This window comes from Perca flavescens, chromosome 22, assembly GCF_004354835.1.
Source record: "Perca flavescens isolate YP-PL-M2 chromosome 22, PFLA_1.0, whole genome shotgun sequence".
NCBI lineage: Eukaryota > Metazoa > Chordata > Actinopteri > Perciformes > Percidae > Perca > Perca flavescens.
The window spans coordinates 8,827,150-9,039,447 of NC_041352.1; the positions used below are offsets into that span (position 1 = coordinate 8,827,150).

Consider the following 212,298-nt stretch of genomic DNA (forward strand, 5'->3'; position numbering starts at 1 on the left):
TTTTTTCCCTCTCCCTCAACAGTGCTTGGCTTGCTCTTAGGCCTGCCTGTCGCCGACAGATAATCTATTTGTGCTAATTTCATGTTTCTCCCTGCCCACTTCCCCCTTGAATAAGTCATTCCACTTGTCTACACTCCTTAGTCTCTCTCTGTCTGTTTCTCTCTCTCTCTCTCTCTCTCTCTCTCTCTCTGTGTGTCACCATAAGCATCTATTTACCTTCCGCTGTGCTCTGCATTTCAACCTTTTTTTAATCAGCAGTCTGCATTAGTCATTGTGTGGGAGAATGCCATATTTGTAGGACAGGACTAGCCGAGAGGTCAAGATAACTTGGACCATCTGTTAACATCCACGCCACATGTTAGTTTTACGGCTGTAATCAAATGACCCACGGCCTTTTGTGAGTCCAACAAAAATGAGTTGTAATTAGTGAGGAATTTGAAACGTCAATGAGGCTATAAGTCAAATTGTCTAATGTATGTATTATAATGTTTACTGGTGGAGCATCCAGGGATGACTCATGGTTGCCACTCAGAGGGCCGAGCTGTTAAGTGGTTGTAATCATACACCCAATTAATTCGGCCCCCATTCATCAATCTCTCTCTTTGCTGTCCACACTGCCAGTTTTTCCATACACTGTTCAGATGCAAATATGACATTGGCATTATTAGACCATTACGACCCAGACCACTGCGCTTACAGTTGTGTGCAATAAAGTAATGTTACTTTGTGCAGTAAAGCAAAGCAGCAGATTTTTCCATCAATGAATGTCAATAATGAATGTATGGAATGTATGATTATCAATGCATAAAATAGCATTTTACTGCTGTAGCTCATCGAGGTGGAGCTAATTTTAACTTTAGTTTATTAGTCCAGTGGTTCCCAACCTAGGTGTCCAAAGTCTCACATGATACATATAGAGGGTCATGAGCAAAGTGACTACTAGCCATAGCTGTCAGATAAATGTATTGAAGTAAAAAGTACAATATTATCATCAGAAAAATAGTGGAGTAGAAGTATGAAATAGCCTAAATGGAGTACAAAGTACAAATACCTCGAAATTTTACTTTTTAAAATGTTACTTTCCACAACTGCTTTATAGCACATACAGTACTGAAACATAAATAGTTTTTCATTGTGTTTATTTTGACAATTGCTTCATACTGTTTTTTTTTACTTTTTGTTAAAGAGAAGACCTTCACAGCGCTAACAAGCGCCACTGCAAAGGTCTTCTCTCTGGTGGAAAGTTTAACTTTCCATTGTGCTGGGTTCAGGCACATTGCTGAAATGTTCTTCTTTGTGCTCTTATTATGGACTTTGTCTCCTTTCTTTTGTAGATCTGGTGAGTAGTCCTGGTCAAAAAAGATCTGTTTGTCTTGAAAAAACACTTGTCCCTGGCTCCATGCTTGCTTTATGATAAGCATCCTTCACCGCTGCATCCAAAAACCTCACTATTATCGATCTGGGGGAGGCTGCAGAGACCTTAGGTTTGGGCATGAGTGAGCATTGGGCTCTTTCAATTTTAACATCTATTTCTGGCAGTAGTTTGAGTACCTTCTGGAGCATATCTTTCAGAAATCCAACCATATATTTTCCTTCACTTCCTTCTGGAATTTCTCCTTCTCCTCAATGTTTTCAATTCTGTCTTCGTGCTCACCCATCTTTTCTTTTATGTCCGTGACAGCCTGTTTCAGTCGTTTTTAAGTTCGTTAGTAAGTCCGTGTCGTACTAGCACATGCAGCCTGCGGTGCAAATCCTAGCATTAGAATTGGTCGTTGTGCTCTGCTTGTCCTCCTCTTTCGAGGTGTCATGATGAAGTCTGCTTCATACTGTTTTGCAGGGATACTTATTCACTGTCTGATCCGACAAACGCACATTGTAAAAATGTAATTGTTCCGTGGCCTGAGTCTGTCCTCGGACCCATTCTTGCCTCTCTGCTCTTGTTTATCCACCTTCTACGGTGGCCCGACAGGGGCAAACGCCCTGCAACTTCGGAAAACACATGCAAATAGACAAAACACAAGCAAATTAAGAAAACAACTTCATTAATTTGACAACACATGTGCAGCATTCAGCAAACGCACTGCAAATACACACAACACAACCAAATACATAAATGCACTGCAAATACACACAACACAACCAAATACATAAACGCGATGTTAATAAAAAACGATGCAAAAAGAAAAGCACACAAACCCCGAAAAGAAATGAAATAAAACGGAAGTTCTCCAGACCTTTTCAAAATAAAAGCTCACGTTTGATCCGCTTTTCGTACTTTGGTGTTCATGCTGATGAATACAATAACGTTTTCAGCAGATCTCTTAGTTACAACACGATGGAGCAAGCAAAGCAGTTTTGTGTTTATGTGCGGCCAGGATTTATTCAGTTTGATAAATCCCACGGTAAATTGGCTAGTTTACTAAACAGGGAGGGACTATAAATCTGTGTTTTTTGTTTTTTTTTATTTCAAGAGCGAATTGCTCCACAATATGAATACAGATTGATCACTTATTTTGTTGTATAATCACAATATTAGGCTACACTTGAGGAGGCCTACACTTCAGTGATGCGCCTTTCGGCACCTCGAAATTAAACCCTATCATGTAATATGGCTTGAACGTCAACGTTAAACGCTGATACATTTTTAAAAGTTTTATTACCACGAGTTTACAGACACGTCTCTGCTGATTAAGTATCACCTGTGACCTGAGCCGAGACACACCCACCAAACAAGAGAAAACATAGACTTAAGTCTATGTTTGAGATGTTTTCTCTTTGATCTCTATGATCTCACCGTTGCACACCGTTCTGAGATTGAACGTGTCCTGGCTCTCTCTCTCTTTCTCTCTCTCTCTCTCTCTCTCTTTCTCTCTTTCTCTTTCCCCGTGGGGTCGAAAATCAAGCTGTTCCATTTAGCTGCTCCCTCTAGAGGCCTGGAGAACTTCCGTTGTGTAATCTTGATGCAGCATTTTTTGGTTGCATTTCTTTTCGGGGTTTGTGTGCTTTTCTTTTTGCATCGTTTTTTATTGACATCGCGTTTTTGTATTTGGTTGTGTTATGTGTATTTGCAGCATGTTTGCTGAATGCTGCATATGTGTTGTCAAATTAAAGAAGTTGTTTTCTTAATTTGCTTGTGTTTTGTCTATTTGCATGTGTTTTCTGAAGTTGCAGGGCGTTTGCCCCTGTCGGGCCACCGTAACCTTCTCACTTCAAGGTGTGCACAGGCATGTCTCCTTTATTTATTTCTGCTGTGTGTTGAGTCTGTTCAGTCTGAAGCTGTGAGCTGCTTGCCTACACTTGTGGGTCCACCAGGAGAGGATGCGTAGGGCAGTTCATTAACTGGTGACCTTTTAGTTTGCAACTGAAATATCATCACTTCTCTTATTGAAGGTGCATGGTTACCTCTCAAGATTTTGTATCTTTGGTTTAAGATTGTATTCAGTTTTCACTGGATTTACTTCAAACTATTGTCCTGTAGATAGATAAATATATGGACATTTGTTTTGTTTTGTTATGAAGCCTCATTTTACTTTACTTTATCTCCTTGCATCTGTGTTACTTTTTAATGAAAGAGCTCAATCAGCCAGTCAGTCGCTGCGTCAGACTCTACCAAACAAAACTAGCTGCCTCTTTATTTCCTTTGTCTCTTTCTTCCTTCTTCCATCAACATCTACATCACCTGTCGCTCCTGACTTCTGTCCAGAACGTTTTCTCCGCCTCTCTACCTTTGATTCTCCTCCCTCGGTTCGTCTCTAGCTGGCGTCCTCCCTGCTTGAGTCTGCCAGGTTAAAGAGCTCAAAAGAAATGTTTATCGGTCGGGGCAGAAACTTATTTACTCACCTTGCGATGCTCTGGAAGTACCTGCTTAATCAGGCTTTGAAAAATATGCATGAGTGTTTGGACAACAGAGTGTCTTACAGTTTTTGGGACCAACCTCCAGCTGCAGAGAAGCAGGGGCAAGCTGGCAGAGAGAAAAATCTCTGCAAGAAATACATCCTGATATGATGTATTAGTTCCCTTTGTCCTTGTAGAGTTGTGACCAGTCTCAACACCTGCAGTCCCTTCATTGTTGTCCTCATGCAGCGCCTGCTTTTGACTTCTCGCTTTTTCAAATGCTTTTTAATGTAGATAATGAGAACAATAAGGTAGAATTTGTTTCCTGTGGTTTATTTGTGTTGAGCATTTACCATTCTCAGTCATTTACTCTAACATGTCCCCATCTTGAGGCAGCTGTAGTGGGTGTATTTCTGTGTGAGGTGATAATAATATAGAAGCTGGCCCCCCTGTCCAATTAATTGGATATTGCTAGCTGCAGAAACCGCCCCGAGCATTACACATGTGAACCGTGAAGGTAAAAAATAAAGAATATGAGGGGAGGGTGCAATAGGCGGAGGCAGAATATGAGATGCATCGCGTTGGCAGCAGTAGAGCGTAGTGCATCGTATCTAGAGGCCACAGCTGCCTGTGCACAGTCATCTGCAAATGGCTGCTGGCAACATTGAACCGCCATCGCCACGTCTGTGTCCTTTATGGCAATGGACAAAAGTAGGGCATATTCCTGGATGGTGGGACAAACATATTCTGCGTGATGTTTTTCTGTCAGTCAAGCCTTGGTTCAGTTGCTTAATTAGCGCTCATTAAGGAGAGTAACCCTATTGTTAGCCATGCCAGCAGCGCAGCTCTATGAATGGCAGCCTGTCAGCCCGTTGGTCCACCACTTAGATTCTCTTTTGAATGGATTACCATGAAATTTGGTACCGATATCCATGGTGTCTAGAGGATGGATTCTAATGACTTTGGTGATCCCCTGACCTTTACTCTAGCGCCAGCATCAGGATGACATTTGAGGTTCTGAGCAAAATGTCTCAACAGCTATTGGATGGATTGCCATGGCCAAACACATCGGTGTTCCCCACAGGGTTGAATTGTAATCTCTGTTCTAGTGCCATCATCATGTCAAAATATCTGCAAAATGAATGACATTCCCTTCAGCCACTGCTGTACTTTGTTTTTTTGTGCCAATTACCAAATGGTAGCATGTTAACATATGGTTAGTTTTAAGTACAGCCCCACAGATCTGCTTTCATGGCTGTAGACTGCAGACACAAGTGGTACATGCATATTACCACCATATTCAACCATCAAATAAATAGTGAGGGGATTATAAGTCATTGCACAACCATCCTTTGGCAGGATTGGCCATTTTTAAAAGACCAACAAAAATGTACATGAACTTTATATGTAGAATAATATAATCTGTGATAAGGCTTGCTGTTGCTGTTCAGCTGTTGCCACAGGGTTGCATTAAAAAATAGTTACATTTGGCTTGTTGTATCACATAAAGAGTAACAAATGATTTAATGAAAGACGTTTGGCATGTACCTGCCAAAGCAGTTAGAATGTGTCTCACCCTTTTTTATACTTCATATTTACATGTGTGTTTAAGATGTGATTTTCAGAGTGGTATGGTATTGTCTAGTTCACTTTTTGTTGTAAGATAGGCATTCAAAATGGAGCTTAAGAAGTGAATCTCACCTAACCCAAGGCGCAGATAATGAACAGCACAGATAATGAAATTAATCAAGCATATTCAAATAGACATTCTTCACTGAGTCTCACAGAGGAGCAATACTATCAGGCACTTTTGTCAAATCTAGTTCAAAATCAATGTATCATTTCCAAGAACTGCAATCCTATTCATTTGGAGAATATAGTTAGTCAAAAAGTCATGTGGGGTACAGACACATTAAAAGACACATACATTAAAGAGATAAAAGCTCCATTAAACGCTCCTTTATGCTCTCTGTGTGTTGCTGTTGTCAAAATCCCTATGCTACAGGAAACAACAAACTAGCCACATGCTAAAAATGTCAATTTTTGAAGACGATGACCATTGCTGCGTCCGGAGCTTAGCGCTGTCCAAGACGATTGTGATTGGTTTAAAGAAATGCAAACAACCCAGAGCGTTTTTTTCTCCTATTCTAGAATGTATATGTGGAGGAGCTTACTCCACAGCACTGTGGAGATAGGTCTGGCAATGCAAGACTATCATATCAGTAACAGTCAGAGCCAGTACAATGTGAATTTAAAAGTGGAACAAAGGGAAAAACATGTTTCCAAAGCACCCCATTCAGAAAAGAGTTCTCTGTGAAGGAAAACAAGTGTTGCTGCAGTTATGAAAAAAAAAGAAAATGGTTGTATGAGTTTTGAATGTGTTTTGTTACAACAAAAAGACTTTATTCTAATTGTTCAAGGGCATCTGTCTGAGTGGCACATTTTATTTATCCTGTGTGTCTTCCGAAGGTGAATATAAGTGCGAGTGCTGAGGTGGACTTTTAACTCCCAGCCTGTTTCCATGTATAAACTACCTTTTTCCAAGCACAGATTCTTCTCGCTGCCTTTTAAAAACCTCCTCTGTCTTTCCCGACGCTGACTATCACTGTCACAAACAAATGGCAGGATGAAAGAAGAATGGATTTTGACTGCTTAGCCTCTGTTTGCTGAATTGCCCCTTTTCCAAAGACAATCCGAGCTTAAACCTATATATATTATTTCATAAGGCCCATGATATTTCATTTTTAATATTCATAACACAAACAGCAGTGTTTGCTTTCAGCTGTTTTTTGTCTGATTAAAGTTGCTGCTTGCATTGATAAAGGAGGCTGCCTATAGAAACCTCTGTAGGCGTAGTTTGTGTGACGAAAGGCACCCAGGTGAAAGTCTTGGAAATCTTTGCTTTTGAAATAGATAGCGCTGTAAAAAAAACATTTACTGCATATATACAATTCAAATGTTTCTAAATACAAATAGATGTCATTTGTTTCTAATAAAATCAGTTGTAAGTACTTCTTAAAGCTCAAAATGAACAGCCATTTAGACAATTTGTTAAACCGTCGCAACATTTTTAACAAATACAGCTGGACATTTTTTCTCCGTGAACCATCACCTTATCGTGGTGGAGAGGTTTGTGTGTCTCTGTGAACCTGAGGGCTGTGTTGTCTGGAGGTTTGTGCTCCTGGTAGGGTCTCCCAAGGCAAAGTGGTCTCAGGTGAGGGGCCAGACAAAGAATGGTTCAAAAACCCTATGGAAAAATGAGGTAGAGATGGAGTGACCCTGCCCGGAGGAAGCCCGGGGCCCCCGTCTGGAGCCAGGCCCAGACGGCGGGCTCGTCAGCGAGCGCCTGGTGGCCGGGTTTGCCACGGAGCCCGGCCGGGCACAGCCCGAACAAGCTACGTGGCTCCCATCTCTCCAGCCCATGGGCCCACCATCTGTGGGAGGAACCGCTGGGGTCGGGTGCGATGCCACATGGGTGGCAGTGAAGGTCAGGGGCCTCGACGGACCAGACCCGGGCAGCAGACGCTGGCTCTGGGGACGTGGAACGTCACCTCTCTGTGGGGGAAGGAGCTGGAACTGGTGCGGGAGGTGGAGCGCTACCGGTTAGATCTGGTGGGGCTTACCTCTACGCACAGTCTTGGTTCTGGAACCATACTCCTGGATAGGGGTTGGACTCTTTTCTTCTCCGGAGTTGCCCAGGGTGTGAGGCGCCAGGCGGGTGTGGGGATACTCACAAGCCCCCGGCTGAGCGCCGCTGTGTTGGAGTTTACCCCGGTGGACGAGAGGGTCGCCTCCCTACGCCTGCGGGTTGTGGGGGGGAAAACTCTGACTGTTGTTTGTGCACCAAACAGGAGTTCGGAGTATTCGGCCTTCTCGGAGACCTTGACTGGAGTCCTGCATGGGGCTCCAGTGGGGGACTCCATTGTTCTGCTGGGGGACTTCAACGCACACGTGGGCAATGATGGAGACACCTGGAGAGGCGTGATTGGGAGGAACGGCCTCCCTGATCTAAACCAGAGTGGTTGTTTGTTGTTGGACTTCTGTGCTAGTCATGGATTGTCTATAACGAACACCATGTTCGAACACAGGGATGCTCATAAGTGTACCTGGTACCAGAGCACCCTAGGCCGAAGGTCAATGATCGATTTTATAATCGTTTCATCTGATCTGAGGCCGTATGTTTTGGACACTCGGGTGAAGAGAGGGGCAGAGCTGTCAACCGATCACCATCTGGTGGTGAGTTGGGTCAGGGGGTGGGGGAAGACTCTGGACAGACCTGGTAAGCCCAAACGTGTAGTGCGGGTAAATTGGGAACGTCTGGAGGAGGCCCTTGTCCGACAGACTTTCAACTCACACCTCCGGCGGAGCTTTTCGTGCATCCCTGTGGAGGCTGGGGGCATTGAACCCGAGTGGACAATGTTCAAAGTTTCCATTGCTGAAGCTGCGGCGAGGAGCTGTGGTCTTAGGGTCTTAGGTGCCTCAAGGGGCGGTAACCCACGAACACCGTGGTGGACACCGGTGGTCAGGGAAGCCGTCCGACTGAAGAAGGAGTCTTTCCGGGATACGTTATCCCGGAGGTCTCCGGAGGCAGTTGCAGGGCACCCGAAGGGCCCGAAGGGCTGCAGCCTCTGCCGTGAAAGAGGCAAAGCAGCGGGTGTGGGAGAAGTTTGGAGAAGACATGGAGAAGGACTTTCTGTCAGCACCAAAGTGCTTCTGGAAAACTGTTCGCCACCTCAGGAGGGGGAAGCGGGGAACCATCCAAGCTGTGTACAGTAAGGATGGGACACTGTTGACCTCAACTGAGGAGGTAATAGGGCGGTGGAAGGAGCACTTTGAGGAACTCCTGAATCCGACTAATACGCCCTCTATGTTAGAGGCAGAGCTGGAGGATAACGGGGATTGTTGTCGATTTCCGGGCGGAAGTCACTGATGTAGTCAAACAACTCCACAGTGGCAAAGCCCCGGGATTGATGAGATCCGTCCAGAAATGCTCAAGGCTCTGGGTGTGGAGGGGCTGTCCTGGTTGACACGCCTCTTCAACATTGCGTGGAAGTCTGGGACGGTGCCAAAGTAGTGGCAGACTGGGGTGGTGGTTCCCTTTAAAAAAGGGGGACCAGAGGGGTGTGCCAATTACAGGGTATCACACTTCTCAGCCTCCCTGGTAAAGTCTACTCCAAGGTGCTGGAAAGGAGGGTTCGGCCGATAGTCGAACCCGGGTTGAGGAGGAACAATGCGGATTCCGTCATGGTCGTGGAACAACGGACCAGCTCTTCTCTCGCAAGAATCCTGGAGGGAGCCTGGGAGTATGCCCAACCGGTCTACATGTGTTTTGTGGATTTGGAGAAAGCGTATGACCGGGTCCCCGGGAGATACTGTGGGAGGTGCTGCGGGAGTATGGGGTGAGGGGTCTCTACTCAGGGCCATCCAATCTCTGTACAACCAAAGCGAGAGCTGTGTCCGGGTTCTCGGTAGTAAGTCGGACTCGTTTCAGGTGAGGGTTGGCCTCCGCCAGGGCTGCGCTTTGTCACCAATCCTGTTTGTAATATTTATGGACAGAATATCGAGGCGTAGTCGGGGTGGGGAGGGGTTGCAGTTTGGTGGGCTGGGGATCTCATCGCTGCTCTTTGCAGATGATGTGGTCCTGATGGCATCATCGGCCTGCGACCTTCAGCACTCACTGGATCGGTTCGCAACCGAGTGTGAAGCGGTTGGGATGAGGATCAGCACCTCTAAATCTGAGGCCATGGTTCTCAGCAGGAAACCGATGGAATGCCTTCTCCAGGTAGGGAATGAGTCCTTACCCCAAGTGAAGGAGTTCAAGTACCTTGGGGTTTTGTTCGCGAGTGAGGGGACAATGGAGCGGGAGATTGGTCGGAGAATCGGCGCAGCGGGTGCGGTATTGCATTCAATCTATCGCACCGCCAGACGAAAAAGAGAGCTGAGCCAGAAGGCAAAGCTCTCGATCTACCGGGTCAGTTTTCGTTCCTACCCTCACCTATGGTCATGAAGGCTGGGTCATGACCGAAAGAACGAGATCCAGGGTACAAGCGGCGAAATGGGTTTCCTCAGAAGGGTGGCTGGCGTCTCCCTTAGAGATAGGATGAGAAGCTCAGTCATCCGTGAGGAGCTCGAGAGCCGCTGCTCCCTTTGCGCCGAAAGGAGCCAGTTGAGGTGGTTCGGGCATCTGGTAAGGATGCCCCTGGGCGCCTCCCTAGGGAGGTGTTCCAGGCACGCCCAGCTGGCAGGAGGCCTCGGGAAGACCCAGGACTAGGTGGAGGGATTATATCTCCAACCTGGCCTGGGAACGCCGGGATCCCCAGTCGGAGCTGGTTAATGTTGCGGGAAAGGGAAGTTTGGGGTCCCCTGCTGGAGCTGCTCCCCCCACGACCCGACACCGGATAAGCGGACGAAGATGGATGGATGGAGCTGGACATTTTTGTAACCCATTTTTTGTAATCCAATTTTCTTTCTTTAATCAGTTAAAAGAACATTGTCATTTGTAAGTAATACAAAAGAATGTATTACTGTAAAATATTCTTTTATTCAAATGAATTTAAAAAAAAGAAACACTGACATTACGACCACGAGAAAAGTTCCACTAAATGACATGGAAATGTGCATTTTTGTTGGAAATACAATTTTTCTGAAAGCTTAATTAAGGATAACCTCCAGCCTTTTCTTGTGAAAGCAATTTTTATATTCTGTGTTTTTCACCGCAAAATATTTGTGTATAATCTAACAAGCATTGCCTCCGGGAGCACATTGCTAGGCCTCTTTACATGTTACCGCCACCAACTGTTGTTCAGCAGAATAGCGTTAAACTGTTTATTGTAACAAACTAAATGGGAACCCCGCTCATAAAAACACATGGCCTAATTTACTAACACTAGCGCAGTTTGCGCTGCGTCTGTTTATGCGAGTTCGGTAATAGCGCGCGCTATGCTTCCACATTTTGCGTAGTATTTATCGACCCTGACACCCATCAGGCAATCAGCGTCTTTCTCCGCCCACTATACCGTAAATTGCACTGTAGCGAAGCGGTACTTGTGCTATGATATGGCTGAGTGCAGACTGCGATATTCCCACTGCTGATGCTAGGACTTTTTGAAATGATCCTGATGCCAATATTTGTAATGTAGCGAGGAGTTTAACAACTGCTGGAATGGGATGTGAACGCTGAGTGGGAGATTCAATTTCATCTTTGATTTCTTCCAGTAACTCTAATATTGCATGGCTGCTTGATCTGTAACGCTAAATGATGTTGTGTTCACTGACAAAGTGTGATTCTTGTGTTAAAAATATTTCCAGCCTCGCCTATGTCTTCGTCTTGCTTAAATTACTGTTGCCATTTCACCAGCGGCATAAAAGGTCTACGAGGAAAGTCGATTGCGGCTGGTTCAGACCTGCTTTTAAGAGACATTACTATTTTCTTTGGATGTTGTTTTGTATTTACATGTTCAAAATAAAAGCTATAAATAAATAAAAATAAATAAATAAAGAGGCGGAGAATTTCCCCCGCAGAATAGAGGCGCGCTCTTACTGACAGTCTTTGTAAATACCACGGAATATATAAATAGGTACACTTTGTGCTTATCCTCCCACCTTTTTGGGTGGAACTCCCACTTTCCCCACGACCCTCCCACGAACGTATATTGAAAGCGCAACTTGTCTCTTCTTGCTCATGTGGCAGACAATCTGCGATTTTACCCAAGTGCGCCCTGTTTGTAAATAGCCCGCATCGATTACGTCCGTCTTTGCGACCAAGTAGTGCCTGGAAACGGGCGCAAACGGCTTGATAAATCTAGCCCACAGGGTCCAAATTCAAATTCTTTCACTTGTGGTTCCTTCTCTTCCTAAAAACAACTGATGTCTATGTTTCACAGTGACGACCAACATAGAAAACAAACCCTGGCTCCAGTGGAAATGGTACAGAACAGCTCAGCTCTTTGTAGAATTAGGTACACTTAGAGCTTTATGTACTAATAAAACCCAGTGATGAGCCGCCATGTCACTTACTTTAAACCCATAGAACGGTGTACAAGCCAATCCCTTACTATTTATCACAGGCCAGAGGAATCGACCGAGTCAAGAGATATGAGGAGCAAAGCTACAAGTGACATGAAGATTTTATCAGCAGAGGAGAGGACAGGAGGCGCAACGCCTCAACAAATCCCTTTCCCATTCTCAGGGATGAAGCAACTTTCATTTTTCACTTCAGAAACCGAAGTTTACTCTTCAACTTGATACACCTTTTTCTTACGGAGTGCTGCACTGCTGATAACGCAGATCTTATATTTTGTGCATTGATTTCTCTCCCAATGGATTTAACATTATTAGTAGCCGGCACAGACAACAGATTGGATTTATGTCAGTGCTGATGTGCCCCACATGACGAGACAACTCACGCTTCACTGGTATCTACGAGGTTGTGGTGGCATCATATACAGTATTTCCACAACTTGTGTGTGTGTGTGTGTGTGTGTGTGTGTGTGTGTGTGTGTGTGTGTGTGTGTGTGTGGAAATGGGCTCTCGTGTGTGGGCATTTGCTCCAGGCAATATTCATCCTATATTTGTTCCATAAATCCAAATCTAGTTCAGCATGAATTCAATCTAAAATCCCCACATATACACACACCTACAGATAACTGAGGCAGCATCTTTGATTCTTGTCATGATCTATACATTAAAACCTCCATACAAGCCAAATGATTAATCTAACTGTTTACCATGGAGCTACATTAAAATCGTGACAATTTCAATGGGTACAATGAGCCCTTTTCCGATCTGATTTCTCATAAAGCCTTTTTATCTCCAAGTTAGGGCAGCCAATTTTCCTCTATTGTGCCAGAAAGGGGTCTCAGGCACAGAAACCAACCATATCAGAGCAATTTTCTCTTCCTCACTGTCGACAGAGCACATTCAACATTCATGTGGTGACCCATTTCATTAATGGAGAGGCCTTTTTCGACGTGTCTTCCCCCCGTCTTTGTCGGCTACAGCCGCCCTCATAATGGGCCCTCCTGTCAGGGTTTCTTGACTAATCTCCTCATTGACCTCTCCTTCACTTGCAGCCCCCACCACCACACTGATCATTTGGTAACTTGTAGAGAGTGGGGAACATGTTGGCAACACTTGCATAGTCAATGCCATCTGGAAAAACATAAAACGCTCCACTCATAACCGGTTTAAACATGGTTCTATATTTAATTTAGTATGTATTGTAAGCTTGTGAATACGGTTATGTAAGTGTAATATTTGGATTTGAAAAAGTAGTGGAGCATTTTTAAACCTATTAAATAATTCAGATTTCATTGTGATATGATTCCATGTGTAATAAATACGGAGATGATTGGGAGCCTCTACATTGTTAATGTTTCTCAAAACAAAAACCTCTACAATGTCATTGTTATTTTCCATTGTCCCTTCCACCATCTACCATCAGCTCATTGTTTTGGTTTTGCGGTCCGCAAATATATTGTTCTGGTTCACCATTATTGTTCTCATAGTGTTGTTTTCTCCTGCAGCAGGCAGTTTTCTGTGAAAAAGCTCTTAATACCCACTGTAGGCTCCATACTCAGTACCAAACAGCATACAGACAAAGCTGATAATTAGCTGAAGATAAGCTAAAGAGACAGATATTGTTCTCAGACATTGACTAAGGAGACTAACAATAGAGCTAAAAGGACATTCCCCCAGGTGGCCAGAAACAAGACTTCAAATGAATGAAATTAATGCTCATGTTGCTCCGTAACTGCCGGATGTGCAAATACTATACACCACTGTCGACAAGTTCCTAACCCAAACAAAAGTGGTATAAGTTTAACTACGTTTGTACCATACTGACAAAAGCTTATTTGCTATTAATACAATATTTCCCTAACCCTAGCCATATAAATGTTATGATAACTAAGATATTGTAGTACATTTTTGCCATTGGATGTAAAAAAAAAAAGAAGAAGAAAGTAAATGCATGAAAAATAAACCAGGGTTTTGCAGATTCGTCCAATATTAACATTCTTGTCTGGCAATAGATTAAAAATACTGTGTAGTGGCCAAAAAAAGATGAGTTTTTAAGCTATGAACTCATAACAGTAATTGTCTCTAAAAATGAATGTGATAATGACTTATTAATGCTAAAATAACATATGTAAGACCTGACAACTTGTGCTAATGAACTCTAAACTTCAGGGGTACCTGAGGGGCTCACCCTGACCCAGGTGAAAAAAAGTGATGAGTTGCAAAGTAGTACATAATCAAAAATACCAAAAAGAGTTGGCCACCCTCTAATCAGTCAGACATCCGTCAGAGCTAGCCATATCAGCATGGGTGGCTTTAGAAGAGAGCCTCGTGAGTGAAGAAAACACCATATGGCAGAATTTCCCCCTCATAAGCTGAAGCAGACATTTATAATAGAGGAAGAAGTGTTGACAGCGTGATCATACTGTTCCTGTTTGTCTAATTCCCCTCGTCTGTGCACATATAGACACACACACACACACACACACACATACACAGTGAGAGCGCCGTTGTGGTAAGATCCCAAACCTCCCCAAGCGAGATATTTGATTCTGATCTGAAGACGACAGGGAGTGATGAATAAAAACTGCTTGATAATGGGATCATTGAATCATGAAAAACGATTCTAAGCAAGTTATCATTTGGGGAGGCCAAATGAATGCAGACGCTCATTATGTATGACCATCCGATGGTGCTTTAGCCTTCAAGCAGAACAAGAGCATACAATGGAGTTGCACCTGACAATAGAGGGAAAGAATAACAACCAAACAAAGAAAATGTGATGTACTGAATTTTTCAGACATGTAATTTACTGGAGCATGATGGCTTAGTGGTGATGTTGGCTGGTGACTGAGATTATAGTGATTATGATGCTAGATGATGGTGATTGAAGGATCTGCGTGAAGGTCACTAGGTTTGACTTACTAAGCTGGAATACACATTTATGCAGGATGTTAACATGAATCATTATATAGCTACGGAAAGTAGTTCGTATGTATTCCACATATTTATTGCTGTATGCAATACAGTAACTGCTGCTGTATAAAACCCATCAGGGCCGCATAGGGAGTAGGTCAGGGTGGATGGGCGGGTCATAACACTTGGGTCTTTCTTTCTTTTTGTGATTACCAATTTTCATTTTGATTAAACACAAAACATACAATTTGCAACATGAACATATCCCCCCCCTTCATCATCACCACCCACCCAGACAGAAATCAAGAAAAGATGACACAGTAACCACACCATTCAAATCCATACAACAAAATAATAACAAAATAGACAAACTGTAAACCAAATGAACATGTGTATAAATGACAACACCATAAACCCATCATATACCGCACCTCTCTCCACAGCACAACGCTTCTTAGAAGCCCTCCAGAAAGCTCTAGTACCATCCCCATTTTCTAGTTTAGACATCTGATCTGGAATTTGTATGACATATTTTCAAACGCCACCACCCTAACCATCTTACAAGCCAAAACAAAGGGCTTTCAAGCGCGGGACAGCACTTCGTGGCTTTCCATTAACTGCTCAGTCGTCGGACGCAGTGGGGGAAGCCATCAAGATAACTTAACTTAACCTTAACTATAACTAATCCTATGTAACCCTAATCCTATCTATGCCTAACCCTAACTATACCGAACCCTATGTAACCCTTCAATGCAAACTACTATTAAAGAGGTAACTAATATATACATTTATTTAATGGCCATAGCAAAATACATGCCAGCCATAGTATCAGAAATTGGTTTTGATATGACATTTTTAAGGATTGTTATTTTAAGATGGCTATTGTGCATATATGGGAGGGAAATAAGCAAAAGAATGCTTTCTGTTGCTGAAATTGAAATATTGCTTTTAAAGCACATTTTGTAATTTCAATCACACATGCCTAGTGCAAGACAGAATGAAGGAAAGCTTTTTGATGTCTTTATGCCATGAAGTGCCTGTATTTGTTCACTTATTTATAATGTTTAATCATCTCACTTTTCTGCTTTCGGCGGCTCCCCCTGTTTTTTTTCTTTGTGTTATCACTGACCCGTTTGGGAAGCCTATATCCACTGTTCAATAGCACTCAGTGAAAGGTCCGTGATTGAATTGAAAAGGTTTCCTTGAAAGAGTTTTGTGATGCCTCTATTTTAAAAGAAAATCTCGACTACATGTTTCTGTCCCTGGTTTGAAAACAAAATGTGCTGCAGATCAGACTGCTGTTAATGCTTTGCTGGTCTTTTGGCTTGTTTTGTGATGCTGAACAGAGAGCTCCCGTAAATTGCACATTACATGTGTCTTTTACTGCAATATTCTTTGTTTCTGTCTCTTAAGTGGTTGTTATTGCAATAAAGCAGTTACTAAAGTGTTGATGATGAGAGGGGCAATTGTCTCTCTCTCTCTCTGCCCAATAAAATAACTTTATTTTGCAAACTTTACAATGGCTTTTCCCAAACGTTATAGCCAGGGGGACTTTCTAGGACTTGAGGAGGTTTGGGGCTTAGCCCAGACCCATTTAAATGAACTGAATGCAATGCAAAATAGCAATTGGCTTGCCCAGCTTGTTACTAGCTAGGGTATGTTCATTTTAGCAGGTCAGTTTGTAGATGTTAGTTAGATGGCACCAACATCTGGCCTAATCATAACTGGCCTGGCAACCCAAAAGCCAAGGTTTTGTTTCCAGATTTGTGTGGCGACTTACAATGCAGCGGGTATCGGGGTCCTCCCACAGAAAATTTTGAACATTAAACATTTAATTTCCTGCATTCCGGTGAATGTTTATGCACCTATTTCTACCTTTTTCTGAATCAATTTATGCTGGAAATATCTTTATGTAAAGGGAAACGGGACAATTCAAAATATTAAAACATAATGGAATATTTTGCAATAAGGCTCTTAGACATTCTGTATTGCTTTCAACTATTTATTCTCCTTTGGATCGACTTTTCTAATTATATCTGAGTCAGCACACATGTAGGCTAGGCATAATTTACTCCTCCCTCCTCTTTTGCGTCTTTTGTTGGGGAAGAAACCTCCTTGAATGTGCACATGACAATTATTCACCTCAATGATAATATATTTCATATAATATTTCAGATGTGTTTGAGCAAGATTTCTGCTCATGTTCAAAACTTGTGCACATTCAAAATATAACTAATCCTATCTGTGTTCTCTGTGATTTGGAGGAGTCGTGGAGGAGTACTTTTCTTTCACCTTATACTCAAAACATATTCACTCCCTTATGGAGTTAGATTCCCCTTTACACCTTGTAACATGTAACAACCAGAAACACCAGCACATTAGATTTATCCCCAAAACATATAGGCTAAGCACTGTAATGCAAGGTTAATACTGTAGAGCTGAGTCCTTAGTTGCAATTTCCAAGTTGAACCACTTGTCACACCACTTTAACTTGAATGTAATGGTAGAGCGCTTCTTGGCTTCAGCTTAAAAAGTTGCGCTGAGAGAGAGAGAGAGAGAGCGGAGGGATTGATTTATGAAAGGCGCGGAGAAATAAGCATCAGGTATGAATTGCCAGGCAATCAGGCACTTATCTACGACTTTGCGGGCGCCCGGTGTGTTTTCACTGTTATACAGTAGCAACACCCTGCTACACCCTGGCCGGGGCTAAGTTCGGCACATTCAGGCTACCGGTTTTATATTTGTCAGTCAACTTTTCAAAATACATTCGGAGCTGCACTCAATACATTTAGGGCTGAAGCCCCGGCAAAATCGGCTGACGCCACACCTGGTTATAGCAGAAATACTTCTGCAATGATAAATTAATTCCAATAACCACTTTTCCAGCTAAAGGGTTTGGTGTGGCAACATACTGAATATATTACATATACTCATTAGAACCTTGTCTGAGGAACCCCACCCCCCACGCACACACACGCACACACACGCGCACACACACACACACACACACACACACACACCCTCCCCCTTAAAAACGAGATAGGGCATCTCAAGGGGTTTAGCCTCACATAAAACTAATTTAAATTATTAAAAACATGTTTCACTGTTTTACTATGAATGCATTGTTAGCCTGTTAGCTTCTGTTGTGGTTTGTGGTGCTGAACGGACAGCTCCTGTAAAGTGTTCTGTGTTTCTATCAATTAGTTTGCAATATAATATAGCTACTATAGCTAGCCATAGGTACTGAAATCTTGAACATCCAGTTTCTCTTATCTCTCTCTCTCTTTCTCTCTATAAGTCTCTTTTCTATCTCTCTTCTTCACTTGTTGCTGAATAAAATAACTATGATGCAAATTTTGCACCTGCTTTTCCCAGTTGTTAAATCACAAATAAATGTCAATCTGCCAGAAGAAATCAGTTTCTCTGAGCATTTGTATAAATCGTCCCATATTTTGCAGTCTTACTGTACTAATAAAAATTTCTTTAATTTTTCCTGCAAAAATCTTTGCGGTTGCCCCATTTTAAATATAGACTCTTTCTGACTCATTAGAGCCTAAAAACCTGCCACAGATCCTGACCTGAAATGCACAAATAAAAAAACCTATGACCCAGATGTAAACACACACAAACCCAGTTCTTCTCCCTTTACATCTTCCTCTCTCTTCTATCACACACACACACCTGCATGCACTCCTTCAAGCAATTCTTTCCATCTCATGCCATTCTCATTAATCACCAGAGGCCATGCAGCCTCCCATTTAATGTAGTGGAAACGCTGCCCCCTCTGGTCTATCAGGGGCTCATTTTCAACACAGCAGTGAACACTGTTACCACCCGAGCTAACAATCAGAGGTGTCAAGTAACAAAGTACAAATACTTTGTTACCTTACTTAAGTAGAAATTGTGGGTATCTATACTTTACTGGAGTAGTTATTTTACAGTAGACTTTTTACTTCTACTAATTACATTTTCACGCAATTATCTGTACTTTCTACTCCTTACATTTTAAAAATAGCCTTGTTACTCCTATTTCAGTTCGGCTTGTTTTCATTCTGGCTTGTCATCGTTTAAAAAAAAAAAACTGGTTGGATGAGAAGTATAAACATACAGTATACCATTCTGACACCCTATTGGTTTGTACACGATCCATCGCACCTACACATGACACAAATCACGTCACACTTCACCAAGGAAATAGCAGATGTATGTAGCCTAGTATGAAGATGTCCGTGGCAGAGTCTCGAGAGAACTCAAATGAAATGTCCCAACCAAGCACCAGCGAGGAGGTTGGTAGCCAGGAAGACCTGCCAACCCTTCTAAATCCCTGGCCGTACCTGGAAGAATTTTTCGAAATGGTCGGATGCAAAAACAACTCCTTTCGAATGCGGTGTAAGCTCTACGCACCCAAGTACCACGAGCTAATTGTTTCCAAAACTCTAATATGAAAAAGCATATTGATATAATTTTTTGCCCTTACATTACTTTTACACTTTAATTAGTTTTGAAACCAGTACTTTTACACTTTTACTTGAGTAAAAAGCTTGAGTTGATACTTCAACTTCTACAGAAGTCTTTTTAAACCCTAGTATCTAAACTTCTACTTGAGTAATGAATGTGAATACTTTTGACACCTTTGCTAACAATGATCCCAGCCCGGGTTCAAAGAAGGAGAAGAGATGCTAAGAGTTAGTCCCTTTGCTAGCTGGGAAACGGCCAACATTTTCTGTAATTACACCTGCTCTTTGGGTCCTACCCTGGTTTCAGATTCTGGCCCCTGGTGGGTGTAGCCATGGGAAATGTCTGCTCCAGACATCGGGATTATGTAACAAGGAAGAGGGTTGCCAAAGTTTAATGACTGGTGACATTAGCAAGAAGCAAGATAACAGAAGACAGTTAAGAAGTAGTGGTTTTCATTATTTTCCATATTCCCTGTTGAGTTAATGTTGTGGTGCTATTTCTCTCTGAATCTGGGTTCGTTTTATTCCATACAAATGTGATCAGAAATCATTAAATAAATTGGTGATACAGCACTGAGGACAAAACGGATACCTATTTGTAAAAAAGATTATTTTAATATTACATAATGTGTGGCTGCGCAAATGTTTTATGCTGCTACATTACACTTGATCTCTCTTTCTTTATACATTCACATTATCTAACACACACACACACACACACACACACACACACACACACACACACACACACACACACACACACAGAGGTCAAATGCAGTCTAACCTCGGCAGTCTGCGGACCAGCCGACCCAAACAGATCAATGCTGGCAGGATCTTTGGGGAGTTACTTCCTTAAAGGGCTCCAGTCAGCGATGTCGCTTATGAAATGACAAGATCACTTAATATCTCTTCTCCACCTGGCCTCGCCTTGAATCTGTATGGCACCCGCATCCTGACCGTGATGGAGCTGTCTCCCTCCTCCGCAGTGCATTTTCTGTCTGCGGGTCCACAGCCAATAGTCTTTAGCTGAGAGCAGTATCAGTGAGGCCCAGCATGTCGATTGTATTGAACTGGCTTGGCATGTCACCGGCAGTAAAGACCTCCTGATTGACTCCTGCTTGGATAGCATGTCCAACTGCATACATTAGTAATGCTGAAGATTCGATAGATGGATGGCCCGGACGGATTGATGCAGGCAGGCAGCACATTTACCTCAACGCAGGGATCCGGAGATGGACTGAACTTGCAGTGCAGTGACAAGGATCACAAAATGTATTATACTGCTATCTAAGCTACTTATGAATTAGATTTAGATTTATAATGCATTATTTTGAGAGGAACATACAGCAGAACCCTTCATCAGCTCACCAAAACAATCATTAAAATAATTTAAAGTACTGCAGTTTTTAAGCTTGCTGCCATAGTTAGGCAGCTGGGTCACTATGCTGTGTGCCACCCCAAGGCTTAATTGGCTACTTAAGCATATCACTTTTCCAATATGTACTGGTGTAAATATAAGACAGTGCCACTATACAGTTATAGCTTTTGTATAGACTCAACTCCCCTTCGTGAAGTAATTTGTTCATGTATGTTGCATTTATACAAACGTTAATCAGTCCCTCCAGGATTGCAACAATTCACGCAAATTCAACCAATCGCCGTGAATTCGGTGCGACTCACAGTTTGACCAATCACTGTAACTTTACCAGCGTTTTCATCTGTATAAAGGTTGTGTATTCTGTTCTGAGGACTGTAACTGTGCTCAGACAGACGTTTTTCTCAGACGACAATTTTGCTTGTGTTTATTCGCCCCTAACAGCCAATGACCAACTGCACTTTAGTCTTAAGATGCTCTGTTGACTGTTCAGCTCAGCCTCTGACTGAAACTCCAATTCTTTCTGTTATCTCCCCCCCATTTTCTCTCCCTTTTCTCTAGTCTGTACATTTATGAAGCAGATGAATCATCCCAGTGCAAGTTCTGCAGCATTATATATATTCTTAGATATGTTCAACATATGTAGATCCTAAATAGGCCTATAATGTCTCTGCATGCAGTAGCTGTGTAAATGTTTTTTTTCTCAAGCCAACAGATTGAACCATACGTTGACATTTAAGAGAGGAGTAATACAGAGAATGTGCCATGATTCTTCTCTCAGCCTCCACTTCTCTCTAACTGCCCACTTTCTAGTTAAAAGAGAAGGATGCAATTAGGGGAAGGTTGGGGGCCGAGGTCCATTCCAGGAGAGCTTGGTGTTGATATCTCACTCCTTCCACTTCCCACAAGCACTGCAGGCCGGAGGACATGGGGGGAGGGGGAGAAAAAAGGTAGAGGAGGTAATTAGCAGGTAACACGTTAGCAGACAGGCTGATCTGTTTTAAGCCAATGCAGACTTTGGTGTTCGGGGGGGATCAGGTGGGAGAAATATATTGAACAGTCAATTTCATTCTGTGTGTGTTTCGCAATTATCCATTCCACCGACAACAAATCGCCTGCACACACACATGCATGCACGCACACACGCACACACACGCTCACCTCAAGGCCTTTTAAACAGCCACTGCTGTGTTTCTATTTCATTTTCATCTCATTTTCATCACATATAATTAAGCCAAAGTGTTCTCTGAACCACCCGCCCCCCCCCGACACCTCCCCCCACCCCACTGCCCGCCCCTTGCAACCCCCGGTGTGTTGTCGCTCCTTTACAGCACACACTGAATGCAGACACAAGCTTAAAAAAAAAAGCTTTATTAACAGAATGTTTGACCCAATTGGCTTGCGTATGAAAACACCTGGGCGTTCGATTGAAATTTAATTGCTTCACTTAGCTAACCCACTTAAGGACCATGTTGAGTTTAGTCTGCTCAATTTGTTGGGATCAGCAGCTTTGTGCGTCGGGGATGTTGTAGGCTTGGATTATGGATAATTACTATCAATTAGTGGCTGATACTTTTGGCTTTGAAGCCGCAACGAGCAAAATGGAGCAATGTCGGGGAATGAACTTGGCTGAATGGAATTATGTAGATAATGGCTGAAGTGATGGAAAGGAAAGGGGCATTTGTTTTTGTTTGTTGTTGCTGGCATCACCAGTGGGAAGGCGCAATATGTCGTCTGCACCCACGGTGTCAATCAGAAAGCCATTACTGCAGAGGTCAGAGACACACTGCTCCAGGTAAGCTACATCTCAACGGGCTGCACTGCCTGCATTTCCACCAGGATAAAGAAAAATAATACATTTGCGCCCAGCAATATCTTCTCTCGGCCGCATTTCAAGGAGAACTTTAAACTTGTGTCAGATATGAGAATGTTTGCTGCTTTCTCTCAGACAAAATGGAATCAAAACTTCTTTTTTTTTACCTCTCTTTTTTTTTGTTGCCAGTCTAGCAATTTAAGCTCATAGCCTCATGGGTAATTTTGTGAATACATATCAGGACCTTTAGCTCACAGGCGGTGGCTGGCACACTCAATAATGCCTCGAGCAATATCACTTTGAGAGCACCACACAAAAACAAAGATGCCTTAGCTCCATGAATATTTATTAATAGCAGATACCGGAGTTTAAAAATGACAGACTAATAGGTGGATGGAGAGGAGAGATATGAAGAGAATGATACAAAGACTGATGGAAAGTCAGCAGAAGACAACCCACAGAGCTTTCAAAGTGAAGCGGGCCGAGCAGGAAATGAAGACGCGGCACTGTACGCACGGGGAAGCCTGGAGGAAATTTGCTATTAAAATGCTGTTAAATACACGTTGTCTTGGCAGTGAGGGAGTCTCCCCTGGTATCTACATTAAGGAGCACTGCTGATTGGCAGCACAACAGCACTGGTGGGTATGAGACCCAAAGGGCCTCACTTGAGGTCTCCATCATTATGCCGACGGCGCCATCATTTCTGGACACTGATTAAAATGTTAGCGATGTTAAAAGAAGCTGAAGGTTAAATCACAAAGGGCTCCATGCAAAGTCATTTCACTCCACATCCTCTACCCACTCCTCTCTCACACACACACACACACACACACACACACACACACACACACACACACACACACACACACACACTAACAAGGCAGACTTTTATAACAGAGAAGTAAAGAAAGTGCATTTAACAGGGCTGTGTAAGACTGGATTCTGATCTTGATTTTAACCACTAATGGATGCTGACTCAACTCAAACCACTTTTTTTGAATCAATCCCACCACATATCAGTGTCGACTGGATATTACTATAATAGCTGCTGACGATTTAATCCAGTGTTTCAAAAAGATGTCACATTCGAGCTTCACAAAGTGGACTCCATCAGAGGCTCCAATGAAAAAGAGTTTCTGCTCTTATTTCTTTGAAAACACTATAGTAGTATTTATTAATTTTTTTTTACATGTGAGTCTCAGTACCTAGATGAGGCAATATAAATCTGCCAGAGAAATGCTATCACATAAACAAACATCAGTAATTATAGAGTGTCGACCAGACATATGTAGATTCAAATAAATCGAATCTGAGTCCTTCAGAATCCCTATCGGATCCACATAGGGTCAGCTTTCAACATTTGTACCCAAAATAAAGAATACATCTCATATATTGAGGTATATGTTATCAGCTTCTGTTGGCCCAGAAGGCAGAAGCACTACAGTTGTGATTGTCAGCCGTATTACTGTTCTCATCCTGTTTTTACAACCTGGAAATGACCTGAGCAGCATGAGCTATGAAATGACGATTAAAAATGATGGAATAACAGGTGTAGCCTACTTACCTTTGCACACCTTATGTTACATGAGCTACCTACTCCAAACACTGCATGCCCCAACTCAAAACTAATGCGCCTGTAAACTTAAAAAAGTATAAGATATGCATGAAATGTCCGAAAATCTTTGGGAGATTGTGACTACTGAAATAGATGTAAAAAGCACAAAGTGCACTTGTGATCATTGAGTGATGTTAGGAGTTTTGTCTCTTTTTTCATTTAATCAAGCTCTAAACCGGATCTAAAACGTAAACAGGTGTCGGACCCCAAACCGATTCAGCACACAGCCCTTGATTTGGGGTGAATAGCAGATATGTTGAGGGTGAAGGAGTAGTGAGTGGTTTAAGACTTTTCCTCCATTATGATATGTCTGCTAGGATTAAGCTAAGCTGTGATGAAGCAGAATGGACAGGGTGACAGAGGCCAGCTATCACCGGAGTTTCTAACTAAGACGTTAGCGAACATAACTGTGGGGCTATCTGTGTCATCTCCTCCCTCTCTGCCTTAGGAACCAATGGAAACATGGCTTTCACCTGGCTCCTTTTCTTTCTTTTTTATGATTATAGCTAAATGATAGGGCACTTTCAAAAGAGGGAGACAGGCCTCAATAATCGCCATTTTGTCCGCCTCTCAGCATTTTATCCTAAAATACACAAACACAGCTACAGTTCCATAATTTGAGGATGAGTCATGCGTGTCGGAAGTCAGATTTCCAATTTATTTAAAGTTGCAGCCAGTGTTGGCATTGGCACTGTATCATGACTCATGATGCGCTTTGGAAACAATAATGTCATTAAATATGTTTTGGGAGTGTGTCGTGTCACATTTCAGCATTAGATGTCAAGCAGTGAGTGATACCAGCTCAGTTCTTTACTAAGTAATAAGCAGTAGGACACCAGTACAAAAGGAAATAGACAGGGGGTGGGTAGAATATGGGAAACATTATGTGAAAGGAAACAAAACTTAGATGTAACTTAATCACAATTACAAAGGTAGATCATATAAGATCTAAAATTCTTGCTTTTCTTTGAAAAAGGAACATTTAATCTGTTTATTTGCTAAGAAAATGATCCTACGTCTGATGTTAAATAAAGCATTCAAAAACCCAATGTATTGTCACAAAGCTCAATCACAACCTTTGCGTAGAATATTTTTACAACACTCACTCATGTTGCTCTCTATTGCAAAGTTCTTCAAAAAGAGGTCGAACCATTCCCCATTTTCCTCCTCAGAGTACTTTATGCTGCACGAGGATCATAAATTAATTTAACAGATAGATATCCCCTCAATGCTCATCTAGCCACAGCAGAAAATGAATATGCTGAGTTTATTGCTAAATGAAGGTTCTGGTGAGCAGGATGTGAGTGAGGATTTAGTGCACCTTAAGGGAGTCCCTCTTTCCAAACTGGAAATATGCTTCTAAGATCTCATCTCATATTAATTTGTCACAGCGAACGTAGCCGTGCTGTTGCTCCACGCCGCCCTCTGGCTAACTCTGAGCTTTTTATCACCTCGCAGAGCTGAAAGCCTCAGTACCTCCATTCTCCCAGTGCTTGTTCCACAATTTAGCTTGGCTTGTTTTCCTCAGCCTCCCCTCGCACCTCTTTGTCCCTCTCTCTCTCCTTCCTGATCTTTCGTCACTCATCCACTGTGACCTCACTGCAATTATGCATCCTCCAGTGGGACAATTAAAACTCAGCTATAACTTCCCAACTGCCTGTCTCCTTTTGAACTAGCTCCTCTTGGAAGTTGAAGAAGCAACTGTTTAAGCCGTTGTGACTGTATTCCAATGCCACCGCTCATCAAGGACAGGAAGAAAAGCTGTTCATTCAGCGCCAGAAAATCCACTCATCCCCTCCTTCTCTCTATTTGACAGGTGCAAGTGCAACCTTCACGCCAACAGCTGTGTATATGACAAAGAGAAGTTGAGCTGCGAGTGTGAACACAACACAACTGGGCCTGACTGCGGCCGCTGTAAGAAGAATTACCAGGGCCGAGCATGGAGCGCTGGCTCCTACCTGCCCATCCCAAAGGGCACAGCCAATATCTGTGAGTAAAACACACACACACACACACACACACACACACACCCTATCCTTCCAATTAGCACCATCATGTGTCATCTTGAGACTTCTGACAATCACCGTGTTAATAGTGAAACATTGAGTTGTGAGGTTTCAAAGCAATGTGAAGCAACCAACGACGTTTTAGCGGGAGATGACATGTTGAGAAACACAGACCAACTTCTCTGTATTTGATTGATCAAGTCCTGTGGATACAAATGTAGTAAAGGGAAGTTAAGCCAAATAATGTAAATAGTGTGAACAGGCTGTTCTTATCGGGTTCTGTAGCATTGTGTTGTAATTTAGCCGAATAAAACAGGGATGTTTGACATGAAAATCTTCTCAAGAGTAGCTAAAAAAAAAAAAATATTGTTGGACCAACAATTTGCAAACTTATGTCAAAATTATGCTAGATTTGGGCAAACTGCATTAGCAAAGGGAGCAGTCAAGGCAGTAAGTAAGTCATTGATAGTTAAAGCACACACTTACAACAACAGCACAGTCACTTCAGTACTGATACCAAAACTATACAGAGAAAGGCAGAAATACAAGTTTAAAAGTTGGACTTGGACTCTATATTAGCAACTTAAAATGCTCAAAAACTGCTAATTTATTTAATAATTAGTTTTGAATGTAAAGTAGGTGCAGGAAGCTTATTGCATCTGCCTGCAGATGCCTTGTTTCTGACTCATCGTTACCATCTTCCTATCCTTTACATAAACAGCCACGACACCAAGTCAGTGCTTTGACTAAAAAGATCATGGACGCTCTCTCCTCCATCTGTACAAACTGAGCGTGCAGGGTCAGGGTTTCAGTTCCCTTTAACTTTTAATAACAAGCTTTTATTTGTATCTGTATTGAAAGGAAAGTGACTTGCAGACCTAATGAAATGAGCACTGCTTTGTTTAAACTTTGGCTCAACTATAATAACTGAGAACAGTGTTTCAGGAGCTGTTGTAATAAACAAAACAATGATTGATTATATATGATTATACATAATTTGTGTATATTTGTGTTATATCCCCTATTTATATATGATTATACATAATTTGTGTATATTAGTGTTTTTCCCCCTATTCTACTGACTCGGTCTTCTGTATTGCAATCCTGAGAGTTTGTGGTGGGACTAACTCAAATTTAGATGATTAGATTACATTTCTGATTTTATCAATTAGATGAGGGAAATTTTAGTTCCAATACCAAATTAGCTTGGATATAAAAGAGATTCTGAGAGAGAACTGTAAATTGTACAAGCAAGAAGAAACCCTCATATTTTTTAATATGCACAAGGTTAATGTTTACATTAAGAATTGAGCCCCAACAGGTTTGTTCAAAGTACTTTTCACAACAAGACTAACGTTATATTAACATATTAAAGGATCGATTTTGGGAGTTTATTAATCAATATCAGATAACTCAAACAAAGATTAATTTCAACCGGAGAATCGATTAGTTTAACCCAGCCCTAATCTTTAAGCCCTAACATTTATTCTATTCAAAAACAACGCTGCTGATTTCACCACGGACTCTGCTTAGTGTGCTGCTTTGTTTCATCTACAAATTACGTAGGACTTCAGAAGTTTCGGTGAAAAATATGTAGCCGTGTCATCCATTTCTTTCTCTCCCGGGAAGAAAAAAGACATGATTTAGAAACACGTTCCTGGAAAAAGGCTTCCCCACTCTGCACAATTTTTGGCACAACCTTCATATAAGATTGGCATATGGCATGTACAAACATAAACAATAGTGTTACACATAACACTTTAGGAGGGTGTCGTTATTGGGAACAACAGTCTATAATAAATCTACAATAATACTCCACCACATTCATGTGCAGTTATAGGGGCCAATTACCATGGTTCCATGTATGATCCATTCATTCAGCAACTGCATGATGTTGCATCATCATTATTATTGTGAAGTGCCTGGGGATGTACAGTAGGGACACAAGCACTGCTTTACACTGGTATACTAAATGTATTAGAGTGAATAAATAAGGTTCTCCTAAGCTGCAGCTGCAATGCTAATGTAGGATAGAACCAGTTATTTACTCGTGCTTAGTGCAAGTAGGCCAGCTTTACAGTAGTCTTTTTGTCTAATGTCTTGTGGTGACATCACATCACATGAGAAATTTTTCATTGTCTTCTTCAAGAGCTTGGGCTGTGCTGGGAACCTTTGTTCATGTGGGCCTATTAACCCAATGAGACAACGGGCCCAGTGCGAGAACCACTTGTATGAACAGATTGGTTTTGATGTGGCACGTGCGAGTGATAAACCTGTGTTAATAATTGTTTTGGATCTACTTTAATGACTACTGACACTGCTGAATGTGTTCCATTTGTCTGCTGGTTTTTGACTTGAAGCTCTGCAGTGTGAGGTTCTTCTTTGTGCTCTTTTATGACATTTTTGTGAATGAAACTTGACCACAGCCAGAGTGGAACCCTTATGTGGCAACAGAGGTGCGTTCATGCTAATGATCATTCCCAAAGTCACACCTACTCTGAACGGTTGGCTCTCATCAAGTTAAAACGAGCAATTAAGAGAGAGTGCTGAATCTGACTCGTAGCACTCTTGAGTATGAGCAGACCTCATAGGAAAAAAGGATGATTTAAGATGAAAATATAAAAATGTTCTTGCATGAGGCCCTTCCTTTTTGTGATATTGGGCTGTGCAGATAAACCTTGCCTTGGGTAGAAGGAGAAATGTAAAGCTTTTTACAAGCCTAGCAAACTTTTGGGATATATTATCTCCATTTCCTCATTTTTTTCAAAGGTTCTCTCTCCAACACAATCCCAAACTCTTGCTGTTTATTATTTATTTGGATCCTCAACAGAAAAAGCAACAGCTGCTCTGCTGGTGTATGAAGAAAACAAGGACACAGTGTCACACAGATACCCCTCGTCCATCCGTCTCCCCCCCCACACACACACACACACACACACACACACACAAACACACACACATAAGTTTAGTGGCACTGCAGTGAGGAGCTGAGCTAGGATCCAGGTCGGCATGTTTACACTTCCTCAATGACTGCTAATGGGCACTTGGGGGCAGATAAGCTGTGAGTGAATACATTAATTAATGAGTGATTGACCTTTGCGTAGATATATGATCACGTTTAGCATAAAAACAGTCAACATTATCCCGTCCTTGGTATCCTCTCCAGTTCGACTGCCATATATCAGCTAAGTAGCAGGGAGAGGAGCAGCAGCGCTATAAGTTTGAGTGTGCCGGCATTCATATAAAAGCCCAAATTTTATCCCGCCTGTCCCCTTATTGCATCCGCTGTGATTTCTGCCTTTCTCTGTGGTGCTCGAGGACTCTCTGCCACTGGCTGATGACTTATTCTTCATCCCAGAGGATCCGTGTTATGAGACTTAGGGAGGGTTAGTGAAATGGCCATTGCCAGAGCCCAGATTGACAGCACATTATTAAAAAAGGTGACACACACACACACACACACACACAGAGGTGCTCATCCAGACCTCCATTACCCAAGGACACACACACTACCTTTGCCCTGCAAGTGATGAAAAACAGTCTTAGTATAAAGTGCATTATTATACTTTGTCTTCAAGGGGAAAAATCCATAATGTAATAATGCAGCGAAAAATCTATAGGAATGCGATTCTGTCCCTCCTGAATAGAAAAGAAATGCACAAGGCTGACAGAAAAATGCACCTTTTGCTGTTCTATAATGTTCAAGCCCATTCAACTAAAAATACCAAAAGTCTCCTTCCCTCTCAATGTTTCCTCCAAACCCAGTGAGCATATGGCAGCTCCTCGGAGACAAATTTGTCAAAGATGAAAATTTAATTAAGATTTAATTTCTTTTCACTATGCCCATCAAGTCGTCTGATGCGATAAGGAGATCGATGAATCATTATCCGGAGGGGGTTGTGGAGTTAGGGAGGGGCTATATTTCGTCTTACAATGGCACGAAGGAGAACAGGATTCAAAAAGTGATGAAGAGAGAAAAGGATGGCGGAGATAGAAGGAGGGGAAGTGGGCATCACTCTCTGTCACAGCTAACTCAGCCTTCTGGGGTGGCTCTGTGTCTCTCGCTTTCCCTCTCTCCATCTATGACTCTCACCCCCCACCCGTCTCTCAGCCTCACTCGTTCCCACTTTCTCCCTCTGTGGAGACAGAAGGAGAGGGATCAGTTTGAGAATTAACCATGGCAGTTCATTTCACTGTAGGGCTGAGGAAACTGAGGGAGATAGAAGCCGGCAGTGGATGGGGGGCAGTAACGGGTGGCCTTTGGAAAGTTGATTTCAAATAGTAAAAATGTATCCTGAATGTTATATTAAAGAAAAAAACCTTGAATGCACTTTAAACTGAAAACTGGATTTGGAGAATAGTACTTTTCTGCACCCTGTATGTGTGTGCATGCATTGTACAGTAGCATTTGTTTGAAAAAGATTAGCTTAGTTTAGCTTAAGTGCTGGATGTCAGTGGAATCATTAGCAACTCTGCTCAAGTTAAAGTGCTCATATTATGCTTTTTGGCTTTTTCCCTTACCTCTATTGTATATCTTTTTTGTATATGTTCTAGGTTTACAAAGTGAAAAAGCCCAAAGTCCACCCCAAAGGGACTTACCATCTCCAACAGAAAACACTGTTCACAAACTGCTTCAAACAGCTCTATTGTAGTCCAGCCTTTACTTCCGTTACAAACACGTGTCAGTGTGTAGAAGTGAGATGCCTCACACGGTCAACACACAGGGTGAAAAGAGGAGCTGCTGCAATGTGTGGTACGACAAAAATATGGTGTTTTTTTTTGAAGATTAAACCATGTAAACCTATTCTGGTACAACCTCTAAATACAATTCTGAACCTGAAAATGAGCATAATATGAAGTCTTTAAGGTTTCAAGTAGCTTCAACTCAAACAAGTACACACACACACACACACGTACAGAATGTATGCACACACTAATGGCCATTCAACAGAACAGATACTGAAAAGCAATGAGCTAGCTTAGATGCTACACTCAAGATGCTACAAATGTTAATATGTTAATGATAAGCAATGCATCTGGATCTGCATAAAAACAAGTTGTATAAATGGCCCCATGTTGGTTCAATCCACAAAAAAAACAGATCTTCAGATCAAGTCATTTTATTTAAATCTGTCATGTAGTTATTAGATATTGTGCTAATTAACAGACAAATGAATGATGAAAGCGAATAAACTACTCTGCCAAATGTTTCTAAAACAAATCTTTCGAAAGACAGAAGTGTCGGGTTTTGAAATCATCAGCAGACTAATCCAAGAACTTGGCTTCATAGTTCAAAATTGCTCAACTGCTTTTACAAACTAGTGTAGCCTGCTGATTTCTATTTTGTAGAATAATATTTAGTAAACACTGATGAAAGCTTTAAGCTGCCAAATTCACAGAAGCGGATACATTATTCATCACAAATGTTAAAATCCCTCTGCACATTACCAACTTTATAGTTATTCATCCAATTAAAGATGCATTCTGACCTCACCCAGGGTAAAGTTCTTTTCACAATTGCAAATGAAAAATAATTGTCACCAGTGAAAGACAAGCTGAGATTGTAGGAAAGGACAAAGCAAAGCTATTGAAGGCCGTGAAGATCCCGACTCGTCTATACGTTGTGACATAAGCAGTTATATAGTTATTGTAAGTTATATAAGAGGAGTGCTACCTTGCTGCATGGTGACAGCCTTGTAAATGAGTTGAGTTGGATGATGACTGATAATCTGACGACACTAAAAGATCCTACCAATCATCTGCAGCCTTTTTCTAATGATAACACACACATTTTTGGTGCCAGTATTTAGACACTTAAAATGGCCAATTAATCAAAATATGACAAATCACATAGTCACAGTCATTTTTCTGTGCAAATAAGTGTAGATTTATTTTGTTATTTATTTTGGAAACTTTTGTTCTGTCTGCAGCTTGATAAAATGAATAGATTGTCAGGACAGGATTAGGAGACACTTGTTCAGATTTAACTGAAGCCAGCCTCAGAGTTTGCGGATCTCCTTTGATCAAAGTAGTATAAGGCGTGGACATCCAGCGGATTTCACTGTAATGATTCATCCTCTGCCTAGAGAGAAGATCCACATTAGCCCTGCACCATCTGACTGAAAACCCTGCAGTTCTTGGTCCCGGATGGAGAAAAAAAAGTAGTGCTGTCGTATCTGGAGGTTACAGTCAAAATAACAACAAATATTAGAATAGAATAGAACAGAGGATACTTTATTCATCCCCGCGGGGAAATTCGAGTGTCCAGCAGCTCACACATAAACACACATTCCCATACACAACACCGTTCCCCATAATAAATAAATAAATAAAAACTTTTATTTATAATTTTATTTATGACCTACAAATTGCATTCTTCTGCTGCTGCTTTCTAATTAGTGTACTCACTGCAGAGCTACCAGATGCCACAGCCTTATATATATATATATATATATATATATATATATATATATACACACACACACCCGTCAGAAAATGAATGTGTAATGCTTTTTTTCACCTTACTATTGCTTGATAAAAAAGAAGGTATTCCTTTTATTTATATTTTATTTAGTAAATATAAGAGTTTTTTCATTAGGCCCACAGCTCGACTATGTATTCATTTAGTGCCCTGTGTTTAGGCATAAATACACATAAACACTTTGCTGAACAATAAACACAAAACATAGCTTCACTTCCATCTTCTCCCTCTCACACAACACCCACTTTGTGCTTTTATTCCTTTTTCCACAGCTATTTTACCCCATTCGCTTTCTTTTTTTTCTCTGTAAAACTCATCGCCTGTTGTTTTGCATCCTCTCACTTTGTTGCTCTTTCTGCCCTTCTTCCCCACCACCGTCTTCTTTTTATTCTTCTGCCTCCGCCTGTTCTCGCTCCATCTCTTGGTTTTGTTTCATGCTCGTGTTTTTTTCTCTCTCTCTCTCTCTCTCTCTCTCTCTCTCTCCCCCACAACACCCCCAACCACCCCAGAGACCGAGCTTGTTTACTCTGCCTTTCCCACATCTCGGCTCTGTGCAGCTGTGACGGTAATCTTTCTTTCAAATATTTGTTTCTTCCATCTCCAGATTTTTTTTTTTCATTCCTCCCCCTATAGCTACCACCACCGACGTACACCTCATTCCTTCCTTGAAATCTTAAACTGTTTTTTTTCCAACTTGGCTCCCGGGCACTTTAAGTCTTGCCACCTTTAATTCAGATCTACACATTGAGAGGGAGTGAGCGAGCCGGGCACTCCGGCGGGGCAAGCTGTAATTTTGCTCCTGAGGAATTCAATCAAGTTGCATGCCGTGTGCTTGTGTTTTGGCAGCCTTTCCACTGCTAACCAGTTAGCAATGCCTGTCACCATCACTGGGCTCCATATAGCCAAAGAGCTCCAGATGATGATGGATTGCTAAAAAATGATGGCAGCCAGGGAAAGTAATTACCAACTTTGCCTGCGGTGGAAATTCAGCAGATAAGCCCTCCTCTAGAGTAGTCCAGAGCGCCAAGCCAAACAGGTGAGACACATCGAAGGGCAATGCCGAAGGGATACAGACAGAAACAATGTAATGTGACGCCCCCCCACACACACACACACACACACACACACTCTAACTTCCACGCCAACAACTGAATGTGTTTTTGACAGGAGAATCTTATCCGGCAAATTAGATGTCCTCCTTTTGTACATGTTACACATTCAGGGTGAAAAAAGTCAGACTGCCAGCCCAAATCTGTTTTTTGGCATATCCAGATTGCATCCAGACTGATTTTAAAATATCCAGGCAGCAAAAAAACACGCAAATGGGATCTTGGCAAATGGGATCCAAACCACATTTGAAGGTGGTTTAAAATGCGATTCCAATCTGATTTCTACAGATGTGTCTTGGTCCGAAAGATCTGGCCGCCCAAATCGGATTTGAAAGTGTCTTTTGTGTCACTCGCAACATGAGACACGACGACAACGTCAAAGTGCTGAGCTGAATCCATGCTGCTACTCCATACTACTAACCTCCAATCCTCATGCTTCCGCCTTACCGCAGCAACCCATGCAGAGAGGTTAATGATGTCTGGACACACAAATCCAAACTGATCACTTGCATATAACAGTGCAGACAGTCTGTCTGAAAGATCTGATTTGAGAAAAAAAAAAAGACACTAATTGGATTTGCCTGCAGTGTGAACATAGCTTAAATAACATAATAGCTTGTTCAGTGAGGAAATAGAATGTATGCTAAAGATGTAAAGCCTTTAGACCGATGGGAGAACATTTTATTATTGTTTTCTGATAATCCATTAGCAAGGTTACAGTGATGGTCTTGGATGGATGACAGCGTAACTGGAACTGAAGCAGAGAAGGATGAACATCAAGCACTGGGACACTGATTCAAGGATTCAAGGATTATTGTAAATCAGTTGATGCCCTGCACTTCAGGCTCTCCACTGTATTTTAATGCCCACATTTGTGTGTGTGTGTGTGTGTGTTCTGTTGCATGTGCTGAACTTACATACGCACAGATCATGTTCAGTGAATTGCACATCCCTCGGAGATCATGTTCATCACCCAGTGGCTCGCAACCATGATGCTCACAACCATGATCCCTGCATAACTCATAAAAATCAATGGAGCACAGCGTCAACATAAGCAGCTCCTAATGCTCATCCTGTGCGATAGGACAAAATTAGATTGCAGCCGTGCCCTGTAATGGCGGGGCCAAGCAGGTGAAGGGGATTGGAAATGACAGTGATTGAGAATAATCAAATGACCCGACATAGGATCCTGGACATGTGTTTGAACCCCACAGGTTGTTCATAAAGTGGCGAATAATTGCACTGACAGGCCACTGGTGTTCCAAAACATGACCTGGAAGAAAAGGTCATTTGACCCAGAACTAGTCCAATTGAAAGTCAAATTTGTCGTCATTTTGACTTCACAACATAATGATGGGTTCAACACTTCCAGTCATTGACATTTAGCTAAAAGCAAAAAGCATTCATGTACAGCTGGTACAGTGCACCACAGTGTTCATTTTCTCTGTATAAAAACAAATATTTGCTTAAATGGTGAACTTACAGTTTGATGATTCACACTAATGGAAGTCACCTTTCTCTCTTTCTCTCTGCTTTTATATACAGTATATATTTGAATCCCTCTTGTTTAATGTAGTGGGTCCCCTGCCAATCTGCCAGACTAGATGTAGATAGTACCTGTGTATTATTGCACAGTCAGCTACCTAACCAGGCCCTTTTTAGCACTGCCTTACTGTTTTTTTTCTTGTCTTTTTTAACAGTTCAGTTAAAAAGCTAAAACACTTGCAGTCTCACATTTTTGACTTTGTGAGAGCTGGAGAAACCTGGTATAATACATGTTTGGCTCGGCAGTGTATGCATAAATAGATTTTGCAGAAACGTGTTGCTAGATGATAATGGCGTCCAAATATGAACTAATCATGGAAACTGATTGGTTACACATTTTACTGTAGAAACTGCATATTACATACATAAATAATTCACTGTTTGCTATGATAAGCCCGGCCCTCATTAGTTACTTGTTGTGACCCAGCTCTTATAGGCCACAACAAATAGGAGACAGACCATAATAAAGTTAAACAAAAATATACTTTATTAAATTAAATCAAACCAAATTAAAGGATTATTGTGGTGGGGTTGTCAGCATAGTCAGTGGTGCAAGTGTGTGTGTGTGTGTGTGTGTGTGTGTGTGTGTGTGTCTGTCTGTGTGTGTGAAGTGCAGACAAAGCATTAAGACAAACTAAAGCAACATAACCAAACCAATAGAAAAAAAGGGAGAACTGGAACCACGGCAACCAGCAGCTGCGCTGCAGCCAGGCCTAATTAACCTGGGACCACTCAGGTGTTCCACGTTACAGTAACGAGCACCTGCAGCGTCAGAGAGACAGGTGAATCACACAACACAAGAAACAGCAGAGGTCACAACATACTGTTGCTAAGCCTGTCCAGCTTTATTAAAATTGTCGCTGGCAGATTCGCAGCTAGCTAAAGTTGATGTCAGTGTTGCCATATTAGCGACTTTCTCGCTAGATATAGCATCTTTTCAGACCCTGTTATTTCTAAAAAGTGACTAGCAACTAATTTAGCAACTTCAGACTATCAGGGGAAAAGCAAGATATATTATATTGTAAATATTTCCATGCATGCTGCTCAGAGTAATCACAGTCCATCTGCCAACAACATGGGGTCTTCCTCCCTCTCCTTTTGCGCTGTAAGCAGCAGGCAGCTAGCCGACACAGCCACTGAGCTGTATGCAAATGAAACGCAATGATATATGATGTCGTTTTGGCGACTTTTAGCAACTTTTGGAGCTAGGGCTAGCTATTTTAATTGGAGTAAGGAGTTAGCAACACTGGCTGACGATTATCCAATGAGTTGTCTGAAAAATGCAGTCTTCCGCTGACTTTTTAATGTTTAAGGCTAAATAGTTTTCTTGTATTATATGCATGTAAAAATGTAATGCTCTTTCTAACAAAAACAATGGTAGCCAGGCATGCTGACATGCCTGATATACTGACATACTGTATATAGCAATTGTAAGTCGCTTTGGATAAAAGAGGCAGCTAAATGACATGTAATGTAACACAACTCTCTCTAAATTCACAGTATTGCTCTTATCCCATGGCCACCGCATGGGCCAACTATTATGGTTGCTAAGCTATAATTGGACAATCTTTGTTTGTGGGAGATGCTTATCAAACAGCCAATTAGCCTACATATTAAACAGATACATATTTTATTGTAGAATGTATAAGTAGCTGTAGACTGGAGGCACTTTTCTAACTTCATTTAAAGTATTGAACTTGATTACACAGAAAAATGCATGAATCTGGTTACTTTTAATTAAGTATAACTGGTAGATTAAATTGGGGTTTTGACACCATTTTTTAAAGTTGGTTCAGTCAACCTATTCCAACTGTTATCGTTATTATATATTGGTGTTACCCTTCACAAACCCTTAATAGTCAAACAAAATATCATATTCGTAGAATTATATTTAGTTTGTATATTGCAGTTTTAACTGTTCTGTTGTATCAATATCATGATGCTAAGAACCAATGCTACCAAATCAAACTGTATTTCGTGAATAAGGTGATTGTGATTGTCCTTGCCCTTGTCCTTCCTGTCTCATGGTTAGCATCTGCCCACCCCCTTGAGGTTTGACATCCATTACGCTCCTCCTCCATATGTCAGCATAGCCTCCTGCACTTCACAGCTTTCAGACAGGTCACAGATTTGGCTCCTAAATACAGCTTGCACTGAGAGATCAGAGGAAGAGTGATTGAATGACAGGAATTTGATTAAAGTCCACGTACACAAACACATGCCCACTCTTAGGAAATCCTCATGTTTTCCCTTGGAGATATTTTGTGATGGCTCCATTAGATGAAAGGCCCCACCAAAAAATCCTGCACATGCCTTCCTGCCTCCTCAGCTTCCTCAGCCGGAGAAAGCTCCCTTTTCGTTTAATTTCTTCTTCTCTAGTTTACGTGGGCACATTTCTCCTATTGCCCAGCATGCTTCCCCTTCCCATGGTGAGGGGGTTGTTTGTTTTTGTGGGCAGGCTGCCTTATTGAGGGCAGGGGGTAGAGCGAAAAGGAGGGAGGGCCTCTGTTCAAACGTGGAGCTGGCGTCAATGTCGTAATAGCAAATTCCTCTGAAATCAAATGCCAACCAATAATACGCCGCTGTTGTGTTCACGTTCCTTTGAAGCATACAGATGCAAACAGGGACAAATGGCAAAGTCCTTGCTAATCAGCCGCCTGCACTTCATAGTGTCTGAACCCGCCACAGTCCTAATTAATACCCAAACCGAGATGTCAGTGGTCAGATCAGATGGCAAAATGATTGGCGCGAGAGACCTATGAACGTCTCAATCGTCTCAGATCTACAGCCAGACAACGTCCTGGTGTGGGAGAGATCCGGTCACCATGGGGATGAGACACATTGTATTATCTGCTCAGTGGCTGTCTGGCACAAGGGATTGCTTGATGGAGGGATGGGCAGGCAGGCAGCAGGATAAGACATGTCCTCCTAAGGCATCAGAGGCAGAGTTTGCCACCTATGATGTCATCTGATATGCTGTGTGTGTCATTGTGTGTCTTTGGCAACACATATTTTAAAGACTGATGTGCCTCAGTGTGTGTCTCAAAGCAGTATGCAACTTTTTTAACTTTTCAAATAACTTAAATATTATAGTCTGTCCGTGAGCCTGTGGTGTTTTCTGAAATAGTTTTTTCAATGATGTTGGGACATTTTCAGGTGTGTACCTTTTGCTATGTGAGATGGCAGCAGTGACCTTTTTTGGCAACAACAGGGACATCAAAGCAAAAATAATGAAGGAAATCAGGAGAAACCAAAGAACCGTGAAGCTAAACGCGCCAAAGAAAACACTGTCAAATCATGGTGAAGACTAGCTTTTCTTTAGGTGCCACAGAGATGTGTCATTCCAAGTGTATACAACTCATCAAGATGAATCACAAGAATTGTGTTTAGGAACCCAATCAACTGGATGGAAGGTGTAGGCCTGCAGTCACACTGCCTGCGTCGGCCGTCAGACGGTTCGGCGAAAACGAAGGTCTGCCCATTCATTTTAAATGGGGGTAGTGCGTTTAGGCTGCAGTGAACAGTTGAGACCGACTCAACTTATGGAGAAACTATAAAGTTTTAAAACACTATGAGGGTTAAAAATGAAATACACGCACTGAACTGCCCAGGAGTTTGTGTAACAGCGGGTTTCCTGCTACAACAAAGCACAGTCCCTCCGTCTCTTTTCTTTCTCTCTTTCTCCATGAAATGAAGCTGCCTTCAAGTGCGGTCAGAAACGTCGAGATCTATAAACGATCTAACGGAAAACTAACTGTGAAATACAAAGTCTACTTGTGCTACTTTGGGGGTAAACGAACAGGACGTAACACAAAAGGGTCAATTCAGTGACACAACCCTGCAACAAATTGCCAGATCGCTGTTTCCTGGTCTGAACTTGTCCTAACAACTCAAGGAGAAATGTTGCAGTTGTTGCCTTAAAGACACTTCTATGCCTTAACTGAAGTTGTGTTTTTTTCTCTTTCTTTCTTGCAGGTATTCCTAATAACATTGGTCCAGTTAGTAAGTACACGTTACAAAGGAACTATATGAATGCTTGATGCTTTGCTTTGCCTATTGTGCCACCCTTCACCATACAACCATGAACTTGGTGCCAAGTGTTCATTTCTGATTCCAATCTTCCTACGAAATATCATTCAGCAACTTACCTTGTTTTTTTTTTTGGAAAGACAAGATAAGCAATAGCTGGGGGCTATATTGTCATGATGTAGGCATATTAATCTACTTTATCCAGACTCAACTCAACCAGATAACACTGGCCTGGCTCTGCATGCAGAATGTCATTTTTTTCCTCATCTCTCCCATGCATTATAAATAAATGGCATCTAGACTTTATTAAGGTGCCAAGACCTCTCTGGCAGTATAATGTCACAGGAGGTCATTTTAATATAAGCCGCAAGCGCCTGGGCTGGTATTATCTTGGTCAACCAGTAGCCCTTTAGGAGGGGGAGGAAGAAGAGAGGTGCCATGTCTCAAGTTACCGCTGCCTGGAAGGCAGTGTGATGCAGGAACCATAGGATTGTATTGAACAAGTCAAAGTGCATTCACAGCCTGGCTCAATTCTCTTTATCTCTTTTCTCATTGTCCTGTTCTGAGTTAGTATCCTCTGTTCCCGGGGCAGCAGATTGATTAGCAAATTGCCCCTGTCAGATCCTAGACCCACATAGACTGGCTGAGGGTTACAGAGACATGCACGTTTATAATAAATTGGCCCCAATGATCATCTTAAAATGTTTATGTAAATGATTATGAAGACAGCACAGTTTAATTTTGTCTATGCTGTAGCTGCAATATTTTTGGCTCTGATGCTTCATGCTAACACTTTAGCATATACTGGAAGGAGTGATGAAGTCCATTATCTTCATCCAAAGTAAGACAGCTGACCTTTAGTAGTAAGACGTTACTGGCTTTCATAAAATTGTCTGTAGATTTAGATATATATCTAAATAAAGAAGAATACCTAAAGATACGTTATAAAGTCAATATACTTGTGGGTCATATTGTGTTACATTTACTGTACACAGCATTGCCAGATCCACACAATTTAAAATGAATAACCATTGAGCTTAAAGGAATAGTTTGACAGTGTGAGGAATTTGCTTATTTGCTTTCTTGTTGAGAGTACCACTGTCATATCTGTCCATCAAATATGAAGCTGAAACGAGGAGACAGTTAGCTTAGCTTATTTTAGCACAAAACAGGGGGAATTGCTAGCCTGGCTCTGTTGAAAAGTAACGGACATCCATAAGAGTGGTGTCAATCTTCTCGTCTAACTCATTAAAAAATGGAAAATTCTCCAAATGTTGAACTATTTTTAAGCTCTAAGTGCTGATTTTCACTATAATGCTAGTGGCTTACTTTTGCTCAATATCTAGTTAATGCGCAAGTGTTACCGAGGCAAGTTATACGCACCAAGGGACACATGGATGACACATGCAGACTTGTTTTCATCACCATTTAAGGGCTAAGATGATCACTGGGCAAGTGTCCCAAAACATGCTGTGTGAGACACAGGGTGAAAACAGATTATTGCCAGGTGGTTTTTAATCAGGCTTTAGAATGAAAGTGAATACTGGTTGCAAAGTCTGATGCTATGTCATGAGTCAGAAATGGACATGTGGCCAAGACCAAACCACCCCTCTCCCAATCTTCCACTGCTTGCCTCCTCCCCCTTTTCAACTTTAGAAAGTATGCTTCCATTCCATGCATGGCCTGACAAGAGCTGTGTGTGTGTGTGTGTGTGTGTGCATGCTCCTCATACATACTGTATATGCATACATATTCACTTCAGTCCTCTCCGTCCCATCCAAATGCCAGGCCAGACTATGTCCAAAGGCTGTCTTCAAATCCTTCCCGGGGAGAGTGTGAATGCTGATAAGTGTGTGAGTGTGTGTTTGCGGAGGGGGGTTATGTAGAAAGGACACTCTGACAAACCAAAGTCTTCACTTCTCATCCAGATTGGCCCACAGGGATTTAAAGTTCTTTACGAATGGCTGTCCTGTCACAGCAGGCTCCCAGAGAACCGGCATAACACAAAAAAATACACACACTGAGGAGGTTGAGGCTGTTTTCACTGAAAACACAAAGAAATGTTATGTCTTGTTATTAATAAAGTAAGAATAGAGTGGGGGGAAAAAAGTTAGGCGCAACCTTGAGGTTGTAAAATGGACATGAAGCAAAGCTATTGTGAAAACAGAAAGAAAGCACAGCACTTTTCATGTTGTTGTTTGAAGGTAATTGAATTCCTTATTGACTTTTCTCAATTCCATTTCAAGTTCATTAAGCCAGGCAGAATTGGCTAATGCGGACCATTAAAGTGAAATTAATATCTTTTTTTAAACAATTCTGGCTTCGCAAGATTGCATTTCATTATGGGTACGGCATTGATTAAAATCCGTCCCCACTCATTTAGCACGCTTTACCTGAATATTCCCCATAACAAAATAATTAATGGAAGCCAGATGTGTATTACATCCATTCAATTGCCAACACAGAATAATTAAAAATGAACTTACTTAACCAATTAGAGGTTGAAGATCCAGACAGTGTGGTTTGCTCATGTGTGTTTTATTTTATAATACTTTGTATTGTTGTCGTAGATTAATTGCTCATGTCCTCGTAAGTCAGCTTTGTGTTTGAGCAAACAGCTTCACTGCTAAACGCTTAACAGAGGATCTAAATTCAGATAAAAACAAGGGATTTGACAATGTAAAAGATATAAGACCTGAGTTTGAGCGGTGATGTGGTGCGGCCTTTTTCTCTTTATTTGTTAATCTATAATTTTTAAAGAGCCTCTCATTGGGTGACTCAAGTGACTTTAACCCACTGGAGATTTTACAGTCATCACCGATACCAGAATCCCACAGCATGATCCATTGTGAAACTTTTTTTGGGGAGATAAAAATAAATGAAAGAAAAGGATGAGACAGGAGATACTGCATGATAGTCTTTTGTTCGTGCAGTTTTGAAATCAATGATGGGTAATGTTAGGGGGGGGCTTAAAAGTGATTTGTCAGTGTGTAGACAAGCTCAAAGCTTAATTCCAGTGCAGTAGTAAAAAAAAGGTTTGAAACAATTATTCCATGTGAAAAAGGCATTTCTTAAATGATTCAATCTGAACAGCAGTCTTGTATTCGATACACATATAGTTACGGCAACGGGCTTCTTGCCAAGACACCACTGGATGTTAATTACCCAAGATTGCATGATTCATGGAGTCAATAGCAAAGGACAGAAAGATCAAGTGAAGAGATGAAGGGGCACGATGAGGAAACGTATCCGTATTCCTCCCTTCGCTTGAGTCCTCTCCATTTCCAACCGCAAAGTATTTCCCTGACACGGAAATACAGACTTGTATGTAATCATGAGGTTATACTACCCACAGCAGTCCGTCATTCCAAGTCCCAACACCTGCCATTATTTATTCATTGTTATTCCTTCACCAGAAATACACTGTAATTAGATATTGATTACATAGTCGATGTGATGAATTAAACAGAATGCCCCCTAACTTCTTAATTTGCTATACATAGTTTAGACTCGCTTGCATTAATCATGACTTAAGTTTAAGAGGGTTTAATCTTTTTTCTTCAGTTTTTCACTCATCATTGCCATTGCCATAAACATACATACACTTACACGGCAAGCCCATGGAAGTCACACAAATTACATACAATGTCTCCCCTAAATGGGTCTTTGGATGCATTCTCTTTGCCCGTCCATGTCAGCCCTGCCCCATTGTATTTGCTGTTTCCTGATTTACTGATTTGAGTCATGCTGGACATGTCCGTGTCTCCAGTTGTGTGTGTACACTACCACGTAGTCCCCACCCCACCCTCTAGATTACCTGTAAAGTGCATCACACAAGTGCACATGAATAACTCCTGGTTTCTCTCAATTGCACGCAGTTCGGCCGAATGTGTCATCGCTAGGTGTCGCTAACCGAAAAGAAGGTAGGCATCTAAGAATATGCAACAACTATGTTTTTTTCACAGATTCATTTATCTCGGGGTGTTTCCATAGAAGCAAAATAAATGACTCTTTGGTAGATATGAGTATTTGTGGGTAGTATCTTCCCCCGTTTCCAATCTTGGTTATTTTCCTGACAAAAAAAAAAAAAAAAAAAACATCCTCAGCCTGCTTGTCTCGCTCCTGATAAAGGGTTTGGGCTCCTTCAGCGGAGGCTTGAGCATTCACAGGGCACTCATGTAGCAACATGCTGCCGTGGCTTACATTATCCTCTCAATGTGTACGTTCATACATACACACTAGATTTTAATTAGGCGCAGATTTTCCAGGGATTCTCGGTCCCATCTTAGCGTATCAGGAAGAAAAGCAGGAGAGGTTTCACGGTGTTTTTTATGCAGATTGATGTTAGACTCATCTCAGCTTAATCCATCGTGCAGATGTGATGTGCAGCCACCTCGCAAACAACTAGCACACAACCACTCAGCTCTGTGTTTCCATGACTGCAGCCAAGCGCACACAGTGTATGTGTCAGGGGCTTATGTCAAACCCAGTACAATGGCAGAGGCTGGACCTATTATTTCTTTTTCCCACTGTTTGTTTTATGACCGGAAAGGAATCGAGGGATTGATGTGCTCACCGCTAGCCAGTTTCCCTGCCCACGCTCCTGTGCACAAATTTATAGGGTGAACATTCTTGGCTGGCCTCCACCGAGGTGGAGAGTAGTTTGTCAGGGGATAGTTTCTGTCTGGGGAAACATACACAGAGGCTTTTGAATTATACAAAGCACTTGTTAATGAAATGAAGCATAAAAGAGGGACCATCATATTTTAATTGTTCGGCATCTTAGGCATTTGTAACAGATGCTGCTACATGCAGCCAACTTCAATTGGCAATGTCACTCCTTATTTCCCAATGCCATCATTCATCATTATTGCGTATGTTTCTTTCTTTTTTTACAGTTACATTTATTATTAAGCATGATGCTTAGTATTTTTAAATCTCTGACATTACGTTTTATGTTTAATTGCAATATCATGTTTTTTTTTTTAATTTTGTTTGTTTCTTCTTTTAATTTGTCTAGTAGCTCCTCAGGTTGCATTGTCCACTGCCCCTTCTGTCCACGTTGCAAACAGCAAGCGAGGTAGGAGCTGGAATTCATACGTTGCCCCCCAGATGACACCCAAGCCTTCTTACTGTATGAACTCATGTTTCTGTTTAACCGTAAGCCCCCTAACCCTTGCAGTACTAACCCAATGTTAGAGCACTGTGTAGCCATATCTCCAGCTCAGTTCTGGACTGATGGCTTTCACTGTACAGGGCACATTGAGGATCCGTTCATCTATGGAATCGTTTCTAAACACTATAAAAGTCCCTTGGAATCATATCTTTTTCAGTGCAAATAAAGTGAGTGCTTTAGACTACAACTATTTTTGGGAAACATGTTTCCGAGACTCAAGACTTTTTATTCCCCGTGCGTGCATGATTTATGACTTTAGCCTATTTCTGGAAAGGAGAATTTTTTTCTTCTGTGAGAGTGAGTCATCTAATAGAAGACGTAGCTTACACTCAGACTCAAGACTTTCTGCTTTAGGTGAAAGGTAGAGTGGACTAGACTTGCTGCTCCTTCATTTCCAAGCCTTGTCGGGTTGTTAGCAGCCAGACAGAGAGACCTGACCTCAATACAGATGCTTAATAACCACAATCCCTTGGACGAAAGCCCCATCCGCCACCCCCCTATTCTGGATCCGTGGGCATTCTGTCCAAGCGGCTGCCAGTGAGGCTTAAGGGTCACATCTGTCTACGCTGTGACACGTGGTGTCAGTGGTCACTCGGTGTGGCAGACTTACACTCAGTCGGAGAGCCGGGGCTGCACCCCTCCCATCCTGCACCCCTTAGGCCAGGGCTGCCAGTGAGGCTCATAGAATGCTGCATGGGTTTTCACAGTTTAGCTACAACTCCATATATCTGATACAGCATGACATACCACTGCATAGCAGGCGGTGACACACTCTCTACCAGTGCAACTCAGCATACACTCACGTGCCACATTGACTGCTTTTAAAGACAGAATAAGTTAGGTTGTAATAATATTGCCTTTAAAAACAACTATGAAGCCAACTTGGAAATATGTGTTGGATCAATGGTTCTGAAACTTTTTTGTACCCCCTTTGAAATATTTTTTAGCCAAGTACCCCCCTGACCAGCACAAAACATTTTTGGTAGAAAAAAAGTCTATGTAAAGAGGCAAAATACAGCGTTGCACCACTAGTATCTAAACAACGACATTGTTAACTGTTTAAAATATTTAAAGGCTACATTTCAGATGTTTAAATTCATTTATTATTATAGTGTATGTATGTGTTTAGGAATTATGCACGACATGCTGTACCCCCATTTGAGAAACACAGTGTTGGATGACTTAAGGGTTTCTTAAATCCAGAATTCATCATGAATTTCATTACAGAGGGTTGTGATAAGAAGGACCATTGCAAGTTTCATCCCTTTATCATATTGACCATGATATTTAAGACATCAATTAGACAATATTTTCAAAAGATCCCAATACCATTTCCTGAGTAACAAGATCCATTTCATTCATGGTTTGACCTGCCGTACGCTGTGTGGTGTTCCTGATGTGACTGTGTTTCTGTGTCATGATTTCGGAGCCTTCCTTGCCTCATGTTGTGGTGTGCTTGAAGTGATGTGACCTCTCTGGGTCTTATAACGCCGTGCTTTTTAATGTGATGTCTTCTACCTCTGCTGTGCCCATGTCGGACTAATCATGAGTTACCCTCCCTGTCATTACTTTCCCAACATCTCTCACACAACACAGTCTCCATTTTTTAACCTGCATGCCGTAGTGCTTCTCTCAAATTCTTGCTAACCCCACCGCCGTATCACTCGCAGCAACAGCAGCATTGCCAACACTCCCTTTCGCGTCTCTCTCCCTTTCATTCTTTCTTATTATTTCATTTATTTCTCCCTTCTCTTCCCCTCACACTCTCTTTGCAAGACTGTGAATGCTTCGGCCACTCCAACCGATGCAGCTACATCGAGCTGCTAAACACCGTCATTTGCGTGAGCTGTAAGCACAACACTAGGGGCCAGCACTGCCAGCTATGCAAGCTGGGCTACTACCGCAATACCTCAGCAGAACTGGACGATGAAAATGTGTGCATAGGTTAGTCCCCCACCGGCCCCTTTTCATGGCCAACCTGCTTTGACACAAACACTCCTTTACCTCACCTCCTGTCTTTGACTTGTCACCAGAGAAAGTGTCATCTTTCATCTCTCACCGCTCCCTCATCCGTCCACACTCCGGCCTCCATGTCTTTCAGTGGCCCGCACATCTTCCTGTTTCGCTTCTTCTGCTCTCACACTATGGTGGTGGGTTTTATGGAGGACGCTTGTCATTCAGGTTTAGTCAGAAACACACTATCATGATGCTTGATTTTCAGTTATTCCTTTCGGACATGGTTTTTTAATAACCTCAGACTGATTTGGGTTGGATTCAGTATTAGGGGGTTAGCTAGCTGCTAGCTTGATGTAGTATGTTACAGTTGGTTTGTAGCTGCTAGCTCGTATTTATTAATATAGCGCGTTGCAGTATGTTTGTAGCTGCTAGCTTGTATTTAAGGGCATGCAGTGAGCCAAGCATTGATTTAAAGCTAGAATGATCTGATTTGCAGATATACAAGAATGGAGCATGTGCACAAACTAATTGAAACACCTAAAACTCATTTCTGTACGTAAAACATGAAGCTAAAGCCAGCAACATTACTGTATATATAATAGGAGATATATCTCTTCTATCTTTTGTTTAAGTCGTACAAAACTGAACTGTAAAAGCAGCTCGGACAGTGGCAGGCTAGTTGTTTTCTCCTGTTTCCAATCTTTATCCCATAATTTCCCAAAATGTCATTCTAAGTAACTAACTTATATCATTTGCGAACAATGGACATGTATTTATACTATTAATCTTGTAACCTCTTGCTTGTCTAAAAACCGACATAACATTACAGCCTACTAGTATTTAAGTTATGAATTGCCTGTGAAGACAGTGTCACCTTTGTAGCTGTGATCAAAGTTAAAAGGCCATTTTCATCTGGTGTGTTGTCCATGACCTCTATACAGGCATTCATACACTGCATCATCTGTTTTTCTTACTTCTTACTTATTTCTTACTAAATGTGTGAAAATTGCATTTCACATAGTTCATAAGGCCATAGTTTGGTTCCCTATTGGATTCTTTTTAGTGTGAGTTCTTAGTGCCAGGTGCATTTGTGAGTCCTGAGGGGGGAGTCTGACAAGCAACAAGAGTTCTGAGAGAAATGTCGCAGGGAAGTCACACCGCCAGTCAGAGGTGCCACGCAAGTGCATATGTCATATACATGAAGTGGCCTCAAGAGTAGCAGCTGAAACCTGTCACAAGGCATTAAGAGTCACCGAGGCGTTACCTTGTGCCAAACTCGCTGTCACCCTGCCTCTCTCTCGCTGACCCCCCCATTTTGTCACTTGGCGTCACCTCTCTCCTCTTGCCTGACCCCCGGAGGCCACTCGGGTGCAGCCACGTGCAGCCAGCACAGCCACAGAAGGTGCGATGTGATGGTCAGGGACTGTCAAAATAGGTGTCACTTTGACTGCAGAGTGCTGTGGAAAGCTGGAAGGTCAGTTGAGCGTAGAGAGACTTAACAGGTTGTTTTTTATAGAGAATGCTTTTTTTATGTATTTTCCAAATATAATTGTGGCTAATGACGATTCTCTTCTGTCAATGGTAAATGTTAATTTTAAGATAATGCAAAATTCTTAGACAATTTTTACATCCATTTGAAAATAACAGAATTAAAGAACATATTACAACAATGCCCATTTCAATGCGCTGTACTCTCATTCCTCTAAAACCCAACATTCACTCTTTGTCTTTGTTTCTTGCCATTATCCTTCTGAAACCTGCTCATCACATTTCCTTTCTCCTCTTTCCATCTTTTCCTATCTAAACCTGTATGAATGAATTCAACTTTAGAAAAGCATGTGCAGATTAGCCCACTTTGCTCATCTTAAATCAAAGCTACTGATAATTTTTTGCATATTTGCTCATTGCACATTGTATAGCTATATAACAGTAAAATTATTTCTATAATAATTGCAAATATGCTGTAATTAATACAAAGTGGTCATGCATCTAGCATAAGTCATTCTTTTATCATTCTGTCTCCATTACAGTTGAAATGGTAGCATTTTTTTCTGTATGAGTCTTTAAATCTATTCCCTTTTCTTACTAGTTAGAAATTATCAAGCGCCATGTTGTAATAGTTGAGCTTACTGTATATTTGAGCTTGAGGAATGTGGTCAGCGCTGTGAAAATGTGTGCCGGGAAGTGAAAAGCACCACCCTGTTTCCAGCCTGTGTGTATGTGTGTCTTGTTTTTCCAGAGTGTAATTGTAATCCCTTTGGCTCAGTCAGTGATCGCTGTAATGGCACAGGATTTTGTATATGTAAGGAGGGCACTACAGGGCAAAAGTGTCAGCAGTGTCTACCCGGCTATTTGTGGGACGATGGCTGCAAATGTAAGTAAAACCACAAACCTCCCCACGCAGCTCCCAACTGTTCTCCCCCATCAGCTCTGTCTCTCTCTGCTATCTCTCTCTGATTTCTTCTCTCTCTCTGTGATTCCTGAGCTTTGGCTGGAAGAATATGCTGCACATGCGCAGGACTGCCTTGACAAATACAGACCTAACCCATAACATGAGCTAACTCAATATAATAAGCCATTTGATTCACTAACTGAACCTGCATTTCACACTTGCTGCGGCTGTGTTAACAATATACATATCAGCAGGTGCCCTATATGGCTCAAATAGCGAAAACGCAATGGCATGGCATGGTGCATGCTGCTTGGTAACTCAGTTATCCAGCCATGTCGCACACCAACAAAACAACAGCTGAGTCAATATTGACTGCTTGACAGGCTGCCTGTGATCTGTTTGAGTAGCCATCACCCCCTTGCCAGTCCACAACAGGACAATGTCATCCAACACTAACATTTTTCAAACGAGAATGCAGGTCATTTTGAGTTCCAGCCCATTTATTACTGTCTACTGTTTATATTCCCCCCAGCCATTTTGCGATGCATGCCCTGTGTAGTCATTTGTTTTCAAATGTCACCAATTTTTCATTGTTTCTCTCAAGTCAAACTTCGGTGACAAACGTACAGGAGGCAGCCATAAGTCACAAGTCCACGTTTCATGAGCTGGGATTCTAACATGACAACATGATGTGTAAAGAAGGAACTTTGAGATACAAAATTACCACTGCAAACACTGTTTATGCTGCATATTTTTGACTAATGCACTTGCACTATGGGTACAGATGATCTGACCCATTTTGGAGCAATCTCACTTGTCTTGTGCTGATTGAAAAACTCACATATCTTATTGTCAGACCAGCTAATAATTGCTGCTAATTAGCATTTGACAAACCATGACCCATCTTTGTGTCACTGTTTGTAACTGTGATTAAGTTATGTCAGATTTATAGACCTTTTTCCACGAGGTGGTGACATCTATTTGCCTTCCTCCTGTAGCACAACATTAATCTCTGTCCTGGCCAACAAAGGCGTCCTAAATAAGGCGCCTCAACATTGTAAGGTGACATGATTTTGAAGGATTAATTTCAAGTAGCAGCCTCTTCTTCTTCTTCCTGTGGATGTAAGGGGATAGCCAGTGTAATAATGTCATGAAGAATGTCAGCGATTGGTGAAAAGTTTTATTTGCTTTGTATGGAGTATTCATCCAATCACAGAGCCTAAAATATGTTCTAATCCAATCAGAGGTATGTGAATGGGACCAGTCATATGAAAACATCCAACACACAGCACAGCACAGCAGAATAAATGCACAACATACACATTGCGAAAAGATAAATCACAGCTTAATCTGTTTTGTGATGATTACTCAAATAGAGATTAAAGGTAGGTATTGAAGGAAGTTTTTTTTTAAGTATAGAAGGAAGAATGTGAAGTAGAGGAACTACTTTTGCACAAACATTTGTTATATTTTTTCAGTAAACGTTTTTAAACTTGCAACAGTTTTTGTATGAATATTGTCAAGAAAGGCTTGCATAATTTAGCTGGAATATTTCTCAATGTTAAAAATACCATACCACATTATTTGACACTGCGGTACTCAGGAAGGCCAGACAGATATCTGTGGATGACTCTCACCCACTAAACTCTGAGTTTGAGTTGCTCCCGTCTGGCCGTCGATTCAGGGTCCTGAGGGCGAGCCGGAAAATTTATAAGAGGTCCTTTGTTCCCCATGCCGTAGAGGCACTGAATGCAAAATGACTGCACTATAAAAGAAAAGGTATTTCTTTTTTTCATATAACTTTATTTTTGTTTTTGTTAGTAGACAACATATATGACAAACATACATATAGCATCTAGCTACATATTGAACAACAATCACATCATCTATGGCAGTTGGAAAAGAAAAGGTATTTTTAAATATATTCTTTTGTAGGATGTATCCTACCTCCTCTCCACCTGCTGTTGTTTCTGCCCCTTGCACAATTGTTGTTTTATGTTTAATGGTGTGTAGTATTAGTGTGCTGTATGTTACGTTGATAACATTCAATGTCATGGTTGTGTTTTAATGTTTTGGAGAAGCCAAAGTCAAATTTCCACCAAGGTGGACATTAAAGTCTTTTTTCTTTTTAAAGATTATTTTTGGGCCTTTAATTCCACAGGACAGATGAAGACATGTAAGGGGAGAGAGAAGGGGAATGACATGCAGCAAAGGGCCGCAGGTCGGAGTCAAACCTGCGGCCGCTGCAACGAGGAGTAAACCTCTATATATGTGCGCCTGCTCTACCAACTGAGCTAACCCGGCCACATGTGGACATTAAAGTCTTATCTTATACAGTTTGTTATAAATATAATGTTGAACAACTGATGAGCAATGGATCTAAATTGGTAAATGACAGCTTGTGATGTCAGTCCCTCAAAATAATAGAGCAAAGGGTTTTCAGTAAACTGCTATTTGCTAGTGTTGAACAGTACAAAGAGAAATCCATCATCTAAAAGGCAAAGATACTAGAGTTTCCTGCTCTGACAGTAGCCACAATCGACCACAATGTACTAAAGGATGCAGTATATGCAGCTTGAAACTTTGGCCTGTTTTAGTCCGCAACATTTAAATAAAAGTGCTTTTAAAGTCTGATTTAAATTCAGTGTCAAATGAGTAATTTGTTTATTTTAGCAGTACCTGACACTGATGCATGCTCATTAAAATGTTTTTGACTAATATATTCAGCGTGTATCGTGTGAATACGCACTGTCGGCACACATACAGTATCTGTTCCTACACAAAAGGTAGAGGTGAAGGCATAGGTTGGTCTGGCTCACATCACATGCCATATGTGTGTGTCATATGTCTGTCATAAATACACATGCAGACTCACTACTCAGTAAATGCTGGCAATGGTGAGCTGTACAACAGCTGTTATTTAAGGTTCACAAGTAATAAGAAAAGTAAAAAAAAAGAAAGTGAAATGAAAAAAATGTTTCCATGCAGGGCCGAGTCAAACAGATGGGAAGTGACACACAGAGAGACAGCACAAAATGGATCAGTAGTTTTATTTGTCAGATTAGTTACGAAGCAGTGATTAGAAAATCAAACTTGTGGGAAGTGTTTGTATGTTGTCAAAACATGTATGCCTTAAACTTTCACTTTTCCTACAATAAGACACTGACTTACTGCAACACTTGAAAATAAAAAAATAAAGTAGATATCCATTTTATTTACATGAAAGATATGTGTTCTTTTGTGATTGGAGTTTATTCCCTAGTGGGCCTAATTTCCTCAATTTCTTTTCAGTTAGCATGGTTTACTACATTTCCCAGAATGCCTTTCAGGGAAAGAAAGGTGTTCTCTGTGCTGTACATGTGTAGTAATAGTAATAGCAATATTAGAAAGAGAAAAATAAGAACAATGGTGTGATCTTATATTTGGCCCAGGTGAAAAGTTGACTGGGTTTTACACTCTACCGACAATCAACAAACATGAAAGCCCTGACTGCATTGCATTCTGGTCTACTGAGGCCACGGAGGAGAAATGAGTATTTCTGCCTCTGCTATGGATTTTTCCATGTACTGTTGTTGATGTTTTAGTAGCTAAAATAAATCCCTAACTGCTATTAGAAAAATAACAGGCTCCAAAGTGGAAAATACACATCTGTTGAATTTGTTCTCATATTGGCTACACAAAATGTGGTATACACAAAGTATCAAAATAGGGAAACCCCTGAAACAATGCCTGCTGAAGGAGCTACTAATGCCTGAGTTGTTCCTTGACTGAAATAGATTGAAAACTTTTCAGTCTTGACCCCTCCTTGCTTCCCTGCTGCAGTATTTACGTGCATGGACAAAACTCTATCTGCAGGCAGGCTGAAGAATGCAATTAAAACTAAAATCTCTCGTCAAACACAACCCAGTCCCAGACAAGCACACCTAGTTCATCGGCCCCCTCTCTAAATATTATCACTCATATCAAAAGCAAACGCTACAAATCTTTTCATTTACTGCCTGTGCTGGCTCTGTTTACACGTCGAGAAATTGTTAATGTGGGAGATTAAAGAGAGATAAAGGTGCCGAGCTCTCAGAATAATTCATCCTACCCCAATTGAGTTTTCAGACTTTCAACACAATCTTTTACTCATAGAATACCCATTTTCAGTGTATTAATACATAATGCCGTATATATGCTGCCTCAAGTTTTGCGCTCCCCTTCACAGTATTAGTACCTTTAATCTTAACCCAGTTATACATCTATGACAAACTTGCTGCTGATCAAGCTAGCAAGGGCTGCTTCCCCTAATTGGAAACTGCTGAAAGCTGGAAGTCAGTATAACATTTTCATTCCTGAATGACCCATGCCTTTGAAACTACCTCTCTGTCTTTCCACTTCTAAAAGAAATAGGTAATTTTTCCCCACTTTATGTTTTGCTGCATTTGGGCTTAGCCTACTTTCTGGAAGAGAGTGCACCAGTTCTAAATCGAGGCTAAATGCAACCTGAGGAGGGTATCCATGCTGCTGAAGTTATCAGTCAACCATTCCACATAGCTATTGTTAGCCAAAATTAATTTCTAAAACAAACTCAACTCATACTCCCTACGGTAGGCTCTGCACTTATTTGACACTGGAGTCATACTGTTTGTTGGCTACCAGCTAAAGCCAACAATAGGTGAATTAAACTAGCTAAGACTACTAATGATAGTAGGCTAGATAAAGCTTGTTTGACACTGGAGTCATATTGTTGTCGCTTTCAGCGACTTTAGAGTGAAAAATCATTACAGCGTACATTGATGTTAAAATGTATACAGGTTGGCAGGACGGTCTGAAATGTTTTGCACAGTTTTTCGCTGTACGCTTTGTTGGTAAATGTGAGATGTTTGAGTCACATGTCTTGTCTTCGCATTATTATGGAACCCACGCAACTTTGAGGCAAGGTCCGCCATTCAATAGCATTCACACGCTACGATTGGCCAGGCTTCCATGATTACGCAAGGTAATGTAACCCAATTTGTTCAGGTCCTATCCCCTGACCAATCGGCTGTCCTAATCTTAACAACTCAAGGTCAATACCTAACCCCAACCAATCTGGCTGCTTCGTAGGGCGGGACTTGCCCTACGAATAACGCCTTCATATCAGAAACAAGGAAATTAATTTGGCGACGTACGTGTTACAGCAACACGTTCTCACTCCCTCTTGGTCAGTGGCTCTCAGCGTCACATACTGTGTGAGTCTGTAAGTCTGGCACGTGGGACTGCTGTGATTGGTTGAAGTCGCGGGTAACTCCGGTTATTGGTCATATTTACGGTAAAGTTGCGGTGATTGGTCAAAGTTGCGAGTCGACATCGCAAATTCCTGGAGCGACGGAATATTGTGCAATTTGAATGACATGCTGTTATCACAAAGCTCTTTTTGTGTCACATCTCCTTTATTGTGAGGTGCAGGAGAAGGCTGCACATTGTAAAGCTGCCATCATGTTGCTTCTCTTGTCAAACTAGCATAGCTTGAGCAATAGCGTCTTGGACCCTTGGTGTTTTGTTATGCATTTAGAGCACTGAAGGAATACAAATGACCTTGAACATCTTTAGAAATACATGTTAGCATTTTACCCGAAAGCAAGTTGAGATAAGATGGACAAGATGAAAGGTCACTGTCTAATTAATATAGTCTCTCCCATGTACTGATCATATCAAGGCCTCTTGGGGGAAAAACATGTCTCTTTAATTAATACATTGCTCGTCCTTGTCATCTTAAAGGACACATTTCTATTACCAAGTTTAGCTGCCTCATCATGAGGAGAAAACCAAGTGAATAATAGCTTTCCAAGTTGAAGAAAAAAAAAGACAGATAGTCTTATTTGGATCTTGTTGTGCATGGTAATTGTTGAGCTGTGGCCTGAAGCAAAAACGTACTGAGCCAAACAGCAGCTCCCTTATTTTCTCCTACAAAAAAGACATGGCACAAATGGGATTCGTAGAGTCAATGTTTCTTAACAAGCCTCCCATCAAAGCCTTATTTGGCTATTCCGGGGAGACAGCATGCATCCAATCCTAAGTATTAGAAGGGAGGCCTGATATTTGTTATTGTGATATTGATGTCCCATACAGTGCATAGATTGCTCACCACATTGTTTTCCACTCCCATAAAGGACTGAAATGGGCAGAAGTGGCCCCTGTGTTTATCACTGTTTATTTGTCTCTGTTGGTTTATTAGTTTGTGCGGCGCTGCTTTGTTTGCCTCCAGCTTGCTTGACAGCTTGCCTCCACTGGGAACAGAGTGGCCTCGGTGTCCCAGCTCTAAATATACAACAATTTTCACCTGACGTTCAGTTTGTCTAAAGACACTGTTGTTTGGGGGAAAGCCTGTCAGCCTTTGTGGATTTATGTGCAATAACATCGCTGATGGGACAGGGCTTTAATCAACTTTGTTATTAGAGAAATAGAAATGATTAAAAGGAAATTTCCTCAAACTACAGACAAAATGATAATGTTTACATTAAAAGAGACAATCTTTCTTTTTTGTATCTTTTAAAGGTGCCATGATGTTCAATTGCATGTCATATTATTATAGGTGTGAAATTGTATAGAGATTTATTTTGTAAATGAGGAAAAATCGGCACACTATGAAAATCTTTTCTAACATTAAACTAGGATACTAGATGTGATAAAAAGAGCCCTTTAAAACCCACAATGTGCTTATGTTTGATGTATTAAAATTATAAGTTTTGTACAAAAATGACCCAATCCTTGAAAATATATGTTTTTTGACGGTTGAAAATTTCTATACATGGTGGCTTAAACGTGTGCTTTTACCAACAGATTTATACTAACAATACTAACCTGTTATCGTGTAATTTTACCTGATAATAATTAAGATGCATACACTGCAAAGGTTGCCTTAAAGAATAATATGTAATTCATATCCGAGATGTTTTTGCAAATCCAGTATATTGCATAATGAAATGTTTAAGCAATAGTTCTACATTTTTTGAAATTGGCTTACTTGCTTAATTGCAGAGAGTAAGATGAGAATATTAATACCACTCTTACTTCTGTACAGTAAATATGAAGCTGGAGGCAGCGGCCAATTATTGTGTAAAACGACAATTTGCAGTTTCACAGGGGTTTATGTTTATGTGTCTTGGCTAGGGAAAGTTACCAAGCAACCAGCAGATAATCCTGGAAGTTACTGGTACAAAAACAACTGTAAAACTGTGAAATGTCTTTCTTACACTTCAGATTTTGTACAGATTAAACAAGATTTATAAACTAAGCTGAGCTAACCGGCTGCTGTCTCTAGCTCCATATTTAACGTACAGTTATTAGAGGGCATCGATCTTCTTATCAACATGTAACTCACGGGGAGAAATTGAATAAGCCTATTTCCCAAAATGTCAAACTATTCCTGTAGGAGTTTAGCTAAATCAAATTAAAAAAAAAGAAAAATTTAAAATACGGGTACACTTTACTTGAAGAAAACATTTAGTGAGTTGTTGATTTGTTAGAATGAGAGCATGAGAGAATTCCCAATTTCCCCACAGGGCTTATTTAAGTTTTATTTTAATGTGGCAGCTGGGTAGACAATTAAAGGATATGAAATCCACTTGATTTGATTATGATATGCTTTTGATGCAGCACGGTGCACTTCAAGTAAAGCGTCACCCAAAAATGTGTTGCATGTTTGACTCTCACTCCTCTCTCCTGTCTTTACATTGCTCCCGCCGCAGCCCGGGTGTGTGACAACGAGCTCCTGCGCTGCCAAAATGGCGGAGTGTGTGTCAACAACGTCCGCTGCAGCTGTCCCTCAGACTACTCAGGCCTGCTGTGTGAGAAGCCCCGCTGCGAGTCGGAGCTGGGGGGCTGCGGGGGCCCCAATTCGGGCCAGGCCCCCCTGACGCCTCCATCATCTCCCAGGCTGCTGCTGCTGCTGCTGCTGCTGGGCTCGGTGCTGCGGAGAGAGGCCTCCTGCTGGCCCGCTGTGCTCTGAAGAGACCCATGACCTGGTGGGAGTGATGAACTCCCCATCGCCTTCACTTTAACCTTCCCATCCCCCCCTCCCCCCCCCCCCCTCTTTTCAAATAATCAACAACCATTAAACAAGAACAACCATGAGCTTTCTGGACTGTACTGTAACGAGCTTCTCCGCCGCCAGACTCAATGGACACTCGCGCTGACAATAAAGGGAATGTGACAGACACATGAGTGCAAAAAAAAACAAAAAACTTTTCATTTAATTTCAAAGAATATATAGAAATGAAAATAAAACATATACTTCTAAAAATGCCAGATATTATTATAAAAAAAAAAGAGCATTTGCCTAATAAGAATAAAATGTGCAAAGAACAATGAGCCCCCCCCTCCCCTTCTAAGCCATACCAGGTACTTAAGCTCCTTCCAGTTTGAGAAGGGATAACTGAGGATGACAGACTCGTTCACGTCCTCTCTTATTGCCACGGCAACAACAGCTGCAGACCAATCAGCTCTTGAACGACCCCCCACCCACACACACACACACACACACACACACACACACGCACACACCCCCCCACCCGCGGGACGCTTCTGCGATTTAATGTTGGCTGGACTGATGCCGAGGAAATCTCAAAGAAACTGTCCCCGCTGAGTGGCCGGCTGAGTGGCCGGCCGACTGGCCTCCGAAACATAACCGTTATACTTCAACACAACGACAGACAAACAGCGGACAACACACAGGGAGCATTCTTTGCTGTCAGTGCATTGTGGATAGAAGGAAATCTGCCCGGACTGCCACTTTGTGACACGAAAAACCTCGTCCACGTCGAGCCCTCTCTAGCATCTGTCTCTCCTTTCGATCTCTATCTCATCCTCCCTCCTGTTCATCCTCCCTCCATCGCCAACCCCCCCACCCCCTGCCATGCTGCCACAGACCTGTGCTTTCGTGAACGTTAACTCTGTAAACCCTTGTTGGTTGAAAGATTCTTTTGTCCGATGTTAGTGATGCACATGTGTAAGAAGCCCCTTCCCCTCCCCCTCCTTTCCTCTCTTGCAAAAAGAAACTCCAATGAAGCTGTCTGATTCTTTTTCTATCTATAGAGCCACCGCGCTCCCTTACGATCATGGTCCGAGGATAGTTTTCACCTGAGCAGACGAGAAGTGCATAAAAAACGCATCGGTGTATTTGCTAATTCTTTTCTCGACAGAGCAAATAGAAAAAAAAAAAAAGTCATGTAGTCCTTTTGTATCTTTGCCGAACTGTGGTTGAAAAAAAGGCAACCTTTAATGTATCTATTTAAAACATCCAAATGCAGAAGCAATTGTTTATGGGTTTTCTTTTCTTTTTCTTTTCATTTCCATTTCTTCCATTCACCTATTTTATTTTTTAATATTACTTTGAGTTGTGCGGTTGATTTTCCTTTGTATTGGCAACGTGCTGGCATCAAAGAATATCAGTTTACATATACAGTATTAATAAAGTGTAATAAAATCCCACCAAAGGACATTATAAATGTTTTGTTCTTGCTTTAACACTTGAGAATTTAAGTGAATAAAAGTTTAAACAACTAAACTGTGTTGATAATTTGTTGATCGTAGGAAGGTACATTGATCTGAGCTGTGAATGTCAGACTTTTTTGGAAACTATAAGATTATAGATGGATGTCCTGATTGTGTTTCTTTGCTCCTGGTCCTGATTAGAATCCTTATTTTGACTGTCGAACAAATACCATCCAATTGCTTTTTGCAACACGTAAATTTACAGGCTCATAATTTTTAAATCAATTCCTAATCATTTCCTCTAAAGAACCATGTCATTTGGTACCAAATCTCAAAGAAACTGTCCCCGCTGAGTGGCCGGCTGAGTGGCCGGCCGACTGGCCTCCGAAACATAACCGTTATACTTCAACACAACGACAGACAAACAGCGGACAACACACAGGGAGCATTCTTTGCTGTCAGTGCATTGTGGATAGAAGGAAACTAGACACAGTGTTAGTGCTAGAGTTACCTGAGCATAAACCTTTTCTCCAAAGGACATTGTCCTTCATTTTCTAGCTGCACAGCATACTGAGGCTACTTTTCATTAAAATACAGTAAGTTGAGTAAAGGAATAGTACCTGCATCTCAGGTTTCCTGTATACTTTTGTGATACATATCTGTGCAGGGGAGGATCAGTGTGGATCTGCTGTAGCAGGAAGATCTCTTCAGCTCCCATGTGAACTAAATGCAGTTTTAAAAAACGTTTTTTGAACCAACAGCAGCACCTGAGAGTTCTGGTTCACCTCTGAAATGTCATTGAAAGACAGTCTGGGTATCGGGTGTGGAGCCTTTGGTATAAGATATTGTTTGAGTTTTATTCATTTCTGTCAGTATTTTTACCAAGTGATTACTGCAGCTAATTAGAAATCTTAGTTCATGACATTTTTTTTTAAAGCCTTGACATTCTGTCCTGTTATCTCATTTATATCTGCACGTATGATATGCGACAAACACTTGAGGTGCTGCCTAAGAAGTGCTGACACATTGGATTACATGCGATCTGTGGAACTGAAACCCCAACAAGGCCACCCTGACACTACGACGGCATAAAAACCTGTGTATCAGCTTTGGTGATATTTCTGTGCTATTTATCTTGAATTCAATCTGGGAAAGATTTGTTTCAGTGGCATGCATTGTCGGAGGCACTGAATTAAATATTTACAACTATCGATGTCTCGCGGAGACCCGGTGTTCAAAGTTTATATAGTGGGTCTTGTCAGACACTCGACAGTTCATCTATAATCTGAAATATTTAAGCCGTAGCTCCGGCTAAACAGACTCCATCCTTTTTCTTCTTTTTTAAAAGTTTGACTCAGAGGAAATAAAGGAATTTAAGGCCGTTTGTTACGATAATAGCTCACAAAGAAGGCAATGAAACTTGAAATGTAAACACATTCACATGCTTAATGTAAGTTATTTTTTCTTTTCTTCTCATCTTTTTATGCTGAGATTACCAATCTAATGGGACAGAAAGACTAAATAAAACATTTTGGTTTCCCGGTATTGTCTCTTCTATGCCAAATTAATTGATTCAGATTTTTCATATTCTTGTTTGTGTCTGAGCCAGAGCTGCCAAATACAAATCCCCAAAACAAATTCAATTCAATTCTTCTTTTGAAAAAGCGATCTTCAGTGTACTGTAGCACCGTTACTGAACTGAAAATAAAAGACCCTCTTTATTTGACTGGATTCAGGTTTTAGCTGTAAGTGCTGGGGTTTCTTTGCATAAGTTATTTCAAAAATATAGATATTTGATTTTTTTTATGCTTTTTAATGGGTTACATAGTACTACTATTTGATACCGTATCTGTTTTGGTTTATACAGCATTACTAGCAATTCATTCCATAGCACACATTTAACATGCAGATGCATATCAAAAATTGTGAGAGAAGTACAAACTATAAATGCAACCATGTAAAATTGCATCACATATTAAAACAGGAAATAATAGATAACACAGACTAAAACTAAACTATTTCCTCCACCACTGTTTTGAGTGTGGGAGAAGTGTCTGACATCAGGGACGCCCTGATGAATTCAGTCAAAGTCACTTGTTTGTCAAGGTCCCCTGCAGTGGCCCTAATTTTAACCATGTGTTCAGCCCAGGTGTCAATGCACCATGCTGCGTGGAGAATTAAAATAGAGTTGATGTCGTTTGGGGAGAGGACTTCATCCCAGATATCTCACCTCCAGCAGCTGTTGGCTGACCCAACCATGGAGCATCTCCGAAATACCTCAGAGCAAACCATCCGCTGCCACAGGATTATCTCCCCCTGTAATGTGCTTTGTGGCTGGCGAAAAGTGTTTAAAGGGGCAATGTTATTTTTTTATTCTGCCCTGTGGCAAAAAATAGTGTGGAATTTATCTGTGGGGAATCAAAGACTCAACAAAGACATTTCAGCTCAGGAGTTAATGAATGTTTCATCTTGTAATGTACCAACTGTGTCACTCACAGGCCACCGTAGTTCAAGGGTCAACTCTCTTTGTCAGATTTGTGCAAATCCAGGAACACAACTCAACTTAAAAGTTAAAACTCAACTTAAAACTTGTGGAGAGCTTCTCTTTGATGCCTTAAAGACTTGTCTTAAGAACTTGACACTTTGAGGCGGATGCTGTTTCCATTTTCAGTCAATGACGATGCAAATCTGACCATTTTCTCATCTATTTCAACCAGTTCTGTATAGTAAACCTAATTCCTCACTCTTGCCTCTTGAGGCTTTTCCCATTTGCTACTGAGCCAAATCGCCATCTGATGCATACTTGGGTTTCAAGCAAATTTAGAGATCTTTATCCATCTACCATCCTTGCATTCTTTTATTTTGGAGTCATACTTCAGCTGTGTTGGACATTATGCCAAACGCATCACAGAGGACACAAGAAACCACAGTAAGACATTTTGAGATGCTTGAAATGATAAAAACCTGGACAGACTTCTTGTGTTTCCTAAACACAAGGAGCAGTCCTTATGCTAAGCAAAGCTAACCATCTCCTGGCTGTAGCATATTTAGACTCATTGGAATATACAGCCTGAGAGAACTACCTTTGCAAAGGTGCGCCATATTTTTCTTGAAAGCCAATCAGAGAAGACTGGGTTTTTCGGAAGGGGGGCTTCAAGAGACAGGCGCTAAAACTGAGTGTTTCAGACAGAGGGTGAATACAGACAGTTGTATTCAGACAGACACGAGAACATGTGTGCGTGTTGTTTCTATTCTGAGTCACCTATACTATAAACTCAAGACCACTGCCAAATAAACAGTTCTTAACTTACTTACTTCTTAACAACCAAAACCTAACCAAACCTAACCTTCAGGGAACGTTCGCGCAACCAAAAATTGTTAGCTGGGTACACACAACTGCACTGTTTATAGTACCTGAATCAATCTCACCGTGAATATCTAGGCTTCCTTTTTGTTCAGGTCAGGCAAGTCATCGGATGATGTGTCCTTATTTGGTAAAAGAAATGTCCTGGATCTTTATCTGTGTCTGTTTTCTATTTCTGAGATTCTTTGAAAAACTACTGTCTGTAGATATCAGGAAGGACACACAAATACTTCACAAATCTAAAAACTCTTCCTTGGCATTGGGCTGGACAGCTGTGGTTTAAAGAGAACTGTATATTTTTCATATAAAGAGTCATGTCCTCTACAATAAAAATAATATAATTCATACGGCACCTGTCATGTATTCTCTAGAGAATTAACAGTGGTTCATGTCGGTGGCTGTCATGTGAAACCTGAAGGTGTCGAAGGATACACATCAATTAATCATACTGCATTGTCTATTCTCTTAAAATAGATTATCCTTGGTTACTAAAATATTTCACTCTGCATGTCTTGACAATTTAATGCCAATCTGCCATAATCATGGCGTTTATTCAGCATCATTTTATGAGAATGAAACTGACAGCAGACATGTATATGTATATTTAGCTTGTGTACTTCAGACGACTGATCCCGTGTTAGAGGGCAGGTGAAAACAAGCCTAAGTAGACTTACATTTGGTCGGGTTGAGAGGTATTGACCTTGCCCCGGCACTCTTATTCCCGCTATGGTTGTGATGTGTTTGTTTGTGTGATGATCAATGCACTTATTGAACCGCACACAGCAGTTATTGATCAGTGTTTCTTTTTCCTACAGTGGGCGCTGAGTGGTTTCTCCACACTGGAACCAGACATACAGTATGTCCATTAATGGATACCAAAGCTCCTACTCAGCTAGAAGCTTTCACAGAGCTTGACTGAAATGGTTCGACTTTCCTTTAGAAATGGTTCTTTTGAAGAGGATTTTTTTCTTTTCTTTCATCTGGCCCAAATCTTTCCTTTTAAATCATAGTAGCATTAGCAGGGAAATCGCAATGCTTGGCTAACTAATGAATACTTCCTCCGTTTTTTCAAAAGTACAGATTCCTTTGGGGACCAGAACACCTGAGAGTTTCCATGGTGATATTACCAGGGTAATATGTCTCCCTGCTTGTGATGTAATATTGTATGTCGAGGATCCTTACCTGGCTGGAATATATGGTCCTTTTTCATGTGGGGGAAATGTCAAATAGTTTTAAATAATTTCCTGCAGTGTTTGGAAACACAGGTTATTCTTAAAGGTAGATAGACTTTTAATACCATGAAGAAGAAATATTCAGAATATGATATTGATGTTTTTTGTTTGATATGTCATCAAAAGGCATGATGGATTTACAATATAAACTATCTAAAGCCTGATTTATGGTTTGAATCTACGCCGTAGGTACGCGTAGACATGGACTCTACACCGCAGCCTGACGTGCACCTTCCCAGAGATGTAACTTCACGTTGCGCCGACACAGACAGCAACAACTGTGAGTGGTCCGCTTGGCTGTGGCCTGGTAGTGTCGCATTTCCTCCTACTCCTTTATGGTTGCGCGTTCATCGTGAACAACATGAAATTGAGGAGAGGGTTAACTGCTGCTGCTTTCCGACCGCGATCAGAATGCACACTGGAGACACGTTGTTGTTCTGCCTCCCCCCTCCAGAGTCGGTACCAAAGACTGTATATAAAATCAGTTCTTGCTCCGGATCTAATCCCTGTCACTCTCACTCGATCTACCCCACACCCACACCCCTCACGCGCACACACACACACACACACACACACACACACACACACACACTACGTACCGGCTTTGCTATTCTCCTAAAGAGATCCGCTAGAACGACGCACTTGTGCGTTGGTGTGTGTGTGTCGTTCTAGCGTATCTCTTTTAGAGAATAGCAGGACCGGCATGTGTGTGTTTGTGTGTGTGTGTGTGTGTGTGTGTGTGTGTGTGTGTGTGTGTGTGTGTGTGTGTGTGGGGAGCGAGTAAGAGAGTCAGTGACGGTGATTAGCTTTGGAGCGAGTAGCGTCTCTAGAGTCATAGTGAGAGAAACAAAGTGTCTCCCCCTTGCTTTCTGACCACGGTCTGAAATCTGTAGCAGGAAAAGTTCACCCTCTCCTTGATTTCATGTTGTTATTATGGAGAAGGAGAACCAGGAAATGAATAGGGGGAAATGCAACTCTATCAAGCCACAGCCAATCGGACCAATCACAGTTGTTGTGGTCTGCATTGCCGTGATGGGTAGTTACATTTTTTGAGAGGTGCAAGTCAGGCTAAGGAGTAGGATCTGTATCTCCACGTACCTACGTACGTACTCGTCGATTTAACGCTGGACCATAAATTGGCCTTTAATTTTCTCAACAGTTTAGGCCACTTACGTAGGCTATAAATGTACTATACTTTACCTAAATCAGCCAATCAACAACACCATAACACTATGGTCTCAGGAAAGAGTTGTCTGGCTTCACAAAGGCAGTATTTTGCAGCGCTATTGTACTGCATTGTGTTATACTGTGCAAGTGATCTTGTGCCCCTTACTAGAAGAAAAATAAAGGTTTAGACACGGTTCTTATCTATATGCAGGACCACAGCTGTGAAGACGTTCTCATTATCTTGTGATTCACATAATATCAGCTGCACAGTGTTTACTCAGCGCAGGGCCCCATCACATCGTCAGAGTGAAACAACACATGGGAGAAAAAGTGATTGAGAAGTGAGACTGAGGGGTGACATCTTGCTGCAGTAATAATATTGCGCTGTGGTACAGTGTTAAGCCATTGGGATTCAAGCTCTATCATGCTTTTTCCCCAGTACTTTAAAATACTTGACACTCACGATGATTTTCCAGCTGTGAGCAGGGAATGTTAGAAATGTAAAGTGAGTGGAATTCCATCGTGGCTCAACACAGTTGATGGATGTCCTACAACTGTTCTAATGCCAGTGAGAGTCAGGAGTGTAGCGGGAGCCGACACCAGCCACCATCACATGGGTAGAGAAGGTTTGATGTGACAGTTTGGCAACGACAACCTTTTCCTGGGCCAATGGAATTATGCACCTGTAACTGTAAACCACAGCCAAATGTAACTGGCAATTCTGTGAATGGAATTACAATAGGATTGAGAAATAATCCTATTTAAAACAGTAATGCTGGCTGAGCTGGCTGAAATGTCTTGGCATTGCTATCGCTGCACAGTACATACAAAGCGGAATGGACAACAAACCAAGGGCTAACATCTAAATAAATATAAATGAAGACCGGAGCATTTTACATTATGGTAAATACTTACTGTGCAGTCCTAAATCTGGAGATATAAGACAGTTGTTTTTGAGTTGTGATCCTAATATGGACCATTCAATCTTCTCTGTAGACTTTGTTAAGAGAACCCACAATTTATGTGGTTTCATGAGACTTGTTTTAAATGATGTAAATAATTTTTATTATACAGATATTGCACCAATCAAAATTGCCAGTATCGACATTGTCAATCTGAAAGATTCACCCCCCCCACCGAGAAAACTAAAGTTGGTGGTGCTATCACTGCAGAAAAATAAATAGCACTTGAATCTCCACTTTTTATTTTATTTTTATTTTGACCAGATGAGTACACAAGTCAAAATAAGCACTAATAATAGTAACTATTGGCGCGTTTGTTGCACCATGTCCATCTTACCAATTGACCTAATTGCTGCTAATGACAGCCACCTGTGTGTGCAACAGGTGAGTGAGGAAGATGTCAATCAAGCACAGTGTGTACATGCCCACAGAGACCTAATCAGGTCAAAGTGGAAACACCGGTGTGGGTGGAGCATAGGCGAGCAGTGGCTACAAAAAGCCCAGAAGCCATTTTTACACAGACTGTCTCTTGCATGTGTCACATAAAGCAGAACTCTATAGAGCATTGGGTTTATGAGATGTTTAACAAAAATAAAGATGCTTAATTCCATTTTTTTTCAGGTTTTAATTTAAAAATACTTTAGCAGTCACTAACTGAGAAATAATGCCCTGTAAGGATTTACACTGAGGCTTTGTGAGAACAAGTGGAGCAAATCAGTCCCACATCACACTTCACTCTATCCGGTGTTGGGTCGCGGGGGGAGCAGCTCCAGCAGAATATAGAAGTGCTTAGATGTAAAGTAACAGATTGGGTTTGTTTTCTCGGTCACTGCAATGTGTATAGTATCAACCTGAGTACACGCTGGCCGTTTTCCACAGATGTAGTGTGTGCTGTGGGCAAACGGCGTGTGCAACCGCAGTGTCAACACTCTGATATACTGATAGACTGAACAAATGCAGGGTCAAATAAAAAGTCACAAAGCTCACGTGGCAACAAAAAAAAAAAGAAATCCTGTGAAAGTGGATTTTGTTTTCTATCTTTCAGCACAGTTTGTTTTACCACATTCTTCCGCACCTTTTTTTCTGTTTTGAGCGCACACTTAAAAGTAATGTTAAACCTCTGATCTCATTGCGCGGTTACCAGCTAATTCAATCAATCAAAGATGTAAGTGAAAGTCCTCTCTGTCACGTTATCACTTTTCTTTTACGCTAATATGTCTGCACAGCCGATATTCATTCACGTCTACTTTTAAATGCAGTTCTGTCAATGTTAACTGTTGCCTGTGTGTCGCACTAAGACCAGAGACAGCTGTCTCGTCAGAAATAGAATTGATTTGGTGCCATGCCCGTGGCAAAACACCTGATGTGTAAAAACTCACAGACATATGAGACTTGCTGCTTTGATTTCTGTAAACCAATTTGGGCAAAGACAACAGCGCCTGGATTGGCTGTTTGAGTGAAAAATTAAAAATCAGTCCGTGATAGAAAAGTTGTCAGTCGCAGCTTATGCTACGTTTACACGTGGCCGGCTATTTTCATAAAAGTATATTTTAACCTCTCCGTTTAAAAAAACAAAAAAACATTGTGCGCAGCTGTCAGTTTTCAGAAAAGTGTTTGTTTACACGTACCCGTGTAGATATGCCATCAATGCAGTCAAGAGCACGCCAAACCTGCAGGTGGCAGTGTAACGAGGAGCTCAAGCCCACGTAGCCAATCAGAATCCCGAAAATAGCAACAACAGCAACAAATAACTTCCTCTTTCTCTCTCTCTCAGCTGCCTAAACCTCTGTTTGTTTCAGTTTACATGCAAATGTGCAAACGAAGGTTTCAAAAATCTCTACTCTGGCCGGAGTTTTTAGAAAGACTCGGTTTCAGAGGCGAATTCTCCGTTTGTGTGTAAACGAAGGGTACAAACGAAGGGAAATGTCTCCGTTTGTAAAAATAATCATGTACGTGTAAACAGGATCTTAGTCTTCCAGGATTGCTTCGGTGCCACAGGAAATTCCTCCGAATGCATGTCTTTTAACCGATGCCCGTTTCCTTTCGCTTTCTTTGTTTTGTCATTTTAAACTCCGGTGGATTTCTGAAGACTATGGTTAACTGCTCCTCAGATCTCTGCAGGGTAAATTCAGACAGCTAGCTAGACTATCTGTCCAATCTCAGTTTTCTCTCGCACAATTAAAACAACTTTTGCACGTACACACGTTCCACCGAAACAAGTTCCTTCCCGAGGCTATTTTGCAGCGGCTCCGTGCGGAGCTTAGCACCGCCCATGACGATTGGGATTGGTTTAAAGAAATGCCAATAAACCAGAGCAGGTTTTTCTCCCATCCCGGAATGCTGTGTGGCGTAGCCAGACTCTCCTCCGCTCCGCAGCGTGTGGATGGTCTGGCAAAGCGAGACTAGTCACAGCTTAATGTCATGTAGGACCATGTTAGCTAAATAATCCCTCTTTACTGTTTGCTTTGTCTCATTGTTTCGGTGAAAAATGAGGCCACACTGGACAGATAGTGATATGCTCATTTGAAGTTTCTTTCAGGAGATGGAGGTTGGAGAATTAGAATCCCTGTAGCAGTGTTCACCTTTAAAGAGGCGGGCTACTTCATGCTATCCTTGATGTTCCTGCAGGTACACCATGTAGTGGGAGATGGAAGTAAAAGGGTGACGGTCTGAGGGAGAAAATTATGCCTGCTTACTACAAATGAGGGCCAAGATGGTCATCATTAGCCAACATTCCTGTATCTTTTTTTATTGGGAGAACAAAAGAGAAGCGCTGGGTTCTGGAAATACAGTTTGCGCCACTGCTGGCATCCCTGCATCTTTAATAAAGCAGCCGTATTATGGTCCAGCCCTACTAATGGGAATATCTCAGCAAAGGCTCTGGCAGAGAATCAAACAAAAGGCGTTTATTGGATGGTAAAGAGGCAAATATGGCTAAAAGTCCTCCGGCCTGGCAACTTGACCACTGGGCAACCTCCAGGGTTTGGACAGCACGGTGTGTTAGTTGGCAGCTCAGCAGCAACAACCAGGGAGAGTAAATAACAAAACCTCCCTCTTTGCTTCTCATCTACAGAATTAAAGTGCCCTTGAGCATGCCAAATCCAGTGTGAGGTGCATGAGTAAAATAGTTCCATATATGACGATTAAAGATGTCAAACCATTTGTAAGAGAAGCTTCTCTTAGAGACACAGTGCAGAAAGTATTGACACTGGGTGACTTTTTTTTTAATTTATTTATTTTTTTTATCTTGGATCCATCCTAGTGAGAAAGGATAGTGAAAAAAATGCGTTAGACATTTTTGTTTCCTGAAACTCGTGCCTAACCAGCTGAGAATCTCTCCTCGGTCTGGTTTGCGCTGATGAGCAAATGCAGTCTGTAACCTAGATTGTTGCCTAGGAAGTCCTTCATTAAGGAGCCGTCTCTGAGCAGCAGAAAATACCTTTTTTGCTTCCGTTTATCCCCAAGGACACAAACAGGTGTGTGAGTGAAATAATTATGCGTGGAATGTTTGCTCCGAAATCTTCTGCACAGCCTTGGTTTGCTGTGACTTCAGAAGATATAAATATATATATATATATATATATATATATATATATATATATATATATATATATATATATATCTGCCCTTACCATGATGACTGTTATCGTTTCCTGTTTTAAAGTGGTGTCACAATGAAATTATAAAAGCATGAACCCACTGTGTAAGCTTGTGTGTTGGAAACTTAATTCTGCTCACAACTCAACTACTTAATGACCTGTCAGCCTCCGCTACAGCATGCTAACTCGCTAAACTTCGATGAACATGGTAAACATAAGCATGCTAGCATTGCTATTGTGAGCATAGCATTTGGCTCAAAGCTCAAAATGTATATTACTTTGCCAGGTTACTGGAAATCCAAAGCAAACAGGAGTTCACCTTTTTGAGGATATCAAGAGCAGCCAGGAGTAAAAGTATATTTGATCTGTAGAAAGGGAAGAGAAAAATCAACCACATGGCTGAGAACATTGACTCAGGGGTGTCTACCCTCTGGCCACTAGGATCCTGACTGAGGGACAATGTCTGACCCACACTAAAAGATTTTTTTAAACCTTAAATGTTGAAAATGGTTTGTTCCTATAGTGTGTGGAGAGCAATGATTTAGCACGGCACACCACACGCTAACAGATTCCATTCACAAACAACCAGTCTCAACTTGAAAAAAACGTAAATCTCGTACAATCAAACGTGACTTTTGCATCATTTTCATGGTGTGTGATTATTATTCATGCACAGGTGTGTGTTATTCGTTCACTGGAGTTGAACCTGGTAAGATTTTTATGTGACTAATAAAATTGACTGACACCAGGAATATATTAGACCAGACAAAAAACACACACAGAAACTCCAGCTCACTTGCTTATACACACACAAACATGACAAAACATACAACATGTGCATTGCTATCCTGATGATGAAACTATATACTGTGTACGGTTGAATAACCTACAGAGAGCAAAATGTGTTTAAAATAAAAAACACATTTCTCCTCGGGGAACTGCAGAGCAAAAACAGCATTGACCGCTTAGCACCAGGGATTATTAAAAAATACATATAACTGACATTACCACTTCAAAGAAGTTAAGATGGTAAGAAATAGTCTGAGCATATGCATATGACCTTGTGGAGTGTTTTGGTGTTAGACAGAGAGGTGCGTCTCCGTGCACGCATCTAATCAGACAGCTTGATTAAAGCCGTGCAGACCCCCTGTTGCAGGAGGGCTTTGCGGCTCACATGTGTGAGCGTACACTCATTTAAGAATCACTTATCATGGTAAATGAGTGTCAGTCAAGGTCTGAGATGCACTGCATAGGTATCTGTCACAGTTTCTTCTCATTAATCCTTCCGCAAAGCTCTGTGTGTTGGTGGGCATTTGGGCCGAACAGGCAGAGAATAGGAGTGGGCGAAAAAATGAGTTATTTTTTCACTGGTACATTTTTCCATAAGTCATTTTGAAATGTTTGGACCCCATTGTTGAATAGGTGTTTATGATGATATGAAGAATTGGCTAATGGGGTGAAGAGTGTTTTTTCATTTCACTGTGTCGCTAATGCTTCGGATGAGCCCCCAGTGTATACATTATCAGCTAATTAACTTCCCTTTCTGGACTCAGTCATGCTCCCAATCCCCATAAGTCTTTCTCGATTTCCTCTTTCTTTGCTCACACCACCAGTCCATCCCCCCTCTCGCTCTGTCTTCCTGTTTCACTCACGTTTTCCATCTTTGGTAATTTGGCCCAAGTTCATCTTGTCACCTAACGTATTCCTCTGCAAAGTGAAAAATGACATTTTGGGTCGGGGACTTCAAGGATGGTCAAGTTAATGAATGGCCACCAGATGGCCCTTATTAGGCTAATGTGTTCCCCCTCTCTGCAGCCCCAGCGCTCGCCTAGGGACTTAACTTGGTGTGTGTGTGTGTGTGTGTGTGTGTGTGTGTGTGTGTGTGTGTGCTGCTTGAGTTAAATCAGGTTAACCTGAGAGGATGGAAGGACGCCGCATCTCCACTTTAACTGAGCCGCTCTGTGTTTTGATGGGGTCAACTGTCCATTGCTGTCCTGGTCACTCCAGCACCCAGCTGACCCTCGGCCCTCCCCATCTGACAGCCTGACACCAGCTGCTGCCACTGCACTCAAGTCTGAAGTTTACATGCAAAAAAAAAAAAAAAAAAATAGGATTTGGAGAATGAGCAGTGAGGCTTTTTCCCCACCGATCTGACAATGTGTTAATTGCCTCATTTATAATCCCTGCTAATCAAAATGAGTAATTGTTGTAATGCACACATCTACCACAAAGACCTTTGTTAAACTCCAGAATTATGCTAAACATGGTAATTAATTGAGTTTAATTTATTAGACCGTCATCAGTGTACGCTGCCGCTGGGCCGTTGTGTTTCCGTAGGTGGATGTTGTAGCTACGAGGGATGAGAGCAGAGCTGTCAAAGCTGTTTCAAATGAGGGCCGCTGTTAACTGCTCAACAAGTTAACTGGAGGCCTCTCTTGTTTTGTGAGCAGGATTTAAACAGTTGGACAAAAAGTCTTTTGGTGGAAATTTGAGCTTACATTTTTTTGTAACTTTGTTCAATATTGTAGCATCTCTTCCCATCATAAAATTTTTATAATGTATATACTGTATGTCACTATATGCATGTGTGGCTGTGTTTCCAAACTTTAGTTTTAGAATGAGCTGACGTAGCTTATGCACACTATGGCACTGTTTACATCCCCCAATAAAGGTGTAAATGTTGAATGTGCTAATCCTGTGTTGGTCCTCAGGCTCTGTCTCTTGTGTTATCCTCCTCCCTTATGTTATTGGCTGTTAAATGTGGATAACAATTCCAGAACAGTATGGTGTATATAAAAGCCGAGAAGCTGCACATCTGGGCCTCTTGGCCTTTTTTATACTGCCTGCTTACACGCATAATGTTTGTATAGTGAGCCGGTTGTGTAGGGACTTGTGTAGAATACAGTAGGTTTTGTCATACCAGAATTTAAAAAGTCACGCCACATACCCCCACTCCAACATTGACGTCTAATTGTCGGAGTGGCGGCACTTCCATTGTTTTCAAACGTCCCACCACTCACACAACAATTTTTGTTTCCATTAGGGTTAGGGGTTAGGGTTAGGGAATAGCAGCATGTCGGAATAGCGGCATGTCTGAATAGAAGCATGTCGGAGTGCCGTCATGTCGGACTGGCAGCATGTAACCGAGGAAGCTATACTTGTCCACTTTAATTTAACCTCCTCTGTTACAGTATTAACAGTACAACTGTTGTTAGAACTGTTGCACAAAACAAGCATCTGTATACAGCTGTGTGAACATATTGCCCTGTTAGCGATTGAGCTAACAGGGCTAATTATCTAACAAGCTTGCTAGCATCAGTTAGCAAACGCATTAGCTCATAGGGGGCTTTATTTCTGTCTTAAATATTGTTTCTTTTTCTTTTTACAAAATTGTGTACAGTGGTGAACAAAATGTCAGGGGGAAGTAAACAGAACAGAGAGAAAAGAGAAAATAGTTCCAGGGAGCTATTGCGACTGACTAGCAAAATAACCTTAGCCATACAGCAACTAGCTGTGCGAGTAGTCACTAAAACACCATGCTTCTAGCCCTATCTATTTGGCATGGACAGGCACATTTTTCTCCATTGCCAGTTGTTGTAAAAAGGTGTGTTTGAAAAGGCAGTGGTTGCTGCTGTGGCACTGCCAAAATGGCAATGGCCGGAGCCACCGGGAGGCACCCACATTGAGCTTAATTTTGGCTCTTCAGAAATCTATTTATTTATATTATTTTGTTTATACACTTTTATTAATCCCCAATGGGGAAATTACAATGTACACTCTGTTATTACACACTACACACAGGCCTGAAATAGACACACACATGCTCAGGTCCTTTAAATGCACTAATGTGCATTACTCTGACGTCCTATGTCCATAGTTTATACAGTCTATGGTTGTAACACACACACTATGGTTGTTTAAATACAGTAGCAAACCTATGTACTGTATGCTACAGGTAACCTGAAGGTAGCTAACATATGCTTTATTCTTCATGGTGCAGATGAAAGCAGCTTAACTGTAACAGCATTTGATCCATGCTTTGCCACAATAATACAAATGAATCCTGTCACACAAATGTTGTGAAAAGACTGGATCAACAAGAGCTTTTTCACAGAAGTTAGTTTGACACATCACAGTAGGAAACATATTTAATTCCTAAAACCTAATTCCATTTAGCTACTTTCACAGTCCTGGTGTTATGCATGCTGGCTCATTGTCACACTGTCATGACTTACCTGGACATACTGTAATAGAACAGGTGATGTTAATGTTTTTCTATTGTGCTGTAAGTTGCGCTTCCAGTCAAGTGTTAACACTTGACTCTTACAAAGTCATGTTTGCATGCGCCACAACCTAATAACAAAAAATGGGTTATTGGTTTAAAAGGGAAATTTGTTCCGCAAATTCAGTTGCGGCATTGAATGCACCAGCGTAGCTAACAGATCTATGACAAGTGAGCCAGCACATAAATGAAATGCATCTGAATGAGCTGCTGCGTGAATGCGGGTGCCACAGCAGACTAAATAGGGCAACAACATCATCATTATCCATCACGCTGAAGGTATAAAACTGTAATAAGGGAGTAGGGTGACCTCAGGCGGGGCTGAAACTCCTCGTGGTGGTGGTGCGGTGCCATCAGTGGAGGTTGGGACATAACTGCTGACGCCACCACATTCCCAGGAATGACAAATGGGAGCTGAATACATCTGGAGGTGCTTCAGGGGACACGGGGGAATGGGCACATTGCGAATGGCACAATTGCCAGTTGAGGTTAGGAGGGAAAGAGAGAGGCAAAGCAAAGAGTGAGCTCGATTCAAAGACCCCAAAATAGAAGCTCTGCCTCCCACATCTCCATCATCCCTCTACCAATAGGAAATGAGGGTCTGCATACATATGAGAACTGTATGGGTGTATACTATCAACTAAACTCCCTCTAGCCACAATTGGTGCGTTGAGCTACGGTATGGAGGTAGAGTATCATCGATGGCTGCCGCTGTATCAAATACATACAATTCCATACAGCTAATGGTGGATTTTAAAGCTGGGTTGTGTGTTTGTGTTAAAGATCGAGAGCACATTATCATTATTTGCTTTCATGTTTGAATGTTTTGTGTAATTTATTTAGAAAAGAACACTGCCCTACAAAGCTAAAACACTACAAGTACATATTTGGTCAAAATGAAGTTAAGACCAGAAAATGACTCTCTAACATCTGCGTTATCGTATACAAAATAGTGTGCCATAGGAATGTGTCATTATGGGGGAACAGCTTTCCAGTAATTGTAAAAACTATTTTTATGCTCCTACTATCTTAATTATTGAGTTTGTTATACCATAAATAAATATTATCATAATGGAGAAAAGAGTTACACCAGATGAAGTAGCTAATTAGCTTAGCAAAGTAGCAGTAACCGCTGTCTCTGCAGCCTCTGACTTTAATGGAATTCATGTGATTTATGATGTAGTATCTCTAAATCACTTATGTAAATGTATTCAATAAATATTAATTAATTCATATTTAATTAAATATTAATTCATTAAACTGGCTAATTACTTCAAATGGACAAGAAAGGTGAAGAATAAATAAGAACGTATTATTTGTAAAAGTGTTTTCCCTGCACACTTTAAATTTTAGGTTATAACTGCCCCTCCCCTCGGCGCTGCAGTGATTTTTGACCCGGAAACAGAAGAGAGCACTTGGAAGCAACGGCGCTGAAAACAACTGCGACAACACAAGCTTTAAACCTTTAAACGCAGGTTAAGACCATACTCCACCTACTGCTGAGCATGTAAATGCACTGACACATGCACACACGTACTGTAATTTCTATGCATTGCACAAACATTGGATTTAAATAAACAATGAATGTTAAACTTCCCAGCAGCACCTAAAATAAACATATCTAGAGATTTAACAAGTCGCATACTGTTCAACACCACATCAACAGTTTACATAGACAGGACCAAACAGATGCATATACTGTACATGAGCAGATATTTAGGTAGGTAACATGCCAAATTAAAAAGTGATAGTCATGTAGATAATTGATATGTCAGGCTAATGTTAAGGCATGTCTTATGCCTGTTGTTTCAGCAGTGAAGATCCTGTAACACGAGGTGTATTATTCCGGAAAATCCTTCCAGTCACTTCAATAACACAAGGCAGGATGATGAACTAATGCATTTCGAACAGAGGGGCAAATTAAATGTAACTGAGACAGTAGCTTACCATACAGAGTGATAGTTTCCCTCATCTCCTCTGCTCAATGGGAGTGGATCAGTGTGAGCTCCAGACTCCTGTGCAATCCACACGGGAGGATGTCCTGGACATGTGGAAGTACCCCGGCCTTTTTGTCATCATTTCTTACACTGCATCAGACTTTTACCTGGGTATTTATATTTCTATTGCAAAATATATTGCCGTATGTATACATCCAGGAAACCCCTGACTTTAGGAGGGGTTTCTTTTCTCATTTTTTGGCAATGATGCAAATGGTTGTGCCACCAAAACTGTTACCTTTTCAAAATGCTTGGGGCCAGATGTTCAGCTTCTCTGGATTGCATCATTGCGTGGCACATGCACACAAATGTTATGCAATGCAATGTAAACTGTATAGTGTATATATAATCATCTGTAAGTGACTCCTGCTGAAATGCTTTTGTCCAGTCCGTTGTGTATTTTTAGACTGAAATGATTACGGTTCTAAGAGCTCACCCAGCATCAGCTGTGCAGGTTTGCTGCTGGAACCTGTAGACCTTGAAGGTGAATGTTGAAAGACAACAAGTCTTTTTATACCCTTTTAAAAAGATACTAGCAGAATGTGTTAAATATCGGCATAATGTGGCTAAATAAAACTTTACCAACTAAAATAATACATTTTAACTGTTATATGATGCTGATTATTACTGAAGGAAATGTTCACCATCTGTTACTTGGTGTGTGTGTGTGTGTGTGTGTGTGTGTGTGTGTGTGTGTGTGTGTGTGTGTGTGTGTGTGTGTGTGTGTGTGTGCGCGTGCGTGGTGGAGGGGGACACACTGTACAGGTTGCCTGCGTGTGTTTGTTTATTTGTATGTGTGACTTTTAAATAAGGCTACGACGGAGAAATGCAGCTCATAAAAAGTGAACTAGAGTATGCATGAGTGTAAGACTTCATTTAATGCCACTGCCAGTTGGAATAAATGCAATCAGCCTGCATACACTTTGCTGCTGAAAAATGCAAAGCCATGTCAACATGCACACAGGGATGTGGAGGACATACGTTTGCTTGAATCAACACATCAGGACTGCATAACTATGTATGAAAATAAACTAGGCTAGAACAATGTAGCTTCAACCTGTAAAGAAAGGTGCCGATACAGGAGTGTGTGTGTGTGTGTGTGTGTGTGTGTGTGTGTGTGTGTGTGTGTGTGTGTGTGTGTGTGTGTGTGTGTGTGTGTGTGTGTTTCTAAATGGGCAGGTGTGTTATGTGTGTGTTTTATGGTGATGAGCTGTCTGAGTGTGTTCCGTAGACAACACCTCAGTGTTTATGCAGTGCTGATAGTCTCCAGGAAAACAAGGGGGGGAAGAGTGCTGCTTGATATTTACACACAGCAGCCATAGCGTCTGGCAATGATGATGGCTCCCTCATGGCCCCAAAAGACAGCAATAAACCCAGAGAAAGAACGAGCGAGACAGAGTGAGAAATAGGCCGGGATATATGGAGTGCAGTCGAAGAAGTCAAAACATGACAGATTAGATGAGATGCGGGGATTTGGAAAAGGGAGATGGAAGGAACAGCAGATAAATTGCCGCACTGCTAAACTGAAACAAGAGAGCGGTTCAGTTTACTGATCAGGTCATTAAGTTCCAATGGTCCTCACTAGTATTTTGGCGTGTACTAGACAGAACTGCTGCACGAATCCTATATATTTACACATACTGTATCAGGATTGACATTTTTCAGTAGGGTGTCATTGATGCTGCTAGGCATCTTTTTGGTTTTTATTTGTGTCAATACAAAAGAAAATCTGCTTTCAGAGGCTTTAAACTTGACTGATATAGGAAACCAACACAGTTTTTTGTCTCATTTACTGCAGTCCATCTTTGCTTTAGTTTAATTTTTTGGTTTAGTTTACTTTAAACGGCCTGGAAGGTGGAAAAAATGTAGCCATTTTAAAACAAAATTATTCGTAGAGCTTGGTACAGCAGACAAAGTTCTTCATTTGAAACGGTATCTCTGTCTCAAACATCCATGTGAGCTTAGAGCGTGCAGGTGCATGACACAATTTAAAAACATAACTAGCTAAGTATTTATGCTTTGGAAAACAATCAGCAGTAATGTAAAATGTACTGCATGCAATGTGATGCAAACAGACACCACTGTGTTGGCTCGAGGAATGATGGACGGGAAGTCTATTTCTGTGCTGCCATTTATTATTGTGATAGGAACAGAATAAATACTGTATGTATAGCACACTCGGGCATATTTCTCATGGACTGGACATGTTTCACAGCAACCAGCAGCAAGCTACTGGGAGATGGCGGTCATGAGCCACTAAACCTACACTGCAGAATCTGTCACACAGGCAGAGTTTAAGTGTGTACTTCGACCTGTGGGGCCACACTGAAGACTGAGTTTATTTGAGCTTAGCACCGCCCATGACAATTGTGATTGGTTTAAAGAAATACTAATAAACCAGAGCACGTTTTTCTACCATTCAAGAATGCTGTGTACTACCCATAACCCTCCTCTGCTCCGCAGCGTGTGGATGGTCTGGTAAAGCGAGACTAGCTCAGCCCAAACCTCGGGAGATTGTTTATCCCTATTTATGGCAGCTAAATGCACTTACAAGTGCATTTAGCAAATGCATTTGTCAAGCCACGTGATAATAGAATGCTAATAGAATGCTTAAAAATGTGTACATCATTAGGGGAAAACATGATGGTTGCCAAGGAAATTGAATCATCATGTAGAGCCTTACATCCTATTTTGTATCTAAGTGTTCTCCAACTGTCTTCATCATTCTGAAACCAGAACAAAAGAAATGTTGAGGATGACCCTTTTCAGTCCTGCCACCTTAAAAGAGGCAAAAATTGTCGGATGTCCTCTATTTTTAAGTTACATAACATAGGTTGGGTAGAAACTCGGGATAAACAGCATTACTAATCTTGAAATCAGTTTTTTAGCAGAGTTTACAGAATGGGATTTATATTAGACAATGGGGATATTTCTTGAGTAGAAGAAGTTTTGCTCCATTGATTTGCCGGTTCAGTCAGAGAGACTGAGGGGAAATGACACAGGGTTGAAGTTATTTTAAAAACCTGAAGATCTGCTTCTGCCTGGGAATCTCTGATCCGGGTAAAACCTCAATAGCGGCCTCTACTCTTATATTATCAGCTTCTCATTCTATCAGTCTCGACAACACAGAGCTCTTTGCTCATCTTGGAAATCCATTTCATATCAGAGAGGACTGCAGCAGTCCAGAAAGTTGGTCCTAGCAATCTCTGAGTGCTGTGAAGAGGGCGGGTGTCACCGTCTCTCGCCAGCCATCTGTCACACTGGTTGCTCAACCTCAGCTGGAAGTGGACTGGTGGTGGATCCAGACTGGCCCTGCCAAGGCAAAAGCCCACCTGGGGGGTATTCAGTGCAGCATCTCTCTTCCCCCCTGCAGTGCCAGCAGCACTGGCTGCTACAGCCGCCACCGCTGATCCTTTTTGGTGTCCCAGCCTGAGTCTAGCTTCAGCAACGGAAGGTAACCGGGTACCAGATGGCCAAGGAGACAACCACACACACACACACACACGCACAGACACACACACGCACAGACCTGCACATGCATGCACAATAAACTTTACGAGAAAGTGACAGTTAGCATCAGCGTATGCTCTGCGTCTGTCACACACTTTCAACTATTCCCTGCATGTTTTCACACACCCACAGTACTGATAGCATTCACCTGTTTTTGCATTCATTTTAACTCGCTATATTTAGATGTTTGGTTAACTTGGTTCATTACTATCAGCAGGACATTCAACATTCATTCACACCTATTAGCCAATAAGCTAGTGAGAAACAGCACCCAACTGGCTGCAGGTTATTTAAGACCTGTGGAGGGAACGGGAACAAAACACGGCAGTAACACCACGGCGGCCATTTAATGAGCACTACTACAGTATACTTCAAGGACCAAGGACTAATTTTAGCCAGGAAGTCACTGAGCATCCTGGGCTAACAGAGATGAGGCTGACTACAATAAAACCAGAGACTGAATTTACACTCTTTTGGATTTACTGAGAGTTGGCAACTCTAATGAGGGTGCTCCTGTTGCTACATTGATGACGTCAACATTAGATATCACAATCCTGAAATTATTAATTATCCATCTCACATCTCAGTCTCACATCTCACAAAAAAGCTTTTCAGAGGTTGCTTTCAAGTTTGTCTGTTAGCGTTATGGATACGAATGAAAGAGTTTATACATTTAAATATGTCATTTGAAAGTCAAAATGCTCAGTAACACAAAACTTTACACCAAGTGATGCATTACTCTGACTCATCATTCCATGTGGTACCCAGCACAATATGCTCCTGCAGTTGCTCAAGGTATTCTTCCGCTGATTGAATAATCATTTAAAAACCTTTATATTCAAAATATATAAAATGATATGGGTGATATATCTACATCCTTCAAATGAAATGCATGTTATGCTGCTTGCGTGGTTCATAATATTTCCTGTCAGGTTTGTAGTGCTGGGGGAAGTATTTAGATCCTTTACTAAAGTGAAGCTAGCAATATCACACTAACAGAATTAAAGTAAAGGTACAAGTCAAATGTACTTGGAGTATCATAGTAAACGTTGGTTATTATTATACATAGTATAGTATTTGTGATCAGGCGGAGCTGATTATGACTACCTCACAGTAAATACTGTTGGGAAGCTGCAATGCCTTATTTATTTATTTTTAATAAATGAATCATGTTTGTAAGTCCGCCTCTCAAAAATATGTTTTGCTTATTGTTCCTTGACTTGGAATGTCGGAGCTCAGTGTGCAGAAACTCACACATATGTGGGAGTTTGCATATTCATAGATTCTGTTATGGAGAAGGAGTAGCTGTAGCTTTAAGATTTTTAAACCAGTTAATTGACTTTTATTATTGACTTTGTGTGGAAAAATCATATCAGAAACATTAGTATTCGAAGCAGTCTGTTCCTAAAGGTCTTAATAAAATCTTTTAAGTAACTACTATAGCACACACACACAGTACAGGCCAAAAGTTTGGACACACCTTCTCATTCAATGTTTCCTTTATTTTCATGACTATTTACATTGTAGATTCTCACTGAAGGCATCAAAACTATGAATGAACACATATGGAATGATGTACTTAACAAAAAAGTGTGAAATAACTGAAAACATGTCTTATATTTTAGATTCCTCAAAGTAGCCACCCTTTGCTTTTTTGATAGCGCTGCAAACCCTTGGTGTTCTCTCAATGAGCTTCATGAGGTAGTCACCTGAAATGGTTTTCACTTCACAGGTGTGCTTTGTCAGGGTTAATTAGTGGACTTTTTTCCCTTATTAATGGGGTTGGGACCATCAGTTGTGTTGTGCAGAAGTCAGGTTGATACACAGCCAACAGCCCTATTGGACAACTGTTAGAATTCATATTATGGCAAGAACCAATCAGCTAAGTAAAGAGAAACGAGTGGCCATCATTACTTTAACAAATGAAGGTTAGTCAGTCTGGAAAATTGCGAAAACTTTGAATGTGTCCCCAAGTGCAGTCGCAAAAACCATCAAGCGCTACAACAAAACTGGCTCACATGAGGACCGCCCCAGGAAAGGAAGACCAAGAGTCACCTCTGCTGCTGAGGATAAGTTCATCCAAGTCACCAGCCTCAGAAATCGCAAGTTAACAGCAGCTCAGATTAGAGACCAGATGAATGCCACACAGAGTTCTAGCAGCAGACACATCTCTAAAACAACTGTTAAGAAGAGACTGCACGAATCAGTCCTTCATGGTCAAGTAGCTGCTAGGAAACCACTGCTAAGGAGAGGCAACAAGCAGAAGAGATTTGTTTGGGCCAAGAAACACAAGGAATGGACATTAGACCAGTGGAAATCTGTGCTTTGATCTGATGAGTCCAAATTTGAGATCTTTGGTTCCAACCGCTGTGTCTTTGTGCGACGCAGAAAAGGTGAACGGATGGATTCTACATTCCTGGTTCCCACCGTGAAGCATGGAGGAGGAGGTGTGATGGTGTGGGGGTGCTTTGCTGGTGACACTGTTGGATTTATTCAAAATTGAAGGCATACTGAACCAGCATGGCTACCACAGCATCCTGCAGCGACATGCCATCCCATCCGGTTTGCGTTTAGTTGGACCATCATTTATTTTTCAACAGGACAATGACCCCAAACACACCTCCAGGCTGTGTAAGGGCTATTTGACCAAGAAGGAGAGTGATGGAGTACTGCGCCAAATGACCTGGCCTCCACAGTCACCGGACCTGAACCCAATCGAGATGGTTTGGGGTGAGCTGGATTGCAGAGTGAAGGCAAAAGGGCCAACAAGTGCTAAGCCTCTTTGGGACCTCTTCAAGACTGTTGGAAAACCATTTCAGGTGACTACCTCTTGAAGCTCATCAAGAGAATGCAAAGAGTGTGCAAAGCAGTAATCAGAGCAAAGGGTGGCTACTTTGAGGAATCTAAAATATAAGATGTTTTCAGTTATTTCACACTTTTTTTGTTAAGTACATAATTCCATATGGGTTCATTCATAGTTTTGATGCCTTCAGTGATAATCTACAATGTAAATAGTCATGAAAATAAAAAGGAAACGCATTGAATGAGAAGGTGTGTCCAAACTTTTGGCCTGTACTGTGTATATGTATATGTGTTGCAGAAATGTAGTGGAATAAGTGTGTAAATAGCCAAAAGTTGAAATACTTAAATTACCTCAGGTATCACACAATTTGTATTTACATGTAGGAAGGTTTGAATGTCTAAAGTATTAACAGACTCAACATTATTAAGAAGTTAATGTGTTATAACTATTTTTATATTACTTACTTTAAAAAACCCATTCTACCTAATCTGTCTGTTTTTCCCGTGAATATTCATAGAACACTGCAGATAACACAGATTACTTTAGTTTGAAAATCTGCCACAACACAATATGAAATAACAATACATTAAAAGAAGCAATGTATATCTTTATTATGTGCTATGTACATATTTTACAGTATGGTACAGCAACAGTACACGGTAATGCTACACAGTCAAGATTGCACGGTTTTAGAGTTAGGCCACAGCGGTCAGGTACCGTGGTTCAGAAACACAACATGGAGTGTACAGTACGTACAGCATACATCTTTGGCTTCACAGGCCTAACAGAACATGGACATGGAGCGAGAACACAGTGAACGCAAACTTGGGTCAACAGTGAGTGCTGCTAGCCATATAACAGACGGGTGGATGAATTGTCAATCGATTAAGGATGGATTTTCAGCCCAGGGAGAAAGAAATATTCTATGACATATTTTTTTTCATGTATGGTTTGTATTATGTTTCGGTTCAGATTACTACTTGTCCTCTCAGGTTGGTTAAGAAGATTGTATCCTAAAACCCCTGCTGGGCTAAGACTTGCCCGGCCCTAAATCCTGTCAAAATGTTTCTGCACACGTACACGGTGCGTGCCTCTGCATATGGACAGAATCTGCACACACACACACACACACACACACACACACACACACACACACACACACACACACACACACACTATATATGAGGAGATAACAGTGCTGAGAGCAGATTCTAATTCAGTCTATAATTGGCATCATTTCTCTTAAGTCTATGAATTTTTGTGGTAAAATTAAACTAGTCCTCGTTTTGTTTTGCTGTGGTTGTATATAGAGAATGAGACCACCTCTCTCCCTCCTCTCCTGATAATATCTTCTATTCTCCTCCCGCCAACATACAGCAGTGGCAGTTACATCCTACAGAGCATCTGGGTGAGGGACAGAATACAGAGAGAAACCGAGAAGACCGAGATTGGATGAAAGATAGATGGGGAAAGAGAGTTGGAGAGAGAGAGAGAGAGAGACAGAGAGAGAGAGAAGGGAAGTGACAAGGTGAGACAGAGCAAGAGAGAGAGGAGCCGACAGAGAGATGGATGCAGCGGGGTCGCCGGGGTGAGGAGATGGTGTAATGATTAGATCACAGATACCCTTGAGCCTTTCCTCCCGTCCCTCCTGCACACACAAAAAAAAAAAAAAAAAAAATCTGGAAGCGCACTCGCTGCAGAAGAAGGCCTGCAGTTGTAAATGGCCCCGCTGTCAGAGTTCATCTGGGCGGAGGAGGAGTACGGGAGTAGATTACTGGAGTCTGCGATTAGAGAAGCCTAGTCTGCCTCTCCTGCCTCTCCAGTTCTCCCGAGACGGGAGAGAGGCGCTTGTGCTGAATCTCATTTGTGCCGCTGCCTCGCCACAGATTTCCTAAATATGTTCTAAATGTAATGTGTGACTGCTCAGATACTGCAGACATTTCAGGAAGCAGAAGGGGAAGAGAAGTTCCTGGAATATCAGGAACAATAAAAAAAAAAAAAAAAAAAAAAAAACTGTGAAGAAACTGCATGTTTTTGGTCTGCCTGCATTATTAATCATGACTCTTTGTGTTTTGATACTTTGCTTTAGTCTATCGGGCGTCTTCGTTCCCTCTCACTCACAGCAACAAGTCTGAGGCCGATGCTAAATGCATCCCTAACTCCTCATCAGATGATGTAATCTCCAAACTTGAGTTGAAGGTGACTGGTTTGGAGAGGAACGGATGTGTTTGGGATGCTTCCATCTAGTGGTCACTCAAAGATTCTGTTGATAATACACAATGTGGAAAAAAGAGGGACGTCACGATGCAGAAATATGCTAAAATGACCCCTTTGTGACACATTTCTTCAGTCCAGTGTTAAACAATGTGACTCAGAACAAAAATCTTTTGTCACACATATGATAATGGCGTGGAGTGGCAGGGCTGGCAGGCGGCTATTTAGGATTTCCAATCATAATGGCTCCATTAAGAGCAGACAAAAGCATATCTTTACAATAAAGTCTTAGTTAGATTCACAAAACACATTTCTGACACAATAGCCAATGGCATGGACACAATGAGGACATGACTGGGGAGGATGATAGCTTTCATTGGAAGCCCTGAGGGCTGTTAGCAGAGGCAGGGTCCATAGTTAGCCACATGACGGCTTCCTTGATCTCATCAAGTGGTTAAACTTCCCTATTAGCTGTGAAAGTTTTGACTTCTATGTCTGAAACATGTTTTCACTAAAGCTGTCAACGAGAGACTGCTGCCTCTTCATAAACTACCCCAATATTGTATTTTATGTACATTGTATTATTAGTTTCCCTTAACAGACAAGAGATGGATGATTTTTAAAATGCCATGTGTAGGAGTGTGTGAAAATCTGTATTTAAGGCAGTGAGAGGGAACATAATAAATATAGCCAAAGCACAGCTTTAAAGAAGAAATTAAAGGAATGGTTTAGAATTTGCTTCTGCCTTTTGTCCATTGTGTGAAGAGAAATAACCAACCATGAATTAAATAAAACATTTCAATATGTACATATATTTTAAACACAGAAGTATGGTTTTTAGTTTGTTTCTCTATCTATTAAAGAAAGAATCAACATCATGGCTGAGATTAAAACATCGCTGCACAAAGCAAACAGCTCTCACCTTGAGACATAAGTCACTATTTGGATTCTCTGTACACAGCCTTATTACTCTTGTAGTCTTTGACTACATATTGGTGTGTGTGTTAACATCACATGTGCAGCATGTTTTGCTATAAAGGTATTTATTCCCTCAAATGTGGGAAAATCCTGTTTCACTGTGGATTAAGGAGACCGTGTGCATAATGTATACAGGAGGTGAGGGTGGAACACAGAAAAGGAGAGATGGTGAGAGGGAGGACACTTAGCATGAAGATATAAGCAGTGGCAAAAGGTTTCTGAGAGATGATATCAGCTCTTTTGGATTGAAGAGTCAATACATTAAGATCTTTTTAAATTTGATGTTTTTCTTGCCAAAATAAATCCCCATAAATTGCAGCTGTTCCTGCACAAATTGTATTCTTGAGTGAAAAACCCCCTCTAAAATAGCAGTCATCATAGAAGACCCAGTCTCCACTAACACTTAGGAAGACAATGTTAAAGCATTTTGATGCACAATCTGGTAAAAATGTTGCAGAAGTACAAATCTGGGTAGATAACCCTCCGTAGACTATCAGTGTAGTATTGATCCTTTTGCAAGAATGCAATCAATCAAACTGCATCGTATCCATTATATTTGTAGATGATGGAACTGACAAAAGAATTGAGACATGCTGAACAAAGCAAATAAAGTGTGAAGTGTGTAAAATTTGAGGACAAAAAGAAGAACAATGTTGGGCTGCGTTTGTGTTTCATCTGCTTTTCTTTTTCATGTTAAGGGGACAGCTGGCTTAGTGTGGCTTGTTCCCCGACGAGCCACTAATGCCTCCAATAAGATAAACCCTCGGCGAATGGGCTCCTGTTGACAGGGCTGCCACCGATAAGAGCAGAGGATCACTAACTGCCAAGACAACTAAAGACATGAGAGGCTGGGCTGCAGATAAAGAATGTAGGAGGTGGGAGGAAAATAGGAACAACGGCGATCAATTGCTGGCACTGCGCAGCGATCCTATCCCTCTCTTACATCTCCTGTAAGAGCGTGTGAGGCGATCATAATCTGAAGGGGAGGAGAGGTGTGTGTGTGTGTGTGTGTGTGTGCGCGTGCGTGTGTGTGTGTGAATCTGGGTCATCAATAACCAACTGCATTAGTGGAAGAAACACACAGGCAAGGTCAAAACTAACTGAAATCCCTTCAGAGAGAGAAGGTGATAAGAAGAAGAAAAAAACAGAATAGAGTGTGGGTCTTTTCCGGCTCAGATGAATCTATTCCCACACGGGGGTGGGAGGGAGGATGGATGGATGGATGGATGGATGGATGGATGGATGGATGAGTGCATGAATGGCGGAGCAGCTTTTGAGTATCTACTTTTGACAGACTGGCGACGGCCGACTTGGCAAGCAGAAACAGGTGGGAGTTATGGGCCGGCCGGTGCAGAGAGAGGAGGGGAGCACAGGGTGAATTATGGATGGAGGGATGAAGTTAGGGAGGGGGGAGGGAGGAGGGAGGGAGGAGTGTCTGGCGAAGGCTTGTGCCCCGCTGACAGGCAAGCTGCTAGTTGGTGGAGTCACTTAGCCACACAGAGTCAACCAGTAATGATAGGGCATCTCCAGTGTTCTGTAGCCCTTTACTCTCCCAAAGGCCTCTGGGTGGGTGTCGGCAGCAGGACTCCATCGAGGAGAGCGAAGCCGCCCGCTCTGCTCCGAAAAGTAACACTGGGGCAAGCAGCGGTGCAGAAGCTCAGTCTGTTTGTTACTGTTAATGTTCACAGTTTGCTTACTCCACTGCTGCAGTTCTTTCTTTATCGTACTCTTGTTCCCATGTTGGACCTTTCACTCCTCACCCTCCTCTACGTATGTGGATGGGAACCAGCCGACCTAAGGGGGGGAATGGGAATAATTAATCACACAGTAGTAATTAATGGTGTACTCACTTCCCCCGTTTCTTTTTCTACTTTATATTGTGATTTACTACATTTACCAGAATGCCTTTCAGCAACCCACAGTGAAGAGCTGTACGCAGGAGAGAACAGTATTTTCTAATATTAAGTAACAGAAATAAAAGAAAAGTATATTTGACATGCTACTGTTGACAATAATAACTACTCTTCATGCTGGAGTCAAACATGACATTTATTGCTAATGTTTTTACATTGTTGACATTAAATCATTACTATATTAAATACGTTTATAAATTAAGTGTTCATCACCATTAGCTAGCTTTTTAACACTAAGTTTGAGCGTGGAGTATTTTTCTTTTTTAACACCTAACTTATTCAAATTTTAAACACAAGGTTGACAAAAATAAAAATTTGAAAATGAATGTCTCTCACATTTCCCAAAGTATGAAACCTGAGCTTTCAAAAAAAGTTGGCATTAACATGACCAAAAACAGATTAGGTCTAATTATATATGATATAATTGTCATATTATATAAAACATTCCTGTTATTAATGACCCTAAAGAGGGTCTAACAGCTCTCGACAGACTCTACAGAGTTTAGTTTTCACCAGAGCAGCATCAACACACACATCAAGAGACTAGCTTCTTCATTTACCACAGCTGTTCACAAAACGCACTCATGTCACACAGACATCACTGAGGACTGCAGTGTACACACACAAACAGACAAACACTCAAGTTAAAATGCGGTACATGTGAGTGGGAGTAATTACATATACTTCCCTGCATTTAGAAGCAGGATTTTCTGCAGGCTGCATGCCTGACTATAAAGCGCTCTTGGTATTGGATGGGGAAATGTGTGCATTTAACACATAGAAGAGCAGCAAATTAACTCTTCCAAGCGATGACATTGGGAAAACGAAATGTTGGAAAGGTGTACATGACTGAGACTAAATCTGAATAGTGGTGCCTGTAGACAAGAATATCTGTCAAATGTTATTTCTTGAAAGAGCCAGGTTTTTAGTAGCCTGGTCCTACCAGGCTCTTGTACATTTCATTTGTACAGAGTCTGGCCACTCTCCATTCACAAGTGTTAACTATTGGATCTGCCCAGAGCCACTCTGGATCTGCCATAACCAATCGCTACCGTTTGGTCATGACGTATGTCATGCGCATGTGCAACAAGAGGGGAAACGACGACAACTATCTGTTTAGCATCGCTAGCGTTAGCCTTAGCCAACTCCTTCACCACTAACGGAGCAAGCTGGAAAATCAAACTTTTCCCGAACCCCGTGGGGAGGAGGGCCGCAACATCATGGCCACCAACAAAACTCAGCAAATATTGTTCTTGCTCAGGCTTTAACTTCTGGATATTTGGCAGTGTTGCCACAACGAACCGAATGGCTTCACTCGCATCTTTCTCCGCTGCCATTAAGAACTACAACTCAAACTAGCGCACGACCTCAACGTCATCGTTCTCAGCGACTCCCTCTGTTCGCTGTTTGGACCGGTAAAGATTTGGCCGGAGAAAACCCAAGAATGTACCGCAAACCCAGATGGTGTACTGAAGGAAAAGGAAAATTTAGCAGAAGTACGTAGGATTCTGGAGCGAGGCTAGGTTTTTACTGTAGTGCTACCTAAAATTGGATTTAAGGATTGAACAGCCAGACTAAAGAAACAAAGCTGAAAGTTCTGAGAAGTTTCTGCCTTGAATGTAAACATGAATCAGTGGAAAGCTACATGTGTTAAAATGAAAACTAATAAAAAAGGGCACAACATTTCACTCTACGAATGTGGCACTTTTTCAGGCTAAACCCTGACCCTAAGCAAATAACCCTCAGAAAAGATTATTTTCCCCATTTAGATTTGGTGATGGGAGGCTGAGTTTTATTGTTCCTTACCCTGCCATTGGCCTCGCCCCTCCACCAGCCGTTGGCTCCTGACTTTGTGTAGATCTTCACCACGTCACCCTCCTGCAGCGAGAGCTCCCGGGTGTCACGCGAGCTGAAGTCGTACCGCGCTATCGCCACACCAATCACTTTCGGTGTAAACACTAGAAAGAGAGAGGGGAGGTATTAAAAAAACATGGAATTTAGTTAATTTAAGGTTCTGGAAGATGTGTTTGAAAGACAGTTTCAGGGTTAACACACACACAGATGGACATGGGTGATGCTTTTTCATTCACCCAGAAAAACCTCTCATCCTATCTTTCCCCTCTCCTTTATCTCTTTTCCTTATGAAATGTAGTCATAGTAGTTGTGGTAGAATTTAGTTGATACTTTTTTTTCAGTATACATTTTATTTATTATTTGAGCCTGTCACACTCTGCTCTTTGTAAGATTAAACTTAGCTCAGATATATTTTGAAGGTCCCATTATGCTCATTTTCAGTTTCATACTTTTCATACGTTTACATGCTTTAATGTTCTAAAAACACATTATTTTCCCTGTCTGAATATACCAGTGTTGGTCAAAAAGTTATCTTTGTTTAACTTATAATAATAACTAATAATGTTTCAGTTTTTAATAGCAACGGCTGTAGTGCATGCTAATTTGTCTCAGAATATAGAAAGTAAACTCCAGAAAAACGCTCCATTTGTTCAGGAATGAAGGTTACACTGAGTTAAACAAGCTAGTGGAACAGAGACTAGCCTGACCCTCCTAACATTCTTATTGTTACAAGTTATGCTACAGCTTGTGAAGCTAGTGACTTCCTGTTTACCTTAACATTAGTTGGCTGCTTTTAATTGTACAGCTTTACAAATGTCACCTAGAAACCTATTTACAAGTTACTAAGGTCTTCACTATCTAAGATATTTTGAAAGTTTTATTGGTGTAACCTGAGCTAGTAAGTCACTAGTTTGAAACTAGGCAGGACTCTACACACAAACTAAGTAATGGATTTACGAATAGATGATGCAACCCAATTTGTCTCATCTCAAATAAAGGCTGAGGGTAAAAAAAAACTAAATGTAATGTAAAGTAAGAAATGATGTGTGCAGGAACTAATGTGCTTTGAAATTTCTCATAATTTTGCAGGTGATCTGAGGAACAACATACAGTGCTAAATCAGCTAATGCGTGAAGGGTGTGTCTGTACTGCAGTGCTTGTGATTTATTGTACATTTCCTAACTAAAAGAGAAGGCCCTACAAGTCCTTGTAGATGTGATGTGCATGGCTTTAGTTGAGAAAGTCCAGCTGGAGTGTTCTGACAGCCGTGTGTGTGTGTGTGTGTGTGTGTGCGCGCGCATGACAGGCCATCATGTCGACGAGACAGCAGTATGAGAGACAGCTGTGGAGAAGGTTAGCTAGTTAACTCTGCTCCATCCTTTTCTCCCTTCTCCAGACACTGACTGGTGGGTCGGACTGGGCTAAGCTGAGAGGTGGAAATGGAATGTCAGACCTATACAACCTGGCCGTGGGGGAATATCTAATATAGAGAAACTCTGTGTATTTTAAAACATCCAGCTTTACTTTGAAGGGCAGACACACACAAGCAAACACACACCAAACTCAGCCACGTATATGCCTCTGAAAACAGCTCAAACTGTTTCCGTCTCATGTGCAAAAATGCAGACACACATACAACAACATATAGTACATACATGCATTACTGAAACAAATAGTCCCTATTCTCCACACAGGATGGCATGTACAGTATGTGCACAGCACTATGGAAGAGGTGGAATGGTGCAATAGGAAGCTGGATGGCAGATGTAAAGGCAGCGATTCAGACGATGATGTGAATGCACTGAGCTACAGCCAGTTAGCTAAGCAGCCTTCAACATGAAAGGAAAGAGAAAGAAATAGTGTTAGAGTGGCAGACAGAGAGAGAAGCGATACCTGTACCTGACCAGAAGGGAGCAGAGGAAGGAGGTACAAAGCTGTAGCCGGCAGGAGTTACAAAAGAGAGGCCGCAGAGCAATGGGGCTATGGCAGGGCAGGCCAGGCAGGGAACGGAGAGATGCGAGAGGGCAGAGGGCACGGATGGGAGGGATGGCAGAAAGAGAGAGAAGCAAAGGAGAATAAAATAAAACATATTGTTTTAAATCCCAACTCTGAGGTATAAAGAACACAGTTGTAGTTCGATCACAAATAAATGACAGGAAGAGCTCTATCTAGCGAGTGGGACTTTATTTACACAGCCACTGGTAGCAGTTGATCTGTCCCTTTAGACATTTACACTGTTGGTCGTAATGTGGGCACTGTAATAACACATCTAACATTTTAAATTTAAATATGAGGGATCAAACTCTTGTGTCTTACAAAGACTAAAATAAGAATTTGCAATATTGAAAGGTTCTTACTTCTGAAAACCAAAAGTTACAAAACCTGGCTATTATAAATTCATATAATACACTTGCAGGCATGAAGCTGTGCTTTAATTAAAAACATTATAAGCATGTTTGATCTCACAATTATCTCATTTTCATAAAACTTGGAGGATAAAACTTGAAGGAATGCACATTTTGTGCTCTGGTGTTGGAAAAAAAAAATCATCCCGACTGAAATAAAGGTAAAAAATTGAATGTCCAAAACAAATACACATCACTGCTGGAATACTGATAAAAAATTGAAGTCATGACACATATTGTTTCCAATTTGCCAAAAGAACGTGTGCATCATTAATGGGGGGCGACAGCTTCACTTGTGCATTTAATAGGGAGGAACATGCAGTGTATTCACAATTACAGCATAGAGAATATATTTCTATTTGCATATTTATAAAGACAATCATCGAGCTGTAATACAGCCACAACTGCAGATACACTTGACAAATTCCCTCTGACAGACAAGTTTAACCTGATCACTTATGAGACAATGATGTTGTTTTATTTCATATTCAACTATTAAGATAGTACTTTTTTGTGGTATGCTAATTGTTTATTTATGTAGTCTTTTTGAAGCTCACAATGTCACAGCACTGATTTCTCTACAGGCAAACAAAGAAGCTACATGCATTGATCTGATTCCATTAACGTCTTATGGTACGTGTCCATTGTCAGCGTCATTTCAACGCTTCCCATTCATTTCTATGAATGCGATGCATTCTGGTAGCGTCGCAGGGACTTTGGAGAAGCGGGGCGTCGAGTAGCCCGCTCCTCATTTGCATAAAGTTGAATCCAGGCAACTTCATGCAAATGAGGAGCGGCCGGCTCGGCGCCTCTCAAAAGCGGACGAAAATCTTTCAAACTGACTGTTGTCAATCTGAAGTGAAGACAGATTCAGCAACTGCATGGCCTATTTCTTGCTTAAATGTTTTCAAAAACATGTTTCGGTGAACTATTTTCGTAAAATAAGAGATCATATTCCAAACGAGCCGCCATTATGGTCTGTTTTTGAAATCTGGGAGCACACAGACCTGTGTGACGCGTTGGACCAATCAGGTGCAGCCATCATTTTAGTAGGAGGGTGTCAGTGGTCAGTGAAAAGAAACTGGCGGCAAGCCCACTAGCGTGCAATGCTGGGAAGGGGGGCGATCCCTTCCGTGAAAACAACGCGTATATGGACATGTACCTTTGGAGTTGGCAGTGTTATTGCCTTGCTCTGGTGAATATAACCCTGAAAGTATTAGAACCTTAGGTTGCTTTCACACCTACCTCGTTTGGTCTGTTTAAAACAAACCCTAAAGTATTTGGTAGGATAGTCCGGTTTGTTTGGGGTGGTAGAACGCGATCCAACCCAAATACAGGAAGTGAACCAAAAGCAGAGAATTTACTAGCCTGCAATTTCAACCTTGCAAACAATTTACGGACTTATATATGATTTAAGGGATGATAACTTTTAGATACATAAGGTGTTCTGACCACACATCGCTGGTCGTCTGTGTGACAACATCATCATCATCTCCCACATTGTTCTCTCCCATTCCCTTTCAAAACCAGGCACGTTTGTACCTTGGCACATTGCTGTTATGATTGTGGATTTGCACCATAATATTTGTATATGTAATCTTTTGCATGTTTGTGTGCTGCTGCGCTTCCCTGTGTGTGTGTGTGTGTGTGTGTGTGTGTGTGTGTAAGTGTGCGCACGCTGTGCATAAGCTTAGGCGCATTTGACTAATTTGCTGTTAAAATAACAATGAAATGCTGCGCCATTGACTTTAGAACAGATTTTTGTTGGTCAATGGCACGATCACTTTCCGCTGCCTCAAGATAGCAACACGCCAAGAATGCACCTGAACACACCTCCCTGTAAGACCAGCACACCCATGGGCGCAAAGATGGGGGCAGGTGCATTTGCTATTTAAATGACGCGGGCGCTGGATGGTCTTAAAATAGACACTTGCGTTGGGCTTTGCGCTGCGCTGCAAGATAGGGCCTTTGGTGATGTTCCATTATTTCTGAGACCAGAAGTGTTCGGCAAGTTTTGGATATTCTGTCCAAATAAACGAGCGACCGTTTGATCACGTGACGTGTGTTTACAGTGTTTGGTGTGTTTGATAAAGTGAAGTGCAAACCTAAACCAAATAAAAAATGCACCCCCCCAATCGCACCGAATCCACCGAACTATAGGTGTGAAAGCATCCTTAGTCTTTACGGATTTTAATCCACTGGGTTATTTTGAAATATCAACGTAGCAAGTATGGCACAAGTACAGTCAGGAAAAAAATGCAGATGCTACAAAGGTTTCTGCTAGGTAGAAGCAGACTATACACAGTATAAATTCAATAAAAGTAGTCGGCTAAATGGATACTCATGAATGATTTTGTCCAGAAAAGTTTAACTGGGGTGGACGAAACAGACCATTCCTAATGCCTATTTGTACTGCCTGGGCCATGGAAAAACTCGTTTACATACATTTTTAAACTAAGCGTAAGTTCAGCCAGGAAGACTATCTTATGTTACTCACTTATTCTCATTCACCTCACTCTCCCTCTCCTCCTGCTTCCCCTTATCAGCTGATCAAGGGTGTTTACTCTTTTAGTTAAACCAACCAGGTTTAGCCACAATCTCTATCAGCCAATCCCATTCCTGCTGTCAATATTTCAATGTTCTCCGTTGCTGTCAGCTCTGATTTCAGCTTGAATCGTGGCGACCCTCCTCCACCCTGTTCACCTCATTCATCCAGATCTCATCTCATCCTTGTCAGTCATCACCATCACCACCAGTGTCTAGACTCCATCGGGGGTTTCCTACTACACTACTCAAGGCTTCTCGAGTGCCTTTAAAATATAATGACATGACAATGGGAATTTGATTAAGACTTTTCACATTTATCATTTTTATTGTGCACGCTTCGATAAATAACAAAATGAGGTCTCTCCTGATTGAAATTTAGACAGATGCAAGAAGTCAGAAGATGTTAGGTAGTTGGCCTATTAGCATCTTGAATGGGTTGCTAAATGAGCCTTCTGGGCCCAGGCCCGGGCCCCATGGACCAGAGCCTCCTTATGAAGTGACTGCTAACATTTCTTGTTGGCAAATCAATCAAACGACAACAAAAACGGATGCAAAAGGACTACAAAACGATGAAAAACGTCCACAAAGAGAAACAAAACGTCTACAAAGTCACTCAAAAGGATTGCAAAGAGAGCCAAATGGACTATAAGAGATGCAAAAAGACTTTAAAACGAAACAAAACGACTACAAAGAGACGCAAAACAACTACAAAGAGATATATGGTTGGAGTCCTTTCACATGTCTGGGTCCAGGAGTCCATTTTCCATGGCTGTAGGCTATTTGGAGTTACAAACAGCAGCTATTAATTGATACAATTTAATTTGAGTTGTTTATTTGGCATTCATTTATTACACTGAATAAACCATGTAATTATTAATAATGTACAATTTATTCTTGCCAAGAGCCACTGCTATAAATGTTGTAACACATTTTTACTAATTTCACAAATGTGCCCCACTTCTTTAAAACTGTGCCCCATACTGCATCGCCCATTCAAAAGTTTCTAAGTCTGCCGCTGCACAGGAGCTCACACTGCCACTGGGAATAGAAAACCTAATCCCCGTAATAGCAAGATAAATGCCCAAACTTTATGAAAAATGTGCCGCTGCCAACAATACTGCTGGCAAGTTAACTGGCCTTGGTTATTGATATGCTGTAAGGAGAGCAGAGCTCCAGCGGTTTTTAAAATGAATACTAATCAGCGCACTGAGAGACAGCTCAGTAACCCCTAATGGTGTCTAGGTACAAGCAATATGAAGAAGGATCGCCCTCCACTTCAAACAGCCACCAAAACACCAGCTGCATTTTACATGCTTCATTTTTGCAAAATCTGATTTGTGGAACACGCTGGAATACACAATATAGGCCGGTTTACTAATAGAAGAGACTAAAATCCAGAGTACATACGCGCACGCGTGCACACACACACACACACACACACACACACACACACACACACACACACACACACACACACACACACACACACACACACACACACACTTCACAAGAGAGTAAAGATGAGATAGAATCCAATCAGCAGCCCAGAGTCCCACACCCGCTTTCATGGACACATATTCATTTATATTTTTGGTTAACACTGGTATTGTTGCTGTTGTCAATTACGGTTAAAAAAAAACCATTTTCAATCAGTCAGTTTTGCTATCTGCAGAGCTGTCCAAAATACATGAAACAAAGTGTAAATATTAATTAGCAGTCCTCCAGCAGTGCTCGAGGAGGATGGAAATCAAAACAAAAGTAGTCATTTAGAAGTCAAAGAGAGAAAATGAAGTCACACGCCAGAAGGAGGCTGCCTACAAGATAGAAGACCACACAGAAGCAAAACTAATTTGGACTGAAGCTGTCTCGACTTGTGTTTTTGAAGCGGAGTTTGAACAACAGGCCTACTCGAGAACGACCAAACAGCTCTGTACAATCTGTCCACATTTCTCCCGCTTGGAACGTGATCATCAGCAAGCCGGCACTTTTTTGTTTTCTTTTTTAGCCATTGCACGCAGCGGTGTACAGAGTTCAAATGAAATCGCATTGTGCCACTGATTGCGATAAGTCATACATTTTCCATTAACCAACTGATGGGCAATGTTGCTGTTGCCTGGCTCACACACTGTTTAATACCTTTTCTTCTGGCGTTGCTTGAAGCATTCAGCTTGTGTGGGGTGATCATGAATGTTTTACAGGGTGAACAGCACTTTCTTGATGGGTTTTCAAACGTATTCCCACTGGACATTATCAGCCGAGCCAATAAAACAAAGGATGAAAAGCCGTATTTTCACCCCCAAAGTAAACTCCAGTCTTTTTTTACTCTCTAAAAAACACTTTGTCACCAAACTACACTAGAAAAACTATAGTTTTAGTCACAGAAGTTGGCACTTGCACAATGCTCTGCTGTTTCATTAGTTGCTTCACTTTAAACCCAAACATCACCTCATTAAAATCCCAGTTCAAAGTTACACACCCAACATCTGTTACATTCCAAGTCAGAAAGGAAAAACATGTTGTGTTCTCTCTTACTCAGCCCTGACAAATAACATCCCTAACACCTGAATGCTGAGAGAAATCAGGTTAGTAAGGGTAATGACTGACAAAGACGAAACAGCAGCTGCATGCATAAATAATCATCGATGCGCTGCGTTCCAGGTAGGTTCTGCTCCTCAGAAAGAGTTGACAACAGCTGCTTTGTCTTTAGTTGTGGCCACGTGTGTTCATAACAAAACAAACAGATCATTCTTAAACGGGTAAAAAATATCACACAGCTCAAATCTTCACCACTTCGACTGCCAGACAGCACACCGCAATTTCCACAAGAACAAAGTTTGCAGACAACTCCTTGAGGCAAGGCCGCTAACAAATGTCAGGCTATGTGAAGTGTAAAGTGATGTTAGCAGAAGATGTGGCTGAAATATAACAATAACCTGCTGGTACAGCACACTTGTGAAGTAAAATGAAAGATGATTGATGGTTCAATGACACTGAATCCGTCAATCAATCTGTGACTATCACTTAGTTAAGGCTATGACATATCTTCAAGTGATGGTGTAATATTGTAATAATAACTAATAAAGTAATGTCGTAATTTTACAAGTAACAAACTTCAAATCCTGTTTTAAATGTTTAAAATGTATGCTGCATTTTTAGAATGAACAATATAAAAGTATAAACAAAATCACACCATTGATATCACGTACACATTACGTATCTTATGATGTATAAAATGACAAATTGTAAGTAACCAGATATCTTAAACAGAAACTAAAAATGTTACAAGAAACAAACTACAAAATAAGTACTTTTGCATTACCCACACTAATAACTGTCATCACATGTCAAATTAAAAGTGAAAGAAGTCAAAATTTGGATTTTAAAAGTAACTACTGTAATAAGGGAGATATTATTTGACTTTCCTGTAAAGCCAACTATGTAGGTATCTCTCTCTCCTCTGAACCTCAAATGGATTTAAACTTCATTAAACGTCCAGAGAGTGTTATCAAATCTAATAACATGCTAAGTGGATTCTCCAACCACCGTTTGACAGTTTTGGTCACAAACAATTAACGTCAGAAGAGACCCGAGTGTTTGGAACAACAAATGGCTACGTAGCTCTTTAAGGGCTGTGAAGATGCTGCCAAGTGAATTAGAGCGGTGTGTGAGAGAGCTGGGAAGGATGACAGATAAGGAAACGGAACAGGCGGCGAGTAGTGGTGGGAGAAATCAGCAGAGCCAGGGACAGCAGCTTGTTGCAGGTTGAAACAAAAACTATTAACGACAAAAGGAGCATGATTGATCAGCGGCGTGACGGCGTCAGATCACACAGACTGCTTTACTGACTTAAATTTGCCAGATTTCTCTAAGCTTCTTAAATGTAATGAATTAGTGCTTCTCTCTGTTTTATATGATAGTAAACTAAATATCTTGTTGGTCACACAAATTAATCAATCTGAAGACTTCATCTTGGGTTCTGGGAACTTTTCAGAATCTTTTGATTTAGATTTTAAAGCAAAATCAGGGAATTAACCAACAGATTTCGAGAATGAAAGGAACCATTATTTGCACATGTAGCCATGCACTAATACATATACGAGAAACTTAAAGCTACCCAAAAAATTATATTGTTTGATTACAAAAGTAATAGTCTATATCTGAGTGCCTCGTTGCTGCTAAAAATTGTGCCAATAAACCAGAGCACATTTTTCTCCCATCCCGGAATGCTGTGTGGACTAGCCAGACCCTCTTTCGCAGCGCTGTGGAGGAAGGTCTGGCAATGTGGGACTACAAAAGTACTTCAGTGTGCAAGAGATACAAACAATAGCGCTAATAGTGGCCAATAACTCCAAAGGTGCCTTTTAATGACCGCATGTCAACAGCTGCCCAGTTTGTAATTTGGCTCCTGTCTCACTAAAATTAACTTCAAGGCCTTTACACACCAGCGACGTGCTCACCACAAAACTATTCACATTGGCAGGTAAACAGTTACGCAGTGTATATGTCTAGGGCTTTTATTGTGAAGGGTAAGAATGGAAAGAGGGAATTGAAAGTTTGCTGTTACATTTGTTATTTTAGAGAAACATGTCTTTTAAACCTTTGTCAGTAGTTTTTACCATGTCCAGATTTTATACATTTATACATAATTGCATAAAGTGCTGTAGTGGTGGAGTGTTTCTATTCTTAGTGTCTCTTCAGATCTACTCACTGTTGCCACCCGACCGGTTGAGGCGGTGCATTGCAGCGTTCTCCGGTTCCTGGTAAGGAAACTTCAATGTGGTGTCCAGACTCCTAAAACCTTCTCTTAAGGAGTGGTGCTTGTAGTACTCAATCAGCTCCTGGACACACACACACACACACACACACACACACACACACACACACACACAAATAAGTAAGTAAACTAATAGATATGCAGCCATTTGCATTTGTTTTGACTGAAGTCATACTTCATTTCATATTTTATTAAAAATCAGTATGTAAAACCAGATAAATTACCCATGTTTTTTTTTTTATAGCTCTTATGACAGAAACATCTGTAGCATTTACATATCTGTCAAATCATGACGAGTCTGCTGTAAAACTGAATCTTATTATTGCCACAGTACCTGCTTTTGAACAGATGTAAGTGTGAAATAGCAACAAAAAAGAGGACATAAAACTACGCAAAAGAAATTATGTGGTGCATTATAATATGTTATTAAAGCTGACTATGAGTTTGACTTAGGTAACATACACCAAATTGGACAGAACTATTGATGAGGTTTGACTGACTCAAACTTGTTAACAAAATATAGTTTTTTTAAATATAACACTCAAACATCTGTAATTAGCAAATCTTCGACACAGAAAGTACAGCGCTGCCATGAAGAAAACTGGTGATCCTTTCCAATATGCACTGGACTTATCAATAATGCTGGAGCCCTCAGGCCAGTATAAACGTGCTTCTAATCATGGCTATTTTTGTGCACACTGCTAAAATGAAGTTCAGGTTTTGACAATTCATTAAGCGAATATGATGATTTATTTATGAATTGCAGTGGCGGTATTATAAAAAAGAAAAGAGAGGCTACAAAGACTCACAAATATGCTCCTGAACTTCTTGTTCTCTGCGATGTAAAAGCAGTCCTCCTTGGTCAGGATCTTTATGTGCTTCACGTCGTTGTTGTACCTGTGGGTCATTGAATAAGTTATGAGTCTAATTTCAGTCTCTGATCACCGCCATCGATCGGTGGCCGGCCCCCTGGCCCCTGTGGAGAGCACGGCCATTGCTGTAATGCATAGGGTCCCAAAGGTTTGTGACATCTGAATGATGGGTGGCCAGGAGAAAATGTGCACACATACAGTACTTGTGTTGGCATTAACAGGGTGGCTGATGGGACTCTGAGGCTGGAGGAGTAAAAGCTGCAGTTAGGGTGTGCAGTAACCTAGGATGTTGGTCATCCTCAGTGATGCTTTTTTTCAGTGATTATTCAATCAGTCAGCTGGTTCTTGTCCTATATTTTTATGTAACTATTGCATGGAATTATTCTGACAGCTGTTGCTTTTAGCCCTTTCAGTCTTAGTGTACCTGGTTTGGGGTAGTGTCTTCTTTGATGTTTTGCCATGAGGGGGTATCAAAGTTGGAGATATTAAAATTCTACACATAGCGGTTTCAATCTATAATCGTTAAACTCTGTTATGGTATCTGTGAAAAGGCTTCCTTTCTCCTTTTTCACTGGGCCCTGTTCCCAAAATTAATACTGTTTGGTGTCTACTTAATCCTTAATTTCAGTGTAATGTTGTAGGTTATTGTTTTAGTTTATTTGTTACTTTATTATATGACACAGCCCTGTTCGGCAGGTTTTATGGGTTCATAGTGTTTTGCTATGGTTCTGCCTGTGATGTGGGGGGGTGGATCAGCTGCTCACCAGCTTAATCAGGGAGAGTGCATGCAGGTTTGCCTCATTATGTCCTTTCTGTAGGGAGGGGCTGGGCAATCCTAAAGTGAAGAACAATAGGTACGATAGTTCTGCAGTAAATGACATTTTTATAATATTTGGGGTGCCTATTGTTGTGGGTGCACATATGTATAAATAGTCATGTCAGCAGTAAGTGATCTATCTAATTGCAATGAGGTTTTGAGAAACTAAGTGTTAATGTTGCTTGCTCAGGTTAGCTCACCTTATAATCACCTGTGCAGGTGGTAGGGTCCAATTAGGGGAGGCTGAGTTAAAAGGGCTTCAGGAGAAGAAAGAAGATAATTGGCAGCTTGCTGTGAGGTTGCCATTTTGTTAGTTTGCTATTATTTTTGCCTCAGTTTAATGTTTTTGTATTTTGGGTTTGAGTATGTTTTGGGGTTGGTTTGGTAATAAATAAACAATTTGTGCACTTTAAAAGCCTCCTCTCCAGTCTTCAATCGTGACAGTATCAACTGCTTTTTTTAAAAGAGGTTTTCACAAATGAACCAGCGGAGAACGTAATCAAACTTATGTGCATAAATAAATAAAACAAAATAAAGAGACCTGATCCAAAAAGGGACTTGACGACACTTGGGCTCAATTCAAAAAATTATGATTGACCCAAATGGATAGAGAACAAACACAGCTGGTCGAAAAGAACAGCCAGCAGCCGCTTAGCTTAGTTTAGCAAAATGGCTGGAAAATCAGTCTACCAGCACGTTTAAAGCTCAGTTATTAGCAAGTATCTTCTTTGTTTGAACCATCTAAAAGCAAAATTGCAAATTTTTTACACTTTATGAAATAAATCTGTGAAATAGTTTTATCTTTGGACAAAGTGAAGCTAGCTCTTTTCTCCTGTTTCCATTCTTTGTGCAAAGCTAAGCTAACTGTCTCCTGGCTTTGTATTTAGTGAACAGTCATGAGAGCGTATTTTACTAAACAGTTCTTGAACTAAACAAAACACAACAAACAATTTGAAAAGTAACATGCAATAGCTAATAATAGTTGTCAATCTAAAACTTGTTCTCAATGTTAAAAGTAGACTTGTAATGACATTAAAATATTTAATTTCAAGCTTTTTGAATGTACACATTGTAAGGCTTTTTTTATTTAAAGAGCCAGATATAATCTCTACTGTGTGCACCCTAAGGTTCCGATACATGCTTTGTTATTTTCTCATTACCAAGATTACCATGGCAGTGTGGTTCTAATTATAAACTACTGAGATTGTTTTTGTGGGTTTTGAGGTTAAACCTTAATGAATACTGCTACGTGTGGTTTAACTGAGACCCTGCTCCATGGTTAGCCTCTGGTTTGGTCACACATCACTGGGGTTAACCACAGTCTCAAAGCACATCATCCTGCAAGGGAACTATAAGTCTGTCCGTCAAATGGTGTTGTATAGCCGGGAGTTACAGCTGGTCAATACTGTGGTTTGGCTAAAGGCATCTGATAAATCTAGCAGACAGAGCAGCCGCAGACAGACAGAAAAACTGTCAAGGTAAAGAGAAATTATAACATATGATGATTGTTGATAGCCAGACCCAAGACAAGTCCATAATTAATTATTACTCAATAAATGGCAACAATTCTAAATGTCTATTTATTTTTTTATTTTTTTTGGATCATTAAACACAGATATAACATTTAAAGAACACCCCTATTTAGAGTACAAATTCTGTATAATTTTGAGTCATGAAAATGTTTAATTTAAATCAATTACATTTCTAGCTGTAATCAGAGGTGGTGTTGACACTGACACTTTCAGTATATGAGGTTCTTGAATGCCTTGGTAGGACTGTCAGACTTACTTAATACTGATGGCGTACTCGGTGTACTCTCTGCTGCGGTGGCGGACCAGGTAGGTGCTGTTGACTCGGTTGACGAGTTCTGCCTCTGCCTGGAGCCTCTCCATGGGCCCCGCAAACCTACAACACAACAGCCAAGAAGAAAAGAAGCTGTTGATTACAGTGTATTTTTTTTCACAATCTTTTTGGTGGCTGTTTAATTTGCTTACACTTCTGGGTCAAGGCTGCATAGTGCATAATTGCTTTGTGAAATGTGATTGTGAAATAAAAGTGACGTATTACTTATGAGCATTTAGCTGGTTTTTGTGATCTGATCTTCTGTTCATGTAGAATGAATTGACATCTGTACTTGCTGTGTTTTGCTCTATCCAATAAAACTGATGTTTTTTTCAGCATGAGTAAAGACTTCTCTGTGAATACATTCAAACAGCTGTTTTGTGAACATACCATGCTTGAGAGGAGTAATCGACGGGCTTCGGGACCTGGAACAAAGAGCAAAAGTGTTTTGAAATTTTTTTTTTGTTATTTTTATAAAGCTTGCACTCATCCAACCACTACAATACACCACTACAGTAAAAAGTGCTCGGCTCTAGTTCCTCAGTGACTGTTTTCAAGCTGATGTTTTACCCTTTAATAAACCAGCTGCTTTTACAGAGTACAGCCCCAATTAAAACAACCAAATGCTCTTCTTATCTTTACACCAGTGTAGACATGGCGATAATTGTTTGTTATCCACGGGACGGCTCATATTCCTGGAGTGGCAGGACATAGTGTGAATTTTATTTCATCAAATGGAACATGACAATCCCGTGGTGGGGAGATTCACACAAGGAAGGAACAAAAACAAGCAATTGATACACGGTTAAGTCAGTGAAAACAATACACACTAGTATTCCTCCCTCTCAGTAGTTTGCACAATATAAATTATTGCATGGTCTGTATATTCTCTAACCCTAACCCTAACCATATGCTATATGGCCCTATGCGCAAGTCGGCACAATGTGGATGAGTGTGTGTGCTCCTTATAAGACTTTTTTTTTTTTTTCTTTGTTTCTTATTGATAAAGTGAACTAGACAGTAAACCACTTTTATCTCATCAGACAACACATGTTCCTTGTGCTCAGAACATAAAAAAACACTGGGCTTTTTTTTCTTCTCATGCCAGGTAAAATACCCTACAACCCCTCACAAATCCCCAACCATCCTCACGTCACTAGACTGCTAGTAAATACATGTAGTCCAACACAAGCTGCTACAAAAGGCCCTCATGTAGCAAAGGAATACAAGGAAAGGCTGCTTACACATGGGCAAGGCTTCACAGCGTTGCTTGGAAAGAAGCCAACCTCTTTCGTCGTCAGGATTTTGCCCTGAAACCACAGAGAGATAATTGCGTTATGTACATGTGGCTGACTTTGTCTCCATTATTCAAAAACAATTAGCTTGCAACACAGAGCAGTGTAAATGTACAGCCCTAGATAACTATTGTTGAAATAATAGCTTGCAGGAAGAGGGAAAGAGGAAGAGTTTCTTGTTCCTCCTATGGTGATGGCTCTTGATTAAGCTCAGTACCTTGATTTATCAACACTGGGGAGACTTTGTTGGTATTAATAGGGAGGCCTTAGGGCAGTTATCTTCTTCTGACTGACTCAGGCGCTGTCGGTTGACGATGCTGTTTTTGTTCTGTGCACTGACAAAATATTTGGGCCAATAATCCAATCATAGAGTCCAGAAAAGAAATGAAGGCTCAAAATTATTCAGATTAAGAGTTTTGTGCAGATACTGCTGTTACAGTGAGCAAGAGTAAATGCGTTATCGTTAATAATACATTGTCCTATTGAGCTTAATCCCCTACAATATATTTTAGGCCTACACGCTGCCTGAACTAAAAAGATACAAAAGAATAATAAAGACAAATATTCTATGGTATTGTGCACGCTCATCAATTCTACAGTGTTGGCTCGACGATGTCAAACCATAAATTCTAGTGTTTTCGGTTTAACGATTAGCCCTGTTAAACTGGATGTATTATGAGACACCAGTCAGCCTTGCTGCCAATTTGTGAATTGTAATGCATTTTAATTTACATTTACAATTACAACTCTTCCACAGCCTAGAAAAGCTATTTTTATTTACATTACATCATCCTAATGTAGTTTAAAGGCCGCAATGAGGGCTTATGTTTTGCATGTTGACTTTATATGTAGCCAATTGGAATTAAGTACGAGGCTTTTTTTTCCAAATATGGAGAGAAATGTTAATGTATTACATAAAAAATTTGATTTTGAAGTTTAAGGGATTCTCTGGGTTAAATGGAGCTGGGGGGGTTCCGAGAACTCCCATATTTTATACACTGAAAACAAGTGTTATATCACAGGGAATAGTAAATGAGGAATTGAGGTGTTTTATAGACACAGCCGTAATCTGAGAGGCACAAGTAGCACACGACCAGCTAAACCCATTGTGATGGTTTTGTGGCCGTCGCCTGTCACATGGCTGCTAACTCAGGACATTTTATTTTATCAGTCCTTGTGGAAAGCCTTGCTTTCTGCTGCATCCTTGCTAACAGTGTGAGAATGAGTATAGCTAACACTGACAGAGTAAACAGATGGTTGCTGTTGAACGAAATGAAATTACTGTGATCGATTCAATTTTTCCACGCATCCCCCAGAACAGAAATGATTATGGTCTGCTGGCTACAAAGGCGATGGATATTGAATGTTTGCTGACTATGGGGCTCTAGCTGCCTCCAGTTCAGCTTTTACACCGAGATAATTTAATTCTTTATCTATTTTATCTGTTTTGTATTAAGTACTATAAGATTCATTGGTTTCCTCATTACATGTCTGTTTATAATACAATTGTACAGTAATTCATGTCAATGCAATGCCTTTTTCAGACCTCTGGTAAAATCTCATTATAATTATGATGATGATTCAGCCTCTAAAACACACACACTGTAAGTGACTACTACACAACAATGCATCAGATTTAAAAAAAAAAAAGCTTTTCTCCGCCAGTGAAGTTTTAATCACGTGTTGTCACATTACAGTAATTGTTGTATAAAACAAACTGTGTGGGGGAGTTTAACTTCCTTATAAGAATGGCTCTGCTGTGTGTGTATACATGTTACTAAGAATGGGATTTTCCCATGAAGCTTGTTAGCAAGACAGTCCAAATTACCTGCGCTATTTTTAGCCAGAAATACAACTGGAATGCTATTTTGACAAGGCACAGTCACAGGTATAACATTTCCAACTTACAGTAGGACGTCTGCATAAACATATTTTTAACTGATGAGGAAGTTGATACACACGACATTAGTGCAAAATCCATTTATTAAAAAGTGAACCATGCTGACTAAACCAGATCTGACCTATAATAGGAAGGCAGAACTGACCAACCGATACATCACTCGAACCCTATTACAGAATATAAGGTCAGTGTGAGGGTTAGATGGTCTGACAAGTGGAGGAAAGGAGAGATTTAAATACAGTAGGTCTTTTTTTAGTGTTGTGAAAGATGTGATTACAGATAGTGTGAGGTCTGACCTGCCACCAGGGGCTGTGCAGGTCGGCACAGATTAATTCAATGATGTCGCCTGTCTGGATGCTCAGTGCTGGACCAGACGCAGGGCTAGGCACACCAAAGTAGCTCCTGATTACCAGCATCTTGGGCAGACCTGCGAAAGGGATAGGATACAGACAGTTAATTCCTGCATACTGTTTGGGCTTCAAACAAATCTGCCTTGTCAATATTCACTGTACCTAAAACATTGTTTTCAACAAAAACATGTTTCTATTTAAAAAATAGACGTTAACTAAATAAAGCATTTGTCCCTATTTACTTTATTGTATAATACATAATAATGAATTACATGTTCTTAAAGTAAGAAGTGGTGGTGATGGGTTTATATGGATCAATTACTTGTTTTTTATGTTTGTATTTGTCTACTATATATGTAATGATTACATTTTTTTCCATGGACCATGGGTTTGAAATAAAGTGAATTTAATTGTCTCTATTAATTCACATTCAACATGTGAATCATTGATGTATTGTGACGATTTAACCAAACTTTTAAAATGTAGATTTAAGCAGCTTATGAGTTGAGGAGGACGAATATAATAACTCTTAGACTTCTTTGGCTCAATTTCTTCAGTCATGAATGTCTGGCTGGAAACGAGACTGTCTCTATCTGTGTGAATATGTCAGCATGTACTGTACTGTACTGTATGACCTCAGGTCTAAAAGGGCATGTTTGCCATTCTAAATGTGCGTCTTTGCTCTACTAAACTATTCGTGGCCCTGTTATAGGTGGTAATAAGAGGGAGTATACTGTTCATGTATACACACACACACACAAACACACCCATTGTCTGCAGTGTACAGACTTTGCAATACATTTGGACCCATTATCATATTACGGATAAGCAACAGTGCACTCTGGTGCGTGGCAGGTTATCAGGCTCGATAAGATAAGATAAGAGATAAGCAGGAGTGAGTTTCCGTGGGGACGCTGTTTACTGCTGCACGATGGATTCTGGCCTCCTGGGGGGAATTCATTTGGAAATTTCAATTAAAGTCAACTTCTGTTTGTTTTTTCATTATTGAGATTGAATAAAAAAAAACTAGTCCTGATCACATTTACAATAAAGAATTAATGGTTTTTCAGTACACTATGCTTGGTAATGATATTGTCTTTGGAGACGCTGTCGCCATTTCCCATCCTTTTAATGGGCTACATTTAAGCTCATAGTTGAAATATGAACTTTTCCTAACCTGCAACATTTACCAGTGCAAAGACGAATTGAAGCATATTCCTCCACAGCTAATATATTACACAGTATTACAGGTTTGCACTGGCACTTGAAGAGGTGCATTTTAATCAGGCTGAATGTCTTTGTTGGAATGACCTCAGTCAGCGCTATTTGATTTTGCACAATGGCCAACGTTGATCCCATTATTCACCAAGAAATCACTGAAATTGAATTCTAACACGTCTGTTATGAAGCACCCACCCATGGCAAAGAAATCCCAAGTCCATATCTCATTGTTTGGCGATAGTGTTGTGCAGAGATACAATATGAGAAAAGGGAATTCGCATGAGAGCCTGAAGAAAAGGGTAAAGGCTTAAGGCAAATAATAGAGACGTCAACAACATTGTATTGAAAGGTAAAACATCTATATCTGGCTTGCTTCTCTTTCAGGGACTGTTCCAGCACTGTAGCACTGAGGCTGGCAGCCTGACATGTGCCAGCCTGCCTGAATAGGACTTCTAAAGACACAGGGCCATGGAGAATTGAGTCTTGGGGGCATGAATTGCATTCCTATCCACACAAGGACAAGCCAAGTGTTAGTGCACCTTTGAAAACAGACAAAGAGAGCGGCGTCGGAATATTATGAAACGCCAAAGGCTGGGGCAATCAAATGCCTATTGATTTTAATGCGTCTTCAGTCAGAAATGATTTTCTGCAGCATAATAGATGGAGGGGTGGAAAAATGAGTGTTGAAGCCAGGTTTATGAGCGATTAAAGGCCCTCGGTGTGGTGTAGGCACACACACACACACACACACACACACACACACACACACACACACACACACACACACACACACACGATGCAAAGGTTTTGCTGCATGTTATTCATATTCTATTGGAGAAAGATTGAGAGACAGAAAGCCACAGGAGGAGGGAGGCAGAAATACGATGGCTATATCTCCTGCATTTACTGTAAACACCCAGTCGCGTTCTTTTTTATGCATTATATTTTTGTTTTATTCAACTGTAATGTTTACAAGCCTTTCATTGTCATAGATGGAGTCTCGGCTGCAATGATAAAACCAGTTAATAGCTGCAAGGTGTGGCCTTTTCTCTGACTTAGCCAGGTTACATCTGATACCAGGGCACACAATTATGACACCATGCCAGTAGCAATTCATGCAGGCCCAATTGCCAATCCAGACAATCAACTTGATAGAGGGAAGTATTTTATTTTTCCTGGTTTATTGAGGTTGTTATACCATATGTGTGTGTGTGTGTGTGGGGGGGGGTTGAAATGAAAAGAAAAACAGAAGTAAAATGAATTAGTTGTGAGAACAGACTAAACAGAATCCATACACCACTATAACAAGAGAAGGATTTGATACTAATCTTAATGTAACATATAGGTGTATCCCTAAAACAAAATGTATATTAATAGATTTTTCTACCCATGTGAGAAGAAGGATACAGAGTACTAGAAATTGAATATCTTTGTGTTTTGGACTATTGTTCAGACAAAATTAAGCAATGTAAAGAAGTCACATGTGGCTCTTTGAACTTGGGAGGAGCATTTTTCGCTATCTTCTAACTTCTAATTTTTTAGACTTAACCATTATTTGCAAAAATAATCATCGGGTTAATCAGGAATGAATATAATATCTCACCATCTGAACTCACATTAGAAATACACAGATATACAGGAAACTCAGAGTTGCTGCTATGAAACAGATAACTAGTAACTGGTTAAAACCTACACCACCTTTATGGAACTGGAAGTCTTATGTAAACAGCATTCAATCAAGATCAAGAATAATACTGTTTCAAACAGTGGAATAAATGGATTAAATATGAGGATTATAATTAAACAATACTGGAAGATTCAGCCACTAAAGACACATAGAAACTGTAGGTATGTACACATATGTACGTATATATGTGTGTATGTATACATGTGTATATATACTGTATATGTGTATATGTATGGGCACCATCACACTAGCCTACTTTATTTCTTTTTCTCAATCTATCCCTTCTTTTTTTCTTTTCTTTTTTATCTCTACTATTTTTTATTTGTCCTCATTAAATATACTAACACGTAGAATTGCATCATATGCAAGCAGATGTAAATTTACGTTCTTAACATTCTTTACTCCTGCACTCTTGTAATAAATAAAAAATAAAAAGTTAAATATCTTAAAGTAAAATCATTACAATTATAACATGAAGCCAATTATATAGTTGGGTTAAATGAGAACCATCTAGAAAGAATGTGGCAAAAAATACCTTTTCAGTCATTTTAAAAATGTATTTTTTCTAAAAGCTGATATCAGCGCATGCTTGCAGCATGCTGATATCCAGTATTAACGCATGGATTGCATTCTAAAATCTGGTAATTTGTCTCAGTAGCGGCTGCCTCTATGCATATAAACACTGCCAGTGAGAAAAGAGAGGTGTGTGTATGTGTGTGTGTGTGTGTGTGTGTGTGTGTGTGTGTGAGGTGAGAGGATGTCTGCTGTTGTGTTGTGCTCTTAATTCCTCACCTGGATCTTTATCTTTACCCTGAAAAAATACACACAGAGAATTACACACTGAAAAGGCACATGTATGATCACAGATATACACATGCACATTTAAACACAAATGTTTGGATCTTTTTTCTCCATTGATCACTAGTTCATTCATCAATTTCTCCATCACAAGCACACACAAATCACTGCCACGGTGAAACATCTCAAGTAGCGCTGGCGATATAGAGAAAATCAAATATCATGATATTCTTGACCAAATACCTAGATGTCGATATTGCGACGATATTGTATGGTTGACTATTGGTGCTTTAACAAAAATGTTTTTTACACAATAAGATTTTTGATAAATAATTTAATGATTTAGTAAATACTAGAACAGCTAGAACAGTCTGGTAAATTCAGAAAATTACGTCACTTCAATGTAATGCAGCCTGTAAAACCAGGAAAAGACACCAATTACCATATTACGATATCCAAAATCTAAGATGACATCTAGTCTAATATTGCAATATCAATATAACATTGATATATTGCCCAGACCTAATCTCAAGTCATCCAAAGTCAGTGCAACCTGCCTCCCCTTCTACTACCTTATAACCTACTAAATCAATAATAAGCTACACACACAGAATTCAGATTTTAACCCAGCCTGCCATCTAACCTACAGTATACAGGCCAACTGCAGCAGGCCTGGCCTGGACGACACTTCATAACATATTAAAACCCATATCGCATTCACTGACGCTACAGGCAAGCTACTGTGTGCCCCGCTGCAGCATATATATTTCAAAGTTGAAGAAAGTTTAAACTGATGTGATTTTGTATGGGCAAATACAGATATTTTTAGCAGTTCATGACATTTTGTTTGATTTTGGGTTTCTGGAAAAAAAAAAAAAATTGGAAAACTGCATGAAGCCAATGGTGGCGTTCTGAAGTATTTCCATACAACATACACTAGTAGTACTACTGCTTCTATCAATAATAACAACAATACAACACACTGTATTCATGCATACTTTTTGTGTACATTGCAACAGAGCAGTTAGTCGAAAGGTTTCTGCTAAAAAAAGTTTGAATGTTGCATTTTGAGTTTGTGTTGAGCACTTTATCTGCACAAAAACACTTCTTATTAGTAACTATACAGTACCTGACACCAGAAATAAACTCAGAGCAACAGGGACACTTTCAATTCAAGTCAATTTCACCCCAGTTTTGTGTTTTTTTTTTGCTGATGAGATACACATCTTACCTGCACAGTGCAGTTGTAGCTACAGTTTTTGGCATAATTATAGTTTAATTTCCTGCTTAGGGACACTTTTGATCATTGTAGCAGTAAAGCCAACAGGAGTTTCTGAAACAGCAGAGACATCTCTGGGTAAATCTGCAAAAACATTCTCGTTTCTGGTGTCAGGAAGGCTGCAGTAAGTAAAGTCAATTGGAGTCTCCTTGGCAAATAGCTGCAGGAGAGAGCAGTCTTCAAAGTGCAGCAAAGCTTTGGAGAGGAGGCGAACCGCAGACATAGCGAGACAGTATACGCATCAACATGGACATACAGACACACACACACACACACACACACACACACACACACACATACAGCAGCAGCAGCAGCAGCTCACCTGACTTCTGACGGAGCCGGGATCTGAAAGAAGTTTGAGAACAGGCATAGTGAATGACAGGTTAGCGGGTGCACGCAAACACTTGCACACACTCGTCGGTACAAGGCAACACTCCCTCATTAGTGGAGAAAGCCGACACTCGTGTCTGACCGTGGTTCGCTTTGTTTTGCTGTGCTGCCACTACCTGACAGCCAGGGGTAGAGGAGGTAACGAGGCGTGGGGGGGGGCAAACCTGAGGTTTTTGCTCCACCAGTTTCTTTCATTGGCTCCCTGAGGGACGGGTTACACCCCCTAGACACACACCAACACACACCTTTGCACACACAAGTACTCCTGTACCTGTACAAACAGAGCAATTGCATAAGCATACACATACCTTCACAGTCACAAACGGGCCAGGTGGCCGAAAGCCACTAATATATACCTGCCACTAATATAACACTATATATACTATATACCTGTGCACACACACACACACACACACACACACACACACGCACACATGCACACACACACACACACACACACACACACCTCAGCAGGCCTGTTGTTCCTCAAGTGAACCTTCACCTGTTACGCAAACACCTGGCGAGGCAGCTGATAACAGAGACAAATTCAGGAAAACAATGGCTTATCTAGTATAACCCTATACTGTGATGCTGTGATTGTGTGTTTGTGCAGCCCTGCTTGTGTATTGACAATATCTCTACATGCAGACATTGTGGTGGCTTTCTGACCATTAGAGTGAATAAAGTTCCATGTTGTCAAATGGACGTCAGCAAAAAGTGATGCCTCCCATTACTGTTTTTTTATAGCCTACATCTACTAGTTTTAGATTTCTTAAAATACTTTTTCTAGTAGGTTCAAAAGTATTAGTCCTGTCCCTGCACATTTTCCTGTACTGTACCAGCAGAGAGTGGATACTGTGTGGAGTAATAAGAGGGGGAATTCAAACCGACACCCCAGTCTTCACCCACTCTCGCCGCCGGTGTCACCCAAATCTACTCAGGTACACACTGTGCCCGGGTGGGCCTGGCAGTGGTGTTATTGCCTCTGCGACCTGATGGCACCATGACAGATGGCCGGTCCAACAGGAGCTGGCAGCTTGCCACGAGGAATACAGATAAACACGCACAATTGTGACACGCAGTGTTGCAGGTTGTAACAGTAAAACCTGCACACTCGCTTGCTTTACAAAAAAAAAAAAAAAAAAAACATTGTGCAGAGTTTTGGTGCCATGAGAACACAAGCATGCACTTTCAAGACCTAGAGAACTTCCACAAACAAAAAGTATGAATTTAGTTTTTTCTTTACGCTCTTTCTCTTTCTTTCTCTCTGTCTCTCTCGTTCTCTCTCTCTTACACACACACACACACACACACACACACACACACACACACGCACACACACAAAGGACATGCTAAGCTAGTTTCTGAAGGCTTTCTTTTTATTCCACGTGTCTGAAGTATTCCCACCATTTCTCTCGGAGCTGTCAGTGCTCCTGCTCAGGGAGCTGAGTGACAGATGCACAATAGGGGCATAATAAAAAAAGTCAGGAGTTTCATAAAACTCTTCAGTAAAACTACTATTAAGCTTAAGGGATGGGTACAATGATACACAGTGACATTGCCTTTAAGGTGCTCGGAAGTGTCAGAACCACCCAGAGAAGTGGGGGAGCTTTGAATAGCTGAATGAATTTCTGCAATACGGATCGAATACTTGGATAACCTTGGTTGGTAAAAAATAAGGACACTTATAAAGTTGTTATTTATTTAGAGTCCCACAATTCCACAACTCAACAAAGTCACAGTGAAAGAAATCTCCCTCATACCCATAATTAGTCACAAGACTATCATACATCATGTTTAATATTTGTCATCTGTCATTATGTTCATACTGCTACAGTATAAAAGTGCAGTTGTGTTCATACGATTACATTTAATGTGTCCCTTGTCACTTTGTTCAGTGACAAATTGTTAACTGCAGAATTATTGCAGACTAGATGTGCCTGATATGAGTGTGTGCAATAAAGTGAGATACTTTACTTTTATTTGTACAAAGCAGTAGTGTGTTACCTGTTTTTCCACAGCTGCCAAAGCGGCCCAGGCATTCTTTATGGGCGCCTAAACCACACTTGGAGCACAGGTAGCCCTGGTTAAAGATACCCCTGCAGACAGATGAACAAGACAAGGCATGGATTGCTTGATAGTATACACACAGTAGTAGCAGTATATTAATGCAAAGAATAGCTAAATTACTGTTATGCTTATAGGAAAGTGAGCATCCAAGCTGCAGTCAAAAAATGTAATATTATGTAGAAATGGCTGTGACATTTTCTAACATTTTAAGAAGGGCCAAAAGTTTGGAAACCTACACCTGGATTTTTAGCCAACCTAGCGTCGTGGCTCTATGGTTGGTTTAGACTGAAATATCTCTACCACTATTGAATGGATAGCCATGAGATGACAATCATGGTTCCCAAGATGGTGAATCCTAATGACTTTGGCGATCCCCTGATTTCCTCTTGTGTCACTAAGAGGTTAAAGGTCCCATGGCATGAAACTGTCACTTTATGACTTTTTTTTTTTTTTTTACATTAATATGCGTTCCCCCAGCCTGCCTATGGTCCCCCAGTGGCTAGAAATGGTGATAGGTGTAAACCGAGGCCTGGGTATCCTGCTCTGCCTTTGAGAAAATGAAAGCTCAGATGGGCCGATCTGGAATCTTGCTCCTTATGATGTCATAAGGAGCAAGGCTACCTCCTCTTTCTCTGCTTTGCCCGCCCAGAGAATTTGGTCCACCCATGAGAGAGAGACATCATGGCTTTCAAACGAGCAAAGTGGCAGTTGGTCAAGGCCACACCACCACCCTCCACCTTGCCCCCCCCCTCACCCCTTTATTGATTCCCAATGTATGTTCCAAATATATAACACTATTTATTATATACAAGTAAATATTGTTCCTTTTTTCATAAAATTGAACAGTCAATATTTAAGTTGGTTTAGTCAGCACAGTCGGCAAACGTTTATCCATGACTTTAAGCTACTTATGTGAACTTTTAGTTCTGTAGGCTACTTTTAGCTAACCGATTAAGCCGCTTATCCAATACTTCATGCTAACTATTTAAACTATTTACCCATTACTTTAAGCTAACTATTTAAACCATTTATCCATCACCTTTAGCTAACTATTTAAACCGTTTATCCATTCCTTTTAGCTAAGTATTTAAAACATTTTCCCATTACTTTAAGCTAATTATTTTAACTGTTTAGTCCATACTATATTCTACTGTTTACATTTATACATTTTAGCTACCTGTTTGAACTTATGTTTGCTTGCTAACTGTTTTTACAAACTCATCACTCATTATATAACTTTAACATGTAGTGTTCAGATGTTACAGCTGACTTAATATGCATATATATTCTTTAAATTAATAATCATAAAAACTAATAATTTTTTTCAAATTAGTATACTCTACAATCTTACCCCCTGGCAACAGCAGAACTACCCTCTGGGGTACAAGTACCGCATGTTGGGAATCCCTGCCTTAATATTTCATCTAATGCCACCATCAGGTCAAAAATGTAATTTGTCAAAATCTTTTGCTGACCAAAGTAGCCTACCAACTACCTGCTAAACTAATTCTAATTTCAATCAATCTCAGCTGTACATTGTGTTTAGTGCTTATTAGCTAATGTTAGCATGGTAACATGCTAAACTAATATGGGCAACACATCATACCTACTAAACATCAGCATTACAACATTGCTATTTTGAGCATGATTGTATACTGACGTTAGTGCAGGTGTGGCAGGTAGATGGCATACAGCAGGTAATTCTAATAAGTTTCACTTTGAGCTATTCAAGACCAAAAAATCTGCATCAGCTCATATCTAATAACTACTGAAAAGAAAACACTGAAATTCTTGGTGTAAAATGCACATGCACGCACACGCACACACGCACACGCACACACACACACGCACACACACACACGCACACGCACACGCGCACACGCACACACAGAGATTGAAGCAGCAGCAGTGAGTAGTTCTGTTTTTATTTACATAACCATCTCAGAGGCCCTAATTAAAATGACATGAAAGTAAAGGCTGCTTTGCTCTGCTCACCAGCTAATTGTCTGTTTAACCTCTTCACATGCAGGTACACTATTAATAGTTTTTTTGCGCAGTTCATAACTACAGGGTGTGTGTTGCATTGGTGCAGGATGTCAGAGCAGTGAATTTAAATCAATAGGACACCACTCCTTCACAATTTATATGAAATCACATGAAAGGAAAAAGGTTTGCCTAAGATTTCCCTTTCAGATTAACGTAAATATACGTTACTGAACATTCATATGTTCGTAGCATGTTTTCTGATTAATGACACAATACCTCAGCAAGGCCTGTGCTCTTATACTGTATATACGGTATATATCTTATCATAAAACATTAAAAGTACTCTGAGTACCAGTGTAGTACACATGATCTCAGATTTGTCCTGCAGGTTTTATAAAATAATGGCATACACATCTCAAAATCACAGAATAACACTTGACTAATTTGTCGTGATTCATGAAGCAAATTTGATATTTGGTGCCTATTAGATAAGAAGTTACATTTCTATTGTTTCTTTTCAAGTTAATCCAAAGATCTAGCACAATAGTTATAATGAAATAGTCCAAAAGACCAATCATTATTTAAAGAAAGACTTGAGAAATAATCAAGAAAATAATGACACACTATACTTCAGATGCTTCTTGAGACCTGCCCTGCATTATTCTTGTTTTTCTTATATTATATCCTCAGAAAATGTTGGTGAATTCAGCGACCGGCTCTGTATATTCACAGTGTAATAATCTTGTCCCCTTTCCCCATCCATCGCCTTGAAGTGCTGAAGTGTGACACACATTTTGCGTTACGGTCCTCGCTTGGTGAAACCACTCATTCCTTCCCGTTGTGAGAAAGACCGTGAGGCGCAGTCCTCTGGGTGACGATACCATTCAGCAAATTCAAAAGAAACTTTGTGTAACTAAGGCCATGTGCAGAGGAAGAGAGGAGTCAAGGGAAAGTGACGAATAGATTGTTAGGGTACATTGGAGAGGAATAGGAGGAGTGGAGGTCTTTCAAAGGAGTACTGACAGATGTTTGAAGGGAAAAGGTCCACGTCTCGTCCTCAGTCTGTCTGTTTCACGATAGCCTTGAAGAGGGTTTTGTGCTGCTTCCACTGTGTGTGTGTGTGTGTGTGTGTGTGTGTGTGTGTGTGTGTGTGTGTGTGTGTGTGTGTCTGTCAGTCTGTCTGTGTCAGTGTGTGTGAATAAAAATAGGCCTCTTACCTCAGCAGCATGTGGCAAGAGTTGCAGGATGTGATCCTTTCGAAGGTGTGCATATTAAACTCATGGGAGTTGTTAGTGGCGTTCTCAGGACGAATGTTGGATCTAAACAAGACATACATAACAAACATGCGATGTGGATGGGTTACCATGACAGATAGTATTTGATAAAGAATATTCCGAAAAGTTGGTTGTACCATATATGTTTTGTAGGTGAATAAAGCATGATGTACGTGTGATGTGTTTTGATTTTGATGGACTCACACTGGTCTGCACGTCGCTGTGTTTACATTCTCAAAGTTAAAAAAAACTTTTCTGAATATACCATTACTTTTTAGACTGATTTCCTAAAAAACAACTTGCAGGAAGTTGAAGCTTGGTTGAGATCCATGACAGTAAAGCACTGTAACCTTACTATCATTACATGCTAATGCAGTTCAAGTAGGGACTTTTTTCCAAAAAACTCTCTTGTTTATGAAGTAAGGGTCAAAATCAGATCCAGAATACAAACAATTAAATATTTCAGATAGATATAATGCAAATGTGCTTGTTTCTTGCATTCAAAATGCAGTGTCCGCAAAATCGCAAGTTGGAGTGTCCTTGAATGCACCACTGAGGGTTTAATATAGTCTCTGCTCATGTACCTGCCTTACTACATGATGATACAAAACACTTGCATGATTACATGATATCTACTTAGGCTCCCTATATCATATGTAACACTAACAATATTGTACTGCATGTGCTGTTCTGTGCCCCTGAACAGATCTATTATAATTGACAGTACAATAAATGGTGACCACTATTGTAGGTTGTACTTCAAAGAGATGAGCCCAAATGAATGAATGAAAATGAAAAAAATTGTTGCCCGTTTTGTTAGAGTATTCAAACAGCTTTGGTCTTTGATGAAAACATGAATTTCAAAGCAAAAATTAATTCTTTTTTCACTTACAATAGTCAACAAACTTTCCACTGATACGGTTCTTTGAAGTGGAAAGGAGAGAATTGCAAATAGACAGGCAAGGTCTGCTTGAAGTGAACACAGAAGTATTCTTGGCCCCTTGGGACATGGATGAATGTGTGTGTGTGTGTGTGTGTGTGTGTGTGTGTGTGTGTGTGTGTGTGTGTGTGTGTGTGTGTATGAAAGTAAGAGACAGGATTTGCCCAAGTTTGCCTGTAGCACAAATGCCTGTTTGTTTAAAATGTAAGAGGCCTTTCCTTTGTCTTTCAGTGTTATGATTATAGCTACTGTAGACATGATGACATTGTTGCATAAGCGTTTTGCTTAATATGCACGGGTGCTAATTTTGAAACTGAAATAATAAGTCAAACTGAAGGGCTACAACGTGTTCTCTGTAAAATAGGACAAACGTGTCAAAGAAGAAAGAAGACCTTCAGTGGTGTCCTCTCCTCTGTGCTGGGGTCAACCCATAGACTGTATATTATTAGTTATAATGTTACATTGTTATTAATATTAACAGTCTATGGGTCAACCATTATATCCACTTTGTATGGAAGATTGTTTTTAATTATGAATAGCATACCGCTGACAAGAAAGGAGGTCCATTTGTCCCACAAAAATAATCACACTGGAAAAATACTGAATATGTTCCTATGGCATGTGACAAAAAAAAACCTCATAAAACCCCCTGAGCTTCCTTTTTCTTCCAACTTGACTTTGAGAGTATGACTGGCCTCCTCCAGTTCCACTATTTCTTTGTCTGCTGGTGCTTTTAAAGACGTCCGATGCAACTTTGTACAGTCCGCTGAGAGGTAGGACTTTGAAACTCTGAAATACAATATGACTACATTTGCAGTCTTCCTCTGACTTTCAAGGATGGACTGGGGTGCTCACTCACGGCTGTCTAAGCAACAGTTTCCATTTCTTGCTTTCTGTCTGTGGAGCGGTGGCTCTACCTACCCCTTTGTGGCTGCTGAATCTCAGTCAAGCAGCAAACAGTGGGACGTAAAGGCGGCACGTGAGAAAACAACTGGTCACAGATCAGCTATTAAGCATCGCTGTGGGAGCATGTGATTGTCTGGCAACGTCTTTCTATTTTTGCAGCTCGTTAATTCCGCCACAAAAGTGAATCAACCAAAGCCCCTGTTATCTCAGTCTCACGCCACACTTCCTTATCCTAATCCTCTTCTTCACTTCCTGTTAGGACCTGTTGTTTTTTGTTTTTTTTTAGCTTGAACATGTCATTTCACAGATTTTTCTTCTCATTATTCTCCTTTTTTTTTCTCAGGCTCTATTTCTATATTTTCAGTGTAATTGCACCTGCCTGAGAGCTCCACAGCTCGTAACTGATTGTCACTGCTGTCACTGGCAGTTCATCCAGGGATCTGATAACGGGTGTCTCAGCTCTAGCTGAAGAAAAATGCAGGAGGACTGGGAGGATGCTGCTTTTTGTCTCCGGTGTGTGGAACACATCTAAGTTCGCTGATATGGTCCTTTTCTTTTAAATATCTGTCTATTGTCATCCACATCAGATGCAAACGATTGGATGTGGTTTTCCTAATGAAGGAGATACATTTCAAAAAGAATGGATAAAATAGAAGCAGCGGAGGCTGGAATAACCCGAGGGGAATAATAATAATCTCTTAGAATAAAATACTTGATCCTACATTTCCCTGCCGCTTAAAAAGTTGTGTTTTGTTTATTTCAAATATGTATCGCTATAGCGACTAGCTAGTTGTCATTGCTACCATGTTACTACAATGCTACTACCAAAACAAATACGTTATATATATAAAAACTCACCAGGAATAACAACTGTCTGGGCAGCCCTCTGCCAAGATAGCTGTTTTGTTTTAACATCCTGAGATTTATCATAAATTAGGCTATAGGAAAATCACGTTCTTTTAATTTGCACGGAATGTTAAATACAGACTTTGTGTATACACGGGAGAATATATTGGAGGCACGTTCACGGGTCTGCCCTCTCATTGGCTATTGCTCTCCAAAAGTTCACTCTGAGTAACTTTTGGAGAGCGGTGGACATCCGCCATCAGCAGACTTCACTCATACCGCTGTTCTTATAGGGAATGAACTGTATCGCTCCGCTCTGCTGCCTTCGAGGCTGCCTGTAAAAAGCCATGTCTGGTAAACGCACACATCTTTCAAACTCCACACCTACAGTTTGTAATGAAGGTTTTCTGTTTATGTATTGCAGTCTCCGGGACCAAACCGGTGTTACCCTGACAACATCACTATGACATCATCAGGGTCACTTTTTTTTTTTAACTTTTTTTGGAAGTTTCTTAAGAACCACAGATGAGGTTATACAGCTCTTCAAATGTCTCCTGCTGCACTATTTGTAAGCATGTACTGTTCCAATTTACTGTGCAAGATGTCAGTATCTTTCCGCTGCCAATTTCACAAGACAAATTCCTGTACACGCCTTGGTCGTGATGAACAGGATTTTGATCTCATTGAATTGCAACTTTATTTCATGGTTTGGAATGAGAGAATTGAGTCTTGTGCGACTCCTGGCCCCCCTGCTCTAGATCAAACACCAGCTTGATGCAACAATTCAGCTAACAAGCCACATCTTCACAAACCTTCCTGTGGTAAAAGATCTTTACTCTTCTTTTTTTTTTACACTGATTAAAACCATTTACAGTTTCCACATGTTTGTCCAATGTTGTATGGATTGTGCTTTAGACTTCAGTTACTTTAGTAATCTTAATCTAGGTATCTACTTCTACAGGTATTGTATACCTTATACAACTCGTCCGGCCTGTATGTGTCAACACTGTGAAAGACAGAATGGTTGGTAAAATATCTTTGAGACAATTAGACATTTGTCTTTCTTGGCTCTAAAAGTGAAATAATAAAGTTCCATTTGTCACTCTTGGCACCATTTTCCCAGTCAGGTCAGTTGAATTGGATCCACTTCAGGAGGCAGACTGGTTGCTGCAGTTTAACTACACAAACCTGATGCTGCAATAAAATTTAACCAATTGTGTCATCTATACATCAGTATAAAGTACTAAATGTTCAACAAATAGTGGATTAAAAATTTTGTTTCAGTCAGGTTCTGCTTTTAAAAGTAAGTGAGCGACTTATAATCTGCTCATCTTTTTGTCCCAGTGTGGCGTGTCTCATAAATCATCAAGTAACATGAAGTCTAACTTGAATAACAGGATGGGCGATGTGTGCGTTTTGATGCTGTGACAGAATGCAGCTGGGACAAAGAGGCACACACTCTTATCACGCTCTTATGAACACAGAACACAGAAGACGCATACTCACATGGCCATGCCAAACTGATCCAGCCACTTCTTTTTCAGCTCTTTGGTCTTGAAGAAGAACTCAAAGCCGCTCTGGCCCTGGTTATGAGTGAGGTAGAATCCATAGGACCACTGCAACAGGAAAGAAAAAACGCACACATTTCAGACAGAAAATAAAACAACGGCGACATAAATAAATTGAGGGATTCAAGTGAAAGACAAACGGAGCACAAGGGGGCAGGTGCTGAAGGAGACAGGGTGCAGGGAGACAGATGGAGACAAAGAGATGCAAAATGAAAGATGGATACCTTGGGGAGAGCAAGCACAAAGGCTGAAGGGATGGAGGGCGGCAGAACTGACAGACAGAGACAAAAGAGAGGAAGAGCATGAAGGGGAAGAGGAAACGAGTGTGAGGTAGCTGTGCCATATAACTGCTGGGCATCAGACAGCATGCACGAACCCAAGTGGTGAGTGGGCCTGTAATCAGCCACCATTACCCACTTCAAAGGCTAAATATTAGTCTATTAGCCTCTGTGTCAACACATGCCTCTGTTTATTTTAGATGGCATCACTCAACAGATGCTTGTGAGATGCACTTTTTATGGCTCCTAGGTGGGGTTTTGAACTTCTAACACTCAGCTCTGAAGGCTAAAAACATGCCAAGCTCACAGTGCTGTCAGGGAAGCGCAAAGGCTCATCTTTTTCTATTGAAAGAAAGGAGAAAAGGGAAGCAGCGCTTTACAGAGGCATTCCCAAGACTTACGCTCAGCAAAGATATCTCGAGCAACCAATTTGTAAAGAGAAGGAGATAGTGTTGGTCTGTCTCTCTGTCAGTCAGTTTAGGTCTTTTTTTTGCTTGGTAGAACTTTGGAATTGAAAAGGATCGCACATTCAGACTGATCATGTGAAGTATTTTTTTAGTATATAGTATGTAAGTATATCTTCCTAAAATATAATTAATCTGATCCTTGCTCATGTCTTTCACCGTGTGTGTCCATTACCCCTAACCCTAAACCCCAAGTGAACCCCTGTTATTTCAGAAACATTATTGACATTAAACCTGCAATAGTCTATATCCACGACGTTCCACTTCCGGGATTGCTCCGGTGCCTGATGTCATTCTTTTCGGTCAGATGTCCGTTACCTTCTGTTTTCTTTGTGTTGTAATTTTAAACTCTGGTGGATTTATGAGGACTATGGTTAACTGCTCCTCAGATCTCTGCAGGGTAAATCCAGACAGATAGCTAGACTATCTGTCCAATGTGACTTTTTTTGTTGCACGACTAAAACAGAAATGAAAAAAATTTAAAAAAACCCTGACTAAAACAACCTTTGAATGTACACATGTTCCACTAAAATAAGTTCCTTCCTGAGGCTATTTTGCAGAGGCGCAGTCATTGTGTCCGGCGCTGAGCACCACCAAAGATGATTGTGATTGGTTTAAAGAACGGACAACGTTTTTCTCCCATCCTGGAATGCTTTGTGGACTAGCCGGACCCTCCTCCGCAGCGCTGTAGAGGAAGGTCTGACAATGGGAGACTAAATCTGCAATTACAGTTTCTTTTGGCAACTTGGGGGCAGCAGAAACATGTTGAAAACGCAACAGAAGTTGATATGTTGAACTTGTTAGCATATGCCAGCAGGTGCCTATTTACATATCCAGCAGACACTGAACAACATTTGGAGTAATATATCTGTCACCTGGGCAAATGTAAGTCCAACGTTCACTCTTTCAAAGCTTTGAAACTTCATTCATAACTTTGACATTAAAATTCTAAATCAACATTGCAGTGCTGCGCTAGTGTTGGGCGACTGAACGAATATATGTGCGATTGGCTGAGTACATCTCCAGTTGTTTTTTGGGTGATATTGAGAGAGAGTTGGTGATTGTTGGAACAGTGGAAAGACTAACCAAGACTTTTTGAGTTTTATTTCTGTCAAGTTTGACTGGAGTGTTTTATGATGCGTTAACAAGGCAAATAAAGTAGGCTTAGTTCGGTGAAACTTCAATTCAGAAGGTGTAGGTTATACTTTCTGTTTTAATAAGAAAAATAGGTGTAAGAAAATTTCTTTTCTTGAAATTTTGTGAGTTTATTTTGTTAATTAAACTTAAAAAAAAAGCTAAGAGAGCTTGTGGTATTGAACATGCTGCTGGAATCTCCCAGCTTCAATAGAAGCTTTGATTGTAAAAAAAAAAAAAAAAAAAAAGAAAAAAAAGAGACATTCGGTAAAGCCATACTTTTAGCTCTGTTTTTGGTCTCCACCAACTCCTCAGGGAAATAACTGTTCAGCAGCTAGTCACTAACATAGCCTGTGTGCCTAAAACAATGCTGTGAGAGTGAACCAAAACCAAAAGTAAAGTTGTGTGCTTGAAAACCCAAACAAAAAAGACACTTCAGCTCCATTTAGCCGCATGGAGCCGCAGAGTCGACTGATGGTTATCAGTTGGTTCATCGTTATAAGCGACACCTTACGCATTACACATAATTTGATGTCTTATGTTATTATAAACATAGTGACTATGGCAGTTGAAATGCATATGAAGCTTTAACTCTGCAGCAAAGGCTCAAACCATCAGCTTAAGTATGAAAAATGTCTACAGTCCATTGGTGGCACACACGTTTCCTACTTCTGTGTACAACAATTAGACTTTGTTTGGTTTTACCTCCACTTGACTTGCATGTAAATGTGATTATTTTGCTTCTATGATCGAGGTTCCTATTGCTGCTTCCCTCAGACAGTCATTGTCATCTTTGGCATTTCCGTACTAAATATGTAATCAAACAAACTGCATCGTATCCATCATGTCAGAGGTGAATGATGCTGAAGATTCATAAAAAAAACTGTATAAGCCCATATGGGTCTAAGCCTACTAATGTCTGCTATTTACAAAATCATTATTACCCAAATCATTGTTTCCTGGCACACCTTAGATATCATTCTTCATTATGAATGGCAATATTTTTCACCACTTGGCACTTAGTATTCACCGTGTGTGTCTCTGTGTGTGTGTGTGTGTGTGTGTGTGTGTGTGTGTGTGTGTGTGTGTTTGTAGTCAGGCCCAAAGCGAGGTTTAATGATAACACCATCTGGGAGGAGGCAGACTGTTCTAGTCTGACACTTTTAGTATTATGCTGGTGAACGAGCAAGACAATGTAAAACATGTGCTGGAACGAGCAATGTATCAAATTATATTCCAGTGATTATTTAGTTGTTTGTATTATGAGCTGGAAATATGTTTGCATGTAGTTCATTTTAGCAGCATATTAGGGGATTCAGGGCACAAAAGGCAGCAGTGGGGTGTAGATGTTGGTGCAGGTGCTTAAAAAAATACTATCAGAAAGCAAGTTAATTCAATATTGACTCAATTTTATGAACTTGGGTTTATCTGATAAATTGTTATGTCTGCTCATTATGCTGAAGGAGCGCTGTTAATTGGTTTGTCAGGAGTCCAACATGGTTTCTGAGCATTGCTGACTCAAGTTATAAAGAGGCAATAATGGATTCAACAGTGCAAGACTTCCCTCCATTATAGCTGATTTGTTGTTATATGAGATGCTTGTTTTGCGCTTTTTATTTTACAGAATGTTAAGAAGTATGTTCTGCTATTAGTTTTTAACTTTTACATGCTGTATTTTATAGCAACAGTGAAAGTACGAGGCAGAATACGCTTGCTACATTGTTCTAGTCCTATTAGGATTGGACATGGCATACAGCCCTGGGTGAAACTAAATGTCATTAAAAGCTGTTGTAAAATCATTGTAAATCCACACTTAAAGTGGGTTATTGCTTTTTATAAATAATGAGAACACACCATAAACTCAAAAGCTGAATGCTCAAGACATATTTTCTTTTTCAGTCAGTGACCTGAATCAGTGAGGATTCAAAGTAACTCCACCAATCAGACCCGAGAAACCGAAGCGTCCTTCTTCTAGGTTAAAATAATAAAATTAGACGTGTGCTTTACACTTTCCTCTCAGCTGTGATGTGTGTGAAGACGTGTAAAACTGTAAAAATGAACAACTATTTGGCTGCGAGAGTTACTGGGAAATTGTCATTGGATTAATATTCAAGACCATGTTGCATTGCTTAGAGTCCTGATTTCAGTGTGCAGCACAATAAGGAAGTAGACAAATGTGTTTCACGTAAAAGGACCTGTGTGTGTGTGTGTGTGTGTGTGTGTGTGTGTGTGTGTGCAAACCAGACAAAAGGATAGGCCACGCTCACACACATACGTGTATACTGACACACATACTGTACGTACAAGTGATTTACTCTGAGGAAACTTTAGTTAGCTATATAATGTAGCTATTTTACAAATGCATATGTGTGTGTGTGTGTATTTCAAGTGTGTGTAATAACAACAGAGTGTAAATTGTAGATTAATAAAAAGTATGAAATGGAATTATTATTATTCAATAGTTTGTGCAAATATGAGCAATAAATGCCTGTCACTTCAGCTTAATTAAATTCAGGCTAATGTTGCTGCATGGCTGATGTAAAACATAATCACCGTAGCCTTGCCAAAAGTGAAATGTAGTTACTCTTTGAGTTAAATGTTGACAAAGACATGTGTTGCTGCCAGGAGAGAAAAAGACAAAAAACTGAAATGACTGAAAGATGTTCTAATATCTTTTCCAAGGTGATTGCTAGATCTATAACATGACACACATGTACCATGGCATGTACATGCTGGAGGGGAAATTCACCAGGGAGACCTACTCATGGGCATCCAGACCTGGCCATGTCCTTAACTAAATCAGAACAGTTCCAATACCCAACGTGTAGTCTATGTTCATTTTCTGATTGAATACTACAGTGCAATCTCTTTCTGTGATTTCATACATCTGTCAAATTCAATGATGCAGTGAAGTAAGTGTGATTTAATTCCTTGACTTTTACTGTCTGAAATAAATCTCGGTATACCACATGACCTTTAAAAAGAAACAACAACTATGTGTGTGAGAAACACTGCTGATAATCATGCTGATGCTAACGGTGGCTATTTCGAACATTTACACAGGTGTAACTAATAACATTAATTAGTAGTGGCTGCAATCAACGGCTTACAGACACCGCTAAATATAACTGAGTAGCCAAGGAAAATAGAGCCATCATTGATGCTGTTAGTTGGTATAAAAAAAGTTAGTGAAGCAACATTCAGGCCCTTAAACCCGTTCTAGAAATGATTTAACACCTAAGCATGACCTATTATACCCTATTCTTTGGTAGGGGACCCTCTGCATTGTGGCATGGAGTAGTCTAGATCAACGGAAGTACATTTCGGATATAAAGCCTGACAGGCTTTGCCCCTCACCTTCTGCTCTCTGTGTGTTGCCGTTCTGAAAATCCCTTCGTTACACGCTGAAAATGGCAGGTTTTGAAGAAAATTTTAATTGTGCAACAAGGCAGGCTTGCTTGGGTCTTTCAGTGAATGATTGGAAAGATTTACAAAGAATATGTTTACGGCATTTACTCTCTAACTGGGACGTTTTGGTTGGGACTGATTGGCAGGACCGCTATGGACGAAGCACACACGGTGATACACTGGTAAGAGCAAATTATGTTTAACCATGTATCCAGCTAATTTCAATAGCTCACATTACTGGATTATGTGAACACTTAACTTCAGTTAATTTTGTATGTGGCGTTTTCCTTTGCAGGATGCAAATGTTCTACCAAAAGTTCCTTCCACATACTATTTTGCAGAGCCACGGTTGCTGCGTCCGGAGCTTAGCACCACCCAAGACGATTGTGATTGGTTTAAAGAAATGCAAACAACCCAGAGCATTTTTTTTTTTCCCTATTGTAGAATGTATCTATGGTGTAGCCAGACCTTACTCCACAGCACTATGGAGGTAGGTCTGGCAATGCGATACTAGGCATGGAGAGAAAGACTCAGCACAGACAAAATGCCACAATAACACAACTAAAAAGGCTGTGTCTCAATAGAAGCCATTTCCGTGTGTGTGTGTGTGTGTGTGTGTGTGTGTGTGTGTGTGTGTGTGTGCGCGGACCTTCCGGTTCTCCTTGTCCGATGTTGGGTTGTTGGTGATCTTGAAGAGGTGCAGGTCGATCACTTCCTTCATCTCATAGTTGTCTCCTCGCCGCTTACAACGATCACCGCGGCGTCGAACAGGAAGATGTGCCTGTGGTTCAAAGAGCATCATGTCAAAGTCATATTCAGCATACAGTGCTGCTCATGAGTATATGAACCCCTGCTAAAGTTGACTAAAAAGAGGAATAAAAAAAATCATCTTTTGGAAATTGATCTTAATGCCTTAATTGAAAAAATTAAAATAAAATCCAACACACCTTTCTTTTTTTTCAGAACACCTTTTTTTTCTTTGTGAATGAATAATGTATCGTAAATAAATAAATGTTCTTCCTTAAAATACAGGGGGCATAAACACCCCTATGTTAAATTCCCATAGAGGCAGGCAGATTTTATTTTTAAAGGCCAGTTATTTCATGGATCCAGGATACTATGCATCCTGGTAAAGTTCCCTTGGCCTTTGGAATTAAAATAGCCCCACATCATCACATACCCTTCACCATACCTAGAAACTGACATGGGCTCCTTTCCATAAAATCATCTCTCAATGCAAATCAAACCATTTGGCTAACTGACATAAAACCATGCCAATCTCTAGGTATGGTGAAGGGTATGTGATGATGTGGGGCTATTTTAATTCCAAAGGCCAAGGGATCTTTATCAGGATGCATAGTATCCTGGATCCATGAAATAACTGGCCTTAAAAATAAACATCTGCCTGCCTCTATGGGAATTTAACATAGGGGTGTGTGTACTTATGCCCCCTGTATTTTAAGGAAGAACATTTATATATTTACGATACATCATTCATTCACAAAGAAAATTGGTGTCCTTAAAGATTGGATTTTTCCTCAATTTTTTAATTAAGTCATTAAGATCAATTTCCAAAATAATTTTTTTATTCCTCTTTTTAGTCAACTTTAGCATGGGTTTCTATACTCATAAGCAGCACTGTATATTCATGTTACTCTGTCCAGTGCAATTTGGAAAATCATTTGTCCCTTACATTATTACTAACTTAAAGCTACTTAAAGTATTATTTCTGACATAATAATAGAAATAATTAAGATTTAGTACACATTATCAGCCTGGTTGTCTGGAACTCATACACTTGTACTTAACTTTATTTTGTTCTTCACCTACAAGACACACAGGTTTAGTTTCTAACAGCACTTTGGCTTAAAGCAATACATACTGTGGCAGTTTTCCAACCACAGCACCTGGTTCTAGTCAAGCTACAGTCACTACCAGCATGTCACCTGACATCTCACCTGTCCTGTTTAGCTCGTTTGTCCACCGAGGCCACCCGTACCTCCCCGTCACCTTTGGGTCTCCCGTAGTTACTCAGAGGCTGATTCTGCAGACAAGGAGACAGAGAAATGATGGGGTGTAATCTGACAGGAAGAAAAGCAATTTCCAAATGAGATCAGCATCTAATTATTTGGAAGAAACAGGTGGCTTACCAGGTTTTCAATGGATTTCTGATACTGATCTATTTCTCGCAACGTCTCATTGTCTCGCTTGACTTCGTTGACGTACTGAGCCAAGTCCTGTCAACAAATCAGAAATCAAAGGCTTTCCTTTTTCCTTTTTCAATTTTTTTCCCCATTATGTGCTCAGGTTGTCTTTCTTTTTGTGCTGTTTTTCTCTCTTTCAAAAGTAACTATTTGCTGACACTGTAAATGACATTGGGCAACTGAGCAGCCTTTGAGAGATACACAATGATCAGGACTTGCTGCAGAAATGCTGCATTTAGTGGACTCATTTATTTATGTAATGTCAAAAGTTGTGGACATGTGATGACGTGATGCATTGAAGTGCAATTCTTACAGTCTCTTTTTGGAGATGATCATGTTATGTCATGTTTGTGAGCCTACACAATTTTTTATAGCAGCTATAGGAGTTAACCAACAATCCAAAAAGCAATATTGCTTTCCCTTCGAGGCCCTAAACCTAATTTATTCCTGTATGAACACACTTTTCTGTTTTCTTCTCACTAGTTTACAGATTTCTGTGCACCAAGAAGGATTTAGCAACATTATTTAAATTTGATGACAATTGTGGGGTCGTTTGCTGAAGTTGCCCAGTTAGCAATGTCAATCAAATTGGATGACAGCACGCTCACAAAGTCTTGTGCACGCTAAGCGGCTCATACTGGAAGAGTGACTGTGAATATGTTTGTGTATGTAGCTTTGGGTTGGTCCTTTCACTCGGTGCATGCTGGGATAAGAGTGTTGAAATAAAATAAACTGGATAAGCTGATGATGTACCTTCATGGCATCCAATGCCGTCCGCAGATTACTCTTCTCTGTGGCATCTTGAGTGTGTTTCACCAGCTCCTAGTCGACAGAAACAAATCACAACACAACATATAGGTAAGCAAGTGTCCTATGATTACACGTCTTTCATGTTGTAAAACTGATTGAAAGGTCCCAAATTGTAAAAAGTGAGATTTCCATGTCCAGCAAGTCTAGGTGCTGTATAAATACTATGAATGTATCAACACTCTCAATTAACAGAGGAATGGACACAGCCTGCAATCAGAAACGGTGCCTTTAAACGAGCCGTCAGGACTTCTGTACGGTTGTGATGTCACAACTATACTTTATATAGGTAGAAAGTGCTGCTACAGTGCCGTTACATTATTTGCCCAGCTGCAATGATGGTTCAGAGCTGCAAAGAGTGCTAGTCCCCACAGTATTCCAGGATGGGAGAAAAAGTAGAGCTCTGGTTTATTGCCATTTCTTTACATCAATCACAATCATCTTGGGCGGCACTAAGCGCTGCACTGAGCCACGGTGCCGCTGCAAAATAGCCTCGGGAAGGAACTTGTTTTGGTGGAATATGTGTGCGTTCAAAAGTTGTTAAACTCGTGCAACAGAAAACTCAGATTGGACAGATGGTCTAACTAGCTGTCTGGATTTACCCTGCAGAGATCTGAGAAGCAGTTAACCATAGTCCTCATAAAAGTTTTAAACTCCAACACAAAGGAAATAAGAGCATACGGCAGAATTTCTGGCGGCAATCCCAGAAGTGGAAGATCGAGGATATAGACTAACGACTAGCTAACATCATTTTAATTATATACCCAAAGTTAGAAATGTAAGGAGGAAAGCAAGGCTATTTGTCAATCACAAAACAAACAAAAAAGTGAAAATTCACATTGTTATCCTGCTGCTGACATACATACAGCCACATTCCACGCTTGAGATCATAATGCTTTGGCTCCAGATATGAAATGAAAAAGGTTACTCCGAAAAGAATCCTGTCCTGAAATAAATCAAATGTGTGTGTGTGTGTGTGTGTGTGTGTGTGTGTGTGTGTGTGTGTGTGTGTGTGTGTGTGTGTGTGTGTGTGTGTGTACTCATGTATTGCAGAAGTGTGTGTGCAAGTGTGTATCTGAAATTGCTTGCCGGTGCCTGGCTCAGCGTAAACAAGACATCTAGACCTCAACAGTGGAGGATAAGGAAGGATGCCATGCATGTCCTTTATACAGGCCCATACAAACTGTGTGTATACACACACACACACACACACACACACACACACACACACTGAGCCGCTAAGGGAGATATATATGTCTGCTTGGCACTGCTCAAATCCCTGGTGTCAGTCAAGCTCAACCTGGGCATTATTATCACTAGCAAGACGACAGAGTCCTATTTATCAAGGCTCGCTCCCACCTCCACACATCCACAGAGATACGGAGGAAGGGAGTGGTCACACTGATAGCCAGGACCATACATGATGGACTCGTTGAGGGAATCGTGTTGCGGTGTGTTCAGGGGGGGAAGAGAAATGATGAGCAGAGGCAGTGAGGAAGAAAGAGAAAAAGATTGATGACAAAAAAAGAAAGAAAGAAAGAACCACTAAGAAAGAGGAACCCGAGGAGCGAAGGCAAGTGACTAGACATTTGTTGTACACGTTGTGGATGTCACCATGTGGAAAAGTAACCCAGCCGATGCTTTATTCAATGCAGCTAGCTGTTACCCGGCTGTTACCCGCAGGGCTTTTGGCCCACGTTGACATCACACAAATACTTTGTTGCTACAGGTTTTTGTTTTGATTGGTGGGACACATCATCAAGGTTTCCGAGAGCCTAATTTAGGGCTAGGAAACAGCTCATTTCTGACTGAACATACCAAATTAAAGCTGAGAAAATATGATAATTCTTTCTAATGTGAATAGAAAAAGAATACATGCATGGTCGCTTCTTTAAAGGCATGTATATTGTTCTGTTAAACTCTTCTGGATTCATTTCAGAGTGGACATGCAATAACAGATCTGCCATTCACTAGTGAAGGAAATATGCCCACTATCAAATGCATTTCAATGCCTGTAAGGATTCACAGTAAATTATACAATACATACTATACTGCAAATCAAACGTGTGCCTTACAAACAGGTATACACAGCTATGGAGGCAAAGAAAGGCTGTAATAATTTTGATTTTGTAAGCAACTAAATACCTAATTTTTAAAATGTCACTAGTATTGAATACTCATTGAGATGCTATTGAACTCATGGAATTGAAATTTACAAACTGCGGTCAACAGTCAAGTGTGCAGGGTTTCTCTCACCTGAAGGCTCCACTACTTATCCTTGGTAGCATAAATGTTCAAGCTGGAATTTTTCATCTTAAATTTGCAGATCTGAAAATGACCGACTCAACCTGAGCAACTGTCTATATTTGTGAAATCTAAAACAAAATACTTAAATGTTTTTATTATTGAATTACTTGAAATTACATACGGGAAATATATAAATAACAATATTTTTACATTCAGAATTCAGTAGTAACCACATTTGACAAGTAGGTGTTCAGTTGCTTTTAAGATTCAAAACCCTTTGGGGTTTTTTTTTTTGTCTTTTTTTGCTTCCATTCTAAGGCTCCTAACTCACACTATCCTGCGCACATTGCTCTGCCGAGGTTCCACAGTATACAAAAGGAACCAAAACATAGTAGAGCTGCAAAGATTAGTCAATTAGTTGTCAACTATTAAATTAATTGCCTACTATTTTGATAACCGATTAATCTGTGTGTCATTTTTATAAAAGAAAAAGTCACATTTTTCTGATTCCAGCTCCTTAAATGTGAATATTTTCTGAATATTTTCAGCAAACTGAATATCTTTGAGTTGTGGACAAAACAAGACATCTGAGGACGTCATCTTGGGCTTTGGAAAACACTGATCTGATGGATTTTTTTTTTTTATTGCTAAACGACAGTGGTCACAACTGAAGCACAACTCAAACCACATTCTGTACTTCCAACAGTCACCTGAGCTAAACAGTTCACATCACCTGCAAAACTCATTCCAAACAACATAACTCTTAACACACGTCTCAAAACAGGCTCAGTGTAGCCAAACACTGTGAACAATCCTCACTGAGACAACACACACTGTCACTCAGAACACACTGAGAGTAAAAACACTAGCGTCAAACACCAAGACAGAAATTACAAATCAATAGTTTCTTTAAAGAAAAGATATTGATTTTATGTAATATACCAATTTGTATGTAAGGTAAACAAGAAGGCATGAAAATCAGAAGTTTGCTAAATATAGTATTTGGTCTCTAGTAATTTATGAAATTACTGGAAAAAAAACTAAATGTGCGTAACAGTACCAAAGAATAGTGTGACTAATCCTGCCTCTCTCCAGCATCATGCGGCAAGTGTTCTTCATCACATTGGATGTCTGAATCATCTCTGAATACTAATGAATGTGGTGTTTCCATTGCTTTCACCTCCGTTACTTTCTGAAAAACAGTAAGAACGCAGTTTTACTATAGTAAAGATATAGTTTTTCACTTTTTTTTATAGCTGTGTATTTAACCTCAGACATCTTACCAGGACATATTGGTATCTTTGCTCTTTTACCTGTTTCTCTTACAGTAAATGGTGTATAATTGTTCCATTCTTATTTGGTGTTTGTATAAAAAAAAAGGCTTTCTGAGCTTTCTCTATATAAATACTGTATACTGTATGTTCACTTACTAGTCTAAAACAAGACACCTACTTAGGCTTTCAGCTAAAATTGCAATCAGCAGTGTTTGATAGGCACCAGACTGAAATCTATTCTGTTTTGAATGTGTGGTTAACAGTTTTGACAGCAGTGTGTTAGCATTTGAACAAAGTGCTGTAGAACCACAGTGTTGTGCACATTGTGGTTAAAGTCATGGGATAAGTGTGTAGAGTTTTGAAAACTGTGTTCAAGCAATGAAAAATGAACTAGAGTTTGGTCCACGTGAACTGCTGCTGCGCAGACTGGAGTTTGTGTTTTGCACGTGGCTTTAGTTTCGCCCACTGTCGTTTAGCAATCGGAAAAAAACTGTAATGAATCGAGAAAATGATCAATATATTAATCGACAATGAAGTATTAAAATAAGACACACTGAGACCGTATGCACTCCCTATGGATGTCAGCTCCACACCCACCCACGCACATAGACAAAGAAATGCTGCTGATTTTCTTTTTATTATTGTACTGTTTGTACATCACAGAAAACCCACATTCACAATATATACAGACCACCTTCAACTTCTTTAATTTCTCCTTTTCGGTGAATAATGAAGACTGTGTGTCTGCGTATTTACGTGTGTGTGTGTGTGTGTGTGTGCGTGCACCAGACGAAAAGGATAGGCCACGCTCACACACACATACGTGTATACTGACACACATACTGTAGGTACAAGTGATTTTCTCTGAGGAAACTTTAGTTAGCTATATAATGTAGCTATTTTAGAAATGCATGTCAATATTTCAACATGTGGATCATGAAACATGATAGAATATTATATCTAGTCAATTCAACAACTATAATAGAAGAAAAGTCCTGCGAGAGATTTTCAGTGACATGTTAGTCATTTCTCCCTGGCCCTGTATGGAACTTTCACAGCCATAGTTCAGCTTCAAATTCAGATTCTTACCACTTCAAAAACACTTCACCTCTCCGTCTAGCTCTCTTTAGTGGTTTGTCTTGTTCCGTGTACTGCACTGTCCACACTTCACTTTACCGGTTTTCTCTCTCCTACTTCTTGATTGTCTCAATCAAATGACAATTATGTGCTCCTCTTTTTCATTCGGAGAGTCATGCAGAGGCGACAGAAATAGACGAGGGGAGTGTGAAGGACGAGGGCATGGGACGGGAACCAAACGTGGTCAACAGCACCACCTAGTGACAGCGAGTCCTGCTGCTCATAAAGTCTGATTATCAATTATGGAGCCTTTTGGATGAATCCAAATCTCCCGGATGGGGCTCTGTCACCTACTGAGAGTCATCTATAAAGTCAGTGAAAACTATGTTATATGCTTCTGTCTATGAGACTTATGTCTCAAAGACAGAAGTATTATCAGGGAAAGTGTGTGTTATGTTACTATATCTATATATTGGATTATCTGATTATTATAACATGTATGCAGTATGTCAATGTTGCAGCTAGGGTGAGGTGTAGCCAACTTTAACTACTTTATATTCTGATGGGTAGTTTAAAGTATAAAAAGTAACTAGTATATATAGCAAATAATATCAGACAAATGTGGTGGAGTCATAAATATCATAAAATGGACATGCTCAAGTACAGTAAAAGTACCTTGAGTAAATGTACTTAGTTACTTTCTACCACTGAGTTGCAGTGATGCTTGATTTCATACAAAGACTGTTTACATTTTTAGCAAAGTTAAGAAAGAACAGAGGACATTTTTTTTATTTCCTAATGTAACTGTGAAGACGTATAATGCTGCCAGAAACCAAATAATTGAAGAAGAATTATAGAACAGTTGAAGGTTTAAAAAAACATTGTTTCACTTTTTATACATACAAATACAGCGGAGAAAAATGTATGAAATAAAACTAGAATACAGTCTATTTACATGTTAAGCAATTTTATCCAACCTTGTTTTTCTGCCTTTTTTCATTGAAAGTCTTTGTATGCCTGAAAATCACTGAAATATTAAAGTGCTCATATTATGCTTTTTGGCTTTTGCCCTTTCCTTTATTGTGTTATATATCTTGTTGTGTATGTTATAGGTTAACAAAGTGAAAAAGCCCAAAGTCCACCCCAAAGGGACTTACCATCTTCCAGAGAAAACACTGTTCACAAACTGCTCCAGACAGCTCTATTGTAGTCCAGCCTTTACTTCCGGGACAAACGCTCGTCACTTTGTAACACACATTATATGCTTACATGCTCACCTAGCTGCGAGCATGGCACGCCCTCATACTCTGCTTCTGACTGGCTAGTAGTGCTTACCTAGGTAATGCTCATGTGCGACTCCCAACAAAGATGGAACAGAAGGGAGATGTCTCACTCTGTAGCTAAAACAGAGAGCTCAACACACAGGGTGAAAAGAGGAGCTGCAGCAATGTGCAGTACAACAAATATATGGTGTTTTATGAAAATTAAACCACATAAACCTATTCTGGTACAACCTCTAAATACAACTATGAACCTGAAAATGAGCATAATATGAGCACTTTAATATTTCAAAATAAAAATAAATAGGACAAAAAAAAAATCTTAAAAATAAGAATTTTGTATTGTCTACAGACATGAAAATATCTGAGTGTGAAAGCCCACATCAGCACTTTCAACTGGCTTTCTCCTCTAAATGATATATATAAAAAAGTTATGATACTAAAGACAAAACATGCTCAGTGTATTCACAGAGGAGTAGGCAGACTCCAGAGGGTTTGAAACAGTTGAGCAGAAATCTGTTACCTGGTGTTCCCACATTCACAGCATTAACTGGAAGGCTACGGCTTTACACCATGATGACATGACAACTGTATGACTACAGTAGAAATAGTATAGTATGAGATAGGTTGTAGTACTGTACCTGCAAGAGGAGGTGATACTTTAAGACTCGCTGCATAGGAACCACTAGTAGATCCCTCAGTGTGAACTTGCCGTGGTTGGCTCTCTTTGAACACTCCTGTAAGAAGACAACAAAGAAAGCAATTATATATATATATATATATATATATATATATATATATATATATATATATATATATATATATACACACACACAACCCTGTGACAGTGCGTAACACATGTAACCTTAAAGGAGCCAAACTGTTAAAAGATGTTCAGGAGTTCTTAATAAAAAAAAAACTTATTTGAACTATCGCTTTCTAGAAATGAGTAGAGTAGTAAAAGTAGGAGTCTCAGTGAGCAAGCCAGAGTTTCCCCCAGAAAAATAGTTTAGCCCAGTGGCAAGTGTCTTTTTTTTGCAACGAGGGCCCGGTTGGGGCCATTCACAGACTGATGGCAGCATTAATGTAGGGCCCAATAGTTTCTGTGATAACAGAATCACGGATGGAACAGGGCCGTACAATTAAGTCAGTGCTAAAAGCTAACTGGAGATTCGAAAATATGACTGTCTAAGTTTCCAACCGAGTCGCCCCACTGTAACTGTAGTTTTAAAAAAAGGCGTGGTGGGGGACAATTTAAGGGCCACCGGGCTTGCAATACACTGGGGGGAATCACTTCAAGCTATTAGAGCTTAATTGAAAACTTTACAATCATGTATGCTGCCAGCTGTGGTTTTATCACCTGCAATGCCTCAGATACACACTTGAGGGCATTCTCTGACCATGCTGAGGGGATGAGAAATGGAAACTTGTCACTGCGGCTCTTAATAATCATGAAAAACGATTTACCTCTAGCTTCATGCGTATGTCCTCTCTGTCTTTGCAGATTTCATCCAGACTGGCGATGGCTGTTTCCACATGGCTGCAGTATTTCCCATAGATCAACAATCTGGGACGGATCAAACACATGCACCAGGAGGTTAAGAGAGGAAGCCAGGGTGCCTGCATTATTCTGACAACACTATCTTAGACTTTAAAAGGCAGTTTAATAATGTGATAGATAGATAGATAGATAGATAGATAGATAGACAGATAGATAGATAGATAATTTATTGATCCCAAAGGGGAAATTGTATCCACAGAATGTATTGTAAGAGCTTTACCGAAAATATAAGGGCTTATTAGAGGTTACAAAATTCATAGCTTACCTCTCTTTGAAAGTGATAAAGATCTGGTAAACGTTCTGGGCACTTCTGTGCTGGACTGAGTTTTGGATTTCCAGCAGTAAACATTTGTGAACTTTAACCAGGTCCTGAAACACAAACGTACTGTACATCAAACTTCTGTTACTTTCATTTAGGTCTGCAACTAATTATTATTTTTCAGTATTTCAGTGATTAATCCATCATTTGGTCTACACATATATTGTCTTATTATCAGATAAGACATTAAGAAATGCAGGAATTCACAATTGAGAAGCTAGAATTAGGAAAAGTTTGGTATTATCAAAATAACCATTTATGCTAACCAGCTAATTGATCATTATTATTATTGAATTACATTTTACTGGAATATTATTTTATATGATTTCACGTGTAAAATAGATTGTTTGGTTGATACTCATTTCAGCTCAACTTTCATTTTATATCAAACATTTTTTATGACACATTCAATACAATTTGTGGTACTCTTTTAGCAGTAATGTGTACCTTGTGTGTTCCTTCTAACATGCAAACAGTATGCTTGGTCATTGTGAGCATGTTAGCATAACATTCAATGTATTTAATACATATTTAATGCATATTAGCATAACATTCAATGTATTTAATACATATTAATGCTGTGTGAACAGGTGTGTTTCAATTTGGAGAATAAAAAAAGACATGACAGTGTGACACTTTTAATGTGGAATTCATTAATGTTATATTTCACACCTGCGCCTTTCCTACTCGGACATGTCTGCAGTGAAAAGGACCCTTCAAAAAAAATGTTTTTGACCACAAAGTCAGACGATCACACTAAAAAGATAATGACTTACCGGGATATTTACAAACACCTTTTCCATCTCGGCCATGGATAGAAACATGGTGAGGGGCATCATAAAGTGCTGCAGCAGAGAGAGAGAGAGAGAGAGAGAGAGAGAATGTAAGAGAATGTAGCTCGTCCCCTCCGCGGTAAGAGTGGGAAAGTCATTTTAAAGAAGCTATTATATTACGAGGCCAATTTGCTACAAGAGCTACAGTCAGCAATAACAAGCAGGAATGTCTGGGTCACGCGACAATAATCTCATTTTCAGAGTTTGCAATTTAATGATTTCCTCTCAGAAAAAGTCCCACCGCATAGTCACCTCTACATCTCAAACTAATTTCTACCGTCCACTTGGTATCGAAACTCATCTAGCGAGTACTCTGCTGGGAGAGCAGGCAAGGTCTTTTTCCAGACGTGAACGTACACAAGAGGGAGAAGACAAGTAGCTGTGGCTGGGGGGCGGGGGGGACAGCGGGCCTGTAAAAGTGCAGGGTAAGGTGGAAAACATCCACGGCAAAAGGGCTTTTCTCATAGTTTGTTCTTAGCAGTGTTGGGAATACTCATTACCCACTACTAATTTCAAAAATAAAAATGTATTCTTTCACTCTTTTCTCTCTGGGAGTACAGATTTGTTACACTACTCATTATTTTTTCCATTATACCCCAAATGACAGTGAGTCCGTTTCACAGTTTCTCATATTGCAAATGATAAGGAGGTCAAATTGATTTCTAGTGCTCTTGTCATGCTTTTACTGCATAAAATCAGTAGAGCGGGACAATTTCCACCCTAAGAAAGATTACTTTAGTTTCACTTTTGACCCACTGCAGTGGAATGTAGGCTCAAATTATTGAATTTATGATAAGTAATTTGTATTATTTCTGATACTGATATTAGCTATGTAGTATTATTGTTTTTGTGTACCCCTCTTGTAATATTTCATGTGTAGTTTTATATCTGGACCTTGAGTCTGTAAATAAAGTTATATATTGTGATAAGCAGGGCCAGACGAAATCTGTGGACACAGAATTCAACAGACAAAAAAAAAACAGTCGTATTCTGGATCACCACTTAAAACTGTTTTTTTACAGTTTAAATATCTGCAGATCCCGTTTGGGTCTAGTGATAAGTAGCATTGCTATGATTGTCATTTAAACCAACTCTGTCCTCTGTTTGGACATAAATAAGTCTGTCAGGGACCTGGGAAAACACATTATGCATTATAAGTCATTTTTTCTCATTTAGAATAGTTTTTAAGGTCTTGATGTTTTCACTTTTTTTTTTTACAGACTTCTGCTTCTAAACACACCCCACTCACTGTGTAGATATCAATTCACTTGGTCAAACTAGGCCAGTGTTTCCCAGCCTCAGGGTCGGTATCTCTAGGCCCTAGGGATAAATCAATCAATGATTATCAATGGGACAGGAAATGGGATCAATCTGACTCTAATTGAGATTCTTTTTTCTAAATTCTCAAATGTTTTGCTTTTTTTCTCCATGTAAAGTACTTGAAGGTTTTGCCTCTTCTGGCCTCTATGAATCATTAAAGTGAAACAATATGAGAAAATCACACATCTTATAGACATACTTAACATACTTAAGGGGTCAAGCCCTATTAGCAAGTCAGTACCTTCTCTATAGACTCCAGGGTCTCAGTGTATTTCTCCTCTGTCTGCTTGATCTCTGTCAAACAGCAACTCCTGATGTCAGTCTCTGCTTGCTTCTGGAACGCCTACACACACACACACACACACACACACACACACACACACACACACACACACACACACACACACACACACACACACACACACACACACACACACACACACACACACACACACACACACACACACAGGACTGTTACTATGTGTCAGCGCTGTGGGCTGACAAACTGTTGAGTCTTCATCCAGATGTAGTCTACGTAACCAGTTTAAGCAAGGTCAGTCGCACATGCTAGCTAGATTGTCTGCCAATTATGACAGAGTACGAGGTACCTTCGTATTTATTGAACAAAGCATTTATAATGTGAGTAAAAATACAAATTCACTTAATAGGAAATAAGAGAGATTTTTTTCATGGAATTCAATTAGGCTAGAGACTGTGTTTACGCTAAATATGAAGCTACAGCCAGCAGCCTATTAGCTTAGTTTAGCACAAAGTCTGGAAGGCAGGGAGGGAAAAGGTAGCCTGGCTCACCAAAGGTATCCACCTACCAGCACCTCTAAAGCTCAGTAATTAACACGTATTGTGTTTGTTTAATCCAAACAAAAACTGAAGAGTAAAAATGACAAGTTGTAATTTTATGGAGAGTTATCTCCTACTGTACTTAATGTGTACAACAAGACTCAGGAAGTCACTGCGCCTGAACCAGAACTATAGTCTAACATCGCTCCACATATAACCACAAATTGTGTTTTTTTCGGTTTTGGTACAGATTTAAACAAACAACATATACTGTATTGTATTAAGTTAATTAGTGCGCTTTAGAGGTGCTGGTAGGCATTTTTTGTTACCTTTGTACAGTCATGCTAGTTTCCAGCTTTTATGCTAGGCTAAGCTAATTGGCCGCTGGCTTTAGCTTAATATTTAGCTAATGTACAGACATGAGAGTGGTAACAATCTTCTTATCTCTCTCTCAGCAAAAAAGAAAAAAAAAAGCAAATAAGCATATTTAATGAAATGCCAAATTATTTCTTTAAATGCAGATGGTGACTCAATGCGGCATGTGCCAAACTGAGTCAGCCTGTATTAATGAGGTATGGCAAAAAAAAGTGAGTGTTAGGAGGACTAACTGGAGGCGGGATAGCTTCTGTCTTCATCAGGTCCTCATAGATCTCTCCTCCATCTTCATCATCATACACGCAGTCATATAGATCCTCCTCATCCTCCACCCCGTTCTCACTGCAGCACACATGACAGAATATGGTACCGACATGACATTAGGCCTACATCACACATCTGTTTGATCCTGAGGTTTACTGTGAGTGGGTAATGGTTTTTACTCCTCGTCATAGCCACATGAAACGTTGACGCAAAAACACCCAGTTGTGGTTTTTACAGAAGTGGATTTCAATACAATTCTACAAATCTTGTTAGCCGGGAACGACACTTAATCCATGGCTGTGAAAGTGGCTCAGAAACACCCACACACCCACACACCCACACACACACACACACACACACACACACACACACACCCCACACACACAAGCAAAGACTGTTTTGTGTGACGCCACAGGCCTGTTCCGACTGCTCACATCTGAGCCAATTACTGTACCTTGGCAAGTGGGTTAAAATGACATGACTCAGTGCTTGTGTGTTTGTGTGTGTGTGTGTGTGTGTTTTGTACTATGTGTAACAGAACCAAAAGTCCTTAAGAGGAAAGCAACATGAGATGGTTCTCTACGCACAGGATGTAAAGCACTTGTAAGTGTGCAGGTATTTTAGGGTGAAGAATAGAGGGTGAGGGGTGAGGATTAAGCATGGGACTGTGTAAGCTGTGGTGGTGTAGGTAAGTTTTGTTTGTGTTTGCCTTCATATCTGAAGTAAGATAGCATGCTGTTTTGACCAGCAGGGACTGATATTCTTATTTGCATGGAAAAAAACAAGTATACTTCAGGTAACTGCACTCATGAAATAAATCCTAGAACAAACTTAGCTACAACACCTACACTGAGCTAAAGATATTTCAAGTACATTTTCTAAATTATTATCCTGTGTCCCTGTTTTAATTGTTCAGTTATATGAATCATATAATTACAGCATTTTCATACATTAAGTTATCCAATCAAATGTGATTTGGGATTACCTGATAACCCTGGCCATATTGTATAAAACAGTAGCAGACTGTTAGATCATTGGTTGTAGTAGCTGCCACAGCAATGTCATAGTAGGAGGTATGTGTTTGGATATTGTCAGTACTAGAACAGTTTTGGTTATTTCACATGACACACTTTCATTATGTGTCATGTTCTCTCTGCTCATCTCATGCTATGTTTACACGTGGCCAGCTATTTTTAGAAACATTTAATGATTAAATAAGGTAGTGTCTCCAAACACCATTAATTATAACTTGTCTCGTCCTAGTTTTACTACAGCACTTTTAAAAAAATAAGTTAAATTAATAAATATTTTTGTTGTATCTCTTTTCAGTGCTGTAATTTGTAGATGTCCCTAAGCACTCATTTTACTGCCGGTAGCAGTAGCAGTAGAGAGCAGAACCCAGCAGGCAGCAAGTCTTATTTAAAATAAACTCCTGGTGTACTTACAAACATTCCAATCCATCGTTTAATGAGTACATAACCTATTTGTACTAGTGTAGAAGTTTGGTATCATTTTGGGCATTATTAGTGGGGTAATGTACAAGATACACACTTGGATCCATTAGTGCCTGCACTAAGCTATTCAGCCAACTAACGCTTACTCTCTCAATGTTTGACCCAGGGGAAAAAAGAGTTGTTTGGCTCGAGGTCGTGGTGCAAAGGACCCTAGGGTGAAATTACTCCAAACCATCACTTTAAAGGAACACGCCAAATCACAACATGTAAATAGGAACATGTTGGCGTTATTTTGTCACTTATTCGGAGCAGTAGGCTAGTTGGAACCAGTTACCTGCAGGATCTGTGCTAGGCTTAGCTAGCGCTGTGGGGCGTCAGACAGCGTTACAGCACGCACGGAGATGAGAAGGGTATCTATAGACTTGTCTAACTCTGGGGGTTACAGTGAATAAGCTAAAGTCCCAATAAGTCGGCGTGTTCCTTTAAGACTTTTTAAGACCTTTTAAAGACAAGTATAAATGAAATTTAAGACCTATATTATTATATATATTATATTATTATATATATCAAGAAACAAAAACAAAAACGTCAGAATCCGGAAAACAAGCCCTGAATTCAGTTTTATTCAAGCCAAGAATCGCTAAACCTGCACCTCCCCATAGCTGAAGAATAAAATTAGTTTTATGTCTGTTGTACAATCCGAAAGAGACTTGCGCCAATAACAGGAAAGCTGATTGGCTGTAATATAAGTTGCATGTACTGTAGGTCTCATTGGTAGTCGAAATACAGCGAATTCCATTTGGACTAGAAAAAGAAAGAACTACAACACCACGGAATAATAATAAAAACTTTGTAAAGCGCTGTGGGAAAATTTCAATGAGCATTAGAAGTAGCGTTGCACGGACGTAGGAAAACAAAGACCTGTTTGAAACTATTTAAGACCTAGAATTTGAGACTTTTTAAGGCCTTAAATTTTGAAATTTTAGACTATTTTAGACTTTTTAATACCCTGCGGTATAACCCTGACATGTTAAACACACAATGGGCCTAAAATAGTTTGGTCAACGCTTGACGGTGTTTGTGTTAGAGTATGGACGGTTGGCTCTAAATGGTCAACAGTCGGGGTGTGGGTGAATGGGTATGTTTCTGTGTCCATTTGCTGCTAAACTGAGCAGATGGCAGTGTAGAGGTGGACACGGCTCTGTTCAGTGTGATCCAGGCTGCCACTTCCACCTCCCATCCACTGCTGGCTGCTGTCAGACCGCTGTTTTTGCTCTGTCACTAACGACTATAGGCTGCTTCCTACTCCAGGAGCTGTCAGCGCTGAACATAGAGCAGAGCACCGTGTCAGTGTGAGGCTTCCTAACAGCATTTTCACTGTAAGATTATCTGTCTCCACTGACATACATTACCGCACAATTTACAGTAGCTCTGTCTTTACAATGCAACTCAAAACCAATCCTGTACTTTTCCATTTGTGTCAATGGTTTCTGCTTGGATCCAGGAAGTTACATTTGACTCTAGGCTCTAACAATAGACAAATATAAGCCTCATTAATCAAGCACGTGCTATGAATAGAAAGGAAAATGTTTGAGATTCACTTTTTATTGCTGCTTTGCACATAGATAAATGATTTTGTGTCAGGAGTTATGTTACCAATGTAGGTGTCTTATGAGTTTGTTCCCTGTTCACTTTCAAAAGGGGAACATGCAATAATTTGTTGTTTTGATAAAGTTATTTTATGATATAATTGTAAAACAAAAAAAAGCATAAATCAGAAGATGGTCAGCTGTCATCATATGTCATGTTCAAATGTTATTAGAAAACATATAACCTCAGTTAATTTTTCAGGTTAATATGATGTCCCCAGTACAACTCACTCAAGTTCAAACAGGTTTTAAGGGTATTTATATACATGCAAATATGTAATACTTTCATAAGTGTGTGGGGGATCAGGTGTGAAAACAGGCTGGAATTATTATCAAGCCCACACGACTTGTGATTTACTAAGAAAAGAGTGGGGAGAGCTCATGCTGAACGCCTTGGTGGAGGTGGCTGCATTCCAGTCAACACCCAGGGAACAAATGTTGCCTGGGCCCACAACAGCCTGCACACTTGAGGAGAAGAGAAGAGAAGAGAAGAGAAGAAGAAGAAGAGACGTACTCTATAAGGTCCTCCAGGTGGTTGTAGATATCGTCATGTTCAACACTATCCTCGGATGGAAAGGGCCTTTCAAGGGAAACAGAAAGCAATCTGGGTCAATCTTAAAATGTCATCAATAAATAGCCTGCCATAGGATACATAGTAGATTGTGTCATGTAATACTGTATTGTATATAAGTATGTATCGTTAATGTCACTTCAACATACCTGACTCCAGTTTGCTGGGCAAACACTGTGTGGGAAAGTTTCGAGAGTGTGTCCATAACCTGCAATGGAAAAACTGATTTGTTATTTTATCAATATTATTTCTACGTTTACGTTTATTCACACGTCATCAATGTATCATTTAACACAATCTCATAAAGTACAATGATCATATATAAGCCGCGTGAAATAATTTACATTATACAGCACATTGTACAGTCTGGAAGGCAGGACCTATGACTGTGTTGTTTGGGTCTTGGTGCTCTCGTGGTGCTGCATTTCTAAGCGGAGACACATGAGGGCAGCATTCTCAAACACTCCAACACTGAGACGTGTTAACTGTGTCACTTATTTGTGTGCAATAAAAGAAACACAGTCACAATCTAAGAGATTAAAGAGAGCTAAATAACATGCAATCATATTGTTAAATATAAGTCATTCTATCTGCTAGCTATTTATTGGTTGGACTTTTTATTTCTTTGGTATTTCTTAGTGTGTGTGTGTGTGTGTGTGTGTGTGTGTGTGTGTGTGTGTGTGTGTGTGTGTGTGTGTGTGTGTGTGTGTGATTTGTAGGGATTTGTTGTAGTTTTATTTGTGATGGTACTTGTTTTTTTTTTATAGATGTCTGTATTTATTTATCTGGATTTTAATGCAATAGCACTTTATGATGGAAAAACTGGCACCTTAATGATGGATTACAGGACTTTAACCACTTTAAATGATGTGATGTATGTATTCCATGTGGTTATTGTCAGTGCTCCACTTAATGGGGATGTCTTTTTGTTGTCTTTTGTTGTGCTGTGTGTCTGATTGTCTGACACATATGCCTCGCTGCACCACAAATTGCCCCCCACTTTATTGATATTGGGACAATATCAATAAAGTTGCACAAGTTGAAGAAGTAATTAATGTACATAGTCATACAATATAATTTTTTGTGTGTTTTAACATTGCTATGTGGAAAATGTTGTGTTGACTCATTTGACACAGTAAACAGTTAGCAGTACAGTAGCGACAGAGCAGCGTCACATAAACTGTTCAGTAATTTATAGTGCTGTGAAGTTAACCGCATGCACTCGTGGGCTGACATGATTGCTATTTGTATGGCATGTAATTTCACGCTGCTGTACTCAGTCCTGCCGGTACCCTTAACTCCCTTTTTGTGTATGTTTGTGTTTTTGAAATCACCTGCCTAATGAACCATACAGTTTTACAATCTGAGTCAACGCTCCACAGGCAGAGCTGCTTATTCATGTTTTGCCACCTGGCAAACGGCCCACAAATCTCTTTGTGTTGGGGCATCTACCCACTGATATAACTCGCGGACGTGCCAATGAAAACATGCCCGCACACTCGCATTCACACACACACACACACACACACACATCATAGATGTAACCGTAGATTTTGACATCTGGCCTGGAGCAGAAGCTCTCAGAGATCAATACTGATCACACAACTGGCCTTTCCCTTCCCCCACCAGTCAATATAATAAACAGTGGAACACAAAGGACAGAGAGAGGCAGAAACATGTTTCTGCTCACCTCCTTTAACCTATAAACTGTAACACTGTGCACCACTGGAACTGCTAATGTGACATGTTGTGCGTCACTGATTTAAAATGAATGTCCGTCCAACGTAGGACGCTGAGGATTGATGGACTTGTAGCTGTTTTTAGTATCCGTATTCAGTGTTTTTAACCACTCGAATATTAAGGATTTCTAATAGATTAGCAGACAGTGGGGATTGCACAATATGCAATCAATCAAACCGTATCCATCAAAATAGAAGGCGGATGACACTAACTGACATTCCATATCCCATACATGTGTCAAAGTCTGACTTTAACGAAGCTTTTCATTATATCACAGAGTTCCGAGGCAGCAGTGCATTAAGAACACCATGAAACACAAAGTCAAGCTGAGTTTATCAGTCGGGTCTCTGATCAAAGAGTGTCTGTGAGTGGTGAGCAGCTGAGAGAGGGAGCAGAGCCGTGCTTGTGATGGAGCTCAGCAGCAGTGATTATGCCACATCATGAGAGGAGGTAGCACTAATGTTTCACACCTGCATTTACCCACATTGGTAACATTTAAGGCAATCTAACAAATAGGAATTGGTCCATGTGCTTCCCATAATAATTCACTGAGCCATGTTTTTAGTTCTCTTGATAGAGGATGCATACTTTATGATACATCAAATTGGAGGATTTCTGTTACTGTATATTAGATACAGATGAAATGTGTACACTGTCCACAATGTTATAGTGTGCTGAATGAATGGAGAACTATTTTAAGAGTATTGCTCTGAGGCCACAGTAATAATTGAAGGCAACTCAGATAGCAATTTGTTTTCACATTATAAACAAGAACCAAAACCAACACCAATTGAGCCTATTTAGAGCTAAGCACAGATAGAAGTCCTGACGCAGAAGCCTGGGTGTTAGAATTCTTCTGGACTCAGTGTGAGCTTCAGCAAGCAAAAGAGGAAGGAGAAAAACTGATTATGACTATTTGCAACATGGCAACTAACAATTAACCCACCATACAGTGTGTGCTCAGGAACTACAATGCATGCCAACAAACAGATATGAATGAATACAGTGAGAATGACACATTTCTGAGTGTGTCATCTTAAACTCAAAGAGAATCTCCCTGTTATCAATCCTCACACAGTTATCAGACAGAGTCGACAGAGTTCCCCTTCCAATAATAAATGAAGGGCATGACATCCGGAGGCCAGTTGGTTGGTACAACATGTTCAAAAGCTGAAGACCCACTGCGTGATGAACAGAGCTTTGGAGGCTTTCCAGTTTTAGCTGGCAGGCACTTTTTCAACAAGTCGTGTATAGTTGTGCTTTTTGGCTTCACTGAATACATGAATCACACACACACTCCCAACAAAACTGACCATCTGCACACCGCCAAAAACATATTATCCATCAGCGGTTGCACCACTGTTAATAGAAATGCCCACAAAGGAAATGAGAGATTAAGAGGCAATATTTTTAGGTTAAAAAAACTTCATCAGTCAGCAAAGCAAAAAATGCATCATGTCAGACTTAAAAATACATCATGATTCAACTGTCACAAGGACTCCAATCCAAAACTGGCACAGGGTCTGTTCTTTAAAGCTGCACCGAGCAACTGTGTCATCAGCCAACATCAATAAGTGAGGCTGAGATAGCAAAAAAAAGCTGCCCCGTCTAGGAAGACATTATCCAAGACTTACTAATTAAAAAGGTCAAAGGTCATGCATTAGCGGTGGTGTCCAGTGTGTGCAGAGGGCCCGGGCTCAGCAGCCGTGACGCAGATGAGTGGGGGGGGTCTAATAAAGCTGCCTGTCTGACCACGGCTGCACCGCTGGATCCAACAATTCACACCGGAGCAATTAAGGCAGGATGAGAAATGTGTCTGCCCAGACGACAGGGAGACAAGTAAAGGGAGACAAGTACACATTGTGTGTGTGTGTGTGTGTGTGTGTGTGTGTGTGTGTGTGTGTGTGTGTGTGTGTGTGTGTGTGTGTGTGTGTGTGTGTGTGTGTGGTTGGATGCGGGCATGGAAACTACATCAAACATGGACATTATGTTTAGTGTTTTCACAAAACATATTTTCTATTGACATGCAAACCCACTCATTACCTCCTCAAGAAAATGGGTGATGTATTTTAGATGTGTGACATGCCAACAGTTTTACTGGTTTCACACATAACCCAGCAAGCCGTCCCAGTTTTTGCACTCCACTTTTACTCCTCCATCCTGTGGCTTTGCCTTCCAAACCAAGAAATATGAGCACTTAATTCCTGTTTAGAGATTGTAATTGAGGTCACCTCCACACTTCTGAAATCAGTGCTGAAGATGGTGCTTAACTGCAGCATTTCACTGGAAAACAAACTCAACTGCAGTGTCAAAATGACAAAGATCCATTTAGCTTAGTTACCTTGTTGCTGTCATTTTAAAATCCAAATTAAAAAGAGCAATATTTTCATTTATAACCGCAATCTTGACTAATTTGCCAAAAAAATAAATCTGCAGCCATTAGGTCCCTCTGTGTCCATACCTGTGTCCCTGTGCCACATAACACATAATACATGAGCATTATTCTTTTTTATTAACTAATGGCGCTTTTCCATTACATGGTACCTACTCGCCTCGCCTCGACTCTACTCGCCTTTTTTGGTTTTCCATTACGAAAAAAAGTACCTGGTACCTGCTAACAGGAACTTTTTTTAGTACCTGCTCAGTCGAGGTTCCAAGCGAGCTGAGGCGAGCCGAGAAGGTGACGTGAAACCCTGCAGGCTGCTGATTGGTCGAAAAGAAGCGTCACTGATCACTGCATTGCTAGCGAGAGACGGCATTTTTAAATAGTTTAGCCAGCGGTGTTTTTTTGCTTCCGGAGGCTCCACGCAGAGCTTTCTCCGTAGCATACAAGTGGCCTGATGGTTATACTGGTGCGCTGGTGTGTGCATGTGTGATGTGTGTGTGTCGAGTTGCCGTATGTGTGTGTGTGGGGAGCTAGTGAGCGAGGGAGAAGTGAGAGAGTGACGGCGATTATCTCCGCAGCGAGTAGCGACTCTAGAGTCATATATGTGAGAGAAACAAAGCGAGTAGCGACTCTACAGTCATATATATGTGAGAGAAACAAAGCGAGTAGCGACTCTACAGTCATATATATGTGAGAGAAACAAAGCGAGTAGCAACTCTAGAGTCATATATATGTGACCACGATGGGAAATCTGGAGCAGTAAACGTTAACTATCTCTTTGATATCATGTTGTTTACGGAGACGGAGAACCAGGAAATGCGTCGGGGATATGTCAATGAGAAAAGCAAGCTACTAAGCCACGCCCACGGCAGTCGCTATGACGACCAGCCACGCTGAGGCGATACTGAAATCTGCAATAGAAAACGGACGCACAGCGAGTCGAGGCGAGTAGAGTCGAGTAGAGTCGAGGCGAGTCGAGCAGGTACCATGTAATGGAAAAACGCCATAAGTCAGCCCCGAACTATCCGATCACTGCATCTCTCCTCATACCTTTTGAAAACAGACCACTTCAAAGTTTCACATGAAAGCCGCCTGTGACTATCTAACTGACCAGGGATCAGCTGTTTGCTTTAGGGTTTTCTCACCACCACATATGAGATAAACCAGGTGTGAAACCCTCGGGGGGAGGAGGTCAATTCGACCACACCAAACAGCACTTTCAGATAGTGTTAGCATCATCTGCGGCCCTCACTGACTTAATTCAGGGGATTATACCACTTGATGATTTAGAGCAGGGGTATTCAACATTTTTTAAGCCAAGGACCCCTTAACTGAAAGATACAAAGAGCAGGGATCCCCTACTACATATATTGTATAAAATGAAGTTGCATATTAAACTGGGCCTAGATTAACATGTAGGGCGGCCTAAAAGCCTTTATATTTACCTTTTTAGCATAGAATACTAAGCTATTAAAAGAGCCTAATAATTGTTGGTATGATTTTACAAATCCTGTTTTAATGTTAAAACATACATGTGGCACAGTGAATCCTTAAGATGAACTAAGGCCAGTAAGCCTATCATCAGTGGGGAGTTATATTTGCTAATAATATGTTAGATTCATGTTAAAGGGTAACTACCGTTTTTTTCAACCTGGACCCTATTTCCTATGTTTTTGTGTGTGACTGATGGGAACAACAAGCTTTGAAATTGGTCCAGTATTAAGCAAGATTGCTGCAGTTGGCAGCGGCGAAACAAGCTACAATGTAAGTTAATAGGGCAATTGTCCAGCTTGTATTTACCTTCACAAAAGTGCTTGTTTTGCCATTGACAGGCTCAGCTAAGTGTGTGACAACATTATGGAAAGGATCCCTTCAGAGATAGACCTTTAAAACCTCTTTGAGACCTTTCTTTTATTTTTATTGCATTTTGCATTTCATTTGTGTCGTATGTCATGCATGTATAGCACATCTAACAATAAAACTGACTTGACTTGACTTGACAGTCGCTAGCGCTAAACCCACCATACTCCACTTAAGAAAACAATACTTTTAGCGTGTATAGAGCCAACATATTTTCACAAGTAAATCAGTAAACTGTGTGTTTATTTCAACCAAAACTAGAGTCGGGATGGTTGGAAAAGTGGAAAGACGACCCAAAACGTCTTTTCATAGTTTTAATTTGTTTCTGTTGACTTTAAATGAAGGGTATTCTTCGTCTGGTGGGTTTCAGCGAACGCAATTTCGCAGATGTTTTTATGTTTAAAAAAAGGATCTCACTCTTTAACAGAAAGGTCAACCTCCTTAGAAACCCTTTCCATAATGTTGTCAGACACATCTGAGCCTGTCAACGCCAAAATAAGCACTTTCGTGAACATAAATACAAGCTGCACAATTGCCCTTTTAACTTACATTGTAGCTTGTTTCGCCGCTGCCGACGGCAGCCATCTTGCTTAATACTGGACCAATTTCAAAGATTGTTGTCCCAATCAGTCACTTAGACACAAAACATGGGGAAATAGGGTCCAGGTTGAAAAAAAAACAGTAGTTACAATTTAAGACTTTTACATTTAAAAAAAAATTTAAATTCAAAAAATTAAGACTAATTTGGAGGTGCCCCTGCTTTGACTCTGAGGACCCCCTAGGGTTTCCGGACTCCATGTTGAAGATCCCTGATTTAGAGCGTGTATTTCAAACATTTCAACACTTCCGTAGCCTACTGTTTTCAGAACAGTTTATTTAAAGTCTGGATATTGTACTGCTTTAGTTTTCTGCACAAAAGACTCTAAGACTAAAAGAGGATGAGTGCCAAGGGTGTCTAATTCAAGGGTGTTCCATGCTGTTTAACCTGAAAGAAGTGAAGGAACTGAATGCTCCAAAGGCGTTTGCTAATATTCTGCAGTTCTATTGAAGTTTGAAAACACCTTTTATACAAAAAAGATTTGTTAGGGTTGAAAATTGTATCTGTAAACTGTAAGTGTACATCAAAAAACTATTTTTCAAAAATGTTCACTAACCTCTGAATGCCACCGTATGTCATTTCTTGATACATTTTTTTTTTATGAAAAGCAGGAAAGGAAGTCAGCAAAATGGTGTTTGTGTTTCAGGAAGAACATCAAAAGGCTTTTCTCTTACACACTTTTCACATCAAACATTTTGATGTGGAAACCATTTGGAACATACTTTAACAGCCTCCCCTCTCGGTTATTGTGCCTTGTGGCAAACAATGTATGTTAAATTCACATATAAATAAAACAACATTTACATAAAGGGAGAGAGTAAATACAATGCGTGTTGGTATAGAAATGTGTGGGTGTGTAATAATTGACTTTAGCTTGTTTCCTGTGTGTGTGTGTGTGTGTGTGTGTTGTTGCATGCGAGATTAATTATTGTTATTTGTGCATATATGCATACATGAATGTGTGTGTGAGTGTGTGTTTGACAGATGCAGCCGGTGTATGAAATGCAATCCACAAAGAGAGGAGCCAATAAAAGCCTGATTGGCTCGGAGAGAAAGACTAGCTAATGTTTGGCAATCAGTGCCACGGCTCATTAACGCCCATGATACATAATTAGTGTGTTTGGATATACAGACGCATAGCTGATTGGAATGCGACACACGTTTGCATTTTTCTCATCAGCCTTCATCACCTGCATCATTTCGTCCAATGCTCTCCTCATCAAACAATGCTTTACTTGCATCAACTCTACAGTTGTGCATGTGATAAAGACAGCAGAGCTTCCTAGAAAACAGACCGTGTCCATATAAATCTTTTTCTCTGGGTTTTGGCCCCACCGTCCTCAAAGAGAGTTTTTGTGAAAATGCACCCCAGAGTGAAATAAATCCCTAAACGCCAGCCTCATGTTTTAGTGTGGATGAGACTTTTTAAACTTTTTAAAATTATGACACAAGCTCGCTCACATACAGTCAGAGGCTGAATGGCAGTAAAGATCAGAAGCCGATCACTTTTGGAACAATTCATGCCACTGTTTGGTTTTGTGATGTTTCCTAAAATGCCAATAAAATGTGTTTATAAAAAAAAAAAAAAAAAGGGCCACAAACGTTTTAACTGGAGCGTAAATAAGAGTTTTTCTACGCTTAGTGGTCCAGCAGCTGAATTTTCTACTGTTCCAAAACTCGTGTCCAAGCACAGACTTTGGAACAGAATCTGTCCCAATAGAAGACACTCCCAGTGTGTCACACTCTTACTTCATCTCTTGGACTTCATTTCAGTTCAGTTATGTGCTCCGCTGGAAGGAAAGTTTCCAAGAGTGAATGCTTTGAGTCTGAGTATAATCCTTTATCTTTTTCCCTCCAAATAAAAACCATTTCAACAGCGTCAGGTCAAAATCAAGGGCATCATTGCTGTCCAGGTAAATCACATCAACCTCCACCGACTATAGCCCTTCAGGGCACGCGCGCACACACACACACACACACACACACACACACACACACACACACACACACACACACACACACACACACACACACACACACACACACACACACACACACACACACACACACACACACACACACTCTCCCCAGAGCAGATCCTCAAAATCCTTCACTCCTGCGTTATGTATGTATTATGTTCACATTAATAGGGCAGCATATCACCCAAGTGATCACACGTTTGCATGGTTTTCACACACACAAACACTCCACGGGCATACTGATGTTCCCACGCAGCTTGAGGTGTGATGCCCAAACACATCTGATCTGAAAGATCCTCACTTTGCTGACAGGTGAGGTAACTCCAGCTGAATTTCACACTGTCTGAATCAGCAGGCTGCTCACAACTGACCAGCAGTATACCACCAGTTACACTGAACCAACACACATACACAAAACACACAAGCTGCTGTATGGACATGATACCACATGTATGTGTATGGGACATATATACATCAAAAAAGTAATTTACAACTGTGGCTATCAGAGGGCTTTCTTTGTTCATTTTAACAGCAGTACTTACAAGCTTAACAAATGCAACACCAAAGAGTAATAATAATGCAATCAACCCAAAACTATGGTGCCACTCTATGAATGTTTATATTTGTGTATGAATACAGGTTATAAGTTTCATTTTTTTATGGATTTTTCCCAAAACAAGCATGCAGGTTTTTGAAAGGTATTCCAATAATTCAGCAATGCACTTTCATTAGTCCTTGTTGTGGGACTCACAAGAGGCAGATATTTTAAAAGTAGATTAATCAATTACATTTTCAAGCAAAAACTCCAAACCCTTCCTTTTTTAAGTTTTAGGTACTTTTTAGTGTCTGTTCTTCATCTTACATAAGGGATCACTAATTTTCTTCAGGTTTTGGAGTGTTGGTTGGCCAAAGCCAGCCATTTTATTACATCACCTTGGGCTTTAGGGAATTGTGATGAGCATTTTTCACTTTTCTCAGTACGTTACAGACCAAATCAAAGCAGCAGAGGCAGAGATATCCTGACTTTGAGTCCCTAGCATGGGTCCAGCGCAACAAAAAAACACTGGATGCAAATAGCATTTAGCTTGAGCCTCCCAGCCTGATAAATGCCAACATCTTTCAAACTCTACATCTGGAGTTCGTAACACAGGCTTTCTGTCAAAGAAATTGAAATCTCAAGCTCATGACAACCCTGATGACATCACTATGATATCATCAGGGTTACTTTCTCCAAGATGAGAAAAATAACTTTAGAACCACACAGGACATTGAACGGTACTACTTGAGTCAATTAAACTGGTCTACATGTTTAACACATCAGACTCCTCCACTCAGAGATAGCACGAGCCATCCCACAGCATCTTGCTATTGTGTTCACTGCTGGTATTATCATTGAATCCGTGCTAAAGACATAACCTCATCCCTCCACCCACTCCCAACCTAATCCACAATACAATCTCCATTGTTTCATCACGTTGACATGACGATCTCATTCCCTCGCTGCTGAAACACTATCCTGCAGTTAACTGAGGATGAAATGAAGCAAATGGGGGAGAATAAGTCTCCCAGAGGGATGTTTCAGTTCAAAAATATAAACTCTGTTTTTTAAGAGTCCTTCAAACAACCGTTGTAGTAAAGTTATCAGGATGCTGTTTAAAAGCTGCAGATTGTAGACTCATTTTGGGAGCCAAGATTTGAAAGACTCGCCAAAACCGTAACCAAGTGTAAGAGCAAGTTTGAGTGGGTTGTAAACGATGTCCTTAGGAGGTCAGTGAAAATCCATATGGACATTCCTCAGGATATGTTTTTTTTTCTTTCTTCCCGGAGACTTTGATCGTGCTGTGTCAGTCGTGGAGCATTACACTTCAGTTTTATCGGCCCTGTCTCACACCATGGGACCATAGGATTCCCAAGTGGGGACAACCAAATGCTGAAATCAGTTGTGGGGATTTAACTACTCTTCAGCATAGCATCAGTGAGGGGAAATACAGAAGCTATTATAGCCAAATTTCTAGACTTAGTAAATCTAGGCTGGCTTAGAGTATGTTGTGTGTTAAACTTAAGTATATGCAAAGGAGTGTAAAAAAAAAGAAAGAAATCCGCTTGATCTTTGAGTGTGTTGCTAGTGGACATTATTGCCCCACAATGCAATGTACAAAGACAATGAAGGCTCACAAGTGCAAAAACAATAAATGAACTGTGAGTGGTGGTAAGAGCTGAAGAAACACAAAATAAGTATGGTTTTGGGCAAACCTTTAAATTTCTCTTGGTGAAGTTTAATTGTCTGCGGCATTCCAAAGTCACACATTGCCAGCACATGTATTGCATCATTTCCTGTTTGTACTCACCGTGCGTTGATATATATATATATATATATATACACACGGGTACGTGTAAACGAACACTACTCTGAAAACTGACAGCTGTTCATAATGTTATTTTTGAAAACGGAGGTTGAAATGTCCGTTTATGAAAATAGCCGGCCACGTGTAAACGTAGCATTAAATTCACTTTTAAGAAACTCTGCTGTTTTTTGTTTTTTTACTGCAGCCATCCAATCAGGAAGTGCTTTACACCTGGGATACCAGGTGAATGTAATTAACTCGTTAGAAGGATAAAAAAAGCCAGGAGGTCTGCAGCGCTCATCAGAGTGAAAACTGAGAAGCACTCAGCACTCACCCAGCTGAGGGAAGAAATGCTGCGCGTTTCCACATAAAACACATCTCCATCAGTGGGACTTGTTGCTTAAAGTAGGGAGAAACAAACATATCTAATATATTTAGATAAAACCTTTCTAGGTAGCGAAATACCTCACCGTATATGAGCCCCAGCAGCTCAAACATTTATTATAACCGTAGCTTTCTGGCCAACAGACGACACATACAGCATCTTTGGCTCTGCTGTACTTCCAATATGATTTACAACCACACTGGCTGTAGGTAAACAAAGGCTGAAGCAGGGTCGTCCATCTTGTTGCACCTCGCACCACTATTCATCATGGTAGTTTACATGTCAGCCATTTTATTGCGTTCCTGTATCAATGCTGGATTGTACATCAATGCTGGATTATAGTGTTGACCAGAGCCATAACAGGCAAATACTCTAAAAGATGGTGTCATAAATCCAAATCTCCATGGGACAACATAAACATAATGTCATCTGTATTATTGGCCCAAGACATTAAAAGACTGGAAAGTAAATGAAGTCCAATATTCCAATCCCTTGAATCCTAGCTGTCAGTTTTGTATGCTCTTTTCAATTTTAACTTTCATATTTACTGTCTTTTATTGGCCATTGTTTAATTATCTGGTTTAGTGTATTAAAGATGCAATAGGCAGGATAAATACGTAAAACGTCACTCCTCTAATCACTGGATCAAAAAGTAGGGCTGCAACAGAAACAAGTCTCCACTCATTGATGTTCATCCTGCTTGTTAAATTTCTGATGTAAGTTATAGTAAGTGAGGGAAATCTTTTTGATGTACGTGACGTGACCCATCAAAACCAAGGGAAGGAATCCCAAAGTAAAACCGTAGCAAACAAGCACGGAGAAAGCCAGACTAACCAAATACGCCTCACTCGCTCTCTTTATTGCAACACATTTTTTTCCCCACTTCTGTGCTGCTAAAGCTCTGGCCACAAATAGCGAGCTTGTCATATCTATATGGCGTAAGTGGGTTAGCGTCACTTAGCATATACCCTGGGGAGTTCCCATTTAAAATCATGAACAATTAAATACGCACCGTTTCAATCTCACTACAAATTCTGCACATTACTCATGCAGTGTGCAGTCTCAACGTGGTGTTTCTCAGTGACTTTTTGCTTCAATAATTTAATATCACAGAGAAAATATGGCACTTTGCAAGCATTTTGTATCTATTAAAAAAGCTCAGAGTAACATGGGACAAAAGCATGTAAAGTTTGTTGATGTGTTTCACCAACTGGGGGAAAATGTTTAACTTGGTGGATTTTTTTGGTCTCCTTAATCATAGTCCACGTTTAAAATATATGGAAACTAACAAGGAAGGAAGCATTGATATCAATGTTTCATTCCAAAACCACTACTCTACAATCTTCCTTGGGCCTCATGTCCATGCATACCTTGACCTAACTAACCATGCAGTCGGGTATCTCTTGTAATTTCGAATCCAAATCTCACAATTTACATCCAGTGACAATGCTGGAGGCAGTGTGCCCTGAATGTACATAGCAAGGTGGAAAGTAAGAGTATGGATGGGTGTCATGAACAGTTTGCGTTCGTCAATGGCAAGTCTGTGAAAGTTCAGATTTTTAGCCATGCCAGCAGCAAATTCCATTAACCTTTGTGTGGCATCCCGAGGGGACATGTTGTGGACGGACGATATATTCCCCTAGAAGGAGGTCATGGAAGTCCCAAAATGGCCACCTTCGTAGAAACTACATCTCCCACAATGCAATGGGAGGAGTGCAGGTGTTTGGGATAACTCATCAAGGCAGAAGGAGACTGAGGAGGGGAGAGTCTGGTTGAGTGGAGAGAACAAAGAAACACATGGAGGAAGCCTGGGAGGCTCTGCTAATAAAGTTAAGGTTGTGGACCCTGAGTTTTGGACTTCTGAATTTCTCTGGAGGACTGGTGAAGCACAAACCTCGCTGAGACAGAGCTGGAAAAGTTTGGTTTAATGTTTCCTGTAGTGATGGGCGAATGAAGCCTTGTGAAGCCTCTGAAGCTTCTTCGTGATTGTATTGCAAAATGAGCCGAAGCATCGAAGACAACACAGTGACATCCGGTATATAATATAATAATATAAACTACTGTGATCAGGATTTGAATGTAAGTATGTTTAATTAGGCTTAATATGAATTCAATAAACTGCAGCAACAATGCCACCTTCTACTTCTACGTAACATTATGTACAGGTGTATGTAAGTAGGCTGATTTCCATTAATAGGCTAATCAAACAAATTGCAAGCCACACTCATAAACCCTGCGATGTTCCAGTGAATTCTAACGGCCGTTGGTAAGCACGTATCGACATGAATTCAGCAAACCCTTCTGGAGTTTCAGTGACGTTCGAAGCTTGACGTTCACATGATTATTTCAATTTGATACTCTCTTTTGATAAGCTCCAACACGCTGTTTCGAACCAGTGTGCTTTGCGGAAGTGATACAAGCTTCGGTGCCTCGGTGTCAAACGTCCCATCACTAGTTTTTTGACCTTTTTGTGAGTTACTTGAACAGTGGATGGTAGAAAATAAAAGCTCCAGTCTTCTGTGATCACGGTTTGTGCATGTGCTGATTTTACCCCCACACGGCCTCAGAGCTCCATGTGTTTCAGAGAAAGCCCATCCCAACACTACATTTGGCAAAGATCTCCATAATCCCAGAGGATGAAGCTTGCTGACTTTTCCTCAAATGTTCCCCCACCTACCTGACAGAATGAGCTACATTACTTTAAACATTTATAGAGGTAGTAGTCCATTCTGATAGATATCTTCTACATAACAGAATGAGCTAAACAACATTTATAGAGGTAGTAATTCATTCTGATAGATATTTCCTACCTGACAGAATGAGCTAATGTATCCTACTTTTAAAGCTTTAGTGCGTAACTTTTTGATATTAATTAACGTCCGTTACATTCAAGCCAATGCCAAATGAGTTGCTAAAATGTATCTTCACAAGATTTTGTCCGTCCGCGACAGTTTTGTTGTCATTACTTAAAATTCCTCATGGGGACGCACTATAGCTTTAACTCCATCTATAGAGGTAGTAGTCCATTCTGATAGATATTTCCAACCTGACAGAATGAGCGACACTACTTTAAACTACATTTATGAGGTAGTAGTCCATTCTGATAGATATTTCTTACCTGACAGAATTAGTTACCCGTCTTAACTACATTTATAGAGGAAGTAATCTATTCTGATAGATATATTCTACCGAATATCGACAGAATGAGCTAATCTACTTTTAAATACATTTAAGAGGTAGCAGTCCATTATGATAGATATGTCTTACCTGACAGAATGAGCTACCCTATTTTAAACTAATTTTATGAGGTAGTAGTCGATTCTGATAGATATTTTCTACCTGACAGAATGAGCTACCCTACTTTTAACTACATTTATAGAGGAAGTATTCCATTCTGATACATATTTCCTACCTGAAAGAATGAGCTACCCTACTTTTGAACCAATCGCAACCATTCTGGGGGCGCTAAGCCCCTGATAAGACTGTGGCCTTGCAAAATAGATAGCGAAGATAGCGCCTGATGTCAGGCTTTATTCCAGCATCTGGTGAGCCAGCATGAACATCACATGAACATACCTGCACAACAGAATAGAACAATACTGCTAGATCAATTGATATAACACTTCAGGCCAGATGGAGAGATTAGTATTGATTAACACTTCCCTCAAGACATGAGCTGTAATGGATAACACACATTATTTTCCAGTAAAGATTGTGTCTTAAGAGAGACATTAGAAGTCATTTCATGATGCTCATGACATCCTGCGTCTGTCCCTGAAACTAATTACAAACTGTTTACTTTGTTATTAATTTTTTACTACTTAAGTCACTGTGTCCAATTATTAAGTACACTTTGACATTAGCCGCTTTCCGACCAGGTAGTTACAGGAACATAGGAAAAGTCCACTTCTAAGCAGTTCTACTAACTACTCTCCCCCAAAACCGTTTTTTTCAATTTGCATTCGCACTGGCCAGGTGGCCATAGGGACTATAGGAGGGGTAAGGCAGTAATGCAAGCACGGCAACGGTCTTTATAGCGTTAAAATCAGAAAACAAATACACCAAAAAAGTATGAACTACATCTATCTATCTATCTATCTATCTATCTATCTATCTATCTATATATCTATAGATATCTTATACCACGCTTGTGGAGTTTAACTCCGAAAAGACAGTTAACCACAGGTTAATCTTATGATGGATATGTGTTGTGATATTTAAACAAACGAACCGTCAACGGCCAAATAAAAGCCTCTTATTTACGCGAGTGGTCTGAGAGACCTCCAGCTGACAGCGGGGTTTCTGAGCAGGACATGGCCGAGCGCAGGCTTGCGGCCGGGGCAGGCGCCTGCTGACTGTCGCCTCACTTCATGGAGCTTCTCACCTCCGAAAACTTTGAAGCAAATTGTCAATTCGGCATCAATTTTCGCAAGACTGCCGATATTCGAAATGTTAACAGTTCATTTCTCGCCTAAAACGTTGTCAGAAGTGAATTTAGTGATGAATAAGATGGCAAAAATTGTTAAAATTATCCCGTTGTTGGTCTGTCTGTACCGGAAACTCGACCCTCGTTGATCTAGGTCCCTATGCTGAAAAGGGAACAGAGAAAAGACCATGCTCTGAAGTAGGAGCTGAAAGAGTTACAGCCACTGCAGCCAGAGGGACTTAAAAATCCCCAAATTGGTCCAGTCGGAACACCAGAAAAAGAGTTCTAGGAATTTTATGTTCTCGGAACTGCAAAAATCCCTTTGTGTCAAGACTTAACTAGCAGACTAATCCAATTTGAGCTGTTTCTTGTTGAAATATACAGTTACCATGTGTTGATAATTTCTTATTAACTCAACTAGACCACGATAAATGCTGCAGTGCTACAATCCTCGTCAGTAAGTTTTCGTCCAGAGAGCTAGAAAACAAAGCTCGTGATGTATGAATCCCAATCATTCCTTCATCTACTGATTTAATCTTAAGCTTCCCCCCCACCCCCCATTAGCCCATGTGCTTTCAGCAAAACTGCATCTTTTTGGATATTTTATAACGCATAACAGTTGGTATATTGTGAGGTGGGATCAGATTTTCTGAGCAGAGTGCGGAGGATGGAGATTAGCTTTTAAGAATGCCCCCACTTTGAATGACAGCGCAACCACCCACTCCACCTCCACCTCTGGGAAGCAATACAGAGAAGGAGAGACCCCCAGCCCCCCCTCATAGCTGAAGCCTTAAGCATCTGGAGAAAGCATCGACGACATACATACAGTCCTCTGTATGGCTTCTGCAGTATCTTTATATTACAGAAAACTAGCTCAGCAAGATCAGAAGAACATAAACGTCCCTGTGAAATCCCATTTGTTGCTGTTAGCTCAGATATGTTGGAAAGATGACAGATGCTGCCTAAAGCACCTCTTGAAAGATTTAGAAGAAAGTTTTTAAAGATGTGTCAGGGAAAACAAAATCTCCCTCATTCATCTTCTTTTAGATGAAGCCGGCAGGTGCCCGAGGGAAACTTGCCTCGCTGCGGGGGAAAAAGTGGACTGAAGAGAAGGAAATAAACATGCAGAATCTAAATATTACTTCATCTCAGCGCATGGTTGCCCATCTGGAAGACACCACTGACCGTGGGCAATTCATGTTCTGAATCTAAATGCACCTCGTACAGTCATTTGTAAGCAGGATCAAAGTTTTACAGCTCCATTGTATGACTGAACTACATGGCAAGGTTAGTTTTTTTTTTCATCTTTTTTTAAGTCCAATACTTAAACTTTTAATTAAGGCTGCCATAGTTGCTGTGATCTGATTTATTTTTGCCAATGGGCTGAAAAACTGTGCAGTAGAAGTTTACTGACATTTTAGAGGCGGTTACTTTTGGATTGAAGTAGCCCTGATCTTACTACAATTCATGGTCCTGCAGGGATATCTCCCGGAACTCAGGCATTTTAGGGCATCTGCCATCCTACTGTAATAGCCATGGCCATGCAGTTCAGACGGCCGAGATCGGATGCAGATTTTGGAGGAGTCGTTGAGAAATGCCTTTGCAACTCAACTTGCATTGAATAGCAGTCCGCTCCTGTGTTTTGGAACAGTTAAGGATTTTTTTTTTTTACACCTGATGCGAATCAAAGAAACTGGACTTTGGGGTCAAGTGTACTCTGATTTGGGCCCAGGTCCCTGATGTGAAAGCCATGTTTTCTTCTTGTCGGGGTGGAAAAGCCTCCAAAATAACATTTAGGCATTAGACAATAAAGCTCTGCACTGAAATTCACTGCAATACTACTAGTAGGAATAACAATGACAATGAAACTATTCTATATTGATACATATTTCAGTGGAATCCAATTGGTGTTTACATTTTGAGAGTTCAGTTATAGGTCATCCCTTAAAATTGTATAAATAATAAACGATACATTATGTAATGATTGGTGTTTTCTTTTATATGTTTTATATATTTATATGAATCAAACAGCATCTGTCGAACAACAGTGACAGATCATCTTTAGCAAAAGGCCAGTATCAGCTTTGTAAACCGATATATCAGTCTAACCCTATTCTGTATTATTTAAGTCACAGTGAGATGTAGGTCTGTAGTTCCAGGTAGCTCAGTATTGAAGCTTGGAAGGGGGGGAGCTGTGAGAAAGTAGGGCAGCGAGGGGAGGAGGGCTGGTTTGTAGACCTGCACTTCAGTTTTGTAGGCTTTGATCCTGACCACGGTGGCTTAGCTTCACATGCACTCTGGTTGGCCCAGACTCAGCAGTGGCCTATAAATACCTGGTATGTCTGCACAGCCAGGCTACCTCAATACCCAGAAACACCCTGAGATGCAAAGCATTTGCACCAAGGTCCCTAGCGATCAGAATTACCGTTAACCTTTTTACTATTTGCTACTACAGCAGGACAACAGGGTTTGTATTGCATCTCAAATGAGAGTTACAAAAACACAAACCATTATAAAATGTATTTTGAATGAAACAAAAGATGAAGAACCATGAAGAATTACAAATGAAAAAATATTTTTGCCGTATTCCTGTTCATTTTTCTATTTTATTTGCAGTTGAAAAGACTCAAACTATTTTTTTAAATGAGTAACATTTTCCTTTTTGAATCCTTTCACTGTAGGACTACCTGCAGTGTTTATGTGTTATAGCCTCAATGGGAGGCTACCTTTGAACTGGCATGGGACACACACACACACACGCACACACACACACACACACGCACACACACACACACAGTAGACCACAAAAGTGGCAAGCACAAATTTTCCCCCATCCAGTTTTTCAACTGGAACAACCTCTTGCCTTGTTGTTTTGTTTTCTCTATGTTACACACTCTCTGTCACATTCACACCCACCCACACACACGTCCACTTCCAGGGACCGTTCACAGAAAGACTTGGTACTTTATAAAGCATGAATGACAGAGAGACAAGCTGGGAAAATTAGGGGAAGTCCAATTGTCTTGGTCACATACATACACACACACACACACACACACACACACACACACACACACACACACACACACATACACATACACATACACATACACATACACACACTCACACTCACAGAAATAAAAAAGGCTTGTTGGCCCCATGAGGCCTTGGTGTGAAATACAACACACTGAAAGGGAGGTAGTTTTGATTTTGACAGCGTTAAGGAGGAATAGAGCACATCTGCCAGTGTGCCACACACATGCACGGATAATGCTTACACTGGTGTTAATGCACCATTACACCTGAAGCTAAATTTGAATGTATCCACACACATACAGAGAGAAACAACTCCAGAGGGGCTCTCTGGTGATCGTTTCCTTTTCCTGTTTCCTGCTGCTTACTGAGACTTGAGATGAGTCAGTCCTCAGGGGAGCCACTGCTAGCTCACTCACACACACACACATATGCAAACACTACAGCACGTAGCCACTCACAGACACACTCATATGCAAACCTCTCATTCCCACATTCGCATTTAAAAGGTCCATGTGGCATTTTTAATGTCAGAGAATACCCGTCAGAAGAATTGCTATACCTTTTGGTACAGCGTGTAAACACAAGAGGAAACGACTTGTAGCTTCTGTCTCGCTCCAGCCTTCTTGTGCTTTTACAAAAGGAGAGGAGAATCCAAACATTGTCAGACATCACTTACTAGCAGTTTGTCATTGTAAGTGGACAATTATGTAGTTGTTGTCAAGTACTATGCCACCTTTCAATGTCATGATTATATTTGAATATTAGTAATTATTAAGAATAACACTTATGTGGTATCTTAATTAATACTAACTAAATTTGTCCATTTTCCTATTAAAAAAAAAAAGGCAAGCATTATTTATATTTTGTCTGTTCACCAACATAGAACCTCAGGTTCGGACTCAGACGAACTAAGCCATTAGAAAACTGCATAAACCTTAAAATATATTGTTACTGGATGTCACCTTTGTGCTGTAGTAGAGTCGAGAAGATTCTCGGAAAGATTGGATCTTGTGGTTAACGATGAAATCAAATTCAATGTAGAGGCCTGTCAAAGCAACAAACGCTTTCAAAACAACATTTTGCTGCATGTGTAACTGTTGAAGAGAAATTCGCTGTAATGACGAGCCTATTTTTCTGCCTTTTGTAGGAGTGTGTATTTGTACACCGAGAAGAACCTTTTGTTTCCAGATGAAATACCCCTACATCTGTGGACACCTCTAAGACATCCAGCGTGCTCACACAGGGATCAAACGGCTGTCCGCAATCATCAAAGAAGTTTCTCTCTGACACCCTGAAACAATCAAAGAGACAATCCATCTCAGCCGCAGCTGGAAAGCGAGGCGCAGAGCTCTCCGGCCAAGCAATCTTCTCCCAGCAAGTGTTGGGTGTGTGTGTGTTTTTGCACATGTACACGCTAGAGAAAAGCCAGTAGATATAAAAAAAAAAAAAGAATATGATTCCAGTGAAATCTGATGTCATGCAGTCAGTGACTGGGAGTCCATGGATTATAAACAGAGCTTTCAGCACAACAGCGTTAGAGCAGGTTCCATCAAATTGCTTTGGACCCAATAACTCCAAACGCATTATGAGTGAAACGAAGTGAAGCATGTGAACTTTTCCTGACACAGCACGAACATTGAGGTAAATGCAGTGTAATTTTAGAGCAAACATTTCTACAGTAACCACACATTGGAGATTTCCCTACAGTGCTGACTGAAATCAGTTGATAAGGTAGTTTGTGTTGAATCACAGTAAGAAGTATGCAGGCTTGATTCTAAGCTGTGACACCTTTTTAAACTCATGTTCTTCTCCCAGTCCAAAGAAAAATGCTAATCAAGGTGGATTACATGCTCTCAAAACACCTAGAGGTATGGATGTAAGAGTCTACAAAAATCTGAACTCTCCGTATACATGCTGTGACTCTTTCGGTCAAGCTACACATGTTTGCAGACGACACCTGCATTACTGATCAGAACCAATTACTTCAGCTTCCAGAAATAATCCAGACTGTCAACTACACAGAACTGCATCACAGCCGATGAGGTGTGACAGATAACAATAACGATGGCTCCGTTCAATTTAGGTGGGACAAGCATGCACAATACAATTGGAAAGTACTCCTAATGTAAATGCTTACACCTGCATTTGACAAAATATTTTATATATATTATGTGAGCTCTGTCTCTGTGCATAATGTAGAGCTTTTCCTGCATGTCTCTATGACGTGTAACGTTGGACAGCCAATCAGCAGCCTTATTAGATCTTGGTAGAAGCATGCTGCATGCTTATTGGCTCACTGACTCTGATGAGATTCACTCCTTAGGTATTGAAATTGGGTATTGAGTGACGAGGCATTTTTCAACACTCAATACTTTAGAGGCAATTCGGTCGGTGCCTAAAAAGTATTGAATTTGGAACCTAGCCCTATGTATTTGTATCTTGTGTTGTGTTCTTGCAACAGCATTTAGACCATGATGGAAAAGTAAGGCTCTGCACTACAAGCCAGGCTAATGAATCTAGGTGGGTTCACCGCTCCTTAAGGCTGACGGTTTAATTGCAGGTTTAACTGACTGACACCTACGCAGCTATGAAGTAAAACTCCTACGCCACACTAGAATGACATCTGTATAACATTTTTAATATAAGACCCAATATTTAGTCATTTTAGATTTAGTCCTAATGGCAGAATCCTGTCTCCAAAGCAACTGTGGGACCACTGTTACTGCAGCTTAGCCATCCAGTACAAAGATACACCCCAGGTATCCATTAGCACTAAGTAGACATATGATATCTGACCACACAGATCTGCTGGAGAGAGCACAACTGAAGGACAAAGGAAAGAGACGGAGACAGAGAGATGATGGGGGAGCTGGTCGGGAGATGCATCAGCCTTTAGAGGGTTTCCGTGGTTAAATTTATCACAGTCAACTGAGGAGGAAGACACTAATCAATAAACCCTCTCTGTCTGTCTGTCCCCCTCTTCCTTTCCATCTTTGCTTCACCATCCCCCTGGGGCTGTCATTTTCCACCACCCCCCCTCACCAAAATAATCAGCATCTTCATCTACCTAAAAATGCTACAGAGCCAGCGGTAGAAGATGGTATAAGAGAAGAGCCCACCGGGGCTGAGTTGACACTGTCTTTGTGTGCAGAGGTCCATAGAGAGTAACATGTGAGGCCTTTGAACATGACTTGTTAAGAGTGGTGTGGTGAAACTTCTCTCAATAACATGGAATTGTGTTGTCAGCACTCACTGACGTGGCTAAAAATGCTAATTTTTTGAACTACAGCAACATACATTTTTTGCAACATAGGTTTGACTTACATCATACATAGGCATAGAGTGTGGTGGTAGGTTTTGCTGTAACAAAACTGCTTCAAAACAAGTGTAGAGTAATGGTACGTTCTTTTTGTCTTGTAATCGCGACTAGTAGCTCGAGTGTGACGTCACATCCATGTCGGAAAACGAATAACCGTGGGTTGTTGCGTTCTTTTTGTCACACAATACTACGAGTCGGAGAAAAGATGGATTTTTGTAAGATTTTTAGTAACATTTAGGATTCTATTCACCCAGTTATTGACATATTATACAAATATATTTCACAGTTTGATACATGAAAATTACGTTTTGATTAACGTTAACGTTGGGCTCTGCTTTCTGCTCAAGACTCGGCTTAAAGCCGTTCTCTAGCCAATTTCAGCTGCACAAGCTACAAAATAACTAATCAGGCGGTATTTAACTCCTAATAAGACTGTAGAGACATGCCTATAGGTAGCAGTATACAGTGCTATGTGTACGACTTCTTCATTTGGTTACAACAAAGACAAAAGTGCTTAAAATTGTAGAAAACCACAATGTTTACTACGTGTGATGCACGACGTAGCCATCTTTGAAAGTGATCTCGGGGTCCTCTGAGTTCAGACGACTTGAGGAGTCGTATATACGACCTCGGTGGCGTTCTTTTTGCAACTTCCGGTTCGTAACTCGTAAATCGACTTCGGTGGACAAAAAGAACGCACCATAAGTAAGTGGTAAGTAGTAACACATTTAACCCTTCATCTGTGTCTGATAAATGAAACGGCAACACTGTATCTACAGTAAACGTGGGGTGATTTCATTGCAGATGGGCGAATAGAACGCAGCTGCAAAAACAATGACATGCCGCATGAATCTCTTATTGCCAGAGTGTTTACATGTACAGCTAAACACGTGCAGGTGCGGCATCTCCTGGCCCATTTATAGGAAGTTGCGGTGCAGCAAAATTTGCATGGTCTACAGAAGGGAACGTAGCAGATGATCTGAGGTTACTTTACCATGTAGGAATCAGCCCACACGAAGCATGCAGTGTTCATCAATCATCCAGATGTGCTTTGTGTCTCCACGGCCTGTCCTTAAGATTTTAAATCGGGTCTTTAATCATAGTTTTCATGTAAATGTCATTATTTATTCAGTCAGTGTATCAGAACCACTGGCCGTTTAGCGTAGCTTAGCTTAGCATAAAGACTGGAAACTGGGGAAAACAGTTAGCCTGGCTCTGTCTAAAAGAAAGAAAATCCACATACTAGCCCCTCTAAAGCTCACCGATTAACATATCGTATCTGTTTTATCTGCAACAAAAAAATTAAGAAAAAATGTAATGTTTTAAGAGGGTGATTTCCTGTGGTCTTGTTGTCAATGTGAGGTTTGCATAGCAACTAGTGAAGAATATGATGCTGTAATAAACAAAGGCCCCTATTGCTATTTGACTGGCATTTTTTATAGTAATAGTCACACTGCGTTTATTAACTTATATAATGTTTCACACTGTTAGAGAAAGAATGTGTGAATGAGATTCCAATGAGTCACTTTAACACACTGTATCTGTTCTGTGGTCAGTGAGCACATCTTCCAATCAGCTGAGTGAATGATCAGCACAGCAGCCAAGATGATGTGCTACTGGTGCTGGTGTCAGTATGATCCTAAATTAAAGTACGTTGCTTTATTTAATAGGTCAGTCCTTAACACTCATTTTTTCCAAGTACTAAGCAACTGTCCATCATGTGACTGTGAGTATGGAAAGCTCCTGTCAGCACTTTGATTCTATTTTTGAAAGGAGCTGATTTGAGCTGATTAGAATTGGCAATAAAATAGAAGTGAGACAGTTAGTCATTCACTCTAAAGGCGATGATGGCTGCATGTATTTTCAATCATGTCACAACCGAGGATGCATGGTGTTTTTACACGAAAACGGAGGGTATTCAGGTTAAAGCTATATATACTCACTGTATATATTATATAGTTAGTATATTATATAATTCACTGTATAATCCTCTGTATGGAGACATTGTGTGGGTACAGTAACACTAGTAATGCTTTGGGTCAAATCCACAGTTTCATCATATAGCCACCAAATGTCTTCACAGATAAAAAAAATAAATGAGACTTGAAACAGCAAGAGGATATTGTAGCTCTTAATATCTTTTCTAAATTCATCTCTCTCTCTGCCAGGTGTGTATCAGTGTGTGCATGCCCTGAGCAGCCAAGTTTCTGTTCTCCCTACAAAGCCCACAACTCTCCATGTGTCTACGAGACAGATGTGCAAACCAGATGTCCCTGCACTGAGGGGAAAGGGCTACAGACAGACCTGCTCTATGTCAGTTTTCCTACTATTGCGGTGTTGTGCGGCCACAGTTTAAATCCAAGAACACAAACAAGTCAAAAGCTGTTTGTCAGACGTATCGGTGTCATCGCAAATTCAAATACACAACCTCCTTTTGAGTCTGCTCATGTTTTCTAAGACTTGAATCTCATCAGGGACTCGTCCTTTTCTGCTGGATTCCTTCCCGGCTTTTAGGGTGGAGAAGTCAAGAAGAACTTTCAGGCTGTATGGTTAAAATTGTCTCATGTGAGTTCTGTTGCAAAACATATGTCCGGTATAACAGCAGGCAGGAAAATACCTTAACATTACACAGCACAACTGTTGAAGCCCAAAGAGAGATAATCAGGCATGTGTTTCCTCACACAGACTCTATCAAGATCACCACACAAACTTTAAAATTGACAGGCACGGTTGGTGTTTTATTCAGTAGCCGTCCAGCAGCTATTTTTAAAACAAGAAGGAATAAAACAGTGCTGGTCCTGCAGGTGAGTGGCAGCTTCTCCCATTCCCTCCTCTCCTCACTCCATTAGCCTCTGCAGAGCCAGCCAAGCGAGGATTACGGGGCCTGCTCGCTGTCTAATTTCAGAGATGTTAAATTCACTCTGGGCAATGCGGGATTCACTCAAGAGAGTCATCAAAGTGTTGTGCTTGAGCAAACTCATATCACCGAGGGAAATGAGGAAGAAATCAGAATCGCCAGGGAGAAAGCGAGAAATTGGACACAGAAACTCAACCTCACACATTCTCACAAGTATTGACATGTAGCCATTTAGTGTCAAGTTATGATACGAGCTGTCTGAGAAAGGGTCCAGCATGGAGTGTTCTCAAAGTACTTATTGAGTTTAATATTCTCAAAACACATTTTTTTTTAGACGTAACTCTAACTAACAACTGCTCTATATGTATGTTAAATAGGAAGCTACAGCCAGCAGCCTGTTAGCTTAGCTTAGCATACTGTAAACAGTGGGGAAACAGCAAGCCTGGCTCTGCCTAAACAAAATGAACCTACCAGCACCTCTGAAGGTCAATTCATATTATATTTAGTTAATTCAATCTGTACAAAACCGCCCAGCAAAAATAAAGTCATGCAGAACACGTTAAACCACTAATAGTTGTTTTTACACATAGCTAAGCTAACCGGCTACTAGCTGTAGCTTCATATTTAGTGTAGAGACATGAGAGTTGTTTCACAGTCTGATTCTTTAAAATGCTCACAGAGGCTAAAATTTGAATAGAAAAGCACAGGAATGCAAAATCACAAAGATGAGCAAAACTAGAAAGCCCCGAACAGTAGCATGTTTTGGTTTTTCAGAAGTAAGGATAAAGATTTGTATTTGCATATATTAGCCTACAGTAATACACTGAGCCACTGTTGATTCTTCTGTAGTTTTTCTCTGAAAATATTTGCCTATAAGGGTGGAAAAAAAATGGGTTTTAATTATAGATGACTTAATGAATAGATGACTTAATTCGCTCGGCTACCCAATTCAGCTCGGCACGCCAGCAAAGATGAGTAGGGGTAAAAATAAGCTGTTGACCCTACGACGATATTGCTGCACCTGTATCCAACACATCTGAATCTGAAACCCCAAGAATTGAAGTGTATTGATTTTGCTATGCTACAGGCAAAAGGACTATAGCTCTCATCTGGAAGAAAATAGAGGCAACTACAACTGATGCTTGGATTAAGAATATGGCACAATGTATGTCAATTGAAAGATTAACATTTAAAACAAATTGAGAAAATCTGGAAACCATTTGAACAATAAAAAAGGAGACATAGGGGAGCTTCTACAGAGGGCTAATGCGGGACAGGATACCTAAAATTAAAATAAGCGGTGAAACCCAGAAGAGGAAAGGACTGAGGCATGTCTTGGAGGGTGACAGCTTGTTTGTTTTTGTATTTGTGCGTATCGTAGCTTTGCTGGAGGTGCCATAGTTCTGTACATGTGATACTGTCATGTAGTTTGCTTTTCAGTCCCTCCAGAAAAACGCGATTATGCGATCACATAATATTCAATGCATAATCAGCCAAAGTCCGCATATTCATGCGGGGACCGCATTTTTTCAAATATGCCGCACTTTCGCCGCATAAATTGCAGATTTCCGCGCAAAATATGCGGTGCTTGCGTGATTTCATAATCCCCGCATTTTCGTTGCAAAAAAAATCACATATATCTTAGCAGAAAGTTGAAAAAATTTGCGTTTACTTCACACAAGAGCAGCCATTTTCCCCTGTTGCCATGGGAACATTATGAAGTGACGTAATTACGCGACGTGAACATCATCGAAAAGCAGGTGTTGGAAGTTGATACTTTGAGTCTCTTAAGCTGGTATCCGATAAGAAAGCTATCTTAATATCTGATGTCTACTCAAATTTCTTTGTTTAAGTGCTCCTGCTGTCTATATTATTAACGATTTTTGAAAGTCTGTCTCTTTTGTATCTTTTATTTCCCTCTGTTTAGACTATTACTTTTATTTTTACTTTAATATTATATTATTTGTATATATTTTTGTATCTTATTTGTTTACTTATTGCAATGACTGAATATCTGTTATATAAAATATAACTATTTTTGGAAATTAAGTAATTAATAAAGCAGGGTGTTGGGGAAATCACTTTTTCTTCTCTTTTTCATCAAACCGCAGTTTTTGCAAGTTCCCGCAATTTTTGCAAGTTCCCGCAATTTTTGCAAGTTCCCGCAATTTTTGCAAGTTCCCGCATTTTTTGCAAGTTCCCGCAATTTCATCGCATAAAATTGCATAAATATTCCATCGCATTTTTTAAGAAAACGTGCCGCATAATCAAGGATTTTTGCCCGCAACAACCACAAAAAAACTCTGCGTTTTTTTGGAAGGACTGGCTTTTAGTGTTTTGACTGTTGGAGTACAACAGAGGTTAACAGAGACATTTTGTTGTGGGCTGGGATGGGGATGGGGATGGGGTGGGTGTGTTAAACCTAATTGCAATAAAAAAATCAATAGAAACTGGAGCTGGAGCTGTTGACCAGATCAAAAGCCTTTCTCATTTTCCCTTCTATATTCTTAGAAATATTTCTTTCATAACATCTGCAGTGCATTGTACTTTTTTCATACATATTACACAATTAAGACTTCATCCGAGGGACTGTATTAACACATCATTAAGTTAAAGCCTTCATTAAGTGAATCTTTTTCGGTGGATATTAGATTTTTTTTAATATATTTTCAGTTACAAGAACACCAAAATGGTTAAGAGTCAACCTTTACTGGGGAAAAACACACCAGTGATTATGTATGTGCCATTTATGTTCTAATCAGTGAGCAGATAAGTTAAAAAGCTTCAGTCAAATGAGCCTGTGGTTTATCTGAGGACAAATAACAAGCAGCAAAAGTTTGCCACTGTTAAGTTCTGTGGCAATTTCCCATACCTTCATTTCACAAGCTGTTACCTTTCGTAACGTTTTTCTGGTGAGAAAAGGGAAGTTCAAAAGACAAAATGTTTCAATGTTTTTCTTCCATTCATCATAAAAGACCTAAGAGTCAATGTATTGTTAAGTGGTGGTTACTTATTTTTGTCATAATGTAGGATGTGGTTTTGTCTTAATGGTTTTCTTAATAATAGTAGTAAAAGTCATAATAAATGCACATTTAAAATTCTAATATGCATATTGGCGCCAAAATGGAAAACAAAAGAAGTCTACTGTATCTTTTTATATTAGAAATCAGCCCTCACAGTCAATGTTTCACTTCTAATATGGTGGATATGATACTATTCATTTGCATTATTGTTGGGCTGGTTAACTGAATACTGTTTTTTTTTAATTTTGTATCTCAGCTGACTATAATATGAATCACAGATGGTATTATTACTGTTGGGTGTCACCGGAGTATTTTAACGTCCCATGATGCTCTAAATGCCACTTCCTCACAGATTTTATCACATCATATTAATGGAGGACGATGACAGCTAGTCAATCAATGTGTCTCTGTGTCTTCCTGTGTTTCTTCCACTGACACATATGCACACGTTTGAAGCTTGGATAGGTGACCCTGTCGTCTCATAAACACCTAACATCATGTGCACTATGAGTCCGGCAGCGTGCTCGCTCTCTCTATCTCTCTAATTTCTAAGGAAGGCTCCCGGGGACTCCAGGAGGGCAGCAGCAAGGCTGTCAGAGTCGCAGACAGCTTCACAGCACCACAAGAGTCCCATCAAAGTAATGACCCCAGACTTTTAACTTTTAAGACTTTGTAAAGTCTGCACGCTGATGCCTATTCTCTCTAATGAGAGGAAGCGATTAAACTGCTGGGTCATGTTGCTGACTTCAGCTTTGGCGTGGTGTTTAGGAGTGTGATATTGCTGCAATATGGCAGTGAGAAGATGAACTAAAATAGATGATCCAAAATGGATAAAGGCTTGTATAAATCTTTGCAAAAAGACAGCTGACACATTCACAAAGACCTTCATTATAAAAAAAAAAAAAAACCCAAGTCCAAGATAAAGGAGCTTTTTCTCTTTCACTTATAAATAATTTTGACTGAGTTCCGTCGTTTCCACAGAAACAAGAGTGGGTGTAAAAACACATTTTGACTAATTCCGTTCAGCCTTTGGGGACAGCTGGCAAACTCACCGACGGTGGATGCAGGCTGCCCTCACCAAGAAGCCAAGCCTCCACCTTATTCTGTCGTCAAGCAACCCTGCCTTACCTTTCCAAAGTCCCTGACGTCGAAAAGGTCAAAGGCCTCGAACAGCTCGCTTTTCTTCATGCCGAATATCTCGCTGCACGCTGCCAGGAAAGTCCTGATGTTCTTCAGGCACAGGAACTGTGTTGGGAAGACAGAAAGGGTTCATCTGTGAGTGAATCACCTAGAAGTGTACGCGCAGTTCGACATGCACTAATGATACTATATTTCATTTCTCATTTTCAAAGAGTCACAGCACAAACTGAGTGGGTTGTGATACTGCTGCTTTTCTGTTCCGCCTGCTACAGTAGCTTTCACTCTGGCTGTCTAATCAGGGTGTGCAGCGGAGGACCTGCTAGACACACTGCAAGACCACAGCTCTAAAAGATAGATAATGAATCAGTGTTCATAGGCACCGGGAGAGCATCTAGTTGCATTAATATGATGTATTTCCTGTTGAAATAGGACAGTGGAGTGGTGCGTAATTAGACAGGAGATAATTCAACAGAGCAGGGAGAGAAAGGCAGAGATCTTATTTACTCCTACTGGTACAGTATGATGTAACCACCAAGATCCCATCTCTCCATACATGTGCATTTTGACAGTGCAGCACAAATGTAATGTACTGATATTGTGCTGCACTTTCAATCAGTCAGTCAATCCGTGATGCCTTTTTCCTTTGGTTTTCTGTTGATGAGGTTTGAGTTTCTGTACTCTAACTCTTTTCTTTGTTTCTTTAGCCATGTTGGCTATCATTCCTGCCGGGTTGATGCTAGAATGGATGGTCTGGAGGGACAGTTGGCTAGCACTTGTTAGAGGTGTAACTAGGGGTGCACCGATCCGATATTAAGATCGGATAACAGCCCCGATATTGACAAAATAGCTGGATCGGAGCCACGCCAACTAGTTCGTCGGCTGTTTGCAATGTCTGCAAAGTACAAGTTTCGAGGGGTGGTGGTAGTACTGCAAAGTACAATACTAGATTTGAATGCACAATTGTTTTTTTAATAACAAATGCATAAGAATTCAATATTTTTTTTTTTTTACATGTTTACAATGCTTGGTAACTGTTTGATTACTATTGTATGTTTGACCATACAATTTGCATTTTGCTTCTACTGCTACATTTTATTTATTTAAATTTATTTTAAGACGTTTGATTGCATTCTATTTTAGATTTGAATGCACAATTGCTTTTTTAAATAACAAATAATAAGAATTCAATACATTACATCTGTTATTTTGTCTTAGTTAGGAAAGTAATTTTTAGTTAGGAAAGTCTGGTGCCTTTAGTCTCTTCCACATGGAAGGTGGAAGGAAGGTATAAGGTGGAAGGTATACAGTTTATTATTAATTCAACAACGGTATCAGATCGGTATCGGGTATCGACAGATACACAAAGCTCTGGTATCGGGACTGAAAAAGTCGGATCGGTGCATCCCCAGGTGTAACCATACGTTGATGTGGATCGATTCAGTGATCAACGATCCAATATCATTAATGTCTGATGAAAATATCAAAAAAAAAAAATTATTTTGTTTTGTGTGAGATAGTGCATATTAGGGATGCATCAATACCACTTTTTTTCAAGTACAAGTACTTACATTTGGGTACTCGCCGATATAGTACCGGTATGAGAACTTAATAATCCCTCTGAGCTATTGTCAATAAAGTAAATAATTTTCGTGATTTCAAAATAAGCATGTTGCTGTTATCATTGTGTTAGCAAGTTGATGTTAGCATTAAGTGGATGGACTATGTAATGGCAAATGCAGCAAATGCGTATGTGGCATTTCTGTACTGCAATTTATTGTTAATCAGCCGACATATAGACAGATATCTGTGATGAGCTAAGCGAAGTTTGATTTTGTTTGATCTGTTGTATTCCAAACTGGAGAGAAAATATATTACTTACACATAAGGGGAAAAAAAAAAATCCATGAAAGACCAAACTTTGAATGCTAATTCTTTTATAATAAATGAAGGGAATTTAGTTGTCTGCCGGGTCGAATTATGTGTCATGGTATGACACTTGTGTTATGTGTTATGACTTTTTCATAGAGGGTAACAAGGTTGTTGCCAACAATAAAGTAACATGATGCACAAAAGGTCATAAAACTCTTCCTCAGCTAATTTGTATACACTGGGAGCTTTTATTACAGCTGAGGGTGCACCTTGACCCGAGACAATTTAATCAAACAATCAATAAGTAACTCCTCTAATAAACAAGGTGTTTTCTGCCTCGTCTGCAACCTAAATCTAAACCTCACTAATGACGTAAATGGGACTTCATCCAGAAACGATTTATCTAAATTATGCGGCAGTTAGCACTGAATGCTGCCCAACAACACCAATGGCACGGAGAAAACTGAGGGGGAACGCCACTGAATTGAGTAAAGGTTTCTGAGGTGGTTCACTCTCTTTATGAAGAGTAACAGGCAGTTAGTGAAGGGGAAGGTGTCAACATATGGTAGTTAGCCAAGGGCCAGTATCTGTTACTCACGCCCATTAGCCTTCCTGTAGTTTGATACAGGATGGGAAGGGGTGCTGGTGAAAGAGATGTTTAGGGGAGGGGTGTTTTTTTGTTTTTTTTTTGCCACATCACTTTCCACCACAGTGCTGGGATTAGGTTTAACAGATGGCCTTCTCTGTAAATGGGCATTTTAATGCATTAATGTGAAAATAAACACTGTCCGAACTCTCCATTGTTGAGCATTGTTGTATATTTTAAAAGTTTGAGATATTAAAAGCTGCTATATTCTCAGGTCTTGTTCTATACTAACACATGTTTGAAGTAGTTAAAGGGTAATATGTTTTTTGATTGTTAGAAGTGACTATCTACTGGGTGACTATCTACTGGGTGGCAGTAGCTCAGTCAGTAGGGAGTTGGGTTTGGGAACCGGAAGGTTGCTGGTAGCTGGAGAGGTGCCAGTTCACCTCCTGGGCCAAGGTGCTCTTGAGCAAGGCACCAAACCCCCAACTGCTCGGGGGCGCCTTTCCATGGGCAGCTCCCTCACTCTGACATCTCTCCATTAGTGCATGTATAGGTACTGAGCACACTGTGTGTAATGTGTGAATGAGTGAAAACATTGTAATTTCCCCTTGTGGGATTAATAAAGTATACATTATTATGGGATGATGGGTTAGTTAGAGGAGTTAGAGTTAGAATTCTCGTTCTGAAATCTTGCGAGGACAGTGTTGTGGAATTATAGATTTGTTTATAGTGTGGAATATGAATGGGGAGAGGAGTTCAAGGACAGTTCGTTGTTATGGAGTACAGAAAGCGTAGCTTTGTGTTATTTTAAAGATTTCCAATTGAGCATTTCTGAATTGTGCCAACGAGATGTCGAGCTGCACTTCACACAGATTTCATAGACGTCATTTGGATATGACAGGCGAAAGTTGAGGCTAGATGTGCTTGCATACAGCTACAAATGGATCCTAACACTCTGGTCCATACAATGAGCCTGGCAGACCATCAGGTTTGCAGTAGTCTCGCTTTGCCAGACCTTCCTCCACAGCGCTGCGTAGCAGAGGGGGGTCTGGCTAGTCCACACAGCATTCCGGGATGGGAGAAAAACGTGCTCTGGTATGTTGGCAATCACAATCGTCATGGGCGGCGCTAAGCTCAATTAAACTCAGATTGGACAGATAGTCTAGCTAGCTGTCTGGATTTACCCTGTAGAGGTCTGAGAAGTAGTTAACCATAGTACTCAGAAATTCACCGGCGCTTAAAATTTTAACACAAAGAAAGCAAAAGGAAATGGACATCGGCCAAAAGACATGCATCCGGCGGAATTTCCTGGAAGAAATTCCCGGAAGTAGAACTTCGTGAATATAGACTAGGCCTGCAGTGACCATTTTGACTGGGGATGACAACTGCCAGCAAAAAAAGAATAAGAAATCATATACCAAAGCACCGTTTTGCTAAAGAAAAATGCTGTTCCAAGAGTGGAGAACTGCAGACGGAGGTAAGCTAATGTTATTAGCTAAAGTTACTGTGTTGACCAGGCAAGAGGAAAGCAAGGCAGGATAGCAGCAACTTCTCTATCTTCCCTTAATGTAGTCAGACACCTATAATAACAATTTGAGCCTGTCAGTGGCAAAAAAAAGCACATTTAGTGGACAGACATTGACGGTGCGAATTTGCCCTATAGGGTTACATTGCAGCATGGTTTGCTGCTGCCAGTTGTAGCATTCTCACTCAATACTGAACCAATTTCAAAGATTTTTGTTTACATTAGTCACTTAAGACACAAATGCATGGGGAAATAGGGTCCAGGTTGAAAAATACCTAAATTACCCTTCAATGTTCACTTGTCACAGACAGATCATCATACATGGGTAATGTGGCTTCATACAAAGTGATGCTTGCATGATGGAACTATTGCAGAGTAACATCAGTGTCAATATTGACATGCGGGGTACAAAGACAAAGGCAACAGCATATCACAGCCAACGCAAAGAAACACAGTGCAAGACCAAATATGCGGTTGTGGCTTTTTGCATTTGAGCAGTCAGCCATTATGGCTGCACCAGAACAAGGGCCAGCATCTGGCATGAACAAAGACAACTGAAAACACTGAATTGCTGTACATACAAAGGCAGACTCAAACAGTGCAAGAAAATAGAAGAGTCTTGGAGCATCACAGTTGCAGTTATATGCAGCTTTATTATTATTTAAATAAAATAAAAGCTAAATTATTTAAGGTGGGAGGCAGTTTTAGTTGCATGTGGGCACCACAGAAAGAATGAAGCCTTTCAAAAGCCATCATTCCTTCTGTTGCTAAATTTTTGTCATTTTGTCACAACTTAAAATGACATTTAGTATAGTTATTGCATCTATAGCACTCTCTATCTAACCTCATTACAAATTCTCCAGAGAAAGGTTTCCATATTACAATGCGTCATCATCTCCTTTTTTTTCTTCTTCTTCTTCTTCTTCTTCTTGGGTAACAGGTTTACAGGAAGAGGATTTCATTAGCCCTTTCCTGTTTCTTAAAAAAAGAGCACAACCCTGTGCCATACTGTTAATATGTGGAGTCCATACTCAAAGGCCTGACTGTAATCATGTTTGACAACCTAAACTTAACAACCTCAAATAATTCAGTCAGTGTCATTTAAAAAAGAAAATTGCTCGGGAGAAGAAGAAGCCAGACTTATTCTGTTATTCATAAAACACCGTCGCCATCGGGACAAAGCAAAGTCCGATTTGTCTGTACGGCGCATGTCAATGCATCAAATATGAAATGCACTCCACTTCGATTGAATTAAGGCTTCACAGATGGCTTCGCAATAGAGCGAAAAGCCCCCAGCCAGTGAGCTCCAGATAAGAGGCAGCGCAAAGCAGCGAGCGAGCAGTGAGTGAGTGAATAACATTGAATGTTTACACTTGTACACATCACTTTCTTTTATCAGACAAGCACATCTTGTCTGCCTGGAGTCTCTGGAGTGTCCCAAAGGACCTCAGCATATTATCTGAGGGAAGCAGCTTTACATAGCGCATGTGAAAGACAGTGTCTCTGCTACACTGAGCTGAAGACAGTAGAGGGGGAATTGTATTAACAAGGGTGTAGCAGCATGAGGCAACTAGTAACTGTTCCGCTGGCAGCTTCTCTTCTGCATTGGTGACTCTCTGGGGCTCAGGAAGTGAATGGCCTGCCTCGTGTGTGTGTGTGTGTGTGTGTGTGTGTGTGTGTGTGTGTGTGTGTGTGTGTGTGTGTGTGTGTGTTTGCACATCTGTATTTGCATGCATGTGGTGTAGCCTATGTACATGAATAAGCCAATGTCATTATAGTAAACTAAAAGTAAGAAAAAAATGGGTTACACTTTACTTGAAGGTATCTACATAACAGTGACATGACACTGTCATGAACGTGTCATAAACATTATAAACAAGTCATAAACTTTTATGACATAACACTACTTTTAGTAAGTGTCATTCGGTTTTTGTCATGACAAGTTATGGTTATGGTTTGATTATGGTTATGGCTAGAGTTAGGGTTAGGGTTCATGTGTCATGACTGTGTCATGTGTTCATGACAGTGTCATGTCACTCTTACGTAGATACCTTCAAGTAAAGTGTTACCAAAAAATGCTTGTTTGAATTTTTCTCACTATATTATAGCTTTTAAAGGATTATTTGCCATTTTGTGAAAAACCACTGTCATTTCTGTATGGTGAATATGACGTTACAACCGGCAGCCAGTTAGCTTAGCACAAAGACTGAAGGCCTGGGAAAAGCTAGTAAGTGGACCTGTTAGTTAAGACTTTTGGGTCATAAAACTTGAAAGCTATATAGAAATAAAACCCACTTTTTAAAACATCTCAAATTATTACAACTATAGTCAGAGCTAATATCGACCAATGGCCAATATTAGCTTATCACAGATAGACAAGAAACGGCAGTTTAGAAATCCCGAAGATATGTTTTAAGTAATTAAGAGACATTGTCCATGTTTGTCCACTAGCACTATCATGTCCCCCTCAGTACATATCATGATTCTTTAAAAAAATGTAAGGGGCAAAAAATGAATATCAGCCAATATATTCTATATAATGTTTTTACTTCCAAATATCAATCATCCTTTCAAAAAACAGTACTGGTTGGGCTGTTATTATAACTCTAGTATTTATAAATGTACCGAGTCAAACTCAACCAAAGCCAAGGCAAATACAACCAATAGTGTATACCTATTTCTGCATTTGAATGAAACCTGCAAATAACCTCATTGTGTAGAAAAAGGAATTAAGGATAGATTATGCTGCAACATCTCAGCAGGAAGCTGCAAACACACGTCGACTCAGTTAGGCTGAAAATGCATGGCTTACACAGGACTACTGGAGGGTTTAAAAAAAAACACCAGTGCATTTCATCTCGAGGACCAACCATCTGGAATAAAAGGCAAAACAAATATTCCTGTAACACAAGCCATCTCGCTGCTGTGCTTTTGATATGAACCAGGTCGTGCTATGTATCCACAATAAGTATCCAGTTTCTGCTTATGTATTCCTTGGTACAAGTCAAAGCTCCATAGCAACAAGCCGGAGCCTTTTATGGCCCCCGTGCGTATTGTGGAGCTTAATGAAATCCTGCTCTTGTTCTCTCATAGATTTACGCAATGAAAGACAGTCAGAGTTGGGCCATCTTACTGCTTAAACCTTGTTAGGCATCAATTAATGGCAATCAAAAGGATAAGGAATCAAGGCCTGTGCATGAAATCTAATTTGGTAGTCTCTCTATCTGTTTGACTCTCGTATATGTTTACTGATAGCAGTGTGGGCAAATTATTAAAAGGAAAACATGCTTAGTGTAAAGGGAAGAAAACGCAAATAAGACATATGTCTGTCAGTTTCAAACCCCTGCTGGATTAAGTCTCTGAGATATTGTGTCCGGTGCGAATAACATAATGTCCACAGGTCTGGTCTGTGGAGCTCTTTTGTCAAGACTCTGTAAGTCATAACCAGTGGGTAACATTTCCCAATCTAAGCCATCAGGTCACATCCATGTCATGTTGGAGCTTTTGTCAGCTGTGTAACCAGGAAATGGGAGTTGGAACATAGGCGAGGTTCTGCTGGCTCTGACGAAAGTGCTGCTGCTCTCTCTCAGACTGAGGTTGGGGTCATCACAGCAGACAGCCTTACTTATTGTAATGGAATATTGTGAACATCACACTGGTCAACAGCTTTTCATTCTGGCAATAAACTGTGGTAACTGATTTCATAGTTACTACTCTCTTGTTTAAAGGTCCCATACAATGCTCATTTTCAGGTTCAAACTGTACTTGTATTTTGGGTTTCTATAGCACATGTTTTAATGTTTAAAAAACTCGTTTCCGGGTCTACCACATCTGCGCTCTCTGCAAGTCTCTACACCGTCATTGCAGTCAGGGAATGGCGGTTAACGGCACTGTAGCGGCACTTTCTCCCTATATATAGTATAGCTGTGACATCACAACCGTACGGAAAGACTGACGGCTCGTTCAAAGGCAACATTTCTAAATACAGGATGTGTGCATTTCTCTGTGGATTGAGCTTGAGTGAAATGGGCTAGTTAGAATGAAAACCTATCTTGGTTTACAACGGCACACGACTGAAAAACGCTGACATAGCATGCAGATGGTCTTTCCACTCACTTTTTCCAGTCTGTCGTGACTCCGAATATGCCCTTCTAGTTAGTGACAGCCACATTATCACCTCTTTATCTTCTCACATTTCCTGTAAGTGACTGTTGTGTTTTTTCAGGAGTTTGGCTCATTGGTCACCTCCCTTTTTAGGTGAGGAGAGGATTGGCACGAAAGTCATCTGTGTTTCCAAAAGATAGTTCTATGTGCTAATCCTTCCATTCAGTATGTTATGGAATTGGGGGCCACAAGCATTATCCAAAAGTGAGAAAGAAAATGAAAACATGTACAGTAACTTTTTGAAGGCTAAATGTTAGAGCTGTTCTATTATAAATGTTTATCGCCTACCAAAAGCCTTGGTCTGTCTGCGGTTTCTCCCTAAAAGGAAGTTTTCATTACCACCCAAGGTTTCTCCCTAAAAGGCCACTGTCACACTAAATGCCTGCTCTTGAGGGAATTACAGGAATTGTTGGGTCTTTATAAATTATAGAGTGTGGTCTAGACCTACTCTATCTGTAAAGTGTCTTGAGATAACTCTTGTTATGATTTGATACTATAAATAAAATTGAATTGAAATTGAATCGGATTGGAAATAGATCACATAACTATGTGTAATGTGAAAAGTTGTGACTCGTGGTGACAAACCCACACATAATTATCATCCGACTCTGCAGTTCCCCTCAGCTCTTTGGAGGGTTTTAGCATCTTCCAGCCCATTGGTTTGGTTTTACGGCCCACATATTTACTGTTTCAATTTGGCGGGTGTTTTCAGGAAAAAAAATGCCCAGAAACTATTGCTTTAAATTCCATACAAGAGACTGAAGCCATGTGCACAAGAGTCATTTTCAGTGTTGCCGCATAGCTATATATTTTTTATAAAGACCAGTACCATCAACATTTTTTAACATTACCAATCACATAATTTTGCCCAAACAATAACTTTAAACACTGAAACACAACCGCAATAGGTAAGCACTAAACCACTTTCTCACTTTTGCTTTGACAAAAGAAACTGCACCACAACCATTGTCAGTATAACTTATACTGTGTAATAAAATATAACCAAACATACAGTATCACTTTCAATGACGTATTTTAATCATAGCTGCGCTGCTGCGTTGAGTTGTCAATCATTTCACTTCTTTATGTTCACAAAGCCATCTGACATAAATAAAGGTTACCCAAAGTGCGTGATCAGCTGTAGTGGCATTTAAAATGAACAATCGCAGAGAGAATTGAAGACGACAGAAAACTGGCCTCCCGATGAACCGACCATGTAGCTTTTGGAAAAGCTTTGATTTCCCCGTCCACACTACAGCCTTTCCACTCTGAAGATGATAGACAAAGGCATAGAGTTCTTTCTTGTAATGAATGACAATAAGGCAAAAAGGGAAAACCCAACTCCCTCCACCCCCCCATCCTTCCACCCTTCCACCTCTGTACCTCCCCCACAACACCAATGAGTGTCCCAGAAGTCATTTTCCATTAAATCCTGGATTTAACCCCAATGACCCCCACATATACACAAAGCTTACTCCATCCCCCAACTAGATAAGGGAATTGAATTAGTGTTAGTGCGTGAGATATGAACCCTCTTGGCTAGAGAAACCCAGGTCAAGTAGTTTAAGCTCAACTGTGTGTGATTGGCTCAAAAGAAGGTTTACAAAGAGTAAGGGTGGTGGAGATTGGAAGGTTGAATGTCATAAACTGTGCAAGGCACTAAATAAAATGTACACACTGAATGCACAAACACTGCAGTGTGAAGGGTGAGCAGACAGTATCCCCCCCCTCCTCCTTTTCCTCCTTGTACTTCTCCCCCTGATTAATACCTCTTGGAAGATTGTGTTAAAAAAAAAGTGTGAATAATGCTCTGCTGTGCCACTTCACAGAGCCCGGTCAACCGCTGACCCGTGTGTGTGTGTGTGTGTGTGTGTGTGTGTGTGTGTGTGTCCATTCAGGTGTGGGGTTTGACCGCTTTGGCTGATACGGTATCAGTGCTACTATTTTTGTATTTAAGCTCCAACATTCAAGCTGATAAACTGCAGATTTGTCTTGCCAAGAAGCATTCAATCATGGATGTGTAATAAAACCTGGATACAGTGTTTGAGGCGAGCCCAGTTCAAGCCTACAAGAGTTGCTCAGTGGTGCATGAAACCATCATGGAGCCGAAAATAACCCAGATAATCAGCACTGCTTCGGTCCATAAAGCGGGCGCATTAGAGACCTCCGCCGGCCGAGCCGGCTACTTCCGGTTTAGCGCTCCACTAACTTCAATGGGGATTAAATGATTTAACCGAGCCACTTTCCTAGATTTTTCCAAATGTTATTGGACCGAATGGATCAAATTCTCTTCTTGTGATGTTTAAAAAAATGTATCCACTGATTAACAAACGTCTTTTTCGCTATGTAAGTCAATGGGGAAAAAGTCTTTTGGGCCAGAAGGCATCATTTGAATGGCCGGGAATTGAAGGCCTCTGTTTAATTTGCTGCAAAGCCTGTTGGGGCTGGCATCAAGTCACAGCATCCAAGGACACTGTGTGTATCATAAAATTGTAAAGACCTGTTGGTAATAACAACAATATATGGTCTTGCACACACAGCCCTATCCCTTTTCCTTATCCCCTGTGTGTGCTTTGTCCTGCATGTATTATATGGTGCCACTACTATTTCTACTGCAGGGATTCTTACTCTTCCCCTCTTTGTTTCCATTACACAAATAAGGACATTCCTATTTCCAATAGACAACAGTCATCCGTCACTTCCACCCTGAGTCGCTCATAGTAGGACGCCTTATACATACAGTACCTGTCCCTGTGAAAAAGGGACAAGGTCAATAATGTGCAGCAGGCGTTATCCATACCCATACTGGGTCCACACACTGGCACGTATCTTATGCACACAACAGGTTTAGACAGGTCCAATATATATTTAGGCAGTACATAGGGGGTTTGGTAGGTTTTAAATCAGCTTTCTGTAGAGCTTGATACAGCACTCTCCACCTCGCCTGGCTCCATGTTTCCACGACAGTGAACCTGACATCTAAAAGGTTGCACACACACACTGCTGCTGGCTATGACCACGGTTGTAGGGCTGGTATCATCTGGATCTAAATCTACAATTCCTCCTGTCTGCTCACTGTGTTTCAGATAGCATCTTGACATTTCCACCAAGCTAAAAAAGGGCAAAACTGCAATTTTCATTTGTTACAGTTTTTTCCGATTGCTAAACAACAGTGGGCACTGGAGTCACATGTGCAAAACTCAAACTACAGTCTGCACTACCAACAGTCACCTGAGCTAAACAGTTCACATCACCTGCAAAACAGGCTCAGTGCAGCCAAACACTATGCACAAGCCTCACTGAGATAACACACACCACCACTCAGAACACACTGAGAGTAAAAACACTAGCGTCAATCACCAATACAGAAATTACAAACTTTTTCATCTTTACAGTTTGAACAATTTGAGTGACTTGACACTACTCAATAGTTTATTTAAGGAAAAATTATAGATCGTATAGCATACCAATTTTTACATAAGGTAAAAAGAAGGAATGAAAATCAGCAGTTTTCTTCAATAAAGTATTTTGTCTCTAGTAATTTATGGAATTACTGGGGAAAAAAAACTAAAGGTACATACGTAACAGTACCAAAGATAGTGTGACTAATCCTGCCTCGCTCCAGCATCATGTGGCAAGTGTTCTTCATCACATTGGATGTCTGCATTATCTCTAAATACTAATGAATGTGGTGTTTCTATTGCTTACACCGCCATTACTTTTTGAACAGTAAGAACACCGTTTTACTATTGTAAACATAGTGTTTTTCACTTTTTTTATACCTCAGACATCTTACCTGGACATGTTGGTATCTTTGCTCTTTTACCTGTTTCTCTCAAACGGTATAGTGTATAATTCTTATTTGGTGTTAATTAGCATGTGTGCCGGGAGGTCTCCTCTGATGTGTGTAAGCCCCCCTCGCTACACTGAAAATCTCATTTATGATGATGATTGTTTGCCAGTATAGGCAACAGACAGTATTGACTGTCTCAGAGCTTTCAGAGCACTCAACAGTGATTAACTGAACCATCACCGGCAGAATTGAGTAACATAATAAACATTGATTGCAGGTACATTCTCCACCACTGAATACCTCCTAATAAAATCAGCATATACATTATCTATACTTTAATGTGCACTATGGACCATAGCCTTTACTGCTCGTCTGTGGTGCAGGCTTGTTACCTTGGTGACGAAATAAAAGGTCAGTTTGATCAGTGCACGCGTACGTGCACAAGTGAGGTGCAACATAATCTATCTGCGTCTATGTCGCTGTACATAAAGCAGCGCATGAAGATGCGTGTCATCACGATGACACTGCGGAACAAACCAGTGCAACTGCATTCCGCTGCCCTGGAATTGTAAAGGGGGGGCTGTGGGGCTTGGCCCCGACGTGGCATGCACGGCTGCAGTAATGTGGTGTTTACACACCGACAGGTGCAAACCTTTTCTTCAAACTGAATCAACGAGGGCAGCCAAGCCACAGTAACTCAGGGTTAGTCATCAAGGGACTCACAAGCTGTGTCCGAATGCTCGCATACTGCATACTAATAGCGTGCAATTTGTAGTACTGTGCAATATCACTATGCAAATTCGACTGAATGTGATTGGTAAAAGGTATGCATACCCCAGGAAGAGTAGTTGATGTTCTGCATCAGCTATTGGGGATCCTAATAAAATCAAATACATACAATATAGATGAGGATGTTAAGTATGAAGTACGGTCACTGAAATTGGACCCGTAATTCTTCCTATGCCTTCTTGTTTCCATAGAAACAACCCAGAAGGGGACATTTTCTACACAAGATGACGGACAACAAAGGAGTCGGATCAGCAGCAAATGTACGCTCCAGTGCAAAGTTTTAACAATTTAATGATATAATAAATTGTTTTCTGAGATGGAAAATGGCTACTGCTGAAAGTTCTTCTAATCTTAATAATGTCACATCCATTTCCGAAAGTCGGACTGCGTGCAGAAAGTCTTTGGATGTTGCACATTGAGGTTTGTCACCACCACAAAAAGGAATATTTCAGATATAGGGCTGGGCGATATGGAGCAACTCAAATATCACGATATTTTTGACCAAATACCTCAATATCGATACCGCAGCGATATTGTAGTGTTGACTATTGGTGCTCTCACAAAATATTTACACAATGAGATTTTCTATAAATAATCATCAGTAATGTGGATATAATGACTAAGTGGGTAAAGGCAAATAATAGAACAGCTAGAACAGTCTGGTAAGTTCAGAAAATGACATCACTGTACCGTAACGCAGCCTTTAAAACCAGGAAAAGACACCACTTGTGCTATATTACGTATTACAATATCCAAAATCTAAGAAAATATCTAGTCTCATATCACGATATCGATATAATATCGATATATTGCCCAGCTCTAATATGAATTAGTTTGATTGTATTGTGGGACGAAACACAGTAAAGCAATGGTTTACTTATTAACGATGACTCTGTCCTAACATCTAATCGGAGGCTGATTGACACCAGAGGCCTGGGTTGAACCTGAAATTACCTTGGTAACCCCAAATCTTGCTTGGTAGTATAGGCCTCAGGAACGCCAGGGGAGTGCGATTGACTAGCTGGTTATCAGACTAGAGGTGTGGCGCTGCAACTACTACTGTCAAAAACATTTGGAAAGCATGTTCAGGGAAAACATACATTTAATTCTGAGAGTGTTGATATGGATTAGAGAGAGGCGAATCTGTGTGTGTAATGAGTCTGTGTTCACACTCGTACAGAAATACATAAAGTATTAATAACCTCTTTTAACGCTTCACATGGTTACACCTCACTTATCTATGACCTTATTCTGCTTTATTACTAGGGCTGGGCATCGTTTTGATTTGAACAATTCTGATTCCAATTCCGATTCTTCCTTTTGATTCCGGTTCTCATCAATACTCGATTCCAATTCTTTGAGGGGTGGAATTGACCTCTCGCCGGCCTCTCCCCCAAAACGGCCATTGTCCAATCACACATCATAGCAACCGTTACTATGTGAGCAGGCCCGACAAACATTGACTCCAAGCAAGATGGTGAAGCGGTGCGCCCACGGCGTTTGTAAATCTGACACTAGATACCCCGAGAGATTGACTGGAAGGAGTTGTGTTCTTTCCATTCCCAAAGCCAAAAACACAACGTGAGCGGTGCCTACAATGGATAAAACAGTGTGGATGGCCCCGCTCCCAGTTAAATGTGTCGAACATTACGAAGCATAAATACGTCTGCTCAAAGGTAGCTAAGGCTAACAGCTAACTAGTTACCGTGTTGTCTAGATCTACTAACTAGAGGCAAGAACACAAATTGGACCAAAGTTATGATTACCGTGGATATCATTGCCAGAATGTTAACCTACTCTCTAAGCTAAGTTTAACAAGCCCTTTAGCTTTAGCCAACATTAGTTAACATGTTAGCTAACGCTAGCTACATTAGCTGCTGTTGTGTTGGGTCTTTGAGCTCCCCAACTTTATTTTTCGTCAATTTACAACAAAGTCAAACATAGCGCCCCAACAAGCAACTTTAAATAATTTTGTTTTTATTTTTAAGTAGCATTTGAGGTACAGGTCATGGGGTTTCTCAGATTTCGCTTGAGACCGGTGTCTCCTTCATTGCGTCATTCATATATTTTGAATATGTCCCTCCACTGCATACTGTAACCCCTTTTGCTTCGATCTGGAGGATATCGCAGAGGTATTGCTCCAAAAAAGGTCACTGACATGCACGGGTATACCTCTTCCCGTCATGGCAATCTGTCGCGCTGGTCATGTTTGACCATTTGTTGTCGGACGTAGCAACAGTAACTAAGGGGGGCGGTGCCTGGCGAAAGGCTAATTGAAACGTAACCTGACTCCGCGAGATGGATGGCATATCCATCTGGGAACTTTCCGTTGGAGAACTTTTGGGAAGGGGCGAGAATACTGGTTAGCTGATTGGATAAACCATCTGTCTATCACCACCTATGTTGGGCGATCGTTTCATGAGGCTAGTTGAAATGGGCCACATGCTTACTTCACAGATGAGAGGAACCGATGATCAGATTCCAAACAATTCCAATAAAGAAATGATTCCATTTGAAATCATCATTTTTGAAACGATTCCAAGTTGAAACCGGTTCTCGATGCCCAATCCTGTTTATTACAAGAGCACCTTCAATTTCAGATGCCGTGACAATAATTAATAACTCTAATCACTCTAACTCTAATTACACTTTCATACCTAACCTGAACCCTAACTCTGGAACATCACATTCTATGCTTTTACATGTTATGTTTGAGCCCGTATTATTCTGCACCAAACAAAAGGAAAATTAAGACATTCTCTCTCTGTCTTTCTCATTCTCCCACGCTCTCTATCTTTCTCTAACTTTTGTCTTTGCAAGTGCAGTGCGAGCCTCAGAGCCTTTGAAGTCTGCTGTATAGATTGTTCGTGCGTGAAGCTGGCTTTTCTCTTCATTGTTTGACTACACAGAATCTGTGATTGGTATTGGCTTGACAAAATATACACATGTATCACGTATAATAGTGTACTATATGTATATGTTATATGCAATACGCCTGGAAAAGGTTAAAATCTGTTTAAATCTCAGTTTGCCTGCTGCATAACTGTCAAAATAAAATCATGAAAAGCAAATCCATTGTGGTATTTATTGAGCAGTGGTCTTTTCACATGATGATAGTTTTTCATACGTGTTTTAAAAGATGCTTTAGCATAATCAATCCGTCACATGTATCAGCAGTGGTTCTCTTTATATGTATACAAGATATGCCTGCTAGCCTGACATGCCTGTATTTTGTATCACACTAGAAAAAATGGATAATTCTTTCATAAATGTATGAATTAAGTCTTCATGTTAAGTCTTCTATTTGGGTGCACTGATGTACTTTGTTGCTCTGTGAAACCGTAGTGCCACTTGACGCTCATTAAAATTATTCTTACTTGGGGCCACCTCTAGCTCCCCCAGTAAGAGCGTGCGCCCCATATAGGCGGAGGCCTTTACAGCGGCCCGTGTTCGAATCCGACCTGTGGCCCTTTGCTGCGTGTCATCCCCCAGCTCTCTCCCACCTTTCCTTTCTATCCACTGTCACTCGGAAATAAAGGGAAAAAAGCCCCCAAAAAATAATCAGTCAATCAAAGTACTCTTACTCATACTACGTCTTTCTCTCACTTTCCAAAAATGAAGTGAAGTCTTTGATGCCGGCTCTATGAAGAGAGAAGTGTTTTTGTTGAGGTTTTTTTCTGCGTGAGAACAGAGCGGCTTCTTGTCATTGTGTCTGACATCTCAGTGTTCTGGTCTGAGCTTGATCGAGGGCATGTTTAGTTTCACTTCCTTCCTCTATTCCATTTCCTGATTTCCTGTGCATGTTGAGGCTCACGGCTGGCATTTAGCTGCTGGGGGGTTTGCAATAATGTTCTCACTCTGAATCCGCAGTTTATAATCCTGTGTCATGGAAAACGAGGCAACAGTAGACTTAACAAGTTATGGGTGTCAGGGCAAGATTTATGGCACAACCTTAGCTGTTTGTGTGTTTGAACTGAATGTATCAACGGCTGGCTCATTCTGCTAGCCTGCTAGTTTTGTTTTTAGCAGCATTATGACACCCACACAAGAGGTCCATGCCCTTGCTACCGACATATACCAGTGGGGTTTGGAATATTATTTGCAGTCTTTTTAGTCAAAACTGAGATTCAGCAGAACTTCGACCCAAATGTTTCAAAAAGAAGGACGGAAAGACTGCATGCTGCATGTTTGACCACATGGTCGGTTTGTTGCGCCACGACAAACAATTCATGGTTCCTCTTAACGCTAAACTGCTGGTTTTCACAGAGTTTGAAATAAACATCTACTGATTATGTGGTGTTTTCTCTGGTAGGAAAGCAAAATGCAGCCGTCAATGTGGGCGCGCTGTGTCTAGACTATGTAATTGGTTCATTACAGCCCTGTAAAACTATGATCAAAGAGGGTGAATTGTTCGCTTTACACTGACCTTAACTGGAACTTTGAGCTCTTCATTTTAAATATTATAGCAAACCTTGTCATGCACAGAGTACACATACGCAACCCATGCATCATTCATCATCTTTCACCACGAGAGCACAGATCATTTAATCAGTAAATAGACTGATCCAAACTATGTCATAGTTTTACTTCTTTTTCCTGCCTATATGTAGTTTGCTGGCTCTCTGTTGCCCTTCCATGAGCCCTTTTCTAAATAGAACTGACTCACTATATAGCCCATACAAAACTGGTTAATGTTGCAGAATGAGAAGCAGCCCGCCCTGATGCCAACATCACACATGTGGACCCCCCCGGAGCTTCTGATGCATTGTGCCTTAATTACGCAGCTAACCCCAGCACAGCGGGCTAGCCCTTCAGGGCCCTTTATGTCCTCTGAGACGAGTCTATGGAGGCCAGGCAGACTCTTTGTAGCTCTGTCCCCTCACTGCCTTTGTCTTTCCATCGCATGGGTCCCATGGGTGAGTCCACAGTGGCGTCCCATGTGTTATCATTGGCCAATGATAAAGTAGCTGCCATGGCCCTCATGAATTATGCAGGATAAAAGGGAAGCAACTCCGCCCTCAGTTATGTAAATTTAACTTAGAGAAGACAGAGGGAGGAAAGTCGCTGAGGGAGGGGCGGGGGGGGTTTGACACCCATGTTTAGGTGAACTGTGCACATAGAGGGAGCTGTCATCCAGCATCACATGGTTTGAATGTGTGTGAAAGGGGAAGCCACGAGTCATGATCTACTGACACACATATCAAGTCGTAAAGTCCTAGAATAAATATTTACTATTCCAAATAATAATTTGCAAAGTTTATAAAAGGACACAGTAAAAATGTTGAACAGTAAGCGGCGCACATTACAATATCTGTTGTTGTTTTTTGCAATAAACATAACACCAACTACAGTAGGTTATAAAATTACAACCGCTGTGCTTATTGCAGGCAAAGAAACAAGCACCACCTAAAAACCTCAAACCTTACGCACTATATATTTGGCAGATGACCTCTGGGAAATGCAGTTCAAAAACCTTGTAGTAACAAGGCATTGGCACTAAAAATAGTGCTCCCCACACACGTGCATTTGCGCATGGGCTTTGTAAATGTATATAAGCGTACTACTACTGCTAATTTACCCCTGAATGTAGCTTCATCCCTGCCTTGTGTGAGTAAGCCATCCAACCATGCATAAAACAAACTCTGCCTATAAATAACCCAGTCTGGGCCAGGCCAGGCAACAAGCCTAAGTATGGTTCACAACCTCTCAACGCATGGCAGCTCCGATGTATGTTATAATGTCATGACTGACAGCAAACACTGACCTATTGATGACCCTTAATCAGTAATTGTATTGGTGCTAGCATACAGTTACTCTGAACAGCAACTGGACCAATCCGCTTCTCCTCCTCCTCTCCCCAATCTAGTTTTCCCTGAAATCCCCGAGTAAACAGATCCTTTGACAGTTGATTTACATTGCCATTGATGACATTAAAATCCTCAGTTTGGCTTGAATTGTCCACTTGACCTGTGTGCTCAAATTCAACAGCGGATACCAAATTAGATTATGGAAGAACAGTAACTGCATATCAAATAACCATCCCGCTGTGACATTGAGTTTATTTTTTTTTTTTTTTTTCTTCAGGAAATAAGCCTAATCCTTCTCTACCCATCAACTGTGCAGTACATCCATAGTACTGATATTCAGAGCTTTAATCACCTGTTTTGCATCAGATGAGAGCATTAGGGCATCCATTACATAGAGATACTGTAGTCTGTGTGTGTGTGTGTGTGTGTGTGTGTGTGTGTGTGTGTGTGTGTGTTACTGCTACAGTGGCTATCTTTTCTAGAGCAGGTCTGCAGGCTCAGTAGGTGAGTGTCTACCTCACTGTTTGTTGACACCTAGCCAGACACCCAGATTTACTGTTATGAAGGGGAATATTAATCTGGCCGTGGCTCCGGCTGTCCTGTTATTGAAGCAGATGGTTTCAGACAAACAGGAGCCACGTGGCCACAGCTATCAATCTATCTATCTATCTATCTATCTATCTATCTATCTATCTATCCATCTATCTATCTACGTAGGATTTTTAGCAGTATTGGAGTTATTTGTAGTACAACATTAGTTATTTTAGTCAACAAACAATCCAAAACAACCAATCAGGAGATTGCAATTGCTGTTGTTTCTTCACATTGCCAGGCATGTCAAACAAATAGTTTATTTGCTAGAATGCTTATTATAAAAGGTAAATATCTGATTAGTTATACATGTTGTTAATTCTATGAGCTAAATCCACTTTTCTGATTAGGATAGCCCACAACAAAGCCTCATCACCTCCTAACCTTTATCCCCTGTGTATATCTGCATCACCTATAGAGGGAAGATTGAGGAGTTCTGTGTGTATGTATAACGGTTCAGCGTTGTCCAACATTGTCCATGAGTAAGAGTTACAATAAGTAACTTCAACTGCAGACAGAAGTAAAAGAATCAAAGAAAGTCAGTTTTTTTGTCATTCTTGCTCACAGTACCTATGACTTATAGCCTATAAGTCATACGTTGTCCCCAATAGACGGCTGCCAAATTCCGTTTAATTCTTTGGCAATTTAGTGTTTCCTTGCTCACTGTCAAAGCTACTTACGTCATAAATCAACAATTAAGGGTTCCCCACAGTGGCAAGGTTCATCTTTTTTCTTCGGCGTATATACCACGTGCTATGATAGACTGGAGTGAATATAATTTCCATTTATATCATTTGTTGACCGTCTTCCGTCGCCAAAACACGGTTCGCGAGTGGTGTAATCAAAATCTTAAAAAAGTTTAGATTTTCTTATAACCAAGTGCAAATTTGTGTATTATATTATGCCGAATTTGATAGATAGCTATTCTGATTTATAATTAGTCTTGAATCATGTTCTAGCAGGGTGTTCTTTTCGCCGAGAAGCAAGGACGCTTAATACTAGCATAATTCGTATGATGTCTGGTTGCGCTCTCTCCAACGGTGCTTAGTTGTAGTTTGGGGACGGAGCAAGGGGCCGATATTTTGTCTGCAGTCGTTTCTTACCTGTGACATTTGCGGCCGGAGATTGATTTCCTTTAAGTTGATGGACTGGGGTCTCAGGTTGTTGAGCAGGTGGCAGAGGAGGACTCCATCCCGGAGAGTTTGAGCCAAATCAAATACCTGTGCAGATTCCCATGTAACCCGGTGGTTAGCTGGAAGCACCTTGCAGTTTATTAACCACAGCGAGCACTGCCTCCAATACTCCATCATTATTCTGACTTCAGCCTGACGAGCTTTAAGAGAATTTGTTCTTTTTTAGCAAGTGAAACTGCTGACTGATCGGTAGTAGGCTGCGTCTTAGATCGTGTCCATGCTATATCCGCCAACTGTTAAACTAGAGGGAAACGGAACTGGACCACGGCAGAGAGCTGATGGATGACAGTCCGGTGTACTGAGGCTATGGATGAGAGGAAACCCTGCACTCTTCCTATCTCTCTCTCTCGCTCTCTCCCCCCCCCCCCCTTACACACACACTCATACATGCACGCACGCGCACACACACACACTCTCTCTCTCATACTCGCTCTTCCCTCCCCCTCACCCAGTTCTTCACCTCTTCCGCCTGCCACCCATAGGCTCGTTACACTGTGTGAAATGACAGTAAATATATAACAACAAATGCTACAACCACACTCAATACTTTGTACAGAACACACCATAGACTGTTGTGGCGGGTGGTGGGGGGGGATGCATATTTGAAATTAGCCTAGCCAAATTACCTTGCTAATTTTTACAGCCAATATTATCATGCATCATGTCCAAGTTCCTCTCTTCATACAAATATCCCAGCTGCAGGGGGTTAATAATGTCAATTTATGATTAAACAAACCAAATAAGTGCATCTCTGTGAGACAGAGACTCACTGTACTGTTATCATTTCCAAACAATTTGACATTTGTGTTAGATGTGGTCATGGTTTATGACTCATACCCCAACACCTTATTTGGCAATAATGAGGTGAGCTTAAATTGGTCTATAAAGTTTAATAACAGTCTATGTTTTGCATTAAGTAAAAGGCTATGGACTGTATACTTTTATACATATCCTCTGCGATAACTTCTATAACCAATACTGTATTCTATGCTCAAATGTAACCGTATCAATAAATGACCAGCAATGCAACCCCTTTTTGTTTGTACAGTATATATTTGAAATATGTATTTGCTTTGTAATCTCATGTATTAATGAATGGCGGCATGTTCTTGTTCAGTGATGCATCTCAGGTGTCTTTAACCGAACTCTGAACCTTTCATTTGCATGAGTGAATCATTAGGTTTGGGAGGAAATTCTGTGGCTCCTGCAAATGCAGATGGTTACTGATTTAAAAAAAAAAAAAAAAAAATGGTAGAGTAGATTTCATAGTGTTGTAGCTGATCTAGTGTTATGTTTAAAAACTTAATAAGTGTACAGTATGTGAGCGATAATTCATGCTCCTGTCACAGACTAGCAATAAGAGTCCGGTCTTCTGATGTTTTGGTTCTTTATTTAGTTGACATTTGGCTTTGTGGAGTTCAAACTCAGTGAGATGGAATTTTGAGAGCATCGTGCTTCCTTTTTTTTTAACACCAAAAGAAAAAGGATGTTGGATAGAACGTGGCATCGGTTTAGCAGTTTAGCATCGTTGATTTTCATTGCATTTACCGATTGAAAAGCTACAAAATGACATAGCCATCAAATCCCCTTTGCCTGCTTCTTATTCCTCCCCAATCTGCGTCAGCCTACACAAATTGTCTCCTCCAAAGGAATATGATCACTTTCTGCAATGAAGAACCAATTAGGTCTTTTTCCTCCATCTAATAAAGCCATTTCAACTTTATGATTGCCTGCCATTGTTCCCTTGTTTTGGAGAAGTACTTCTGTTTTACTACTTCCTTTCTAACATTGAGAGGGAATACATCACCATGCTTTTTACCGCAATAATACAGTAGTAATAATAATACTTTATGGTTTGAGAACAAAGCTTTTTTGTTAATATCAGTAATTTTTATACAAAGGAATGCCCTAAGAAAGAAGCAAATATGTGTTAAAACACACTTTTTCGACAAAGCATTAACATTTCTAACATATTTGTCTTGGGAATGCATAACCCTGCTTATCATCTCACTAAGAACAGGATTGGAGAGGCTGAGCCAATATATGGTCTAGCTAAAGCTGGGTTTATCTTTTATTGCTTCTGTGTGAATAAATGAGGGAACTCTCCTCACGTTCTGCTCCATGCTGACTGCTCTGGTAGGAGTAAGTCACACACGAGTGTTAAGGCTTAAGGCCCTGAGACACCAACCCGACAGTCTGGCGAGGTCAGTGACTCGAGTCTGTTCGGTGTGTTCCGTGCCGTATCGGCCTTCATTTTGGCCAATTTGACATGTTGAATCGGAGGGCGGGCAGTCGGACTCAATGACAAATCTGATTGGTGGAGTGCTAACCCGGAAATGACGAGCGGGATGAGTGGGACGAACGCCTCTCAAAATCTGACCAAAATCTTTTAAACTGACCTTTGTCGACCTGACATTTTAGCGCCCCCTGCTGTTATGGAGACGTATGCTCAAGTCGGCGTCGCTTCGGTGTGTTCGGAGGCACTTTTTGGACCTCGGGGAGCCGACTGATCAGTCCGACTGCCTCTTCTGCCGACGGTTGGCCGTCGGGTTGGTGTGCCAGAGCCATTAACCTTCAAGTCGCAAGCAAGTCGAGTCCCCCGCCTCCGTTATGTAGCTTTATAGTTTGTGGCCAAACGTACAGAGTTGCTGAGAGAATTTGGCAAAGAATGCTAAATAGTAGAACTCTCTCCTCTGTCACTTTCAAAGTTGCTCTTGAGCCCTGACTGACTGCAGGGGAGCTGCAAAGTAAAGAGTACATGACTGCAGTGAGTAGTTTCCAGGCGTGAATGTGAGGCAAGTGAGTGCACCTGCAATAACATTCAGATTGATTTACGTTTTTATTGATCCCTGTTGGGCTATTAGCACAACAAAAAGCAATGGGCTACATAAAGACTGTGGAGTAAATGGGATTAAATAAACATCTGAATCAGGGTGTGCGAAAGGGGATTTAAGCAGCAGAGCAACACATCAGAACAACATGATAAATTTAGCATTCTAAATGTATTACAAAAATGTATGCATTACATAAAAAAGACAGGAATGTAATCCAATATGTGAAAACACAACTCTCCATATAGCACATGGTGTGCCGGTATAATCACATTAACAGTGCTACATGAGGCCACTCTTACGGTATGTGTAAGTATTGCAGAGGAAGGACCCTTCCAGAAGAAGAAGAAGAGTGTATGTCGGTGAATCATTCTGAGTACATTTACACACAGAGACTGCCTGTGCAAATAATGCTGTGAAGATTAGTCTCCGGCATGTGAAGTTGTAAACACTTCTGTGATGTACAATTCCTCATCTCCACTTCTTCGTATTTGTGCAGACGATTTGGATGAATGTCAGAAATGTCGACGATCCTTTTCTTTTCTTCATCCACATTGTATTCATATCAAGAGTTTTTGTGGCTGAGTTGTGAGCATCTAGCTTTGTCTTCCACTGGCTTTGCACACTGGATGCCATGGCTGGCATAGCGCAGATGACAGGAGAGGTGCCTCGCGGCCGGATGCTGGCATACCTCTCGACACCCTTCTCCTGTTTCAGCTTCCTCTCCCGATGGGAAGGACAGCCATGCAGCCAGACAATTATCAGCATTCCTCTGATTAATGCTGTACAAGGACTGAGGGGAAGCACACACAAGTGTAACACATTCATACATTCGGGAAATTGCAATACTCTCAGTTCTTTTTAAAATTGAACTTGCACAAAATTGCCATGACCCAACAATCCCGACAGTTTATGATGTGTTTATGGCATCTTGGCATTTGCATCAAAACATGGTATTATTGCTTTGACATCAAAGCACAGATGAGTGATACGCCTATATCTGGGTTATTTCACCTGGAATATGACCAGGATTAGAAGGTAATGACTAACCATGTGAGCTTCCAAGAAACAGCGTGATTATGTCTGGGCACATATGGCAGATGTGATCTGACTGCCAGGGGATTTTTTTTCCCACTGTCACAGCACATACCGTGCTTCAATAATTAAATTAGAGATAGAACGTTCATTGAGTCATTGAAGATAAGCAAAAACAAGAAGATGACACACGATAAGAGGGTATCGGATGTAATAGAGGATATCAAAAATCAAAGATATCACAAAAAAGCAAGTATATAATAAACTGAATCGTGAGGAGAATCTACAGCCAGCAACTGTGTGTCATCCTGTGCATGGCAAAAAACTTTGAATAGAAGATTTCTGTCATTTGTGCATCCTGAGCACAATGTCATGTCCAAGAGCTGAGCACCAGCATGTTAGCATTGTCATTGTGAGCATGTTAGCATTTGTCACCTCACAGAGCCATCAGCTTGACTGTAGACTCTTGTTAATTTAATATAAAGAAGTACGTTAAAGTGTGACAGCGCAGGCCACAAGCTGAACCACATAATTGTGTCCAGGTCAACATACTCTTTGTTGTTACTTTGCAAGTTTTGGCATCAAATAGGAGAGTGGCATCCCCTCCACCAGCAGCGGAGCGGCAATCAGGAGAGTCGGGACTTTTCCCGGTGGGCCAGTAGTGTTTCGAGGCCGCGAGGGCCGGTCTGAAAAGTAGTTATACATTGTGTGCATCCCGTCCCAGACATGCTTGTTATTAATCCTAGCTTCTGGGGAGTTTACTCCCCGGAGTCCTTATGTTTTTTTCCCCCAGCGTATTTCCTTGGAGAACGTTGGCACCAAGATCTTGGTTGCAGCTGTCGCCGTGGTCCTGCTGCACTCCCTGCTGAGCTCTGCTTGGCCCTGCAGTGTCATGCTAAGTCCTGCTGAACCCTGCTGCTTCCTGCTACGTCCATCCATGCTCTGCTGTGCCACGCTACATCCTGTAACGCCCTGCAGCGCGCTGATATGACATGAACTACTACGACTACCCTTTGAAGTCACTGTTCCATTATTAATTTGACTATTATCGCCACTGTTCATCGCATCCCCAACCGGCACCGTCAGACACCGCCTACCAAGAGCCTGGGTCTGTCCGAGGTTTCTTCCCAAGAGGGAGTTTTTCCTCGCCACTGTCGCACTGCTTGCTCTTGAGGGAATTACTGTAATTGTCGGGGCTTTGTAAATTATAGCGTGTGGTCTAGACCTACTCTATCTGTAAAGTGTCTCGAGATAACTTGTGTTATGATTTGATACTATAAATAAAATTGAATTGAATTGAAGTTCTTAGCAACACCATCCGGCAGCCTGATGTGCATCCGCTGCCCACTGGTCAAACTGTGCAGCCTCTGCTCTACCCGTACGGCAGGCCGCAGCAGCCTCTTATTTCAATACAAACACAGGCTAATCAGAAAGCATTAACGAAGTGCAGGTCACAGCCATGTCTAGGATTTTCAGAAATCTAGGGGGATCAGTGAGCGGCCCATCCCCAAATGGCATAGCCCCGGTCGGCCTATGGCGTAAAGCCGTCAGACACCTCTTTTTTTCTTGGTCACGTTTGGAAGTATATCGGTAACGTTAACAGACAGTGTGTGAGTGTAACGATGGAAAGCCAAAAAAGAAAAGGGAAAGGTGGCGTTGAGAAGGTAAGACTTAAAAGGAAAAAAAGGGATTGTGTTGCTGTGCTGTTGCCCCACCCAAGGGCCGGTGGTCTACAAAATTTCCCGGTAGATTTTTTTGGTCCCACTCCGCCGCTGACCTCCACTCCCAACTGTCCTGTCAGATAACCAAAGCCCCCAAAGCTCAGCAGCCCCCCGAACATGCGGGCACTGCCACATTGTCCACACTCCATTAATATCTCCTTACAAATCCTACCAGGCTGTAATTTATAGTTTCACTGTGCTCATTGTGTCACTTGATCTGGTAACAGTGGCTGATCTATTTGTGCAGCTCTTTTATCCTCTCTGTGAAGGGCATGTTACCTCCCTGCCAGCATGATAATGAATTGAATGCATGCATTTAACGGTCCCATATCATGCTCATTTTCAGGGTTTCTACTATAACATCTTTACTTGATCTAATGATAAAAAGAAATATTATTTTTCTCCTACTGTCTGTCTGAATATACTTGTATTCACCCTCTATCTTAAAAGCTCTGTTTTAGCAGCTGTCTTTTTAAGCTCCCCTCCTGAAAAAAAGCCCAGTCTGCTCTGATTGGTCAGCATTTCCGGGTGTTCTGCATCTGTGCTCTCTGAGTCTCTGCACCGTTATTGTAACCGGGGAATGACTGTAACGGCACTGTGGTGGCACTTTCTACCTATATAAAGTATGGTTGTGACATCCCAGTCATATGGAAGTCCAGACGGATTGTTTAAAGACAGTTTCTGAATAAAGACTGGGTGCATTTCTGTGTGGATTAAGCGTTTTGATACTTTCACAGTATTTATATCACCTTGACCTGCTATATAGTAAAAAATAAAAAAAAAGACATGGAAATATGACTTTTTACAATATGGGCCTCATGAATGTAACGTGTTTATTTGAACATTTTCTTCTAGAACAGCATCCTCAATCATATCAGCAAGGTAACACTGAAGGCGGCCATAGCTGCTTTTGTTCATTGTTTTCTAACTGCTATTGATTACCTGACCCTACCCTTGGCACTCTATTTAGCTGGTTTTGTAGGCCAGAAGAGAAATCAATGGCCTGTGATACCCATGAGAAGCCGTGGATAAGTGTAGCCTGGCCAGGCCTTGGAGGGTTTCATCAGAGTTGGAACAGGGGGATCAGCTGGGGAACCATCAGGATGTACTCAATGGAGTGGAAGATGGAGAGAGCAATGACAAATTAAAATGACAAGAGAGTCTTTGAAAGCTATTTCAACATATAGCAATTTGACCTCTGCTGTTGCATTAGAGTTTTTTAAGTGCAAATTAACTGATAATTGAAGTGTTTAACCTTCGTGGAATTTAAAGAAAACGTTTATGGTTTTATTGAAACCATCTTGAGTTCAGACACGTGGTCAGGTTAAAAAACGGCCCATGTGACTAGAGCCCCAAGGTCAGTGGGTGACCCCCAGCATACATAATTATTATGCAAGTAAATATAATGAAGAGTCCCCAAGACAGCCACTATTGCATACATACTGTAAGTTCAAACATCCCTTATCTTACATTGCCAGATACTGTATATCTCCACAACGTTGTGTCAGCACTGGAGTAGGGTCTGGCTACACACTTATCTATTCTATTCTAGGATGGGGGAACACTCTGGCTTGTTTGTATTAAACCAATCACAATCGGGCGTGTCATGCTTTATCCCAGCAATTGTTAAATTATCGTACATTGTACATTGGTTAGCCAGACTAACACCCTCCTACCTTTGAGCCTAGCAACACAACGGTACGGTATAGGAATACCTACCTGAAGTACATAAGAAGCTGGAGTACACAGCACCTGACAAAGAAATCTCCCGGTGACTTCCAAACGTGATGCTGCTTTCTGAATGTTAAAATTAAAATCTTAAAATTAATGTATGTAAAATATCTAATGACAAGAATCATGAGCAACTAATTACCCCTCATATACTATACAAAACCTGCTTTCTGCATTTGATTGGCAAGCTAAAACCCTACATACATTTGTAGAACTCTAGTCCAGGGTTTTAACCTCTATCTGACCACCTCCTTGGCTTCTCTCCACAATACAAAACTGTTTTTCTTGGGTTGCCATTGGTCTATGCTTATCACTGGGCTGATGGTACCCTCCCCTTGTCAGAGAACTGACACTGGGACAACGTTTTATAAACACTTCACGTGGTATGCTAAAGGTAAAGACGAGGCTCTAAGGTAAGGATAACCAAGTCTGTATTTGTTTATTATTGACATCAAATATTATTGAGCACTTCATTAAGATGCACCATATACTGAGCCAAATTACTGTGTTCTCGCTAAAATAATATAAGTCTTGGATGCATAACAACTATTATCTTTTTACCAGATTCTATGTAATCAAGTGCTGTTTTGCATAGGTTCCCATAGTAACTTATTTTTTCAATAGAAGAAATTCACCAAAAATAACAACTTCTAAGTTCTGCATCTGGATATATACTTTGTTATAGGTTTGTGTTTTAGTTACTGGCTAAATTAGACCATTTACAATGACAACAATAGTGAGCCGTATTTCTATTTCATTAAATGAAATTACAAGCATTTATGTCAGGCAATTTTTTTAAAGGTTGTGTTTTTATATATACGATGAAAGCCTCACATTATTTATTGTGTATGCCGTACTTGTGTCTGAAAATAAAAGCAGATGGCCTTGACTATGGCAGACCGAGCCATTGGGGCCATTATTGGGTCAGCAGCAGCAGATGCAGCAGGTAAGATAAATTGTGAGATACTGGTGCTGCGACTGGGTTAATTACAGCAAACGGGCTTTCCATATCTGCATCTTTCACTTTCCATATCTCAATAATTCATACTCCTACTGCATGTTATGATGCTTTCATGGAGCGTCTACTGTTCCATGTCTATTTCTCACATTGCAAATATTATACATAAGAGTTTATACGTCACATTAGCTTGCATCAAACTATTTGTGGTTAAATACCTTTCACAGCTTTCTAATGTTTGTGTTAGATGTTACACAATATTACACAATATGTTTTATTAGGTGTTGCACACAATCATTATCAGTAGCATTATCCATAAGCAACATCTGTACATGCTGATAAAGTACAGGGGTGGTTCTTTAAATTGTGTAAGTCATGTTGACTTTACACATATTGTTATGAAGGTTTTTGCAATAGCTGTACTGCTACAGTAAACTTGAAGTAGCCAAAGTTATCATATATTTTAACTTCCACGTTATTCTTACAATTTAATGATGCATAGGAAAGGGAATTATCCCACATGTTAGTTCCTACTTGGTGACTGCTTAACATGTAATTGTTCACACATCTATTTCCCTTTCCATGTTATCTGTTATCATCAGACTGTATACACAGTAGATCATGTCAAAAACAAAACTATTGAATGTTCCACTATTTTTCTCCCTCTTTTGTGTGTGTGTGTGTGTGTGTGTGTGTGTGTGTGTGTGTTCCCCACCCATACAGCCCAGCCCATGCACTGGATCTACAATCCAGACAGGCTCAAAGAAGTTCTCTCTGATCTGGAGCCCTGTCCTGAGTTTCGGCCTCAGTCAGCCAATCCTTTTTACCGCAGGACGACGGGCGAGCAGACCTGCTACGGGGACCAGGCATATGTCCTGCTGGAGTCACTGAGCGAGTGTGGAGGTACTCAAACAGGCAGCAACTATGTTAACATATTCTTCTCGGTGCCTGCCAATGTGTTACAGTAGTATTGTTTGATTGCCAATAAATCATTATTAAAGTTGTCAAGATTGTGATATTGTTACTGTTGGTAAAATTAAGACTATATTTCCCATACATCCTGCTGTTTCCTATATTGCAAGGAGCCAACAATTTTAAAGATTCCTCAGATTTGAAGATTTACACTTTGTGCTTACTGACAAACATTTTGGAAAAGACTGTGCAGTGTCTGTACGTGAAATATGAAGCACCAGGATATGATTATTTTAGTTTAGAATAAAGACAGTGGATTACAGGGGGTGGTTATGTGCTGGACTATTTGTCTCTGAGTGCTCTGACTTCCTGGGGTTACTTCCTGACAAGATTCCAGAATCTCCCAGAACCAAGCCAAGAAATGGCCCAGCCCATAAATATGCTTAATATAACAGATACAAGCCATGTGTTAATTAGTGATCTTCACAGGTGCTGGTTGAAAGAGTTCATTACTTTTCAACCGAGCCAAGCTAGCTCGCTGCTTCCCCTATTTCCAGTTTTTTTTAATGCTATGCTAAGGTAAGCTTACAGTCTCCTGGCTGTAACTTTATATTTAACAGACAGACATATCAATCATCTAACTTTCTGCAAGAAAGCATACAAGCTCTTTTTGCTACGCTAAGCTAAACAGCTGGCTGTAACTTCATATTTAACAGACAGATATGAGTGGTATCCATCTTTTCATCTATCTTCCTGCAATAAATTGAAAAAGCTCTTTATGCTAATCTAGGCTAGCCAGCTAGCTGTAACTTAATATTTAGCTGACATGAAAGCGTTATCCATCTTCTCAAGTAACTTTTGGCAAGAAAAGTCAAAGAACTTTTTTCTGTTCTGGGTGACACACCACCTTTAACCTTAGACTGTATGCCTTTAACAGATCATTTGCTTTTTACTATGTAATAGGAGATGATGTCACATCAGTTTGTTTAATCGTGACCGAACATAATTGTTTTTTTAAAGCTACAGTATGTAATGTGTTGGCAGATGTAAATGTGGAAGACTTGACCAAGCGCATTTACAAGTTCTTTGGCCCAGGAACAGTGTACGATCTGCCTCTCAATGATCCTTACAGGAAGAAAGAAGGTACTGTTCGGCTTTTATGTAACTGTCAATATTGTAATGTCCATATCAATCATCAACTTAACAGACCCAAATGAATGTGAGAGCCTCCGCTGTCTGATAACACTGTGTAATGTTTTTCCTACCAGCCGATGGGGAATTCCTTCTCTATTTAAATATTCTATACAGTCAGACTTCTCTGTTCCTAGTTGGTGTTCAGAGCTTTAGATATTTGCGGCTTTATTACAGTCAGAATATCATAAAAATACAGTGCTGCTGTAAATCACCATAACAGCACAGGGCATTTTGGGGTACAGTAAACTGCAGACAGCTTAATTGTCTTGGAATGTGAGAAGAGCTGTGTCATCATCATGGGCATTAATAGGCATCATGACTGAGCAGACAAGAAAAGAGCTCCACCTACAGAAACGTCAACTACATCAACAGAAAGTTCAAGGAAATGTTTGTTTTCCTCTCTTGCTTGTTTTGCCCTTTAGCTATACTTCTCTGATTTTATCTTTACCATATGTATTATATCTAATGAGGATGACACTGTCAAATAAAAATGTATTCATTCTCCTATATAAAATAGCTGTTTGTTGCATTTGTTAGGTCCCAAAGCCATCCTCCCCATAGATGGCCCATGGAGAAACTCGAGCCTGAAAGCTTTCATCAGAAATGTGGATGCTGGCGAAGAAGAAACTGGTACATTTTTAATTTATACTTTTTATTGATTCCCAGTTGGGAAATTACAATTTTTTCACTCTGTTGTTATAAAACACTACACACAGGCCTGAAGTACACACACACACACACATGCTCAGGTCATATACATGCACAAATAGAGAGATGTCTGAGTGAGGGGGCTGCGACTGCAGGACAGGCACCCCAAGCAGTTGGGGGAGTTTGGTACCTTGCTCAAGAGCACCTTGGCAGTGCCCAGGTGGTGAACTGGCACCTTTCCAGCTGCCAGTCCACACTCCGTACTTCGGTCTGTACAGGGACTTGAACCAGCGACCGTCCGGTTCCCCACACAAGCTACTGCCACCCAAGACGGATCATAAGTGCATGCAAGACCTCCCCAATGCTTTTTTTGGTGGTCGTAATCTCTGTATGTGTATGTGTTTTTGAGGCTGTGATAAGGACTGTCAGATGGACGGCGTCACTAAGCTGGCTCCGGTGGTGGCCATGTACGCTGGCCGACCTGAGATGCTGGAGAAGGTGGAGAAAGCCATACGGGTGACCCAGAACAATGACATGTGTGTCGCTGGGACACTGGCTGCAGCAAGGTAAGAGACAGTTCTGAAGAAGATGATAAACTGGTCAAGCACCATAGTTAAACAGTTATTTAGAAGGGAGTGAAGGGAGACTCAACCTTTTGTGTTTGTCTGTTGAACCCTGTAAGGTTTTTGGAGCATTTCATTCTGAATGGTCCAGATCCAAATGTCCTAGATGCAGTTCTGGCCCAGTTGAATGACCCAAAGAGACAGAACCTTCAGGAGCTGGACCAGGCTGCCATTGGTAAGGCTACATGTGTGTCTTTAAAGCTTCATTCGTTTTATGATACAAAGGAATAATTTGACATTATGACATCACGCTTATTGGGAAATATGCTTATTTATTTCTCTGTAAATTTAGATGAAAAGACCATAAAGGCCTGTTCAATATGAAGCTATAGCTGGGAGTTGATTAGCTTAGCTTAGCATCAAGACTGAAAGCAAGTGGGAACAGTTAGACTGGCCAACTCCAAAGCTAAAAAAAAAATGTTTTACCTACCTTAAACCCAAAAGTTTTATTATTTCATATTCATTCCAGAACTGATTAAACAAACAAGATATACTGTGTGCATTAGTGAGCTTAATTCTGAACTAACTTTCAGCACAATGATTAGTCAGAAAGAAAATGGCAAAATGAATTTAGATTAAGCTAACCAACTCCTGGCTCTGGCTTCATACTTAAAGCTGCATTATAGGTAGAAGGCAAGAAAATGGCAAAAGTTCAAGTAGAGTGAGACATCTTCCTGCATCTCTCCCTCTCCCCTCTCTGTCAGCATGTGAAATAACCTGTGAAAGTCTGGCCAAAGTCTCCCGTCACGGCTCGACTCTCTAAAGCTTGACTACAGAGCCAAAGAGGAGGTGCAGAAGTCTAGTGATCTCTTGAATTAGAATATGCTGCTTATTAAGCAATTTCTGCCCAACGATGCAAGAAAATATACTGCCTACCACAGCTTTAAACACAGACGTAAGAGCTGTGTCAGTCTTCTCATCAAACTCTCGCCAAGGTGGTGAATACGTAAGACTCCCTAAACGTCCAGCTATTTATTGAAGTATAATTTCAATGAGCAAACAAGGCATTTTTTGTGAAAACCTGCAGTTGCTAGCAGCCTGTACACTGCATTATGCAATGTATTCCATCAGGATGGCTTTGGTGTGAAATCTGCTGAGGATTTTCAGTATGAAGCAAGCACTATTCTCTCATCCTTCCTTAAAACAAGAAGAGGAAGAGAGATGCAAAAACAGAACGCAGGAACAAGGAGGTCTAGTGGGAAATGTGGTCAAAACCGCTAGAAACCCAAAATGCTACGTGCAGGAAAATGATCGTCTTTAAAGACATTTTTGATTTGATTTATTTTGGATTTGACAAACAACATAATCCAAAGGATAGCAGGTTAAAGTGTAAACACTTATTTCCAACATGGTCCTTGGTGTTAAAACATGCAACACATAACGAAGACCTATTTCTGGTCAAAGAAAATAACATACAATACAAATTATCCAAGGTTTGAAAGCATTCTAAAATCAAAGAATCATAAATCACATAAAATAATCAGTCTACTCTAAATATAAAATTTATAAAAATAAATAAATAAAAATATTCCATAAAAATACCTTTACTTTGTGTCTAAAAGCCCCCCTGGTATTTACAATTTTGAGGGAAAGTGGCAGATTATTCCACAATGTTATACCTGTATAAAAAAAAAGAACTTCTAGCTGCATTGTTGACTCTGGGCACTTTACAAGAACGGACACTGGCCCTAGTATTGTGATTATGCTGTGTATGAACCATTTTTATATGGGAATGTAAATATTTGGGAGCAGAGCCATTTATAACATTAAACATATGATTCAACTTTAACTGCTCCACTCTAACATGAACTGGCAGCAACCCTACCCTTTTAAAAGCATCTCTACCAATATGAGTCCGGGGTGGTGCATTTAACAGGTAGCAAATAACATTATTTTGCATCACCAGCAGTCTATTTTTAAGTTTAACTGATAATCCACAGTACCAAGCAGAACATGCATAATCGAAATGACATTGACATTGACATTATAGTATTTGTCTTTCAAAATCAAAATATAATGTTACAGAATAGATGTATAAGATACATAATGTGTGTTATAACAATAAGCAGCCACAGCCCCCCCCAAAAAAATGTCAAAGGCTCCAATGTTTAAACACTAAACAATGCATTTTATCTTGTGTCCTGTATCTGGGCTGAAGCACATATCCACCAGGTGAAGGACAACCTGGCCAAGACATCCCAACAGCTGATACCTGCTGTGTTCACAAACACATGAGGTAAGCCGGCACGGTTGTAGCAGGATCCAGGTCTGTTGACTTGGCGTGGCTTGCGTTCCCTCCCTGCCGGTATATCCGTTAGTCGAGTCCTCCAGCCTTTGATCTCCTGACTAATGGTCTCCCTCCTCCTTCCTTTTCATCTTCCCCTTCCTGCTGAGTTGAGTGTCTCAGGTTTTACACCGCAAAAAGGTTGAGATGCTTAATGCACTTGTGAAGTTCTGCAGACCTGTTCCAAGTGCCTATACCTGTAATGATATTGCAAAAGCCAATCAAATTATGAACAGTAAATAACATAAGTAACTTGGTGGTAACATGAAAACCCTTGACTGAATCCTCTATATTTGATGGCTGATCTGTTACTGTATTATTTACCATGTCTCAATCTGCAACTAACTCTGGGTTCGTGTGTAGCTTTGCCTGGTGCGTTCCAGGGAGCGCTTCATGGAGTCCTGAAGCTGAAACAGCTGGATGAAGCAGTCAGGGACACCATGCGCTGCGGGGGATGCACCGCCAGCCGAGCCTCCTTCATAGGAGCCTGTTTTGGGGCACAGGTACTGTAGGAATGTGGCTCTCGGGCTTTCTGTTTCCCTTTTAATTGTAAAGTGCACTGGGACGGAGTTTAATGGTGATTTTACACTTTAAATACAATTTGATTGATTGGTTGGTTGGTGGATTATTGGTGGAAATCAGTAGCAGTTGGAAATGCGATCAGAAATGTGTTTTTAAAGATTTTTTACACATTTTTACACACTGAGAAAAAAATTATTTAGTTTTTCTATTCAATATACTCACTAATACATACAGCATGTCCAAATCATGTGTAACAGCACAATAAGGCCGGCTACACACTAGCTGTGTGAGCGTGGCGTTTCTGTCGCGTGTCAGCTGCGTGGCGGCTGCGTGGCGTTTTCTATGTCTTTGCACACCAGAAACGTGTCTGACGCGGCACTGCTGCTGCTAGCATTGTCTGTACACATGTATGTTTCCCATTAATAAAATGCACTCAAGCAGTAGTATACTTCGTGATAAACATACATATATACTGATTTGATTACAGCAAAGACAACGTCGGCAGTATTGACGGCAAAATAGGCTACAGAATATTTTGTTCTGTATTGACAGGTGGAATGTTTGAAAATCGATAAATATTTATTATGTCAAAACCTAGACAGACATCAACATCAAAATGTCATTTATTAAATGTATTTGTGTCAAAATTACATATAAACATCTTTTCGTATTCTCTTTTGCCTGGGAACGCTTCCAACATGCTTGCGTGTCGCGTGAAAAATAGGCGTCGGTCCTATTTCTAGCATGCACGCGTTTTCGGCACAGCTCAGACGTGCGTGTCACGCATGCAGTGTGTAAGCTCTAACCTGATAACCTGGAAGCCAAAATAAAAACGGACACGCCACGCAGCTGACACACTCACGCCACGCAGCCAGTGTGTAGCCGGCCTTATGATGCTAAGCTGAGTGCACTATGCTTATCCTAGTCACAAAACCAATCAACCATAACAAATTAATCATTAAAAAGCAGGCAAAGCCATTTTTCTTCATGTTTGAAATATATAATTTAGCATATTGTTGTTGTACTTGTGGAACTCTTGTGATGACTTTGGCAGTGAGAGCTTTGTGCTGCCTGGGATGCTTTCAGCTGTCATCTTGATGTGTTTTCAGACTGGTCTCCAGGGAATCCCAGAGTCTTGGAGGAAGAGGACACTCAGATATCCTCTGCTGCTGGAGCTCGCCGAAAATGTGGTCCAAAAAAGTCAGCAATTGTAGTTCGTAGCTTTGATTTTTGCCCTAAATAAAATTGTTTTATCTGCTATCAAGTATTTATGGAGTGCTGGATAATCAAAGCTATTTTAGAAGACTTTCTCAAGTTGCAGATGCACTTTGACACGACGATCCATGACAGTCGCATTCTAAAGTCTTGTACTGAATGAAACTCGAATCCTTTTTGCTCCGTCAAAGCTGCATCATGTAAGAAAGTGAAAGTCTGTGTGAAGTATTTATGTTGTGTTGAGGACATGGAACACATTAATCCTCAGCAGCTGCATCGTACACTATGAAACTCAAATAAAGAACTTTTATGTCGCCAACATACATGTGTGTATTATTCCATTAACTCTTTGCTGCAACAGTTGAGATTTTGGAAACACGCTTTGCCTTGATGAGAAAATAATTTAGCTGAAGTTCAGTTTCAGCAGGTTTTGGTCTTCTCTTACCCTTGAGTGCTTTCTGTAACGGCGAAGTGAAAGAGCAGATACACACAGATGAACTACTGGAACAACCAGACTGCAACCGATTCCTCCCTCCAAGGAGCTGTTCTGCCTTCCTGAAAGTGCTGACTTCCATATTCACGAGTTTAAAGCACCCGCCCCCAACAATTCTGAAAGTTAGCCAAGCATAAAGCAAAGCCAAAGACTTAATATCTTTGACATAGCGTGGTTATTTAAAAAAAATAAATGCAGTGTGTAGGCTACATTTGCTGTTTAACAGCGTGTTCAAAAATGATAAATAGGCAATAGGTCAAGCGTGTTCAAAACTGAAACATTTCCAACGTTGTAAATCACTACCTTTATGTAAACTGGTATTACATGACATCTTGGCAGAGCAATAAGAAACTGCGTGATGGGAAAACCCCACAGCATTTTCTGTTGTGAGGCCCAAACGCAACAAAAAGTGTGGAAGAAACCTTGGAGCCATCGTTTAGCTGAGGTTGTAGCTGACGGTGCGTTGGTAGCCTACAGAAGGGAAGTCATTTGATTTTTCCCTCTGCCTGACTTCCTCCCACACAGCAGGTAGCAGGCTATGTCTGGCATAATTACATCCAGACCTGAAGAGTGTTTTTGTTTTTCCAAAATCTGCCAAAGTCTGCTTCCTCAGGACATTTTTTGAGAAAGGGGAGGATTGCAGAAGATATTAGGTTGTAGAAGTAGCCTATTATCCTCATTGCAAATAACATGTACACACTAAACTTGCATCATGGTGGTATAAAACAGACAATATTCTAAAGGGGGGTGGGGGTTGAGGCTCTAAATAATCTCTCCCTGTCTCCCGTAATAGCCTCACTCCCAGCAATCACAATTGTCTTTTACTTTCATTAGAATTGCAAAATTTGGAGTCCAGCCATGACTGGCGCTAATAACAAAATGCATAACTTATGAGGACAGATGAGACTCCATCTCTCCTCCTCCTCCTCTCCATAGAAGTAATGCATAATAAAATTAAATCTTGTGATGTTCCTGTGTATGGTGGGAGGGAGCAGCATCCAGGCTGCTGGAGGCTTAAGGATGATATTCAGGAAAAAATGTTACGGAGGACAGAACGGACTCAAACGCAAAGGCTCAAATCAACGTAACAAGTTTATTGACAAACAAACAAAAGGTTAGCAGGGAACTCAGGGGTGGAAACTGGGAGAGCGAGAGACTCAAGGGGAAAACCTAGGATGGTGAGGTACTCGTGGCAGAAACTAGGAGGGCGAGGGACATAAGGGGGAAAACCTAGGATGGCCGGGGAGCTCGAGGAAACGCGGGGAAACCGGGGCTGAAGACCCGAGGAGGAGACACCGGAGAGGGGGAACCGAGGAGCCGAGGAGGGGCTGGCTGGATGGGGAGATGGAGGCAGGATGGAAGGAGGTGCCGTGGTAGGAGGACTGGATGGTGAGGCCAGCTGACTGGATACAGGAGACGTGGAGATGGATACTGCGGAAAACAAAACACAAAGAGGGGTTAGACAAGAAAAGGGACAAGGACAGGTGAAAACAGAGTAGGTTGCGTGATAAAAACCAGCGAGTGTCACCGGTGGAGCTGAAGCAACAATTGTGGTGTGTGCAGTCAGCTGGCAGGCAGTAGGCAGGAGGGGAGGAGGGAAAGAGACCCAGGGAGAGAGACAGAGCAAAAAGAAAAAAACCAACAACAGAGGAAAATAAACAGAGACTCACAGCCAGCCGACCCCAACCATCACAAAAAACATTCATTCTTCTAATATGTCTACTAGAATGGTGGTTTTACACATGGACCTTGCATGCTACTTGACACAAGAAATAATTGCATGATCAAAGGTTTCCTTCTCATTCAGACTTGACAGCTGTCAATAACACATCATACAAAAATCAATGGTAAAGGGGTCAATGAGGGGTGACAGGCAAAGGGTGTGAGGTCAGATCAGGGGCCTGTTTCACAAAACCAAGATAAGGGATTAAGCCGGGATTTCCTGGTTATCCCGGATGAATTTTGCCTTGACTCGGTTTCACGAAAGCAGAGGCACATAAATCACCATGGAGATTTATTCTGTGCAGCTAGCCTGGTCCTGACCAGGCTAACAGCCAGGATTTATTTAATCCTGTAACCTTTTCTGTTCACTCAGCAGTGGTTTTACCCTTTTGTTATCAGCCTGGATTAAAATACAACAGGTGCATATTGCTGTTCATTTAAGTACTGTTATTATTTAAAGTTGTGACCATTATTTTTTTTTATAATTATAAATTTGTCATTGTTACTGTTATATTGCTGTATGAAGACTGCTGTTCATATTTTTGTAAGATTTTGATGAATATATAATGGAAGTTGTTGAGATAATTAGAAAAGGCTGATAACATTTCAAATGAGTTTTAAATGAAGTCTGTTACTAAGGGCAATACATACAATGCTGTACATTTCTATAGTTCCCCAATGCACCTTAAATTATTTTAGTTTATAATTTATTTTTTTATTCTTTAACAATAAGGATCATGTTAGTTCTGCTTCCATGTGCATTGTATTTGGCATTCTTAGCACACAATTTGTGTTGTCCAGTAAACTGGGACTATAATTTGGGAGGATTGTACAATTTTAAGAACATATCCTAACTGTACAATCCTCCCAAATTATAGACTTAGTTCACTGGACCAGTAACTATCTAGTGATGTAGGCTACTGTACATTCATGTGACAACTGGGAGAGGACACCTTAATGGTTTTTGACCTTATATTTTGCGTGGGGGGAAATAACTGATGAATATACTCTGTTCCATTCATGTTTATAGTGTGCATGGAATTTATCACTTTATTATCTTTATAGTTTCTAGATTTTACAGTGCAATTTCTTCAGTGTTTTTATTTTCTATGTCCATATATACCAGGGAGCAAGGCATATAATATGTAGAGAAGGAAACTCGTCCTCTATAAAAAATAAAAAAACACGAGAAAAAGCGTGACAGATAATAGCGGACAGACTAAATGATAGTCTAAAAATATACATTTATGAACTACTGCTCTTAAATGAAACCATTCAATGTGTCACTTGTCATTTGCAAAAACGAACACCTGTACACTTTGCATTAAAAGCGAGTAGGCCTAGTAGAAGTTAATATGACTTAGGAAATTAATATTTTAGCCAATGAGAGAGAGGGAGGAACAGAGTGAAAGAGATATTTACGCTTCATATTCTAGCGTTATAGAAAATGGATCTTCATGGTAAATTTCCTGAGATAACATTATCTTCTGCTTACTTTTAAGGCAAAGCGTACAATTGTTAATTTGTGCAAATGATTAGTAGCCTAATCATTGAATGGTAGGATTATGACGGTTTCCATTCAGAGCAGTGGTCAGTTAATGTAGATATTTAGGCTGCTTACGCATTCAGTCGGTCCGTGATCGTCTGCTACACTTTCTCTCGCTGTTTCAGTACAGCGGCCGTGTTATTTTCTTTTTATTCAAATAATGTGTTTCACGTCATCATACTTCCACAAGAAGCTGCTGCTCACTCTGTATAAAGTAGCCTATCTACAATGCCTATTCTCCATTTTGGCATCAGTAAATCTGTGATCGACCTCGCGGTCTTTTGAGGAAATCCGTGGACGCGCATCTATCTGAA

General features: G+C 40.6%; 3 protein-coding genes across 5 annotated transcripts in view; 2 read left to right on the forward strand and 1 right to left on the reverse strand.

Moving 5' to 3' along the window:
- ntng1a (netrin g1a) overlaps positions 1–56,710 on the forward strand; it is a 334,454-nt gene extending 277,744 nt beyond the window's left edge. Inside the window, exons 10-14 of one of the 2 annotated variants that reach the window (XM_028568877.1) lie at positions 25,843–26,015; positions 39,143–39,169; positions 43,075–43,119; positions 44,217–44,276; positions 56,433–56,710. In XM_028568877.1, the coding sequence (XP_028424678.1) occupies positions 25,843–26,015; positions 39,143–39,169; positions 43,075–43,119; positions 44,217–44,276; positions 56,433–56,692 (565 nt within the window). In that variant the 3' untranslated portion in view covers positions 56,693–56,710. The remainder of the gene's footprint in view (positions 1–25,842; positions 26,016–39,142; positions 39,170–43,074; positions 43,120–44,216; positions 44,277–56,432) is intronic. The other variant, XM_028568878.1, reaches the window with a different exon arrangement.
- A 24,968-nt stretch (positions 56,711–81,678) lies between these two features.
- vav3a (vav 3 guanine nucleotide exchange factor a) lies at positions 81,679–192,865 on the reverse strand. Its single transcript, XM_028569697.1, is given in 28 exon segments — positions 81,679–86,078; positions 88,004–88,155; positions 97,712–97,841; positions 98,587–98,674; positions 101,255–101,371; positions 101,699–101,733; positions 102,553–102,618; positions 104,800–104,930; positions 108,554–108,572; positions 110,161–110,183; positions 112,236–112,327; positions 115,502–115,603; positions 119,757–119,866; positions 125,752–125,852; positions 125,855–125,883; positions 127,061–127,146; positions 127,253–127,339; positions 128,060–128,128; positions 134,633–134,728; positions 135,459–135,558; positions 135,818–135,921; positions 136,648–136,716; positions 138,266–138,367; positions 139,431–139,539; positions 143,079–143,144; positions 143,285–143,343; positions 172,218–172,334; positions 192,460–192,865. Coding segments are annotated over 28 exon segments (2,511 nt in total). The 5' UTR covers positions 192,667–192,865; the 3' UTR covers positions 81,679–86,033.
- Positions 192,866–200,221: 7,356 nt separating this feature from the next.
- On the forward strand, positions 200,222–208,532 carry LOC114549322 (crystallin J1B-like). Of its 2 annotated transcripts, none has more exons than XM_028569580.1 (10): positions 200,222–200,280; positions 200,747–200,813; positions 201,549–201,728; positions 202,782–202,880; positions 203,469–203,561; positions 203,989–204,145; positions 204,262–204,377; positions 206,361–206,438; positions 206,850–206,989; positions 208,118–208,532. In XM_028569580.1, the coding sequence occupies exons 2-10, from the start codon at positions 200,747–200,749 to the stop codon at positions 208,220–208,222; spliced, it is 1,035 nt and encodes a 344-aa protein (XP_028425381.1). In that variant the 5' UTR covers positions 200,222–200,280; the 3' UTR covers positions 208,223–208,532. The 2 variants fall into 2 exon arrangements, with proteins under 2 accessions (XP_028425381.1, XP_028425380.1); XM_028569579.1 differs by having other exon boundaries at positions 200,242–200,280; positions 200,744–200,813.
- The last annotated feature ends 3,766 nt before the right edge of the window (positions 208,533–212,298 follow it).